This window comes from Chaetodon auriga, chromosome 10 (genome assembly GCF_051107435.1).
Source record: "Chaetodon auriga isolate fChaAug3 chromosome 10, fChaAug3.hap1, whole genome shotgun sequence".
Classification (NCBI taxonomy): domain Eukaryota; kingdom Metazoa; phylum Chordata; class Actinopteri; order Chaetodontiformes; family Chaetodontidae; genus Chaetodon; species Chaetodon auriga.
Window position 1 is genome coordinate 26,775,001 of NC_135083.1, and position 239,107 is coordinate 27,014,107.

A 239,107-nucleotide genomic window follows, 5' to 3' on the forward strand; every position below is an offset into this window, starting at 1 on the left:
GAAATTTGAAGTTCAGTTCTATTTCAGATTCAGCAGATTCTAATTCAGCATCAAATATCTGCCGATAGTTGATTGAAATAAAGATACAGTAATGTGAGTACAGTTTGCCAATGAAGGCTCTCTCTGTCTGTCTGTCTGTCTGTCTGTCTCTCTCTATCTCTCTCTCTCTCTCTCTCTCTCTCTCTCTCTCTCTCTCTCTCTGTGTATGTGTGTGTGTGATACTAACTGTGAATGTTTTCAGGGACTGTCCTGTGAAGTGGCTCAAGTCTTACTCTCATTACTGTCCAGAGGATCCCTGAACACCAGCAGCAGGCAGCAGCAGGAATCACATCCACATGTGGTGATATACAGAATTGCATGAAGAACTGAATCATTAAAAACTCTCCTTGCATTATGCATTATTTTTATATGACTTGTTAGATGTGGTTGTATCATGTATTACATAAAGATGTTCTGTACACATATCTGACATCAGATTTGTAATCATAATTTCTAATTCCAAAATAAGCGTTGCAAAATAAATGAAGCCAACATTCATGGGTGTTCTGTCTTCAACCTGATTTGACCCATTCATGAACTGATACCTCTCTTCAGTCAGTAGGTTAGACATGTCACATCATCTCTCATAATTCCTCTCTACAATGAACAGAAAACATCTTCCTACACTTTTATATCAGTGATCTTGGCTATAACAAGGGGTCAGCAACCCCCCTTTCCCACACAACAATAACTCATGTAAAGATTTCAAAGGTAACTGCATTATTACCGTGCAGTGTTATATGAGATGACACGTGATGCTGAAACACAACACTGGATGCATTATGAAAGTGGTTTATTCAGTAACAAAACAAAGCATCATACCAAAATGTCTTTAAAGTATCAGTCTGATGATATTCTATGTTTTTGTCAGCAAGTCCCACGAAAAGACCCAGGCCCTTCTGTTAGTCTGTTTCTCAATATTTCCTCACCTCTCTACCCTGGCTGTGACATTCAGTTCCTACTGAAGATGCACATTTTCTAAAAAAGGCTCAATAAATTCCAAAAAAGCTGGTCTCTGTAGTTTTTATCAAAAGAAAAAAAAAAATCATTAAACAAGAAGAATAGTCCCATTGTCGGAGATTGCTTTCAGTGGTGGATTAATTCATGTTTGGTGCTCTAGTGAAGAGAAGCAGGATGTGCATGTGGGATTGAGTTAAAAAATTGGACCCAGTATTTTGTATTTAATTTTGTTTAATTTAATGTATGTTTATTGTCATGCATATCACGGATTTGTATTTAATCTGACCTCACTCCATTTGACCTCAATATTTGTGAAGTATTAACTATGAATAGAAGGTGAGTGTTTGATTGTTTTGTTTTACTTTACGCGACAGTTGGAACTCCGGGCCACCTGGTGGCAGTAGTGTGCTCTTTGCCGCTACCCCCGCCCACCTCCTTGCTGGTGCGCAAGAACAACACGGAAGTAGCTGCAATGGTTTGCTTTGCGTTCGTATGTGTTCCTGTCATGCTTTTGTGTTTTAGTCGTCTGTGTATTTAAGTAATGATGTCCGTCACAGTGTGAATGACACGGTGAACCAACTGCTGACAGACCGTAGCTAGTTGCTGCTATTAAAGCCACAGACTTTAGAGGAAGAGGAATGGCAGACGAAACTCCTTTCCAGTTTTTACATAACGAAGTGATACAGTACATTTACAAGTCAGATGAAAACGGAGAGACGGTAAGAAAGTGATTATCACGTAATTAGTTTTCTTTTCTGCAGTTGTTCCTGAACAGTCGGTTATCGTTAACCATGTTTGCTCATTATTTCTTTGTCATAAGGAGAACGGAAGGAATATCACCAAACTGGAGAATATGGGTTTCAGAGTCGGCCAAGGGCTGATAGAGAGGTAACAAGCTAACTGCTACTATTATGTATACTGTGTAGAAGTAGAATATATATGAGATGTACTGGTCAGGGTAAATAGAAATGCTTTGGACCTTCATTGAAACCTTTTGGGGCAAAGGTGAGCAGACACAGATCTTCATCATTTAATATAATATAATTGATTTCTTTCGCGTATTTTCAGGTTTTAAAGGATTAAAAAAAAAAAAAAAAACAGTAGTAGACAGCTACAATTTCAACATATTTGTAATACATTAAGCACAATGCAACCCAAAAAATGTCAAAGTATTAATCCATTCCTTACAGAATCATTTCTATGTTGTTCTGTATTTTTCATTGTCAAGAAATCTCATGTGCAGAGCCAAAACAACACTGAATGTATCCACTAACAAGTGTTTTTTGTGTTTCAAAGCCTGATATGTGCTCTCTCTCTTTGTCATACAGCATCATTGTTGTCCAATAACTATCAAAAACTCATCCATGATTTGCATTGATGCATACGGTGACATGTTCCCTCATTACCACGAAACCACAATCACTATAGTTCATTTTGACTCAGTCCCACACACATCATCCCGCTGCCCCAACTACTCACTAGAGGACTGTTTCTTCCTGTGTGAGGAGCTTTTGTTTGAAACTGCAGTGACCAACGGGAAATGGGTCTTTTATAATATTGAACTGTATATGAAGGATTAATCTGCAAAAACAAATCTATGCTTTTTATTTATTATCCTAAATCTTTTTATGCATGTGTTTTTCCTTTGTGTACAAGGAATTTCAATGGAAAGGGTGTTGGCTTGTTTTGAGAGTATATCTCGTTGTTTTCATTCTCATAAATTATGTTTTTAGATAGATAGATAGAGTGCTTTATTGATCCTCGAAGGGAAATTGCACTGTTGCACTGCAATTCACATATCTCAAAACAAGCATAACTAACATTAAGCTGACCTGAGGTAGGTAAGAAAAATGCTATTTTAAAAATATATACAAATGTGCCTTTAAACTACTGTGCTAGATAAACAAAAAAGAATAAACATAAATAGATGGTAAGATGGCGCACTCAACTGAATGTCAACAAAACAGGTGTTGGTTTGTTGTGAGAATATATTACAAATTGTTTTAATTCTCATAAATCCTGTTTTTGTGAACTCTAAGGAAAGACGATCAAACTGCTGTTGGTTTATTCATTTTAGAATTTTTATTTATGATGTCTACCTGTTTTTGCAAATTAACTCTTCATTACAGTGTATGTAGCCACAGATCATAAAGCATTGCCAGACAAACTAATACACAGGGCTTCTTGCAAGAACCAGTTGTACAAATAATGTCAAGCTTGTGGCCTTCATGTGAACAGCATTTCCTTTTATTTAGACTGACAAAAGACACATCACGTTTCAAGGATGAGCTGGACATCATGAAGTTCATCTGTAAAGACTTTTGGACTTGTGTGTTCAAGAAGCAAATTGACAACCTTCGAACCAATCACCAGGTAACACAGAGCTCTCTGTCATTTGCTTTCATTCAACATGTCATACATAGCACATATCAAAGACAACATATCAAATGTTGAAACTGAGAAATGTATTTGTTTTTGGAAACAATATCCTCATTTAGAATTTGATGGCAGCAACATGTTTCCAAAAAGTTGGGACACTGGCAACAAAAGACTGGATAAGTTGTGAAATGCTAATCTCTGTACGCAAGGGATAAAGCCGAAAACCTACATTACATGGCTGTGATCTTCAGCTGAGCAGCTGAAATCATACATCAACAAGAATGGGAAAACTTTCCACTTTCAAAATTACAGCAATTGGTCTCCTCAGTTCCCAAACACTTACAGTGTTGTTAAAAGAAAAAGTGATGCAACAGAGTGGTAAACATGACCCTGTCCAAACATTTTTGAAACATGTTGCTGGCGTCAAACTCTAAATGAGGATAGAATTTTCAAAAACAAGGAAATTTCTGTCAGCATTTGATATTTGTCAACATTTTCTGTTTCTATTTACATTTTACACAGCATCTCAATTTGTGTTGGAAACAGGGTTGTTTCTTTATATATACACCTGTGTGTGTGTATAAAATTAGTGTTATTATATCTGTCAGTGCTGATGGTGTTGTCATGTGTTTCAGGGTATCTATGTTCTCCAGGATAACAAGTTTCGATTACTGGTTCAGCTGTCAGCTGGAAAACAGTATCTGGAGCAAGCCCCAAAGGTTCTCTGCCTTGATTTTGCTAGACTGCATGACTATGTAGTTATCTGTTCTTTAAGGTTGTCTTTCCTCTCTGACAATCTGTCTTTTTTGTGACACAGCTGATTCCAGACCAGCAGGGTTTCATATGGCTCCAGACTCAGATTCAAAGATCAGAACTTTAAAACTATCAACATTGCACGATGTAGGTTAAATGACTGGTTTTTATTAAGTTCCCTTTGTTACTTGCACTTGCAAGGATGTTGTAATCACAGTTGTGTCCCCCCAAACCAACTCTTTCACTACTGAGCATGCTGAAACATGTATCACAGTAATGATGGTATTTCAGAATCCATGTTGTGGCAGAATGTGACACCAGTGACAAAACCAAACCCACCCTTTGTGTCCTGTATTTTTTTGTGTGGTGTAGAGGATTATCAATGTGAAGAACTTGTGTCAGGAAGGTTTGGACATGCTTGTGGACAGTTTTTTCTTCTCCAGCATGAAGAAAACGAGTTCAGAGGCAGTTTAAATAACTAAGACACGCTTCATCTGATTCATTGATACCACTGGCTGTTGTATTTTGTGCTTTATAGTTCATTCAGTCGCAGTGCTGTCCAGGTATCCTTACTTATCACATGACACAGATGACTGTTTGTCTCTCTCTCTCCAGTATCTGGCTTTCACCTGTGGTCTGGTGAGAGGAGCACTGTCCAGCCTTGGAGTGAAGAGTATTGTGACTGCTGAGGTGTCCATCATGCCTGCATGTAAGACAAGAACTCACTCGGAGAATTTTTTCTTGATCCTGAAAACAGCAGTTTCACAAAAAAATGTAACTCTACAATAGCTTTCAACCACAGCTCTCTGTCATCATTGGTGAATTGAGTTTCCCGAAACAAATGACATGTTTCCAGTGCATGGTACAGCTTGATTCATCTCACTAATTTTTGGTTTTCTATTATCAAAGATTTAGTACCTGGTACCAAATATTTTTTTTTTACTATCACTCCCAAGCAAGCTGAGCCCATACTACAACAGTAGAGTGAAAACACTGATAAGTCAGAGGTAGTCTTCACTAGTATGTCACTTGTGTGATCCGGACATCCTGCATACTGACCGCAAATTGCGACAGCAATTTTTTAATCACTCAAACCAGATTTTTTTTTAAAAAAAAAAGAAGCAAAAATGGCATTGTGGTCAATTAATGAAGTGGATATAATCCTCTGGTTGGTTGCAGAATCTCAAAAGGAAAGGATATTTTCAATTGTTTCTGTGTGTTTGTGTCTTATTGAAGATGATCTCACAGCAGTTTCACCCGGCATCACTATTAGGATCAGCTAAGAATCCTGCCAATGTTGAGGCGGTATCAACTTTAGTGAAAAATGAAATCAAGAAAAGTACCGTGCAAAGTAGAGTGAAAACACAATTTAACTTCTTCCACTGATGAATGCCTTGTGATGCAGTTGAAAGCTCTATGAGAAAAGATATCAAGTGAACTTCAAGTTGAAAAATTTTTGTTAATCATTTGTCATTGTTTTGTAGAGATCCCAGAAACTAGTTGAGAGGAAAAGAAAAGGTTTTTTCCCTCTACAGCAACTGTGTAGTTTTCATAAAGGAGTTCATTCGTGCTGTGAGAGAGCAAGAGACTGAACTTGTAAGTGGGTGTCTTAGCCAAAAGCAGTAAGTAATTAAGTAATCTATGCACAGTAATCTATGGGAGTACAAATGAGTGTTTTTTTCCTCCATGACACCTCCTGGGCTTCGCAGTTTTGCTTTCACACAGTTTAACTTTTTTAAGGTTCTGTGAAATTGTGATTTTCAAATGAATTTATAAGCATACTAAAGCTACCTTTATATATCACCAAAACTCATTGTATATATCCATTAGGTCTGACAAAACCTATCGATTGCATTTCCTGCCTGATAAATCATTTGCAAAGCAATTTATTTTTACATTTGTGTTTGCTAGATTGCAGTCTTCTTCTTCCCTGACTTTTTTGGTGCCTTCCAGTTGATTGTGGCATGTTATTGCCACATGCTGATCAGTGGAAAAGTGTGGCACCAATGGCAGGAATGTGTCTTTATGCATGTGTCCTGTTGCTTTACTCTGTCATCATTTTTTAGGCTGGAGTTTGTACTGTTGTATATGACTGTGGAAGCCAGATTTTTGTTTAAAAGAAACATATTTAAGCAGAAGGAAATACGAGTTTGGTTTTATGTCTTGATTAAGAATAAAGTGTGGGCTAACACATGCTTTCTTCTCTTTCTGTCTTTTATATCTCTGCAGGTAAATTCCAAGTCATGATCCAGAAAATGTAGTCATCAGCTAGCATTCATTCTGCACTCTTTTTTGCCTTCATATATACTTGCTTTTGTCATGAAAGGGAAATGGAAGCAATCTTCATCAGTAAAATATACTTGTCTCTACACTTTGGGGATTGCAGTGATGATTGGCAAAAGTTTTATGTAGACTCATGGCTGGGGGAGTACAGAGTTTTTTGTAACCATTCTTCCTGGCCACTGGTACTCTTGGTCTGAGGCTTGATGCTGGAGTGGACAAGATAGGTGGGGGGTCACTGTAGATCTGGATTGCCTTTTTGGTTATGGATTGAGAAAATAAGTCCTGGAGTTGGAGGTGTCTATACCATAAGACAATGTTAAATGTGAGAATACTCTCAGTTAGTGATTTGAAGACCATGGACATGGTGTGCTGGCTGGTGTTAAAGCTTCTTAGTTTCCTGAGAAGATTGACGCAATTGCTTTCTTAAGATAACTTTATTAATCCCCAACTTGGGAAATTTACAGACAGCAAGCAATAGTAGCAGTCAGGGAATAAAAAATGCACTACCTCTACTACCTGCTCTCCTATTGCCTCCAAGACACAGCTCCTTGGTCTTGGTGACACTAAGATCTAAGAAGCTGTCTTCAAAACACAAGGCATGGCTGCTGATGTACTGGCAGTAGGAGATACTGTTCATTTCCTGTAGGCAGGCGACCAGGGCCCTATCATCGGCGTACTAAATTGGAGAGAGAGAAGGAATAAGGGATATTGAGGACAGCATTAAAGATAGTACACATCCCTGATTGACACCTGTGTTCAGGAACTTACAATCAGAAAAGATGCAGACATGCTGAGGTTGTGTCCAGAATGCTCTGATCCAAAGGACCAGACAGCTACTAACTTTCAGTAGGCTTGGCAGTAGGCAGGACACTGGTGCTTCAAGAGGAGGTAGGGCTGGACTATTTTAAAAGCAGATAAAAAATCCAAAAATGAGTATGGACGTGTGACTGTTTGCTTGGTCTAGGTGACAGTGAAATTTATCCAAGATAACTGCATCTTCAGCGTCACGATTAGCTCAGTAGACAAAATGCATGGGGGCCATAAACTCACATGTTTGAAATTAGAGTTCTTTACACATTAGACGCTCCATACATTTGCCAAGTAGAGGTGTAAGAGCGATGGGTCTGAAGTCATTACGAGATCTGATTTGTGGTTTTTGTTTTTTGAGCCTTGTGTGGGGGTTGTGCCTTTGAAACACAGATGACCTTGCTCTTCTGAAGGATCATAGGGCATGGGGTCATTCCACTCAAACAGCCTCACACTCATCACTGACATCTCCAGTTCAATGTGCTCTACAAAAAAAAAGAAAAAAGCCTCTTGGACCATAAAAGTTGGGACGTACCCTTTAAACCAGAACCTTTGCTTGACTAATTCTCTGATTTTTTATTTATTTATTTATTTTTTTTGGATAAATCACCTACACTGCTCTGATTAAAGATACATTGTCTGATTGTCAGTGGGCAGAGATGACCTTTTGAAGTGCTTTTACAAAATTTGACTATGTAAAAATTGGACAAAAGAATTGTCTTTACAAATACACATTTTACGCAGAGATTCTCCAGCATCTTTCCTCAGGCCCAGTGATTTGAAGTCTGCAGGCACAGTAGGGTGAGAACAAACAGCCACTGCTTCGGCGTCCACAAACTACAGCTTTGCTCAGCTGATGCATCGTCTCCAATCATCAGAGCCTCCAGTGCCTTCACTCCAGAAAGAACTGAAAGTCTTCCTCCTGTGAAGAGTGACGGCTCAGGAGCTCAAATACATCAAGGCTGGAAATATTACAGGATGTATTTTTGACTTATGACCTACATACATTGCTACATGTGTCAGTCACCCAATAAAGTCACCCAATAAAGTGTGTGTGTGTGTGTATGTATGTATGTATGTATGTATATATGTATGTGTATATATATATATATATATGAGAGCTTTGAGACAGAACCCAAACAGTAAAGTTGTGGTCCATAAACCAAAATAATGAGGTAGAAAGGGCTAACAAGCTCAGTAAAGCTGAGTTGGTGACAGTTCTCTAGTGTGTTCATCACTGCAACTAACACCTTTCACATTATCAATAATCATTTATCAATTTTCAATTTTAGACCATTTTGTCGAATACATCTTTCTCTGTTTTCATCTCCACCAACTCTTTAGATTTTTTGTTGATAATGATGTTTCATCATCTTCAAAATATGTCATAGTACCACCACTTCTGCAGAGTTCATAACATTCTGGTAAGAATGCAGTGTGTGTGACAGAACTGCAGTTCAAGCTATTAATACTGCTGTTTAAACTGATAAGCCTATTCAGCTTTCCATTATTGTTAATAATACTTAATATCCATTCTTTACATACATGTATTGAAAATTGTCAGCTGATGACTCACTCCAGGGACCATATTCATAAAACATGTAAGACCTATGGCCTAATTCCAATTCAATTTTATTTATAAAATATAAATAAAATCTATAAAATTTCCATATAGAGCTGGTACAGACCAAACAGACCCAACAGTGGACAGAAGTGCAAGGCTCGACTTGACTCACTTTTGGTACTAAGTACTTTTCTCAGTTGTGTTTCCACTGCATCCAGTGTTCGTAGATTCTTAGCTGATCGTTATACCGATAATGGGTGAAACTCCTGTGACATCATCTTCAACTGACACAAACACAGGAACAATGGAGGATATTGAGGGAATGGTGTTCTTGATTCTCAATATATGGCCGTTTGTCACACCAATGACACAAACTCGAGAATTTGGGAAATGCTACATCAGAGTGCAGATGACAACTCTGGTTGTTCCATGTTGTGCAAATGATGATTCCCTACCAATCAATGGTCTGCAGTGTTTTCTCACCTTTTAGTATGGGCTCAGCACACTTGGAGCCTCAAAGTGATACCAAAAAATGTACCAGGTTCCAGGAACTGCCCACAACTTTTCCCTATGGAAATCCCAAAGCAAGTCAAGTCAAGTTTAGGGGAACCATACTATACAGTGACAATGAGGCATAAAAGTAGTTCCTAACTGCCTGAGTTAGGAGAAACTAAAAATAAGAAATCTGACATTTCAATTATTGTTATAATGGTTGTATTGTAAGGTTGTCCAAGGGATATTTTTCTGTCTGAAGAAAATGCAATCAACACTTAGCACTTACTAAACACTTAAATAGTTGTTACATAATGTGAATTTTATTCAACATATTATCTTATAACTTTGCTCTTTATTGTGAATGGACAACATGTTTCCATAGTTCCCTGGTAGATTTGAATCTGGAAAAACTTGATCACTCAGTTGTGATTTTTCTCTTTCTAGGTCACACTGTAGGCACTTAAAGGTTTAGGAGGACACTACCACACCGTCCATTAAACAAACAAGACTTAGCAAACATTTATACAGTGAACATTTACAGTAAATCAATTTTACTTTGCTTGTACTAGTTACTTAGCAGAAGATTTCAGAGATCCCTGTATAAAGAGATTTGGACTACTGGTATATAATAAAAAGAATAAGAATACGAATAATAGCCTATACGCTAATAATAAGGTACAAGTTCAGATTAATCACATTAACCTCAGCGAGAGAGCATCCCATGACACTAATCACACATGACAACTGACCCACCAGCAAAAAAAACCTGCCATTTTCTTGTAATACTCCCCAGTTATGGTGACAAGTTGAATTCTTGTGTTCATGAGGTAAAGTATGGTTTACCAGCTATCCTCATCACCTTGTAAGTGTTGAGTGCTGGGGAATCAAACCCTGGTGACACACCTTTCTTGTTGAAGGGGTAAAAGTTGAAGAGCTGTCTGTCCTGTGCCTCCAGGGAGACTGAGGCACTGTTTACCTTCAATATGCAAGGGTATGGCCTCTCAAACATCACCCTGAACACCCTGTCCTGCAGGTAATCCAGCCTAATAGTTCGGTAGTTGGATGGAAAATTTGTGTCCATCTGTGGTCCAAACTGCTGCATGACCAACACGCTGTCTGAGTCCACCTTAATCTCATAGAAAGTCATATTTCTGTAAGTGAAAAAACCCACATACGGAGCTGGGTTGGGCGGTGGTCTGAGAGTTTGTCGAGCATCCCTAAAAGCGCTTTCCACTGCAGGGAGGAGATAACTGTAGGCCTGACTTACAAGGTCCTGGTCTGCAGGCCGAACCCCAGCCATCAGGACCACCAGTCCCAGCTTAAGCCGTGGCACTAGGGAGAGGGTGGCTGCATAACCGTCCAGGTCCCCATCCTTCCTCACCACATCATAGCCGAACTGCTCATTAATTTCCCACGGTGTGCCTGTGGAGTTGGCAAAATAGCTGCTCTGGCATCGGAAGACAGGGTTAAGCATGGTGTTTAGGGTGTCCTCACGGAGCAGAGTCCTGCTGTAACTGCCCAGAAGAGCCATCATAAGCTTGGCCATGTCAGCTGCTGTGGAATACATCTGGCCAGCAGGTCGGTACCAGCTGAGGTTGTAGAGGGGAGCCACCTGGCCATTGCTGTACACACCCACAGCCATTTGCCTCTGAATGGCTGGAGTGAAGTTAAAACCAGTGTCCTCCATGCTAAGCTGCTCCAGGACATTGTCAGACACCCAGGTCTCAAAATGTGAGCCAGCCACCTTCTTGGCCAAGATGTTGGCCAATAAGGAAAAAGCAACATTGCTGTAGTGACATCTGAATGAAAAGAGACAGTAATGCCACAGATGTTTGCAAGTCCTCTCAGGACAAAATTATCACAGGCTCTAAAAATATACAGTTCATCAGCTCCATTTTCATTTCAGACGATATAAATGCATGGATTGTTAAAAATAAAACAACACAGGAAGGAACTACAATCTTACTTGGTGCCTGGATCTGCCACAAGGACATCATCCTGTAACATATCAAGGGCTGCCTCTGTATCTCCACTCCAAAGGAGGTTAGTTGACCTTAATCTTCTGGGTAACCCTATTAAAACAGAAGAAAACCTCAATGAGTAAAACTGGATAGATCCGTGGGTTGTTCATGAATTCATAAATGCATTGGCTGCTTTAACTAAGTAACTATGCTTCGTAATTATACATAAAAACATTTAACAGATATCAGTGTAAGAACTTCTTCCACCTCTTAATTAAGGCCACGAGGTGAAGCCTCGAGCCCTATTGTTATCCTGTGTATTTTTTTCTTTTTATTCTTCCTCTTCCGTGTCAAATTTCGATTCGCTACGTGTCCTACAGCTTTGAGAGCACCCAGGCGAATCATATATCAAAATGTGTGTCTTGATCGGGATCGGCGTGCTATTACCTTTTACCTTTACTGCGAAAAATTTCCCATAAGGAATGAATGGGAGGAGGTCAAAAAACTAACAAATCATTGGACTTTTTCTACTTCCTACTGCTCCGGCATACTTTCACCTAGAGACTCCATTTAAACTTTAAACTATAGACACAAAGTATTGTGTATTGGTGTATTATTCCACATTTTGATATGTCATGTAGTTTCTGATCAATCACTGTTCAATGACCATGATTGGTTCGAGGCCGGGCCGAAACAGTGTGCCTTTGTGAATTTCCCCGTGGGGATGAATAAAGTATCTATCTATCTATCTATCTATCTATCTATCTATCTATCTATCCATCCATCCAGCGTAACATCCCCGCCCCCCTCCTCCCTGCCTCCTCTTGCCTTCTGCCTCCCTCTCCGTCTTCTGTTCCCTACTCGATGCAGTTGGCGCTTAAAAAGGTAAACTGTGTGTAGCAAAGCCCCGAGCCCTATTATTATACTGCGTGTATTTAAGGCCAGGAGGTGAAGCTTTGAGCCCTATTGTTATCCTGCGTGTTTTTTCTTTTTATTATTATTAGGCACATTACCCAGGCACATGATACACCAAAATGTGCGGCTAGATCGGACTGGGTGTGCTATTATTTATCTCCACACGAAATTTTTCCATTCAAAGTGATGGGGACGAGGCGAAAAAAGTGAAAAAATTCCACCTTTTTCAAAGGAATACTGCATACGTTCACCTAGAGACGCCATTCCAACTTTAAAAAGTAGACACAAGTCTGTGTATTGGTGTATTATTCCACGTTTTGATAGGTTGTATAGTTTTTGATCAATTGCTGTTCAATGACCATGATCAATTTTGGAGAAATTTTGAGATTATAATGGGTGTGTATTGCACGGAATGTTCCTGTTAGAGTGCGTGATGTCATTGGTCAGAGTGGCAGAGAGCCTAAAAAAACTCCAGATTTTTTGTCTTTCCACACTCCTCCCAGCCACAATTTACACTCTAGACACATGACTTTTTCAACATTTGTAGACAAATTTGTTCTGTCTCTCACAATGTGCTCAAAAAATCAGAGAGACTTACAAAATTTGAATTAGCAGCCTCTAAGAGTGCGGCCACATCTGTCTCTGCTCCTCATTGACTCCAATACAAAGATTTTTTGAGAGAAACAGAACGGACCCCTGTTTTAAACTCGCAAGTGTCTGCAAAATATTTTGTGTAGAATCACCAAAAGCACACCAAAGCTTTCAGGAAGTCCTTACAGCGATGATGGTCTGTTTTTTTCTGATAGGAACTACCGTTCTCTCAGGGTAAGCCCAAATGTGAGAGCAGTGCAGAGGCAGAAAATGGGTTCTTTTTCTCCGCTTTTCTGTCTGCCCCTGTCTGTCTGCCTGGGGGTGCCCCTTTCATCAATGGCAACCAGCTCAAGTTGCCATGACAACCTCTGAGCCTCAGTACTTCTCTGAGCACTCCTCTCCCACACACCCAAACACACATATGAAGCTTCATGTGATTACAGATACGCACACACAGAGACACACACAAACGCCAACACACATGTAACCAGGGTTAAAATCCTCAAATGTGGCCCAGTAGACCTCTATAGCATTTACAAGGATCTCATGCAGTGTTGTCTGTGGTGATTACTAACACAAACACAAACACAAACACACACAGCTGAGATGTGTGTGTTTCTGTGGGGAAATTGTTTAGTTATTATTCATCTTCCGTACAAATTTCGATTTGCTACTCGTCAAAAACGATAGCAAGCACCCAGGCACATGATACACCAAAACGTGCGGCTCGATCGGACTAGGTGTGCCATCATTTATCTCCACAGAATACGCGTTTTTTGCATCATAAGACTCATTGTAAGACTAATCTCGCAGCACCAGCCACCAGTGTCGCACCGCCACATGTGTCACATGGGGTGAAAGCTGCAGCTGTTAATAGTGTGGACTGAATGGACAGCAACAAAGCATTAAAGTAGCAATGGGGAAATGCTGTCCCCTCAATGCTATTGTAAACCATGGATAGATAATAATTCAAAATTGAATATGAAGATGAAATCTGACGCATAGTTACAATAATTGCTGTCTGTGGTTCTATATTGGCTGTGTCAATAATTCGGAAAAATAATAGCTCGCAGCAACATATGGAAAAAAAGAACTATGAACTAATTCATTTTTAGGACAGTGAACGTAGTTCACAAATTTGGAATTTTGAATTATGAACTAGTTCATTTTAAAATTTGTGAACTGAACTTTGAACTAGTTCATGTAGAAAGTGAACTTTCCCAGCACTGGCTGCTTGTATATAACATCACAATGTTACTAGTATTAACTGTTTGAAATGTCTGAAGAATCTCATCATAATGTACACACTCCGGCAGTAGCCCCCGTGGCCCTTTCAAAATTTCCCCAGGGGAAATTGTCTAGTATTACCATTAATCTATTAATGTGTATTAGAACAGTGCATGAAATCCCGACAGACTTTACAGGGTGATAAGGTGCTTGTGCTAATAGTTAACACCAGCATTCCAAAAGTGGCTGCTCTATGGATGCACCCGAAGAGCTCAGTGCATACACTATATACTGTATGAACTGTAGTAAAGTTTCTGTAAGTATTTCAATGGCATTAATGTGGCTCACCTTCTGGACAGGATCAGTCACAAAGCAGCTGTTATCAGTCAGTTATACTATATATGTGAAACACATTTTTGTTCTGTAGGTGTGAATTTAAATCTGTTCTGTCAATATTCTTTTACAAAAAATAGGTGGGTTAAATCCCCATGAAGACTTTTTAGCCATGCTAGCAGTGGCTCAAGGGATGGCAGTGTTGGTCAGTCAGTCAAACAATCAATTTGGTGTGAAACATCTCAAGTTGGATGGATAGCAATGACATTTGGTACAGACATTAAAGTGGACTTTGATTGCATTTTACCAAGCGCTAGCATTCAACCTTAATTGTGTGTTACCATTTGAATCTGTGTTCAGATAGACAATCCTCCACAGGACTTTCCACTCTCTTAATCCTTCCTTTTCATGCTTAGAGCACAGAGGTGATTAGCTCCATCTCTGGACACAGTTCCGTGTAATTATAGCTCCTCTGTTCATGTAAGGCCAAGTTAGCTAAGGTGCTGTAGTGAGTGGTAGAGATGTGTCTTTAAAAGGAATTACAAAGTGTTCAGCATGAAAGTCTAGATCTCCGTTTTGACGAATGTGATTTCCTCACAAAATGCTGCTGAGCTATTTGACTGTGATGTAATGAGATATCAAGTGAAACCACCAGTTACACAATGTAACAGCTTTGTCACTTAAACAACAACCAGTCCGAACCCTAACCCTGGGTTCTTTCTTTAATGTGTATCCATTGACAAGCTGTTGTGATGTGAGTATCACTGTTTACAGCTTCCCTGAATTTGCAGGATTAAACCTTAAGACAAAATCAAGACCTTTCCAACATCAAAAACTGACAACTGACAAATCATCACTGAATTCCTTCTTTTGCACAACATAAACAAAGATGTCCATTGTTGTTATCATTTGTTCAGAGTCTGCTGCTGACCGTATTTACTCCTGATCTACTTCCTCCACTACTGCTACCTGCATGTGCATGGTCACTTCTTGTGGATGTGCAGTGTTAATTTCTGCGGACAAGCAACACTCCACAGCTCAGAATCTAAGGTATTATTTAGGTTACGTTGGGTGTTTCTGCACCTCACATTTTATGTCCGATGCAGCATTTGGTGCAAATGCAAAAAAGTCTCCCACAAGTACAATGGACTTTCATGAGGCAAACTGGTGTCTACATCCCATCATAGACCAGCAGTAATGTTGTTGTGTTTTTAACCTTAACCGCGACCGTTCAGCGTCTGAAACCCCTTAGTGACAGAGGAATTGGGGCAGCTGCACCCGACACTTTTTGAAACAGACAATCTTACCCGTTTAACAAAGTGATTGATGTGTGGACCTATCGAAGTAGGAGGTACTCTCTCAAACTGTTTTTTCATTAGTTGATGTAGCTCTACACATCAAATCATATTTTTGATGTTTTTTCCAAAGCTTTTGGCCAAATAATCAGAATTGCTGTTTCACTTTTCATTTTGTTTTTTGGTCATGTTAGCTAATTTGTCAGCCAGTGACATTTCTGCCCTGACAATGTCATTTTGAATCGACGCAGAAATCTGCAGTTACCAGGAGCAGTGAAAAGTAAATGTAGTGTTTTCCTTGTTATTTCCTTCCATCCTCGTTGCATTTTTGTATTAATTTTTCCTGCTGCTATTTTTTCCCATGAATATAGTTGGGTAGCTGGCTAACAATGATGTAAGATGACATCCTGATTCTTATAATCCTGCCTGCCAAGCTCTGATTAGTCACCCATTTCTCTACTGGGAGAACATTGTACCTATTCTGATCACTAAAAACATCAGAGATGCTGGCGGTGATTCCGAGGTCTGGAAGCAGGTTACACAGCACTTTGATCTGGGATCTGATTTGTTTGTTCCTTTGACGTAGATTACAAATTTTTTCTCACTGGACTTTGGTCCATTTCTTGAATCATCCTTAAATTTTCCAAAATTGTAAGTCCATCTCTTGAAACAATTTGTACAAACAGCACCACACAATGGATTACCTGCAAAAGCCTGTAACTTGATCAAAATCCTTAGTTTATCCCTCAAAGGAAAAAAATTAGAAGTGTAAACATAGGAAACACAGTGCAGGAAATTATAGTGCAGTCTTTCGATAACTCCTAATGTTCCTGTGTGTTGGGCCACAGATTCTCATCCACATCACAACAGATATCTTCCCTTGCAATTCAGCACATAAAGAACCTTTTGGAACGTTTTCTTCAGCTTCTGCAGGCATATGCCATAATGACCTCCCATGCTGTATCCACTATTTTAGAGAACTGGTTGATCTAATGCTTCACAAATTCCCCTATGAATGTCAAGATTCACCTGAGAGCATTTAATCAATTTAGGACTCATTCACAAAAGAAGTCTAATACAAATGTATAGAAAACACTTGGTTCAATTATTTGCCGACTGATCAGCAGAGAACCAGTATAATACATTTTGATCATCATAAGTAATTAATAATGGTGGAAACAACAGACAATTGTATATAATCATTTGTATGAGTGTGCCAATTGCTTTTTGGATGTGTATGTGACTAGATGATGTGGAGGTTGAACAGGTAATTTTGACGATTTCAATTCTGAGCTGTGAAATTTACTACAATGACAAAGAAAAACTGTAATCAAAGATGGCCTTCATGACATTTTAACAGATTTTGGGGTTACCAGAGAGCTGGCTAGCCACCCTGCGCAGGGTGAGTGCTGGAGAGCGAATGCCAACGGTCCTCACTGGTGGGGAAGCTGGCCCATCACTTTTCCCCAGTGGGTTCTTGATGGTGAAGTTGTCAGCGTACTTCTCCAAAGGGTCGTCCAGAGAATCTATCAGACCGTCCTCCCAAAGCTTGTAAAGCATCAGTGTAGGGAAGATCTTAGAGAGGCTTGCAATTCTGTAGTCAAAGTGATTAAAATGAATACAAGACACGCTTATTGGTTAAATAAATGTCTCTTGGTTTGATAATACATAGTAGTCCCACTGCTGCTACACAGATCAGATTTAAGCACTTCATTAAGTGAGTGGCTCACTCTCATTGATAACAGGTCTTATATGTAGCTTTCTAATCATAACCCCTACAGCTAATAAAAGAAGTGTGATCCTCAAATCAAATGCAGCGACCAATAGAAGAATTTGATTGCAGGTTATCTCATGTGTGGCAATGATTATTGTTCAGGTTGCGCTACTAAGATTAAGGACTGACTGAGCAGCTTTTAGGACTGGTGATACGAATAATTAAGCCTTTGGCATCTAGAAAATCACCACTTCCCTTTCATCATATGTCATATGTCATATTTTATGTTTATCTCTTCCAAGCCAGCTCTACACACCGCATGACTGTAAATCTCACCTGTACACTGTGTACTCATTTGGTGCAGATGAGGAGGGGTCACTTATGTTCTTCTTCCCAAAGTTTCCATTCCACAGAATAGAGTCATTTAAAACCACGATGGCTGATATGGCTGGCAAGTTGGTGGTGTGAACGCTCAACCTCAGGAGTACATCAATCTGTTCAGAGAAATTGCAGTAAGACTAACAATAGCTATATCCAGAATCCACACTTCAATATGAATTTTGAAAGTTAGTTGAAGGAAATTCACTTTTTCTAAGGCTGCCCTCAACAATGCGATGGGATGATTGAGGGGCACAGGCTCAGGGAAGTGAGGGCACATCTCCTCTACTGTCACTTTTTTTACAACGATTTCTGTGGAAAAGGGGAAAAAATGCAGTCTCATTATGTATGAAACATGCAGACACAACAAACATGTTTGCAAGATTTGAGCTCTGTTATACCTAAACAAAAGCCAGGTTTCTGGATATTTAAATGCAACATACACTATAAATTAGACAGCCTTGGAGTTGTTAAAATGTGTATTTCACAACTTGCGTGGCTGATGGACTTCACTCTCAATTTTTTTTGACTCATACCCACATGGGAAGTGGAACAAAATTCCTGCCCCAATGTGTAAATAAATTTAGTTTTTTCTACTTCCAACAACATTGGAGAAAAGTTGAATTGAAAATTAATTGGAATTACATATCCACAACATGAACAAGAATTCTGTATTTGACATGTTTTTTTTTTTTTTTTTTTCTGTTGTCTTGCTACCCTGAATCTTGATCTCATCATTAATAATGGATCATTTAACTTAATGTTAATCTCATAGAAGTTAAATTTGCGGTGTAACATCAGCAAAGGGGATAATGTAATATTAAGAAGCATCAATAAAAAAGCAAGATATGACACAGAAGTTAATAATATAATGCACAAAACAATGCAGCGGTTGAGTAGACATTATTGCACATAGAGTGATAATGCACATTTTAGTATACACTGATATTGTAGTGAATTTGTCAGCTTTGGTGTGTGCTTAGCCATCACCCTCTGTCCTCCCACCACCTCCACCCAAGTGGGGAGGATGTGGTTTCTCCGCATTTGCCTGCATTTGCCCATCCTGGAAAGTCCTTCCTCCGCAGCAGACCAGGAGTGGTGAGCTGCCACCCTCTGGTGATCTTCTTGCATGTTTTTAGTGGGGGGTTTTTATGGAGAATACCCCAGGTGAACATGGGGAGGACATGCAAACCCCACACAGAAAGGCCCCTTACCTCGAGGCACTGAAGGCAAGGCGGAGGACACGCCCCCGGTGCCCACAGCGGGAATTGAACCCCGGACCTTACCACCTTATCACCGTGTCACCGTGCCACCTAAATACACCGTGCCACCTAGATACATTCTGCTCTGGCCATTTGTAGTTAGTTCAGAATGCAGCTGCCGGGAAAAGTGAACTAACTTACAAGAACTACTCCCAAATTATTTCCGTTCTTGCTTTCCTCCATTTGCCTCTTGCAAAACTTCAGAATAAACTACAAGATCCTGTTAATTACATATCAGGCTCTGCATGACCTTGCCCCCAGTTACATTTTTTATCTTCTACTTCTCATTCTGCGACTTGTGCAGCGGCATCTTTAATTGGAATACTCTTGTTTAGTTACTCTTTCTTCACAAAATCCAATTTATTAAAATGTAGATGCTCTCCACATTTGCCAATCAAGTAGGCACCCCATGCAATGAGTCCAGGTGCAACAGTTTGACTATTAGACAGTTTGGCATACTGCTCCCCATATCTAGATTACAATGTAAAAATAATTGCAAGTTTGAAATACAAACAGACACAAAACTACCAAGACTCATCTTCACATAATCCTTAAATACTGAAAAAGGACATTTTTCAATGGATTATTTATTTGATGGATAATATGGATACTGAACCTTTAATAATAAATGATCAGCATGACCCTAAAAGTGAGAAAAAATGCCTGTCCAGTTGGATGGCTTGCTAATTGTGGAGACATGCATCAAACTCTGCTAGGCCTTTTACTGGTACCCATCTGTACTAATACATTACTAATACAGCACATTATAAAACAGTCTTACATTAAGACTGAATTCTACAGTTTTGTAATATATCTGCACTGAATTAAATAGTACATAATATTAAGGTGTTCAAAACATAATCAACTAAGTAGTGGTTGTGCAGAGTAAAGAATACATTTTCTTGTTATGAAAATCCAGCTTGTAAGCATACACTAGTCATAAAACACACACACATTGTGCTGTCCACTAGTAAGTGGTGGCGATCCAACCAGATTAGATAATTACCGACCAATTTCTAAACTATCAGTGATAGCCAAAATCTTAGAATCTATTGTCAGTGAACAACTGAAGGAGTTTTTGGTTAGCCCAAATATTTTGTCTATATTTCAGTCTGGTTTTAGATAGAATCATAGTACAGTAACTGCTACTATGAAAGTTCTAAATGACATAATCTGCGCCCTAGATAGTAGAAAATCATGTGCCACAATATTTATAGATCTAACAAAAGCTTTTGATACTGTCGATCATGACATTCTTTTATCACATTTGGTTAGAATTGGTCAATCTGAAACAGCAATAGACTGGATAAGGAATTACTTAAATAACGGACACCAAAGGGTACACATTAAGGGTTACCTTTCAGATGAGCTTATCGTTGAAACTGGTGTTCTACAGGGGTCCATTTTGGGGCCCTAGTTATTCACGATATATATAAATAATCTTAGTGATAACCTGTAGATGCAAACATTCATTTATATGCAGATGACACCATAATTTATTGTTCCGCATCTGTGTATCTCAAAGCTGCAGGAAGCGTTTGAAATAGTCCAGCGTAATCTCCTTTCTCTAAAACTAGTTTTAAATGATAAGAAAACAAAGTAAATGATTTTTTCTAAGAAACGTAATCATGGATCCTCTCTACCATCCCTTTATACTCTGCAGGGGAGACAAATAGAATTGGTCTCCTCGTATAAATACTTAGGTTTCGTGTTGGAGGAGGCCACTTTTTTTTATCTGTTCTAGACTATGGAGATGTCTTTTACAGACATACCACCAAGGCTCTTTTGCAGTCCCTAGACTCTGTTTATCACTCTGCTCTAAGATTTATAACCAGGGTTCTAAATTAACACCCGCCAACCCGCCAAATGCGGGTTAAAATTCATATTGGCGGGTGTAAATAAAAACTTACTAGCCAATTTGGCCGGTAATGCATTAGGCAATCATGTCAGTCAGAGCCGTTCTACAGTTCTTGGTCATTTGTCCCCCGGACAGTCCGTCCTACATTTCCCATGAACACTGTCGTAATGCTACGTGATGACGTACAAGACGCCCATTGGCTGTGCGCAGGCACACTACAGTTTGTAGTGCAACCGGCGCGAGAAACCACGGAAACGCAAACACAAAGAAGAAGAGGAAGAATGAACGGCGGCGTATAAACTGTAAAAGAGGAGACTGAGCTAGCTAAAAGTAAAAAGTAAAGTTAAACTAAATGCTGCGGTGGTTGGGACAGACGTCTGGGGGCGAGAAGAGGAAGGAGGCAGGGGATGAGAATGTCGACAAAGCGTGCGAAACGAAGAAAAGAAAGTTTAACGCTAAATGGCTGACAGGTCGTGAATGGCTTGTGTTTGATCACGAAAATGCCGTCATGTTTTGTAAGGATTGCCGCATGTACACGAAAGAAAAAAACAAGACGAATAATTTTGTGGTGGGGACTAATAATTTAAAGTCGAGGCAGTAAAGGACCATGAGAGTGCCCGAAGTCATCAGGAGAGCCTAAGGAGTCTGCAATACTGACTGCTGCACTATTTGTGTTTTCTAGTTGTACATACATAGTTCAGTTTATTACCAATGCAATTTTTTGCAAGTGTTTAAGTCATGGCTGTTACTTATATATATTTCTTATTAAAGAAGGAAAGCAGAAACACTTTAAGTTGAAAGGAAAAATACATTTTATTAGGAATGTAATGATACTAAATACTGGAAAAATGTCTTTTAGAAAATAATAAATCTGACAGCATTTGTTGTTTGTATAAATTAAATGTTTGCACTTTCTGTGTATATTTTGTTTCATGTGTTGTACTTTCTGTGCATTTTTCATGCCAATAATGTAAATAAAATGATCAAATGCATTCAGTGGCACTCATAATCTCTCTTATTTTCACCGGGAAAAAATTTGGCTAGTGGAAATTCTGATTGGCTGGTAACTTTAGAAGGTCACCAGCCACATTGGCTGGTGATCAAAAAAGTTAATTTAGAACCCTGTTTATAACCCATGCTAATCACTCCACTCATCACTGCACACTGTATGAAATGGTTGGTTGGCTCTCACTTCATCTAAGAAGACACAAGCATTAGCTAATGCTTGTGTACAAGGCTCTAGTTGGCCAGCTTCCTTGGTATATAAATAGTCTTTTAACCTTTAATAGTCAGGAGTATAACCTGCTTTCAAGTAGGTATATTCTGGAATGATGTTCAGAAATCACTCAAACTCACAGCTTTCATATCACCTACTGATTTTAAATCGTATCTCAAAAATAGATTTCAAATTGTCTGCTCCTGTTTTTAATTCCTGATCTTATTTTTTGTTTGTATTTATTACCTTGTCTGTCCTAATTATGTTAATTGTGTGCTGCTATCTTGGCCAGGGCTCACTTGCAAAAGCTTAGCTTTTTATCCCTGGTTAAATAAAGGTGAAATAAAATTTAAAAAAGTGCTGTAATATGTAAACCTACATTAATTTTCCCAGGGGTACAAGGTTTACCATGCTTTATTAGTGACTCACTTATTGCATCAGGCACAACATATTTGACATAGTCAGACAGTACACCCTGAATGCTGACCTGTCCCTAAGACAAATTCATATTTATGTCACGTACAAAACATGGACAACTAAAGACAATGACTGTTGTCATTTTATCCAGGATCATCCATTACTGCTCAGCTACACCCTCCTCCATCCTCCTGTCTCAGCAGGATTTAAAGTCTGCTTTAACGTGGCTGGTAATCCTGCTGCTACTATTTCCATCTTTGTGTAATCCTGCTGCAGCTCCAGCAAATGAGCAATTACACCAAAGAGGCTAAGGAAAGCCTATGTCCGAAAGTAGTTCCAGGTTGGAAAGTCATACTGAATGTCTGTAAAAGCCTATTTGTTGTGGTTCTGAGGGTATACCTCTGTGTTGGCTTAATAAATTTTACCTGTCTTCAGCTTTGGCATCCTGTACTGCCATATGAAGCAGCAGGTCATGACCACGGAGAGCAGAAAGAAGACAACCATGCCCAGCATGGTCCATTTCACCTTCATCTTGCTTCTTGGATGGTATGGGTTGCAAATACAGACTATGATAAAAAACATATTAATGTTTGTGAACATATTAAAGAATGAGTGTACCTTAACATGAATCAGTAACCTCACAGACATGTTTTTCCACAACATTTGACAGACGTTTTTCTTTTTTCTGTTGACTTGCAATATGTTTGGTTCACCACAAAAGGAAACAATTTTAATGAAAATGGCTTTCACAAACAGCAACAGGACAAATAATCTAACTTACCAAAGAGAGGAAACACAAGACTTAGGTGTCACCCATTATCTTTGTGTCATTGTTCTTCAGAAAGCAAAAATCCACAATTTAATTATCTGCAAGGTCCACGGGGAGAAGCCAGCAGGACTACATGAACTCAGCTCTACTGCTCCTGAGCATTCACTGGCTACAGACCACTACCTAGATGCACTTAATCCTGACTGTGATCCCTGGCTCCAAAGGAAGGAAGGGCTGATTCTATTCCCACTCCACCGTGACATCATAATCTGCTGGGAGATTCAACTGTACAGCTAAATGTAAGGAGCACTATAGAAGGGAAACCTGCTTAGCACTCATCCTCAGCAGTCACATCATCTCACATCCTTTGGGGTTAATTCCACAAACACATCATTCATCCACGGCTGGATGCTATACAACATACTGGTTGCAATACAACCTGTACATACAGTCTGTAAATACTATTTACAATTTTATTTTTTAGGACGGCGTTTCTTTTTATCCCACTCTTTTGTATATACTTGTTATTTTAATTTTTGCACTTGTTACACTACTCTACCCAGTTTATTGATGCTGCTGTAATTTGGAATTTCCCCTTGCGGGATGAACAAAGGAATATTGAATTGGATTGAATTGAATGCTCTTCATCACCGTATCAGAGGGTAGGGTTAAGTATCTTTTGGAAATGAATGAAGATTTACCATATATGAATGAGCACATGTCTGATGGTAGTGAAACAATTTTTTGTAAAATGTTTAAGAGCATTTGAAAGGAAGGCATGATGCAGAGCTGAGATCTGCAAAGAAACCTTTTCTCAAAAGCACTCATTTTGACTGCTTAAGAATAGTTCATGTATGTAATTATGGTCAGGCACATCAGCTATTACTGTTGAAGAATTGTGCATCAGCACTGCACTGCAACAATCTCTTTTAAGCTGAAGTAATATTTTTATGGTCCAGAAATTCCACATATTAGCTTTCATAAATCTTTCATCTAGAAGCTTTCAACTTTCCATGACCTTAACTGGGGAAAAGAACTTACTCTGGTGTCATTATATGACCAAAGTACACCGCTCAAAAATTAATAACTTAATGATCACAGTATATCACCAAGTCAGTTAAACTTAGGGGATATCAATCTCATCATTAAGGAAGCACAAGTGATTGTGCCTCAATTACACCTACTTTGGTGCAAATGAAAGTGACAATAGGTGCAATGGAGAGGCAAAAGCAATACAACTTCCGAAAAAGTAATGGTTTTGCATGTGGTGGCCACAAACAATTGCTCTGTCCTTATCCTTTCTTACTTGTTCTTCTCTAGTTTTGAGTTCTGTTAGTGTCTTTGTCACTACTGGAGCCCAATCAGGTTGCACAGGTAGTCCAGCTCCTCCAGGATGGCACATCCTGATAGATTGATACCTTTTTTAACTGCATTTTAGATATCAAGTCATAGATGGCAGGGAATTTCCTACAGCTCAACCAGGACAAAACAGAGGTTTTAGCTATAGGTCCTGAAGGCCAGACTGAGAAACCTTTACCAAAACTACAAGATTTTAAACCAACACAATCTGTAAAAAACCATGGGCGTGATTTTTGACTCTGAACTGACTTTTATCCCACATATCAAAAATATAACAAAAATAGGCTTTTATCATCTTAAGAACATAGCCAGAGTCCACCCGTTTCTCTCTCAGGCCAGCACAGGGGTGCTAATACATGCTTTTATTTCCTGTCGTTTAGATTACTGTAATGCTCTGCTCTCTGGTCTTCCCAAAAAGAGTATTGCAAACCTCCAATTACTTCAAAACTCAGCTGCACACATGCTGACGAAGACCAGAGGACAGACCCACATTACACCAGTTTTACAGTCGCTGCATTGGCTCCCTGTCCGCTTCAGGGTCGATTTTAAGGTTCTTTTACTTGTTTCTAAATGTCTTAAGGGGCTTGTGCCCTTTTACTTATCTGACCTGCTTTTACTGTATCAACCCTCGTGGACCCCGAGGTTCTCCAGCACTGGCCTGTTATCCATACCAAAAGCAAGAACAAAAACCCACGGTGAGGCAACACTTAGCCACTATGCCCCACACCTGTGGAACAGCCTGCTGGAGAGCCTCAGGACTGCAGAGACTGTTGATATTTCTAAAAGAAGGTTAAAGACACACCTCTTTAATCTGGCTTTTAACTGACCTTTTAATTCTTCTTATGTTCTTATCTAGTTTTATCTTTACGTTGATACCTTTCATTTTGCTGTTTTATATTTTGTATTATTTTATCCAATTTTTTCCTATCGCTTTTTTTTTTATTTTTTTATTTTAATTCCAGTGTTTCCTCAGGGGGGTCCTCCACACTGAGAGCTGTGTCTGGTCTGCTGCTGGGGGTGCTGTCCTCGGGTCCCTTTGGCCTGGCTGGTGGGGGGGCTCCCCACCTTGGTGTGGGGGTCTGCCTGTCTGTCAGGGTCGGGTAGGCCGGGTGCCAGCCCCCCTCATAGTCTGTGACGACTCCTCTCAGTGTGGACAGCCCCCAGTGGCGTTTTCCCTAATCCTCAGTGCCTTGCCATGTCTCGGTACTCTCACAACTGTCTATGGTGAGTGTGTGTGTGTGTGTGTGTGTGTGTGTGTGTGTGTATGAATGTAGTTGAGGGTGTGTGTTATCACATACGGAGGGTGGGGGAGGGGTGGGTTTTAACTTTTCTGTTTTCATTTATATTGTTTTTAACTGTTGTAAAGCACTTTGTGTTGCATTTTAATATGCTGTATAAATGCTATATAAATCAGAGATGTTCACAAGTCTTTTTTTGCAAGTCCAAGTCAAGTCTCAAGTCTTTGGTCACGAGTCCAAGTCAAGTCTCAAGTCTTTGTGGGGTGAGACTTGGTCAAGTCTCAAGTCTTTCTGGGGTGAGACTTGGTCAAGTCTCAAGTCTTTGGTCACGAGTCCAAGTCAAGTCTCAAGTCTCTAAAAAATAAATCTCTCATGTCTCTTCTTGTTTTAATGAGCCTTCTATCATCTGCTGCTATTCGGTCTACTAAGAATACTGCACAGCTATATCTAAGAAATTCAAAGCATCTACTGTATTATTCTTCCTCCTTTATCTATTAGCGTAAAGTATCAGTACTGATTAGTTGTTTGTTATATGATCACTTTAAACAGGGTACTGCAATGCAATATGAAGAAAACACACAATGAATGCGTGAGGCCGCGAGCCGCGCACCCGATGCGTAATATGGTTACCATGGTTACCATGTCAAAAAGGAGGGAATGACATTAAGCTCGTCAGACGTTTCAGAGTTTCCCCAATGTTAATACGCCAAAAAGAAAAGAAAAAGAAAAGAAAGGAAAAAGGAAAACACAATGATTGTTCACGAGTCCAAAAACTTGAGTCCAAGGCAAGTCTGAAGTTTCTCTGTGTGCGACTTAAGTGCGACTCGGGTCCAAGTTGCAAACTCAAGTCCCCATCTCTGATATAAATAAAGTTTGATTTGATTTGATCCATACGTACAGTCGCATGAAGGTTTGCTGTGTCTCCTAGCACAGTCTCAAGAGCATGTAGGAAATACCAGGAGACCGGCCATTACACAAGGAGAGCTGGCCAGGGCTATATAAGGGGATCAGCCTAGCAGCAGGACCAGGTATCTGCTCCTTTGTGTGAGGAGGAACAGGAGCAGCACTGCCAGAGCCCTACAAAACGACCAGGCTACTGGTGTGCATGTTTCTGACCAAACTGTCAGAAACAGACTGCATGAGGGTGGCATGAGGGCCCAACATCCTCTAGTGGGACCTATGCTCTGCAGCTTGATTGACATTCGCCAGAGAACACCGGAATTTGGCAGGTCAGCCACTCGCGCCCTGTTCTCTTCACGGATGAGAGCAGGTTCACACTGAGCACATGTGACAGACGTCAAAGAGTCTGGGGACACTGTTTAATATTATGCTGCCTGTAACATCATCCAGCCTGACCGGTTTGGCCTGACTGCTGTTAGGTACCTGGATGAAATCCTCAGAGCAATTGTCAGCCCTTATGTTGATGCAGTGGGCCCTGGGTTCCTCCTTGTGCAGGAAAATGCCTGGCCTCATGTGGCCACAGTGTGTAAGCAGTTCCTGGATGACTAAGGCATTGATGCCATTGACTGACTTTCACGTTCCCCTGACCTAAATCCAAATGAGCACCTATTGGACATTATGTATCGGTGCCTCCTACGCCGCCAAGTACCGCCACAGACTGTCCAGGAGCTCATCAATGCCCTGATCCAGGTCTGGGAGGAGATCCCCCAGGGCACCATCCGTCCACTCATCAGGACCATGCTCAGACATTGTCAGGAGTGCATACAGGCATGTGAAAGCCATACACACTACTGATGATTATGAGTTGCTGTGATGAAATTCATGCAAGTTGGATCAGCCTCTGAGTTCAGTTTTTTACTTTGATTTTCTTAGCTTATGGCTCCTTGTCAATTAGCCAGTCAAATGTTGGGTAACTTTTGAAAGTTAGCAAATCAGAAGAAAGACTATAAAAAAAAACAAAAACTGACACCTCCATCAGATCTGAATGTTCTCCTTGATCTTACTTGAGTAATCCTAGAGTCTCCTGGTCAATGACTTTGAATTCTTCCCATTGGATGGTGTGAGTGGTCTTGGTCTGATATTCACAGATGGCTCACACCATTTTTCTGGTGTTCACACAGTCTCTCACACAGGCTCCTCCACTAATATTTATGCTGAAAGACATGGTTTCAGTTGAGATGTTATGTGTGAGTGGATTTTCTATACACTTTGGTCTTTATGTCCCAGTCAGCCTTTTTACATGAACACTGTTGAATAGGCAGTTGATGTTTTTGATGAGTTGGATGAAGCTGTCAATATTGGAGTTGTCGCCTCTAATCCCTCCAGACATACATCAGCGTTCCTCTCATAATAGGGCTCGTTCTGTGCATCCCTTTCCATTCACTTCATTAGCACAGGTGAAATTTCATTTACCACTTACTCCCTCTCCAACCATGCTCCTCATTGGACATTTGATCAAGAGGAATGTTGAGGATGTTGTTATGAATAACGGCTGAAATTGCATTTCAAACCAGTCCTCTGAATTACAGAAACAGTATTTTAGTAAATTCTTTGGCTCCCTCACAATCTACAGTGGCCAGTAGTTATTAGTGGACCTATCCCCCAACACAACCATGGCGTAGGTAGGTAGTCTCATGCATGCTCATTTCCACATGCAGCTCAAATTAACCCATGCAGCAGGTAACGTATCTTTTATTGACAATTTTAATCTCTTCTGTAAACATCCAGCCTTTTTCCCTCCAGATGGTATCCACCCAAATAGTTCACACACTCTAACTGACAATATATTCTACTCAATCTTGACCTCTCCCTTGCACTGACTATGCCACATTACATGTTCTCACCTGGTCACTTCCAGTGCCACTGAACAAAAACATGGCTCAACATAGGAGGGACAACTCCTCAGGTCAAGACTCAGTAGTCTACTTAGACTTGAAAGAGATACTCATATGAGGACAACAACGTACATATTTTGGACAAGGACAGATGGTGTGAAGGTGTGAAGTGAAGGAGGCTACTTACATAAAAGTAGAGGGGCCATCCCTCAACAGAGGAGGAGGTCTACAACACCACTTTCCCCCCACCTACAATGTTGTCCTTTCATCCTTTTCTATGAGAGCTGAAAAGTCTACTGTTTCTTTGTTTCCAGTGTTTTAATTGTTGTCAAGCCTCCTTTACAGTTACAGTGAGTTTTCCTGAGTTTAGACTTATCACACTTGCCATAGTTGATGATGTCATACTTCCTTAAACACGATCCATTGCCATTCCACATTTTTCCATGGGAGAGCAGTAATTGATGCCTGCTGTGTGTGTTCTGGCACAAACGTGATCAATGTCAGTCTTCTTTGAAATCTCACTACCATCCATCATGCATTCACCACTGACGAATTAGGCCTTTCAGAACACGGCTATCCAGTCAAAGCACTCATGTGGAAATACTTGATAGCCACTTGCAGGGGCTATCACTATCACCAGTAGACAGACTATAGCCCTGTTTACACAACAATGCTCGTGGATGAAAATGACAAAATATTTTATCGGATGTGCCTTTCGTTTAGACGGCGACAGCGTTTTTAGGGCTTAAAAATGCAAAAAAGTGAAACCCCTCTCCAGAGTGGGAATCTTCAAAACGCTCCACTGTCGTGTTCCCATCTGAAGGGTAAAAAGGCAAAAGTGTGCTCTGATCTGCCAGAGCCCGTCCCTTACATTCTCTGGATCTGCTCACATCGCGTACGTGTTTACGTCACAGGCTTGCGTATGCATGCAGATTTCCCCCAAAAAACGCTTGTCTAAATGCGGAATAAAAAGTGAGAACGCAACGCCACTTTTGCTTTTTCTGTTCAGATCGTTTCCGTGTAAACGTAGCCTATGTGTGTTGGTACTCTGAATCAGACTTTCCCCACCTATTCGTCCCTACACAACTAGTGAGATTTGGTCTCCCTGGAAGTCGTTTTGTAGTCTGTACTTCCCTTGGATGGGCACTGCAAGATCCAGCCACCCTCGTCCATCTTCCAGATGAGAAGCAACAGTGTCTCTTCACCATATCTCCAGCCCCTGACCTTCTCCAGTATGTGGAAAGGTTGTGAAAAATTGCTATATTGTCATATGCCAATGTGAAAACTACTACATATTCTATTCTATTCTATTCTATTCTATTCTACATATAAACTACTTCATATTCTAAGGACCAGCAGGCCCTTGAACAAGACTTTGACTTAGACCAGGGGTGGGCATCTTTTTGATTCGTGGGCCACACTGGGTTCTAACATTTGACAAAGGGGCCGGACCAGGAGCAGATGGATGGAGTGCTTTGGTAACCCCACCTCATCTGAGAAAAAATACACATCTTGGGATATGGAGAAAACGTGTGCTTTAATTTCAAATGAATATGAAGAAAAGCATTACAACAAAATATCTGACTTTGAAATGAGTCTTAAAACACTGAAAATCAAATGAATAAAATGCAACTTTTTTATTACTAACCATTTCTATTTTAAAGCACTAAAAGTTCTGTTATCCTTCAGGATATCACCATCACTCTCCTCCTGACTGTCTTTTTTTTTTCAAAAACAGTAGGAGATGCAGATGTACTTGTCCTGCTCCTTCTATTCAATTTGTTTCCCCGGTGCCAAAAGTCAACAACGACCAGTGCAAGGACGAAACAATGGCGACAAGTCAGTCTGTGGAGCGCGTTATATTTGATCTGCGCACACTGTTTATTTTGAGAACGTTCGCATCACGGAGACACACACATTTTAATGGGAACAGTGTTGTTGGTCTCCTTTTTTAGCCAGCGCATCAAAGTCTGGAGTTAGTTTTGTTGTGGCAATTCTCAGAATGGATCTGAGGTGTTTGTCTGTTAACTTGGATCTGTGGCTGGCTTTGTTGATGTTCATGATGCTGAAGGTCTGTTCACACGTAGGTCGAGCCGAACAACACCAGCATTTTCTGCGCTGTCCGCCGGAGATTTGGAAACGCGGCTTCATTGAGTGAAGTGTAGAAGTTATTTAGTTTCAGATGGTCTTCGGTCTGCTCATCTTTACAGTAGGGGTGATGGGTCAAAAGGTAAAGTGCAAAAGAGGAGTAACGCTTCACCTCAACAAAGCCAATGTATCTAGAGTGCGCCATCTAGTGAGAAAACATCAGAATTGCAGGGAAAATAAAACAATAACAAGGTTTATTCATTTAATTTTTTCAAGTTCGGCGGGCCGGATTAAACGGGCCGCATGTGGCCCCCGGGCCGTAGTTTGCCCATGCCTGACTTAGACTGCTTCTTTATTGATCCCAATTTGGGAAATTATTTTGTTGCAGTAGCAATTAAACATACAGACAGAACACAGAATGTATATATACAATGTATACAAGAATTGAAAAAATATAAACAAAAGTAATAATAAAAATATAACTAAGCGAAACTAAATATATATATATATATATATATATATATATATATATATATAGTTATATGATATGTATTATAATGTATGGTACATATAACAATAATAATAATAATAATAATAATAATAATAATAATAATAATAATATAAAATGCATTATAACTAAGTATATAAACAAGTATTTACAGCAAAATTGTGCAGTTTCAGATGATAAATAAAATGTAAACCCTAGACTGTCTGTGCAATATTGCAGTAGTGCAGATAATAAGTAAAATATTGAGGTTTGTGAGGTTGGTGTTGTTGCTGTTTAAGTTGCTCTTGTAAAGTGTGATGGCTCGTGGCAGGAATGATTTCCTGAAGCAGTCCTTGTGACAGTGGAGCTGGAGCAGTCTATTGGAGAAGGAGCTCCGCTGTCTGTCCACGAGGTGGTAAAGAGGATGTTCAGGGTTATCCATGATGAATAACAGTCTGTCAAAAGAGTCTAGTTTGCAGCCAATAATGGAGCCGGCCTTCCTGATCAGTTTGTTCAGTCTGCTGGTGTCGCTGGCTCCAATGCTGCTCCCCCAGCACACTGCAGCAAAGAAGAGTGCACTGGCAACAACTGACTGGTAGAAGATCTCCAACATCTTGCTGCACATGTTGAATGATCTAAGCCTCTTTAGGAAATAGAGTCTGCTCATCCCCTCATACACAGCATTGATGTAGTTTTCCAGTTCAGTCTGTTGTTGAGGTGCACTCCAAGGTATTTGTAATCCTCCACCACTGTGACATCCTCCCTCAGAATGCACAGTGGTTGTGTGGTCATCCTGTTTCTTCTGAAATCAATAACCACCTCCTTGGTCTTGGCCACATTAAGCAGCAGGTGATTTCTACCAGACCATTCCACAAAATCATCCACCACTGCTCTGTATTCCCCCTCTTGTCCATCCTTTATACACCCCACCACCATTGAGTTGTACCAAAACTTCTGTAGGTGGCATGATGAAGAGTTGTACTGAAAGTCTGAGGTGTACAAGGTGAAGGGAAAAGGAGACAGAACAGTCCCCTGTGGTGCTCCTGTACTACTTTCCACGGTCTCAGACAGAACGTTGCGCAGTTGGTACAAACTGCAGTCTGTCTGTCAGGTATAAGAAGAAGAAGAAGAATCGGAGGGACAATCCCCTTTATTTGTCACACAGATACATTCATGCATACACACACCATGCACTGGTGAAATTTGTCTTCCGCCTTTTATCCATACTGGTCCACACAGAAAGGCCCTTTTTCCTCGAGCAGCAGGCACCGAAGGCATGGTGGAGGACACACCCTGGCGCCCTCAGTGAGATTCGAACCCTGGACCTTCTAGCTGTGAGGTGACAGTGTTACCGCCGTACCACCGTGCCACCTGGTAGTCAGTAATCCGGGAGATTGTGGGCGCGTCAACTCCCATCACTCACCGCTTCTCACCCAGGAGCAACGGCTGAATGGTATTAAATGCACTTTAGAAATCAAAGAAAGTGATCCTCACAGTGCTGCCACTACAATCCAGGTGGGAGTGAGCACGCTGCAGCAGGTGTATAATGGTGTCGTCCGCACCCAGATGGGGTTGGTAGGCAAACTGTAGAGGGTCCAGTGATGATTTCACCTGCGGTCGGAGGTGGGCCAGGACAAGCCTCTCCAGCACCTTCATCATGAGCAATGTAAGGGCAATGGGTCAGTAGTTGTTGGTGCCAGATGGAGATTTCTTCTTTGGAACAGGAACCACGCAGGATGTTTCCATAGCACCAGGACTCTCTGCAGGCTCAGGCTCAGGTTGAAGAGGTGACCCAGAATCACAGACAGTTGGCTGGGCTGGCACAAATCCTCAGGACTCTGGAACTAATGCTGTCAGGGCCAGCAGCCTTGCCCAGGTGCAGCATCTCCAGCTATCTTCTTACTTGGCCTGCAGTCAGGCAGGGGATGGTGCTAGTGGAGGGGGTGCTGTGGGGGATGGTGGGGGATGTGGGAGCTGAGTCCAAGGGAGGGAGGGGAGGGATCATCAGGGAGGGTTGAGGGTTGGAAGTAAAAAGCTTGGGCAGAGGGGGGTTGTGGATGTTGTTGTGGATAGTGGGGAGGTTTGAAGGGGCGGGGGAATGTAGGGCCACTCCTGGCTGTGAGCTAAACCTGTTGAAAAAGTGGTTTAGCTCGTTGGCCCTCTCAAGGCTGCCGGCTGCTGGTCTGTCTTTTGCCTTGAGCCTCGTGATCCCCTTCATTCCTGTGCACATATCCTTCACGCTGTTCTGCTGCAGTTTGGCCTCCAGCTTCCTCCTGTGGTCATCTCTGCTTTGACTCAGCTTCTCCCTTAGCTCGTGTTGAACACTCTTCAGTTCTTTTTTGTCCCCTGACCTGAAATCTGAAATATTTGCCAGAAAAATTATACTACACTCCCTTCTTCTTACAGCTCTGAGCCACGTCTCTGTCCGCCCACACACAGCGGAAACCGTGTACCTCCACGTCCCGGTCCAGGATGTCTGAATGCAACCACGTCTTAGTGAAGGCCATAAGGCTGCACTGTCGGTATTCCCACTGAGTCCTGACCAGCGCAACAAGCTTGTCCATCTTATTTGCTAAGGACCTCACGTTCCCCGTAATGATCACCAGAACAGATGGTCTGTATCTCTGTGCCTTCACCCTCCTTTTGCCCCCAGCTCTGCAGCCCTGACACCGTCTCTTCAGCTCATCTCAGACTACAATCCTTCCTCCAGGCAGCAGCGTGGGTTTGCACAACACGATCAGCTGCTCACGTGTGTAGACAATGCCCCCACTCCCATCTGTATGGCCCTCCATTACAAAGAGTGTAAAAAGTAACAGAAAGGCCACCAAAAAAGTTGTAAAACTTACCAAAAACATAGTTAAGAAATAGAAATTAAAAGAGATGGAAAAAACACATTAGATAAACAAAAACGAACAACAACTATGGAGCTACTGCAACAGGCTGCCACCTAACACAGCACCATCTTGCCACAAGCAGTGCACCACTAGGATAGAGGTGGATATCTTGAAAACATATGCAACACCTCTCCTTTGTTGCAAAGATAGCCCCATCCTCCATGCACCCAAGACAGTACTGCTTCCTCAGTTACGAAGCACAGAGTGTCGGATAGCCAGAGATGTGAAGCGGGCGTAGACCCACTGTCAAGAAGTACAGAAACTGGAGCTGGCAGGCTATGTCAAACAACTTTCCTCTGAGACTGCAGATTCTCAACTCAACTCAACTCAACTTTATTTATATAGCACTTTAAAAACAGCCACAGCTGAAACAAAGTGCTGTACAACAATAAAAACAATGAAATAAGTAAAATAAAACAGAAATACACACTAAAATGAATGTTTTATTGTTTTTAAAACAATCAAAAACAATAAAAAAATAAATAAAAGCAACCCATAAAAAACTAAAACAAGGCAGAGTCTCATGTGGGGTTGAAAGCCAAGGAATAAAAGTGGGTCTTAAGACGAGTTTTAAAAGTGGACAGTGATGGGGCTTGTCTAATAAGCAACGGTAGCTCATTCCATAATTTGGGGGCCGCCACAGAGAAGGCTCTGTCCCCTCTGAGCTTTCTTTTTGATCTCGGTACCTCCAGGAGCAGTAGATCAGCTGACCTGAGGCACCGAGCAGGAGCATGGGGTGAAGGAGCTCAGAGAGGTAGGGCAGGGCGAGACCATGTAAGGATTTAAAAACAAATAAAAGAATCTTAAAATGGACCCTAAACTGCACAGGCAGCCAGTGGAGGGAGGCCAGGATGGGAGTGATGTGCTCCCTCTTACGCACCCCAGTTAAGAGGCGAGCAGCTGCGTTTTGCACCAGCTGGAGGCGCGCGAGGGAGGACTGGCTGACTCCAAAATAAAGTGCATTACAGTAATCCAGTCGAGATGTGATAAAGGCATGGATTACTGTTTCAAAGTGCTCATGTGCAAGAAAAGGCTTCACTTTTGCCAGTTGCCTAATCTGGAAAAAGCTGGACTTCACTACAGCACTAATTTGCCTGTCCAATCTAAAATCACTGTCCATCTTAAAACCAAGATTTGAAACTGTTGGCTTAACATAGCCTGCCAAAGGGCCCAAGTCAACAGGTGGGTTCACAAGGGCCACTGGGGCCAAACACCATCACTTCCGTTTTTTTCTCATTGAAATTTAAGAAGTTCAAGGCCATCCAGGATTTGATGTCTTCAAGACATGACAGAAGTGGTGTGAGGGAGAAGGCATTTTTCTTTTTCAGTGGCACATATATCTGACTGTCATCAGCATAACAATGAAACGAGATGGCATGCTTTCTGAGGATGGAGCCCAGAGGGAGTAAGTACAGAGAGAAGAGCAGGGGTCCTAAAATCGACCCCTGTGGAACCCCATACAGCAGTGGAGCAGAGCTGGACTCAGAATTTCCAAGGCTTACAGTCATACTCCTGTCAGCCAGATACGATTTAAACCACTCCAGTGCAGTACCACGGATGCCCACTAGGTGATGTGGCCGAGCCACCAGGGTGTTGTGGTCCACAGTGTCGAAAGCTGCCGTTAGGTCCAACAGAACCAGAATTACAAGGTCACCAGAGTCATTAGCCAGGAGGATATCATTAAAAACTCTTAATAAAGCTGACTCCGTACTATGCAGGGTTTTAAAACCGGACTGAAAGACCTCTAGGATACCATGCTCATCCAGGAAGGATTATAACTGAGCATGGACAACTTTCTCCAAAATTTTAGAAATAAAAGGCAACTTAGAGATGGGCCTAAAGTTGGCCAAGACACAGCGATCAAGGCCAGGTTTTTTAAGTAGGGGTTGCACCACTGCATGTTTAAAACTTAGGGGAACAACACCGGAAGACAGACTGCTGTTAATGATAGCTAACACTGCCTCCCCTATACTAGGGAAAACCTCTTTGAAAAGACGAGGAGAGACAGCATCACAGGGAGAACCTGATGGCTTAATATGGCCAACCAGTTCCTCTAAAAACGACAGAGTCACGGGCTCAAACTTATCGAGAGTTACAGAAAATGGAATGGGGTCAGAGGGATCAGATGCAGGAGCTGAAATGAGAGCCCTAGCAGTAGCAACCTTATCAATAAAAAAGTGCAGGAAGCTATTGCACATTTCAGGAGATGCCTCCAAGCTGACAGGCTGTGGGGCATTAAGAACAGTGTCAATGGTTTTAAATAACACACGTGGGTTGTGACGATTGGACTCAATAATGTTTGCCAGGTATTTTCTTTTGGTCTCTTCAACAGTGCTCTGGTAGCAGCGCCAACAGTCCTTTAGGATTTGGAAGGAAACCTGCAGCTTGTCCGTCTTCCACTTGCGCTCAGCCTTGCGGCACTCCCGTCTAGCTGCGCAAGTTCTTTCATTAAACCAGGGCTCAGATTTAGCTTTGGGCTGCACAGTTTTTAATGGAGCCACCCAGTCCAGTATGGTTCGGCAGGAGGAGTGAAACCAGGAGCTGAGCTCCTCTGTGTTAACAGAGGCAGGATGGACACAGAGCTGATCAAAAGCCACCGAGAACTGACTGGCAGTACGAGAGTTAAAAATCCGACGTCTCTGAACAGGAGCGCTAGATTTAACCTCAACACAGGAGAAAGCAACTTCAAACAAAACAGGCATATGATCAGAAATCACATCGTCACAGATCTCCAAGTTAGACACAGATAATCCATAAGAGAGGACAAGGTCTAATGTGTGTCCATGTTCATGTGTGGGACCAGACACACACTGCACCAAATTAAAAGAGTCAATAAGGCTTAAAAAGTCCTTCACCAGGGGCTTATCAGGACAACACACGTGAATATTAAAATCCCAGAGAAGGAGAACACGGTCATACTTGGGCATAATTTCGGCCAGTAGGCCAGCGAAGTCATTCACGAAATCCCTATTATATTTGGGGGGTCGGTAAATGACAGCGCACAGCACCGGGTCGGAGCGACCCACCTCAAATAGAGTCACCTCAAAGCTAGAAAAAGAGGACGAGGTGGTGCGCTGCTTACATTTAAAGTTATTTTTGTAGATCATTGCTGTTCCTCCTCCACGACCAGACGTCCGCGGGGAGTTAAAGTAGGAACAGTCGGCAGGTAGAAGTTCCACCAGAGCGTTGCACTCACCGGCACTGATCCAGGTCTCTGTCATACAGAGGAAGTCCAGGCCACGGGAGCTGAAGAATTCCTCACGATGAAGGTCTTGTTCGCGAGGGATCTAGCGTTCACCAAGCCAACCCTGGTGGTAGCCGGGGCCTGTGATCCGGTGGATCGGGGAGCCCGGGGCAGTGTCCTGAGGAGTCGGTGGTTCACCCCGCGCTCAGAGAGCCGAAGAGGGCAGAGGCGGCGGGGCCGGGGTCCCTCAGGTGAGCCGGCGATAGGTACCAGACAGGCATCGATGGGATCCAGGAAACGCCGGGGCACAGAAAAAGGAGGGAATAATCCATGTCCTGTCCGGGAAATGGATGAAGGGCATGCCAGCTGGAGTTTCAGCCTCACCAACCGACCGCCGCGTCTGCCGCGGCGCCGGGGACGCTTCTACCGGAACGTAGGGCCGAGGCCCGGTACAGGTGACGCGGAATGGCCGCCAAGAGCGGAGGCACAGTATTCTGTCCACCGTGATTAAACGCACCTACATCTCTGACATTTTGCCCGAGAAACAAAAGGGACTGGCGATCATACACCAACAGAGACTCGATCTGTTTAGTGCCGATGGATAAAAACAGTAAAAACACCAAATATGGCAGGAAGAGCAGATGGCCAGCCGTACACACAGGCGCCATCATCTCTCACTGTCATCCTGAGCTCCAACACTCCTTTCCAGTGAGTTGTGGTCTCTAACACATCATGTGGTCCATCACAATGACAAGGCTAGACTAATCTTCAACTGCTTACACCAATGCAATAGACCATCAATAGCCAACTACTGCCTGGTCCAGTCCTAGGTCCCTCAGTGCTTGTTGTCCTCCTTTGCTTCTGAGGACACACGGTGGCCATAAGTGGTGACATCAAGATGATGTTTCACCAGATTTGTCTGCTGCCAGAGGACAAACTATTCTGTCACCAGTGTGTGTGTCTTTACACAAATCAACAGATAGCCAGCAAACTTCAAGAGAAAGTCAGAGGTTGGAGAAAAGTTGAATGCTCTTTACTGTTGTCATCATTCTCATGACAGGCTTTTTAGTGGCAATTACTAGATGCTATTTTAACAAAATGTCTGCACAGGCATAACATGATGTAAATGACATTTGCACAGTTACAACATACAAATACCACATTCAAGTGATATATAAATCTGTACATAATTTGTAAATGTCTGGTAAATAACATAAATAAAAACATTAATAGAAATGGTACTGCGTACATGCAGCAGAAAAGCCATCAAATAGCTATTACAATAGTAAACACCATAGCTACTCGTAACTAGCTTAGCATTGGCAGCATTCACATGTAAGTGGAACAAGTTTTTACATGTAACACAACCAAATACATAACATAACTTATATAGTGTTATAAGTAACTGTAAAGAAGAAGAAGAAGAAGAAGAAGAAGAAGAAGAAGAAGAAGAAGAAGACATCCCTTTATTGTCACTACACAACATGCAGAGTTACAAGGGGAAACTGCACACGCCATGCTTAGTGAAATTCTTTCTCTGCATTTAACCCATCCTGACAAGTCCTTCCACCATGGTAAACTGTAAATATAACTTATAAATGGTGCTTTCCAAGACACAAACATCGGACAGAAAGGATAAGGTAGCTGGAGCTGTAAGCCTACCACACATAATGTAACAAGTAAAGGATTTACAAAATGTAATCTCTGAGCTATGACCTGCTTGTGTCATATGACTAAAACAACCAATGAAAAAATGAGCAGGAGGTAAAAAAAAGGAAAGATGAATTACTCCCAAATGATCACCAGGAGCAAGAAAATGTTGAAAAATAAATGCACATTTCATACAGAACATGACACAAACCTGTCTTTGCTTCTGTTGGACAGCCATAAAGAAGGACGAGGAGCCAAGCTTTTATGGGTGGCAAATCCTGCCGTTTGGAACAACATGCAGTCCTTGTTACGCCATATACACACTCCAGATGAAGAGGACAACAGCCAGGGCAATGAAGCCATCCTAGACCCTGTTGAGATGGCCTTCTATGTCAACAATTGTTTGCAAAGTGGATTTTCCACCTGCATGGCTTTGTCTGTACAGACTCTCATTTTGGTCTCCTGGAGTAGACTGCTTTGGCCCTTACAACATCAAAGTGTGCTGGTGTACAGAAAAGCTGTGTGGAATAATCTTTAAATGTATGACAACAAGTTGCATGCATCTCGACCTAGTGGACAGAAAAGATACCGATGCCTTTTTGTACTGCATAGTTTTATTGCATGCCATGGCAAGCCATTTGAGATCCTATCTGACTGAGAGACAAACTTTCGCAGAGGAGCAGCTGAATTCCTGGCAAGCTTTGCAGCTCTCAAAATCCCCATCAGAGAACAGCTTGCTGGACAGTAGATCAAGTTCCGATTGAACACTCCAGGTTCACCACATTTAGGGGGCACCTGGGAACGAGGTATAAAATCAGTGAAGATAGCTGTCTAGGTTGTGCTTGGATACCAAACAGTCACAGAGCCAGTTTTGCAGACAGCTGATAGAAGTTGATGGAATCCTCTACACAAAGCCCCTCGGATACACCTCTTCTGATGTCGTGGACACTGCCCTGTTCACGCCAAACCTACTGCTTATGGGACGTCGTGATGCATCACTCCCCTGAGTAATCTAGGGAGTTAAGACCCGTGAGGATCCGCTAGATCTGTCTGCTCCTAGTGTTCTCTGTTTCCCTTTTTCTCTAGTGTTGTATGTCTGTCTCTCTGTTCCCCTGTCTGTCTCAGCTGGGTGTTTTCCTGCACCCAGCTGGCTCCGCCTCTCTGGCAGCGCACCTGAAGCGCATGAGCCTGATTAGGGCTCAAGTATTTAAGGAAGATGCTGAGCTAGAGTGGTCGCCAGATTATCCTGATCTCTCCCATGAGTTATTCAGAGCTGTGCCCAGTGAGTACTTCCAGTCTTTACCTAGTTGCGATCTCAGTATTTTGTCAGTGGCCTTTTCTTTTGCCTCACCTGTGCTTTGTTTGTTCACAGTGCCTACCAGCCACACTCAGCTTTTGCCCAGCCTCAGCCTCCCACGTGGAGAATTGTTTGTCCACTCGTCGAGTGTGCCTTTTGTTTCTCTCTCCACTGAGTGTGTTGAGTGTGTTTTTGGTTTTTGTTCCCACTCCTTACAAGTGCACTTTTTGTTTGATTATCTCACTCCTTATGAGTGTGCCTTTTGTTTTGTTTTGTGAATGCAGTTGCATAGACAAGGTTCATTGCCATTCTGTGCATTTTTCCATGGGTGAGCAGTAGCAGATTCCTGTTGTGTACATTCATGCACAAACTTGAGTCAAACCCTTTCTTAGAAAACTGGTAGACCACCAAATACTGTTTGCTTAAATATCACTTGATTTATTATTAGTCCTGAAATTTACTTTATGTTTATAATGCATACTTTTCCTTGTACATGATTCAGAGCATGAGGACATGTTACACTATTTCTTGCTAAATAGCTTTCCTGTCTTACGTTTTTTTATGAGAGTTGTACCTTTGGATTATGCCCATAATACTGAGTGTTTCTGATAACTTGGCGTTTCTTTGATAATTATGTACAGAGCATGTCCTTATATTTTCGGTCTTTCACCATGTGGTCGTTTTTAGTATTGCCATTACATTATTTTGCCATCAGAGGGCTCTGTTGACCACAGAATTGTTCCTCCAGGCCAATTTAAGGACTACACACACCCTAATACACCACCATGTATACGTCCAAACATTCCACTTGTTGCCTTGTGGTCATCAATGACCTGTATTTGCCCAACAAGTACTTACTAATGCTTATTTGGTATCAAACTCTGCCCTACTCTCTGAGCAGAGTCCCTGTCCCTCAAGGTGTCTATCAAGCCATCATCCCAGAGGTATTCTCTCCATCACAAAGGGATTGAACAACTTTCCACAGTTGGCCTCATGTGACAACCTTAACAACTGTTGTTCACACAGCCATCGACGTCCAAGTGGTTTCAATGACAGTGAAAGGCCGAAGAAGACTATACAGTAGCATATGGTCACACTTCCTGTGTTCCACCTATTGTCACTTGCTGCCACAATATGATGTATCTATCTATACATCTATCTGTGCGGCTACCTCTTGAACGACATATAAACTTGAAATAAATGCTTTTTACCTCATGAAATTAGTCTCTCAGCTGCACTCCAACTGGAAGACCATTAAACAATAGTGGCTTGAATTATTGACAAAATCCCTCCTCTTCATCAACAGACTTTGTTTTTGTAGGTTTTTTGTTTCATAATTCCTCACCTCAAACACACGATAATGACATCTTGCATCAACATTGATCTTAGGTCTTGAATTTTGGGTTAAAAAATTACACTTTGGATCAGTTGATTAACAAGGGTGGCACTTTATTCACTCATAGAAGTTTGTATGTCAAAATATGTGTAATACCTATCATGGTACTCTAAACTACTCTCCTGTTGGGAATATGCCATCACATTACCACTTGTCATTTCTATTTTCCCTCCTTTCCCATTTTTTACACAACCACAGAACAGCAATCAGACATCACATTTGAACAAAATGGGAATAACATATCAGAATACATTTTATGATAAATTCACCAAAATTTCACATAAACATAAGACATACCATTTTGATGTTGGAATGGCTTTGTTATCTTTCATCGTGCTGGGGTTGAGAGAATCCTCATCATTGGAATAATTGTGTGGTATGGTGCAAACAGCAAGCAGTAAGACACTGTAAGAGGATACAATTGTATGAATCTCAGCTGGTTTGTGGTATTAAAAGTACCCCCATGTTAATGCTTGTTTTAATTATCTGTTATTATTACTTATTATTTAATACACTTTTATGTCTTATATCTTTTATATGAAGTGGGGCTCTTATTGTTTTTGTTTTGTGTAAGGTCACCAAACCAAATTCCTATTTACTATGTTGTATCGACTGTAAACTTATGTACTGGTAATATTTCTTTAAAAGAAATATTTTGTTTACAAGTTATTTTGCAGAAATCCTGGGGTAGACCAATGTCACGCCCCGGCAAGGCTCATTTTTACTATTTTGTGCAGAGGCCTAAAGGAGGATCCTGACCACTAATCATTATGAAGAAGACATTCAGCTGATGTCAGAGACCTGAGATTATTATAGAATAAATTACTGTACTGTACTGTATGTATAAATCTACTATTATGTACCCAGTCTCCTTAAGGTTACATTTATGCTTCTGCAGAATATGTTTTGAAAACAATGTGATAATGTGATTATTGTGATTGGTTGACCAATCTGTGTCAGTGAATGTGAAACAAAATATTTATAAACACATAGGAGCATGTAGAAGCATATAAAAATAAAATATTTGGATTGAAAAAAAAAAAAAGTATATACTAATGTAATTTGATAAAATTAAATTGAAATATAGCCACAAGCGGCAATCCTGGGTTCTGACCTGTGAAGAAGCTCATCAGAAGGAAGCAGCTCAATCTGCCACAAGCCACAATTAAAGCCACAAGCAGCAATGAGCATGTTTTAGAATTCACAAAGGTGAGCAAAATCACTTCAGCTATATAAACTCTGTTTTAAGAGTGAGACCAATCACACACTGGTTTCATCATCACAATATATGCAGCGGTTCAATATTTGCACACTCAAAATTTAGCAATTTGTCCCCTGTTCATCTGATGTAAACAAAACTGTGTGTATCATGAGGAGATAGAATGGGATGTCTGAAGAGAGTTTAATCAGGATTCCTCAAAGGCATCTTTAGTTTTTAGTAAGTAAAAGATCTCCTTGTTTATTCAGGTCAATGTTTACATTTACCTCAGGCCTGTGTTAATGAGGCTTTACATCACCGGAGGGCTGTTGCACAAAACCTAGATAGGGGATATAAGCCAGGATTTTTCAGTTATCCTGGTTGAATTTAGCTGTGACTCGGTTGCACGAAAGCAGAGACACATAAGTTACCATGCAGATTTATTCTGTGCAGCTAGCCTGCTCCAGACCAGGCTAACAGCCAGGCTTGATTAATCCTGGTGCTATCTGACCAGTCAGCTGTCACTCCGATTGAAAATAAATGTGTTTTACAGTTATTCAGTGTTCTTCTGTATATATAATTTGTATTAGCCTGCTTTAAAATACCACAAATACATTGCCATTCAGTTAAGTAGGTCCACTGTTATTATTTTAATTGTAACCATTATCATTTTTATAATTATTCATGTGATAGCCATTATTACTGTTAGGCCTACTGTTCATATTGCTGTCTGAGTTTGATGAATACGTATATTATTGCACACCTTGAGATGATTAGAAATGGCTGATGAAGTTGCAGAGGTGGTTTCAATTAAGTCAATGACAAGAGCAATATATGAAGTCCCATTCACATGTGTTTCTTCAATGGTGTGCCCTTTTTTGGATGATGTGTTGGATGAAGAAGCACTTATACTGAGAAGGGCTTTCCGACGTGAGAGAGTGTTTCAAGACAGGTCAGACCCATTGGCGTTTCCTGACAACTACCTGCATGAGAGGTACAGATTTTTGTTCGTGAGTGGAATGTTCTTATATTCGGTAGGAGATGCTGAAAACCTGAATAAGGGCACCATTTGCCACTACATCAGAAATGTGTATTTGCCATTGAAATCATTGGCACACATCTTCATCACCTTCCCTGGCCACAGAAGAATTTGCTACATCAAGGAGGAATTCTACAAGATTGCTGGTAACATCACTTACAGATTACAAAAAGTGTTAACATTGGAATAGTCACTGTAGGATACTCATTATTTTGTGTTACAGCTTTCACATGAAGTTGATTTTGTAAACCGAAAATCCTTCCACAGTATCAATGTTCAGGTAAGAATGATTTATGGTTACGGTCAACTACATATATTAATTCTGTGTATTAAATTACCTTAATAGACTACATCTTATTGTTTCAGATGATCTGTGATGCTGACAGCATAATCAGTAATTTAGACGCAAAGTGGCCTGGCCCAGTCCATGAGTCCCGATTCCCTTGGGTCAGTACAGCCTACCAGCAACTATCACAAGGCGAGCAACACAAATTTTATCTATAAACACCTTGAACATAATGAGTGTGTCAAAAGTTTTACTCTTATGTAGATTTAGTATTCTCAGGTGAATTCTCTGGCGTGTTGCTGGTAGATAAGGGTTATGCCCGTATGCCATTCTTGCTCACTCCCCTTGCAGACCCTCAAACAGCAGCACAGCAAGCATAGAATCTTGCCCATGCCAGAACAAGGGCCCAAATTGAGATGGCATTTGGTCTTCTAAAGTCACGTTTTCAGTGTCTTCACCACCTGAGGGTCACCCCAGACAGGGCCTGCGACGTCACTGTTGCCTGCACAATCCTACATAATATAGCCTGTCTCAGGAAGGAAGGGGCGTTGTTAATTATTTCCGTTGATTTTTCTTTTTGTTGACACCCATCCCTTACCAATAAAGGATGGTGTATGTCATTCTTCCCTGTGTACATGTATTTTATCTGGCAATAGTAGCACAGTTTCTGGTTGTTAGGTTTCATAATTGTATAAATTACAGTCTTGCTTCACTGGACCGATAACTGTAGTGTACTGGGAGGAGACCACAATGTGTTTTAACGTTTTTGTCAGAGCTAGGACAGACAAACTGGGGACCCACAGAGCAGAGCAGAGACAGGCGGGTGCTGAGAGGTGGTTTATTAACAGTCCAAGGTACATGGAAATCAGTCCGGAAAAGCAGCAGTACAAAAATCACAAGGCAGATTGGGAGTCACAAAACCAGGTGAGAGTTCAAAACCAGATGGACCGTATGAAGGGCCAAGTAGAGAGACGCTGGGCAAAAAAGGCAACAAGAGACAAAACAGATTGAAATACGAGGAAGTCATACATGAGGAAGAACGCCGGAAAGCTACTCGCAAAGGACGCAGACAATCTGACAAAGACACACTGGGAAGGGCAGGTATATATACACGCGAGGGATGGAACAATTAGACACAGGTGGAGACAATGAACAATCACACACGGGGAAGTCAAGACACCTAACAAGACCACACAAAACAGGAACTGAAAACCCTTACAAAATAAAAACAGGAAGTGATAAAGACTAGACACGGACTAGGACCTGACACTTTTTATTTTGCTGTCATCACTCGTCAGCTTGGAGCTTGAGGGAGAGAGAACAACAATGATTAATACATTGTGTTACAGTCATGCTTACGGTGTGCATTGAAATCACTTACTTCTCTTTCTAGTTTCAGGATTTCCAGGTCCAGTTTCCTCAGTGTCTTGTTTCCATGTCAAGGTCCATCTCCTGCAGTTTTGGCTATCAGGCTATATAGCATCTGGCTCCTGTTACAAATATGATATTTTTTATGAGCACCACATCACTGACTTGTTATCCATTATGGACTAAAGTACTTCCACATATTGACATGATACCTCAAGCCTTCTGGAGTCCAGTGACACAGCCTCCTCGTCATCTGCCACAGAAGTGCCTTCCCCCTGTCATAACCAATAGAACTTGTATTGACAGGATGTGCCAAGCCTACACCTTTAACAAATAATACCCACCGGATTATCGTCTGATGGCTCCAGAAGAGTGAGTGTGTTGCCAGATGCTGCAAGGCAAGCTTAAGTCAGACCGTCCACATAAACACCATATACATGGTTGAGTTCCATGTGCAGTGCTGGAATAATGTACCTTGTATGAAGAGGGCAGTTTGTGTAGGTGGGACAGAGTCAGTGGCTGTCCCCTCCTGGATCCCTTCCACCACAGGTTTCTATTGGTTCAGGTCAAGGACCAGCTCCTCTGCTGGGGTGAAGTCTGGGGTTGGTGGGTCACCCCCCGTGCCAGACACATGTGCCTTTTTCTTAACTGCTAAAATCAGTACAGACAATAAAATACGTGAGCAGGCACCTTCTAAGTAATTTATACACCTCATTTGTATATTATCATCAGCAATCAAGGCACTCACCAGCCTGCAAAATGTTCTTTTATTTGATCTTGACCTGTTGCCAAGTCCTCTTTTGTCCAGTCATGTTTGTTCTGTATGTGGGGGATGGTGGAGCCGGTGGTATTGAGTAATGCAAGGGAGGAACACCGACAACGCCACCTGAGGGATTACACCCCAGGAAATACTACCTCAACACCTGATGGTAGGGAAATTTAACTGGTAGGACACAGGTTTGTTTCTGAGACAGGACAGAGATGTTTCTGAATAAACCAAATGTTCTTAATTTATTTTTCAAAACTAAACAGGCAGGGACTGGAGCTGCAAAAGAGAATTAAGATTTAACAAATCACAACAAATCAATAAGGGGAGTTAGAATTACTTTTATTATTATATTACCTCCTAAAATGGCCTTAACAATAAAAATCAATGGGTAGATGTTAAAATGTCTAAAACCCAGTCCAACATAAACTAAGCAAACTAAGAATATGGTGGGCAGAGGCCACTAGTGGAGAGGCAGACTACACTGAGGGGTGCCTAGGGGTGCTACCACTACTCACCTCAGTGAACACAGCAACACTGCAATCCTCACGGCAAATACAGTGTAGCCAACAATTGTGCCCCAGTGCTTTCACTCACATGCATTAGGTGTAGGAACCTCACCTGGGGTGCCTAGCCTCCCCAAGAAAATGGCGCTCCACCTCACTAAAACAAAAGAACTAACAACAAAATTAACACATACAGCAACCCAGTTAATTTAATATTCAAAAGAACAGCTCAAAGGTAAATACCAAAACAAGGAGTAACCAAAACAATACACTAAGGCAAAACAGGGCAAAACAGCAGCAAATCCAAAAGGAGGCCTACAAAGTAAAGAAACTAAAGTTAATATGGCTCACACCCTGTATAATTTAGAGGCCATAACCCCACTCACCACCTTCAACAGGGGGGGTCACTATCCTGTGGGCCATCCAACTCTACAGGAAAAAAAGAGGGAAATAAATTATGTGCAAAATGGCTTCCTCACCTACCTGCCAACACACCACACAACAGGGGCCACCATGTGCACCAGGAGCAGGAGTCAAAAGGAGTGATCACCTGCTCACTGGTGCTTTATATAGCCTGACCCTGATTGGGGAGAGAGAGGTCTGGGAGGAGTGCAGCCTGGAGGTGCATTCACAAACACTTCCTAACATGTGTGCTGTGTACTCCACTACATGTATGAACATTTAGATAGAGATAGAGATAGATAGAGATAGAGAGAGAGAGAGAGATTTGCACATACGGTTGTAGTACATATTCTTGCATTGTGGTTTGGAGTTAGTCTTCATGGTAAATTACCTGAGTAACATTAACTTCCAGTGATCACTTTTAAGGCAAAGTGTCTCCAGACTGATCTCCGGTGTCCTCGCCTGTTCCTGGCTACTCCTTCCATCCTAGCCCTGTGTCTGTGGGTGTGCAGATCTTACCGCCTAGGGGGTTTCAAAGAGCATATTCCTCCTCCGAGAGTGGTTTCTACCATGCCGAAATCTGTCAGTGATTTCCGCGTTCCATCCGCTCTGTGATGGATCTTGTGGTCTGTTTAAGAAAGCCGTGAACGCACACTTAACCGAATTACTTACACCTGACTTGACATGGTCGCACCTCCTCATCCTGGCTTGGCAAATGTGCAACAGATTAAGCCTGGATGCACTGATTAGACTAGGTCAAGCCTCACTTTTTCAATTAGCCTGGATTTCTGAATTCTGCTTTTGTGCAACAGCCCACAGATCACAGCAGTATGTTGTCCCAAACAGAAATGCAATCTTCAGTGGATGTCCTTAGGACATACAGTTTATAGAACTTGAGGAGAATCAGGTGCAGCTGTCAGTTGGACTGCTGACTGGGGATCAGGACCAGACTTGGCGGTGATCAACCCAGGAACTGGAGAGGCATAAACTGGGACATTGGACAGTGGGACCTCTGGGAATGAGCGGAAAACACTGACTTAAATACACTGGGGAGGAAGAACTAATGAGAGACAGGTGAAAATAATCAGACAATCACACAGTTGGGAAAATATAGGAAGAAAACCAAATGTGACAGATAAGGTACATTTTCAACATAAAACAGGAAATAACAAAACCAAATATCCAGAGCCATGACATTGGTAGCATTGGTGGCTTGCAAAGACTACAGTTTCTAGCTTGTATCAAACTTGGCAGTAATCCCCACATAAAAATGGTTACTTGGGTGGTATTCGTTATGTATGCTGTTTCCTTGTAGACCAGGGAGAAAAACTGTAAATTTCTTCCATCAGTGTTTGTTTAATATCATGTGCCATATCAGTAATCCTCTCTGCAACGGTCCTTAAACACAAACTCAAACCAAAACTCTGCTGTGGAATGTTAACTTTATCCAAGCACTTTGTCATTGCAACGCATCCACTTGAACATGTTTTGAGCTGTAATCATGCATGAGATTAGACTTTTTGAGCCCCGCGAGCACATCCCCACACCAGGCACAGTGTCTTGCATTTTACGTCTCTCAGAAAGCGCAACATTTCAAATCTACTTTTAATGAAGCATGTCATCTGTGACACATAACTATGTGTGTGTTGCATTCACCCTGACCATCACCGAGACAGACATAACTGTCTAGCCTTTTGATGTGTTTGCTATATTCTCCTCCAGTAATGCAGGTGGCAGTATGTAGAACATTAGCTGTAACTACTATTGACAACAAGTCATTTACTCAAACAGCACTGGTAAATTTGAAGAAGAAGCAAAGAAGGTGAAATGTGAGAGGGATGGAGTACCTGACAAAAAGACCAGAAGTTTTTGCAAGTGTCTCACCAAACGAGACAAGACTTACCTGCACTTAATGAAGAGCGATGTTGGTCAAAATCATGCTTTCTGTAAAATATACTACACAGGAAAGCAACAAATCACTTCACTCAAAGTCAAATCAAATCAAATTCATTAAAATGAAGACTGCACTACCTGATTGTAGTTTCATATCTTGTCACCTTTTTCAGTTGGCTTTATTGACCGAGTATGTATGCACATACAGGGAATTTGACTCCAGTTTAAACATTGCATTCATTGTACTTGCATAGGAAAAAAGACATATTACTCAATGAGAACAAAAGTACAAGAAAAAAAGACTGAAACATTAATTAAGTGCAAAATGTAAAATAAGCAATGAATACAAAGAATGATGACATAATCAACAATAGATACAATTAAATTTGCACTGACAGTGACAGTGAGCGATGAATGTACACGTTAAAAACTGTGTATTATCGGATGATTACTTGTTTAAGATTATCACTTGCTAAAACAGGGTTGGGGAACCTTTTTCCTATCAAGGGCCATTTCAATTTTCATAATGCCCTCATACTAAACAAACCTCTTCAATGACAGGAATGGCTTCTCTGTGGTGAGACATCTGATGGCGGATGGTAGTGATGTTGGTGTGTTTTTCCAGGTTTGGGTCAGTCAGTCTTGAGTGGACCGTGGACCAAAATCAGTCAGTTTTGAAAATAACTACAGTTTGAATTGAATTTAATTGAATAGATGGAAAGGGAGAGAGGGACAGAGGAGCTTGGTGTATCTTTGGAGGTCCCCCGACAATATAATGCTATAGCAGCATAACTAAGGGCTGGTCCAGGGCAAGCCTGAGCCAGCCCTAACTATAAGGTTCATCAAAAGGAAAGTTTTAAGCCTACTCTTAAATGTAGAGACAGTGTCTGCCTCTCGACTGGAAGATGGTTCCACAGGAGAGGAGCTTGATAGCTAAATGCTCTGGCTACTGCTCTGCTTTTGGAAACTTTAAGAACTATAAGTAAGCCTGCATTCTGAGAACGCAGTGTTGGAGTGGGGTAATAAGGTACTATGAGCTCTGTAAGATAAGATGGTGCCTGACCATTTTTGGCTTTGTAAGTAAGGAGGAGGATTTTAAATTCTATTCTAAATTTTACGGGGAGCCAGTGCAGAGTGGCTAATATAGGAGAAATATGATCTCTCCTCCTCATTTTTGTCAGAACATGTGCTGCAGTATTCTGGAGCAACTGGAGGATATTTAGCAAGGAATTTGGGCAGCGTGATAGCAAGGAATTGCAATAATCCAACTGGGAAGTTATCAATGCATGGACTAGCTTTTCTGCATCTTTTTAATACAGGATATTCCTGATTTGTGTAATGTTAAGTATGTGGAAAAAAGGCAGTCCTTGAAATTTGTTTTACATTGAAGTGAAAGGACATGTCCTGATCAAAGATAACTCTCGGATTCTTTACAGTGGTACTGGAGGCCAGCGCAATGCCACCCATAACTGCTATGTCATCAGAAAGTGAGTTTCTAAGGGGTTTAGGGCCTAGTAGTATAATTTCAGTTTTGTTTGAGTTTAGCATTAGAAAATTGCAGGCCATCCAGGTATTTATGTCCTGAAGACATGCTTGTAGTCTAGTTAACTGATTAGTTTCTTCTGGCCTCATTGATAAAAATAGCTGGGTATCATCTGCATAGCAATGGAAGTTTATTGAGTGGTTCCTGATAATGTTCCCTAAAGCAAGCATATATAAGGTGAATAAAGTTGGTCCAAGAACAGAACCCTGCGGAACTCCATAGCTGACTTTAGCGAGCACAGAGGAGTCATTATTAATGTGTACAAACTGAGATCGATCTGAAAATTAGAATTGAAACCATCTTAGCGCAGTTCTTTTAATGCCAATGAAGTGTTCCAGTCTCTGCAATAGGATATCATGGTCAATGGTGTTGAATGCAGCACTAAGATCTAGTAAGACTAGTACAGAGTCGAGTCCTTTATCTGATTAAATTAGAAGGTCATTTGTAACTTTAACCAGTGCTGTCTCTGTGCTATAATGCACTCTAAATCCTGACTGGAAATCCTCAAATAAACTATTGTTGTGTAGAAAGTCGTACAGCTGATTAGAAGCTGCACGCTTTCATGTCCTACCATGGCATGTTACTAACTTAGCTTCTTCCCCGGAGTCTCTGTGCTTTGTCGTCTTGCAGGTTCCCATGGATAGTGGCTGAACTGGTGGAACTGGTGGAGGACGTGGGGGAGAGAAGGATGACAGCTTGGCTGTCATCCTTCTCTCCCCCACCACCAGCCAAGCTGTCCTCCATGACAGACAATGACTCCCACCCCCTCCAAAACACACTCACTGCACTGAGGAGCTCCATCAGTGACAGGATGCTACATCCAAAGTGTTTGAAAGAGCGGTATCGCAGGTCATTCCTCCCTGCAGCTGTCAGACTGTACAATAAAAGCTACTCCAAGTAATCAGGGCAATAGTCTGGACAATAAGCTGTGCAATAAAAACATGTACATAACAATCTGTAAATACGATCTACAATTTCTTAAAATTTTTTTTACAATTTCTTTCTTTTTATCTTTATTTAAATCCTCACTCTTTTGTATATACTGTTTTTGTTTCTAATTTGCATGCACTTCTTATATTGATCTTTACTGATGCTGCTGTATTCTGGAATTTCCCCTCGCGGGACAAATAAAGGAATATTGATCTTGAATCTGGATTGTGGATTACAACTACGTCTACTGCCATGGCCCTGCCTGACATCCACTGCAACTGCTACTACTATTTTTTACATCCCGTCACTGTTACTGTGATTACATTTCTGTCTGTCTCTCTCATACTCTCTCTCTCTCTCCCCAAATGGTGGAAAGGCAGATGGCCACCCAGAGCCCGGTTCTGCCTGAGGTTCCTGCTTGTTAAAAGGAAGTTTTTCTTCACCACTGTCGCCAAGTGCTTACTCATGAGGGAATTGTTGGGTCTCTGCTGATTAAGAGTTTGGTCTATACCAGCTCTATATGGAAAGTGTCCTGAGACAACTTCTGTTGTGATTTGGTGCTATATTGTTCTGTACAGCTGTTTCTTCTACAAAACCCAAAGAAAAAGAGGAAGAAGCTGTTTCTGCTGTTGCCGTCTTCCTGGATATTCCCATAATGGTCTTTGTCTTCATAATCTTTGTCTTTGCCAATACTAGTTGACATGAAAGAAACACTTGTGCAAATCAAACAAATTCCTGCAGAACTCTCTCCATATTGCTCTGAAGTTGCTAAAGTAACTCATGTTCTTTCCAGTTTCAACGTTCTTCTTTCTCTGCTCTGTTTATTATAGCCATGTGTAACATAGCTTTTGCTGCCAACTTCTGACAAAGCTACTGTCTACTCTAGTTATGTAGTTATAGTAGTTCTAGTAATAGCTCCAAACCAGTTTATGGAAACACACCTAATTCGTATTTTCTTTGTTTTTTAATTTTTGCAATACTTCATAACTTGCTTAAAATTCACTTGCTGATCGATAGAAACATGGTTATGTGGATTTTGCATGACAGGTTATTCCTTCATTTCTATGAACTGTTTAAGACAAAGTGGAATAATTTTACCTTGTCCACTGCTAGCAGCTCAACAGCAGCATGAAGTTTCAGCTTCTTAGCTATCAGCTTGCACATTACAACACTTGCCTGCACAACAATGATGGTCAGAATTTGGTCTTGGGAAAGCTGCTTGTTGAGCACACCATTCAATGCATTCTGTGAAAATGTTATTGTAAATCTAAATACAATACCACTTACTAAGCATGAAAAACAACTACAAGCCTCCATCTTGAAGGAAAGTTTTTAACATCAGAATGTATTGCATTGTGACAACCAAGATGGCGCATGCACAATGTGAGGCTCAGTGTCTCACTAGAATTTAACAACAGCATCCCAGACAACGTGATAGAGCTGCAGGGACGTCGCATCTTCAGAGCAGACAGAACGGCAGAGCACTCAGGTAAGACCAGGGGCGGAGGACTGTGTATTTGTGTGAACAAAACTTGGTGTATAGACTCTGCTATCACCAGGAGCCACAGTCTGCTAATCTGGAATATCTGATGATCAAGTGCAGGCCTTTTCATCTGTCCAGAGTCTTTTTTGCCATGGTTTGGCAAACTGATTGACTATCACTCCCAGGAGGGACAGGACCTCTTCCACTGGTGAGTAACAGCTGCACACATTTTCTGAATTCACTGTGAATTCATCTGTGGGCCAGAGGAGACCGTGGTGGGCTGGATGTGACCCACGGGCCACCACCTGACAATATAGGCAGTTCTGGATTGACTTGCCATTCTGTCTGGATGCAGACCAAGGTCGGGACTTTGACAAGAACTACCCTTGACTTTGATATTCTGACATGTTAAGTAATCCACAGTTACATTACCTAGCTGATGTAGGTCACTAACTTTAGAATAGCATAGTTTTCTAGCTTGTCAGCAAATTTAAAGCTGATTAAAATAACTTTAATAACTTAAACAGAAATACTTGATTTGCACATTTGCTTTAATAATGTTAGTCTGTTTAGAATTAAGGCCAAAGTTTGAAGTTTCTATTTTATTTGGTGGCAACTTTATTGATTTGGGACACATAAGAGAGACATACAGGGAGCATATGAATGGCTACTGCTGGTGAATGGTCTCTCTTTCGTGGGGCGGTGAGATTATGGACACCAACTCCTGCCCTCCATGCCACATGTAGGGGCATGCTCTACATGCAGAACAAATGGGAAGATAGTTGCTCATAGTTCAACAAGTGGGGAGCCTGACTTGAGATTCTTCAGATTTGCATTGTTCAGTCATGGTGTGTCATGGTAAGAAGGCTTTCTGGGTGGTGTAGGCACCATTGCAGAACCTTTGAGATGAGTGCATGTCCAGCTTGAGAATCTGTTTTGATTGAACTTGGTGAACTGGCTGATGACTGCCCGTTGGCAGACTATTAAGTTGGACCTATCTGAATGGTATTATTTAAGAGACAGAAATATATAAAGTGTGTTAATCTTCAGATTAAATGTTGAATGGAGGGGCAGCAGGTACCCATGATAGCATATTTCAAATGAGGTGGCTGGCAGAAGGAGTGAGATCAGTCACATACTTGTGATATTATCACAAAGTCTGAAGCAGTTCAATACTTGTGTCATCAAAGTTCCACCGTCAACGAGTTCCTGCATGGTTCTGCTAAGCCACACCCTTTGTGTAACTTTTTGGTCAATCGTGGCCATGTTTTTTGACCAATCTTGCTTTTTTATAATAGAAATGTGTATCCCAGCCCTGATGCCTACCCATTTTGGGAGGGATACACTCAAAATCCAACAACTTCTCTTCATATTACTGTTCAAAAAAAAAAAAAAAAAAAATCTAAATGGCAGAAAATCCATCATGCTGGACTTTCATGGTCCATGAAGCTTTTGTATGTAGTTTGTACACATTAATTGCACACACAGTGCTAAGGGTGTGGCCATCCCAATGGACGTTAATTACAATGCACCATCTGGCCACTTGGGCTTGTATTTCTTGGGATGGACTTGCACATCATTTCCATTTTTGGGACAATGTTTCCAGTGCATTCCAGCTCACAGTAATTTAAGCCCTCACAGCCGAAACATAATAATTATAACTGCAAGCTGTGTCTCTGTCAAGAGACGCAAAAGTCATTTCACCTAGTTTAATATATAAAAAAAAGGGGGTGTGGGGGGTGGGACCCAATCAAAAACTTGGCAGGGCACCCCCCGCCCCCCCACAGAACTTTAACTGTTTTCATTTTTACTCTTGCTTTCCTCCCATGTCATAAGTATCCAAAAATAAACTCTTAAATATTGTAAAGCAAGTTACATCAAGTATTCACATTCACCCAATGAAATGCCTTTCAGCATTTGTGGAGTGTAGAGAAACTAAGGGGGCTCTGACAAAGAGGGTTAAAGGCAAGGCACGCGCTGACGTGCCAGGAAGACACTATATTATTATTATTATTATTATTATTAGTTCATTACTTGATTTCACTTCATTCATGCCACAGCTCATATTATCGTGAGCTGGAATGAGCTAGGAACATGAAACTGAGCCAAATAACAGGAAATGATGTGCAAAAGCTTCCCAAGAAACATGAGCCCTACTGCCCAGGTGGTGGTGATCAAAAGATGCAATTTGCATAGGACAATAAGACATACGGCTCAATAAGGACAAAGACCAAAAAAAAAAAAAAAAAAAAAAAAAAGTTAAGTAGTGTAAAAATATAAAATAAACGATAACCAATTCATACAAAAAGAATGACGAGTCAATAAACAATATATACAATGAAATTTACAATGTGTGTTTATAGTCACAGTGAGTGATGAATGTACATGTTAAAAACAGTGCATTATTGGATGATAAATGGCCAGGAGATGTTTGGGGTTAGTGACACTGTATGACTACCTAACTGTTCATCAGGGTGACAGCTTGTGGGAAGAAACACTATTTGTGTCTGGTTGTTTTGATATTCAGTAATCTGTAGTGCCTACCAGAGGGGAGAAGTTGAAACAGGTTGTTTTTCTGTCGGCACATTTCCTCAGTCTGCAAATCCTGAATGGAGGGCAGATTGCCACCAATGATTGTCTCAGCAGTCCTTATAGTCTGTTGCAATCTGTTCTAGTCCTGTTTGGTGGCAGACCCAAACCAGATGATGATGGATGTGAATAGAACAAATTATTGTATGTATTTTTCCTGGATTAGCCATTGTTGAGGGAGGCTGAGCCTGAGCTGATGCAGGAAGTATGTACATCCTCTGTTGCACCTTCTTGATGACTGAGGCAATGATTGAAGTCTACCTTAGGTTCTGAGAGATAGTGAGACCTGATGGTTATATCAGAGATCAGGTTGGCAAGGAACGCTGGAGAGTCTGGCATGACGCAAAGACAATCTGGCAACTGGAAAGAATGACAGCGTAGCTTAAATACCCTCCTGATGAGCCTAATAGGCTAGGTGTGCAGATGGGCAGGTATGGGGCATGGCTGAAGAGCTGCAGCACAGGTAAGTGCTGGGCTGGACTGTGACAATTGAGCATTTGAAGAGTGAGGGAATCTCACACAGCTCCAGTGATTTGTTGAAAATAATCTGTTTGAAGATGAGTGTCAGCTGGTCAGCACAGACTTTCAGACGGGAGAAGAATATGTCATCTGGGTATGTCCCTTGAAGAAGTGACACACATACTGTTCACAGATCCTGAGTGCTGGTGGCGAGTCAGTGGGGAGAGGTGAGAGTGGTGCAGGGGATGTGAATGATTGTTGGTGCGACTATGTCAAGCCAAGTGTAAGTAATTCAGATAAGTGCGCGTTCACAGCGTTCTTAAACAGACCACAAGGTCGATCACAGATTTACTGATGCAGAAATGGAAAAGATATGTGCCGCATACTTCTCCCCAAGTGAGCAACAACTGATAATGGAAACTTATGAGGAGGTAAAACATATTATAAGTTAAAAAGGCAATACGGCCGCTGTAATTAAACAGAGTGAAAAAGCCTGCCAGACAATAGCGGACCGACTGAATGCGTAAGTAGTTCAATAATTGTCGTGGAATGTGAAGGCCGAATGTACAATCCACAACAGGCCAGAAAAAGTCAAATTCAGCTGTCCGAGAAAAGTGCTCAAAAAGGAGCTGCAGGAGTCAGGGTCCGAGAAGCAAAAATACTTTATTGCCGGCAACAAAGGGGAAAAACATCCAGAAACACACAGAGTGCAATTCTGAAGAAGTTCCAACTTACAATGGTCAGTGCTCTGTTTTTTATACAGTTCAGCTCAAGGTCACCCCCGCCTTTGGGGCATCTTCTCTCTTTCTAGGATTCTTCTATTTTTTTTTTACACCATTACGTTATCTTCTGGCTGCTGTTCAGCCTGGGCTTGCAGGTGCTCTTTTTTATTTTCTGTCTATTCTTTTGAAATTACACCATTAGCTTCTGATTGTCATGGGCTCTATTTTTAAAAACATTACCAAATCACAATTTATTGCCATAGTTGCATATAAAGTATAAAGACATGTCACACAATCACATTATCTTTAAGTGCTCTTTGAGAGTATATTAAAACATAGTAAAGTATATTGAATCATCTCAAACCAGCATTCATTAAAGCATAGTAAATCATAGTGTGATTATAAGACCATTCAATCTTTCATGATGATAACAGACACTCAAACATGGATTGAATACAGTAAGGTTATATAAGGACACACAGGGTTCTGTAAGGTCACAGACAACACCGGCTAAAACCAGCTAAGACAGCTGCAAAGACACCTGCAAGGCTATGGAAAACCTCAAAGATCCATGATACAGGCGCCCTGCCCTCGTGATCTCTACTGTTCAGTATCATCCCTGCACAGTATCACCATCTTGACCTTTTATGTGCTTCTTCTCCATTTCTATATTTCTCCTGTACTTTTAAGCAAATTAACTATTAAACTTCTACTACAATATTTGCTACTATCATCTACCATTGGTTACAGTGTTTTACTCAATTCTTCACATATCTGTTGGAAAAAATTATACTACATAATATACACTTATTAACCAATGTTCCACTGAAACCGTCATAATTACAATTCAAGGAGATTTCATTTTCACAAATTAACAGTTCTATACTTTGCCTTAAAAGTTCAGTGGAAGTTAATGTTACAATGCAAGAATATGTACTACAACCGTATGTGCAAATCTCTCTCTCTCTCTCTCTCTCTCTCATGCTGTACAGCCTGATAGCCAGCCTGGCAACATAGTGAGTATTGCCTAAAGGAAATCCACATTATGCACAATTCCTGTTGTGCTAATTGATAGGTGCTTTATGGAATTCACAAACTGTCAGACGTCTATACACGCAACACCTAGAGAGACAAATAGAGCTGGCAGATGTGAAAATAAAAGTCCACAAGAAAAAACTGTAGGAGATGGACCTTGACTTGGAAATCAAATGAAAGACACTGAGGAAACTGGACCTGAAAATCCTGAAACTAGAAAGAGAAGTGAGTGATTTCAATGCACACTGTAAGCATGACTGTAACGAAATGTATTAATCATTGTTGTTCTCTCTCCCTCAAGCTCGAAGCTGACTAGTGATGACAGCAAAATAAAAAGGTCAAAACACATTGTGGTCTCCTCCCAGTTTCACAAATGTACAGTACACTATACAGTTATCGGTCCAGTGAAGCGAGACTATAGTTTGGGAAGATTATACAATTATGAAACCTAACAACCAGAAACTGTGCTACTATTGCCAGATAAAATACATGTACACAGGGAAGAGTGACATACACTATCCTTTATTGGTGAGGGATGGGTTTCAGCAAAAAGAAAAATCAACTGAAAGAATTAACAATGTATCGGTCTCTGACCAGTCTGCCATTAACGTTGTCTGGAAATATTGCAGCATTGTCCCAGTCAATCTCTAATGCCACTCTAGGAGCCCCTTCCTTCCTGAGACAGGCAATATTATGTAGGATTGTGCAGGCAACAGTGACGTCGCAGGCCCTGTCTGGGGTGACCCTCAGGTGGTGAAGACACTGAAAACGTGACTTTAGAAGACCAAATGCCATCTCAATTTGGGCCCTTGTTCTGGCATGGGCAAGATTCTATGCTTGCTGTACTGCTGTTTGAGGGTCTGCAAGGGGAGTGAGCAAGAATGGCATACAGGCATAACCCTTATCTATCAGCAACACGCCAGAGAATTCACCTGAGAATACTAAATGTACATAAATAGAGTAAAACTTGTGACAAACTCATTATGTTCAAGATGCTTATAGATAAAATTTGTGTTGCTCACCTTGTGATAGTTGCTGGTAGACTGTACTGACCCAAGGGAATCGGGACTCATGGGCTGAGCCAGGCCACTTTGCGTCTAAATTACTGATTACGCAGTCAGCATCACAGATCATCTGAAACAATAAGATGTAGTCTATTAAGGTAATTTAATACACAGCATTAATATATGTAGTTGACCGTAACCATAAATCATTCTTACCTGAACATTGATACTGTGGAAGGATTTTCTGTTTGCAAAATCACCTTTATGTGGCCCTGACAGATGTTTAATGTGGATCTGAGTACAGTCTGGCGCACCAACGACATTAGGGAAAGCTGTGACACAAAATAATGAGTATCCTACAGTGACTATTCTAATGTTAACACTTTTTGTAATCTGTAATTGATGTTACCAGCAATCTTGTAGAATTCCTCCTTGATGTAGTTCTTCTGTGGCCAGGGAAGGTGATGAAGATGTGTGCCAATGATTTCAATGGCAAATACACATTTCTGATGTAGTGGCAAATGGTGCCCTTATTCGGGTTTTCAGCATCTCCTACCGAATATAAGAACATTCCACTCGCGAAGAAACGTAGTGCAACACAGACCATCTGTAGGATGTTGAGGGTGTGACTCCGCGCTGCGCGGTGCTGAATTTTGGGCCCCAGCAGTCTGCACAAGTATCAGATGCCATCACTGAAAAATCTGTACCTCTCATGCAGGTATTTGTCAGGAAACGCCAACGGGTCTGACCTGTCTCGAAACACTCTCTCACGTCGGAAAGCCCTTCTCAGTATAAGTGCTTCTTCATCCAACACATCATCCAAAAAAGGGCACACCATTGAAGAAACACATGTGAATGGGATTTTATATATTGCCCTTGTCATTGACTTAATTGAAACCACCTCTGCAACTTCATCAGCCATTTCTAATCATCTCAAGGTGTGCAATAATATACGTATTCATCAAACCTCGGACAGCAATATGAACAGTAGACCTAACAGTAATAATGGCTATCACATGAATAATTCTAAAAATGATAATGGTTACAATTAAGATAACAACAGTGGGCCTACTTAACTGAATGGCAATGTATCTGTGGTATTCTAAAGCAGGCTAATAAAAATTATATATTAGAGAAGAAGACTGAATAACTGTAAAACACATTTATTCAGGGGCGGCTGGCCGATAGAGGGCGCTAGGGCGCCACCCCCTCTGTCTCACATCATGTAGAATCACACAGCCCTTCCTTTAATAAAATGTTTTTTAAAATGACTTTTACAAGTATATTCTATGTTTTAAAAAGGCAAAATGAATAATATGGTCTTAAGAGAGTTACTAAAATGTAAAATCTGCACTACATAATCAGATTAGAAATGTCCTACGCTGTCAACAGTTACTAATAGCTGACATATATCCGGCCTGGGGCGCACACATCTTTCCCCATTGACTCCTGTTATAACTTTGACGTGCGCAGTTTGTTCCTCTTCAAAAGAGATACGAGATTCGCTCTGAGCGCTATACACACCACCGGCCATGAGGTGGCAGCAGAGAGCGAGCGGTTTGTTCACCCGCGAGCATGTAATAGGCTCTGTGCGCAAGCCTCGTGACGTACTTCCGATTCCGCCTGAAATCGGCAAACCAGTTTCCGGTTTACTTCCCTCTCCAGTCAAAACAGCACTAAAATAAATACAAGGAATGAAAAATGAATCAACATCCACGAAAGAAGACGAAGTATAATGTGAGAGGGACTTTTAAGTTCCAGAAGACGATGGGTGGCTCTAATGAGCACTGTTGTGTGCCACTTTGTGCCGGCTCAAGTCGCTATAACAGCGAGCTTAGCTTCCACTGCTTCCCGAAGGACACCGAACTTCGTGCACAGTGGCTGCAGAAAATATGCAGGACGGGATTTTCGGTAACTCACCTAAAACATCACCTGTTCCCTGATCTTTGTCTGACACTGAAATGGACATAAAGTCAACACAGTTAGCACAACAAGTAACAGTAAAGAACATACGAAGCAAACACAAAACTAAAAAATTAGCACGTTGCTAACGTCAGCTAGTTAGGTTTAGGGTTATTCCCTGATTGTCTACCCCAACGCGGGACTATCCCCGGTCGGCACTCTCCCGCTAGCCAGACTATCGAGCCCACCGACATATAACGGAGCTAGTTATCTTTTTTTATGTTAGTTTTTTGTTACGTACAAGTGTATTTGACATATAATTAGTGACATATTGTTTCAAATACACCTACAGTATGACCATTAGCCTATGAATTGACTTTGTCGTTACGTTTTAACAAGTGGTGGATAAATCCTCTTTCCGTTTCCGGTCAGTTAACGTCACATCACAGATACTCTTGAGTTCGCCATGCCTCTGGTTTGGTAGTACGATGTACTGTATCCTTCGTTCAGTATCTGTGGTAGTAGTTGTAGTAGTAGTAGTAGTAGTTGTTGTTGTTGTTGTTGTAGGCCTAGTAATCAGGGATGGGCAAAGATACATCTAAAAGTATTTCCAAATACAATGCTACCACTAGGCTACCCTCTTTCCGTTTCCGTTAACAACATTGCTAACTTGAACCACAGAGCTAACGAAAACTCCGGACCATTCTATAACTCCCGACCATTTATGCGTGTAGATTCTATAACTCCCGACAATTTATGCGTGTAGAAAAGAGCGAACAACAACTCCGGACTAGCAAACCAGTCCTATTACTGGCCAAGAACGTCCTGTTACTGGCATTACTGCCGCTTCGACTGGCATACTCCGCCGTCGTTTTATCCAGTAGTGTTATTCTTACTGGAGTGGTGTTAAGAAATAATACGTGTGCCAATACATAATATATGCTATAAATGACACGAATACGTGAAATATAATCAGGGGGCAGTGTATATATATGATAATACGTGAAATATAATCCGGCGGGATAGATCGTCTAAACCACCTGGGGCTACGCATCCGTGAGCGAACTCAGTTGGGAGTCTCCGTCTATCTACCAGCTAGTTAGCTAACGTCACCAATAAATCACTTACCCTCGTACTGGTGAACGTAACTAGAGATGTAGAGACGAAACCCTTTTTCCCGTTTGCTCTTCGGAGCAGGGGAGTGGGCATCCACGATACGATGAACAGAGAGAGCTATAAAAGGAGAAAATGAAGAAAGAAAATCACTGAAAACAACGCCGTTCGAGAGGAGAACACTGCATGAGAAACTGAGAGTGAAGGGGCTCGGACCTGACGGACGGACGTCTTCATTAGACGGCAGTCCGAAGACAGAGGGAGGAGATATACTTGCTCTTTTTCACGGAGCTGGTATGAGAAGACGTCTTGGCTAACTGGATGCAGTGAAGCAGGTGCTTTATTTTGCTTCCCTTGCCTGCTTTTCCAAACCAAGGGAACTGATCAAGCGTGATCAAGCACTTTTGGCTTAAAGCCTAATGGTTTCAGTTATTTTCTTTATACAAAGTGACAATTTTTTGTTGCTTTGATGGTCTTAAATATGAGGATTTGCTGTGTTTTCATTGTCATTTAAGGTTGTTAATATAAATGTTAGCTAACAGACGCACTTTGGGCTTTAAGCCTGATGGTTTGATTGTTTTTTTAAACAAAATCTCCAGTGTTTGTTGGTTTCATGTGTATGTATTTGCTGTTTTTTTTTTTCTTTTTTTTAATTTGAGTATGTAAATATAAATATGTTGTTCCAAACAATTAGCTGGACAGAAGAAGAACTTGGTACTCTTGGAAGCTGTGAAAATGAATTGTTTCTCTTTTTACTTTTGAAATAAAAAATATATTTATACATTCTTGGATTGTTTAATGATGGAAAAGGAGATTTTAAGGGTTTGTGTGTACCAATTATATCTTATCCAGAGCCAAACATATCAAACACTGGGGAGATAAATTCAAATTCACTAACTGGTAACATTCACCTGCATTTAACTGTCTGTTTGCAAACATACATTAATTCTTGTGGTCCGGCGTTGCCAACTCCACTTTTTGGTTTGGTAAATTAAGTGCGCCCCCCCCCCCCCAAGACAAAAATTCACCAGCCGCCACTGCATTTATTTTCAATCAGAGTGACAGCTGACTGGTCAGATAGCGCCAGGATTAATCAAGCCTGGCTGTTAGCCTGGTCTGGAACAGGCTAACTGTGTAGAGGCTGTTAGAAAAATTTAAATGGCCCTTGATTGGAAAAAGGTTCTCCACCCCATGCTTAGAGGGCATGGACAAAAGACGGTTTGTTAATTTGGAGGCCTTCAAAGTTTTTTGATAGCTGGTCTGATTTCCTTTGACCTTGCAATATATTTATTCAGTTTCAACACTTGGCCCACTGTGCAGCCCGGCAGTGATTACAGAGACACTGCTCTTCTCTGGTAGCTGGGACTGGAACCCCGACAGTAAGAGCAGCCACAGAAAGACACCAGCTTTACTGCTTAATCTATGACCCACAAGTCAAGACAGATTACTTCTGATTGGTTTGTTGATGGAGCGTCTGACCTACAATCTGCTGAATTCTCATCACCCTCTATCTGGGCAAAGGTTTCCATGGGAACAAGCCCTGGGCTGCTCTAATCTGTTGTTTTGCAGCCCTCAGTCATCTGGAGGCAGGCTGGATTCCTTTATGTCAGGCCCATATTCTTCTGCTCTATTTCCTCCCTGAGTTCACTCTTTCTTGCTCTGCTGCCAGCACTACCTCCTCTCTCTCACCCGCTCTCTCGCTTCCTCACTCTCTCATCCACTTCAGCCTTATGTCATGAAATTACTCATGTAAGATCTGATGTAGGATCTCTGTGAACATGACAAGAGTGCAGCTAAGGCACAAAACTATTATTAAGTTCTTAATGGCAGATCGCACAAACCCAGGACTGTTTTTAGACCACGCACACACACTATCATCACACCTATTCACTACAGTGAGCGCACGCTCAGCACAAACATTAACATGGCGGTGCTGAACGTGCATTCTCTTTTAAACAAGACTTTTCTAATGAATGATGTGATTTTAGATTATAAGTTTGTCTGTCTTCTTTTAACCGAGACATGGCTTGGCACTGATGCACCTGTTGTTCTCACTGAGGCTTCCCCACCAAATTTTAATTTTTTTATTTTCTACTAGAGGGGCTAGAAAAGGAGGCGGAACTGTGTCAATCGCAAATAACGCACTGGCCCGTAATGGAGTGTCTTTTAACAGTTTCACATCATTTGAGCATCACGCCTTTGTTTTTAGCAGCCCTCCGATTCTCTGTATTACTATATATAGACCACCCCATCACTCTAGCTCTTTTATCAGTGAATTCTCTGAACTTTTATCAATCATTCACACCTCTTATAACAGGATTTTAATAACTGGTGATTTTAATCTACATGTCGATGACACCTCGGATCCAATATCCAGAGAATTTTTAAACCTTTTACATTGTCTAGATTTTGAGCAGCACGTCACGCAGCCAACTCATAACAGAGGACACACCCTGGACCTGGTCATAACCCATGGCCTGTCCATTGATGTGTCCTCTGTTGTCGACCTGGCTGTGTCTGACCACTACTGTGTGTTTTTTAACATCACCAGTTTTAACCAGCGGGAGGTGAGAACAATAAGGAGGCGCTACCTAACTTCTGAAGGGGCTGCAAATTTTATTGAGATTTTACAGAGCACTCCTGCTGTCATTTTACCTGCACCCTGTGATTTTATCGTTGACAATTTTAACAGCAAACTGAAGTCCACTCTCGACTCAGTAGCTCCACTCAACTCAAAACCTACAATAACGCAGTTAAACAGGCAAGAATTTCTCATTTCTCACAACTCATCATCGACCACAAAAACAACCCCTGGTTCCTGTTCTCCACCTTTGATATTTTAACAAGCGCAAATTTTAATAAAGCTTTTAACATGCCATCAGACGCTCTTTGAGCGAACTTTGCAGACCACTTCAGAACCAAAATCAAGGACATCAGATCCAGCCTTTTGTTAACACTGTTAACATCTGTTAACACACCTGAATTGTTGTCCTTGCCTGAGGAAACACTGGAGAGTTTTGGCCTGGTTAATGCGAGGACACTTGGTCAAGTTTTCCCCCAAGTAAACCCAACAACCTGCCTTTTAGATCCAATTCCCACATCACTTTTAAAATCATTTTATGGATTCTTTGGGGAACAGCTTTTAAACATTATGAATTGCTCTCTTCAGACGGGTGTCTTCCCCACCGCCTTTAAAACAGCTGTGGTGAAGCCCCTTTTGAAGAAAAACACTCTAGACCCCAATGTTTTTAACAACTACCGACCTGTATCCAACTTACCCTTTTTAAGTAAAATTCTAGAAAAACTGGTTTTGAACCAAATTGCCCAATTTTTAAACAGAAACAACATTTTAGAGAGACATCAGTCTGGTTTTAGGATGAACTACAGTACCAAGACAGCACTTTTAAAGATTTTAAATGGCATCAGGTGGAACTTAGATAACAAGAAACTCGCAGTCTTGGTTCTACTGGATCTAAGTGGCGCCTTTGATAGAGTAGACCGTTACATTTTATTAAATAGACTCAGACACCTGGTTGGCCTCTCTGGTACTGTTTTTAACTGGTTCCACGCTTATCTCACAGACCAATGTTTTTTGCAAGTATGGATACTTGTTCCTCAGGAACCCATGAAGTTAGGTGTAGGGTTCCCTAAGGCTCAATCTTAGGTCCAATTCTTTTTAATCTTTACATGCTTCCGCTGGGGGACGTGATCAGGAGACATGGCATCAGTTTCCATAGCTACGCTGATGATACACAGCTGTACATTGCGGTGTCTCCTGATGACACAGGGCCAATAGATACCCTTTTTAACTGCATTTTAGATTTAAAGTCATGGATGACGGGAAATTTCCTACAGCTCAACTAGGACAAAACAGAGGTTTTAATTATAGGTCCTGAAGGCCAGACTGAGAAACTTTTACCCAAACTACAAGATTTTAAACCAACACAATCTGTAAAAAAACATGGGCGTGATTTTTGACTCTGAGCTGACTTTTATCCCACATATCAAAAATATAACAAAAATAGGCTTTTATCACCTTAAGAACATAGCCAGAGTCCACCCGTTTCTCTCTCAGGCCAGCACAGAGGTGCTAATACATGCTTTTATTTCCTGTCGTTTAGATTACTGTAATGCTCTGCTCTCTGGTCTTCCCAAAAAGAGTATTGCAAACCTCCAATTACTTCAAAATTCAGCCACTCGCATGCTGACGAAGACCAGAGGGTGAGCCCACATTACACCAGTTTTACAGTCGCTGCATTAGCTCCCTGTCCCCTTGAGGATCGATTTTAAGGTTCTTTTACTTGTTTTGAAATGTCTTAATGGCCTTGTGCCCTCCTACTTATCTGACCTGCTTTTACCGTATCAACCCTCGCGGACCCTGAGGTCCTCCGGCACTGGCCTTTTATCCATACCAAAAGCCAGAACTAAACTCATGGCGAGGCGGCATTTAGCCACTATGCTCCACACCTGTGGAACAGCCTGCTGGAGAGCCACAGGTTTTCAGAGTCTGTTGATATTTTTAAAAGAAGGTTAAAGACACACCTTTTTAATCAGGCTTTTAACTGACCTTTAAATTCTCTTATGTTCTTATCATTTATCTTATGTTGATGCCTTTTATTTTTAACTGCAGTGTTTCCTGTTTCCTCAGGGGGGGTCCTCCACACTGAGAGTTGTGTCTGGTCTGCTGCTGTGGGTGCTGGCCTTCGGCCCGGCTGGGCAGGGGGCTCCTCACTTTGGTGTGGGGGACCACCTGTCTGTTGGAGTCCTCCCCCCCCATGGTCATAGTCCTCCCACTGTGGACGGCCCCAAAGGTGGCGTTTTCCTCGATCCTCAGTGCCTTGCCATGTCTCACTACTGTGTATGTGTGTGCATGTGTGCGTGTGTGCGTGTGGGTGTGGTCGTGCGTGTGCATATGTACATATGGAGGGTGGGAGGGATGGGTTTTATCTGTTTTTATGTTTTCCTTTATAATGTTTTTAACTGTTGTACAGCTTGTGTTGCAGTTTATCATGCATGAAAAGTGCTATATAAATAAAGTTTGATTTGAATGGCAAAAGAAACAACAAAAATATGAAGGGGGACATTCATATCAGAGATCACCTTTGAACAGAGACAGAGGTTATCATCTCCACACCAAGTATGACCACCTATTACCATGACAACTGAGCAAACAGCAATCACTGATAAAAGCTGCCCAAAACAACTGAAAGCTCTGGAAACAGCTGGTGAATGCAACTTGAATCAAGAATATGTTAGCAAAATACTTCCACATTCACTTTAAGTATACTTTAAGTAGGTAATGCACAAAGTTTGAAGCTCACTTACACTGTAAGCATAAAAACCTTTTGCAACAGACATAGTTTAGTACTAATGTTTCTCTTAGTTGTACTTTTTCATTCAGGGTAACTGTGTAATATGTGTCCAGAGACCGGACATGGAGTCTAGTCTCCTGTAATTGTGCTCCAATACTGCACCTTCCAACCAATTCAGTAGCAACAGACAGGGTTGCGGGACCAGTCAGTTGGGGCTGAGATGAAATGGAGTCATCATATCATTGTCATTCAATTTTTGATTTTATTTATTTATTTATTCATTCATTTATTTACTATCCCCTTCCCTGATTTCAGCATGACCATGTATAGTTGCCTCTGTTTTGGTTCCCAGACCCTGAGGAAAGTGGTGGTCTGAAATTTAAGAATATTAACGAGTTGAAATGTTTTCAAATGTTACCTTTTCCTTGTTTCCTTGTGTTGTTCAGTACCTAATTTCATTTTAAGTGGGAGTGCAGAAAATAATCAAACTGTAAGTTAAATTGTATTAGCAGAAAGCAGTTGAACTCTGATTTAAACAATAAATATGCAATTTGAAGAGAATTAGATGAATGCAACTGAAATGTCAAGAAAATAGAGACAGATAAATGTGGTTGAAATCTCTGATGACAAGTAACCACTGAAAGCCATTGAACAGTCTATTGAAGGCAAGAGACATGAATGTAGTTGAAATGTCAGTTGATGTGCAAGTGGTAAAAGCATTTCAAACTTGAGTTGAAGTTGAACAACTGGAAACAAGTCTGTGGTAGTATTAAGTAAGCACACAAATAATGAAAATGAGAATCTGCCAATAGTCTTAACATTAATAGAAATGAAAATACAAAGAAAGTAAGAATGGTTCAAAGTGAAAACTGTTGTGAGGGTGTAAAAGTAAATTAAAGGGGGAAAAAAACAAAAGCAAAAGTGGTTATTAAAGTGAATCTCTAACAACTCTGAAATGGGCACCACTACACATGGCAACAAAAACATTGTGATTTAATCTTTAACAATGTATTGCATTTTACAGATTTATTTATGTTATTTATGTTTTAATATAATGTGAAATGTTACTATAGCTGTAAAATAAATTTAGTAGAGTAGTAAGTGGAGTAGTAATAGACAAGGGAGTACATTCACCTGAGTAAATGTACTTCGTTACTTTCCACCAATATAAAGAAACAAGTAAACGATAATAACTGCTCTGATTAGTTGATTGACCTACAACTCCTCTTAACCAACACTTCATTACTAATGGCTCTTTCATTTTGCACACCAGAACGGGTTGTAGTATCTTTCAGTAGGCGGTGCAGCGGGTACAACGGGATGCCGTTGTCCTGTGGGTTTTCCAGTGTTTTTCCGCCCCCATGCCTTTGGTTTCGCCCAAACTGCCCTGAGCAGCAGCTCCTCTGTGCTGCTGATGATGATGATGAGGATGAGGAGGGGGGATGATGCGCTGCCGCTCTGAATGAATCTACAGTCAGTGGTCTACTGCTAGAGAGCTTACAGTCAAATGCCTGGAATAACAATGATTATGGATATCTTATATTTTCTATGGACACTGCCAACAGTATGGGCTGTTGAAGGTAAGCCTTTGCTTAAGTCTTGTTTGAATGTGAATGGTTGAATGTACGGGAATGGCGCAGCGCGCAGACAGCGACAGCAACACAGAGCTCCGTCATTAATGAAAAAAAAGAAAGAAAGAAAGAAAGAAAGAAAGAAAGAAAATGTCTATACATGTTATGACCGCGTTTGAACGGTCGTTTCATTCGTTTAACAGAGGAGTCCTGTGGAAAATGTTTCGATGTCGAACTCACTGTGCAGTGAAGGACCGAGGCTGCCAACGTATTGGCAGGCTGGGCTGGATTAATCTGCTTCCCTGGCTTTTATCTTTATTTGACATCCTTAAAGGCCGCCGGGAATATGATGGGTAATCAGTGTTGTCAGTATTTCCATCTCCGCGCTGTTTCTACTCACTTTGCCCTGGTCATGATGAGTATGTACACTGTATACCTCTGCAACGTGTGCTTAGACACTGTATTGTATACTAACATTAATGCAATACATGTATGTAAATAATAGCAAATTCTAACGAACGGCACTTAAAGTCGGTATATCTATATCTGTTATTGAATTTGGTATAATTTTGGACTGGTGAACCTTCAGGATGTAAGTACAGTGAAGATACAGGCACAGAGCAAGTAGAGAATAGTAGTGAATTTATGGATTCAAATAGTACTCTACCTGTCTACCCATGTATAACCCAATTATTTTCCTTATTATTTTTGTATTCACATTATGGAAAATATATTACAAAGTTTGTTTTAACCCCTTCAACCTTACTGACCGGTTGTGGGTCAGATTTTATTCAGCCTGCCTTAATCTGGGGAAAGTCATATGATGAGATGCAATACTTTGAGTGTATTTCCATTTGATGGCATTGTGCAGCCATAAAAAATGTCTTGGGTTTGAAAATTTCACCAGTGGGAACATCATGTAACTTCAGTGAAGAGCTGGAACAAGACGATACAAACAGGCTATGTATGATACAATGATATTAATAGCCTTAAAGCTTACTAAGCAATTCTTAAAGAGAGAGAGAGAGCCAGAGCGATAAACTAGCCAGACAAAAACCATCTGCAAGTTGCAAGTGATAAATAAATGTAAACATAAACAGTAATGTGCAATATTGCAGTAGTGCAAATAATATGTAGACACTGAACTGTTGAAATTTGTGAGGTTGATAGAGATTAACTGTTTAAGTTACTATTGTGCAGTGTGATGGCTCGTGGCATTTCCTGAAGCAGTCCTTGTGACAGCAGAGCTCTATTGGAGAAAGAGCTCTGCTGTCTGTCCACAAGGTGGTGAAGAGGATGTTCAGGGTTATCCATGATGGATAACAGTCTGTCCAGTGTTCTCCTCTCCACCACCTCCTCAAAGGTGTCTAATTTGCACATGTTGAATGATCTGAGCCTCCTCAGGAAATAGAGTCTGCTCATCCCCTTCTTGTAAACAGCGTTGATGTTAGTTTTCCAGTTTGTTGTCAAGGTGCACTCCGAGGTATTTGTAATCCTCCACCACTCTGACATTCTTCCCCAGAATACACAGTGGTTGTGTGGTCGTCCTATTCTGTCTGAAATCAGTCACGATCTCCTTAGTCTTGGCCACGTTAAGCAACAGGTGATTTCTACCAGACCATTCCATAAAAATCGTCCACCACTGCTCTGTATTCCTCCTCTTGTCCATCCTTTATACACCCACCGTTGAGTCGTCTGAAAATTTCTGCAGGAGGCATAGTGAGGAGTTGTACCGGAAGTCTAAGGTGTACAAGGGGAAGAGAAAAGGAGACAAAACAGTCCCCTGTGGTGCTCCTGTACTACTTTACACGGTCTCAGACAGAACATTACCCAGTCGGACAAACTGTGGTCTGTCTGTCAGGTAGTCAGTAATCCAGGAGATTGTGGGCACGTCGACTCCCATCACACGCAGCTTCTCACCCAGGAGCAGCGGCTGAATGGTATTAAATGCACTGGAGAAATCAAAGAAAGGGATCCTCACAGTGCTGCCGCTACAATACAGGTAGGAGTAAGCACGCTGCAGCAGGTGTACAATGTTGTCGTCCACACCCAGATGAGGTTGGACCAGCCTCTTCAGCACCTTCATCATGAGTGATCTAAGGACAATGGGTCAGTAGTCGTTAAGGCCAGATGGAGACTTCCATCCAAACATGCAAAATGGATGTTTTTCTGGTGAGGATGGGCTGAATTTTGCCTTTAGTTCTAAAAGCCAACCACTTTTCCTACACTGGGATACTCTTCTGCCACTGGTTTGCTGTAAGTTAGTATGGAGTAACTGGTGAAATAAACATTTGTTTAAGGATATTCACCATGTTAGCATAATATTAAGTGGAATATTGTAAAGGAATTCAAACTTAATTTTGACACAGGGCCCCTCTGTGTCTGTAGATTGGATAAATACACACAGAAAAATAAAGATTCCAACTGGATCCGAAAATAGTTCTTCAGAGTGATTCCATAGAAGAACCATATTTGGTTCCAGAAAGAACCTTTTACACTAAGGTTCTTTGAAGAACCATTTCTTTTAATGATTCGATAAAGAACCATTAAAGGTGCCTCAAAGAACCATCACAGAATGGTTCTTTGAGGAACCGTTTCTGGTTCCTCAAAAAAACATTTTCAAAAAGGTTCTCTGAAGAACCTTTTTGAAAATGGTTCTTGGTGGATCCAGTTGGTTCAATGAAGAACCATTTTATGATGGTTCTTCAGCCAAGGGCTTCAGCCTTGGGTAATAATTGTTTCATTACACTTTTACTATTAAATAACTATTAAACTATTAAATATATCAAATTTGAGGTGTCAAATATGAACATGAGAGAACATGAATTATTACTAATTTTATTTATTTTCTTACAAACATTTTAAAACAGTTTCAAAACATAAAATATACATAAAATCAAATTTTAACCCATTAAGACGAGTGTCTGTGTCATTTTAGATTTGAGTTAAAAAGCATTATCCAGTGCATTCGCTACTCTCTGTACAGCTATTGGCACTTTGGATGTTGGAGTGTCCATCTTTAGGATAAAGGCCTCAATGAATGAAAATGTCTTCTTTACCTGGCTGGGATATGCTACATTGTAGACATGGTAAAGGGCCAATGTAACACCTAAGGCCAAAGAAAAGTCCACCTCTCCATTGTCCACAATCATGTCCTGGCCGTCCATTTTTTTTTTTTTTTTTTTTTTTTATATTTTATTTATGGATTTTCAGTGTATAAAACAGGTACACTGTGGTTCAGTTAGAAAAGCATGACACTGAACAAATGTTCATGAGCGAACTCACAATATGGATGCACAGACAGAAAAAAAAAAAGGGAAGAAAAGAGAAAGAAAAAAAAAAAAAAAAGGAACCTGCTCAAAAGTAATGCATACATTGACATAAAAATCGTACCCAGCATTATGTTAAAATCAAAAACGTTGAGTTCCGTTGACAGAGAAAGATGTGAGTGAAACATAATTATTACTGTTAGGTCTGTCTTGACAAATATAGTAAGAATGGTTGCCACATCTTATCAAAGGTTGTAGAGCTGAAAGAAACATTGTGTCGGATCCTTTCCATATGTAGCAAACTGGTGATTTCTGAAAGCCAGGATTTACAGGAAGGCGCCTCATCACTCTTCCACTGAGTTAAGATGTTCCTTTTTGCAATGACCATAGTTTTACGGTGCACATTGGTGAGCATAGAAAGGTGTCGAGAGCTACCTAAAATTGCAGTACGTGGGTCTGGAGAGATATTACACTTATATCCCTCAGAAAAACATTTGAAGATATCAGACCAGAACTGGTTTAATTTGGGACAAAACCAAAAGAGATGGCCCAGGGTTCCCTCAGCTGATTTGCATTTTGGGCAGATTGGGGATATGGAGGGGTAGAAAGAGTGAAGTTTCACACAAGAGTAATGTAGCCTGTGGATAACTTTAAATTGAATGAGTTGGTGTCTTGAGTTTATTGAGCATCTGTGAATATCACCAATATAAGTTTCCCAGTCATTATCACTTATTGACAAAGCTAAGTCTTTTTCCCAAGCCTCTTTTAAGTGTTGGGATGAAGTTGGATTAAGTGAAGTAAAGAGATCAACAAATCGTGAAATAAGTCTCTTGGAGTCAGGAGAATGATTCATAAGAGTGTACAGTTCCATAGGAGCTGGCGACGACTGAAAGTGAGGAATGTTTTTACAGGTGAAATCTCTAACCTGCAAATAACGGAAGAAGTGTGTATCTGACAGTGTATATTTCCCCTTTAGCTGAGCAAAGGTAGCAAAAGTCTTATTGAGATAAAGGTCCCCAATGGTAACGATACCCTTATTCACCCAGAGCAGAAAAGAAAATTATCAGACAGTGAGGGAGGGAAAGTGTGGTTTCGATAAAGAGGGGTATAAGTGGAGATCTCTGGCAGGTTAAACGATTTCCTTATTTGATACGAAATTTTCAAAGGACTTGTAACTATGAAGTTATTTCCAGCAATGGATTTTCGCTTCTGAGCTGAGGAGAAGAGGAGGGCCGGCATAGAGCTGACAGGAAGACTCTGTTCAATTGCAAGCCATGATGGGGTGGAGGCAGTAACATTACTCTGATGTGCATTTTGCCAGTACATTAATGCTCTGCAATTCGCAGCCCAATAGTAGTGGCAGAAATTTGGTAGACTAAGGCCACCAACTGATTTGGGTTTGGTTAAATGTTTTTTAGAAATACAATGTGTTTTAAAACCCCACACGAAAGGTAAAATGAATGAATCTAGTAGTTTAAAAAAGGATTTGGGCAAGAAAACAGGTAGATTCTGGAAGAGGTATAGGAATCTGGGAATTGTTACCATTTTGATTGCATTGATGGGACCTATAAGAGATAACGGTAATAGTCTCCAGGATTCAATATTGGATTTTAACTTATCAATCATATCCAGGAAATTCAGTTTATAAATTAACTTGGGGTCTTTAGGGATTGTAACTCCTAAGTACTTGATTTTATCGGTGACAACTTTAAATGGCAAGTTTTTAAGAAAATTTGGATCCAGACCACCTGTGAGGGGCATGAATTCACTTTTATCCCAATTTACAGCGTAGCCAGAAATTTTTACCAAATTTGTCAATAAGACCTAATAAAGGGGGAAGGGAGTCTTCTGGGCGAGACAAAAACAAAACCACATCATCCGCGTACAGCGAAATGCAGTGGTCAACTCCCCCCAAGATTAATGGGGCAATAGAAGGGTGGTTCCTGATACTGATAGCGAGGGGTTCCATTGCAAGAGCAAATAATAATGGGCTGAGGGGGCAGCCCTGTCGGCAGGATCGTTGTAATGTGAAGGCAGGAGATCTGTTGTTGTTAGTGATGACTGAGGCAGTAGGACGCGCGTAAAGCATTTTGACCCAGGATGCAAAATTCTCCCCCAAACCGAACTCCCTTATTACAGCCAAAAGCCTTTTGAGCGTCAAGGGCGAGAACAGCAGTTTAAGAATCTTTACTAAATCTAGTGTACATGATATTTAGCAGACGCCTGACATTAAAAAAGGAAAATCTTCCTGGAATAAATCCAGTTTGATCTTCATGGATTATATCTGCGATACATTTATTTAGTCTGTTTGCGAAGATTTTAGTTAATACCTTAAGATCACAGCCAAGCAAGGCAATAGGCCGGTATGAGGAGGGGTCTGCAGGGCTCGAGACTGCGACCAAAATGGTCGCATATGCGACCTTTTTTTCAGAGTTTGCGAGTAAGAATTTCATCTGGTCGCGTTCGTGCGAGCGCATCAGTTTTATTGCTCCGTGTTAGACATTGTGGTTGAAAGTCGTCCTTTTTTTTCACTGGCTTAGTCAGCCGCCTCCACCTGCACTCTCTCCTGTTGAGACAGCACCGTCGCGTGCACATAAGCCGTCGCGTACACGCGCAGCGCACAGAACTTCAAGACACCAAGACTAGCGTTTCGCTATTCTCAAAAATGAAGCGGTCTATTGCTGATTTTTTCCAAAAACTAAATAAGGAGAGAGAGGAGGAGACTGGTGGTTAGGTAGAGCCAGCAAAAGGTGCCGAATCAGACGACCTGTCGGGACTAATGCATCACCCGAAACACTGAGCCCCTCCCGACTTTTTTTCAGCGGATGGATGAGAGTAATCACTCAACAGAAGAGAACGAAATGGTCATTAAGTTTAACACTGCCTATAACATAGCGAAAGAGGAACTCCCGTTCACACAATTCAAATCCCAGATCGCACTGATGAAAAAAACGGGCTGAATGTGAACCCAACCTATGCCAATGACAAGGCATGTGCCCAGTTCATAGGAAAATCATGTGCTGGTGCGACCAACTGAGAAAGTTGGTCGCACCAGTGCTACCAGTGGAAAAGTTAGTGTAGAGCCCTGGTCTGTCTGGTCCTTACCTTTTTTCAATATGAGGGAGATGTTGGCCGAGTAAAGCGTTTCAGGGAGCAGACCAGTTGATATAGAGTGATTAAACATTCTTAGCATGAAAGGAGCTATAATGTCTAAATATGCTTTGTAGAACTCGATGCCAAATCCGTCTGGGCCGGTCGCTTTTCCATTAGGGAAAGAGCGAATTGCCTGTTTAACTTCCTCTAATGTTATGTCTGCATTTAAACCTGCTTGTGCAGAGGGACTCAGTTTAGGCAGGTGGAGAGTGCGAAGGAATTCAGAAATATGTGTTACAGCAGTAGTAGATTTTGAGGTATAAAGATCTTCATAAAATTCACGGAAGCATTCATTAATTTTCTTAGGATCTGTAATAGTGGTTCCCGTTTTGGTCTTTATTTTGTGAATCATTCTGCTAGCCTGGATGTTCTTAAGCTGGCGGGCTAGTAGTTTATCTGGCTTGTCAGCTAGTTCGAAATGCTTTTGTTTTACTTTTAGTAACATTACACTGACTCGGTCAGAAAGGACAGCATTATATTTAGACTTTAATTTGATTATTTCATTAAGCTTGGCTGGTGAGGCGGTCGCCCTATAGTCTCTTTCTAGGGATTTAAGTTGAGTTAAGATATCTGCTAGTGTTTTCTCCCTGTCTTTTTTTATTTTAGCCTCATGAGCTATAATATGTCCTCGCATAACAGCTTTAAAGGCCTCCCATAAAGTGGAGTCATTTACCTCAGAAGTATCGTTTTGATAAAAATATTCTGTTATTTTGCTGGCTGTTTGCTGGCGAAATTGTATGTTGTTAAGCAGTAAAGGATTGAACCGCCAGCTAAACGCAGCTTTAGTCTTACCAACATTTATTTTTAGTTCAACAGGGCTGTGATCAGAAATTACGATATCATGATATTTGGAGGAGATTACATCCGAGATCAAAATGGCATCAGTCAAAAAGTAGTCAATCCTTGTATATGATTTATGTACGTTTGAGAAAAAGGAAAAGTCTTTATCAGTTGGGTGTTGCAGCCTCCAAATGTCAACAAGATTCATTGACTTAATTATATTATTCAGTGCAATACTGGCATTAGAGAGACTGGAGGGCCGGGTGGAGAGTCTGTCAAGAAAACAGTCCAGTACTGTATTAAAATCTCCAGCTGCAATTAAGTGAGCGGATGATAAATCTGGAATAAGATTGAAGACTTTCCTAAAAAAAACAGGATCGTCAAAATTGGGTGCATAAATATTCAAAAAGGTTACATGCCGTGATAGAATGCGGCCTGTCACTAATAGATAGCGACCGTTAGGATCAGAGATAGTTGAAATATGTTCAAATGGGACATTCTGTCTGATTAATATAGCTACACCTCTAGCCTTAGAGGAAAAAGTTGACTGGTATATCTGAGATATCCAAGCACATTTTAATCTCCATTGCTCATTATGTTTCCTGCATAAAGATTATATCTCCTGATAGTGACTTTAAATGGGAGAAGACCTTACCTCTTTTTAAAATACTCCTTAAACCCCTGACATTCCAACTAAGTAGTGTTAAACTGTCACTGTGTGGAGGGGTAAGAGAGCTATCAGCAACCATAAAAGGATAATAAATGTATGACAACGTAACATATCAGAAGCATGTAATAACCTGATAAATATCAGTTATATTTAGATATTGTTTTCCTGTCATTTAAATGTGTGGATATTTTCAAGTATTGATGAGATGCCTGATTATTATTCAGTTGTCATGGTTACATTCAAATTCACATGATAAATAAGAGGTTAAATATATATTTAATTTACAGTTAAAATATGTGCCTTTAAAAATGTATTTCATTGCTGGTTCGATACTTTAAAAATGTTAAAAGTTGTGTTTGTAGTAATGATCTATAAAGTTTTCATTTCCGGTTCACCTGGGTGTGAGAGGAAGTAGGAGAAAAAGTGCGCAGAAAGAAAAAAGCGATGAGAAGAAGCAGGAGGACAATGGCGTAGCGCATGGAGAGAGACAAGAGAGTGAGGAGACAGACTACCCCGTGTTTATACTTTTTTTATTTTTGTTCAGTTAGACTGTTAACGGTTCGCCAGCCGACACGCTCTTAAATTACAGAGTTACGGACTGTGAATTGCCGACCGAGTGTGTCTGTTGTCTGCTGCAAATTGAGCTAGCTGAGTTAGCTTAGCCGCCGCCGCCATCATGGGAGAGACGCTGTCGCATTCCTTTCCCCGCACGGACGTCGGCTGCCTGAGCTGAGGAGCTTCAGCGGATGTCGTGGCTGTGTGTGCTGAGGGCCGAGGACCGACTTTTCCCTCTGGTTGGAGAGGTTGTGGATACTGCTGCTCATTGCTGCTGTTGCTGCTGCAGACGAGAGACCAGAGGAGGATTTCCCTGCGGTAGGAGCCGTTTCCATTTCCCCACACGGAGGTACTGTTGTCTGCTTGAGCTCCAACTTTCAATGCGCGCCAACGATCCAAGAGCAAGCTTGCTAAATCAGATTTAAACAAAGAGTGCACTCAGAAACTAAGACAAATTATTAAAGAAACCCCGGGTGTTTTATTTTATTTTTTATTTTTCATATTAAAGGGTTGGCAATTGTATTTAAATATTGTCAATACATTCTCTAAACTGAGATTCAGTGTTGTGTGTTTTTGCCTCGTGTTTATGGTGTTTTATGTATTTCTGTTTACATTACTATAAGGTTTCAAAGATAGTGAGAGTCATAATTTACCCTAGACAGTTAATTTACAATGAGATGTCTCTTTCACCATATGAGTATAAATTTGAGTTTGAGGAGCTTTAATTCTTTATTTAGTGTTAAGTGAAGGGTTTCACATTTCATGAGCCGATGGTGAAAAGGGTTACAAGCATAAGGCATGGTACATTTTAAGAAGAGCAGGTGAAAAAGAAAAGGCAAGAAAACATACAGACTAAATCCCTCCCCCTGTCCATCTCCCCAAACGAGGTGGAACGAGAAAACCATAAACACTGAGAGACAGCTAGACACTGCAAGAAACTGTCTAACTAGAATTATACTCCTGACTAAAGCAGAGAACATAACTCGCGGATCAATCGACCAGCAGCTCCATCCACACTAGTGTAAAAAAAACCAAACAAAACACTTATGTTCTTAGCGGTTAAATAACCCACAACTCTTGATGAAACTGAGAGACAAAAACGGGTACCGCTAATTTGTCTTACATAGGCATCTGAGAGCGGCAGCAGGATGATTAGAAGAAGGGACAATCCCCTTTATTCGTCACACAGATACATGCATCATGCCCACACACACGCCATGCACTGGTGAAATTTATCTTCCGCCTTTAACCCATCCTGGTCGTCCTTCCTCCGCGGCAGACCAGGAGCGGTGGGCTTCCATCCAACCGGCGCCCGGGGATCCAGTTCCTTGTGTCACCATTGGTCAGGTGGTGATCTTCTTGCATGTTTTTAGTGGGGGTATATTTTTTATGGAGGATACCCCAGGTGAACACGGGGAGAACATGCAAACTCCACACAGAAAGGCCTTTTTCCTCAAGCAGCAGGCACCGAAGGCATGGTGGAGGACACACCCCCGGTGCCCGCAGCGAGAATCGAACCCGGGACCTTCTTGCTGTGAGGCGACAGTGTTGCCACCGTGCCACATTCCCGACCGGGGGTAGGGCTCACTCCGGAGCAGCGGAGGGTGTAATGAATTTGTCTATGAAAGTTTCGGCATCCGTGGCATCCTGGAATATTTTCTGCTCCGTGCCGTAGTTGAAGATCAATCTGGCAGGGAAGAGGAGACCGTGTTTTACCCCGGCGTCCCTCCATTTCTTTTTTGCTCCATCGAAGGCGCGGCGCTGTTTGGTGACTTCAGGTGAGATGTCCGGGAATACGCTGATCCGGGAGCCATTGAAGGTTTTTTTCCTTCTCTGGAGGGTGATGAATTTTGGCGATCATGGTACGTGGGCGTCCGGTTGAAGAGGATGGACCGATACGGTGCGCCCGGTAAACTTTGAGTCCGCTCGAGAAGTTATTGGCCCCGAGGAGCTGCGGCACGAGCTCAGCAACAAATTGAGTTGGGTTGCCTTTCTCAACCTTTTCTGGTAGGCCGGTGATTTTAATATTGCAGCGTCTAGATCGGTTCTCGAGATCTATTAGCTTACGTTTAGCGGACTTAATGATTTCCATTAGCTCCGTGCACCGCTTCTCAAGGGTTGTGATGCGGGATTCGTGGTCGACCGCAAAACCCTCCAAGTCGGAGATGCGTGTTGTGTGGTCCGTCAGGGAAGTATGGACTTGGTGAAGCTTGGAGTCCAGTGTGTTAAATCTGGTATTCATGTCTTCGTCCAGTTTCCCAATGGCAGCCAAGACGCTAGCCAGCGTAGGCTGTGAAGTTGAAGTTTCATTGGTGTTAGCAGCGATGTCTGGGCTGCTAGCCAGGCTTAGCTCGGTGCTAACGGCACTGACCTCATCCATGCCAGGAACTGTTTTGCCGCTTTTCTTCGGGTTTGCGTTTGGATGCGTAGATTTCTCCTTAGCTTTGCTTCTGCTGGATCCACTCATAGTTCTGTAAGTGCTTATTTTTAGTGAATATTTAGCGGTTGTGTGGAGGAGCCACTCGAAGACACGTCTACTCCATACAGTGTACACTAGCGCCCCCTGGCCGTCCATTTTGACGTTGACTTCGGTTCTGTGATTCAGGGGTTTTTCGTCACTGCTACTGATTCTAATAGTGGGTGTTGGGTTCAGTGGCTCCTGAAAGAATACATTTCAGACTTAAAATACTGCCCTTTTCTGTTACTACCTTTATTGTTGTAAGGCACCACAATAAAGAAACAATGTCCAACGAAATTCTCTGCACATCCTATTACATGTAATTGAAACACACCACAGATTATAGAACTTATTTCATGCATACAAACATCACACATGTAAAATAATGTATAAATACTGTAGGTCAGGTCTTCAACAGGGGGTCCAGGACCCCTTGGGGGTCCTCAGAGGTACTACAGCCAGGCCATCAAATGTGTGGGAAGGAACCTTTTTTTTATTTTCCTGAAACGCTTGAATCCTAGAATCCCTACAAGCTCATGATAATGCTGTCAAACAAGTCTATGAAATCTCTGAAAAAGTTTATTCTGCAACACAATTTTATACAATATGTAGTGGGAGGTCCCTGCTTCATCTGAAAAATGTTATTCATATTATTCTTTTTTATTGCACCCCTGCACCCTGCAAATCAACTCAAAACTAACCTTATTAATCACAAACAGCTGCGATGCATTCTCCTTGAAGACTGACGGTAGGAGAAGGATGGCTGCATTCACCATCAGGCCTGCAAATGACACAAATGACAGTGAATGCTATGGTTTTACCAATTACATAAAGCTGCAATCTTTTGTTTAAAAAACACTGGGCTCTCAGTGTTTTGTGTTGTAACTAGATTCAAGAAATGTAAAATAGAATTTAGAGTTGCTTGTGGCTAGATTCTACCATTGATATGAAACCATACATAATCTAAAAACACAATACATATATGTCCATTGGATTACAATTACACGTATTAAATGAATGAATGAAAATTCAAAATAAGAAATTGAAATTAGAATTAATCGCACAAACACAACTGAAGCAGTGAGTAATGGATTTAACCTCTGCATTTAACCCGTCCTTTTTACACACAAGTGTTAGTGAACACACACCAGGCACAGGAGCAGTGGGCAGCACACATTACTGCGCCCAGGGAGCAGTGGGAGTCAGGTGCCTTCCTCCTATCGACCTATCAGTCCTGGGATTCGAACTGGTGACCCTCTGGTTACGAGCCCGCTTCTCTAACCACGGGCTGCCGTATGAATTACAATGCTATACATACTGCATTCTATGCTACTCTTTCAAAATGTTAGTCCTGCGGCAGTTACTTTAATATCTCAAATGCAATGATTTTTTTTTTCATAAATCAAAGCCAACTGTAATTCCATTGGATAAACACAATGAAATACATTGATTTTAGACAACTTCATGGCAACATTCCACATCAGACTCAAAATTAGTATTGGAGGGGTGTGTGTGTGTGTGTGTGCGCGCACGCGCAGTTGTTTCACAGGAATAAGCCCAATTACTTTGCCTTCACACTGCCTTCATGTACTGTATCAGAACATCACATGGTTCCTTTATTCTGTAAGGAAATACAGAGCTCAACTCAGTACATTTAAAATGCTGACGTGCTCACTGACTGCCTGCCATGAAAGGGTGGCCATTTTACATGGACTGACACTGTTTGGCGCCATGTTTAAATACAGTAACCTGCCATAGGCATTTACATAACACAGACCACATTTCTCATAAGGCCTTCAATAGCTTAACAGAAATTAACTTTTACACTAGTTTACATTCAAGTAATCTTCAACTATATGCCTTCTTAGCTTTTAGCTAACTGTCTTCATGTAAGGGATAATGCCCGACGAGGTGTCCATTATCAGAAATGAATGGACGATGCGGAGGCATGAACCGTTGCTTCCGCGAAGTCCATTCATTTCTGATAATGGACACCTCGAAGGGCATTATCCCGCTTATACCATGGTCACTTACGAAAGAAATAAATATTAAATCAATTATTAATACATTAATGTTGTTTTTTACCATTAAAATCGTACGTTTTTCACAAGAAGCGGCTGAGTGGACTGTTTAATATCTCTCGTTGTGACGCGTTTGCCAAGGTAACCGGCTCTGGCCACAGAACCTGCAGCTCGGTCGGCCGCAGCTGTTATATTAGGCCTAATCAGTGGAGGGAAGTGAGATGATTGCTTAACGTTATGTTACGTGATACAAAATATCATTTCAGAGGGCAAGTGCACCTCTTACCACTTGTGTGTGTCCAGAGCATGATGCGAAATTTTGTTTCAAACAATCAAAGTCCACAGATAGTTTCCTAAATCATTTTTATTGCAAGAAATATTATCCATCATTCACTCTGATCATTAAATGTGTATCAAGCAAGTAAGTCTATCCTAAATCGTTTTTAGAAATATTATCCACCATTCACTCTGTATCAAGCAAGTAATAAGTAAGGTAAGCAAGACAGAAAGACAGGCTACAAACTATTTAAAATTAAATGCAACATTGCCGTTGATTGCGAAATTTGATAGAGATACTGGCATGTACATAGTGGCATTTGAAGGACGGAGATTTAACGTGTGTGGACCCTGACCACTGCTGGTTTGGACATTGCGGGACGACAAAATGTTACTCCATTCTCGTCTCTCCTGGACTGACGGAGCCCAATAAGGCTGCACGCTGCTTTCACAGCGATGCCCCGTCACAGACATGATCTGGCGAGTCTCCAGCCCGGCGTCTGAGAGTCGACCCACAGCCGTGCTCCGGAGGCTGTGGTTCGTGTAAATCCACGACAGACCCAGCTTAAAGAAACAATAATAAACACACAGGCTATTAATGAGAAGAGGGGTTAGGGCTACATTATTATTAGAATTGTACATACCTCTTCACTGATTTTTTTTAACATGTCTCCCAGGTAGTGGACACCCATTGGCTCCCTCGAGTACCACACATCAGATGTCACGGTGATGGAGCGCTTCGGGTACAGATAAAAAGATTTTGCGTCTGGGGGACATTTAGAGATGTACTTCTTGAAACTTTTTACTAGGCACAGGGGATCCGCGGGCCTTGCGAACATAAAACCTCTTAGGTTTTGCTTGTGTGGGTCGTTTGGATATTTATGATTTTTAGTGTCAGGATTATGCGCCAGGCTGACGTATTCAACGCCATCCTCGTCTCTCTGGATGCTGAAAGATGTCATTGTAAGCTCACATTTCCCCTCCCTGCCACGCCGAGCCAAACACAGCTGGATGTCAAACCATACCTTTCTGATGAGGCCGAGGGCCGTATCGGGAGATAGCGCACATGAACGTCTGATTACCTCAAGGTCCGACTCAGGGATATGAGGATGGTGGAAGCTGGTGTCTTTCCCACTCTTTCTGTAACGCTTCAGTATCGCCTTAAAAACTGCATTACTGCTCTTCAACACACTGTTGCTGATGATGTTGACGTCTCTTAAGTGGCGATTAATGCCAGCTCTCAAACTCCTCAAACTGGCAACACTGTATTCTCCTCCTTCCTTAGTGGACTGGACAGATGCATAAAACATCTCAAAATTGAGAGTAGTGGTAGTGTAGCTCTCAAAGTTGATGTCCATGTTTTTCTGAGCCAGGAAGTCTCTTAATGTTTTAATTGCCCATTTCGTGGTTTTCTTTGTGTTTACCTCGGCCTTGTTATCCTCTAAATTGTTCAATTCCTCCGGTGTCACCTCCTTGTGTCGCATCTCCTTCTTCTTATATTCTCTTCTCTCTTTCTCTTCTGCTGCATCCCAGTCTTCAAAATGATGAAATTCACGAAATAGGTTAAAGGAAACTAGTGTTGTCACGATACCAACATTTTGGTATCGATACCGGTACCAAAATGTATTTCGATACTTTTCGATACTTTTCCGAATAAAAAGAAAACACAATAAACATCATTATTGACTTTATTTTATTGGAAAATCTAACTATGCATCAGTAAATAAAATAAAATACCACAAAGACATGCTTTTCTAATGCAATGCAATTTTTTATCCGCGTTTAGACGAGCGTTCTCAGCAGGAATTGTTTGTTTATACGAAGACGCAAAAGTGGGCGAATTCAATTGGATATGCATGCCAGGCCGCTAGGTGGTACTGTGATAGAGCGCCTACGACGTGTTGGGGCATCCAAAATTTGACACATGTAATTGTATACACGTCTCTGTTCGCCTATAGTATCCGTATACATTCTATACAATTGTTGAAATGACTCTTGTATGTTGACTACAGCTGCTAGCACAGTTTGAACATCGGTAGGATCCACGTAGTCAAACATATTGTTTGTTGTTTTACCGGCTTGGCGCGTTGAGTGTGACGTAAGGTGTAGTTGCTATGTGACGTGACGTGACGCGACGTGGTTTTGCGCTTCTTGCCGTTTAGACGGAGACGCAACCCGAGTCGTCTTCAAAACTCTGCACTCTGGAAGGCGTCTTCAGATTTTTGCGGTTTCAGACCTTGACGGCGCCGTGTAAACGAAAGGCACTTCCGATAAAATATTTTGTCGTTTTCATTCGCAATCGTCTTCGTATAAACGGGGTCTCAATCTCTCTCTGTCTTCAGACTCCTGCTCCGTTTGCAGCTTCACGCTGCTCACTCGGTCGCTCGCTCACTCGCCGGATCGCTCGCCTCGGCTCAAATTACAATGTGGTGACGTCACGCGGCGACGTAAAAAAAAAAAAAAAAAAAAAAAAAAAGGTACCGGTCCCATCCAAGCGCAGTATAGTATCGTTTTAAACTGAACAAGCCTAAAGGAAACTATAAAATCACTCATGTTGTCTACTGTTTTGCCGTTGTGATAAATAAACTGTGACATAATGTATGTTAACGTATGTTCTGAGTTTCTGTTGCCATGGTTACCAACTAGCGTTTGAGCCAGCGCAAAAATTTAGAACAATCAGGCTATTTGACCGGAACATTTTTATAGGTGTCCTACAACACTTTTCAACGGACACCCTGCAGCCAATCAGAATTGAGTATTCACCCAGACCATGGTATAAATAAATGTTAATCCAGACGACGAACAGGTGCTAATTTGCCATGTAGCTCAGAGAGGAGGAAGAAGTGGGAGGGGCTGACAGAAGGCGCAATTTTGTTTGTGTGTGTGTGTGTGTGTGTGAAAGAGAGACAGAGAGAGCGTGCGATAGAGAGAGAGAGAGTTAGTTCATAATGCATCGCATCTCGTTGTGAGCCTGTATCAGATCGTAGCTAGACATGTAATGACATGCCCAAAGTAGGATTATGTGAGGATCAACATGATGTGAGTCACACATGCGCAGTCGGTGCACAGGCAGGTCAGCCATCTTTGGAGCTATGTACGGCAACAAAACTAGGTCAAATCACATACATGCCGATCTTGAGAGAACGCGAAAAAAAATGTTTTCTGCTTTTTATTTAGGCAGAAATGGATTAGTCGCCATTACTTTAAAAAACACTGAGCTGTAAATGTTTTTCTTACCGCATTTAAAGTTTTGATGTATATTTTCCCAGATTTGAAATCATTCAATGTAATTTCGTGTTGAATTTGTTTTGACCCTATGAGTTGTGTCAAAACATTATGTGATGATCGACACGATGTCAATACATTAATACATTATGTGAGGATCCTGTTTGCCACTCTCTCTCGGTTCTCCTTTAAGCCAATTTTAATATAATTGTTTTATAAATCTTTCCACCTCCACACCACAAATATAATGAAGACAGTGCTAAATAGCCTAATATAGATTGTTAGATTGTTCCTACGGTGCTTTTATGTTGGATATAATGTACAGTTGCACAACATATACTGCCCCCCCCCCAAAAAAAACAGGGACAGTATAGAATAGTATTTCTATTAAGTCAACTCATTACCCATCATTAAATAATTCAAATAAGAATCAAGAACGTTTTAAAATTCCAAAGAACCATATGAGGAATCTGAAGAACCATTCACCAAATAAAATGGATCTTTAGTCGGTGATGGTTCTTCGAAGAACCATAGACCATTTTAAAGAACCATTTAAAAACCATGATTTTTCTGTGTGTATGCAAAAAACACAAGTCACACAGACAACCTGGGGCCTTCAGACTTGTGACAATCCATGCTCTTGTCCACTTTTCTTTTTAAACCAGACTTTTCTGACTGTGATGCTGTTACTCTAGGGAGAGAAGGCACATTGGACATGATCAGTGGCCTCTCAGTACACACTGCAGTTTTTAGATGTAACAGTAATGGTGATGGATGCTGCCTGCTCAGTGGATTGCATTCCACTGAGCAGGCACACATGACCGAACCTCTGCCGTGGGTCACACATTGGATTGAGTTTGAACAATATTAATACTATAATTAAATCTCTCGAACTGAATACAAGCACACCAAACTTAAATTCAGGAAGTCAAATTGAAAGGGGTTGTCCACCAATTTTACACACAGTCGGTTTACTCATCATGGCTGCTAAGCCTGTGAAAACTGTTGAAAATAGAGACTCTAAATTCGATGATGTGGTCTTATCATTAGATTTGAAAATTTTAATAGAAATCTTCTTTTACAAACTGCTCCAGTGGAAAAGTAAAGTTTTTACCAGGTGAGGAGATCTAAAGATAATTCTAAGTTGCATTGTGTGAAATGTAAGATGTAGTGTTTTTGGTGCTTGACCCAACACAAGGGACTAGAATTCAGGATATCTCTGTGTACGCTGCTGTTGAAATTTCTTTCTTTAATCTGTCCTAACCTTATGGAAGAGCTACTAGCTAATACTAAATTGCTGGAGTTCTCTTAAGTCTTTATGAGATATGGTCTTAAGGGCATCTTATGTGCAATAAAATGTCTATGTGCAATGTCCTGCTCATAAGACATTTTTAGATGTGCAGTATGTCTGTGATACCTAATATACATTAACCCTGATCTGCATTAGTCAACATGCATATGAGTCAAAGCTGAACAAGTACTGTAACATTATTTAAGAAATAAAACACTACCTTATTTTTAAACTTTCAATGGCACTTTGGAATTTTCCAGAAAAGAGAGCGTTATTCAAAGACAAAGCTGCATAAAAAAATACAATCCTTATATGACTGTATTCAAGAACTTTAAGGACTTTAATAGGGAGTCTCGACAGTTTTGTGATTAACGCTGTTCAAAGGTTCTCTCACAGGCTAGAAGCCAAATTGTTTAATGGCCATCATCAATGGACAACCTGTTTCACTGGTGATGAATTGCTACTTTCTCAATCTTTCACAGCCAGGGAGTGTCATTTTTTAGTGATGCTAACAGTATTGAAGAACTTAAATGTGCTCATATGCCTGAAACAGGTTCTTGTAACACCCTGTCATCCTCAAAATTGATCTCCATTCTCTGGCCTGGTCTCTGGACACACAGTCCAGGTAATTTAATCACTTCATTTGGAGGCAAAACAAAAGGATGGCGTGATGGACAAAACAAGATCCAAGTTATAATAAACAATAAAGACTGTATCCTTTGAATACATACAACCTGAAAGGTAAACAGCTGTCGTTATGTCAGTGGATTGAAGAGCATAATGAAGATAAGTCAGCAGACAGGATCCCTCCATCTACTGACGTAAACATCTAATCCATGGAAACAGTGAGACGGGTTCAACCTCCCTTGGCTCTGCTGCCATCTTCCCCTCACTGCTTTATGTAAGGGCTCATCTAACAGAGTGCCATACCTCCTTGCAGCCACTCAGCTGGAGTTGTATTGCACATAATTGCAATGTCTTGTACAAGGCTATGCTGTTGCTGTCATTCACATTCTGTCATCTTACCTCAAGACATTCACACAGAAACTGTAGTTGCATGATAATTGTTTCCGTCACAACAGGAAGACTTATGATTAGTTACAGTACATGGTGCTGAAAGGAAACAGTCATCTGCCTCCAAGAGGAATGTTAGAGGCCGAATAATTCATGCCTCTTTTCATTGAATTCCTATTGTTGGGCCTGATGTGAAGACGGTCTATTGTTTTTTGTTCAAGTTATTACTTTGGCACTGCAATAGTATATTAAATTGCTTTAATTTCAGCAACCCAACAGGCAGTCCTGAGCACTGTATACATTTTAACAAGCTATTGAACTGCAGTTGTCACTTATTGCACATGCCAGAGTTCATGTCATATCTACCATGATTGTAAGTTTCTGTTCTTGGAAATAGTGTTCACATCAACATCCCAGTGGGTCCCAAACTCCAATTTAATGGATATGCAGCAAGATTGTCAATACATGGTAACCACCTCTGCAATCATACATCCATCTTGAGTTTTCCAATAACATGAACATTCACAAGTCATAGACATAACAATTATTTGCATCTCTACAACCTATCTCACTCACCTGAACAAGGCCTCTGTGACCTCAGCACTTCATGCATTACTAATTACTCTGTACATTACTCCATGATTTGAATCCAGGAGTAACCTACAACATGCTGAGATCACAAGAATACTGTGAGTTTTAACTGTCTGGGTATTTTGCATTACCACATCTGGACCTAAGCAATACAGCTTAAGTTAGTTTGCCCTCTCTTTTCTATAATTAAGACTGCATTAGGACCTCCCAAATGTTGAATATTGTAAAGGACAGACCGATTGAGTTGCTAATGGCTGATAATCTATACAGTATGATGTTCTCCGGTCAGCAGCCTGTCCATGAGAGTTGACAGTGTATCTCCTTGAAATGTTGGCTCTCAAGGTCATACCCATGTAGAGGCTGTACTGTATGTATTTCCGATTTTTTCCGACATTTTCAGATTTTATAGACTTTTGAAAATGAGAAAATTGTGCACAGTAGCTATAATATCATTAGAATTGATATTTCCTAACATAAAAAGTGAAAAGAATTCAAATTTCAGTTAAAAATTATTCAACCTATCATTTGTTCCTCATTTGTTAGAGCAACACTTTGTGTTCATTTTTGGAAAGAAGCCAGCCTGGCCACAGTGGCCTTTACTGACATTTCTCAGTAGGAGTCAATCATGTAAACCAATCAATATTCAGTGTTGGGAGCAGCACATGCTCTTTAGCATCTGAGTGATAACAGTGATAGAAAATGGCAACTACTAAAACAAACCTAAAACTGTTAGTAGGTTTCTGTTTGAATTTTGTCTCATCTATGTCTTGCTCGTAACTTTTCGTACAGTTCCTGAGGTGATAACCACATATTGACTATTATTGTTTTTTTGAACATGGAATCAACTCAGGTAGCTGTGATGGTTAGACATCCTCTCAAATTCAAGCTGCAGTATACTCCAAAGACTTTCTCAATATTCGTTATCTCTAAGTTCCACCTTTTTACTGTTTTTCACCACCACAGTACGATGAACACATGAATTTAAATAAACAATTTGCAAACCAAGATGTGCATTAAAATGACATTTTTTTTACATGAATGCATGTAAAATCAATAATAATAATAATAATAATAATAATAATAATAATAATAATAATAATAACAGCAATTATAATAACAATGATCAATTTTCTCCCATATTTCAATAACCTTTTCATGTTTACTTTGGCATTTCAGTTACATTTTTTCCTCTACAGCAAGCTGATAGATACACAGAAATTGAATTTAGGGGAAAAGAATTATAAACCACCCATCTTTTGTTACATCACATCCTGTTTCTGGCAGGCATTAGATTAGAAGGCAAAAGACTCATGTAGTTCAGTGCATTCTCCCCAGCATGACACTGAGACTGTGAATCCACTGAAGCATAACTTCTAGTAAAGCATAAATCTAGTGAAGCATGTTCTTTTTCCCCAGGAGATCAGTAGAATTAGTCCATGTGACATCTGCTCAAGCAGTCTCTGCATTGACTCTCTTATCTAGCAGTCCAATGACATCAAGAGAAAAATGAACAAGTGATCGGCAGCTGACAGTACCAGACAGCAGACGAAACATCCTATCAGTATAGTCAATCAGTATAATCAGTATTTCATTTATTACAAGATTTTTGAATTATATTTAATTTAAGCTCACTGCATGAGTCAGAAAAATACATCTAGTCATTTTAGCACAGTGTTGTATGCACAGTCAGAGCCCTGTAGACTCTACTGCTTATAGCGACATGAAAGAAATTATTCATTTACAGAGGAAATTAAACATGCAAAAGAAACTATGACAAAAGCAGGTTTTATGTTCACACAAGAGATTCACACAGGGTTCATCTCTTTCAACTTTTACTTCCAAAGTCCTCCTATTTACAGGAATGGTGTTTATTATCAAGGAATGCTGGTGTCCTCAGGTAATATCAGAGTCAGCTGAAGTACGACTACATTTGATAAAACAATCCCAACTCGAGGTCCATTTAATAGCTTTTATCACACTGCCATCATCAGTGTATGTTTGCTCAGTTATCATGGAGATAAATCTGTTTGCATGTGAGCTCAGAAGCTGTGCTTTCCAGATGTCTTGCCCGTGTTGGCTCGGAAGTTGAACTTAAAATTTAATTTTTGGCTTTCGACAAAGTTTTTTGACAAAACAATCCCAACTCCAGGTTCATTTGCCAGCTTTGTCCAGAGCTTTCAAATGGATCAAACAGTCTTCATTAGCACATGAGTTCAGAATGAACTTTCATGCTTTAAAGTGAAGGATAACATTATAATGTAAGAGTGTCACGGTACGCTATAATCATTCCTCCTCTCTGTACTGGCCATGAAGTGATGCCATCCTAAAATGACTACAAGGTAAGTAAGGGGCTCAAAATCCACAGCCCTCATTCTGTGTGAAATATATTCTAAAACTCACCTGAAACTGCTGTGATCCTGTAACAGTCTTAGTAAAGCTTTGTTTACACCAGGGGGTGTATAAACAAAAGAATCATGAAGTCAACAAGTGTTAACCAGAAGAACACTATAGATTAGGGTAGAGCTTTTTCCTATCAAGGTCATTTCAATTTTCATAACATCCTTTGAGTGCCAAACTAATTTATTATTTATATAGTGCCAAATCACAACAGTTCCCTTTCCATATAGAGCTGGTGCAGACCATGCTCTTTATCTACTGTACAGAGACCCAACAATTCCCTCATGAGCAAGCACTTGCCGACAGTGGTGAGGAAAAACTTCCTTTTAACAGGCAGAAACCCCAGGCAGAACCAGGCTCTGGGTGGGTGGTCATCTGCCTTGCTGGTTGGGTGAGAGAGAGAGAGAGAGAGAGCGAGAGACAGAGAGAGACAGACAGAAATGCAATCACAGTAACAGTGACAGTGGATGTAATGATAGTAGTAGCAGTTGCAGTGAATGTCAGGCAGGGCCATGGCAGTAGACGTAGCTGTAATCCATAATCCAGATTCAGCCACTTTCCATGGGAACCTGTGAGACGAGAAAGCACAGAGACTCTGGGGAAGAAGCTAAATTCGTAACATGTTCATGTTAGGACATGAAAGCGTGCAGATGGAGAGGGAGAGAAGAACAGAGGGGCTCGGTGTATCTTTGGAGGTCCCCCGACAGTATAATGCTATAGCAGCATAACTAGGGGCTGGTCCGGGGCAAGTCTGAGCCAGCCCTAACTATAAGATTTATTAAAAAGGAAAGTTTTAAGCCTACTCTTAAATGCATACACAGTGTCTGCCTCCCGGACGAAGACTGCCGGTTTCGCTGCTCTGCTTTTGGAGACTTTAGGAACTATTACTAAGCCTGCATTCCGGGAACGCAGTCTTCTAGTGTGGTAATAAGGTACTATGAGCTCTTTATGATAAGATGGTGCCTGACCATTTATGGCTTTGTAAGTAAGGAGGAGGATTTTAAATTCTATTCAAATTTTTGCAGGGAGCCAGCAACGAATTTGGGCAGCCTGATAGTAAGGAATTGCAACAATCCAACCTGGAAGTTATGAATGTATGGACTAGTTTTTCTGCATTGTTTAGCACAAGCTAAAGTCCCGACCTGCCTAAAATCCCTGTCATCGTCCCTGCTCCCAAGAAATCCCCCCGACAGTCTCAATGATTACAGGCCAATTGCACTCACACCAATAATCATGAAGTTTTTTAAGAAGCTGGTACTAAAACATCTCCAATCCAGTCTCCCACCAGACTTTGATCAATATCAGTTTGCTTACAGATGAGGCAGATCTACAGATGATGCCATTGCCATAGCTCTCCACTTAGCACTGGACCAAGTGCAGAGGGAACTATGTGAGAATGCTCTTCATTGACTTTAGTTCTGCCTTTAACACAATTATTCCACACACACTGATTAGCAAACTGTCTGGCTTTGGCTTCTCCACTAACATGTGCAACTGGATACTGTTAACACTAGTGAGTCTAAATATTTTGATTTTGACCCAAAAGGCAGAAAACAGCACGAGAAACAAAGTGAGCCGTTCAAACACAAACGGTTTGTTACACTCAATCAAGATAACCACTAAATGCAACCAAAAACACAAAGTATAAGAAAACACAAATTCACCCCTAAACAAAAATATCTACTACATGGCGAGTGAGTAGGAAAACAGACAAGCTCTAAAGACAGGCTAACTAAGGTCGAACACAAACTGAGGAAGCTAGACTAAGAAAACACACACTAAGAACCCAAAACGAGATCCGCACACAGGCGACTAGGAAACAAGCTAGAATATTATAGAAGCTATGAACACAAAGGACTAAATGGCTGGAAAGTCAAGGCGAGACACTTGGACAATCTGGCAGCGAGGCGATGCCGCCACATCTGCTGTGCAGTGGAAATTAGTGGAATCAGCCTCAGGTGCACTGTCTGCCTGCAGCACCGCCAGGCCACACCTCCACTTCAGACACAGAGGGAGAAAAAGAACACCCACAGACAACTAACAGAATGACAAAACAAGATCAAAATCACAAACCATAACAGATACATAACTTTCTAACCGATCACCCACAGACTGTCAAACTTGGTTCCCATCTCTCCTCCGCCATCATACTCAGCACTGGCTCCCTACCAAGGCTGTGTGCTGAGCCCGACACTGTACTCAGTATACACTTATGACTGTACTCCTGTCTATGCAACTAATTTCATTAGATATACCAGATTTGCAGGCGACACTACAGTAGTCGGGTTGATATCAGGGGGAGATGAGTCCACATACAGGCAGGAGATAGAGGAGCTGGTGAAGTGGTGCTCAACAAACAATCTCACCCTTAACACAAAAAAACTAAGGAACTGGTCATTGACTTCAGCAAGTGCAGCTCAGACCCCCCACCTCAGGTGAATGTGAAAGAAGATTCAAAACTTGAAATTCCTTGGCACCCAGATTTCAGACACCTTCACCTGGTCTGTTAACACCTTCTTTGCTGTTAAAAAAGCCCAACAACGCCTCCACTTCATGAGACTGCTCAAATGGAATGAACTCAACAAACAGGTACTGGTAACCCTCTATCGCTCATCCATAGAAAGTGCCTTGGTATATGGCATAACTGTGTGGTACGCTGCCTGCTCTGCAGCAGACAAGATGGCTCTGCAGAGGGTAATAAACACGGCACAACGAATCATCGGCTGTTCCCTACCATGTCTTGAACAGATTGTCCCTGCACGCTATCTCAGCAGAGCCTCAGCCATTATCGCAGACTGTAACCATCCAGGCCACCATCTGTTCAACCTCTTGTCCTCTGTAAGGCGATATAGACTGCTCAAAACCCGGACAAACAGACTGAAACACAGCTTCTTCCCCCTTGCAATATGTACCCTCAACAGACTATAAAAGTCCACCATCAAGTGCAATCTCTTTTAATGTACAATCTATTTCATACTTTGAAATTTTTTTATACATACTTTATTTATTAGTGTGCGGATATGGATGTGTGCAGTTGTGTTTTGTGTATGAAGTTATGAGTGATTGTAATGTATGTGCCTGATTTTTGCAAAGTTATATAGGTGAAAAAAGGCAGTCCTTGAATTTGTTTTACATTGAAGTGAAAGGACATGTCCTGATCAGAGATAACTCCCAGATTCTTTACAGTGGTGCTGGAGACCAGCGCAATGCCATCCATAACTGCTATGTCATCAGAAAGTGAGTTTCTAAGGTGTTTAGGGCCTAGTACTATAACTTCAGTTATAGTCTGAACTTTGCATCAGAAAATTGCAGGTCATCCAGGTCTTTATGTCCTGAAGACACACTTGTAGTCTAGTTAACTGATTGGTTTCTTCCGGCTTCATTGATGAATATAGCTGGGTATAATCTGCATGGCAATGGAAGCTTATTGAGTGGTTCCAGATAATGATCCCTAAAGGAAGCATATATAAGGTGAATAGAATTGGTCCAAGCACAGAACCCTGCGGAACTCCGTAGCTGACTTTAGCGAGCACAGAGCAGTCATCATTAACTTGCACAAACTGAGATCGATCTGAAAAGTAGGATTTAACCAGCTTAGCGCAGTTCCCTTAATGCCAATGAAGTGTTCCAGTCTATGCAATAGGATATCATGGTCAATGGTGTTGAATGCAGCACTAAGATCTGGTAGGACTAGTACAGAGATGAGTCCTTTATCTGATTCAATTAAAAGGTCATTTGTAACTTTAACCAGTGTTGTCCCCAGGACTGGAGGTCATTAATTCTGTCTCTAAAAGTAAGAATTTTATCATTAAAGAAGCTCATGAAGTCATTACTGTTCAAAGCTAAAGGATTGCATGGCTCAACAAAATTATGGCTCTCTGTCAGCTTGGCTGCAGTGCTGAAGAGAAACCTGGGATTGTTCTTATTTTCCTCTGTTAATGAAGAGTAATAGGCTGCCCTAGCCTGCCCAGAGTATTTTAAGAGTGTCTTGCCAGGCGAACCAAAATTCTTCCAAATTGGTAGAACGCCATTTCCTTTCTATTTTTCTTGAAGTTTGCCTTAATTTGCAGGTTTGAGGAGTATACGATGGGGCTGACCTCCTCTGTTTTATTATCTTCTTTTTTAGGGGGGCAACAGAATCAAGTGTCATATGCAATGAACCCATATATATATCTCAATAATCTCTGTGAGGGCTGGAACTGCTTTTCTGTGGTGAGATGTCTGAAAACAGATGGTAGTGATGATGATACTTGCAGCTGGTTTTCCACCTTTGGGTCAGTCAGTCTTGAGTGGAACAAAATCTTTGCAACAGTCAGTTTTGAAAATAAGTGCTCAGACTAGTTATCCCAGTAGTTATCCCAAGAGTAAAGCTATCCCAAGAGATGCAAATTTCAGTGCATGTCTCAGCGGGAAAATCCTCTGGACATGCACCGTTTATAAACCTTGAGCACTTGCCACAGCTTTTATTTCACTTCAAATGATTTCACATTTGAAAGCAGAGAGCTGAGAAGCTGCTGTGGCTTGAAGTGCAGCTCTGAAAGGTACTTGGTAATGTCCACCATGAAGGCCAAATCACACACACATTTACTATTGCTGAGTTTCACATTAGATTTTCCTTTTGAAGGAATAGATCAAGATGGCGCCGTGGATGGCTCCCTCGGTGTGTTGGTGCGCATTGTTTTGTTTTGTGTTTTAAATCTGTTTTTGCGACCGTATCCAGAGCTCTTTCACCAGAGAAGAACTTCAAACTTCAAACTTTATTTATTTATATGGCAATTTTTGTACTTAAAAAGCAACACAAAGTGCCTCACAGAGGCTAAAAACAACAAAAAGGAAAACCCAGCCCTCCTGCCCCCATAACTACATACAGAAACACACGCACAGTCACGCACACATGCACACACACACCCGCACACACACCCATACGGAGAAGATAAGGAGTAAGCCACCTTTGGGGGCCATCCACACTGAGAGGGCCCCTGGCTCATGACCGGGGGGCGCCGCCCGAGACCACCCCAACCCAGGCAGACAGGAGGCCCCACACCAAGGTGCAGAGGCCTCCAGCCATCCAGGCCAGAGCCGTCCCCTCAGCAGCGCCCCCATCAGTAGACTAGGAGTAGTTCCCAGTGAGGGGGGCCCCCATGAGGAAACACTTGACCTAAAAACCAAGGACCCCCATGAGGAAACACTGGAGCTAAAAAACAAGGGACTAAGACAAAAACATACAATAAAATAAAATAAAATGAGTAAATGAAATAAATAGCAATTAAACATGTTGTTAAAACATGCAACTAAAATAAGATACGAACAAAGATAAATATGCTAAGAAGCATGATAAAAGGAATAAGATAAATCAAACAAGTCAATTGAAAGCCTGAACTCATGAACATTAGGGGAGCAACACCAGGGGATTTATTTCCTACTTTTCTGTTCCCAACATTGGAAATTTTGGACATCCTGATCAAAGATATGCTCACGCAGCAAAACGTCGGAGGAGAGGAAAACGGGCTGGGGCGCTTGTGTGTCTTCGCTAGCGTGGGCTACGCACAGCGTTACTGGGAATGTTTCTTTCTAACGTGCGTTCACAGCCCAACAAACTGGAGGAATTGCAACTGCTGTTGGGTAAAAACAGGGACTTTTCTTCATCTGCGGTTTTGTGCTTCATCGAGACGTGGCTCTGTGGATTAATACCGGACTCTGTGTTGCAGCTGGCTGGCTTCCAACTCCACCTCGCGGACAGGGATACGGAACTTTCCGGCAAAACTAAAGGTGGAGGAATCTGTTTCTACATCAACAATGGTTGGTGCAACGACGTGACAGTGATCCAGCAGCACTATTCTCCTGACCTGGAATCTTTCATCATTAACTATAAGCCTTTTTATTCACCCTGTGAGTTCGCTTCATTCATTCTGGTCGGCGTTTACATCCCGCCGCAGGCCAACATGCAGGACACACAGCGTATGCTCGCCGACCAGATACTGTGTGTGGAGCGGACCAACCGGGACTCTTTAGTTATTGTCCTTGGCGACTTTAACAAAGGTAACCTCACTCATGAAATCCCTAAATACAGACAGTTTATTAAATGCCCGACCAGAGAGGAGAATATTCTGGATCACTGTTACACCACAGTCAGGGATGCTTATCACGCCGTCCCCCATGCTGCACTGGGCCACTCTGCTCCACCTGATTCCAGTGTACAGGCAGAAACTAAAGCTCTGCAAACCTGTAGTGAGGACATCAAGGAAGTGGACCAGTGAGGCTGTGGAAGATCTCCAGGCGTGTTTGGACTCTACAGACTGGGATGTGTTCAGGACTGCTTTCAACAGTCTGGATGAGTACACAGAGGCTGTGACGTCCTACATCAGCTTCTGTGAGGACTGCTGTGTTCCGTTACGCACCAGGGTGAGTTACAATAATGGCAAACCGTGGTTCACAGTCAAACTCAAACAGCTAAGGTTGGCAAAGGAAGAGGCCTTCAGGAGTGGGGACAAAGACAGATTCAAAGAGGTGAAGTACAAGTTTAGCAAGGCAGTGAAAGAGGCTAAACGACTGTACTCTGAGAAGCTCCAACACCAGTTCTCAGCTAACGACTCTACGTCTGTCTGGAAAGGGCTCAGGCAGATCACCAACTGACCTCACCAACCAACCGACACCTAGCCAATGACCCGAACGAGTTCTACTGCTGCTTTGAAAGACAAAGGGACAGTCCAGCAACCATCCCCCACGACACCTCCCAACAGCTCCAGCTCCAGTCACCTCCACCAATGCCCACCTTAAAGGTCACACCTCAAGGACATCAACCTTAAAGCCTGGTTTACGCTTCTGCGTCGCGGCGACGCCGTACCTACAGCGTACACCTGACGCCGTCACTGAGCATTCATAGTTCTGCGTCGAGGGAACGCGTTGCTCCGCAATTCACCGCCAAGCTTCTAGGGGGGTGAGGCTGTGTCTTTGTATGGTTTCGGGGGGCTCTTGTCGGATCCCCGTGTTTCGCGAGAATTCCCCCCACAAATTGTTGGCCATTTGGCAGTCTTTATACTGCCGCGAAGAGGAGTTGTAGAGGTGGTCGTACTTGCGTACCTCCTCGATAATTCTTTCTTTGGCTTGGTCCATTTTTTCTTGTAGCTCTCACCACAGAAACTTTAAAAATGGCGGTGTTGTTGTGCTGCAACCATAGGGCTGCGGCTGAACCGAAAATAAGTTCTGAGCGGACCAATCACAGTCCTCGATGTTCACGTCACGACGCATCGACGCGACGCGTAGTCAGGATTTTTTGGAGGTGGGCGTCAGGCTACGGCGTAGGGTCCGCGTAGGGGTCTGCGTCGACGGCGTAGGTACGCCGTTGACGCGATGCAGAAGCGTAAACCAGGCTTAACCCTCTCCTGGACCCCCTGCAGTTTGCCTACAGAGCCAAGAGGTCTGTAAACGATGCAGTCAACTTGGCCCTCCACTTCATCCTCCAGCACCTGGACTCCGCAGGAACCTATGTTAGGATCCTGTTTGTGGATTTCATCTCTGCTTTTAACACCATCATCCCAACTCTGCTTCAGGAGAAGCTCTCCCAGCTGAGCATGCCTGACTCCACCTGCAGGTGGATTACAGACTTCCTGTCTAACAGGAAACAGTGCGTGAAGCTGGGGAAACATGTCTCTGGCGCTAAGACCATCAGCACCGGATCCCCCCCAGGGCTGTGTTCTTTCTCCTCTGCTCTTCTCCCTGTATACAAACAGCTGCACCTGCAGTCACCAGTCCGTCAAGCTCCTGAAGTTTGCGGACGACACCACCCTCATCGGACTCATCTCTGATCAGGGACAGGTGTGAGGTTGACCATCTGGTGACCTAGTGCAACCAGAACAACCTGGAGCTCAACGCTCTAAAGACAGTGGAGATGGTTGTGGACTACAGGAAGAACTCAGCCTCACCTGCCCCCATCACCCTCTGTGACTCCACTATTGACACTGTGGAGTCTTTCTGCTTCCTGGGAACTATCATCTCCCAGGACCTCAAGTGAGCCGAACATCAGCTCCCTCATCAAGAAAGAACAGCAGAGGATGTACTTCCTATGGCAGCTGAAGAAATTTAATCTGCCAAAGACAAGGATGGTGCACTTCTACACAGCCATCATTGAGTCCATCCTCACCTCCTCCATCACCGTCTGGTAGACTGCTGCCACCACCAAGGACAAGGGCAGACTGCAGGGTGTCATTAGGTCTGCAGAGAAGGTGATTGACTGCAATCTCCCGTCTGTTCAGGACCTGTGTGCTTCCAGGACCCTGAGGTGTGCAGGAAAGATTGGGGCTGATCCCTCCCACCCTGGACACAAACTCTCCCCTCTGGCAGGAGGCTGCGGCCCATCAGGACCAAAACCTCACGCCACAAGAACAGTTTTTTCCCATCTGCTGTCAGCCTTATCAACAAGGCCTGGAACCCCCCTTGACACTCTTCACACTTCACCTCTGCCTCATCTTGTCACATTGACATTGCCATAACTCTATGCATTACATTAGCTTCATCGTCAGCTTGGACTTCTTTCTGAAAAAACAGACTGTGCTTCTGGAAAAAAAAAAACAGACTTGTATATATATATTTATATTGTCATATTTTTTACATCTTTAATAGCTTATCTTTAGTAGATGTGTCATGCACCAACTCCATCAAAACAAATTCTTTGTATGTGTAAAATCGTACTTGGCAATAAAGCTTTTCTGATTCTGATTCTGATTATGATTCCTTTCATCTTCATTAATTCCTTGAGACAAACTGACATTAAGGAACAATTTTACTTTGTTTGGTGCTAGCAGCTCAGAAGTGGCAACAAGGTACGCCTTCACAAATTCTCCTTCTGAATGAAGTTTCTGCTTCTTAGCTATTAGCTCACTCACCACCAAACTTGCATGCATAACACTGACTGTCAGAAAGTAGTGTTGTGAAAGCTACTTGTTCCATCCTGCTCCTGTGCTTTACTTAATAAGGTAATTGTGGTTTTATCAAAGCCATCAATACCCTGTTATCTCATTTTGTGTTGACTTTTCATTGTATTAACTTTTTTTCTGAAATGAAATAAGACTACCAATTTGTGCTTACCAGTTTTTAATGATGCTTGCATGCATGCAGATGTTTTCAGTTAAAGCTAATGTTAGCTACCATACTCCCCTTCAGTGTTGGGAAAGTTCACTTTCTACATGAACTAAATCTAAGTTCAGTTCACAAATTTTAAAATGAACTAGTTCAGTTCATAGTTCATAATTCAAAATTCATAGTTCATAGTTCTTTTTTTCCATATGTTGCTACGAGCTGTAATTTTTCAAAATTATTGCCACAGCCCATATAGAACCACAGACAGCAATTATTTTATCAGTTTTAACACTGTAACTATGCGTAAGATTTCATCTTCATATCCAGTATTGAATCCTTACCCAACCAGGGTTACATTAGCATTGAGGGGACAGCATTTTGCCATTGTTGCTTTAATGCTTTGTTACTTTCCATTCAATCCACACTAGTAGCAGCTGCAGCTTTCACCCCTACAGTATATTCTCAAAGACATGAGGAAAAACTTGCTGCTTGAATGGTCTTTTTTAAGGAGGAATTATTAAAAGAAAAACAGGACAGTAGTCCTTAAGGTGCAAATGTTTTTCAATTTTGATAATTTTCTATTTCAAATTCCATTTCAGTACATACTAAAAAGGAATACTGGAATCCTGGAAAAATATACCAGGCAGGTTCAACAAACAAGCTACATGAATAGTAAAACCCTCAAGACCATTCTACTTGTTACGGTTTGAGCTAAGGAAGGCCAGGACCCAGTTGCGGAGACAAAGAAAATCAGGATTTATTGATTGAAAGTACAAACCAAAATCACCTGAACCAGGGAAAAATGCAAACAAGCGGGAAAAACAGAAAATCACCACAACGGGAAAAAGTATCAAAACAAAGACGATCAGAAAAAGAACTAAGAGCGATACAAAGTAGTAAAACAATGAAACTCAAAATCACCAGACAACTGGGAAAAAACTACTGTCAGAATTGGCTGAACATAAGGTGACTATGAAAAACTCACAGTGAAAATTAAAAATTCGAGAGAGCACTGGAGGCAGGAGGAGCGGGACTAGAGCCGAGAGAGTTTATGGCAGCGAGCTGCATGCGACGGAGAACAAAGGGAATAGTCCGGCACAGGAGATGAGCATGAGGTGCCTTAAGAAGCCGAGCTGATTAACTGATGAGGTGGTGTGTCTCATGAAGCTCGCTCCCAGAGTAACTCGGCCTGCCTCTCTCTCCCGCTCCAACCTGCTGAGTGAGATTGGAGGAAAAACACAGTATCAGGGAGACACAATGACCCGAGACCACAGCCATAACACTACTAACACAAACTGAGGTAGGAACCAGGCTGAGGAAGGAAATTAAGGTTGAACTTGAAAGTGCAATATTCAAAGTGCAAAACATTTAAACATTAAGTAACTTTTCAATTTTTTGGCTTGTTTGCCCAATGAATAAGTAAAAATAAAAAAACAATGACTTCAAAGACTCAGTCAGTCAGTCTACTTTCTGTCCAGTGAGAGAAAATACCTTAATTGAATGAATATCTGTCACTGGTTACAGTCCACATAACTAACTAAAATAACAATAATAATAATTAATGAAAAGTGTGCAGGGCCAAGGACAGTGTTATTTTCTGTACAGCCCGAAAATCTGAATTAAGATCTTCTGTTATTGGTCACAGTGGTCTCTCCCTGGTGGATCTGCTGTTTTTTGCTTATGCTCTGTTGCTTATGCTCTGTTATTTTTATGCAGCTCACCTCTGCACATCAATATAGTACTTCTATAGCCCAATAAGCAGATCACAACAAAATTCAAATCTTTTTGTTGGCATTCAAGATCAGCTGCTTCTCAAAGTTGGCATCTCCCAGCCGGTTTCTCCTGGGTCTGAATGAGATGACAAGAAATTTTAACATTGTGATTATTATGGCAAAAATGGTAACAGTAATCTGTATTAAAGGAATTGTGAACTGAGGCAATCACTGAAATAATTTAACCAAATTTTTATATTGAAAACCAGAACTAGAATAATATCACCAAGAACTATGATTGAGGGTGGGTATTTACTGTACTTATTACAAAAGAATAATAATTATGTAATATAATCATAGTTTATTCCTACCTGAATATTAGACCGCTGATGCTGAAGAGTCTCTCTACTGGAGCGCTTGAGGGCAGGGCAATGTTGTGTTTTATGAACAGCTTTCTGAGCTTTGAAAACTGCATGTATTCATCAAACCCATCTGTGGTTGGGGCATCCAAATAGGTGTCCACTTCAGATTTTTGAAAACCCAGAGGTTTTTTGTTAAATCTGAAGAATGACACTGCAGGATCTTTCTTGTCACTTTCACCACTAGACTGGGCTTGACCTGAGTCTCTTGCAGCTGAGTCATCAGAGTTGAGGGTTTGAAATTCTCTTTTCAGCATCAATCTGTACTGCATACGTTTCTCCTCATCTTGGACCCAGTCTAGCTTGAATCTTGGCACCAGCATAGCGGAGAGTATGTGGTCCCTCTTCTCCAGAAGACCTGCCAGCCTTGTGCTCAGGGACTCCAAGATACTCTTTATGAGGGGTCGGCATGTAATGAGACCCTCTGCTACAGTGGGCTTTCTCCTCTCATCCAGCTTTTCAATTTCATAGTATGCACAGACATCCCCCCCCCAGCACCTGAGCAGCGGCTCACGCGATTCGCAAACAAGCCACAAGAACGGAGAGGCCGCTGCTCTGCTCGGAGTAGTACTGTAACTGTCACCCGGTTCAGCACCCTGGACAGCTGCCAGAGCATGAATTGGATGTGGGAATTTGATGCATTTGAACCTGTGACATGTGGGACAGAAAATTTTGTTTTTGATTAGCCTACCTGTTAATTTAAGTTTAAAATTAAAATTAAACACATAGCGGCAGTGCGCGCTGCAGACCAGCATTTGTTTTCAACCAAACTTTGCAAATGTGGTCGGGATTTGTAGAAGACGTATGTATGCTGCTCACTATAAAATGCTGTTACTATAAATAAATAATAATAAAGTGATCCGTAAGTCTGCGCTCCCCCCTACGCTAAGCAGAGGGAGAGAGAAATTACACAGCCTACAGATGTTTGAAAGTCCAAACAAAAAAAATATCAACAAGAAACGATTCTAATCAATTCCATCCAATGCCTGGAAAAGGCTCAACTGTCTTTTCGACATTTCTATAACATTACCACAAACGGTAATCACCACATAGGCGGTAGGCTACATAGTGTAGAAGAAGAATATAGCTAGCGCCAGAATTCAAAATCACTTAGTGACAGATGACATAAATGACAATCATTGGCCTTTATGTTAGGCTTCAATTAACTGGCTTAAAAAAATAAGTGAACTCTCATGTTTAGCCTATTACAAACCAGCATCTTTATTATCCCCTCCCCAAGAACAATTAAAAAAAAAACCTTTAAAATATTTATTTTTTTCACACCTTCAAAAAAAATTGTACGCACAGTGCGTACAGGATTCCGGCTGGTGGCGCCACTGGTTGGAGCCAGGTAGCCAAGAAAGATGTTCTTCTCTGCGTGGAGGATGTTAAGTGCAAGTACTAAAGGCCTCATCACATCCACAAACTTGTGTATGAAGTTAACTTCCTGTGGAGAGAATCGGCGAAAGCCAAACTCATCTCTCACATTGGTGGTGAAAAATATTCTAGGTGGGGCTGTGCCATATCAAGTCAGTTTCAGTAACCATCCCGATACAACTGAACAGAAACGGCAGGATATCAGTACTCTGTGAAATAATAATTATTTAATGCCAATATTAATAACTTGAGGCATTTTTGCACAAAACATAAACAACATATTGCACAACCACAATTTTGGCAATAAATTACTTTACTTACTACACATCTTTACCTTTTTATATACAGCCGAGCACATGAAACAGTGCATTAGTAGTAAATCGACAACGCAAGTATTATGTTTTAAGTATATTAAAAAATTAATACTGGAATAGAAAAATACTGTACAGTAATTTATGATAAAGCTAAATGTTACTAATATGACCATAACTGCAACAATTAACTGATTTTTCAATTAGCAGATCAAGAAAAATACAATCTGCAACAATTTTGATAATTTCATCATTTGAGTGAACAATCCAGAAAATGATGAGCAGATTACACATACAATAATATAAGCAAACACACACTAGAAAAATCTGGTCAAGGGAATGAATGTGTGTGTATACAGACAGACAATACTCTTCTGTTAAAGAGTACTTTTTATGAGTATAAAATTGGCCTGGACAAAAATGATGGTACCCATAACTTAATATTTTATTGCACAACCCTTTGAGCCAATCACTGCAGTCAGGTAATTTCTGTAACTCTCAGTGAGACTTCTGCACGTGTCGACTCCTGGTGAGCAAACTGCTCCAGCTGTCTCAGGTGTGAAGGTTGTCCTTCTCCAGATTGCATATTCCAGCTCGTTCCACAGATGTTCAGTAGGATTCAGATCAGTACTCATTGGGGGGCACTTCAAAACAGTCCAGTGTGTTGTTCTTAGCCATTCTTCAGTGTGTAACTGTGTGTTTCAGGTCATTACCATATGCGACGACCCCTGACCTGTGACCTAGACCAGGCTTTCTGACACTGGGCAGCACATTTGGCTCCAGAACGCCTTGATAGTCTTGAGATTTCACTGAACCCTGCACAGATTCAAGACACACTGTGCCAGGTGCAGCAAAGCCGCCCCAGAAAAGCCTGATCCATGTTTCACAGTAGGTACAGTGTGTCTTCTCTTTGTATGCTTCACCATACACAGATGCAAAAATGAAGCATACAAAGAAAAGAACTACTGTTAAACATGGAACTGATCAATGTTTCACAGTAGTTCTTTGTTTGCTTCATTTTTCATCTGTGTACAATGAGCTGATGTGACTCCTGTAGCAGAACTGGTCTGTAGCTGACCCTCTTTTCCCCTCTTTGCATTGCTCAGGAGAAGTGTAGTGATAAAACAATCAGACTTTTAAGAGTTATTGACCATCTGGAAGGTTCACAGGAAGGTGTGAACCCAGGCAGAGACAGGATGTCTGGTTTAGAGACATCTTCTCACACCCTTTCAGGGCAACAAGAGTCACTGATAACACTTTTACCTCTAATTTACATCTGGTCAAGACGTTCTCATGGAGGTGCTAACTCTTTCTTGATAGCCCATGGGAGTTAAGGACAATAAAACTGCCTGGATGGACGAATGCCATGTCCCAAAGGAATCTTCAAACCAGATAATGCTGATGGGTTTTAAATTAGACATTCCTGAAGCAAACTGTTCTGTATGTCTGTGTGCCTTTTTGCTTAACCTACCAAATTAACCAAATCTCTATGTTTGATTTAACTGTAGATGTTATTACATTGCTAAGCTCGTGATCAGTACAATAACAACGCTTTCCTGGTGTTTCTAACTTACAGGATGACGAAACTGTGAATTTAACTACTTCAAAGGTTTTCTCTGAGTTTCTACCATGGAACCACACCCCCATCTAGAGGTTCATAGCGGTTAGGTTGAATGTGCTTAGCGGAAGACATTTATTGATAAGTAACCATAATAGCGATAATCATTTCGGCAAATATAGTCTGCCCTTCTTTATTCTTTCATCATATTAAAGTTCTTATACCCTTAGTCATCATGTTTATTAGGATTAGTATTAGAAAATGTTACCGTATTCATTGTTTAATGTTGTCGTTATTCATAAGAATTGTCTAACGCATGTAGTGAACACGCATGTTGTTGTTGTAGTGCCATTGAAAATTGATCATTTAAAATATATTCGATTGACCATAGTGAGAAGCAGATGAGCCCTCGTATGAATCATTAATTAATTCTCGCTCTGTGAAATGAAATCACGTTGCGCGTCTGCGAACCATCCCACATGTGTGACGTCCTATTGATTAGACACGCCCTGGAGCGATGATAAAGTTAGCCGCGTGCAACGGACGCCAGTCTTGTTGAGTTTAGTTTTTCTTTCGTCCCGTTTTGTCTTAGTTTGTGTTAAGTTCTGTTCTTTAGTTTTCAAGTATTTTTCCACTCTGTCGTTTTCTCAGTCTTTTTGTTGCTGCTCACAACTACACAGAGTGGCCTGATTTAATTCTGCAGGAAACGCACTTTTCTAATCTTCGTGAAACTTTCATTTTTGCTCGCCACGCCAAGCCGCATAATTCCTATTTTTGTTGTTAAAATCTAGTCACGTAATAATAATTTTGAAGACATTTTCGACCGGCCATCGAAGAGTTTCTCAATCTTATTATTAGTAATCAAAAGCCTTGCCAAATGGCCAACAACTAACTGACCGCACCGAAGACCTGTAGCCTGCTGCTGACCCGCTGGTCTGGGTTAAAGAACCATCAGAAGCCGTTCCTCGTCTGTAACCGACACCGAAGACCCTCAGCTCCCGAGACATCCCTGTCCAGCACCAGCTCTCATCAGTGGTTCGCTTGATTTGTCCGGCAGACTGCTGTGCAGACCAGAGTGACGGACTACGACGCGGAGCCTCTTCGTGTTAGTTCGGTGCAGACCTCTACAGGAACGTCGCTGACAAAGTAGGCATATTTAAGCGGTTTTGAATAAGAGTTGGTCCGTGAGGTTGAGATACTGTCAATTTGTTTAAATTCTCTAAATTGTTCATTCAACAAATTAACTTCATATTCGCGTCCCCATTTCCCTTTAAAAACCTACTTCTCACTATCGCCAAACTCATTTTACCATTCTCTTGCCATAAGTTCCTCTGTGCAGTGTTTGTGTTAATTTACCTCATCCATATAATCTTTTTGATTCATATTCATTTCATTATTGTGTTAATAAATAATCTTTTGCATACAAGTCGTTGTCAGACGGTGTCCTTTTGAGCTGGATATAAGCAATCCCTGTACTCAGAGTTTATGCCTTAGATTATCAGACTGATCTACTGTTGGTTCATTCGTTCACTACATCAGCATTACAAGATATGATATACAAAATCCTTCTTAGCTGAGGAAGGTTGGTGCCCTTAGTAATATTAACGAATGTAACATTAATTTAGAGGTAATTCCCTTACACTCCAGTGTTGTCTCTGCGTACTCTGTCCACAAAGCTTCTGGGAGAACATCCTCTGGTCCCTGCTGATCCAAAAACTGAAGCTTTTTGTCAGGTCACATCAAAAGCTTCAGTTTTGGATCAGCAGGAACCAGAGGACGTTCTCTCAGATGAAAAATGAAGCATACAAAGAGAAGACACACTGTACCTATTGTGAAAATTGGATCAGGCTTGGTACTTTTCTGGGGCTGCTTTGCTGCACCTGGCACAGTGTGTCTTGAATCTGTGCAGGGTTCAGTGATATCTCAAGACGATCAAGGCGCAAAGGGCGATATATTTATCGAGCAGATGAGCAGAAAACTATTTTCCGGAAAATTCTAATTTATATTTTGTATATGACATGTCATTGCAAATTTAAACATGCATGGTGCTCAAAATAAGTGATTATTGTTTATTTTAATGATATTTATTTTAAAAATGAAAAATTGAAAACGGGGGGGGGGGGGGGGGGGGGCGGCTGTATTGGCCAGTGGCATCATTTTCAGGGGTGACCTCAGCCACTTTCATTTCTGCCTTGGTAGTTAGTGTTGCTATGCGAGACAGTTGTTCCATGGCAAGAAATACTGAATCCCATCTTGTGTCATTTGGCACAACAAAGTCAATCCCAAGCTTTTCCTCCACAGCATCAGAAGTCTTTGTACTTCGCTTAACCAGGTTCCACAGAGCAGATGCTTTTGCAAAAACAGCCCTTTACATTGTTTTATAGCATTTTTCAGTTACCTTTTCCGTATCTTTGGCCACTAGATTCAAGGTGTGAGCCATGCACCTTTTGTGAGGGGGGAGAGAGGAATGATCCAGACCTGAGAGAGGCTCAGGCTCCATCTGGTCATCTTCATTTGAGCTCTCACTGGCGGCAGCAAAAGCTGACACTGGTTCATTGTCATCTTCACTTTCAGTTTCATCGAAGTGGACCGCTGTCTCTGGCACTTCAGTATCAATAGCAACATCCATCCCAAAACAGTTGAACGCCTTGACAACATTTGCAGCATTGTCTGTTACTGTACACACAACCTTGTTGTGGATTTTGGATTCTTTGTTTACATCTGACAATAATTTTGTCAACACATCATGTGTGTGTGCTCCTTTAATCTGCCGGCATGCCAGTACTGCAGAGTATCTCTTAGAAACATCAGATTTGTTTAGCCAGTGGATAGTGATGCCCATAAATGCCTTGTCCACAGCTGACCAGCAATCAATTTCAAAGTTCATATATGTTTTCTTTAAATTTCTTGTTTAACAGTGTCTGTACTTTTTTTCTTGATGGCACCTTTCTGGATGGCTGCAACCCCTTAATTAAATTTATGAAAGCTGGGCTTTCCACTTTACTCAAAGGCTGCAGGTCTCAGACAATATACTGCACCACCAGGTTGTCCAGCTGTGGCTGGGAGATGACAACAGAGCCGCTACAGTACGCAGTTAATGGGATTTGGGTTGAGGATCTGTCTTGACTGTCTTTTGATTTTTTATTTGCTTGCACATACCTTGAAAGACTAGCCGGGGGTTTCAGTTCAATGTGCCATTTCAGGATTGCTGTGGATGTGACTGAAGTGCAGATTTTTTTTGTGAAAGATGGCGGGCAAAGTTTGCACAGAAATGTACAATTTTTCCAATCCTCACTGACCTTGTCATAAAACTCGTTTAAAGGAGCACACAATGCGTTGCTGCTTTGTCGCCTACATGCTGCTGTTGCCTCCATGCTACTTTTTGTTTTGATGACGCATGCGGTGGTGTGACACTGATGGCTGGAGTTGCCAGATTGGGTGTTTTTTCCGCTACATATTAAGGTGCACGGTGTGTTCTAGCCGGGTTTTCGCCTGGAAGGCTCTATAGAAATCTGGCACCTTATTGAGCGAAGTTAAACTGAGAGAGCGTGCCGTTCACAGACACCAGAATGAACGAGTTCATAGTAACGTTCAGCAGGCAGTAATACAGTACGTTCAGATAATGTTCGCCCAAAATATGAACGAGTTCATGAACTATCGTTCAATTAACGCGTTCAGGCACAACACTGCTTCCCTTTAACTGCTGAGTTAACAAAATTTTATATCTTGTTATTGAACCATGTTACCAGTAACGTGTCAATTTATTTGCACAGCGACAGCATTGGATTTCTATATCTCAGTTGTATGATGTGCCATGTTGCTTTTCTATAAATCAAGGGTTTCCCATAATGGTAGAATTGTTTATAAAAATGATATCATTGTCTCATAATTATGAGACAAAGAGGCCATTATCATGAGAAAACATCCTAGAATTTTTATTTGGTAAATGCAGTCAATCTTTACTTAGCTCACCAAATATATGCATCACTCTTATTACACATTTTGGTGCTTCATTGGTATCAACCCCAGGAGAGGAACAAAGGCCAGCAAGGGAATGGTGATGTCCAAGAAGCAACTATTGTAGGACAGGCTACAGTGACTATGTTGACCCTCCTTTGTTCCCGTGCAGGATGTATTGCGTGTTGCTAGATGTAGCGTCTCTATTGGTCAGTAAGCATAGCGTGCACGCGCATGGGATGTGTGGTGAGGTCTCCCTACTGGAGTCTCCAGTTAGAAGTTGTTGTTGAATGGTGCCCGCGGCTCACTGCATGGACAGGCAGGCTCGCTGTTCTGTGCCTGAGCTAGGGACCACGACCCACCTCAGCAACACTCACCAATGCTATTGTATACAGCTGTATGTTCTGTACTTACCAAGCAACTTCAGTAGAGTTCCTGAACGGATCTTCCTTGTTGTGTGAAATATTTCCCACCCACGCACATCCAGACAAAGGAGTATCACTCCCGCAAGGGGTCCAAGCACAACACTATCAATATCCACGTGGCTACCCTTAAAAAACCTCATAGACTCTGAGTGGGGCTTTAGTCCACAAAACATCTGCACACAGGACCTGTGCAATTGTCCCTTGTCATAGATCAATACACAAAGAAATTGCATTCAGGGTACATGGACTAGGACATGCAGGGAACCTGTTCAGCATGAGGAATGGTGTTTTTATGGATCATGTTTTGTGTATTCTACAAAATGAAATTATTTTACATTTGTCAGCTACTGAATGTGGATACTACATTGATTTTAAGGGTTTTCATTCTACATTTGATAGTTCTTTAATACATTTTACAATAATAAACTGTTTGTGAAGATTACAGTAGGGACACTAAAATAACAGTATCATGGGAACCAACCGACAGTGTTATCCTGTAAAGCTAAATATTATATAGCACAGTATTGTAATGGTTTTTTTTTTTTTACAAGAGTAAACTGCGGTTACAGATTACAATAGGTTCTCTGTAGAATGAAAAATTACTTTCATATTGACAACTGTAGCCACCAGTAATTTACTGTGATTAAACAGGGAAATTTGTTGGAGTGGTTGGTCTCTCTGACACAGTTCTTAAATGATTCAGGTCTTTTCTACCTCGTAAGACAGATGATAACCAGCTAAATATGTCTGTAAGATCAAACAATTACAATTCCACTGACAACTTCATTACATGCATCTTTCACATGAGCTTGTGGATGACTCAGAACTTCTTACAGCTAAATCAAGACAAAACTGAGATGCTTGTTGACGCTTGATGCTTGAGAGAAACTGTCTGAACAACTAAATCTACACTCTTCTGTCTGGTGTGTCTAAGAAAGCTCCAATTTTAAAGTCCTTACGTTGGTTACATTAGTTAAGTGCTTGTCACAGAATTCATTTTAAAAGTTTTTAAATCACTGAATCGTTTTGCCCCATGCATCTGTCCAACATGGTTAAGATATGTGCCTGCTAGGTTGATTAGATCTTCTGATGCAAACCTTGTCATTGTTCTTGAGGCCAGAACTAAAAGGCACAGCAAGAAAGCCTTTGCTAATTATGCCCCAAATCTGCAGAACAGCTTTCCTGAAGGTCTTAGGGGTTCTAAATCTGTTGACACCTTCAAACAAAATCTAAAGACACATCATTTTGACATCGCTTTCTCTGAGTGTCGTTTCTTTTTACCTAGCAAACTGTTTTATCTTATCTTTTCCTGTCATTTTAATTCTACATTACTTTTTTTAAAATTTGCTTTATGCTAAGCACTTTGTGTTACATTTTATGCATGAATTGTGTTGTAGAAACAAAGTTAGTTATTATATTTGTATTAGTTGTAAAATTTCCGTTATTACTTAATTCTTAATTTATCTGCCTTAAATAAGTTTTGTTTCAGGACTCAAATGAGCAGACCAATACAGAGACAATGTCAAAAACAAAATTCTATTTATTTACAATAAGGGAAGGAACCAAAAGCGCACTCAAAACTGAGCGGAAATAACAAAGAACTAAGTTGGAAAAACTGAGGCTGAGAGGCACACCGAGCAGGACTGAAGACACTGAAACAAAGAGCAAACAGAAGCATTAAGTCCAAAAGTACAACAAAAATCCACTGGAAACTCCAGGACAATTCTTATATGCAGGCTTTCAAAGGGTTCTTAGTTAGTTACCAGAAGGGTAGGATGATCACACAGTAGAGATCAGGAAAAACTGGCAGCCACATGTCCAGAAAGCCTCTCCTAAGTACTGCCAGCACTCTAACACACCTCAGGTGTGCAGGTAATTAGGCAGGGCAGCAGTGCACGGGGAAGACCCGCCCAGTCTCAGGCAGACAGGGGAGACAGACAAACAGACAAATAACACTAGGGAAAAAGGGAAAGAGAAAACACTGGGAGAAGACAAAAAGAAAATCCTAACAATTATTAGTATTAATATATTATTATTTCTGGCAGTCAAGCTCTCATGTTGCATTGTAATGAAGAAATATCATGTACAGGTTGAACTTTTCTATTCAACAAAGTGAGAAAAAAAAAAATCTTTGAACTTGTCCATCTAGAAGTTAAAAGCCCCGTGCACACAGTGGATGCCTAGATTTAGACCATAGCCTTTGCACTCAATGAAGAAATGCTAACTTTAAAAACGTACATCTCATGTTGAGGACACTGCTTAAAGCATGAACAAAGGTTTAGATAAATCAAGTGGGCAAATTAGTATGAAATGAGGAATAATGAATACAGTGATTAGTAACTCTCTCAATACACATATGGCAAGTGCTCATTGTGTGAAAATAGACTTGAAAAAATCTGAACCAGTGCTTTAACTTTTTTTCAAATGGTGTGTCACTTCACTGTGGATGAATTGATTCAACTTTATTGTAATTTTGAGGATGTAGATTATACTTAGAAACTGCAAGTTGTTGTATTATTCTTGTTTTGTGTGCATTAATAATTTTTCTAGTCTCAATCCAAGACGATGGACAGGCAGAAACAGATTATAGACAGATAAAGATTGCTTACTTGTCACAGATTTCTTACTTTAGAGTGGTTGGGCAGAGCTGAGCACCCAGTGATTGCTTTGAATTTGCTCTTGCTTCCTTTCTTTTCTATTTGCTTTTTTATCATGCTGCATGGTAAACTGTACTGTATGCTGTATATTAATCTGTGGAGCAACTGACTGCATCAAGGCCAGCAAGCACCTTGAGGCACAAACACTACAGTATCTGTGTCATGAGAAAACGCAGTGGAAAAAGCGTGCTTCTTTCAATATAGTCCAGGTCTCAGTTGGTGGTAGACAGTGCTAATATCAACAGGAATTTGGTTTAAATTCGACAGTTGTGCAGTTTTATGTTACATTAACATTACAATATCCAATGCCAATGCACTAACCCTAACCTTCACCAAATATTAGTTGCCTAACCTCAACCATTCTGATTCTAATTGAACAATCTGAATGTTTCAGATGACTCAGAGCTAAGCATAAGCAGGATCTCAGTATTTTTGATGTTTATTGTGTCAAAACTGCTGACAGATGCTGTCCCCAAGTTTCCAGCATCAGCCCTAGATCTGGACTTGGCGCTTCAAGATTCTAATTCAATTAAATTAAATTCAAATTTTTTTTATATAATGCCAAATCACAACAGTTGTCTCAGGACACTTTCCATATAGAACTGGTGCAGACCATACTCTTTATCTACAGAGACCCAACAAAAGCTTCCTATTAACCGGCAGAAACCTGAAGCAGAACCAGGCTCTGGGTGGGCAGCCATCTGCCTCGACCAGTTGGGTTAGAGAGAGAGCAAGAGAAAGAGACAGACAGAGAGAGACAGACAGAAATGCAATCATAAAAACAGCGTACAGTTCTAATAATAGACTCCTAACAATATGTAGTTATAGCATAGTATATACAAATATCATATATTTATGTATGTGATACATTTACGTATTGGGAACAGATAGTATATATATGTAAGACAGCACTACGGATAATAATATGGTAATAATAATGGAAGTATGAATAACAGTAGTAGTAGTTGCAGTGGATGTTAGGCAGGGCCATGGCAGGAGACGTAGCTATAATCCACAATCCAGGTTGAGCCACTATCCATGGGAACCTGCGCGTCGACAGAGCACAAAGACTCTGAGGAAGAAGCTAAGTTAGTAACATGCCTTGGTAGGACATGAATGCGTGTAGATGGAGAGGGAGAGAAGAACAGGGGAGCTTAGTGTGTCATTGGATGTCCCCTGACAGTCTAATCTTTTAGGAGCATAATTAAGAGCTGGTCCAAGGCATGGGCTCTAGCCATGTATGACCCTGACGAGCGTTAGCGAAATGAATGATTACGTGATCAAAAGACAATAGAAGTCTGAATTTTCATTGTTAATAAGCACACAAGTGGATGAACCACTTAGCAAAAAATTTGTTGTTGAACCTCTGTTGACAAATCTCACCAACAACCTCTGTGCTTTGTCTATGGCAAAGCTGTAGTCATCAAATCTTGCCTCAGTCTCAAGTCCGATTTCTATGATTATAATCTCAGACTTGTCACTTCCATGAGTCTGCTGTTATTCTCTTCCACACAGAGACGCAAATGTATTTAATTATTTACAAGTGCAGATAATTCTTATTTTCCACAGTGTGTCACAGTGTGTTGCCATGTAACAAATTCTAATTTATCCTCAGTTTAGGTGTTTAGCTTCTAACATTGTGCAAGAATTTTTCATTTTGAGTGTATTTCTTTTATTGTAATCATATATACGCAGATCAACATTGTTTTCCACTCCTGTCACAATTCAGACTTTTCAGATCGAAAGAATGTATAGAGGAATTATATCGAACTTGTATCACAATTTATTCTCACTGAACAATCAGAGACAACAGGATGAAGAATACTGACTGGGTACTGTTTTGTTTCTCTAGCTTGACCTGTCAAAGTCAACTTTATTTTTGATTATTATTTTATATTTTTTTATTTTATTTTTTGAAAACAAGCCAACAATAAAGATAAAAAGGACAAGAAGTGCTTAAAAATAATACAGACATACAGAAATACTGAAGAGTTCTTAGACATATACAATGTACCAGGATAAATAGCCACTACATATATATACATATAAACAAAGTGAATCTCGATTTATTCCCATGGGTTTAATCCAGCATGTCGTACAGAGCGTGGCACAGCCTACAAGGATTATGTGTGTGACTTGGCCCACTCTCCTCCTCTTTGGCCTACTTTTCATGGAGAGAGAGAGAGAGGGAGAGTGAGAGAGAGGCAAGGAGAGCCATTATTGGACAGAAAAAGACACAGAGTGAGCTTTGTAGTGCATGATAAGAGCAAATGTCATATCCCACACATGTTTTACTGAAATATATATTCCAGACTGAAATGATAATAATTCAGTAATCTTATACAGCCCAATAACAATGCCCATGTTCCATCTTGAGCGGCATGCCATTCGTGTTGATATTCAATCGTTCCTTAATGCCATGTGATTTCCTGCAGCATACTGTGCATCGTCAGTTGTGCTCAACCTACAGAGACTGAGGAGCTGTCATGATGAACGTCTGGTCATGAAAGGAGGACAACATATACAGCACTAATGCACCCCCGCCCTCACCCTTCCACACTGTCCCCATTTCCCTGCTCTGCCTCCTATCAGCAGCTTCAGCCAGTGCCAACCCACATGCATTTCAGATGCACAGCTGCAGTAGTGCTCTTCATTATTGACATATATGCTGTTGCTCATAAAGTTGGGATAAAATATTTTTTACCTCTTTCCATGAAATGATTGTGACAACGTAATTTATTCTTGACAGATAAAGTGTATATCTTCATAATGTACATAATGATTACATTACATAATATAATCATTGCACCTGGTCAAATGTGATGACTGATGCATTTCAATAGCAATAAACAGGATTATTCTGAAAACAGAATTATTCTAACTTTATGGGCAACAGTGTATATTAACTTGTGTCTTCTGAGCTCCCCAATATCTGATCATTGTGATTGTGACAGATTTTGTTTGCTGCTCTGAACACCTGCTGTCTTGTTGGGGTTAGGGTTAAGGTTGTACATTCACAGGAGGTCCATTTTATTTCAAGTATGTCTCTATTGGATTGGACCGATTTGCAGCAAATACAAAAAGAGTCTGTATTTTTGTGCAAAAATCTAACTGCAGTGTCTGTGTTGTCTTTTGTCAAGATATGCAGGTATTTCAATATTAAATTTATTGTATCAATCCATCCATATAAAGCTGAAAGCAAAGATAGTCGATAGTCGGTGTCCACACTTTGGAATATTCGTACTCGTACTCGTACTCTTCGTCTTCCACTTATCCAGGTCTGAGTTGCGGAGCCAGCAACCTCAGCAAGGAAGCTCGTACAGCCCTCTCCCCAGCCACTTTCACCAGCTCCTGCTGAGGGATCCTGAGGCATTCCCAGGCCACCCGGGAGAGATAATCTGTCTAGCGTGTCCTGTGTCGGCCCCAAGGTCTCCTCCCTGCTGGACATGCCCAGAACACCTCCGTAGCCTCCTACCAGGAAAAAAAATACTGTCCAATCACAATTTTTTTATTCCCTAATCTTTGTAAGGTAATTAGAATACTGAAAACATTTTTTTTTTTTTTTTTTTGAAAAAAAAAAAAGTTTTTATTTTTAAGATATCGTGTGTCCACTACAGTGGAAATTGGAACGGCATATATGTGAAACTGAACCTTGATGGCAACCAGTTAGTCCCAAAGAAAATACCAAAAAGTCAACATAAGAATGAGTCTAATGTCCACATAACTGTCCATCATCACTTTAGTTTTGTTTTGTTTTGCTTTGTTGTGCTTATTTGGTATGATACTTCAAAAAGCAATTCCCCTTCTTGGAAACACAAAGGAATACCTTGCACTTCATGCACATCACATATGTTTTGCTCTTGCAGCCGGATCTGCGACGCCTTGATGCATGTGCTTCTTCCACCATCTCTGGAAGATGGATGTGCCATAGTGTCTCAGAGCTGCATTTGGTTGCAGTTTTCACTTTTGACGTGGGGGAGTGTAGTAATCTTCTCTGTCACTTGCGATTCCTGCTTGCGCCTGAGTAATCAACTCTTCACCAAGGAGCAGTTTGAAGTCAAGGAACTTCAGTTGTTTCTTCCCCAGAAACTGGCAGTCACTCTTATACTGAAGCCAGGAGTTGGTGATTGGCAGGTCAAAAAAGTGGAAAACTGCACGCACTGTCCATTTCCGAGTGCGAGAGGCCATCCTGTAGAAACTCAACATTCGGTCAACCAAGTCCAGGCCACCCATGTTGGTGTTGCACTCAGCAACTGCCAGTGGCCTTGACACCTGGACAAACCTGTTGTCTTTCTTGGACCATCTTCTGCGTGTGTGCTGAGGTTCAATGCCATAGGCAGAGGATGCCACTACAACTGGCTCGTTGTCCAACCACTTTATGACAGGAAGTTCAGAAGGGCTTCATCTGACTACCATCTCTGATGCCCCTCTTCCTTTGTTTTTGGAGGGCTTATCCCCTATGATCTTGGACTCCTTTGGAACCCTGTAAAATAATCCATTGGGGTCCAGTTTTGGCATGTCATGGCATCATTGCTCTGAATAATGGGAGGATCATCGAGTTGGAATTTGAATCTTAAGAAAAGCAATAATGGGAGAAAAATAAAATTAAAATGAGTCTCAATTGTTAGAGAAAATAAGTTATATTTTTTAGACTACAAACTCAAGGTGTACTTTCTATTCTTGCTCCACAGTGGACGCCGACTGGACTTAGATGTGGACTGTTCTGCTTGATCTGACTCCACTGCATCTGCTTTCCCTGCCTGAATTTCATCCTCAGAGCTCTCTGAATCATCTTCCTCTGCTTCTGCCTCACACACGGCATCTTGATCTTCATCTGACAACTCAATATCTGAGTTACCATCAACAATTCAAAGTAAAATTCTCTCTGTTTCTGAGAATGACTCCCTTTCTTGTCATTTGAAAAACAGAACAAAATGGAGGACATAACTACTAATGTCCACTACAGAGGAGAGTTTTTTTTAAACACTTAAATACTATGCTAAAATACAGTTAAAATAATTCAGACAATGTTTTAATGTGTTGTTAAGACAACATTTCAAGCCATTTGCTCAATAAAAAGTATTATGCAATTACTTTTCCTCTTCCCATCAAATGTGCTTGCACTGCTGGACGTCATTTTCCTTTATGAGAAAGAGAAAGGTACCAAAGCCCCACCCCTTCACATTTGGTATCATTGAAAAGCCTTAAATTCCCTCTGTAGATGGCAAAAGGAGTTAATTCAGTAGTATACAGTGACTGGGAGATATTCAGGTTTCCAAATGTCCTTTACAGAGGACAAATTTGAACTACTGGTAGTCAGGAGGCTAGGGAGATGTCCACAAGGCATCCTCACCAGATGCCCCAACCACCTCAACTGGCTCCTATCGACGCGGAGGAGCAGCTGCTCTAATCAGCTGAGCCCCTCCCAGATGTCCGAGCTCCTAACCCTATCTGTAAGGCTGAGCCCAGCCACCCTGCGGAGGAAACTCATTTCAGCCACCTGTATTCTTGATCTTGTGCTCTCAGTCATTACCCATAGTTCATGACCATAGGTGAGGGTTGGAACATAGATTGAATCGTAAATTAGGAGCTTCATCTTCCACCCTAGCTCCCTCTTCACCTGACTGTTTGAGCACCTGCATCACTGCAGCCACTGCCCTAATCCATCAATCGACCTCCCGCTCCTTCCTACCCTCCCTCATGACCAAGACCCCGAGATACTTAAACTCCTCCACTTGAGGGAGGACCTCCTCCCCGATCCGGAGTGGGTAATCCACCCTTTTCCGTCCGAGGACCATGGCCTCAGATTTGGAGGTGCTGATTCTCATCCCAGCTGTGAACTGCCCCAGGAAGAGGAGGAGGTCATGGTTCGATGATGCCAAGAGGACCACATCATCCACAACAAGCAGAGACAAGATCCTCAGGTCACCAAACCCGACACCTTCCACCGCTCGGCTGCGCCTAGAAATTCTGTCCATAAAGGTTATGGACAGGTGACAAAGGGCAACCTTGGCGGAGTCCAGCCCTCACCAGGACCAGGTCCAATTTACTACCAGCTATGTAGACCAGACTCACACTCCATTGGTACAGGGACTGTACCACCCCATGCTCCCGGAGCGTCCCCCACAGGATGGCCCTCTCCAGATCCACAAAACACAAGTGGACTGGTTTGGCAAGCTCCCATGCTCCCTCCAGCACCCTAGTGAGGGTATAAAGCTGGTCCATGGTTCCATGGCCAGGGCGAAAACCACATTGTTCCTCCTCAATCTGTAGTTCAACTATCGATCGGACTCTCCTTTCCAGTATCCTGGCGTTGACCTTGCTGGGGAGGCTAAGAAGTGTGATGCATCTGTAGTTGGAACACACCTTCTGGTCCCTTTCTTAAAGATGGGCACCACCACCCTGGTTTGCCACCCCAGTGGCACTGCCCCAGTGGACATGCAGTGTTGCAGAGGCATGTCAACCAAGATAGCCGTACAACATCCAAAACCTTGAGATACTCAGGGTGGATCTCATCCACCGCCCACCACCGTGGAGTTGTTTAACTACCTCAGCGACTTCAGCCCCAGAGATTGGACAACCCTTCCCCAAGCCCCCTGGCTCTGCTTCCTCAGAGGAATATGTGTTGGTAGGATTGAGGAGGTCCTTTGAGGAGTATTCCTTCCACTGCCCGTCTATATTCCCAGGTGATGTCAGCAGTTCCCCACCCCCACTGTAAACAGAGTGAGCGAGTTACAAAACACACGGCCTCAGGTCAGGCGATATGACTATAAAATTGATCATCAGTCTATGACTTACGAAGTCCTAGTGCCAAGTGCACCAATGGACATCCTTCTGTTTGAACATTGTGTTAGTTATTGACAAACTGCTACTTGCACAGAAGTCCAATAACTCAACACCGCTCAGGTTGAGATCAGACAGGCCGTTCCTCCCAATCACGGTCCTCCAGGTCACGCTGTCTTTGCCCACATGAACGTTGAAGTCCCCCAGCAGGGCAATGGAGTCCCCAGTCAGGGCATTATCCAACACCCATCCCAGGGACTCCAAAAAGGCAGGGTACTCTAAACTGCTGTTTGGCAAGTAAGCGCAAACAATAGCAAAGACTCATTCGCCGACCCGAAGGCACACGGAAGCCATCCTTTTGTATACCGGGATAAACCCCAACATACAGGAGGAGAGTCTGGGAGGTATCAGAAAGCCCCCCCCCCCCCCCCACCTCTGAGCAGCTTTATGTCCTTTAGTGTTCTCATTTATATAATGCAGGGATGTTCACAATATTTCAGTTTTAAAGAGGTATCTGATTCTGACCACTTAACTGTAGTCACTTAATTAGGAACTAGTTAACTTAATCCTTGTTGCTCTGATATTTTAAAGCAAGTGGTTGCCAAGTGGTGATTTTAGGATTCATTGTGTGTAACTTTGTGTGTAACCTTACTAAATGTAAGGGGTATGTGGACAGTGATATGGGACAGCCCAGGGTGGGGCCCAAGAAAATTTCCCTTATTTTCAAATCCCAGTGTTGACAGGTATGAAACCAATACAAGACTGTCATTAATGATATTAAGTTGTAATCTTTGTTTGGACATGAATTTATAACAAAAAATACTTTGTTTTGTATTGTATGGTATTGTGTGACAATAGTCGTTACGCTTAACTACAAAACTACAAAAAATGGTTAATTTTGCCCACTTTGTTAAAGAAAATATTTCAGAATCAGAAATCCTTTATTGATCCCGGAGGGGAAATTGTTTCTGTTGTAGGTGCTCCTTACAAGAATAGAATGATTTCCTGTGCCGTTCAGTCTTCCATTTTGGTGGGATGAGTCTCTCACTGAAAGTACTCTTTCGCCCAACCAGCACATCATGAAGTGGGTGTGAGATGTTGTCCAAGATAGTCCGTAGCTTAGTCAGCATCTTCCTCTCTGACACCACCGTCAGAGAGTCAAACTCCATTCCCGCAACATCACTGGCCTTGCGGATCAGTTTGTTGAGTCTGTTGACGTTCGCCATCCTCAGCCTGTTGTCCCAGCATGCAACAGCATAGGGAATAGCACTAGCCATCACAGACTCATAGAAAATCCTGAGCATAGTCCGGCAGATGTTGAAGGACCTCAGTCGCCTCAGAAAATAGAGACGACTCTGGCCCTTCTTGTAGAGAGCGTCAGTGTTCTTTGCCAAGTCCAGTTTATTGTCAGTATGTACCCCCAGGTACTTGTAATCCTCCACAATGTCCACACTGACCCCCTGGATGCAAACAGGGGTCACCGGTGCCTTGGTTCTTCTCAGGTCCACTACCAGTTCCTTAGTCTTTGCCACATTTAGTTGTCCACAGCAGCCCTGTACTCATACTTATCACCCTTACTGATACGTCTAACATTTGCATACATGTGCAGTTTTGATACTAATTGTAACCTGATATATTGGCAATTTATACTGCCACTGCCCCACTGTGATCACCCTTGTCAATGCAATCATCTTTAACACAGACAAAATTAGGTTTCATATAAGATATTTTAAAGGGGAACTTCATTAATTTACACATAAAGGTCACTTTACTCATCATTAGGAGTACTACTACACTATAAGTTCTTTGTTATGTCATCTCGGTTATTTATACTAACTGGGGGGTTGACTGTAAAGTTTTAAAGAGATGGACAATCAAGGGTTAAAATAAATTAGTTTGCATATTGTGTACAACCCTGTCTAAAGTCTATGGTTTTACATGTTGCGAAAGTGGAAATCCTGCTGCATCCCACTGCTTCCATAATCCCTCTCTCTTTAATGTGTCTTTGCAGTCTTGACAAAATTAGAGCATTTTCAGACAGTCTCTCCTCAAAGGCATTCATTATGTTGCACTCAATTGGTGACAGCACAAATAAAATCACAGCATGGTTGTTTTCAGAAAGTTAAAAAAACCTGTTGGCAGGGTATCACGTGATGCACATACCCGAACAGATGTGAAGTTATCGGCTCCCCGTAGGAATGCTATAAGCCTTATTTCTTAAACAATTTTGTACTAGTAGAAGGACCCCTTGGGTGCACGGTAGATTTATAATGTCACTTGATGCCTTTTTTTGCACCCTGTACTGAGCAAGAAGAAGAAACACAAATGGAAAAAGGAAGCTAAAGCTAATGCTACAAAGGCTATTGATAACCCGAATGATGAGCTGGAACTGGAGGATGATGCAGTGTCCGGGACTGACTCCGCCAACAACGAAGAGTTAAGTCAACAACAAGACAAACTTTTTGTGGATTGTGTTTCTGCAAACATAGAGAAGATGTTGGACAGGAAACTGGCTAACATAATTAAACCAGTTAGCGACATCTCGGAGAAAATCGACAGCTTAATACATAGAATGAGAATATCTGAGCAGTGCATCTGAAACCTTGAGGACAAGCACAAGCACCGGCGGCACAAGCACCCCGGTTAAAAGCTGTGGAAAGTGAACTGCAGAAGGCATTAGATCGAAAAGTCGATGTCAGAATCTGAGAATTGTTGGCCTTAATGAAGGCACAGAGGACTGCACACCGGGCGACTTTTTTGAAAAGTTGATACCAGATGTGTTGGATATGCAAATCACATTAAACTTGACAGGCCCACCGACAAGACTTTCTGGTAAAGAGGGGCTAAGAGTCGTCTTGGTGAGGCTGCATGATTATACTAACAGAAAATCCTGCAATCAGCCAGAAACAAAGGCACACTAAACATCAAGGGCAGCAACGTATCATTCTACCAGGACTTTTCCATGGAGGTTGTGAGAAGGAGGAAGGAGTCCGCCAATGCTTGTAAACAACTGAGAGAAGCTGGGATAAGATATTCATTTCTGTACCCCGCTATCATCAAAGTCTTCCATCCCGATGGTACCAGCTCCTCATTCTCCACCACAAAGGAAATTAATGATTAAATCAGCAAAATGACTGCATCCGAATAACTTCTGATTACCTGGTTAATCACATTTGGGCAGCTCCAGGTATGACCTAAATGTAGCATAATGTGAAACAATGTGCCTCATGCCTTAAGATGAGTGTTTTGTACTTTAAGGTTTCCTTTTTCTCTCTTGCAATGTGGTATGCTGGTAATTTCATATTGCAATCCAGCAGGGGGAAGCTGTTGTTTTTTTGTTGCTTCTGACCCCCATAGCTGTGCTTTTTTGTGAATTAATAGTACAACTAGGTACATTTTTATTTTACTTTTCCTCTAAGTTTCCTTTTGAGTGGGAGTGTATATTCATAATGCGCTCTCTTCATGTGTAAATGTTCGTAGTGTTTCTGGGCTTGTTTGGTTTTTGCTCAAAACACATTTCTTCCTTCTTGTCTGTTAAACTTTATTTCACATTTAAAGCTGCAAACTGGCCTCTTCCATATAAAATAGTTAAACTTGATCGTGGCATACATCTAATAACATAAATGGGTGTTAATGGCTATTAAGATAAGTACATGGAATATTCGGTGCTCTAGTAATGTAGTAAAGAGAAAGGCTGTCCTAAATTCTCTTAAGAGACAAGATCCAAATAGCCTTTCTTCATGAGACACATTTGAATGATGAAGAACACAAAAAATATTGTAGGGTTGGTCAAATTTTTTTTCTCATCACACTCAACAAATAAGAGAGGTGTGGGGATCCTATTGCACAAAAATCTCCCAGCTTCTCTTAAAGACACTGAAGGCAGGTTTGTCTTGGTTAAAGGGGTGCTACACGGTGAAACTATTGTATTAGGAAATGTTTATGCCCTCAATATCCAGGACGAGGCATTTTATGCATCACTACTTAGCCATCTAGCTGATATGGACTGCCCCAACATCATAATTGGGGGTGCGCTATGCCCAATGATGGATAGCCTTCCCCCAATCGGATGCAACTCTTATTGAATTAAAATCCACTAGGACAGCACTATATAATCTGGTAAGAAGGAAGGCAGAAAGGGATATTCTATTCACAAAACAAAAATTTTTTGAATTGGCCAACAAACCAAATTGCCTTTTAGCATGCCTAGCAAAGAAGGTCCCTGTCATATCCTATATATCAGCTATTCAGGATGAGAATCAACAAAGACAGACTAATAATCGTCAAATTAATAAGGGCTTCAAAAGATTCTTCACTAAACTGTACAGTACTGAGATTGATGAGGAGAGACTTGGGGCAGGAAACCTTTTAGATCACTTATGTTTTCCACAAATATCAGAGGATCAGTCTGACCTTTTGGAGTCCCCTATCTCCATATTAGAAATAGATAATATCCACACTTCAGTCAGAGAAATGTCCTGGAGAAGATGGCTTCCCAGTTGAGTTTTTTAAAGTGATGAAGGGAAAAATTAACAAATTTCTGTTAAGGGTTTTTAACAAATCATTTGAGGACACTACACTCCCTGAATCCATGTATAGGGCTAACATAACACTAATAGCAAAAAAGAATAAAAATCCAGAGCTATGCTCCTCCCATAGACCAATCAGCCTCCTTAATGTGGATGGATTTATCAGGGATTGAAACTCCTATCATAACACTAGACGCCTATTCCATATTATTTATCATCTTAATACTAATAAAATGCCGGGTGCTGTTGTTTCTATGGATGCCAAAAAGGCGTTTGATAGAATCAAATGGGAATACATGTTTGAAGTAATGAAGAGCTTCGGCTTGGACCTGGCTTCTTGAGCTGGATCAGACTGCTGTATAAAGCACCGACAGCTTCGGTTCTGACAAATGGTCTGTTGTCTGCTCCTTTTGAAGTTGAAAAGAGGTACAGCTCAAGGAAGCCCACTGTCCCCTACTTTGTTTGCCCTGGCTATAGAGCCATTAGCGTTAGCTTTCAGACAAAACCCTGACATCCAAGGGTTAACGATTGGTACTAAACAACATAAAATTTTACTGTACACTTTTGACATTAACAAAACCCTCTCTATCATTAATAGCCTTAACTAATTGTTTAAAAGAATTCAGCCTAATATCTGCATATAAAGTCAATTTTGACAAGTCAGAAATAATGATCCTAGATAATGACACAAAAGCAGAACCATCCTATATTCAGCCCTTTTGCTGGGCTCCATCTGGGTTTCATTATTTAGGAATTAGAATCACCCCCCAGCTCAATCAGTTATATTCAGAAAATATTAATCCTCTGGTTAAAAGTGTCCAAGAAATGTTAACAAGATGGAAGAGTCTCCCTTTAAGATTAAGAATAGGACATACTTGATATTACAAATATAAATAAAGCACTATCAGATTTTATTTGGAATGGCAGGAAACCTAAGGTTAAAGACCACAGCTAAGAATAACCCTTTGATAACTAATGTTTTGTGGGCCTGGAAGAAATGTCTGAAAATATTCAATAACACTCATCCTCTCCTCCTTTTAACAACACTGACAGATAACCAACAGCTCTCACCACAGGGAACAGGACCAAACTTTACACTTTTGCAAAGAGTGGGTATTGTTAGAATCTTTGACCTCTTTGAGAAATTTAAAATGTTTGAGTCATTGAAAGATCAGTAACACATATCAAATAAAGACTTTTACAAATATCTACAGGTCAGGCACTTTGTGTATACGAAGAACAATTCATTGGAAATCCCAAAGACTCACATTCATTAGATAGATTTTCTATCAATTGTAAGCAACAAAAACGCTTTATATCCAAATTCTATTCTGAGATATTGAGCTTGAACCTGGGTAAACTGGTATGCTTAAGAACATCCTGGTGTACTTTACTTAAATGTGTCATAGATGATGATGTATGGGATGAGATTTTACGACTGCCTTCCAGAATTTCAATTTGCAACAGATACAAAGAACTGCAGTATAATATCTGGCATCATATCTACATCTCTCCACATATCTATAGTAAGTATAAAACAGGAATCTCACCAAATTGCCCCAAATGTAAATCTTGCATAGGCACCAGGTTGCATTGTTTGTGGAAATGCAAAAAAATCCAAGCATTCTGGAAGGCAGTATGTATAAGGCAGTACTAACACTTAAGTTAGTAAAGCAACAGGTCAGCAGGTGTCAGTAAACCCACTTATGTGTCTGCTTGGGAAGGTCCCTGCCTCTCTTAAAGACAATGAAAATGTAATCCAGTTGCTTTTATGTTAGCAAGAAAAGCTATAATGGTAAAGTGGTTTGGAGAGGACCCCCTTTATTTATTCATGGGTTTGATTCATGAACTATCTGTAGTGTTAGACCTCACCATATAGTATGGACTAATGCACAAGTGTTGTGCATTATTATTTCACTGTGCTAAATGCCACATACTTCATTATATGGACCAGTTCCGCAGCACTGCTGGGACTGATAGGGTAATAGGGACTAGTAATGTCTTTTGGCCTTTGCTGCCGTTGACCATTCTTTTTTTAATCTGTCCCTTGTGAGTTTTTTTTAGCATGTTTAAATTGATATAAAAATATAGGTATATGCATGAGATGTAAGAAATTATGATTCACTATTTAAAGACTTGTTTTTATTTGTATGGGCCACTTTTGTATATCATGCTGAAGTGTGGAGATGTGCTCCGATGCATAATTATGACCACAGTCATTGTTTTTATTTTATTGTTTACTGATACTCACAGGACATGCACACAAGAACATATCATGAGTGGAAGGAGCACACACACACACACACACACACACACACACACACACACACACACACACACAATCATTAGCATGTTGGTTTAAATGTTTATTTGTACATAAGGTGTTAGTTGTCATCAGCAGTAGTTTGTTTATTTGATGTTTTGACTTTAAAGTCTGTAATTATGATAGTGGTTGAACTTTTTCTAATTCATATGTTGCTGTGCAATTTTTATATATTATCAGGGATCCCAAAGCTCTGACAAAATTATAGAGAAAAATTTTACACCCCCAAAATGAAAATTCATGATGGAGAGGGTTAAATCACCGGAAGGCAACTTTTACTAAGTTTTGTCCAGTATAAAAAATCATGACAGTTTGGAAATGTTACACTTACGTAAAAGGCTCCAACTAACCATTATTTTCATCAGTTGTTAATCCTCTAACTGAAAAAGCAGGAACCAGAGAATGTTTGGCGTTTTTGCATGTGTCTTGCGTGTGTCTTTACGCAGCATGCTGTAAAGAGGTAGGAAATTTAATACACTTAAATTTCTTAAAGCAGGGAACCTAACAGAAGCATCACCAACTGAGACTGTCCCACCGGCGATGGCACATTCATTAATTTGCCACCTGTAGCACTCACGGATCACCCTAGACCGTGCTAGCTGGCTTGTGGCCCTCAGAGAAATAATTAATTACGGCTTGTTTTTGTCCCTGCATCCAATTACTACTGTGGGCCTGTACATGGCCACCCTCGCTCACTGAGGTGTGTAAATGTGGGGAGGGAGAGGAGCGGAGGAGGGCCCTCTTACGTTATTCTATCCACTGGCTTACTGCCCTACTACCCGAGGCAAATCTTTCATGCCAATGGGGGAGCACCACCGTGAAGCCAATGACCCTATCAAGATTTACACCTCTAGCTAAAAGAGAACCTAAGAGCTAAGGCTCTTAGCTGGCAGCAAACACCTGGTCGGTACAGGGAGCGGTCCCTGCACAGGTTCTCTACCCTATATGAGGTGTGTGCAGAGTAAAATAAGTGGTGTTGCTGTGGTGTGGATGCACTGGAGCTTACTTCTTGGGGGCCTTGTGGTGTCCCTTGTAAGACGCTCTGTTCTGTAGTTGTTAAACCTTACCTTAATAAAGGATCAATCAGAACAAGGACTGTTAGAGTTTTTTATTTATCAATCACGAGAATTTATCACAAAAGAAAACTGTATGGTTTGCAATACCAAGCTGGATTACTGATTTTAAAATAAAATGGCTAGGCAAGCTGGATCAAGATTATCAAGAACAGAATGTTTCGTTGAGACAAAGACTCTGAAATCTCCTTCAGCCTATAATTCCAAGGGGGTCAAAAGGACCATAAAAAAGAATGAAAAAAAAAAAAAAAGACAAGTCAGACTAGACCGAGATTGTCCGGCATCGAGTGCCCCGGGGAGACAAAGAAGAAGAAGAAAGAAATGAAGAGAAAATACAAGGTTACCTCAGCTCGGCGGTTATCCCTGTGAAATCTGTTGCTCTGGCATCTCATCCCTAAGCCACCAACTCTCACCAGCTGGAGTTTGGCAAATGTGCAAAATTATTCTTACCAATATCAGGTCCTATGGTCTGCAGTTTCCTCTAAGAAAACAACACACTGATCTGCTGTGAAGGTGTCAAAAACTTTGTGTCAAAACATTCTGTTGAGAGATGAATGTGCCAGAGCACTCTGTTCTGATAAGAATTACATAAAAGCACTCTGTTTAGTTTCTGGCCAGTTAGGGAGTTTCCAGAGTATGCTTCTTATTGTGTTAGCATGTCAAGCAACAGACAAATTGTTATGTCTTGTATGTGAGCCAAGCCATCCATAATCACCAGAAGACACTAATGGAACATATGACGAACATTTGGGTAAATGATGAAATGAAAAAATATTATGTAATTAAATGATTAAAATTATTATGTAAATGGTAAAACAAGCATATAACAAGTAAATGATTAAATGATTACTATTACTGTGAATAATGAGAAAAATATTAGTATTTGATTAAAATGATTAAAAAATAAAAGGAATGAGTATATAAATAAATGAATAGGTGATTGAATGTGAGTATATAAGTATAGCAGAGTATTGTGATATATACAGTATGTGAAATGGAACAGGTTGAAAATAGGCGCAGGAATATGCAGTAAGTTAAAACTATAGCAGCATAAATATATACCAAGGTTAATTTAAAGTGCAGCTGTGAAGAGTGCAAAAATACTCATTTAGAGTTCAGCAGCCTGATGGCCTGGGGGAAAAAGCTGTTGCAGAACCTGGAGGTCCTGCACCGAATGCTACAGAACCTCTTTCCAGAGGCTAGCAGGGAGAACAGACCATGGTGGGTGTGTGAGGAGTCCCTGATGATGTTCCTGGCACGGGACATGCAGCGTTTGGGTGCAATGTAATGAAAATGGAGGGGAGAGTTCTGTAGCTGTTGTTCTTGTAACTGAGTCTATGCTGCCTTCTTGGCCAGGTCACTCTTGTAAAAGAGATTTTAATCTCAGTGGGGCGTTTACCTGGTTAAATAAAGGAGATGAGAGAAGTCCCAATGATTTTCTCCACTGTCCTCACCACTCTCCTCACATTCTTCCAGTCAGAAGCACTGCAGCCTCCACACCACACAGAGATGCAAATGGTCAAGATGCTCTCTGTGGTGCTTTTGTAGAATGTAGTGAGGATGGGCGGGGTCAGGTGGGCTGTCCTCATCCGCAGAAAGTGCAGGCGTTGCTGTGCCCTTTTCACCAGTGATGCGGTGTTCACAGACCAGGTGAGGTCGTCTGTGATGTGCACCCCCAGAAACTTGGTGCTGCTGACCACCTCCACAGCCGTGTTGTTGAGGAGAAGTGGAGCGTGGCTGGGCTGGTGCTTCCTGAAGTCGACAATGAGCCCTTTTGTTTTATCCACATTCAGGTTCAGGTTATTGTCTTTGCACCAGCCCACCAGCTGCTCCACCTCTTCTCTCTAGGCCAGGTTGTTGTCGTCCTTGATGAGGCCCACCTCTGTTGTGTCGTCTGCAATCTTCACAAAGTCGTTGGTGGCAGCCTTGGGGACGCAGTCATGTGTCATCAGAGTGAACAGCAGAGGGCTCAAGACACAACCCTGAGGGGAACCTGTGCTGAGGGTGATGACGCGGTAGGTGTTCTGTCCAACACGCACCGACTGAGGTCTTTCAATGAGGAAGTCAAGCAGCCATTTACACAGGGGGGTACTGAACCCCAGGGGTCCCAGTTTGTCTACCAGATGCTGTGGAATGATGGTGTTGAATGCTGAACTGAAGTCCAGAAACAGCATCTGCACATGAGTGTTTTTTGCTCCAGGTGAGCGAAGCTCAGGTGGAGAGCGGAGGAGATGGCGTCCTCGGTGGAGCGGTTAGGCCAGTAGGCAAACTGGAAGGGGTCAAATGTGGGGGCGGGTCTGGAGATGATATGCTCCTTTACCAGCCTCTTAAAGCACTTCATCATGATAGGAGTGAGTGCAACGGGCCGGAAGTTGTTAAGTGTTTGTTAGGGTCCTGCTACTCTGTCTCATCCTTGTGTTTCCTCTTTCCCTTTCCCCAGTGTAGATTGAGTCTGTTTGTTTCCCCTGTCTGTGTAGCTGGGTGTGTCTCTACACCTGGCCAGCTCTGCCTTCCCCGGAACGCACCTGATGCGCATGACGCTGATTAGGCACAGGTTAAAAGGGGAGAGCGCTCTCCTACCTGTTTCTAGACTCCTTTCTCCCGAGTCCCGACTCCTGCCGTGATCACGTGTTCAGTACTGTGAGTACTTAATCTCTTTCTCCTCTGTTCGTGAGTGTGCTAATATTCCTCTTATGTACCACCACTTAAGGTGTGTTTTCCTGTTGCAGTTGGCTGCCTGCTGCGTCCGCGTGTGCCTTGCCTCAGACCTGTCGCTATAAGGCTCCCTTAGTTTTTTCCACTCTGTTAGAGTGCGCTTTTTGTTTTCAGTTATTTATCCACTCCTTTTGAGTGTGCCTTTTGCTATCAATAAATTGTGTTCTTTTTATTACCTTCTTTATGGTCTGCATCTTTGGGTCCTATCTAAAACATTTGGTGAAAACCACAACAGTGTTGTGGTCTGAGGTTTCTTTGGTACTGGGATGATGGTGGCAGACTTTAAACATGATGAGACTTTGGCTTGATGCAATGAGGTGTTAAAAACGTCTGTTAGAACGTGAGCCAACTGATCTGCACATTCTCTGAGCACTTGACCAGGAATGTTGTCAGGGCCCAGGGCCTTCTGTGAGTTGACTCTCCTCAGAGATCTCCGCACATTAGCTGTGTCGAGACAGAGTGCAGATGATTTTTTTTTTTCCCCATTTTTCTCAGTTTTTCTTGTCAGTTCCAGCCAGTGTTTTTCAACAAAAATGCTCTAACTCAAAGAAATGTCTGAATCCAAGTCAAGACTCAAACAACAAGTAAAGAGAAAATGGATCTGTTTGGACACTACTATTTTGCCTTTGGCTTTTGATTGCTTCACCTGTTCAAGCCTTTTGTTTGGCAAGTAATCAATCATCTACTTTTGGACTTCCTATTCCTCTGGATAACACACCAAGACTGAATCATTTTGGACATGGATATTTAGTTATTTATGCCATGTTCTGGCAGAAAGAATATTATAATGGAAAAGACAGCAAACAAATCACCAAGAGAAGCAAATGGCATGCTTGCAGTACTCTATTGTTTTTGCTGCTACTAAGTGGGGATATTCAACTGAACCCTGGTCCATTTAAAAAATTCAACACCCAGTCAAGATGTGCAACTGGACACAGCAGAAAAACCATTGGTTCGGTGTGATCACACCAGAGGGGATGAACCAATGGACATGTTCCAAATGGAATCACTGTTTGCTGAGCTGCAACAACCCATCAGTGACTCCACTCTTCACCCAGATGAGTGTGGATTGCAGGATCAAACAGGTGAACTGTTAAAGGGCTGTCTCCATCAGAATGCACAACTGGATCCAGCTGAAGCAGATGAACCTGGTCTACCAATAGTCAGAACTATCTCGCTCACGTTATCACATGATAACAGGAAGAAAATGTGCAGGGAAATGGGCAACCAGCAAATCCTGCACACACAGTGACAGAAGTGCCCAGGTCATGTGGAAGGTAAACAAAGGCAATTTAGATTTTTTTTCAGACTGTAAATCATACAAAGGTTATATGGTACGACGGAGGATTAGGGCCACATTAAGGGAAAAAAAATTTAATTATTTATGAGAAAAAAGTCATTATTAACGAGATCAAACTCATTATTAACGAGAAAAAAGTCATTATTAACGAGATTAAACTCATTATTAACGAGAAAAAAGTCATTATTTACGAGATTAAACTCATTATTATCGAGAAAAAAGTCATTATTTACGAGATTAAACTCATTATTAACGAGAAAAAAGTCATTATTTACGAGATTAAACTCATTATTAACGAGATTAAACTCATTATTAACGAGAAAAAAGTCATTATTAACGAGAAAAAAAGTCATTATTAACGAGATTAAACTCATTATTAACGAGAAAAAAGTCATTATTAACTAGATTTCCATGCTCTGATCAATGGGCCAGTATTGATCAGTTTCCGCTGTAGCAGAATCACGTGATAATAATGCTCTTTTTTATTCGTTGTTGCGTTATTTTAGCCCGCCCCTTTTTGATTGACATGTAAGTGACAGGCTCGACTCCAAAGCAGACGTGCTTGATTCCCCCCGGTTCCATAGCAACGGTGCACCAGAGAAATTTACCAGTATTTTTTCTCAGCGTGAGAAATACAATGTGTGGTGGGAGTGCGTGACAAAAGACCGACTGTCACGCTCAATGCGTGAGACTTGAGAGCCCTGTGTAGTACATCAACCATCCTCACCCGTCTCTGGCGTTTTCTCCCATCGACTTCTCCCGTAAATTTATGAGTCGGAATGTAAAATATGACACCTTGTTTGTGAAACCTATCCTAAAATAGAAATCAACAAATCCTCTGTAGCCCTCATTTTGCCAAGTGTCTCCAAAAGTAGCAGGTTTGAATATTATGACTTTATTCTCATAAATAATTACTTTATTCTCGTTAATAATGACTTTTTTCTCGTTAATAATGAGTTTAATCTCGTTAATAATGACTTTTTTCTCGTTAATAATGAGTTTAATCTCGTAAATAATGACTTTTTTCTCGTTAACAATGAGTTTAATCTCGTTAATAATGACTTTTTTCTCGTTAATAATGACTTTTTTCTCGTAAATAATATTTTTTTTTTTCCCCTTAATGTGGCCCTAATCCTCCGTCGTAATATGGGACTCAAAGACCAAACCAAAGGGTATTGTGGGAGGATATTTAAATTGTTTTCATCTGATTAGACAATACATACCCATAAAGGCAGCACAACAGTTCATGCATGCCATGATATTTTCTCATTTATCATACTGTATAAGAATCAGAGGGACAATCCCCTTTATTTGTCACACAGATACATGCATCATGCCCACACACGCCATGCACTGGTGAAATTTGACTTCCGCCTTTAACCCATCCTGGTCGTCCTTCCTCCGCGGCAGACCAGGAGCGGTGGGCTGCCATCCAACCGGCGCCCGGGGACCCAGTTCCTTGTGTCACCATTGGTCAGGTGGTGATCTTCCTGCATGTTTTTAGTGGGGGTATATTTTATGGAGGATACCCCAGGTGAACACGGGGAGAACATGCAAACTCCACACAGAAAGGCCTTTTTCCTCAAGCAGCAGGCACCGAAGGCATGGTGGAGGACACACCCCCGGTGCCCGCAGCGAGAATCGAACCCGGGACCTTCTTGCTGTGAGGCGACAGCTGTTTTGGGGCTAAGCTAACCAGACAACACTTGCACCCATTAGGTCACTATATAAACAGGCACTGAAAGTAATGGATCAAAAATCTGTAAGATGGCATCACTGCCGAATTATCAAGAGTGATTCCTCTATTAAGTTTTGACAGTTTTATAGGCCTCTCATTTTAAAACTTATTTTGAAGTGTGTGAACAACCTTGCCCCACAAATACTGGTACATAAACAAAATGCTGGAATTAGAACTAGGGGTGGAACAAGCAGTAACTGTAGAACAGCAAAATGCAGAACAACATTCGGACAGTCATCCTTCTCAATAACAGGTACAAAACTCTGGAACACATTACCACCTGAAATCAAAACATTGACAGACCTTAAGGTTAACACACAAGCAAAACAATGGTTGAAACTAAAACAAGCATGTGAACATTGACTTTAACATACTGCACTTGTATGGGGTGCCGAATGTAAAAATTCAGTCACACTTTTCTAGCTGATATAATTTTAATATTTTCTCACTTTTCTCACATTTAGCTCATTTTCTTCACATTTGAGGTAGAAATTAAATGGGGAATCTAAATGGTAAATCTAAATCTTAAATCTAAATGCTAAATCTAACTCTAAATGGCAAATCTAAATCTAAATGCTAAATGCTAAATGCTAAATCTAAATGTAAATGGTAAATGTAAATGTTAAATCTAAATCCAAATCTAAATGCTAAATGTAAGTGCTAAATATAAATCTAAATGCTAAATCTAAATGTGTTGCCAAGTGTAAAGCAAAATTTTTAGAAAATATGCAAATAGCCCATGCCTCTCAACGCGCACAGACCCACCCACACCTCTGGCCACCCCTGTGGTGGATGCGGAGGTGAAGTGAGGGGAAGGACCAAAACATGGTCGGTTCTCTCCAATCAGGAGAGATTGAACGGGCGGTTGTGGCAGGTTTGCATGCTGCACTCCAAGGTGCACTTCCGCCGGTACCGTCCACACCGTTAATTATAAGTTACTTAGTTAAAACTTTAACTTTTCACTGTGTTTGTGGGGAAGCTACTGCTAGCTAACTGACCTAGCAAGCTAACGTTTACCAGTGTGACTCGGGTGCCAGCTAAGGTTTTGTGATTCGCTGAAAGGAGTTTCAGCGACTGTTATTCGGAAAGGTAATATAAGTTACCCATAACTTAGTTAGTGATTACCGGTAAAAAAGCTGACCGCGCTGCACAAAGCTTAAGCTGTGGTAGCTAAATTACGCTATGTGGCTAACTTTCCCAGATAGCTAATGTTAGCACGATCTTAACACTTAAACGTGGATTTTTAACAGGTTAAAATGTTGGCTCTTGTTTCAGGTCCCCACACCACAGGCTAACCCACAGGCACCTCCAGCTGTGTCTTGTGAGAGAAGTGAGCTAAATGTGAGAAAAGTGAGCTAAATATTCAAAATATATCAGCTAGAAAAGTGTTACTGAATTTTTACATTTGGCACCCCATAGACTTGTATTATTTTAGTTTTCTCTCCTTATCTGTTGTGTGTTTTCACTTTTTGTCTCTGTTTTGTATTTTAATGTCCGTTTTAAGGCCTAACCAGAGACAGAGGTTGCAAATTAGCTTTGGCTAGACACCTGTATGCATGACATCTGTGTTGTATTTATATGAAATAATGTTTGATGCATTTGTTCCTGCTCAGTAAATGAAAATAAAAAATAATAATGCACGTTGCATGTTGTCCCTTCAGCTTTACAGCATCAGGGTCAACATCTCTGCGGTTATTATAGGGGACTGCAGCCCACAACAAAAAGTAATCAAGAGGATCAAATTTGCGTGAATGTCTACTCTCTCAAGAATGATGAAATGAAATTATTAATTTATTATCAAAATATCTGCAGATTAGCTGCAGTGGATCATATAGGCAAACAATAAAAGCACGAGAGGGAAACAATTGTCACTTTAAATTCTTATGTATTTCAATAGGATTTTGGAACATGGAGGCAGGCAGTGAGCTCTGATTTGTAGTTACTAGCACGGTATGATTTATCTCTGACTTTGCTCAAAGGCACTGACTCAGCAGCAAACTCTCAGGATAATGTATGTAATTGAACATGAGTGGGATACACAGTCCTAGCAGCATGGTTTCACCTGACATGGTTCCTTGGCTTGGCACAGAGATTGTGGGCCTCTCTCAGAGGTTTATGGATGTAGTGTTGGAGAGAACAGATGGCGTACAGGAGTACATCCATGAGTTTGAAGGCAATTCAGTTTCAATTCAATTCAATTTTATTTGTATAGCACCAAATCACAACAGAAGTTGTCTCAGGACACTTTCCATATAGAGCTAGTACAGACCAAACTCTTTTACCTACAGAGACCCAACAGTTCCCTCATGAGCAAACACTTGCTGACAGTGGCGAGGAAAAACTTCCTTTTAACAGGCAATAACCTCAGGCAGAACCAGGCTCTGGGTGGGCGGCCATCTGTCTTGACCAGTTGGGTGAGAGAGACAGCAAGAGAGAGAGAGTGAGAGACAGAGAGAGACAGAAATACAATCACAGTATCAGTGACAGTTGATGCAGTAATAATGGAAGTATGACTAATAGTAGTAGCAGTTGTAGTGGATGTCAGGCAGGGCCATGGCGGAAGACGAAGTTAAAATCCACAGTCCAGGTTCAGCCACTATCCATGGGAACCTGCGAGACAACAAAGCACAAAGACTAAGTTAGTGACACACCTTAGTAAGACATGAAAGCATGCAGATGGAGAAGGAGAGATGAACAGAGGAGCTCGGTGTATCTTTGGAGGTCCCCAACAGTCTAATCCTATAGCAGCATAACTAGGGGCTGGTCCAAGGCAAGCCTGAGCCAGCCCTAACTATAAGATTTATCAAAAAGGAAAGTTTTAAGCCTACTCTTAAATGTATAGACAGTGTCTGTCTCCTGGATAAAGACTGGAAGATGGTTCCACAGGAGAGGAGCTTGATAGCTAAAGGCTCTGGCTCTGTTCTGCTTTTGGAGACTTTAGGAGCCATAAGTAAGCCTGCATTCTGGGAACGTAGTGCTCTAGTGAGGTAATATGGTGCTATGAGCTCTTTCAGATAACATGACCATTTATGGCTTTGTACGTAAGGAGGAGGATTTTAAATTCTATTCTAAATTTTACAGGGAGCCAGTGCAGAGTGGCTAATATCGGATAATATGATCTTTCTTCCTCGTTTTTGTCAGAACAGTGGAGCAACTGAGGAATATTCAGCAACGAATTTGGTCAGCCTGATAGTAAGGAATTGCAATAGTGCATGGACTATTTTTTCTGCAGGATGTGCCTGAGTTTTGCAATGTTAGCTAGGTCAAAAAAAAAAAAAAAAAAAAAAAAAAAAAGCCAGTCCTTGAAATTTGTTTTACAATGGAGTAAAAGGACAAATCCTAATCAAAGATGCCATCCATAACTGCTATATCATCAGAAAGTGAGTTTCTAAGGTATTTAGGACCTAGTACTATTACTTCAGACACACATATAGTCTAGTTAACTGATTGGTTTCTTCTGGCGTCATTAATAAATATAGCTGGGTATCATCTGCATAGCAGTGAAAATTTATCCAATAGCAAAATACTGTGGCTTCTGAAACTAGACAGGATTTCACAACCCAGAATATGCATTTGCAGGCATTGATTTGACCTGAATAATGACATTATTGTACACTGCTCAAAAAATAAAATAAAATAAAATAAGGGAACACTTAAATCACACACACCGGATCACATTTATCCATTTCACCTGGTGCAATTTCTAAATTTCTAAGTTGTATGTTTCTCTCAACTGCAATAACACTATTTATAATCTGTACCAATGTACATATACATAGATGTTTTTTTCTATTCTGTATCTTGTCTACTTTTATATTTTTATTTTTACCTCTTTATGCCACTGTGCTTGCTTTTTGTAACTTGCTGGCTGTAACGAGTAAATTTCCCCGGTGTGGGATCAAAGTCCTATCTTACCTTATCTTACTTATCATGATAAATGAATTGTTCAAGTTGAAAATCTTTACTGATGTCCATTGTATAATTTGTTGAGAAAAAAAATTAATTATGTATGTATGTATGTATGTATGTATGTATGTATGTATGTAGTCAATGGAAACCAAAGTCATCAACCAATTGAGGGCAGGATTCAAAATCGCACTGCAAATAAAAGTGAAAAATTGAACTCAGGCTGATCCAACTTGCACAAATTTCATCATGGCAACTCACAATGTGACTCAGTAATGTGTATGGCCTTTGCATGCCTGTATGCACTCCCAACAACATCTGGGCATGGTCCTGATGAGTTGACGGATGGTGCCCTGGGGGATCTCCTCCCAGACCTGGATCAGGGCATTGGCAAGCTCCTGGACAGTGTGTGGCAGTCTTTAAACATACATAACGTCTCATAGGTGCTCAACTGGATTTAGGTCAGGGGAATGTGAAGGCCAGTCAATGGCATCAGTGCCTTATTCATCCAGGAACTGCCTACACACTCTGGCCACATGAGGCCAGGCATTGTCCTGCACCAGGAGGAACCCAGGGCCTACAGCACCTGTGTAAGTTCTGACAATCGCTCTGACGATTTCATCAAGGTACCTAACAGCACTCAGGGTACCATTGGCATGGTACACATGGAACCCTCCTATGCCCCCTCCTATGCCTCCTCAGACCATCACTGACCTACCACCGAACTGGTCATGCTATATGATATTACAGGCAACATAACATTCACCACAGTGTCTCCAGACTCTGACACCTGTCACATGTGCTCCGCATGAAGAGAAAGAAGAGAAGAGACGAGACGTACTCGGAAGACGAAGACGGGTATTTTTTTTTTTATGGAGGATACCCCAGGTGAACATGGGAAGAACATGCAAACTCCACACAGAAAGGCCGCTTTCCTCGAGTTAACAGCAGACACCGAAGGCATGGTGGAAGACACGCCCGAACCCGGGACCTTCTAGCTGTGAGGTGACAGTGTTGCCACTGTTCCACCATGCCACCATGAACCTGCTCTCATCTGTGAAGAAAGGTGCCAGTGTCGGACCTGCCAATTCTGGTGTTCTTTGGCAAATGGCTATCGAGTTGCACAGTACTGAGCTATGAGTGCAGGTCCCAATAGAGGACGTCGGGCCCTTATGCCACCCTCATGGAGTATGTTTCTGACAGTTTGTTCAAAAACATGCACACCAGTAGCCTGCTGGAGGTTATTTTGTAGTGCTCTGGCATTGCTGCCCCTGTTCCTCCTCACACAAAGGAGCAGATATCGGCCCTACTTCTGGGTGGATGCTCTTCTATGGCCCTGGTCAGCTCTCCTTGTCTAACGGTGGTCTACTGGTATCTCCTCCATGCTCTTGAGGCTGTGCTGGGCGACAAAGTAAATGCTCTTGTGACCATACTTATGGATGTGCCATGCTGGAGGAGCTGGACTACCTGTGCAGCCTGATTGGGCTGCAGATACATTGTACGGACATGATGATGGAGGGACGAGGGGATTTAAAGGGCCGCTTCCTCAGCCTAGTACGAACCCCTTCCCGCTTCCCTCTTTTCCTCTATCAGATTTCTGGCGGCAGGTACGAGGTGGTTTAATCCCACAGGGTATGGAGGACCAGAGATTGAGTAGAGCTTCCCGGGTGTAAGTGAGTCCATTTTTGCACACATGATTCTGGAAATAGTCCCTAACTGTTTCTTGTGGTAATGCATAGTATGAATGATATCAGCCAAACTGCTTTGTGCTGGTTGATCCACATAGTGACAGCAAACAAACTAGACAATAGACGAGACTAACTTGGAGAGTTTTTCACAAAAAAAACACAGAAAAACAAACCACCAACAGTCAATATTTGGGGCAAACAAGTGTATGGGCAGCGTTGTCGCAGCAGAGCATGTGCCGTAAGATGATGATCGTCATTTGCACCAAAGCAGGTATAATTGAGTCACAATCACCTTTTCTTCCTAAATCAACAAATTGATATCCCTGAAGTTTAACTGACTTGGTGCTGTGATGATTAAATGTTCCCTTAATTTTTTTTGAGCATTGTATATGGCATAAGTTGTGAAGGTTCCACAACTCACCTTGTGTTTTCTGTTTTTCGTTTTAGCCCTCTGTATTGGCTGAATTAAAATCTTTTTTTTCACAGTTCATTTGAACACTGGCTTAGTTAAGTAGTGAAAACAAAAAACTTAATCTGACACTATGCAGCAGCAGAGGTATCAGTAAGTGTTACGATCCTACAGACCTCTTTTTGTTTTCCAGTGTTTTTCCTTTTTGTTATTGTTGCCTGTCTGTTCTCCCTCTGTTTGTCTAGCTGGGTGTTCACCCACACCCAATCAGCCCCACCTCTTCAGGTGTTCACCTGATGCACATGATCCTGGATAGGCACAGAATAAAAGGAGAGAGCGCTCTCCTACCTGTTGCCAGATTGTCCTTAATCCTTGCTAGTGTCTTTGCTCGTCTCATTGTGAGTACTACGCTTCATTACCTCCTCCTAGAGAGCTTGCTAATGTTGACTGCTTCTGCTCTGCCACTAATAGTGTGCTCCTGTGTTTCAGTGCCTACATGCCACTTCAGCGTGTGCCTTGCCTCAAACCTGCTTCGTCGGAGCTCCTTTACTTTTTTTCTCCCACTCCTTCTGACTGTGCTTTTTGTTACACCCCTTGTGCTTATAATAAATTGTATTTTTTCTTACATCTCTGTCTCTGGTCTGCATTTCTGGGTCCTAACAAATTTGCTAGGCGTAAAGTCTAATGGTAAGATGTTTTTATAAAGAAGCCTCCTATCACTACATATTTGAGACTATAATTAGCCTGCTTGTGCTCCACACTGTAATTAAAAAGGACCACATAATTTTTTTAGTTCCACCATTTACTACAAAAATTACATGGAATGTCTCTTTTAAAGGATTCTTTACTCTCACTGTCTGTCACACACATGCAGCTACACAAGGGACACCATGAGATCTTGGTGCAGGAGATGTATGGTGTGTGCAGACATGTTCATTATTATTTCCTTACACAGCCCCACCAACTTGATAACTTATTGATTGATAACTGCAAAGCTACTGTTGTCGAGAATTGTGTCACAGACAAACAGGGATAGAACCCAAATGCAGACCTGGTGCAATTCAATGGATTTATTAAAAAATAAAGATGGCAACTAACAAAGACTCACAGGCAGGAAGGCAGGCGTAGATCAAAGCTTAACAAAAAAGTACAATGTAGTAGGTCCAGTGCAAAACAAAGCAAAAGTCCAAAATCACAGGGAGCACAGGGAAACTGACAATGACAGGAAGGCTTGACACAAAATGAACAATTACGGTGCTCAGCATAAATGAGTACACTCCCTTTGAAAAGTAAAATTCTAATCAATATCTCATTGAACACAAGAAAAATTTCAAAATTTTGACAAGACTGAGTTTTATAGAACATTTGTTCAAACTCATAACATGAAAGAAGGTTAATAGTATAACTTAGATCACAAAATCTTCAGTTTTACTCAAATTAGTTGATGCAAAAATGAATACACCCCACAACAAAAACTACTACATCTAGTATTTTGTATGACCTCCATGATTTTTAAGGACAGCACCAAGTCTTCTAGGCATGGAATGAACAAGTTAGTGACATATTGCAACATCTATCTTTTTCCATTCTTCAAGAACGACCTCTTTTAGAGCCTGGATGCCAGATGGAGAGTGATGCTCAACTTATCTCTTCAGAATTCCCCATAGGTATTCAATTGGGTTCAGATCAGTAGACATACAGTGCTCAGCATAAATGAGTACACCCCAACAGATTTGTCAGAAAACCTTTAGTTTCCTTTCAGAGAAAAATGAGTACACCCCATGACACCCCATGAGTGCTGCTGGTGTCACACATCTAAGGCCACTGTTGCATTTCTGAAGAAGAACAGGGTGAAAGTGATTCCATGCCTAGAAGACTTGGTGCTGTCCTTAAAAATCACGGAGGTCATACAAAATACTAGATGTAGTAGTTTTTGTTGTGGGGTGTATTCATTTTTGCATCAACTAATTTGAGTAAACTGAAGATTTTGTGATCTAAGTTATATTATTAACCTTCTTTCATGTTATGAGTTTGAGTTTATGAGTTTTTCTTGTGTTCAATGAGATATTGATTAAAATCTTACGATTCAAAGGGAGTGTACTCATTTATGCTGAGCACTGTACAAACTAACAAAGACTGAGGGGAATACCCGGATTTAAATATACTGGGCAGGGAGAACCAATCAGACACAGGCGAAAACAATCATACAATTAAAGAGGTGGGAAAAAGCAAGAAGTAAAGCAAAATATGACACATAAGGAAACCCTTCATCGTAAAACAGGAAATTAAAAACAAAAAATAACAAACTGTATCATGACATCTGTACAAAGTGATCAATCTGCTGTTCACCTACTGTGGTAAATGTCACAGATCGTAACCTATCTTGCCTCACGATCGATTTAGCTACTTGATGACAGTAATAATAATTACTGTAGTAAATACATCCTTTCTGCTGGACAGTGCCTCTGTTTCTCAGAGGCTTAATGTTAATGTAAAAGTGGTTAAGTATCATAATACATTGAGAGAAACTCTGGCAGTACAATTGTACTTTTTTCATATATGAACTACTTAAAAGGCAATCACAATATTGAAAAAGCTTCAGTAAAGGCATACTGTCACATACTGTCATATTACTGTTAATGCCATCTGTGAGGGACACTTGTTGCTCTCCCTTTTTATGGAGAGCCTTACTGGTGTTAAAGCTTTCAATTAGACATCGATAGATCTCAGACAATAAACAGCTTGGGATCCAGTGTTCTAATACGAAGTCAGATTTGATAAGAGGCCTGCACAGATCAATACTGTTTTGTGGGGGTGAAAAAATTAAATGTTGCAAATGCAAAATCTGATTTTATTTTATCATTTGTGTCGTTTAGGTTAGGACACATATGAGCCCTTTTTTAGCTCTGTTATGGGATTATGTTGTCTTTGGAGAGTGACAGAAAGCTTTGTCAACATTGCTGACAAAGAAAGCTTTGTCAACATTGTGATTGCCTTTTAAGTAGTTCATATATGAAAAAAAATTACAATTCCTCATAAAGATTACCACAGACTAATAACTCTGACCTTCTCATTTTTGTCTTTTGCAGAAGTTCTAATGGATTCAACAACAGCAACAGCAGAACTGGGCTGGACCATCAACCCATCACAGGGGGTGAGTGGAACAAACCAAGTGTGTAAAAAATGCAGCCAATATACATGTGCAAATGTTCTGCAAAAATGTGACATCAGCCCAGGTGAAATTATGAGAAAAAATATAAACACCTTTTGAATGATAGATGGAAACCTATATACATCAATCTTTTTGGTTGAAATACCTCAAAGAAAAGGACGTTGAGCCCTTGAACAATTTGACTCGTCTCAAACTGTTGCTTTCTTGTGAAATATCTGATTATTTGACCTCTTTTTAACACAAAAATTTGACAGGGGAAATACCACTTCCATGGAACTACTTACAACTCAAATCTGAAACATGACAAGGGGCTCCAAGCAGACATATAGGTGTATGAGTGCATAATCTATATGTATTGCACATTATACAGTAGAAATTTAAATGACAGCTGTAAGGTTATGGCCTTAATCTAATATAGAAGGCAACTTATAGTAAGTTGACTCAAAGCATCCCAGACATACGCTGGCCTCCAGGGAGAATGTCCTCACGAGAAAAATGGCAGCACTGGATATTTGTTCAAATTAGGGTTGCCACCTTCAGTGTGGAAAAATAAAGGACATCTTGTCATTGGCCCCATGCCCAGGGGACACAAAGTATGCAGGGGATCTGGGGGTCCTCCCCTGTGAGATTTTGAGTGTCAGACACTTCATTACCTACATTGTGGTAAATGCCCAAAATCGTGTTTTTTATGCATCATTTTCAAAGTCCTCTGTTATTCTCAACATGAATTTCAATCACATGAAGGGTCAACTAGAAAATTTCCTCTGGGGAAGTTTTGAAAGGGCCACGGGGGCTACTGCCGTTATGATGACATTCTTCAGAGATTTCAAACAATTAATACTAGTAACATTATGATATTATACACAAGGAGCACACCTACAACAAACAACAATGTCAGTTTGTGCTGACATTGAGGGCATGTGTATGTTACCTGTGTGTGTGTGTGTGTGTGTGTGTGTGTGTGTGTGTGTGTGTGTGTGTGCGTGCGTGCGTGTATGTGTCTGTAACTGATAAAGTTACCTGTGTGTTGGTGTTTGTGTGTGTCTGTGTGTGTGTGTATCTGTAATCACATGAAGCTACACATGTGTGTTTGTGTGTGTGGGAGTGTGGGAGAGGAGTGCTCAGAGAGGCACTAAGGCTCAGAGGTCGCCACAGCAACTTGAGGTGGTTGCCACCCAGGCTGAGGCAGACAGAAACGTGGAGAAAAAAAGCGATTTTCTGCCTCTGCACTGGTCTCACAGTTGGGCTTATGTTGACAAAACGGTAGTTCCTATCAGAAAAAAACACCGACCATCATCGCCGTAAGGACTTCCTGAATGATTTGGTGTGATTTTGGTGTTTCTACAGAAAATATTTTGGAGACACTTGCAAGTTAAAAATAGGGGTCCATTCTACTTCTCTCAGAAAATCTTTGTATTGGAGTCAATGAGGAGCAGAGATAGATGTGGTCGCAGTCTGCTAATTCAAATTCTGTAAGTCTCTCTGATTTTTGGAGTACATTGTGTCTACCCTTGTCTACAAATTTGGAAAAATCATGCGTGTAGAGTGTAAATTGTGGCTGGGAGGAATGTGGAAAGAGAAAAAATATGGCATTTTTTTAGGCTCTCTGCCACTCTGACCGATGATGTCACCCACTCTGACACAAACATTCCGTGCAATACACACCCATTATAATCTCAAAACTTCTCCAAAAACGATCATGGTCATCGAACAGTGATTGATCAAAAGCTATATGACCTATCAAAACGTGGAATAATGCACCAATACACAAGACTTGTGTCTACAGTTTAAAGTTTAAATGGAGTCTCTAGGTGAAAGTATGCCGGAGCACTAGGCAGTACAAAAAGTCCAATATTTGATATATAATTTGCCTGGATCCTCTCAAAGCTGTAGGACTACTAGCGAATCGAAATTTGACATGGAAGAGGAAAAAGAAAAAACACGCAGGATAACAATAGGGCTCGGGTACGGTGGCCGGGAAGTGCAAACCAACATTACAAACTGTGAGACAAAATTACGTTTTGGAAAACATTTTTACATATCATAAAACAACATTACATTACCATAACACATTTACAATTCCCGAAACAAATTTACATTTCAGAAAACAAATTAACAAGACACGAAACACTTTTACAAGTGCCGAGACAAATTTACAAGTGACGAAACAAATTTACATTTCAGAAAACAAATTAACAACCCTTTCTGGTAGATTGTATTTGTTAATTTGTTTTCTGAAATGTAAATTTGTTTCGCCACTTGTAAATTTGTCTCGGCACTTGTAAATGTGTTTCACGTCTTGTTAATTTGTTTTCCAAAATGTTAAATTGTCTCAGATTTTGTAATGTTGGTTTGCACCTCCCGGCCACCGTACTCGGGGCTTCATCCCTAGCCCTAATAAAAACATTTGTGCTGCCCCGGTAGCTCACCTGGTAAGGTGTATACCCTGTACAAGGTACCTGAGTCTTTACAACTCAAGCCCATTCCTGCATGCCCTCCATCTCCCTTGCTTTTTCTATCTCTCTTCAGCTGTCAGTGTCATTATCAAAAGCCAGAGTATTTATTGGCATTATAAAATAAATCTCATTTTAACTTTTAGTATGTCCTGAAAATCTTTTGATTTCATTATTTCTCATGTCAGTACAAGCATTTGAAAATGTAGTCTATGCATTATAGGAGGATTTGCACTCAAAATGACCTATGTTTACATCTTCTTACAACTGGGGCCCATTTCACAAAGCAGGTTTAGTGAAAACTCCGAGTTTGTTAAGCCTGAAATGAAGGAAACTCTGAGTTTTCCGTTTCACAAAGGGAGGTAACTCAAACCAGAGAAAGAGGGGTAACTCTAGCCTGTTTCACAGAGAGAGGTAATTTAAGCTCTCGTTCAGTTACCATAGTAACAGACTCTATGAACCTAACCTGGTCGGGACCAGGTTTTTCTCAATGAACCTCGAGTTTCTCTCTGTCTCCGCCCTCTCCGCACACGGTATTTGATTTCCTCATTCATTCGTCAGCAGGCGAGTTTTGGGATAACATAGTTCTGCCGTCTGTTATTTAAAAAAATCAGTCAGTAGGCACTTTTTTTCACTAACATGGCATGTCTTTTTGACAACGATCCCGTGGATGAAGGTGCAGCATTACTGCGCAGGGAATTAAATATTCGTTGGGAGATGGTTATCAGACCGCGCATAGATGTTCTGGCATTTCCAGACAATTATGTTTTTGAACGGTACCGTTTCACGTCACAGTCCATCATCTACATACACAACCTAATCCGTCCTTACATTTGCAACATTACCAGCCGGAGTCATGCTCTCACATCCCAGCAGATATTGTGTGTTGCGCTGCGTTTCTTTGCGCAGCATTATGTTGGTGATAAAACAACTACACAGTCAAACAGCCACTTAATATTTACTTTATAATATAACACATGATCAAAATGAGGTACCCCCATTAAATTATGCCGTGTCTTACCTGTTTGAACAATGTTTTTATGTTTCATCTTGAGCTGCTGCCAAGTGCACTTCTCCCCCGCGGGATTGCACCTACATGAAATAAATTAATGAGCTACCATTCAAGCAGTTTTCCCCTGTAATATTATTGTGATTGCAAAGGACTACATTTAAACTTACGCATTGACCCGAGCAGCAATGTTCCACGCCGCCTCCCTCTCTTTTGCAGCTGCAGCGGTGTTACACTTTCTTCTACAAACATGCTCAAATTCGTCGTATGAGCGCATTAAGAGTTCGAGTTCCAGTGTGGTAAAAAAACGCAGCCCTCCTCTTCCCCGTCGCCATGGTGACTCGTCAAATCGGGGCTCCATTGATGTTGGCTTTTTATAGTCGTGGTGCACGCGCTTAACTCTGAGTTAACCTACTCTGAGTTGACTGAACTAACTCAAATCACCTGTTCTGAAACCGGAAACTCGGAGTTTCCTATCTCAGGCTAGATCAACTCAGGGTTCAGGATTAGACTCGGAGTTTGTTGAACCTCCTTTGTGAAACGGGCCCCTGACCTCTTGTGGGTCATAAAAATGATGACTCAGTGCAGTCCATGTTTATTAACTCTAAACAGCCAGTGTACCAACTGTAAAGCTAACATACAGCTGACAGCTAACATCTATACAGTTGTGTGTTTGTACACTTGTCAGCTCTCTTCAGTTGTATGTGGGGTGTGGCTGTGTGTATGTTTGTGAAACAATATTTCTTTCTTTCTCTGCTACTTTCCTCCATTTTTCCTATTTTTCCTTTCATCTCTGTATAGCTATGAAGTAGATTAATTAAGGCTGGGGCTAAGCACAAATGTGACCTTCATATTGTTCCTTAATTTTTCTTTTTACTTTATTTTATTCTCTCAACACTAACCTCTGCAATGGCTGGAACTGCTTCTCTTTGATGATGATGAGTCTTTGTAAGAGTTTTGAAACAAGCTGTTCTCAGGAACAGGTCGTTGCTTAGCATCTCAGTGATGTCATGTTGTAAATTGTCAGGAACATCAGTTGGTTCCACATTAAACAGCATAGTAAATATGTTCATTTCCTTTTGTTGACTTTTCATATCCTGAAACCTCTTGCAGGATTATGTTCTGCAGAGCAGGAAAATGCAGTGTTACTCCTTTTCAGTTGCACTTTCCACAGCTTTAATTTCCCTTCCACAGATTTCACATTTGAAAGCAGAGAGCCAAAAAGCTGGCTGGAACTAAAGTTCAAGCTCTGAGAGTTACTTGGTAATGTCCACCATGAACGTCAAATCACACAGCCATTTGCTATCACTAAGCATCAGGTTTCTTCTCATTTATGAAATATTTCAGACAAACTGACACTTTGGAAAAGTTTTACTTTGTGTTAGGGATGCGCCGCTGCCACCACTTTTTTCCAGACCAAGTACAAGTACAAGTACTAACATTTGAGTACTTGCCGATACCGAGTACCAATATGAGTACTTAATAATGCCATTACAGTTCTTGGTTACTTTTGAAAATGTGCTTTATTGTCATTTTCTGACTGTAACAAAGTGCTGCTACTGACATTTAACCATATGTTTTTGTTAAACATGGCATTGCCACACATTTCACTAAATTATTGACACACTCAAGTGTAACAAATTGTTGTTACTGACGTTTTACCATCTATCCATTTTCTATGTTGGGGGGGGGGCTATCTCAGCTGTCAACGGCGAGAGGCGGGGTACACCCTGAACCGGTTGCCAGTCGATTGCAGGGCAACATATAGAGACAGACCAACCATTCACGCTCACACTCACAGCTAAGGACAATTTTAGAGTCACCAATTAACCTAATGAGCATGTTGTTCTGTGGGAGGAAGCCGGAGTGCCCGGAGAGAACCCACACATGCACAGGAAGAACATGCAAGCCCTGCCCGACCCAGGGATCAAACCGGCGACCTTCTTGCTGTGAGGCACGCACACTACCTGCTGTGCCACCGTGCCGACAGCACATTTTACCATTCAACTACAAAAACAAACATGCCTTACCAGGCATTTTACTTAAATGTAACAAGAAGTTCAAGTGCCAACATTAAACTGTGGCAGAACAACTGAAATGATATATTATCATGTCACACGTCTGTCCGTAAGGACTAAGCCTGTTTTGAAAAAGTCAGTGGCAGGTTCTTTTGATGAAAACAAGCTTCTCTGCATTATCAGCTGTGAGTCTGTTTCTGTTTTCATCTACAATGTGTGACACTGAGCTAAACAGCCTTTTACTGTCCACACTGCTGCATGGTGCTGAGAGGTATCTCTGTGACATTTGAGCCAGAGTGGGAAACCTCACTTTGTTAACCCCCCAGTACTGCAGTGGGTTGTCTTCCCTAGCAACTGTGGTCTCTTCAAGGTATGTCTAACTGAATGGACGCACTCACTGGTGCACTGCTCAGTGATGTTGATTCTTGCTCGTCTGCTGTCTCATCAAACACACTGTCCAGACTACTGCTGGCCTGTGCCTTGCGTAGCTTTCTGGCAGGTGGCTCCCCCAGATCTTCCTGCTTGTCTGTCTCTCCTCTTGACACCTTCTGCAGCTCCAGCATCACCATCTGCTCGGCCTCTGGAGCAGTACTGACGTTTGAGAAAAAAAAAAAAAACAAAACGTTCTTTTTATCTGAAATAGTGAAAATTAAATATTAGCTGGTATTAAAGTAGTCTGGAATTGTTAGAATCAATATCAGCGTATGACTTTCCAATCACTTATAATGTTTGATCATAATCTCTCACATGCTGAACAGACACAGACTGAAACACACACACAGACTGACATATAGTTAGACAAACATACACAGACTGACATGCTCATAGACACGTCACGCTGCCGTAAAGTAGTATCGGGCATAGTTGTATCGGAGCACTTTTAAGGCACATCTGTGCAATATTCATGCTGTCTAATCAGCATCTTGATATACCACATTTGTGAGATGGGATGGATTATCTTGGCAAAGGAGAAGTGCTCTCTAACACAGATTTAGACAGATTTGTGAACAATATTTGAGAGAAATGTTTTTTTTGTGTGTGTATATAGAAAATATTTTAGATCTTTGAGTTCAGCTTGTGAAAAATGGGAGCAAAAACAAAAGTGTTGCGTTTATATTTTTGTTCAGTGTATAATATATGTGTATATACACATATATACATATATGCGTGTGTGTGTGTCTGTGTGTGTATACACACACAGTGCTCAGCAATTAATGTGACATATTGACATAAAAATAGAAAAACTATGCCTCAAAAAAGGGGGTGGTCCATAAGATCCCTGTCAGTGCTGGGTCCAAAACTGTTCATCCTTTATATAAATGACATCTGTAAAGTCTCTGAAGTATTACAATTAGTTTTGTTTGCAGATGATATGAATATTTTTTGTGCAGGGCGGGAATTTACAGGAGCGTCTGGGGATGATTACAGAAATGTGCAAATTAAAAAAGTGGTTTGATAAAAACAAATTAGCATTAAATCTAAATAAAATTGTTGAATAAAAATGTTATTTGGGAATTGTAAAAGGAATACTCAAGCATTAATACAAGTAGATGGGGTTGACATTGTGAGGGTTCATGTAAACAAATTTCTTGGTGCAATTATAAATGAAAAAAATAACATGGAAATCTCACATGAAACATGTACAAAATAAATTGTCAGGGAGCATCTCAGTACTAAGTAAGGCAAAACACTTTCTGGATCACAAATCACTCCACATTCTTTATAGTTCACAAATATTGCCATATTTGAATTACTGTGCAGAGATTTGGGGCAATACTTATAAATGTACAGTACAACCACTGTAGGGGAATTAGTTATTGAACCTCTAAATTAATGTTGCATTTGTTAATAAAATGCTGGGCAGCAGCCTTCCTCAGCTAAGCAGGATTTTATTTATCATGTCTTATAATGCTGACGTAGTGACAACGAATGAACCAACAGTAGATCAGTCTCATAATCTAAGGCATAAATTCTCAGTACAGGGATTGCTTACATCCAGCTCAAAAGGACATCGTCTGACCACGACTTGTATGAAAATTATTATTTATTGAACACATTCATGAAATGAATATGAATAATGGATAATGCCACAGATGATATGGATGACACAAAGTAATACAAACACTGCAGAGAGAAACTTATGGCAAAATAATGGCAAAATGAATTTGGCGATAGTGAGAAGTAGGTTTTAAGGGAAAAATGGGGACACAAATGTAAAGTTAATTTGTTGAATGAACGGTTGAGAGAATTTCAAACAAATTGACAGGATCTTAACCTCATGGACCAACTCTTATTCAAAACCGCTTAAGCATGCCTACTTTGTCAGCGATGATCCTGTAGATGTCTGCTCCGAACTGACATGAAGACTCCAAGCATTCGTCCGTGGCTCCGATCTGTGCTGCGGTCTGCCGGATGAATCAAGCAAACCACGGTTGAGAGCCGGTGTTGGACAGGGACAAATGGTCAGTAACTCTTAAAAGTCTGATTGTTTTATAACTCCATTTCTCCTGAGGAATGCAAAGAGGAGAAAAGAGGGTCAGTTACAGGCCAGTTCTGCTACACCACTGTCTATACTGCAAAAAAGAGCCATAAGGTTAATTCATAACACTGGTTACAGAGAACACACAAATCCATCAATCCATCCATCCATTATCTCCCGCTTATCCAGGGCCGGGTCGTGGGGGCAGCAGTCTGAGCAGGGACGCCCAAACTTCCCTCTCCCTGGACACTTCCTCCAGCTCATCCGGGGGGATCCTGAGGTGTTCCCAGGCCAGCCGAGCGACATAGTCACTCCAGCATGTCCTGGGTCTTCCTCGGGGCCTCCTCCCGGTGGGGCATGTCTGGAATACCTCCCTAGGGAGGCGTCCAGGGGGCAAGCCACCTTTTTCCCATCAAGAACCATGGCCTCAGACTTGGAGGTGCTGACTCTCATCCCAGCTGCTTCATACTCGGCTGCCAATCGCCCCAGTGCATGCTGAAGGTCCTGGTTCGAGGGAGCCAACTAGACAACATCATCTGCAAAAAGCAGAGACGAAATCTGCCGGCTCCTCAACCGAACCCCCTCCGGCCCCTGGCTGCGCCTAGAAATGCTGTCCATAAAAATAATGAACAGAACCGGTGACAAAGGACAGCCCTGGCGGAGTCCAACATGCACCGGGAACAGGTCCGACTTACTGCCGGCAATGCGGACCAAGCTCCTGCTCCGGTTGTACAGGGACTGTACAGCCCTCAGCAGAGGGCCTCCAACCCCATACTCCGGGAGCACCTCCCACAGAATGGCGTGAGCGAATGCCTTCTCCAAGTCCACAAAACACATGTGGACTGGTTGGGCAAACTCCCATGAACCCTCAAGCACCCTGTGGAGGGTATAGAGCTGGTCCAGTGTTCCACGGCCAGGGCAAAAACCACATTGTTCCTCCTGAATCCGAGGTTCGACTATGAGCCAGATTCTCCTCTCCAGTACCCTGGAATAGGCTTTCCCAGGGAGGCTGAGGAGTGTGATTCCCCAATAGTTGGAACACACCCCCCGGTCCCCCTTTTTAAACAGAGGGACCACCACCCCAGTCTGCCAGTCCAGAGGCACCGTCCCCAACTGCCACGCGATGTTGCAGAGGTGTGTCAACCAAGACAGCCCTGCAACATCCAATGACTTGAGGTACTCAGGGCAGATCTCATCCACCCCCGGTGCTTTGCCACCGAGGAGCTTGTAAACTACCTCAGTGACTTCAGCCAAGGTGATGGATGAATTGACCTCCGAGTCCCCAGTCTCTGCTTCCTCTGCAGAAGACATGACAGTGGGATTGAGGAGATCCTCGAAGTATTCCTTTCACCGCCCGACAATGTCCCCAGTCGAGGTCAACAGCTCCCCACCTCCACTGTAAACAGTGTTGACAGAGAGCTGCTTCCCCTTCCTGAGGCGCTGAACGGTTTGCCAGAATTTCTTCGAGGCCGACCGGTAGTCCTCCTCCATGGCCTCCCCGAACTCCTCCCAGACCCCAGTTTTTGCTTCTACAACCGCCCAAGCTGTCGCACGCTTGGCCTGCCGGTACCCGTCAGCTGCCTCAGGAGTCCCATGAGTCAACCAGGCCTGATAGGACTCCTTCTTCAGCTTGACGGCATCCCTTACTTCCGGTGTCCACCACCGGGTTCGGGGATTGCCGCCACGACAGGCACCGGCAACTTCACGGCTGCGTCAACTATGGAAGTGGAGGACATGGTCCATTCAGGCTCGATGTCTCCAACCTCCCTCGGAATCTGGTCGAAGCTCTCCTGGAGGTGGGAGCTGAAGACCTCCCTGACACAAATCCTCTATCCTTAAAATCAAAAACATCGAAATTCAAAAATAATTTGAGGGGAGAACTGAAATTCAAACATCTTTGTGCTCGCACAACCTTATGAACATTTTGTATTTCTATATGTGGAGTGAAACTGTGTAACAAACTGGTGGAGCTAAGGCAATGTCCAAGCATGAGCAAGTTCAAACAGCGGTACAAACATATGGTATTCACAATGTGCAGGGAGGAAGAAGGGTGTGACAAACCCTAGGGTTCGCACATATTGTTTGTTTACTTGTTTATTTGTTTTATTTGTTTATTTTTCTATTGTTGGCACAGGCAAATATGTTTATCTATTGTGTTTGTGAGTATGTGATCACAACCCCCCCCCCCCCCCCCAAGAAAAAAACAAAACAAAACAAAAAAAAACAGGATACACAGGAAGTAGACACATTAATTACTAAGTGATGAACGGGTAGGATTAAATAAGCTTTTGCTTCTTCCTTCTCCTTTTCGAACATGTTAAGTTAATATTGTTTCATGACAGGGGCTTAAATAATGAAAGAAACAGAAGGCTACTACCATATATGTATGTATGTATGTATGTATGTATGTATGTATGTATTTATTTATTTATTTGTCATTTTTATCATTTCTCAGTACTCTGCAACCTCCAAACAGCACAAGCCTTTTTGCTGTGTCTGACTGGAAACCTGGGATCGGGGCAGAGAGAATATAGCAAAATCTGTGAGCTGTACAGACTGTGAGTGACTGACAGAGAGTTGCAGTGCTTCAAATACATAAGAATGATCAATTCATTCTTTGTAGCAATCTCTGTACATGTTGTTGAAATGGACAGACTTTTATATACAGGATTACTTCACTGTGGAGCATCCACTGACACTTGGTCTGACCTTGTCCGCTGTAAAGGCAAATCTTGCAAGAAATTAAATAAGAGGTCACCAACACTCACTCCACTAATAATATTGACTATGCTGAGGCCAGCAAAATTTACTACTCCACTAGCATTAAGGCTGGTCAAAATCCAAGAACTAGCCCCAAGACCAATGCGAGACCCAAGGTCAAGAGAAATATTGTTAACTCCCCATCTGACAAGCTGTGGGCCAGAAATAACACTGTAAACCCACACCTCATAAGCCAGACACCATTTTGATTGGAGACTCCATAGCCTAGTTCGTAAGAATGGCAAAGACTGACACATCTGTCTGGGAGGAAAGAGAGCTGTTACCAGTCATCCTCTCTACACACCCACGTGTCAGGAATATTATGATTCACAATGAATATTTTGACAGTCTGCAACAAAAAACTAGGTCTGAGGTCCTGACAAAAAACTTTTGCCTGCTACTGGAGAAACTGATTGACTGTCAGCCACAACATGTACTCATATCAGGTCCTATTCCAGCCTTGGGGAAAGGCATCGAATCTTTCAACAGACTTCTTGCCCTGAATATCTGGCTGAAGAAGGCCTTAACCATGGGTTAAAGTTTATTGACCATTTCAATAGCTCCCCTGTGCAACCCCAAAACCGATGTTATGTTTCTCAGACACATAGTCTCCACAACTGACATAAAACTTTCTCCCTTTAATGTATGTTTTAAAGAAGTTTAACAAATTGTCAGAAAGACTAACCAGCTGTTCAAGACAAATGATTAAGATATCATGGTCAATCATATCAAACGCTACACTTAGGTCTAACAGGACAAGAATTCAGAACTTATTTTCATCAGGATTTAGTCTGAGGCTGCTGATTATTTTAGCAGTTTCAGTGTTGTGGTATGGTCAAAAATCTGAAATTCCTTCAGGATATTATTTTCTTTAAGAAATTACTTAATTTACACTGAAACTATATTTTCAGGTATCTTACTGATGGATGGAAGATTAAACATTATTATAATTATCATCATCATCATCACCATTATTATTACATATATTATTATCATATTATCATCTTGGCTGGGTTTCTTTCATAAGAGTTTAACAACAGCTGTTTTGATTGCAGAGATGTATTTATGATCTTCAGTACATGACGTGAAGCACAGGGTCAACACATGAGGTGGCGGAGTTAGACTCAATTACAGTCTTGCAGAGCTCAGTTAATGGACTACAGGTGAATTTTCCCATGATCAGATCTTTTTTACAGGGTCATCTGTGCTCCCACCAGCAGCAATGATGGGTCAAATTTTGGTTATTTTGTTAATGAAGAATGATGCAAGTTTTGCACAGTTTGATCCAGAAAATTGTGGACAAGTGGGGGCTTGTGTTGAGTCACTGATCAATACTGGACAATAATATTCCCAGCATTCTAGACAGTCATGGCTTCTTTGTATATATTACACTGTACTGTGAGCCTGGTTTTTCTCCACTTTCTTTCAGCTGCTCAACAGATTCTCTAATTTCATTTACACTGCTTTTGTTTAACCATGGAGATTCTCTCAGTTGACCTCTTTGTAACCTTTAGTGAAGCAACAGTATGGGGGCAGATAGTATAGGATTGTTGAAATGTTCAGCCATATCAGTGAAAGAGCAGTCATAGCTGTGTGACTCGAAGGATCTCACTATATTACAAAACTTTGCTTCAGACTTGCAATCTCCAAATCTCTTTTGAACCAAAGATTCAGTTCACTCCTCCGGATACCCCTGAATTTTGGGAGCCACTTTCCCGAGGATATTAATGATCCTGCTCCTGATATCGTGATTCTCAGCAATACCTGTTTTCAGAGTCTTCAGAGTCACTGTCATCACCATGGTAACAAAAATGGTACATACAATGAGAATACTGTGGACAATGACATCAAAAGATTCAGTAAAATCCAAGAGCACAGCCGCAACTAGTTTCCTGTCATTCATATAGTATGTGTTTATTATTGATCAGTCATATGTACTAATGCACTGGTAGTAGAGTGTCTTGGTCTAAGTACATTGCGCTTTTGTAAGTTTTTTAATTTCTGCTAAAATAATTGAACATTTGATTAAGAATGAAGTATCTCAAGTATCTTATTCAGCACAGGAGGTATACTAATAGGTCAGCAATTGGAGCCAGAGAAACCTGGCTTCATGTGAAGGTATGATTTGAGACTCTTTCTAAAGCGCTGGTCCACTGAGTATGCATCTATTAAAACAGGGGTGTCAAACTCATTTTAGCTCAGGGGCCACATTCCTAAGTGGGCCAGACCAGTAAAATCATGGCATAATAACTTCATAATAACTAACAATTTCAGATTGTTTTCTTTGTTTTAGTTTGGTCCAAAATAGTACAAGCACATTCTGAAAAAGTACACATCACAAATAATCCTCTTGACAAAACACTTCAAATTAATTGAAAATTTTGAGGACAAAATTGGTGCAATTTCAAGAACACAATGCCTCAGTGATTGGAACTTAGACTTTGTCTCAGTGTCTACAAAGGCATACGACTTTAAGTCACAGCCTATCTGGGATTGAACAAAATACAAACAACTCTTCTAGTTATCAAATACCTCACTTGTCCTTTCCACATCTTAATCCTGAGCTAACTCACCACACCGTACAAACTGAAACTATTCAAGAGGGTTGAGTTACTCCCTGCCTTGTAGGCTACACTATTTGTTGGTAGAAAAATAAAAGCTGTGCAATGCATGAACAATTTCAACAAACCAAACTTATGAACTATGAATTATTACAGTAAATCACACACTGTTCACTTTCTTTAAAACTCCACAGAACATGTTCATTTTCACAGAACTATATCAGGGTGCAGAAGCTTCTCATGTAGCATTTTAAGTGAATTCAACCCAGTGTTTATTTTACTCCTGAAACCTGGCATCTTTTAGCTTTCACAAGTGCATCAATATCAGGTGTCACATCCTGAGCGGCAGCCAATTTAAGGATGTCATTCAAGCGCTTGTGCGTGAGCCTTGAGCACAGTTTTTTTTTTTTTTTTTTTTTTTTGATGCTCACTACAGAGAAAACAAAGATATGCTCACAAAGATATGTGGTTCTGAACATGCACAACACTTTTGCAGCAAGGGCTGTCAAGTTGGGGTGACCTGGCAAGAGTCAAATTTGCCCTTCAAATCTGAGTCACACTGCAAGTCTATTATTTCAAGTTGGATGTTGATGGGCAGATCAGAGGCATTCACGGTGAAGGGGGAGCAAAAAACTTTGAAGCCTTTCTCCAGTTCACCAAAAATCTGAAAACGTTGCTTAAACTACTGCAATAGTCCCGTTATTTTATCTTTGAACCACTTCATGTCTGTAGCATGTTGGGTTTTTCAGACAAGGAAAGTGAGCTGCATCACCACCCGCAAGTTGTGTCTCCCACAATGACAGCTTCAACTTGAATGCACACATGCTATCAAAATACTGCATGACAACTTTGTTGCACCCTTGCAGCATTTTGTTCAAGTTATTCAAGTGCTCTGTAACATCCACCATAAATGCAAGGTCCCGCATCCATTCTGTAGACTGAAATTCACACTGGTGACTGTTTTTTTTTTCATGAATTGCTCAATTTCCACTGGTAAATCAAAGAAATGCCTCAGCACAGTACCTCGGCTTAACCAGCTCACCTCGGTGTGGTATGGCAGGCCATAGTTGTGGTTTTTCTCTCTGAGAAGGCTGTCAAACTGACAGTGATTCAGGCCTCTGGATCGGATGAAATTCGGACGACCACCTCCATGATGTTATCTATCTTTAATGATGTGCAACACAATGCCTCCTGATGCAAAAAGTCCAAAAATCACGTCCTCCATTTGCCATCTGCACTTTCTCTCTGAATTTTGTCACAACACCTGCTTTTCCCCCAATCATTGATGGCGCGCCATCTGTATCCAGGCTGACAGCACAGGACCAGTCCACCCTGGCCCTGTCCAGCGCTCCGACGAGGGCGGTGAAAATATCACCTGCTGTTGTGATATCTGTCATTGGCACCAACTCCACGAACTCCTTGGTGACGGTCAAAGTGTCTTAAACTCTGCAGATGAATATGGCTAGTTGTGCAACATCTGTAATGTCCATGCTTTCATCAATTGCAACTGAAAAAGCAATAAATGACTTTACTTTGCGCTTCAATTGGCCGTCCAAATTCACGGAAAGATCAGAAATCCTGTCAGAAACTGTGTTTCTTGTTAGACTGATATTTGCAAAAGCCTGATGCTTTTCAGGGCACATAATCTCTGCAGTCTTCAGCATGCATGTCTTCACAAATTCACCCTCACTAAATGGTTTTGAAGCCAGTGCAATTTCATTAGCAATAAGGTAGCTAGCCTTCACTGCAGCATCACCGGTTTCTCGGCTATGAGTAAACATAGACTGCTGTTTCTTCAGTCCCGCCAACAACTCATTCACCTTCTCTCTTCTTTGTTGTCCTTGCAAGTTGTTGTATTTTTCAACATGAAGAGTCTCATAGTGGCGCTGAAGGTTATATTCTTTCAGCACTGGTTTCCCATTCACTTCCGTGAATAAATAGGGCGATGACCATCTTTCTTGGAAAACGCTGCACTCTGTGTCCACTTTTCTCTTTTTAGACAAAGACATTTTGGGGCAATGAGGGTGGCAAAGAGCATAATGTTCAAAGTAGAAGACGTAATAGGCAGAAGGACAAGGTAGCTCTTGGCTAACTGTACTTGCTATACTTGCTCAGCCCCGATATAAACAGTTTGCTTGCTTAACAGAATTGCTATAGCGACATCCAGTGGACACATTTAACAAGTTTCTTTCATTGAAAAAATTGCAACTCATTTTCATACTTTGCAAAATCATCTTGTGGGTCGAATTAAACCCATTTGCGGGCCTGATCCGGCCCGCGGGCCATAAGTTTGACACTTCTGTATTAAAAATATAACATTTGTTTTGAAAGCAGCCTAGCTGCAAAAAAAAGGAAAAACCTCCATCTTCCATCCAGGTCCATCAAGACAGAGCAATGTTTACATAATTTTCCAGACAGATAGAAAACAATTATAAATCTTCAATATTATTCACAAATGAGTAGAGATGTAACGGTGCTGAAAACTCACAGTACGATAATACCTCAAAGGCCACAATACAATATATTAAAAATAGAAAGAAAGAAAGAAAAAGGACTTAAAAAAATCCCTTTTATTTCTAAATTAGTACAGCAAGTATGTATGTAAGTAAGTAAGTATGTACAGCATTTTTTTATTCATGTAAGCTTAATGTTTAACTTAAAGTGCTTTTGCTTTCCTTCTTTCATAGAATAAAATAAAAGGAGGCAGCCATGACCTAAGAAAGTGCAGAAATAACGGATAACCATATCCTTGATCAGTTGAGGTATTGGCAGGTTTGATAGTCTCTTTTTGGTGGTCAGCACAGCTATTGCAGTTGAACTGCAGTGAACAAACGCTGCTACACGCCTCACATGACCAAGCAGACGGCTGGCACAGCTTATGTTCAAACCCACTTGTGAAGCGAGGTTAAAAGTGTATGCAAAACACTTTATGAATGCGGAGAGTCTGGCTCTCTCACTGCTACATCCATATATTGTGCATTTACTGTAACAATACCGTGATAATTGTTGTTAATCTTCATGTTGAGCTCCTATTCCAAAACAGCAGATTTAAAAACTTAAAGCTATGTTGCATGCAGCGTGTGATTGGAGAAAATGCCACGTATGTTGGACAAAACCTTTGCTGGTCATAACATGAGCTGTGACTCTAAAATAGCTCTGAGAAGCTCGTGAAGTCCATCCATCTGTGGTTATCAAGATACACTCTGCTTCTTTGAGTCTCTGTGTCATTTCAGAATTTATCTCTTGGCACAGAGCTGCTATTACTGTTCGACTAAAGTGTGGCCTTGATGTAACTGTATGCTTGGGCTCCAGCGCGCTCACTAACCTCTGAAATCCATCATTGTCAACCACAGAAAAAGTCCTTAAGTCATTGGCTATATATTCACAGATGCATCTTGTTATTTCTTCAGCTCTCGGACTGTTATGGGGAAACAGGGCTCAAAATGCTTCTTTCAGGCTCCTTTGGCCAGGCTGAAGCTTTTTCACACAGTATTTTACTGTTGTGATTTGAGCTTTTCTGGGTGGTGATGTGCCAAATGGCTTCTCATGCTTATTATTATTATCAATAATAATAATAATAATAATAATAATAAGATGCTTTACAGGAGAAGGGTCAGATAAAAACGATAAGACCATACAGGATAATTAAAAGACAATCAATAAAAGCAAAGCAGAAGAAACAAGGCAAAAACAAAAAGAACAAACAAGCAAACAAGAAAAACCATCCAAACAATTCAAACATTAAAAGAGGTGGGTCTTGAGGAGTGATTTAAATGTGATGAGGTCAGTGCAGTCATGGAGGGATTTGGAGAGTGACTTCCAGAGTGTGGGGCCAGCAACTGAGAAGGCTCTGTCCCCCCAGCTCCAGTGCTTGGTCCTGAGACAGGTAGAAAGGAGGTTGGCATCTGCTGAGCGGAGGTTACGGGGGGCATTGTAGGTCATTGAGGTAGGAGGGGGCCAGGTTGTGAAGGGATTTGAAGGTGAGGAGGAGCAGTTTATATTGAATACGGTGAGAGATGGGGAGCCAGTGAAGGTTCTGGAGGACAGGTGTTATGTGGTTGTGAGAACGGGAGTGAGGAGTCAGGCAGCAGAATTTTGGATGTATTAGAGTTTATTGAGAGCTTTGGAGGTGGAACCGAAGAGAATGCCGGTACAGTAGTCTAGGCGGGAAGTGACAAAAGCGTGAATAAGGTTTTCGGCGGCTGAAAAAGAGAGAGATGGGCAGAAACGGGCAATGTTGCGGAGGTGGAAGAATGCAGTTTTGGTTATGTCATTGATGTGGGGTTCAAATGTGAAGTTTGTATCGAATTTCACACCGAGGTTGTGGATGTGAGGGGAGGGAGACAGGGTGTTGTTTTCGATGGTGAAGGAGAGGTGGGGGGACTTTGTAAGGAATTTGGGGCCAATTATGAGTTCAAATTTGTCACAGTTAAGTTTGAGAAAGATTTTTTGCATCCAGAGTTTAATTTCAGTCAGGCAGTTGGTGAGAGTAGTGTTGGTTAGGGTGGAGGTGGTTTTGGTGGAGAAGTTGAATGTCATCAGCGTAACTGTGGAAATGAAGGTTGTGGCGACGGATGATGTCATGGAGGGGAGGACCAAGCACTGAACCTTGAGGAATACCGTGGGACTGGGGGGGTGGTGGAGGAGGTGCAGTTATGAATGAATTATGAATTGTTATGAATTGTTGTTTGTTGGTGAGATAAAATTTAAACCAGGTGAGGGCGGTGCCAGTGATGTTGAGGGCGGATTGGAGACGGGAGAGGAGGATGAAGTGGTTGATGGTGTCAAAGGCTGCAGAGAGGTCGAGGAGGATGAGGATATTGAGGTGTCCAGAATCTGAGGAGAGGAGGAGATCATTTGTGACTTTGAGAGGAGCTGTTTCTGTGCTGTGTTTGGTGCGGAATCCAGACTGAAAAGTTTCATAGAGGTTATTGGAGGTGAGATGGGTTTCCAACTGGGCAGCAACGACATGTTCTAGAGTTTTTGATAAGAAGGGGAGGTTGGAGATAGGCTGGAAATTATTGGGGGAGTTTGGATCAAGTCCAGGGGCCTCATTTATAAAACTTGCTTACGCACAAAACGGGGCTGTACGCAACTTCCTACGCAAAGGTTGTGATTTATATAAAAAAACTTAGCGTGAGAATGTGCGCACCGGTACGCTAACTTTGATGCTTGCGTACGAACATTTTGGAGACAGGGGGAACTGGCGGTGCAGATGGTGAGGTGGTGAATTGAAGCCAGATTGATCTCATACATTTAATGTCATCACATATCAGACTTATAGACCTGTGTAATCATAAACACCCAAGTCTGCAGTGTTATAGATGTGTTCCTTTAATGAGCCGTTAGGCCTACTACTGTATGCACAATGTTCATATATCATACTTCCATCTTCAAATGATACAGAGCGGTGGATGGCACTGATGGATTAGTAGTAATTCTGACAAGGTGTGTAACAATCATTCAATTTGCTGAGTAAGCATATAAATAGTGCGGTGACACTCGTGCGTAATGCTGCACAATGGATGCGCTGGCACTGCTGGAAGATCACGCAAATGGTAGGATCAGGATGGAGAGAAGTTTTAGGGACCACGGAGATTCCCTGGCCCATGATGATGACTGGCTAATAAGCCGATTTAGATTCCCTAGAGCGGTGCTGTTGGATCTATGTGCTGAACTGGGCCCAGTGTTAGATAGACCCACCCGCCAGAACCGCGCCATCCCGGTGCATATCCAGGTGCTGACCACTCTGGGGTTTCTGGCGACTGGCTCCTTTCAGTGGGAATTAGCCGACAGGTAAGTGTTTGATATGATTAATATATAATGTTACATTGTCTGTCTAAAGCCCCTTTTGGGTATGATATAATTCAGTTAAATTGTGTCCTTAGGTCTGGGATATTTGCAGCAATGTCCGGTTTCCCAAACATAATCGACGCAATTGACTGCACTCACATTGCTATAAGGGCTCAGAGTGAAAATGAATTTGCTTATGTGAATCGAAAGAATGTGCATTCACTCAATGTACAAATTATTTGTACCTCGGACATGATCTTGATGAATGTAGTGGCACGGTGGCCTGGGTCAACACATGACTCATTCATCCTGACGCACAGTAGTGTAGGGATCTGTAATTTCTGCCACAGATCGCTCTGTGGCACTGGAACTATTCACTGCGGTGACGATGTGCCGCCACTCTTTTTTTTTCTTTTTTTTTTTTTATTGTATTCGTGATGCCACTACTGTGACCACCAAACAAAATATCCTTTCTGGCCTCCACCTCACCCACAAGCACCTCGATTTCAGTCTCCGTAAAATTTCTTTTTCTTTTCTCTGCCATGATCGAACGTAAAATGCCATTGATCAGCAGGCATATTTATATGCAAAGACATTCATGAGGTACTTTGCATTGACCATTCATGGTAAAATGTGGGTGTGTCGGAGGCGGGATGTGAGGTGAATCCACCTGCGCAATCTTCCAGGTGGAGTGTGATTTATAAAGGGAAAATTGCGTGCAGGTGTGAGTACGCACGTTTTATAAATCCGAATATTTTTTGGCGTACGCCATTTTCAGCTTTTGGGCGTACGCACACTTTTAGTATGGATTCTACGCAATGTTTTATAAATGAGGCCCCAGGTTTCTTGAGGATGGGTGTAACAGGCAAGTTTGAGAGGTTGGGGGACAGAGCCAGTACTGAGGGAGGTGTTGATGAATTTGGTGATGAGGGGGGAGATGACAGGGAGGCAGTTTTTGAGAAGGCTGAATGGGATGGGGTCCTGGTAAGATGAAGAGTAGAAGAGAGCCTTGGGGTTATTGGAGCCAGAGTTAATCAGGTGAGAGGTAAGAGGACTGGGCAGATTTCAAGGAGTCCTTGTATTCTTGGAGGAAGTTGGTGTAGGCTTGAAGGTGAACTGTGAGGTGTGTTTTCTTGTAAAGTCTTTCCAGCTGTCATTTATGGGATTTCATGTGGTGAAGTTCAGGGGTGTACAAGGGAGCAGAGTGGGTGAATGTGACTGTTTTGGATTTAAGGGGAGCTAACTGATCAAGACAGGTGGAGAGGGTGTGGTTGTAGTAATTGATGAGGTCAGTAGGGTTGTCAGATGATGGAGGGGGGGAGGCGGACATGGCAGTGGACAGTGAAGCAGAAAGTACAGAGGGGGAGATGGATTTGATGTTTCTGAAGGAGATTGTCCGTTTTTCCTTGGGGGTGGGGAGGTTTATGTCCATAATTATTGCGAGGTGATCAGAGATGTGGAGATTAAGGCTGGAGATGTGTGGGATTGAGAGACCAGAGGAGCAGACCAGATCGAGGATGTGCCCACGGTTGTGGGTGGGGAAGTTGACGTGCTGGGTGAGGTTGGGGGATTCTAGCAAGTGTCACGAACCAGGCCACACGGCCATGACAATAGAGGGAGACAAAAAGCCAATTAAACAAAGTATTTATTTAAAGAAAGATAACATAAAGAAAGACAACCTAATCTAATCATGGCATGTGTGGTCTGTAAGATCAGTGGTGTAAGTGGGTGCATGCGTGTGGGAGTATGTGTGTGTGTGTTGTGAGGTGTAATAAAGAATCAAAAAGATCAAACAAAACCTAGGAGCTGTCGCAGGCAGGGGAGAGAGAAAGCAACTGAGCTCCAGGAGAGTGTTGTAGGCCCACAGCCTCCAAGAACCCAGGTGGTGCCAATGCCACAATGCCATGATGACCCTGCTGATGTCAGAGGAGAGAGAGAGAAAGCAAGCACACAGGGAGGGTCCCCCCCCCCCCCCCCCCCCCCCCCCCCCCCCCATCTTGGGGCCTCCCTGTGTGCTTGCTTTCTCTCTCTCTCCTCTGACATCAGCAGGGTCGTCAGTGGCATTTAATGCGTCTGATGTCCAAATTGCAAGACTGCAGGAACAGCGACCACCTAATAAGCCTCTGATTGGGGCACCTCAAAGTGTGTAAAAAGGTTCGTGGATTGTGGTCTGTATAGACCACAACCGGTGCCACACCTGACTCCACATAAACTGCAAAGTACTGCAGGGCCCAGACCAAGGCAAGAGCCTCCTTCTCAACCACTGAGTAATTTACCAGGTGCCGGTTAAACTTCTTTGAGAAGAAACTAACTGGTCTGTCAACTCCCTGCTCAGCTGCCTGCATCAACACTGCCCCTGCTCCTACCTGGCTCGCATCCACCTGCAAAACAAAAGGACAGTCAAAACGGGGTGCAACCAGCACTGGAGCTGAACACAAAAGAGTCTTGATATTACCGAAAGCCTCCTGGCACTCTGCTGACCAAACTGAACCCTGGCCTTCAGCAAGTATGTAAGTGGCGCCACCACTGATGAAAAGTTTCTACAGAAGCATTGATAATCCCCCACCATCCCCAGAAATCTCATGAGCTCCTTCTTAGTAACAGGCTGTGGGAACTGCTCAACTGCCAAGACCTTGGCCCGCACAGGAGCCACCTGTCCCTGGCTGACCACCCGGCCCAGGTAAGTCACAGTACCCCGAGCCAACTCACACTTAGAAAGATTTACTGTGAGCTTTGCTTCGGCCAGCCTGTCAAAAAACGCCTTAACCCGCTGCATGTGAGAAAACCAGGAATCACTGTGGACCACTAAATCGTCCAAATAAACTGCACACCCAGCCAGCCCAGCCACCACACGGTTCATCAGATGTTGGAATGTGGCCGGTGCATTCCTCAAACCAAAAGGCATCACCTGGTAGGAATATAGCCCTGAAGGAGAGATGAAAGCTGCCACTTCCTGTGCTCACTTGGACAAGGGCACCTGCCAGTTCAGGATACACTGGGAGAGTGAGCATAATAGGGCTTAAGCAGGTTGACATGAAAAAGTTTAACTGACTTCCTCCGACCCGGAGTTGAAATCAACGTCGTTTAACCACTGTGTAAGGGCCCGTAAACCTTGCTTGGAAGGGGGAGCTCACCAATGGACACAGAGCTAAAACTTGGTCCCCCACACTAAACTCATGAAGCTCAGCTCTGCAATCATACCCCTTCTTCATTTTAGCTTGTGATGTAGTCAACCTTTGTTTTGCCAGCTCCCCAGCAGTGTATAATCTATGCCTAAACCCGCTGACATAGTCAGTCAAGTTAGTGGGTGGGTCTACCTCCTTCCAACCATCTTTAAATACAGCCAGTGGCCCTCGTACAGCATGACCAAACACCAAATCATTTGGGCTGAACCCAGTGCTTTCTTGCACTACCTCCCATGCAGCCAAAAGCAACCAGGGGAGCCCCTCCTCCCAGTCCCCATTCAGTTCAGTACAGTAAGCACGCAAAAGTGATTTAAGCGTTTGATGAAAGCGTTCCAGGGCATCTTGACTCTGAGCGTGGTAAGCTGAAGACTGGTTGTGTTTAATTCCCAGGAGTTTTAACACTTGGCCCAACAGGTGAGAGGAAAAATTTGATCCCTGGTCACTTTGGATGACTCTGGGATGCCAAAAACAGAAATGAACTGTGTGTTACAGCCACCGCCGTTCCCTCCCCATGTGTGTAATCCCTTCGCTGTGTAGTTTTCTCATGTTGATTGCAGTGTGTCGTCTCCGACTCATGGTTTTGAGTTCGCGAGGGAAAAGGGAAGTCTCTTTGATAAATAGAGCATGAGTTGCAAAGCTGATGATTTTGACTTCCTGAGGGAGCTGATTCTGTTAGAAGAGTTCAAGAAATGTTGACGGGTCACCCAGATTTATTACTGACTTCCGCAAGGTAAATCCTGCCACAGTCCCTGATTCTTACCCTCTCCCGTGAATGGAGGACTGTGTTGATAATTTGGGACCGGCCACATTTGTGAGTAAATTGGACCTGCTCAAAGTTATTGGCAGGTCCCACTAACAGACTGCGCCTCCCAAATATCTGCGTTTGTGACTCCAGACTACTTCTTACAGTACACTGTCATGGCTTTCGGCATGTGCAACTCTCCAGCCATGTTCCAGCGACTGGTGAACACCTTTTTAGCGGGCTTGTCAAACTGTAATGCATACTTGGATGATCTGATCGTGTACACCACCACATGGGAGGAACACGTTCAGATCTTAGAGCAGGTGTTCACCCGTCTCGCTGAAGCATCACTGACGTTGAACCTGGCAAAATGTGACTTCGGCAAGGCCACTGTCACCTATTTAGGGAGACAGGTGGGCCAGGGCCAAGTGCATCCAGTCAAGGCGAAGATAGCCGCAATAGTAGAATGTCCGATCCCGACTACTAGGCGAGCTCTCCGCAGGTTCCTGGGCATGGCAGGTTACTACCGGAGTTTTTGCCGAAACTTTTCCACCGTTGTCCATCCGCTGAGAAACCTGCTCAGTCCAAAGGTGGAATTCGTATGGACTGCTGAGTGCCAACATGCCCTGGAAAGTGTGAAGTCTCTCCTGAGCCACGCCCTGTACTTGCTGCTCCGGATCCCTCCAAGCCCTTCAAAATGGAGGTGGACGCCAGTGCTGTGGGTGCAGGTGCCGTGCTCTTGTAACAGACCATCTGGTTTGCTACTTCTCGCGCAAGTTTGTAATCCTGACTGATCATAACTCCCTTGTTTTTCTGTCCCGCGTGTATAACCATAACCAGAGGCTCATGCAGTGGGCATTGATCGTGCAGGATTACAACCTCGAAATCCGCCATAAAAAGGGGTCAGACAATGTGATGGCGGATGCCTTGTCCAGGTTGTGGTAAGTAATGCTGTAGTTATGTGGTGACAACACCTGTTGGTTTGTGTCTTAGGGGGAGGGGTGTTACGGCCACCACCGTTCCCTCCCCGTGTGTGTAACCCCTTTGACATGTCCCCTCCTCCTCCTCTGGTAGCTGGTTTCTGTCTGGGCTCTTGATTTCCCATCTTGTTTTTTGTATTTATTTTAATTTTCCTTCAACTTGAAAGTTTTAATTTTTGGCTGAATTGGACATCTAAAGACATATTTTATGGACAAATATTTAAAAGTTGTGGATGACCCTTGGGACCTCTGATATTTCACGGATACACTCTGCTCTGGCCTACTGACAGAAAAAGCCTGCTACGGCCTACCAACAGAAAAATCCTGCTGGCAGCTAAAGCTAACTAACTAGCACCAAGATGCCTCCTTTCTCCACAGATGACCTCTACAAACTTCTGCAGCAGGTTGCAGTGTTGGAAACTAAAGTTCAGCGTCTGGAAATAAACGCAGAAGTGAACGGACCTTGTGGAAATGACAGCACTTTGCCGCTGACTCAAAACAGCGGACTGGAGAATGCTAACATCCAGCTAATTGGCTCTGATACAGCTCCCACGAAACTAAAGGGCTGTGTACCGGGTAATAAATCTGCCAGTATCAGTCCTCCCTGGAATGCTCTCGGGGCAAAGCCCAAGAGTAAATCAGCTGATATGGGGAGACGTCCAACAGGTAGAACCCAGCGCCCAGAGATCTGTGATGCGACAGGCTGGCCTGCGTTATCATCCTCCTCAACACCTGTGCAGAGTAAGGCACAGCTGTGGATAAAAGCTAAAGGGAAGGTGAGCAACAAAGCTCCCAAACCAGCTAGTGTGCAGTTACAATCGGTTTGCTCCACTACTGCAGGACCCTGGATCTCCAACTGAAAACCTGGATAACTCCTCGGACTCACAGAGAAGGGTAAGGCCTGACAGGAAGTCAGAAGCCAGAAAGCTACACGGAAAGCTACTGACTGGTCCTGAGACTCTAGTTGTTGGTGATTCTGCTATTAAAGACGTGGGAAGCATGTACAGCAGAAACACGAAAGTATTGTGCTTTCCTGATGATACGGTCTCCAACATGACTGACAGAATCCTGAGTCTTGTTGCAGAAATTCCAACTTTGAAATACCTTGTACTGCACACAGGGGCAAATGATATTGCAAAACGACAATCTGAAGTGCTCAAACAAGATTTAGATAAACTGCTAAATGCAGTGAGCTCTCTGAATGCTGAGGTCTTCTTCAGTGGGCCTTTACCACCAGTCAGAGGAGGAGGAGAGAGATTCAGCAGATTATTGGCAGTAAACAGATGGCTTTCAACTGCATGTGATGTCCACTCAGTGCATTTTATTGACAATTTCAAGATTCAAGATTCAAGATTCAAGATTGCTTTTATTGTCATTGAGCATGGCAATGAAATTTTCGTTGCAACCCCCGTGTGAAAAAGAAAAGATAATAAAATAAGATAAAATAAAATAAGATGAAACACATCTAGATAAAATAAACTCACAGAACATAAATTCACAAATAAGACAAACTCAACGGACATAAATTCACAAATAAGACAAACTCAACGGACATAAAAAGTCAGCATTTAAAACGTATATACAATATACATACATAAATGCAATGGTAAATATACATAAAATGCAATGGTAGTGTGTATACTTAAATGTTAAGTACACAGAGGTGCGAGTGTGCAAAAGAAGTGTTCTCACAGTCTCTCCCTCCAATTGGTGGAAGTGACTGTATGTGGCTATGTGGGGGGGAATGTGTATTTGGCAGTGGGGGGGGTGAGACGGCGGGGGTAGGGGTGTGTGTGTGTGTGTGTGTGTAGATGTGTGTGTGTGACTGCGGGGGGGGGGGGGGGGGGGGGGGGGAGTGTGTGGGTGTTGCTGCGGGGTGGTGAGGTGTGTGTGAGGTGCTGCAGGGGGTGATAGCCCTGACAGCTCTGGGGAAGAAGCTGTCCCTCAGTCTGTTGGTGGTTGTTCGTATAGTCCGTAACAGTCTGTGGCCCGGGTGGCTGGGGTCCGTGGCGATGGATCTTGCCCTCTTCTTGACCCGGCCTGCATATATAGAGGCCAGGTCAGGAAGGAGGCAGCCCACGATGCCTTGTGCAGTTTTTACCACCCGTGCCAGTTGTTTCCTCTCCTGTGCCGTGCAGCTGCCATACCACACTGTCACACTGAGGCAGAGGATACTCTCGATCGTGGCCCTGTAAAAGTTCACGAGCAGCCGAGATGAAAGTCCAGCCCGTTTCAGTTTCCTGAGGAAGAAAAGCCTTTGTTGTGCCTTCTTCACCAGGCGGGAGGTGTTCATAGACCAGGAGAGGTCAGATGTGATGTGGAGGCCCAGGAACTTGATGTTGTCCACACGCTCCACCACTTCTCCGTCCATGAGGAGGGGGGCGTGATCCGTCTTCCTGGACCTCCTAAAGTCCACAGTGACCTCCTTGGTCTTCCCTGTGTTCAGAACCAGGTTGTTGGCTGAACACCACTGGGTGAGCTGGTGAATCTCCTCTCTGTAGTGGGTCTCGTTGTTGTCTGAGATGAGACCCACTACTGTAGTGTCGTCCGCGAACTTCACGACTGTGTTCATGGGGTGGATGGCAGCACAGTCATGTGTGAACAGGGTGAAGAGGGCTGGGCTGAGCACACAACCCTGTGGCGTGCCCGTGCTGAGGACCAGAGGGGATGATGTTGTGTTCCCTATTCTCACCACCTGAGGCCTGTTGGTGAGAAAGTCTCCAATCCAGTGGCACAGTGACGCAGGCAGACCCACCGCGTGTAGCTTCAGCGCCAGCTTGTCTGGGATGACGGTGTTAAAAGCTGAGCTGAAGTCAACAAATAGCATCCTGACATAGGTGTTGGGCTGCTGCAGATGGGTCAATTTCAATTTCAACTTTTTCTGGGAACGCAGACATTTTTTCAAAGGAGACGGACTTTCCCTAAACAAGTCAGGAGTAAAACTTTTTGCCTCCAACCTATCTTTCTTCCTGCGTAACACTGTTCCCACTCCCAAGGACAAGAGACAAGAGGAATCCAAACAAAAGCAGTAAACACCAAAACATGGAGAACCAACTCTCCCCCCGCCTGTATGCTCTAACCATGAAGGATGCCAGAGCAAAAGGGGAGATTCCTCATGTTCTCCACCAGGGGCCACTGCTCGTGAGGATTCACTGACTCCAACCACTAAGACTCCACCTAGGTCACCATCTCCAACTGCCCAAACTCCATCTAGCTCATCATCTTCACTGGGTATCCCATCACCATCCTCCCCCCTGCTGGAGTTTACTGACCAAATGAACAAACTTGTCACTGCGGGTATCAGACTTACCCCTCGCCCATCTGGGATCCTGTCCCCCCAAATTCCACCCCGCCCCCTACAACCACCCTGTCCCCCTCCACCACCACAGCGCCGACGGGCACCACCTCCACCCCCTCCACGGCTTGATCTGAACCTACTCCAGTCCCCTAGTAAGAGCCCAGCACAGCCACCTATTTGTGTTGGTAACTGATGTGTTCCGGGTCCAGCTTTTAAGGCAAATGTTATGCCTGACTTTTCCAAGGAAAAGCCAGGGCCCATTGTGCCGGAAGCAGTGATTCATGTCTCAATAGGTAGGAGGAGAAGATTGGCCCATCTCTCCAGAAACATCACATCATCGAATTTAACATGTATTCCACGTCAGCCACAGTATGTTCTAGAAAATGGGGATGTTGGACTTTTTAGCACATTTAATTTAGCTCTTTTAAATGTTAGGTCTTTGGCAGGCAAATCATTCTTAATCAATGACTTTATCATCAAGCACAAGCTTGATTTTATGTTTTTAACTGAAACTTGGTTAGGACAAGATAACAGCGCAGCAGTTCTCAATGAGTCAGCCCCTCCAAATTTCAGTTTCATAAGTGAAGTAAGGATGCATAAGAGAGGAGGTGGAGTCGCCATTTTGTTTAATGATAGCATTCAATTCAACAGAGTCTCTTATGGTCAGTTTGAATCTTTTGAATATGTTGCCATTCAATCTAAGTCTCCCTGTCGATCAGTCTTCGTAACCATCTACAAGCCTCCAAAATACAATGCAAAGTTTTCCGATGAGTTTGCCAATCTACTGTCTGTTGTTTGTATTGATTTTGACTGTGTTGTGTTAGTGGGTGACTTCAACATTCATGTTGATAATCTCAAAGATGGATGTGCTAAAGAACTTTTAAACATCCTGGATCATTTTGGCCTATCTCAGCACGTAACACATTCAACACATAACAAAGGGCATATATTAGATTTGGTTATTTCCAAAGGGCTCAATATCTCTGAGGTTGTGGTGATGGATGTTGCTCTTTCTGATCATTACTGTGTGTCATTTAAAATGGCCATACCTGCTACTCTTAACAAAAGTGGAACAGAGGTAATCAAAAAGCGTTATATTAATGATAACACCTGTGCAGTCTTCACTCAGTGTTTTACACCATCACCAACACTGCCCTCAGCTTCAACTGATGACCTTGTAAATAGGTTCAGTTCCAAAGTTATGGCTATTATTGACTCCATCGCCCCAGTTAAGACAAAAGTTTTATCAGGAAGGAAAAAGACACCTTGGAGAAACATCACACTGGTCAAAGTCCAGAAAAGAGTCTGCAGACAGGCAGAGCGCAGGTGGCGAAAAACTAAACTCCAGGTTCATTATGAGATTTACAAAAACAGTCTCCACACCTATAACCATGAACTAAAGAAGGCAAGGCAAGCATTCTTCTCAGAGATTATCAACAGAAACTGTAATAATGCCCGCACTTTGTTTTCTGTTGTGGATAGACTGACAAACCCCACAGCATCAGTCCCTCCTGAGCTGCTATCCAACAAGTCATGCAATGAATTTGCAGCCTTTTTTACAGATAAAATTTCAAGGATAAGACAAACAGTGTGCAGCTCCAGCTCAGGCAAAATGATAAGTCAATCTGTGCCTTCTTGTTCTCCAGTTAATCTAGCACATTTTAACCTTCTAGATCATACAAGGCTGGCAGAAACTGTATCACAGTTAAAATCCACAACATGCTGCCTTGATACTCTGCCAACAAACTTTTTTAAAAATGTCTTTAATTGCATAGCTCCAGATGTGTTGCAGATTATAAATAATTCTCTTCAGTCTGGTCACTTTCCCCAGGCCCTGAAAACTGCAGTAATAAAACCTCTCCTAAAAAAGACTAATCTGGATGCTTCAGCGATAAGTAACTACAGGCCAATATCAAATCTTCCCTTTCTAGGAAAAATTATTGAAAGGGTTGTTTTTCAACAAATGCATGCTTTCATGATGCAGAACAATCTTTTTAATGCATTTCAGTCTGGATTTCGTCCACACCACAGCACTGAGACTGTACTTATCAAAGTTTTAAATGACATACTTCTGAATAATGATGCTTCCAAAACCTCAGTCTTAGTATTATTAGATCTCAGTGCTGCCTTTGATACAGTTGATCATGACATACTTCTTGACAGACTGGAAAAGTGGGTGGGACTTACTGGCACTGTACTACATTGGTGTAATTATTGATTCTGACCTGAATTTTAACAGCCAGTTAAAGCTCATTACCAAATCAGCCTACTACCACCTGAAAAATCTAACCAGAATTAAGGGATGTCTGTCCAAAGAAGACATGGAAAAACTGGTTCATGCATTTATTTTCAGTAGGTTGGACTATTGCAATGGAGTCTTTACTGGCCTAAACAAAAAAACAATTAGGCAGCTACAGCTGATTCAAAATGCTGCAGCACGAGTCCTTACAAACACCAGAAAAATGGACCATATTACACCAGTCCTCAGATCACTACATTGGCTTCCTGTGAGTCAAAGAATAGACTTCAAAATCTTACTGTTGGTCTACAAAGCATTAAATGGTCTAGGACCGAAATATATTGTAGATTTATTAACTCCATATGAAGTATCCAGACCTCTCAGGTCATCAGGGACAGGTCTATTGTGTGTTCCCAGAATGAGAACCAAACAAAGTGAAGCAGCTTTCAGTTATTATGCTCCTCACCTGTGGAACACTCTCCCTGCACACCTGAGGTCTGCACCAACTGTCAGCTCATTTAAATCAGGGTTGAAAACATTATTATTTGCTACAGCTTTTACTTAAAGTAATCATTTTAAATGCTAAATTATTGTCTTAAATGCTAAATTATTGTCTTTTACTGGCTTCTGTTTTTAATGTTCCTTTAATTGTATTTTATTTTAATTTTTTCTTCTAATCTCTTTCTTTCTTTCTTTCTTTGAAATGTATGATTTTAATGTATTTTTATGCTCCTGTAAAGCACTTTGAATTGCCTGGTGTATGAATTGTGCTATACAAATAAATTTGCCTTGCCTTGCCTTGCCTTGCCTAGTTTCCTTATGTTGATTGCAGTGTGTCGCCTCCGACTCGTGGTTGGCTCCTGTGGAGGGGAGGGGAGGCGTGGCCTGCGTCATCACCTGCTCCTGCGCTGTCCAGCTTGGTGATTGGCGAAGCCTCCGTGCACCAATCGAGGGATGCTGTCCACACCTTAAGAGCTCGCCGAGCACACCAGTCGGGCAGCTGTCACCAAGATGCACGGCTTGCCATATGTGCCTCTAAGCCTGTATTGTTGTAGTTTGTTTAACACGAGGCACTTTAGTTGTGTTGAGAGGAGCTGGGCCAGGAGAGATTCAAATACTGATCCCGTTTTGCACGCCTGGTAGGAAAAACATGCTGTATTAGGTTACACCAGGCACAGGGGTGCTGAGTCTTTTGTATTTATGTTTTACACCCGTGAAGTATAGAGTTTGGTTTTATCTCCTCTTGTTTGTGATACACTTATAGCAGTTGACTCAATTTTAGTGAGTCCTCTTTTTGTTATATTTATTTCTTTGTGTTGAGCAGCACCCTTCGGCCCTGTCTCCTCTAATAAGTTTTGTTCTCTTTTGTATCGTTTGACAATTAATCGGCCTTTGTTTAATAAATAACTTTATTTTACCAATTACATCTGGTTTATCTTCGTTCCCTTTACCATCACGAGCTAAGGAGTTGTAACACTGTGTCAGAGCCTTCACCACTGCCCTTGCTGTAATCGTACGCAATGGATAAGCTGCTGGGTACCTGGTGCTCTGACACATTACAGACAGCAAATACTGGCAACCAGACCAGGCCTTGGGCAGCGGCCCCACACAATCAATGAGCAAATACTCAAAAGGCTGACTGATAGCTGGAATCGGCTGCAGTGGAGCTGGCTTAATGACCTGGTTCGGCTTACCAGTCAGCTGACATGTACTACAGTTTTTAATGAGCAGGGAAACATCCTTTTTAAGTCGTGGCCAAAAGAAATGATGTAAATTCCTGTCACATGTTTTACGGACACCCAAATGCCCCGACCTATCATGGACCAGCTTTAACATGGATGGAACTACAACTTGAAAGATGGGATCCCCAACAAAATCCTCCCCATGGGGCACCGACTTCCTCATCAAGATCTCATCCTGAAGACAATAACCACTGGCAACATTTTTCACCTAGCGGGGCATCAGCACAGACCCAAACAGCTCCTCCAAAGACCGGTCAGCTCTCTGCTTCTTCTGTAGCTCACTGTGAGACACAGACAAAGGAAAATCAGGCAAACATTGCAAAACAGTCTCAACTTCTCCATCTACCCCCTTGGACTCCAATGTGTCAAGACCCTTGGAGCTTGACACATGCTGGAAAAAACTCAGGGAGGAGCACTGCACTTTCATCAGGCTGTTCTGCCCCCCAGGAGAGAAAAAGACCACTGGAAGCGGTGGCCCCTTAACACAAACATGTCTGCCTGCAAGGTCGCTGCCCAAAATGATATGAACCCCCTCGACTGGTAGTGCTGGTCTAACAATAGGGACCTCACGCTGCACCAATTCACAGTCCAAATTCAACTTATGCACCGGAACAGGCACTACATCCAAACTCATCCCTCGCATAAAGATTCTGTCCCCAGTATCAGTCTTCTCTCTTTGATGGTTGATTTGTTTACCGCAGTGCAGAATTAGCAAATTATTTTGTGTTTGTCAGTTTCCTTTTCGGCGTTGTCAGTTCTTGAAAAGGGAAAACCGAAATGCTGCCACATGGCAAAGGGAGAGTAAATAACCATGTAACATCGCTATAGATAATCCCACAGTCCCACGACAACATCAAGCCATATTTCTATTAGAATCAGAATCCCTGCGAATGAGTAAGCATTAAATGTTGATCCTAATTCTAGACATGGCGATTGCAGTCTTTTTTTTGTCCCAGCAATCAAATTATGGTGACAGCATCCTAGTGCCACTGATACTGCCTGTGAATTCAATACATGTTGAATTATTTATTATTATTATTATTATTATTATTATTAGTAGTAGTAGTAGTAGTAGTAGTAAGACTGACCATCACCCATAGAAATCAGCTTATGCAATAGACAGCTTTTAGAAAACCAGTCAATCATGAGGTCACTGAGAAGGAAGATATCTTCACTTTCATCTGTCACTGTATCTAGATTTTCACATATTCTGTCCAAACACTCACAGGCTGTATATTTTTAAGTAAATGTGTGCAACTCATTACTTGGCAAACATAATTACAAAGATGTGGTTTTCTCACTTGGAAACATAGTGTCCAAATAAAAACAGCATAAAAACTGAAGAATTCTTTTAGAAAAGAAAAATGCCATCATGACCTGCTTTAAGATTAAGTTTAAGCACCTCTGATGACCAGTTTATCATACTTCAGGGTTGACTTTATTACTTCTTTCTCAGGCAGCATTCAGCTTTGGCTCTTTTTTCATCTATCAATCAATATTCTTTTATTTGTCCCGTGAGGGGAAATTCCAGAATACAGCAGCATCAGTAAAGGTTAATATAAGAAGTGCAATGCAGATTAGAAACAAAAACAGTATATACAAAAAAGAGTGAGGATTTAAATAAAAATAAAAAGAAAGAAATTGTAGAAAAAATTGTAAGAAATTGCAGATCGTATTTACAGCCTGTTATGTACATGTTTTTATTGCACAGCTTATTGTCCAGACTATTGCACTGATTACTTGGAGCAGCTATTATTGTACAGTCTGACAGCTGCAGGGAGGAATGACCTGCGATACCGCTCTTTCACACACTTTGGATGTAGCATCCTGTCACTGATGGAGCTCCTCAGTGCAGTGAGTGTGTTTTGGAGGGGGTGGGAGTCATTGTCTGCAGCTTGGCTGTCATCCTCCTCCCCCCCACCTCCTCCACCAGTTCCAGAGGGCATCCCAGGACAGAGCTGGCCTTCTTGATAAGTTTGTCCAGCCTCTTCCTGTCAGCTGTAGTGATGCTGCTCCCCCAGCAGACTACACCATAGAAAATGGCAGAGGCCACAACAGAGTCATAGAAGGTCTTTAGGAGTGCCCCACGCACCCCAAAAGACCTCAGCCTCCTGAGCAGATAGAGTCTGCTCTGTCCTTTTTTGTAAAGTGCAGTGGTGTTATGAGTCCAGTCCAATTTATTGTTCAGATGAACACCCAGGTACTTATAAGATGTCACCATCTCAATGTCTCTTCCCTGGATGTTCACTGGTGTTGGTGAAGAGTGCGGGTGCCGATGAAAGTCCACAACCAGCTCCTTGGTTTTACCCGCGTTAATCTGGAGGTGATTCTGCTGGCACCAGTCCACAAAATCCTGGATGAGTCCTCTGTATGACCTGTCGTCCCCATCTGTGATGAGGCCGACAATGGCAGAGTCATCAGATAACTTCTGCAGGTGGCAAGTGGGTAACAGGTGTGAAAAGTCAGCTGTGTAGAGGGTGAAGAGGAACGGTGCCAGCACCGTTCCCTGGGGAGCCCCCACACTGCAGAGGACAGTCCCTGACACACAGTCCCGTGTCCTCACATACTGTGGGCGGTTGGAAACGTAGTCCACTATCCAGCATGTGAGGTGTTGGTCCACCCCTGAAAGCTCCAGCTTGTGTCTCAGGATGGCTGGCCTGATGATGTTAAAAGCACTGCTAAGGTCCAGGAAAAGGACCCAAACAGAGCTCCCAGGCGATTCCAGGTGAGATAGAGCTCGATGGAGGAGGAAGATGAGGGCATCGTTCACTCCGATGCCAGGCTGATACGCGAACTGCAGCGGGTCCATGGACGAGCTCACCAGGGGGCGCAGGTGGGCAAGGACCAGCCGCTCCAGGGCCTTCATGAGGTGGGATGTTAAGGCCACCGGCCTGTAGCAGCTAGGGTCCTTGGGATGTGGGGTCTTTGGCACAGGTACCACGCAGGATGTCTTCCAGAGGCGTGGCACCCTTCCTAGTCTCAGGCTCAGGTTAAACAGATGTCCAATGATCCCGCTCAGCTGATCAGAGCAGGATCTGAGGAGCCTGGGACTGAGGCCATCCGGTCCTGCGGCCTTCCTGGTCTTTAACCTCCTGAGTTGATTGCTCACCTGGAGAGGTGTGAGGAACAAGTTGGAGCAGGGGGGCTGAGTGTCTTGTGAAGTGGATGGGGGGCTGGGAGGAGCAGTGGGGGGTGGCGTTGATTGTGGTGAGCTGAATACTGTGGGGGGGGGTCAGTGGGGTACTTGGGCAGGGTGCTGGCAGATCAAAAGAGGTCTGCTGCAGTGCTGGTGCAGCTGGGGGAGGGGCAGATGTTTCTTCAAACCTAGGTGTTCGGCTCGTCTGCCCACTTTGGATCCCCAGCCGCCTGGGAGTTTGGCTTCTGGTGACCTGAAATGGTTTTCAGGCCTCTCCAGACTCCCCTGGTGTTGTTCTCCTGCAGCTGTTCCTCCATTCTCTTTCTGTATCTGCCCTTCCCCTCCCTGATACTCCTTCTTAGCTCCCTCTGAACAGTTTTCAGCTCCTCTTTGTTTCCTGACTTGAAGGCCCTCTTCTTCTCCTTTAAGAGAGCCTTAATGTCAGGATTGATCCAGGGTTGGTGTTGGAGTGACACCGTACAGTCCTGGTGGGTACAGTGTTCTCCACACAGAAGTTTATGTAGTCCGTGATGCTGCCTGTCAGACTGTCAATGTCCTCCTCATGAGAGTCACTGAATATATCCCATACTGTTGTATCGAAGCAGTCCTTCAGAGCCTCTTCCGCCTCATCAGACCACTTCTTCACTGTGTGGGACACAGCTGGTTGCCTGTTAACAAGGGACTTGTATACAGGCAAGAGATGACCCAGGTTGTGATCAGCTCTTCCCAGAGGGGGGAGTGGTGATGATTCGTATGCCTCCTTGGTGTTGGCATAGAATAAGTCCAGTGTTTTATTGTCTCTGGTGGCACATGTGACATACTGGATGAATTTGGGCAGAGTGGAGGACAGAGAGGCATGATTAAAATCCCCGGAGATCAGTAAGAGGGCCTGTGGTTTCTGAGTCTGCAGCCTGCTGATCATGGTGTTGATGACGTCACAAGCTGCATCGGCGTTAGCAGAGGGAGGGATATACACAGCCACCACTATGACATGCGAGAACTCCCTCAGCAGATAGTATGGCCTAAAACTAACAGCCAACAGTTCAATGTCCGGGCAGCAGTGCTGCTCTTTAATAGTGATGTGCCTGGAGTTACACCATCTATCATTCACAAACACTGCCAGCCCTCCTCCTTTCCACTTACTGATCCTCACTGTCCGGTCTGCCCGTATGAGTGAGAATCCATCCAGCGCTACAGTTGCGTCTGTGTGCTGCGTTCCCAGCCAAGTCTCAGTAAATAATAGCATACTGCACCGCTGGAATTCCTGATAATGCCGGGTCAACGCCGCTAGCTCGTCCATCTTGTTGGAGAGAGATCTTACGTTCCCCATGATGACGGACGGGAGAGTCGGTCTATAAGCTCTCCTCCTGTCGCGGCGTTTGATCCCAGCGCGGCACCCCCGTATCCTCCTCCTTAACTCGCGGGGGACATCAGGTCGCTCCTCCGGCCGCACAGCTGTGTTACGCAGGGCCAGCAGTTGATCCCTACTGTAAACAATGGGGGCCATTGTCTCACGGACCCACAGACGCGAAGTTACACGAGTTGTAAAAAGTGATGAAAAAGTAGCACCAGAGTTACCGTGCTTGATGTCTCTGATGCACCAAAGATTTACAAACACGCAGAACTGAATGGAATAAAAAAGACGCACAAGAAAACAATAAAGAGAAGAAAAAACTAGAGAGCTGCTGTAACAGGCTGCCACTCGTACGGCGCCACAACCATTGGCGCCGTAACCATTTCCACCCCAGTTGCACAACCTCTGACAAGTCTTCATTTACAGTAAATGTTTGTACCCTATAATTCCTTGGCATCATGTAGTCCCAGCATTTGCCAAACCGTCTTCTCTGATTCACTCCAGTTGTCTTCTTTCTTGTCTGCAATCCAATCGACTAAATTTTATCCAGCTTGTTAAACATTGCATCTATTTTGTGCTTTTAATTCATTATGTTGTTTTTAAATGATTGTATCTTTTTTTTTTTTTTTTTTTTTTTAATCTCCTCGTATCCCTCATATAGTTATTTCTTCAAACGTCTCTTGGGTGAATTCCAAGCTGGTCTTCAGCTCCTTGTCTATGTCAGTCTTGTTCATTCCATCCATGATCCACTGAATAAAGAATTTATGTTTTTCTTCCTGCTGAGGTAACATCTCTTTGTAGGACTCTTCTGCTCTAGCAACTGGAAGAGTACACTCATTGTAACAACTAAACCAGTTTCACATGGGGATGCTTTAAAGGTCCAATGTGTACGATTTAGTGGCACATAGTGTGAGGTTGCAGATTGCAACTAACTGAAAACCCTTTTCCTCACCCTCCCTACAGTGTCTACTAAAAATGCAAAACGGCCTCTCTTGTTTGGTTTTCCTGCTCTGGGCTACTCTAGAAACATGGCGGTGCCATATGGTGGATTCTGTGGAAGAGACCCTTTGCTCTCTGTAGAAATAAAGAGTTCATTTTAAGTTGACAAAAATGCATCAGTTTTTATTTTCATGTGACTATACAATAATGAAATCAGACTCACAAATATTATATTCCATTTCTGCCATATTCTGCCCATAGATCTAGCTAAATCTTACACACTGCACCTTTAATTGAACACTTTCAACTCATGCAAATGTGTCTTTGCCTCAATTTACACTGTTTTAAGCAAACAATTAGTGTCTTTCCATTGACATGTTCTGTACAAGCAGTGTGCGAACTATACCATGGCTTTCTACCATGGCCTCAGGATGAGGACTTACTGTGCCTCAAGGAGAAGACTTACAATGATTCTGCATCTGATATATAATAATCAGTTAATAACCATAATTTACTTTAAGTTTACTCGATGGTGATTGCAAGAATAGCATGCACACCGGTATCTTTATTAGAGTGAATCAACCTCATGCATGAATTGTACATTAATAGCCTAATTAAATGCATGATGGCAAAATGGCAAAAATAGCATATTGGAAATATTTTAGAGACCCCACAAAATTTCGCAAATCATGTTTTCAGGGGAGCTCATGTCTCATTAAGGGGAGCCAAGCTCCCCCTGGCTCCCCCGTAGTTTGCTCCTCGTGTATAAGTACACTTCTCGGGAGGAGGTATTGATGGGTGTTTTGGCATGCAAACATACCTCCTGTTTCCTTGTTTAACCAATACTACAATCTTGTCATATTCATACCCAAGTACTTTACATAACATAACCAAACCTTAAAGCCTCAAAGGTCAGTTTAACAGTTCGACTGAAATGTGATGTTTCACTGCCTTCTCTGGTTGAAAGTTACAAGTTGCATGAATGGGTGTGTTCAGAGATGTTATTTGATGCACCTGCAAACACATCCAACAGTGATGTTACAGTGTACTAACACACTCAGGGTGAAGGTCAGAAGTTAAACCACTGGAGGTCAACAAAAACAAGATTTTCAGGTGCTGTTTTTTTTTTAACCACAAGTCATAATGTTTACATTGGTTGTTTATGAAGATAATGATAAAATATTTTTGGTTGGAGGACTTGTTGCCCTTAAGAATAACTTTTACTGTCAAAGTAGTTATAGTTTTTGTACATTTGTTGTATGTCACTGTATCAATAGTTTTGTTTGTTGTCTGTTTTGTAGTGGGAAGAAGTTAGTGGCTATGATGAAAACATGAACACCATCCGGACATACCAGGTGTGCAATGTCTTCGACAGCAGCCAGAACAACTGGGTACGCACCAAATACATCCGTCGCCGTGGGGCTCAGCGTATCCATGTTCAGATGAAGTTCTCAGTGCGTGACTGCAGTTCCATACCCAATGTCCCTGGCTCCTGCAAAGAAACCTTTAACCTGTACTACTATGAGTTTGACTCGGACACGGCCACTAAATCGTCACCACCCTGGATGGAGAACCCCTGGGTGAAAGTGGACACTATAGCTGCTGATGAGAGCTTCTCTCAGGTTGATCTTGGTGGCCGCATCATGAAGATCAACAGTGAAGTCCGGAGTTTTGGACCTGTTTCACGCAATGGCTTCTACCTCGCTTTCCAGGATTATGGGGCCTGTATGTCACTCATCGCTGTTCGAGTCTACTACAGGAAATGTCCCCGTGTTATCCAGAATGGCGCCATTTTTCCTGAGACTCTGTCTGGAGCAGAGAGCACCTCACTGGTGGCAGCCAGAGGGGTGTGTGTTCCGAATGGGGAGGAGGTGGATGTACCCATCAAGCTCTACTGTAACGGGGATGGGGAGTGGATGGTACCCATTGGGCGCTGCGTGTGCAAAGCTGGGTACGAGGCCTTGGAGAATGGTACAGTATGCAGAGGTAAGGAGCCTGCCAGTGCTGCTCTGTAGTTGTTGCTAGATGACACAACACATCTGTCTACTTTTCTTGATTTCTTGTCATATGAGACTTACGCCTTCTTGGGTATGCTGTTTACCTTATCATGTCAGAAACAGAATATTTCATTCAGTCAAATGGCCTTCTTGACTCCCTGACTTTTAATCTAGTTTAAAAGGTAATATCTGGAACTGTTATTTGTAAAAAGCATTTCACTCAAAACCAAGTCCACAAAACCCCATGAAAAATTTTGGAACCACCAAAGTCAGTATATATAAAAAAAAAATCTTAATTGAGAGAGAAGCTTAAAGAGTAATTAAATTAATTGATTTGACATTGTTCACAATAAGTTGAAGAAATATGAGAGTCTTTGGTGATCAGACACCATTGTGATGTCATTATTTTGTTGTTATCATATTAAGGGGTAGACAGAGTCTTGTTACTGATGGTGGTGGCAAAGCAGTGAAAAGCAATGGCAGGACCCCCAGGCACCGGATGAAAGAACTGAAGGTGAATGGAGTGGAAAAGGGTTGCATCGGTCTGACACTGAAATGCCAGATACAAAAAATGGCTAAATTAATGAGCATTCATACTAAATATGTCTAACATTGCCCCTTATGGTACTGGATTGCCTGTCTCTGGTTTAATTTCCCAATTAATCTTTAACAGCATGCTAATCAGTTAAGACAATCACTAAGCCACCAGATTTTGATGAGAGGTTTGCACAAGTTACTTCTGTTCAGAATTTAAACTCACATGGTTTATGCTGTTTAAAGCTAAATGCCAAAGGGTTATGCTGTTATTCCTAATTTTCGTGAGAAATATGTGTCTTGTATTTAATAAACATTAAGTTATAATTTGTATTGGGTATTAGACCTACTGCACAGCACTGTTTACTGTTGAGCTAAAAAGCAGACTCAGATGGTTCTGGTTGTGAGAGCCAGTTGCCCACTCTCTTAACTTAAAAGCCTTAATCACCTGCATGTGTGATATTCTCCAGCTATCTTTGAGGTGGATTATTGGAGGGGTGGGTGTGTGTTGCTGTTGTCCCGTGGCTACTGGAGAGGAGTTGACAGCTGCTGCTACGCAACCTTCTGGACCTTCCTGAGTATTGCAACCAAATACTCACATCCACATTTTTCTATGCAGAGCTCTATATATACACTTTATATACATTATATATACACTTTTTTTGTTTTATATTACTTCATTTGATTTCTAAAGTAAAGACAATTGAAGGACCCCTTTGGATTCCTATTAAAGAGATACTCATTGCCTTTGGAGTGGAGACCATTTCAGTGCCACAATTTCATGGACTGAGAAGGGACTCATTAAAGGTTTTGATAACATTTTTATGAAAAAATAATAACTCCACATAACTTTTAGAAATGTTTGTAAAAAAAAAAAAAAGTATTGCTTTTTCCTGAAAAATATATGATGATTGTGAATTCATTTCTTTTTTTATTTCTGTCTGTGTAAGATGTATGACATTTGGTTCAAAGAGGAACAGAATCTGGGCATAAAAAGTTAATACTCGCCAATTATACTCTTTTAAAATTTAGTTTGCTGATTGGTTTCATCTGGCCTCATTGATAAATATAACTAGTGTTTCCTGATTATATTGCCTAATGGGAGCATACATAGAGAGAATGGTATCAGTCCAAGCACAGAACACTGTGGAATTCTTGGATTACCTTTGGCATGCATGAAGGAATCATCATTAACATGTTCAAACTAGAATACATCTGATAAGTAGGAGTTAAACTAGCTTAGTGCAGTTCCTTCAATACTAGTAAGTGTCCCGGTCTCTGTAACAGGATGTGATGGTCAATGCTGTTGAATGCAGCAGAAGGTCATTTGTAACCATTGCTGTCTCTGTGCTATGATGTACTCTAAATCCTGACTGAAAATCCTCAAATAAGAATTATTATGTAGAAAGTCACAGAACTGATTGTGATTGCTTTCTCAACGATTTTAGAGAGGGGAGGTTAGACATAGATAGGTTTATAATTGCCTAAAACCCTTGTATCAAGAGTAGGCTTTTCAAGTAGAGGTTGAATTACAGCTGTTATAAAGGACTGTGGTATATAGCCTATTGCTAAGGACAGATTGATCATATCTAATAAAGAAGTGCTGATTAAGGGTAAAATATCTTGAAGCAGCCTAGTTGGGGTGGGACGTAAGACACAGGTTGACTGTTTGGATGAGGAAATCATTGAAGCTAGTTGGTGAAGGTTTTTGGGAGAAAAGCAGTCTAAATATATATCAGGCTTAACAGCTGTTTGTAAGGTTCTTATTTGTGAGGTTAAATCAGCACGAGTAGAGGCCAGGAGATGATGAATTTTATCTCTAATAATTTGAATTTTAAAGAAGCTCATGAAGTTGTTAGTACTGAGGGCTATAGGAATACAGGAGGTTCCCAGGTTACACCATCCCAGACTTACGGCAACTCGCCTTTATAAATGAACCTTCATCAAGTCAAATACTTTGTTGTTCCGTGATATGTACAGCAGTTCGTATTGCAGAATTGCAAAAGAAATACTTGGCGCAGTACGTGCGGAAGAATATGCACTATGTGGTCATTTGAGCAAGGAAGGCCCTCGTCCCAGTTCCTGACATCCCAAGAAGTTCGGGTGGTTGGGGCGGGTTAATATTCCTCTGACCTTTCCCCTTCATCCTCTTCAGGTGCATGTTGGAGAAGAGGAATGAGTGGAGTGGGATTCACCAGACTGGCCTCGTTGCTGTCTGATGGCTCTAAGGGGCATGGTCTCCTAACTCCTCTAGGGTTTCGGGGCTGGCGGGTTGATCCAGGTTAGACTGGTGGAAACGCTGGACTAAGTGAGGATCCGGGATGTGTCAGGCTGGGACCCAGGATCGCTCCTCTGGACCAAATCTTTCCCAATTCACCAAGTACTTAAGGCCTCAACCTCAATGGCGAGAGTACAGCAACCTCCTTACAATGTAGGCAGGACTTCCCTCAATGATGCGAGGGGGAGGAAGGGATGGGGTGGCAGGACTTAGTGGACTCTGTGTGTGGCTTGGGGCTGATGATCTGTTGGATGGTGGATGGTCCAATGAGCCAGCTTCCTGGACTCCTGCTTGGTATTCTGGAGCTGGGGAGCGGTGACTGTTAGTATGGGTGGAGTAGTGTCTGGCTGCCTGGAGTAAAGCAGACCGGGCTTGAGACCATCCATGTGTACAGCTGCGGATGTACTGTTCGGCTGCAGGGCAGTACATCTCTGTTCTCCTGGGAGGAGAACAGAGGAGGTTGGTAGCCATACACACACTTGAATGGGGAAACCTTGGTAGTGGAGCTAGTTAGGGAGTTGTGTGCATACTCCACCGACAACAGTTGGTGAGACCAAGACATGGGAGCGGAGAGCCACCTGATTGATTGATCCTCTCCATCTGCCCATTGGTCTGGGGATGAAACCCAGAAGAGAGGCTGACCATAGCTCCCAGGAGGCTGCAGAACTCACACGAGAAGGTCAAAGTAAAGTGAGGCCCTCGATCAGAGACTACAAGTCGGGGGAGGCCATGAAGAAGGAAGACGTGCTGGAGGACCAATTTTGCCATCTCCTTGGCCAATGGAAGTTTGGTGAGAGGTATGAAGTTCACCATTTTACTGAAGTGGTCGACCACCATCAGGACCACCGTGTTACCATCGGAGGGGGGCAGACCTATCACGAAGTCCAAGGAGATGTGGGACCCAGGACAGTGTGGAACTGGAAGAGGCTGGAGGTAAGCTGAAGGAGCATGATGAGACACCTTCTGCTGGTTCCAAATGGTGCAGGTCCGGTGTACTGTCTTAAGCAGAAAGCAGGCTCAGACAGATTTGATATAATGAGATTACTCAGGTGTACAAATTCACGGACAGACTTTGAACAGTGGAAAGTGAATCTTGGTTCAGGAATTTGCTCTTGCACTTCCATGAAGGAAGGAGATCTGGATTGCCTCAGACTGTGGTGGAGCTCAACAGGCGAGGACTGAGGACGCCGACAGGAGAGTCTGTGGGATCAGGACAGGAATATGCTGAGATGACCACATGAAGATTTGTTGATAATGCTGGAGAGTCTGGCGTGGAGCACTAACAATCTGGGACTGAGCTGAGGGAAGGCTGCTCCTTAAGTACCCCGGCTGATGATAACCAGGTGTACAGGTGAACAGGTGAGCAGGGTGTGGCTATGGAGACTCCAGTGGCAGGTAAGAGCAGAGATGGATTGTGATAGGCCTCCACAGATGATGAGCAAGTACACATAGAGGTGCTTATCTGTTGCGTTACCTTCCTTAACACCAAGGGTCATACAAATGTTTACAAAGATTTGCAGTCATCATTTTTTAGCTCCACAATCTGAACAACCTCCAACAATGAAGTTTTAAGCTGATTTAAAATATTTTATATTTTGACTTTTCAAGCAGGATTTAGCTGCTTTCCATTCAAAATACTTGACAACACTAGATATTTTCTAGGTCATGCAATGATTCTGTTTCAGACCTTCTAGAACTTATGCTTTGGCCGCCAGCTGTGGACATTTTCCCTGGTATTGAAGTCTTCTATCGCAGCCATATCATTAACCTTGATCAGGTACTTCAGTGAATCTTGGCTGACTAAGTAAGGCAAGGCAAGGCAAGGCAAATTTATTTGTATAGCACAATTCATACACCAGGCAATTCAAAGTGCTTTACAGAAGCATAAAAGTACATTAAAATCATACATTTCAAAGAAAGAAAGAAAGAGATTAGAAGAGAATAAAAAATAAAAATAAAATACAGTTAAAAGAAGATTAAAAACAGAAGCCAGTAAAAGACAATAATTTAGCATTAAGAATGATTAAAGTCATTGAGCAAATATATTTACTTTAAGTAAAGCTGTAGCAAATAATAATGTTTTCAACCCTGATTTAAATGAGCTGACAGTTGGTGCAGACCTCAGGTGTGCTAGGAGAGTGTTCCACAGGTGAGGAGCATAATAACTGAGAGCTGCTTTACTTAGACCTGTCCCTGATGACCTGAGAGGTCTGGATACTTCATATGGAGTTAATAAATCTAAAATATATTTTGGTCCTAGACCATTTAATGCTTTGTAGACCAACAGTAAGATTTTGAAGTCTATTCTTTGACTCACAGGAAACCAATGTAGTGATCTGAGGACTGGTGTGATATGGTCCATTTTTCTGGTGTTTGTAAGGACTCGTGCAGCAGCATTCTGAATCAGCTGTAGTTGCCTAATTGATTTTTTGTTTAGGCCAGTAAAGACTCCATTGCAATAGTCCAACCTACTGACAATAAATGCGTGAACCAGTTTGTCTTCTTTGGACAGACATTGGTTATATTTTTCAGGTGGTATTAGGCTGATTTGGTAATGAGCTTTAATGGTTGTTAAAATTCAGGTCAGAATCAATAATTACACCAAGATTTCTGGCTTTATCTGTTGTTGTCAGTGACATGGAATTAAGGTGAGCACTGATCTTTGACCTTTCATTTTTGGGGCCAAATACAATCACTTCTGTCTTATCTGCGTTAAGCTGAAGAAAATTCTGGCACATCCACTCATTGATTTGATGAATACACTCACTCAGTGAAAGTAAGGGACTGTAGTCATGTGATGACACAGAAATATAAAGTTGTGTATCATCTGCGTAAGTATGATAAGAAATATTATGATGCTCCATAATCTGAGCTAGGGGCAACATGTAGATATTGAAAAGAAGTGGTCCGAGAATGGACCCTTGTGGCACCCCACACATCATCTTTTTTCGTTCAGACACATGCTCACCAATTGACACAAAGTAGTCTCTATCTTGTAAATAAGATTTGAACCAGTGTAGTACAGTGCCAGTAAGTCCCACCCACTTTTCCAGTCTGGCAAGAAATATGTCATGATCAACTGTATCAAAGGCAGCACTGAGATCTAATAATACTAAGACTGAGGTTTTGGAAGCATCATTATTCAGGTGTATGTCATTTAAAACTTTACAGTACAGTACAGTCTCAGTGCTGTGGTGTGGATGAAATCCAGACTGAAATGCATTAAAAAGATTGTTCTACATCATGAAAGCATGCATTTGTTGAAAAACAACCCTTTCAATAATTTTTCCTATCCAGATTAGTCTTTTTTAGGAGAGGTTTTATTACTGCAGTTTTCAAGGCCTGGGGAAAGTGACCAGACTGAAGAGAATTATTTATTATCTGCAACACATCTGGAGCTATGCAATTAAAGACATTTTTAAAAAAAGTTTGTTGGCAGAGTATCAAGGCAGCATGTTGTGGATTTTAACTGTGATACTGTTTCTGTCAGCCTTGTATGATCTAGAAGGTTAAAATGTGCAAGATTAACTGGAGAACAAGAAGGCCCAGATGGACTTATCATGTTGCCTGAGCTGGAGCTGCACACTGTTTGTCTTATCCTTGAAATTTTATCCGTAAAAAAGGCTGCAAATTCATTGTATGACTGTGCGGGCATTATTACAGTTTCTGTTGATAATCTCTGAGAAGAATGCTTGTGTTGCCCTCTTTAGTTCATGATTATAGGTGTGGAGACTGTTTTTGTAAATCTCATAATGAACCTGGAGTTTGGTTTTTTGCCACCTGCACTCTGCCTGTCTGCAGACTCTTTTCTCTTTTCAAGGTGTCTTTTTCCTTCCTGATAAAACTTTTGTCTTAACTGGGGCGATGGAGTCAATAATAGTCATAACTTTGGAACTGAAACTATTTACAAGGTCATCAGTTGAAGCTGAGGGCAGTGTTGGTGATGGTGTAAAAGACTGAGTGAAGACTGCACAGGTGTTATCATTAATATAATGCTTTTTGATTACCTCTGTTCCACTTTTGTTAAGAATAGCAGGTGTGGCCATTTTAAATGACACAGAGTAATGATCAGAAAGAGAAACATCCGTCACCACAACGTCAGAGATATTAAGCCCTTTGGAAATAACCAAATCTAATATATGCCCTTTGTTATGTGTTGAATGTGTTACGTGCTGAGATAGGCCAAAATGATCCAGGATGTTTAAAAGTTCTTTAGCACATCCATCTTTGAGATTATCAACATGAATGTTGAAGTCACCCACTAACACAACACAGTCAAAATCAATACAAACAACAGACAGTAGATTGGCAAACTCATCGGAAAACTTTGCATTGTATTTTGGAGGCTTGTAGATGGTTATGAAGACTGATCGACAGGGAGACTTACATTGAATGGCAACATATTCAAAAGATTCAAAGTGACCATAAGAGATTCTACTGAATTGAATGCTATCATTAAACAAAATGTGCTTGATGATAAAGTCATTGATTAAGAATGATTTGCCTGCCAAAGACCTAACATTTAAAAGAGCTAACTTAAATGTGCTAAAAAGTCCAACATCCCCATGTTTTCGAACATACTGTGGCTGACGTGGAATACATGTTAAATTCGATGATGTGATGTTTCCGGAGAGATGGGCCGATCTTCTCCTCCTACCTATTGAGACATGAATCAATGAAGCTTCCGGCACAATGGGCCCTGGCTTTTCCTTGGAAAAGTCAGGCATAACATTTGCCTTAAAAGCTGGACCCGGAACACATCAGTTACCAACACAAATAGGTGGCTGTGCTGGGCTCTTACTAGGGGATTGGAGTAGGTTCAGATCAAGCCGTGGAGGGGGTGGAGGTGGTGCCCGTCGGCGCTGTGGTGGTGGAGGGGGACAGGGTGGTTATAGGGGGCGGGGTGGAATTTGGGGGGACAGGATCCCAGATGGGCGAGGAGTAAGTCTGATACCAGCGCTGACAAGTTTGGTCAGTAAACTCCAGCAGGGGGGAGGAGGGTGATGGGATACCCAGTGAAGATGATGAGCTAGATGGAGTTTGGGCAGTTGGAGATGGTGACCTAGGTGGAGTCTTAGTGGTTGGAGTCAGTGAATCCTCACGAGCAGTGGCCCCTGGTGTAGGACATGAGGCATCCCCTTTTTTGCTCTGGCATCCTTCATGGTTAGAGCACACAGGCGGCGGGAGAGTTGGTTCTCCTTCATGTTTTGGTTTTCGCTGCTTTTGTTTGGATTCCTCTTGTCTCTTGTCCTTGGGAGTGGGAACAGTGTTACGCAGGAAGAAAGATCGGTTGGAGGCAAAAAGTTTTACTCCTGACTTGTTTAGGGAAAGTCTGTCTCCTTTGAAAAAATGTCTGCGTTCCCAGAAAAAGTTGAAATTGTCAATAAAATGCACTGAGTGGACATCACATGCAGTTGAAAGCCATCTGTTTACTGCCAATAATCTACTGAATCTCTCTCCTCCTCCTCTGACTGGTGGTAAAGGTCCACTGAAGAAGACCTCAGCATTCAGAGAGCTCACTGCATTTAGCAGTTTATCTAAATCTCGTTTGAGTACTTCAGATTGTCGTTTTGCAATATCATTTGCCCCTGTGTGCAGTACAAGGTATTTCAAGGTTGGAATTTCTGCAACAATACTGAGGATTCTGTCGGTCATGTTGGAGACCGTATCATCAGGAAAGCACAATACTTTCGTGTTTCTGCTGTACATGCTTCCCACATCTTTATTAGCAGAATCACCAACAACCAGAGTCTCAGGACCAGTCAGTAGCTTTCCTTGTAGCTTTCTAGCTTCTGACTTCCTGTCAGGCCTTACCCTTCTCTGTGAGTCCGAGGAGTTATCCAGGTTTTCAGTTGGAGATCCAGGGTCCTGCAGTAGTGGAGCAAACCGATTTTGTAACGGCACACTTGCTGGTTTGGGAGCTACGTTGCTCATCTTCCCTTTAGCTTTTATCCACAGCTGTGTCTGCACAGGTGTTGAGGAGGATGATAACGCAGGCCAGCCTGTCGCATCACAGATCTCTGGGCGCTGGGTTCTACCTGTTGGACGTCTCCCCATATCAGCTGATTTACTCTTGGGCTTTGCCCCGAGAGCATTCCAGGGAGGACTGATACTGGCAGATTTATTATCCGGTACACAGCCCTTCAGTTTCGTGGGAGCTGTATCAGAGCTAATTAGCTGGATGTTAGCATTCTCCAGTCCGCTGTTTTGAGTCAGTGGCAAAGTGCTGTCATTTCCACAAGGTCTGTTCAGTTCTGCGTTTATTTCCAGACGCTGAACTTTAGTTTCCAACACTGCAACCTGCTGCAGAAGTTTGTAGAGGTCATCTGTGGAGAAAGGAGGCATCTTGGTGCTAGTTAGTTAGCTTTAGCTGCCAGCAGGCTTTTTCTGTTGGTAAGCCGTAGCAAGCTTTTTCTGTCAGTAGGCCAGAGCAGAGTGTATCCGTGAAATATCAGAGGTCGCAAGGGTCATCCACAACTTTTAAAAATTTGTCCATAAAATATGTCTTTAGATGTCCAATTCAGCCAAAAATTAAAACTTTCATTTTTAAGGAAAATTAAAATAAATACAGAAAACAAGATGGGAAATCACGAGCCCAGACAGAAACCAGCTACCAGAGGAGGAGGAGGAGGAGTTTTTTCACACTATACACACACTATAGAGGATAGTAGACTAGATAGTCTTCAGATGATGGTCAAAGAATTTTCTAAATAAACACCCTCAAACCTCAAGGGCTAGATTATTCCTGCATTGCTTTGTGGGATTTAGGCTTGCAGCTGGGTCAGATGTGTCCAATGACACCTGGTACAGGATGTGATCCTCAGTATTAGAGCCATCTTTTTCAGAAGTGTGTTTGTAGACTTGGTGTGACACTGAATATGACAATGTTTGCCTGGTCACTTTTTCAACTGCACCCTCTACTATTGTGTTAGCATCATGTCAAATGTAGACTTCATCTGTGAAATTTTAGTTGAATTGAATTCTTAGTTTTAGTTGTAGTTTAGTCATTGACGTATACAATGTATACAGCTACCATGGTTGCAGGTGTTGTTCTTATCAATCACAAAGGTAGTGGAAAAGTTACTGTATCCACTTTTTACTAGACTAGGTGTTCAAGGGCTGTAGACTGAATCCTGATCAGATCAGATAATGTAGCCTTGTGTTTAGCCTGGGTATTAATAAATACTCCAAATGATATTTCTTTTCTTTAGTTCTGAAGCATAAAAATAAGAAAGGGATAGTGAAAACTGGTAAATTCTCCATCCTTTTCTCATTTTTGTCTACTACTTGGGTTTAGACTACAGACAGGAAGTTTGGAAAATGAAGCAGTATATGTGTCAACCTGTAATTAGTGCGTATTGATGTCAAGCCCAAATAATAAAATTGTAATGTAGCTATACTGAAGTCTTTTCAGCAGATACTCATCTGAACACCCCCTGCACTGTCACAGCACAGAAAGTGTTTCATTCTGTCAGCGCCTTATTGTTTTAGAGGTATGCTCGATGGTGACAGTCGTCAAAGGATCCCCCAATTACATCAGTAACTTCATGACCAACAGGTGTCTTCCTGTTTGTTTTGCATGCGTTACAAATAGTTTCACTGGTGGCTGTTGCAGAAGGGCAAAAAGATTAAAGGAATAATTCAACATTTTGGAAAGTAAATCTCTGATTAACTGCACACAAAGAGAAATGTAAACAACAGCTAGCTGCAGTGAATGTGTGCATCTTCCAGAAGTTTTGTAATCACAGTGAGGTTGTCAGGTTTTGTAACTGGCTGAGGGTTGGGTGAGGGTTAGTTAGTTGTAGTTAGTTAGTTGGGTGCACACAGGTGTACACAGGCCGGTGTTATATGTGTTATGGACCATCCAGGAGAAATCAACAGTATTGTAGCTATTATCGTGTGTGTGTGTGTGTGTGTGTCCATGTATTACTCAGGTTGTGGGGACATAAATTGTCAGCTAACATCAGCTTTGTAGATTTCAGTACTGAAATAAGAACTAGTCCTGATGCTACCACCAAGCTAGCAACCACAGTGGGGACAAGTATAGCCACTACCGTGCCATCTCTCCCCACATCTCCTCTTCGCTCTCCTCCACCACTACCTGGGTCGCTATTTTCACCACTGTCACTGACCTCAGAACTGGATGGCAGTTGTGCAGGGTAAATTCAAATGATCATGAGGTGGATAAATGCAAACACGTACTCTTGGATATTTTTCCAGTTCACCTCTTCTCAGGGAAGAAATGCATAATTGCCAGTCCATGGTACCAAAACAGACCCTGGCTTGAGTACTCTGAAATACTATATATGATTTCCCTTGTAGCCAGTTTAGAGCTTATGCATCACGGGCTTTTAACATATACAGTAAAACGGTGTGAAAACTGTTTTTCCACTTTGAATCATTTTCCAACGTCATTTTATGAGGCCCAGTCTGGGTCACCCAAGTGTAGGCAACAGCCATATCTATCATTTTTGCATAAGTTGTTTTCCTGAATTGTCTTCCAGTTTTTAGGTGATTCAAAATATTGGGTCTTTTTCATTGTATGTTTGCCAATATCAAGTAACAGATATTTAAGCGAGTAGACTGAAATGTCCCCTGAACTGCACGCTATTGTAGTCTTGCTTATTTGATCCATCTATGGTGCTGATGCAACTGTTACGACGTTGCTGTTTTTTGTGACTTTGCACTCATAACTGATTTAGGACTGGGACTGTTTCTTTATGAATTGTAAGGTTTAACAGTGAGCTTAGATGGTAAGGTAAATGGCGTACACGACTTAAGCATACTTTGCCATTCTTATACATAATCAACTGCAACACGTCAGAATTAATTCCTACTGACTGAACCAAATTTTAAGTGTCATTATTAAAAAATACAGTAAATAAGCATATAATTTTATTGGTAGTCTTTAGTATATAAATCTGCTTAATATTGACCTATTCAACATAAATCCATTGACTATGACTGTCAGAGCCTGCCCATAAAGAACAAATGCCTGGTCAGTTACTGTCTTCCAGCGCTGGGAACAGAGACCACCATGTCTGGGACCAAAACCAAAAAACTTGGATACACTGTTATTCTCTAAAGAAACAGTTTGCGGTTAGCGGTTTCTTTTGTTTACCATCTTTATACTAAATTAAGATAAGCTTACCACATCCTAACTCCAACTGACATCAGATTGGTATCCATCATTTCCTCTCATTTTTAGAAAATAGTGAGAATGCATATTTCCCAAAATTTTTAACTATTCCCTAAAACTTGTGCAGTTTTATTCAATGATGATGAGTGACTTAACCCCTGACTTACTGTCCCACCTCACTGATACTTTTATATCAGTATACACACAGTTTTTCCTTTCTTGTCTCCTGAACAGTCTCCTCTGCTCCACACATACCCTGTGGACAGCAGAACTGACAGCCTCTGAAGGAATTCCCAGTACATGTCACTTCCATGACATGCAGACATCTGTTCTATCATGACTAAACATATGCTTGGTGGGGAAAATATGAGATGAAGAAGCTCTGCCATAGAATTATGACTAGTGCTAATATTGATGGGTCCGATATTGATACAATCAATAGCCAATGACAAAAAGTTGGCACTGTGAATTGATTTCTCTTGTACGGTGTAGCATGTATTTTGCTCTTACATTTACTGTTCTCATTTCTTCTTTTACTTTTAACTCTTTGCGTACCCTGTACCTCCTTGACTGTTGTACAGCTTGTGTATCAGGATTCTTCAAGGATGCACAGGGAGACAACAAATGTCTGCAGTGTCCCATGAACAGCAGAACCACCAGCGAGGGAGCAACCAACTGTGTTTGTCGCAATGGTTACTACCGCACTGACTCCGACCCTCCACAGATGCCCTGTACAAGTATGTGTGCATGAACAGTCATGAAAGCACATTTGTGAATATCAGTGTACCTACTGCAAACAGTGGTTCAAATAATTCGCCTATCCATCTCTGAAATGCACAAACATTACATAAACATAAGGCAGTTTAAAGGGGCACAGAAATTAAACTGTATGCTGAAGTTCTACACATGATATCATGTAGACTAATAATACATTTATTTACCTGTCTAGACTATCTGTAAGACATGCAATAAGCAACAGGGCCTAGTTGTCAAATGAGTTATTTGTTATTTATATTGTAGTAAAAAATTAGGTTGCAGTTGAGGCAGTTAAGGTGAGAAAACAATTCTGAATTCTGTAATGTAGTCCAGCATGCGGATGTGAGGGGAAGGGCATTCCAAAGTTTGGGTGCAGCAGAAGAGAAGGCCTTAATGCCCATTGCGTTGAGGCTGGTGTGCGCACAGAACTGCAGATGCAGACCACAGGGGGCTAGATGGAGTGTAAGTCTGAAGGAGGTCTGTGAGATGAACAGGGGGTGGATTATGAGAGCTTTAAGTGTTAATAACAAGATTTTAAAGTTAATCTGCTTTGATACATGCAGCCAGTGTAGTTGAATCAGGAGGGTGTCATGGTCTTGGGTATTAGTTTTGTTAATTCTTTTTTATGTTGTGTTGTAAAGAGTTTTCCTGTGTGTGTGTGTATGTGTCATTTTTTACTTACTGTGCTTTCCTTTTTCCCTTGTTGATTTGTTTCACCTGTCCCTCATTAATCTTCTCTCCATAGTCTATGTAACTCTGTGTGTACCGGGGAGGAGATTGGTGGCACAATCATACAGGCAGTGGGGAAGTAGAGAGACAGCTAATTGTTTACTGAAGACCTTGCCCGGGTCATGGTATTCAGGGGATACAGTGGAAAGATCTGGCACAGCCTGCCTCTGCCCAATCTAAAACTGCCCCCCATGATAGTCCAAAGATAGAGTGAATCTTAGATATCTCAGAGGGAAACGTTACTGTTTTCTGACTGAAAATCGTTTTACACTGGAGGAGAAAAACGAAAAAAGAAACATTTACCAAACTCCCCTGAGATTGGCTCCTGGTCCTTAAGAGTGGGAATCCCTGACTGCAAGAGGAGTAGGAGCAGTAGCCGAGGGAGTGGAGGGTGGCATGGGTGGCTGTGGTGAGGCTGGAGCTGAGGAGAACAGATTGAAAATAAAGTCAATTGGAAAAAGGGCCTAAGCTGGCTAGGTCCATAACCGTCAAATCGTGCGGTTAAGTTTACCTGAATACAGAATCCAAATGCCACATTTAAAGCAGAGAGGGCAGAGACCGGGAAAGGTTCAATGTCTTTTAATCTTCCTTACTGTCAAAAACAGACTAAGGCAGTCAAGAGATTTCAAGCAAGGTAGGAGGCAAACCACTGCCACACAGTGACCCCAACAGTGAGATAATTTATGTTATCCTCTCTGGTCTGCTGTACTGAACAGACAAATATTGTACGAGCACCAGCTGCAGAAATTTCATCAGAAGAAAGGAAACAGAAAGGAAACTGAGGGAATGCAGTATTGGTTTCACTGTTTCCTTGACATGGGAGCTCTGGTCTAAAACATCACAGCAATAAGATGCTGGAGTGCCTTCTATTGTCTTTTATTTGTGCATGTATTGTTCCATATTTGGGAGATTAGTTAAAAGACACAGGTTGAAAATAAACCCAGAGGGAACAGGTAGCTGTAGTAACAGAAAGTAGAGGCAAATGAAGAATAATGAATAATTGCTGCAAGCCTATCCTACAATTACAAAAGTAGTTTTTGAAGTATAGTACTGGTGTAATTGTCTTCTCTCCAGCTGTTCCATCTGCTCCACAAAACGTCATCTCCATTGTGAATGAGACCTCTCTGAGGTTGGAGTGGAGCCCACCACAGGAGGGCGGTGGCCGAGAAGATGTTGTCTATAACATCATATGTAAGAGCTGTGGCAGTGGGCGGGGTGGATGCACGCGCTGTGGAGACAACGTGCAGTTTGTCCCACGTCAGCTGGGACTGACTGACAACCACGTCCACATCAGTGACCTCCTGGCTCACACCCAGTACACCTTTGAAATACAAGCTGTCAACGGAGTGTCTGACCAGAATCCTTATTCGCCACAATATGCATCTGTCAACATCACCACCAACCAGGCTGGTGAGGCTAATTATACATCACATAAGTTTACTTTAATGACTGCTCAATGATTTAATAAGGGATCATTGGTAGGTCTAATAGTTTCAGTTATAATTTCAGTCAGAGTGGCCTGTCTGTCAGTATTTTCTACAGCCTACAACCTTGCTTCCTCTTGTTTTGTTCTCAGCACCATCAGCAGTGTCCATCATCCACCAGGTCAGCAGAACCCCTGACAGCATCACTCTGTCTTGGTCCCAGCCTGATCAACCCAATGGAGTTATCCTTGACTATGAACTGCAGTTCTATGAGAAGGTACATCAGTGCTGTTGGTGAAGTCAGTCACTAATTACTGAACAAGTCTTTCCCACATTGGCTAATGCCTTGATTAGACTACGCATATCTGACCCAATTTTGAGACGGCATGGCCAATCATGAACGGGCATCTATATCCATGTAGTGTGACATGCTAAACAACCTTTTTTGTCTTGACACACCTAGTATGGCATTTCCCACAACATCTTCCTGAGCTTTAACCTATCAGGTGCTCTTCCAGATAGCAGTCAGGTAACCATGGCGAGGAGGAGGAAGAGGGATGCTGAGGTTGCTGCTGTCAGACATAGCAGAAGCATTTCATCAGCCAGCGAGTAACTAGCTATGCTGTCATAATATTATTCCCTGGCCTAAGAGTGGGAATACGCTTATCATTACTCATTTCAGATCTAACGTTAAAGTATCCTGTTTGATTTGACCAACACAGCCAAGTCTGCTCCCTAGGTATTGTATGTGAAACTCATTGTACCTGTCCTAATTGTTATCCAGATGCTACCCAGTAGATATATACATAATGTCTGAATGGGCCAAAGTTTACAATGCCCTTGCATTTGCTTTTAATGTTAGAGCGCATCCACAGCAGTTTTTTCCTTTCTTTTCTTTCTTTTTGGTACACAAGCCCGCCAGCATCACACACACAATACTTCTGTCCATTTGATTGACAGTTGCTTCACTCACCTCCACGATGACATCTGACCTCATGCATGATCGTGAAATAAGACGTGCTGTGATTAGTCGGGGTCATACGTGTAGTCTTGCCAGTCACCTGACCAAGACACGGCAAGAGTTTATGGCACTGTGATAGTTAGATCTGCGCAGTGACCATCACCAAAGACAAAGAAATTGTGTGGCCTGATCCCAGCATAATATAGACATCATGATTCCTGATTGGACAATGACAATATTACTGTTCTTGTGACTTATTTACACTTATATTTCTAAATGCTCTCAGGAGTCACCAGAAATCACCCCAGACGACATTGGTCTGATTAGTTTTGTGATTATTATTTATGATTTCTGATGCACGTGTTTCAGAACCAGGCAGAATGGAACTGCTCTCTAACAAGGAGTCAGACCAACACTGCAGTCATACGAGGCTTGAGACCTGGAACTATCTACGTCTTTCAAGTTCGGGCTCGGACTGTCGCTGGATTTGGACGCTTTAGTGGCAAAATGTACTTCCAAACCATGACTGACGGTAGGAATGACAATCAGATTTACTGAGTGACAAAATGTGTGCACGTGTTCTCCTCAGGGGCTTCCTAAAAGTCAATCGGGCCATGGATCAAGTCCTTCTTTGAAAATTAATCATATTTTTTGGTTTTCTGTCTTTTGACCTGTAGAGGAATATAACACCAGTATCCAGGAGAAGCTTCCTCTCATCATTGGTTCAGCTGCTGCAGGGGTAGTCTCCATCATTGCCATCACTGTCTTCATAATTGTCTGCCGCAGGTGAGCCAGTAATGTCACGGGCCAAGAAATTATTTAATAATGTGTGTTAGGGGAATACCGCTTGATGATATCTTATTTTCATTACTAGCTGCTATATCAAAAAACTAAACCACACACTAATTTTGCCATGAAAACCAAAACAGTGAGCTGAAAGAAAGCTAAAAGAACAAGCATTTAAGAGCTGTGGAAACACTTACAGATCTATTGGTTCATCATTGTAAGCAACCACTTTTGCATATATTCAGTAAGTCACTGATGATTTAGAATTACTGATGTATAGAGGGCTGAATGAGTCACCGGGGGCAGATAATGTTGAAGTACTCTATCTTCGAACATGAAAAAACAGCTGGCAATACATTTAACATGTGTTGTTTTGGTCTTAAGAAAATCCATTACTGAACATTGTAGGTTTTCGGAACTTATTACTTTCACTGATGTTTCTTGTGGGTCATCATCCAGGCCAAATAAGACACATAGAGCATGCACTGTAGCCACACCTTGAAAAGGAGCTGGGAATGATCCAGATCCTCGCCACATTAGGATCTGTTCTTGTGCACATCTCTTACATAACAATGGAAATAGCATGGGATACTCTGTAGCACAAATCACATGATGAATTGGATTATAACTGTGCTGTTTTGGTAACCAATACTACTAACCCACTTACTAACACACTCCTACTGCATATGTCCTTTCATTTATTAAGTCAAAATCACATAAGTGTTCAACCACAACACCAAACATGGCAAGGACAAAAAACTGCATCAGACACAAATTCTGTACCTCACTGTACACTGTCATAAAAAATTAGTCCCAAAACAGCCTCAACCCAAGGTCTGCTTTCTAGCTCTTTCCAAAGCTTCATCAGTGGATGGAGATTAACATGTTGACATGCAAGCCTCTCTGTGTTTGTCCCAAGCAGGAGCAGTTCAGACAGACCAGAATCAGAGTATACAGACAAACTCCACCATTACACCAGTGGTCACAGTAAGTAACACTTTTCTGCACTCAGCTATTAACAGTGATGTTTCATTTAGCTTAATTTGGTTTGATTGAGTATGTGAACAATGTGGGATCTATTTGCTCTGTTTTTTATGTTGTTGCTTTTTTAATTGTGTGTGTATAGCTGTTGCTGTTTCTGTTATCTCTTTGTTGAAGTGTCACCAGGAATGAAGATCTACATTGACCCCTTCACATATGAAGACCCTAATGAAGCAGTCAGAGAGTTTGCCAAGGAGATTGACATTTCTTGTGTCAAGATTGAACAAGTTATTGGTGCAGGTAAAGGACAACATTGCATGAAAAAGGAAATTATGTCAGGTATCAGAGAAAGACAGTGACAATTTCACAAATGGGCCCATGACTAGAAATATTGGATCATTTCATAAGAGCTCTGAGAACATTCAATGCTTAGTATAACCCCTTTTCCAAAAAAGTTGTGACATGGTGTAAAATAGAAATAGACACAGAATGTGGTGATTGATGATGTGATGAAAATACCACAAAGACAACATATCAAATGTTGAACCTGAGAAGTTTCATTGTTTTTGAAAATTGTATCATTTACAATTTGATGCCAGCAATACATTTCAAAGAAGATGGGACAGGGAGCAGAGTGGTAAATAGGACCCTATCCCAATTTTTTTTAAACATGTTGCTTGCATCAAATTCTAAATGAGGATATAATTTTCAGAGTCAGTGAAATTTCTGTTTCAACATTTGACATTTTGTCATGTTGCTATTTTCAATCAAACATGGGTTTTCAGTGTTTTGCAAACCATTACATTCTGTTCCTATTTACAATTTACACAGTGTCACAACTTTTTCGCAACAGGGTTATACATTAGGCCATGCCATGTCTAAAGCCCAGTTTATGTATAAATCCTGTCAAGATAATGTCATTGAAATGGTGGTAGTACAGTCACTTTGAATTTCCTTTTTAGCTTTTAAAGAGCAAAGCATTGACTAGGGGGAAGTGCAATAGTAAGAAACAGAAGTAAACAATATTGTTAGGCAGAACACCTGAATGATTATTTAGGACCCAAACATGTAGACCAGAGAGGGAATTAGTAAAACAAAACTACTTTATTATCAACAAGAAATGTGCAACAGAAAACACACTTGTAAGGAGTGAACAAGACTCAAAAGGAGTTGAAAAGAAAAGGGAGCGGAAAAAAAAGGGAGCAAAGGGAGCTCTGTCGAATCGGGTTTCTGAGGCAAGGCACACACTGACGAGGCAGGCAAACTAACTGAAACACAAAGCACACTATGAGTGGCAGTCCAACAAAGCTAAACATTAGCACAACTCACAAAGAGAGAAGATAGCAAAGGCAGTACTCACACTGAAATGAACAAAGACAACGCCAGGGATTCAGAACAATCCAGCAACAGGTAGGAGAGCTCTCTCCCCTTTCATCCTGCGCCTAATCATGGTCATGCACACCAGATCTGAGGAGGCGGAGTTGGCCAGGTGTAGAGACACATCCAGGTAGACAGACAGGGGAAAACAGACAGACAACACATAACACTGGGAAAAAGGAAAAAGGAAACACTAGGGACAGACAGCTCTGCAGGATCGTAACAAATATAGGTTTAAAAAAAGAACAATGGTTGAGCTAGGTTAGGTTAAGACATTTTTTTTATTTACCTTCCACTGACCTGTCTTGTCTCTCTACCAGGAGAGTTTGGAGAGGTGTGTAGTGGAAACCTTCGGCAGCCCGGGAAGAGAGAGACCCTGGTGGCTATTAAGACGCTGAAGGTAGGCTACACTGAACGCCAGAGACGAGACTTCTTGAGCGAAGCATCCATCATGGGCCAGTTTGACCACCCCAACATCATCCATCTGGAGGGGGTGGTGACCAAAAGCAGCCCTGTGATGATCATCACAGAGTTCATGGAGAACGGATCCCTCGACTCTTTCCTCAGGGTAAAGGACACACAGTGATTAATGACATAGTTGCCTCCCAGCCACTGATCATGATCTACTCATGCACTGCACTGCACCTTTTGTAAAGAACAGACTAGAAAGTGAGTTTTGAATATCAGCGTAGCCCTGCTAATGGGCCTTTTGGCCTATATTACACCAGGGGCAGTTCAACTTGCCTCCTTTTGCAGACAATCCCTTGGTGTATCTGTTATCCCCCAGCCCATCTCTCCAGTAGATTCTCACTTCACCAGTACAACTTCAGTAATCAATGGCAAAAACTTCCAGGCCACTCAACATCTGCGAACCACCTCTGTGAGCCATGGGTAACCATCAGGGAGGGATCTGCTACCATTCAGTTCCAATCTCATCCACTCAAAGAGCTCCCACATTAACAGGGAATCAAATACACATACTTCCTCCTGAATTTTCATTTGCTCATTGACATTATATGCCGCATTCAGCACAATTGTCCCTGCACTGGTTAGGTATCAAATTCATCATGCAGTCTGCAATACTTTCTTCCAAGAGAACTTCACCATAAATTCTCTTGTAAGCCTTGAGATTCTCCCTCTACACAACAGACTCTTGTAAATACTACCAACAGCAGGTTTGCACGTTTGCACCATCCCTCATTCATCCCAACAATCCTATCTCTAGTAAGCATAGCATAGCATCCATCTATCAATTTCATTGAAGATATTTTCACCTCACTGCAGTGACTTCCACCCATTACTGGCACTGTTTGCATCAGAGACACCGGGTTTCCAGTTGCACTTCTCATTCCAGCAACCTCGACCTGTTTTCATCATTGGCACCGGATTGCCCGTCACTCATTCAAATATTCTGGCTTGTCTTCAGTAATTTTTGCCATCTTCATTCAGTTGGCAGTTACTCATTTTATTATTCTAGCCTCTCTTCAGTAACTTCATGCTGTTGCCGTCAAGCATCACCACAATGCCAGTTACTACTTACCAATCTTAACATTATTACATACAATCTCACCTCACTTCAGTTGCTTCCTTATGTTTTCATTAGTGACACTAACTTACTCATTCAGTTATTATACCCTGATTCAGTAACCGCAGTCAGTTTCTGTTACTGGCATTGGTGTCATCTTTTCACGCAATGTCTGCGCAATCACTGCCTGTACAGTCTTGCATGACACCATGCCAATTATTACATATATTCCTGGTCATCATAACATAATTAACAAAATACTCACTCCCTTTTTTGTTTCACTAACTAGCTCCTTTTCTGCTGCATTAACAGACAAAATTCAGCACAACTTTATCTTGCTTTTTTTTTTTTTTTTTTTTTTTTTTTTTTGCTAAAATAAGCAAGTCAACCAGTTTGGAAATGTCAGCGTTCAGTTTTTGGTTCTAATTGAATTTGTGCCTTCAGCATGTCACTTACACATTGCCAAATAGCCTCTCCTCACCCTGGTTTCAGAGGAATTATCCATTACAGACTGTCAAATCCTGAAATCCTGTCAAATGAATTGCAGTAATGAGCAATGATGCAGACCACAGTTTAGACAGGAGAATAACCTTTGAGGAGATCTGTGGATCATTTGTAGTGGATTTGTAGCATTTTTTTTATCAATAATTTTTATAATTTTTATCATTATCAATCATTTATCATTCATCATTCATATCATAAAAAGCAAACACTAATTTCCTGGGGGGGGGGGGGGGGGGGGGTGTCTTAAAGCAAAATGATGGGCAGTTCACAGTGATCCAGCTGGTGGGAATGCTGCGTGGCATAGCAGCAGGAATGAAGTACCTGTGTGACATGAGCTACGTCCATCGAGACTTGGCAGCTAGGAACATCCTGGTCAATAGCAACCTGGTGTGCAAAGTGTCTGACTTCGGCCTGTCACGCTTCCTCGAGGACGACACTTCAGACCCCACCTATACCAGCACTCTGGTGAGTCTTCATCATAGACTACAGGGGCCGTATTCACAAAGTCTCTTATTTTAGCATGAAAGGTTCTTCTGAAAGGCACCAAAATTTTCTGATGTAGAATTTCCTCTTAAGGTTTTCATAAAGCTGCTGAGGGCAGAGGCAGATCTAGAGAAATATATAGGGTGGCAAGAGGGTGGCATGGAAACTTTAAGGGGTGGCATATATGGTCGTGTGTGTGTGTGTGTGTGTGTGTGTGTGTGTGTGTGTGTATATATATATATATATATACAATCTCACCTACTAAACCCAACACAATTTCAAAACTTACGTAATGTGATAAAGGAATTGGTTAGAGAAAGGAATTGGTAGCAATACCAGGGGAGCCAAGCACCAGCTACAGATCAATAGAACAGTCACCCAAGCCTGGGTCACCCAAAATTGCAAGACCAGACAAACCAGACTACCAAACGTAGTTTAATTACTAGATTCAGGAACAAGACCACACCTCAAACACACCCTAATCACGCACCAGGTTATTTAAGTGCTCCCAACGCATCCATCGCCCCTTTGACTCGTTCTGCATGTCTCATATGACACGCACGAAAAAAAAAATGGAACCAAAAACAAATTCTTACCTCAACCCATGAACCAGGAACTCTTCCATAACCCCTCAGACAGCGACCTGTTCAACGAGGAATCAACTCCCGAAGTCCCCAAATCACCTCCATCTCCGCAAATCCAACACCGCCAGCAAACCAGGATGCGCTCAGAAGTCCACTTCCCCCGACGATCGTAGCCCTCAACATCCAACAATTCCCATGTAGTCAGCCCGTCGCCCGCCACCATTTCCAGGGGAAGATATCATCTCCGCCATCCAAAAAACACCGTCCCCGACAGACGCCTCTCTCCTACCCGCCAGAGGTCCAGGCACTCGAGTGACAGACAAAGTCTCCGCCATACACACGCACCACAGCATCCAATTGCTTCTCAGTGTTTAAGAATGGACAGTAGCCCGCATGAAACACCCTCTTAAGCAGCGAAACATCTGCTTCAACACCTCTGACAGGAAAAGAAATCTTCTCAAATTGCTCAATGATTATTTGGAAACAACATCTCCTACTTCCCAAGCGTCCCAAGCACTTCCGGGTTCTCAGCGCTTATGATGTCACGACACATCACCCGCACGACGAAGCAACTCACCAGTCTTCATCAGCCCTGATTCAGGGTCAGGTCTTACCAAACAACACTAATGCTCACCTCGCTTCTGAGCCCTCTGATTCTCTCCTTCTTCCCCCCCAAACTTCACAATCAACCCGAACACATGCATCCCTCCATCCCTGCATCCTTTTTTCTTCCCTCGCTTCAATCTTCCTACTTCACCCGCATCAGCCATAACCGCTGCTCACACAGCATTACCCGCCAGCTCTGTCGCTCCATCCACCCTCACAGCAGCGACTAACAATGCAGTTGACCAAAACCTCTCATTTCCTCCTGTCTCTCCTCTTCCCCCTCCCTTGCTCCACACCTACTCCTTCTGCGGCAGAGCCCATTCCAGACCCACCTGTCCACACAACCCAACCACGCTTACCCTGTGTAAGCACCTCAAAACTCCCATTAACATTCCCACTTTAGCCGCCGCCCTAAAGAACCACCCTGACCGCCAGTTCGTCAACTATCTAATGCAAGGATTGACCTACAGGTTCCACCTGGGTTTGCAGGCCATCCCAGATTCTTCATACATATGCAACAACTTGCAGTCAGCCAGATCAGAGCCAGACATAGTAGACAAACTCCTCGCCTCAGAAGTGAAAGAAGCCTTCATGATAGGCCTTTTTTCTAGTCCACCCTTCCCCACATTCACAATCAGTCCGATCGGCATAGCCACCAGGAAGTATTCAGGAAAAAAGAGACTCATTATTGACCTATCATCCCCCCACGGCTCATCCGTCCGAAGTATCAACAGCCTAATCCCTAGTCCAGACATCTCCATGCAATATTCCACAATCGACCATGCCATCTCCCTCATCTGTCTGGCAGGCCAAGGAGCCTGGTTGTCCAAAGCAGACATCACCAGTGCCTTCAAAGTCCTCCCTATCCACCCCAACTTCTGGTACCTTTTCGGTTTTCACTGGAAGGGCACATACTATTTCGAAGTGAGCCTCACCTTCGGATGCAAAAGCAGCCCAAAAATATTTGATTCCCTTGCAGAATCACTCTGCTGGATCCTTACAAACAACCCTAAAGTCCCGTAGATCATCCACCTCTTAGATGACTCACCACCATCTTCGCCCCCAGCTAAGGCTCTCGCCGCCACAACCGCTTCCCGGCAGGGCATTCCCAATCACATCATTAAAATTCTCGGCCACTGGTCTTCACCTATATACCTCACTTATATCCACAACAACCTGAGACACATCAGAAATGCCCAAGCGCAGCTGTCTTCTGGAAGTTCTTTTGGAGCTCAGTCGGCGTAACCCGAGAATATCCGAAGAGACAGCTGCCCCACCCTGAGTCTCTTTATTCACTAGTCTCCTCTCGTTGCAGAACCTCCAGCCATGCCGATCAGCCATTCCAATCTACCCACCGAAGAATCTACTATCTGTTCTTCCGCTCTTCCCCTTTAACCTCACCCCTCCTCTCCCTATCCCTCGACCCTCATCCCTCACCCCCAATCCTCACCCCTTCATCCCTCGACCTCATCCCTTCATCCCTCAACCCTCATCCCCCCTTTTCATCATCCCTGCTCTCCTCCATCCCAAGACTGATTGATTGTGAACTTGCATCTCTGCAGCGTGGTCTTTGTTAGTGAACCTGTGCACTGCCTGGATTGACTACGAGAAAGCCTATGACTCAATGCCACACATATGGATCCTGGAATGCTTGGAATTGTACAGCATAAACAGGACAATAAGAGCCTTCATAAAGACCTCAGTGGGGCTGCGAATAACGACTCTGGAAGCCAACTTAAAACCAATTGCACAACTCGCCATCAGAGGGACAGAGACAGAAACGCAATCACAGTAACACTGACAGTTCTAATAATAGACTCTTAACTATATGCAGTATATATAGCATAGTATATATGTATATGATATATTTATGTGTGTGATATACACTGAACAAAAATATAAATGCAACACTTTTGTTTTTGCTCCCATTTTTCATGAGCTGAACTCAAAGATCTAAAACATTTTCTATATACACAAAAAAAAACATTTCTCTCAAATATTGTTCACAAATCTGTCTAAATCTGTGTTAGTGAGCACTTCTCCTTTGCCGAGATAATCCATCCCACCTCATAGGTGTGGCATATCAAGATGCTGATTAGACAGCATGAATATTGCACAGGTGTGCATTAGGCTGGCCGCAATAAAAGGCCACTCTGAAATGTGCAGTTTTGCTTTATTGGGGGGGTCTGGGGGGCTCAGAAAACCAGTCAGTATCTGGTTTGACCACCATTTGCCTCACGCAGTGCAACACATGTCCTTCACATAGAGTAAATCAGGTTGTTGATTGTGGCCTGTGGAATGTTGGTCCCCTCCTCTTCACTGGCTGTACAAAGTTGCTGGATATTGGCAGGAACTGGAACACGCTGTGGTATACACCGATCCAGAGCATCCCAGACATACTGAATGAGTGACATGTCCGGTGAATATGCTGCCATGCAAGAACTGGGATGTTTTCAGCTCCCAGGAATTGTGTACAGATCCTTGCAATATTGGGCCGTGCATTATCATGTTGAAACATGATGATGGTCGTGGATGGATGGCACAATGGGCCTCAGGATCTTGTCACGGTATCTCTGTGCATTCAAAATGCCATCAATAAAATGAACCTGTGTTCGTTGTCCATAACATACGCCTGCCCATACCATAACCCCACAGCCACCATGGGCCACTTTATCCACAACGTTAACATCAGCAAACCACTCACCCACACAACCCCACACGTGCTGTCTGCCATCTGCCCTGAACAGTGAAAACCGGGATTCATCCATGAAGAGAGCACCTCTCCAACGTGCCAGACACCATCAAATGTGAGCATTTGCCCTCTCAAGTTGGTTACGACAACGAACTGCAGTCAGGTCTAGACCCTGATGAGGACAACGAGCATGCAGATTAGTTTCCCTGAGATGGTTTCTGACAGTTTGTGCAGAAATTCTTTGGTTATGCAAACCAATTGTTGCAGCAGCTGTCCGGGTGGCTGGTCTCAGACGATGGATGTGGAGGTCCTGGGCTGGTGTTGGCGGTTGTGAGGCCAGTTGAATGTACTGCCAAATTGTCTGAAATGCCTTTGGAGACGGCTTATGGTAGAGAAATGAACATTTAATTCACGGGCAACAGCTCTGGTGGGCATTCCTGCAGTCAGCATGCCAATTGCATGCTGCCTCAAAACTTGCGACATCTGTGGCATTGCGCTGTGTGATAAAACTGAACTTTTTAGAGTGGCCTTTTATTGTGGCCAGCCTAAGGCACACCTGTGTAATAATCACGCTGTCTAATCAGCATCTTGATATGTGACACCTGTGAGGTGGGATGGATTATCTCGGCAAAGGAGAAGTGCTAATTAACACAGATTCAGACAGATTTGTGAACAATATTTGAGAGAAATGTTTTTTTTTTGTATATATAGAAAATGTTTTAGATCTTTGAGTTCAGCTCATGAAAAATGGGAGCAAAAACAAAAGTGTTGCGTTTATATTTTTGTTCAGTGTATGTACGTGTTCGTAACAAATACTATATGTACGTAATACAGCACTATGGATGGAATAATAATGGAAGTATGACTAATAGTAGTAGCAGTTGCAGGGGATGTCATGCAGGGCCATGGCAGGAGAAATAGCTATAATTCTCAATCCAGGTTCAACAACTGTTGACAGGAACCTGCGAAACAGCAAATCAAGAAAGACTATGGGGAAGAAGCTAAGTTAGTAGCATGCCTTGGTCAGACATGAACGTGTGCAGGTGGAAAGGGAGAGAAGAACAGAGGAGCTCTGTGTCATCATTGGCAGTCCCCTGACAGACTAATCCTATAGCAGCCTAACTAAAGGCTGGTCCAAGGCAAGCCTGAGCCAGCCCTAACTATAAGCTTTAGACTTAGACTGAACTTTATTGATCCCAATTTGGGGAATTCTTTTGTTGCAACAGCAGGTTAATCTGCATAGCAATGAAAAATGTGAGTGTCTCTTGGCAATGCTCCCTAAAGGATGCATGTATTGGGTGAATAGAAATGATTTAAGCACATGACCCTGCAGAACTCCGTAGCTGGCTTTAGTGTGCACAAAGGAGTCATCATTAACATGTACAAACTGAGATTGATCTGAAAAGAAGGAGTTCTCTTAATGCCAATGAAGTGTTTCAGTCTCTGCAATATGGTCAATGGTGTGGAATGCAGCACTAAGATCTAATAAAACTAGTACAGAGACAAGTCCTTTGTCTGATGCAATTAGAAGGTCATTTGTAACTTGAACCAGTGATGTCTCTGTGCTATGATGCACTCTAAATTCTGACTAGAAATCTGCAAATAATTTTTGTGTAGAAAGCCACACAGCTTATTAGCAACTGCTTTCTCAAGAATATTTGAGAGAAAGGTCTATAGTTGGCTAAAACCCCTTGATCAAGAGTTGGCTTTTTGAGAAGATGTTTTATTATAGCTGTGGTACGTAGCCTGTTGATAAAGACAGATTGGTCATATCAAATAAAGAAAAGCCAATGAAGGGTAAAACATCTTTAAGCAGCTTAGTTGGGATGGGGTCTGAAATGGAGGTCGACAATTTTGATGATGAAATTATTGAAATTAATTAGTGAAGGTCAACAGGAGGAAAACAGTCTAAAAGTACGGCATGTTTAATAACTATTTCTATGGTTTTCTGTGTTTGAAAACAAATCAGTACCTATTTAGGGCAGAAGGTGATGAATTCTGTCTCTAATAGCTCATGAAGTCATTACTACTGAGGGCTAAAGTAATGCATAGTTCAGTAGAATGGTTCTCTGTCAGCCTGGCTACAGTGCTTCAGGGAAACCTGGGATTGTTCTTCCTAGTACAGTAAAAGGCTGCTCTGGCACTACGGAGGGTTTTGCTGTATGTTTTAAGACTGGCCAGGCGAAATTCTTCCAAATTGGTAGAATGCCATTTCTTTTCTACTTAAGTGATGTTTGCTTTAATTTGCAGGTTTGGCGGGTATACCATGGAGCTAACCTCCTCTGTGTTTTAAGTTTTCTTTTTTAGAGGGGCAACAGAGTCAAGTGTCATATGCAATGAACCTGTAGAACTATCAACCAGGTAGTCAGTTTGGGAGGGACTAAAGTTAGCATAGGTGTCTTCTGTTGTAATGAGACATGCCATTGAATGAAATGTTGACAGGATGAAATATATATAATAAATCTAATATGGTGTAGGAATTTCTGCCTAATGGCGGGTAGTCTGGTAATAGGAATTCAAAATTATTAAATGGCAGTCTAATAAAAGAGGATTCTGTAAGGAGACCATTTAGAGTTCAATTTCAATGGCATATGTCAGAATGAGGTCAAGAGTGTGGTTAAAACAGTGAGTAGGTCTATGTATAGTACCAGTCAAAAGTTTTGACACACCTTCTTATTCAATGTTTTTTCTTTATTTTTTATTTTCTAAATTGTAGGTTAATACTAAAGACATCCAAACTATGAACGAACAAATATGGAATTATGTAGTAAACAAAGATGTGTTAAACAAACCAGAATATGTTTTATATTTTTGATCTTTCAAAGTAGCCACCATTTGCTATGATGAGAGCTTTGCACACACTTGGCATTCTCTCAATCAGCTTCATGAGAAGAATAGAATGGTTTTCCAACAGTCTTGAAGGAGTTCCCAGAGGTGCTAAGCATTTGTTGGCTGCTATGCCTTCATTCTGCAGTCCAAGTCATCCCAAACCATCTCATTTGGGTTTAAGCCATGTGATTTTGGAGGCCAGGTCATCTGACGCAGCACTCCATCGCTCTCTTTCTTGGTCAAATATCCCTTGCATAGCCTGGAGGTGTGTTAGGGATCATTGTCCTGTTGAAAAACAAATGATGGTCAAACGAAGCACAAACCAGATGGGATGGCATATCGCTGCAGAATGTTGTCCCACAACATTCTGACGGAAGCCAACACAGTGTAATAATGAGACGTCAAGCTACACTATATTGCCAAAAGTATCAGCTCACCTGCTTTGACTCGCATATGAACTTAAGTGACATCCCATTCTTAATCCATAGGGTTTAAAATGATGTCGGTCCACAGTTTGCAACTATAACAGCTTCAACTCTTCTGGGAAGGCTTTACAGAAGGTTAAGGAGTGTGTTTATGGGAATTTTTGACCATTCTTCCAGATGCGCATTTGTGAAGTCACACAATGATGTTGGACGAGAAGGCCTGGCTCTCAGTCTCTGCTCAAATTCATCCCAAAGATGTTCAGGTTCAGGTCAGGACTCTGTGCAGGCCAATCAAGTTCATTCACACCAAGCTCTCTCATCCATGTCTTTTTGGACCTTGCTTTGTGCACTGGTGAACAGTCATGGGAAGGAGCCATCCTCAAACTGTTCCCACAAAGTTGGGAGCGAGGAATTGTCCAAAATCTCTTGGTATCCTGAAGCATTCAGAGTTCCTTTCACTGGAACTAAGGGGCCAAACCCAGCTTCTGAAAAACCACCCCACGCCATTATCCCCCCTCCACCAAACTTTACACTTGGCAGGGTAGTCAAACAAGTACCGTAAGTACTATTGGCAACAGCCAAACCCAGACTCATTCATTAGATATCCAGATGGTGAAGCATGATTTGTCACTCAAGAGAACGCGTCTCCACTGCTCTAGAGTCCAGTGGTGCCGTGCTTTACACCACTGTATCCAAGGCTTTGCATTGCACTTGGTGATGTACGGCTTGGATGCAGCTGCTCGGCCATGGAAACCCATTCCATGAAGCTCTCCATGCACTGTTCTTGAGCTAATCTGAAGGCCACATGAAGTTTGGAGGTCTGTAGAGATTGACTCTGCAGAAAGTTGGCGACCTCTGCGCACTATGCGCCTCAGCATCTGCTGACCCCACTCTGTCATTTTACATGGCCTACCACTCCCTGGCTGAGTTGCTGATGCTCCCAATGGCTTCCACTTTGTTATGATGCCACTGACAGTTGACTGTGGAATATTTAAAAGTGAGGAAATTTCATGACTGGACTTGTTGCACAGGTGGCATCCTATCACAGTACCACGCTGGAATTCACTGAGCTCCTGAAAGCGACCCATTCTTTCACAAATATTTGTAGAAACAGTCTGCATGTGTTGGTGCTTGATTTTATACACCTGTGGCCACAGAAGTGATTGGAACACCTGATTTCAATTATTTGGATGGGTGAGTGAATGCTTTTGGCAATATAGTGTATATGCCAGGAATGAGCGAGACTGTAGCTGTGTCCCAATTCAGGGGCTGCATCCTTCGGAGGATGGATTTGAAGGCCGCTTACGTCATAACGTTGCGCGAAGGCTGTCCCAATTCGTCCAAATTCGAAGGATCCTCCAAATGCAGCCGACAAATGCGTCCTCCTTTTCCCTGTATTTGGAGGATGCGTCGCTACTATCCTTCACGGCCTCCCATATCCCAAGAGGCTTTGCGCACCGATTGTTTTTTTTTTTAATAATGGCGACCTGTTGATATGAGGAGCTCAGTTAACAGTTAGCCTTATTAAAACTCTTCACTTACAAATGTTACAAGCTCGCATGTCAACTAATATCTTATTTTGGGTGAATACTCGATTGTGATTGGCTGCAGGGTCTCCGTTAAAAAGAGTTGTAGGACAACTATAAAAACGTTCCGGTCAAATAGCCTGATTGTTCTAAATTATTGCGCTGGCTCAAACGCTGGTTGGTAACCGTGGCAACAGAAACTCAGAACATACGTTATTTCACAGTTTATTTATCACAACGGCAAGACAGTAGACAACATGAGTGATTTTATAGTTTCCTTTAACCACATTTAATGATCAGAGTGAATGGTGGATAATATTTCTTGCAATAAAAATGATTTAGGAAACTATCTGTGGACTTTGAGTCTTTGAAACAAAATTTGGCATCATCCTCTGGACACACACAAGCGGTAAGAGGTGCACTTGCCCTCTGAAACGATACTTTGTATCACGTAACATAACGTTAAGCAATCATGTCACTTCCCTCCACTGATTAGGTCTAATATAACAGTTGCGCCGTCCGACGCGAAGCTGTGAAGATATTCACATCAGGTGAATTTGTAAGTTGTATAATAGGCTACATTTCGCGCCTCTTACAAGCGATAGGAGCTGTACGGGCGCATCTCTGCACCCCATACGTGTGTTTTTCCCGGGTTAGGAGGGAAGAAGTTATGACGTCGTGACGCAATCAGGACACGCTCCGAAGGCTAGACCGTCCCATTTACTGATAGTTGATGCGGCCGACGGAGGATCCTCCGCAGGACCCAGCCTCCAGAGACCGCGTAGGCTGGGTCCTCCGAAGGATGCAGCCCCTGAATTGGGACACACCTATTGACTCCCTGATCCACATCTCCAGCAACGACATCAGTATGTCAATGTAGATAAATGTGGGCAAAACATTTCCTTTGGGAAAAAATTTACTGCAGCTTCAGAAACAATGTCAATTCCAAAACCCATATGAAAATTCAAAACAAACGTAATAATGGACACATGAAAAATGTGCTGCAGAAAGCAAAAACAAATACATTAAATACATTAACACACAAACTCCGACAAACACTGTATTTTTAAACAACACAACAGAAGTGCTCCAGGCCTGCAGAGGGCTTGATTTTTGACCCAACTGGATGATTTTGTATGTAGTACTTCCATGACTGATCTGAAATTAGATGTTTGTCTGCAGAATGAGCAGTTTCAGAGATGTTGGTACCTGCAATCTGTAGACATTTGTATGGGTAACTGTTACCAACCCTGCATTCTGTCATGAATGCTGGCACCATGCTGTGCCAAGACTATTTGTGTCAAGATGATCAAGATGGCGCAGCGGACGGCTGCCTCGGTGTGTTGGTGCGCGCTGTTTTGTTTTGTTTTGTTTTTTAAACCTGTTTTTTGTGACCGTACCCGGAGCTCTTTCACCAGAGAAGAGCTCATGAACATCAGGGGAGCAACACCAGAGGATTTGTTTCCTAAATTTCTGCTCCCAACAGTGGAAATTTTGGACATACTGGTCAAAGGTGCACTCACCCTTGCTCATGCAGTGAAATGCTGGAGGACAGGAAAACGGGCCGGCGCGCTCGTGCGCCTTCGCCAGCGCCGACTACGCACAGCGTTACCAGGAATATTTCTCTCTAACGTGCGTTCACTGCCCTACAAACTGGAGGAATTGCAGTTGCTGTTGGGTAAAAACAGGGACTTTTCTTCATCTGCGGTTTTGTGCTTCATCGAGACGTGGCTCTGTGGATTAATACCAGACTCTGCGCTGCAGCTGGCTGGCTTCCAACTCCACAGCGTGGACAGAGACACGGAACTTTCCGGCAAAACTAAAGGTGGAGGAATCTGTTTCTACATCAACAGTGGTTGGTGCAACGACGTGACAGTGATCCAGCAGCACTGTTCTCCTGACCTGGAATCTTTCACCATTAACTGTAAGCCTTTTTATTCACCCCATGAGTTCGCTTCATTCATTCTGGTTGGCGTTTACATCCCGCCACAGGCCATCGTGCAGGACGTGCAGGGTATGCTCGCTGATACTGCGTGTGGAGCGGACCAACCGGGACTCTTTAGTTATTGTCCTTGGCGACTTTATCAAAGGTAACCTCACGCACGAACTCCCTAAATACAGACAGTTTATCAAATGCCCGACCAAAGAGGAGAATATTCTGGATCACTGTTACACCACAGTCAGGGATGCTTATCACGCCATCCCCGTGCTGCACTGGGCCACTCTGACCACGTCATGGTACAGGCAGAAACTAAAGCTCTGCAAACCTGTAGTGAGGACATCAAGGAAGTGGACCAGCGAGGCTGTGGAGGATCTCCAGGTGTGTTTGGACTCTACTGACTGGGATGTGTTCAGGACTGCTACCAACAGTCTGGATGAGTACACGGAGGCTGTGACGTCCTACATCAGCTTCTGTGAGGACTGTTGTGTTCCATCATGCACCAGGGTGAGTTACAACAACGACAAACCCTGCTCTCACACCTCAAAGACATCACTGACCCTCTCCTGGACCCCCTGCAGTTTGCCTACAGAGCCAACAGGTCTGTAGACGATGCAGTCAACTTGGCCCTCTACTTCATCCTCCAGCACCTGGACTCCGCAGGAACGTACGCTAGGATCCTGTTTGTGGATTTCATCTCTGCCTTCAACACCATTATCCCAACTCTGCTTCAGGAGAAGCTCTCCCAGCTGAGCATGCCTGACTCCACTTGCAGGTGGATTACAGACTTCCCGTCTGACAGGAAACAGTGCGTGAAACTCAGGAAACACGTCTCCGACGCTAAGACCATCAGCATCAGATCCCCCCCGGGCTGTGTTCTTTCTCCTCTGCTCTTCTCCCTGTACACAAACAGCTGCACCTCCAGTCACCAGTCTGTCAAGCTCCTGAAGTTTGCGGACGACACCACCCTCATCGGACTCATCTCTGGCGACGAATCTGCCTACAGGTGGGAGGTTGACCATCTGGTGACCTGGTGCAACCAGAACAACTTGGAGCTCAACGCTCTAAAGACAGTGGAGATGGTTGTGGACAACAGGAAGAACTCAGCCTCACCTGCCCCCATCACCCTCTGTGACTCCACTATTGACACTGTGGAATCTTTCCGCTTCCTGGGAACTATCATCTCCCAGAACCTCAAGTGGGAGTGGGTGTGTGTGTGTGTGTGTGTGTGTGTGTGTGTGTGTGTGTGTGTGTATATATACACACATAATTAGACTGACATTAAATTACATTCTGAATTAAATTACTAGAAGAGGCAAAACAAGAAATATAACAAAAGAAAAAAATGTGGGGGCAAAAGGTCAACAGGTTTCCAAAAAAAGGATCAGCAACTGAATGATACCTGTCTTTGTTTTTCTGTCCATGGTGACACTGTTGACCTCCAAACTTGTTTTTTCCAGGGAGGAAAGATTCCTATACGATGGACTGCTCCCGAGGCCATTCAGTACAGGAAGTTCACTTCCTCTAGTGATTGTTGGAGCTACGGCATAGTAATGTGGGAGGTGATGTCATATGGAGAAAGGCCCTACTGGGACATGAGCAATCAAGATGTGAGTAAAGCCCTGTGAAAAGTGCTGGAATATATATTTTAGTATATATCAGAGCTGTCATAGAGAGATGATAACCCTATTTTTTAATGATTTGCTCTTGGAGCCCAACTCAAAATGTAAAAATGATTACATCTTTTAGCCTTTGTGTATAGAATTGTGATTATATTTAGATTTATTTATAGAATTTTTCATGTCATCTTATCAACTGATTTTCATCTGTAAAATACACTGAACAAAAATATGAACGCAGCGCTTTTGTTTTTGCTCCCATTTCTCATGAGCTGAACTCAAAGATCTAAAACATTTTCTATACACACAAAAGACCATTCTCCCTCAAATACTGTTCACAATTCTGCCTACATCTGTGTTAGTGAGCACTTCTCCTTTGCCGAGATAATCCATCCCACCTCACAGGTGTGGCATATCAAGATGCTGGTTAGACAGCATGAATAACATTCTATTGGATTTTTTTCAGATTTCTTTTCATTTTCTCAAGCGATTTTTCCCAGTAACACTTTTATTTCATGCCACATTTTATGAAATACATAAATAAAAAATTCAAATGATCTCAAATAAAAACGCATTAAGAAATTAAAGATTACATCACATTATTAATGTTATTTAATCTAAAATTCGATTCAGTTTAAAAAATTAAATTAATTATTCAGTTAAAGTATCTACAAGACACTTTCATAATGTATTGATTGGACGAAAGCAGTGGTGCTTTCACCTTGTGTCATAAGGATCTTGATCTTTCTTGCATGTGCATTTGCTTTGGAAACAAGTGAAAGAAACACACAACTTATTTTTAATGGTCTTGTTAGCTGTTTGCAGGATGCATAGTGAAGTAATGTATCTATTTGTGGCTATGGGGAAAATCAACTTTTTGTTAGGCCTTTCGACCACCAATAAATTTGACTCAAAAATGGCAAGGCAAAGAGGACAAAATTCAGGAAGGCCGTTTAACAGTTTAATACCAGCAACACTCCCACAGGCGGTGATAACGCCTTATTGACAAAGAGACCAGAGAGTTAAGGGCTGAAGGATCCTCTCTGGAGACCAACTCATCCTTCACGGCCTCATTAAACCCTTAATAATGACCCCACTTAGTGCCTCCTCTTTCCATTAAGAGTCAGCGGCTAGCGTCTAGAACTCAATGGAGTATTCTGTGACTGATATAGATCCCCTAAATATCTAGTTATGTAATATGTATTATAATGTGTAATACATATAATAATATGATAAAAATACAATGTAACTAAGTATATAAACAAGTATTTACAGCAGAGAGAGAGTGACCCAGAGCTATAAACTATATAACAGACAAAACTTTGTGCAAGTTGCAAATGATAAATAAATGTAAACAATGAAAAGTATGTGCAATAGTACTGTGTGATGGCTCGTGGCAGGAATGATTTCCTGAAGCTGTCCTTGTGATAGCATAGCTGGAGCAGTCTATTGGAGAAGGAGCTCCGCTGTCTGTCCATGAGGTGGTGAAGAGGATGTTCAGGATTATCCATGATGGATAACAGTCTGTCCAGTGTCCTCCTCTCCACCACCTCCTCAAAAGTGTCTAGTTTGCAGCCAACAATGGAGCCAGCCGTCCTGATCAGTTTGTTCAGTCTGTTGGTGTCGCCAGCTCTGATGCTGCTCACCCAGCACACTGCAGCAAAGAAGAGTGCACTGGCAACAACAGACTGGTAGAAGATCTCCAACATCTTGCTCCATACATTGAATGAGCCTCATCAGGAAATAGTCTGCTCATCCTGCAGACAGTGTTGATGTTAGGGAGGGGCTGAAGTGGGTAAGCTAGAAACAAGGAATGATAATTGCAAAACCTGCTGGAGAATCTGTTGATTGTCGGTAAGCAAAGATTTTAATAACTGATTATGCTGGCCTAACAGGATGCCCTGTCTTTGCAAATGAAATGAATGGCAGGTTCCAGACTTTCCTGCTGAGCCTCGGCTGAGTCCATGGCCAGATCGTTCTGTTAGGTCTTTAGACCACCAAGAAATTTGACCCATAATATGCCAAGGCAAAGAGGACAAAACTCAGGAAGGCCATTTAACGGTTTAATACAAAAATCAGACGCCAAGAACAGAAACCCCCTCCCGCAGGAGAAAATAAAGGCTAGTTAAACACAAGACCACAATAAACATTGAGTATCCCGCAAACAAACAGTACAAAACTAAGGAGGCAGGCAGGAATCAAACTTCATAAATAACAGTCATGTTCAAACAGCAGCTGCAACATGGCAGCATCACCTCACCAGATCCCAGAGTCCCAAGTCTATGTTAGGGTGATAAAAATGATCTGGCAACAAGGAAGAAGAAATACTGAGCTATGTATGGTGAGGATGATTGCTGCATACAGATCAGCTGTGCTGCCTGCTGCTCAACACACCAGCCATACCTCCAACCTGCACAGTAGAGAGGGAGAGAGAGTAAGACACCAGAGGCCAGATTCTCCACAAACAACACCAACCACCACACTTTTTAGATTTTACGAATACAGCATTCGTAGTTGTTACATTTAATCCTCCTACTCAGATTTGGTTGCTTGGTCCTAGTAATTTTTTTTACCTGTCTAGGAGGACGAGGGCTAATTCAGGATTCTAGCAATTCTTGAATGCCCAAACAAGACTGACTCGTGTTTTTGCTCTTGGTCACTCATCACTGTCTGTTTTACCTTCCTCTTCTTCTTTTTTTTTTTTTTTTTTGTGCTCTAAATTATTTTTATTCAAATCCAACCAGGTGACAATCATCAAGAATACCTTTGTAGAAACAGTCATTCCTTTTCCTAATGGTGTTATTTGCTTATTTAGGTCATATAGAGGCATCAGTATTAAATGGAGACTGTTCTCATAACCAGTTAGAAACTCCTTGTAGTACCTTATGGTTGTTACAGTTTGTGGCCGAGCAAAAAACAAGGAATGAACCCAAAGATGCAGACTTAACAAAAAAGGCTGAGTGGAAACGGTCCAAGTTATTTATTTAACAAAATAAGGGCAAACAAAACCCGGTAACACTTTATTTTAAGGGGTCACTGTTCCTGTGTATCTACCTAATTAATTACAGTGTAATTACCTATGTAACTATATGTAATAACATGTACTTACATTGTAAATACATAGTGTATTTTGGTGTACTTACAGGTCCTTGTTACACTTGTAATAAGAAATGCTTGTTACAATACCTTGTCAAAGTGGCCTCTCTCTTTGGGGAAGGGGTACACCTGCAAGAAAAACGGGTGAAACCACAACCCATGTTGCCTGGGCAAACTTTTCCATCAATCTTCCTCCTGCTTCTTGAGTCTTGGAACATGTATGCTGTTACACAACTTAGTATATGTAACAGTTGTGTTAATACACCTTTGTTACTCTTTGATACAGTGGAATGAGCACATTAAAATAAAGTGTACCTGCTGGGATACCACAGCTCTTACACATTAACTGCAATAATCAGTGTCTTCAATAGTGTACCACGTGTGCTGTTACACAACATAGTCTATGTAACAGTGGTGTTAGTACACACTTGTTACTCCTTGATACAGTGGAATAAGCACATTGAAATAAAGGTTACCTGGGATACCTCAACTCTTATAAATTAACTGCGATAACCAGTGTCTTCGGTCTTGTATCACTTGTGCAGTTTCACAACTTTATGTGTAACAGTTGTATTAATACCTTTGTTACTCTTTGACAGAGTGGAGTGAGCACATTAAAGTGTAGCCTACCTGCTGGGATACCACAGTTCTTACACATTAACTGCAATAATCAGTGTCTTCGATAGTGTACCACGTGTGCTGTTACACAACATAGTCTATGTAACAGTCGTGTTAGTACACACTTGTTACTCTTTGATACAGTGGAATAAGCACATTAAAATAAAGTGTACCTGCGATACCTCAACTCTTATAAATTAACTGTGATAACCAGTGTCTTCGGTCTTGTACCACTTATGCTGTTAAACAACTTAGTATATGTAACAGTTGTATAAATACACATTTGTTACTCCTTGATACAGTGGAATGAGCACATTAAAATAAAGTGTACCTGCTGGGATACCACAGCTCTTACACATTAACTGCAATATTCAGTGTCTTCGACAGTGTACCACGTGTGCTGTTACACAACATAGTCTATGTAACAGTAGTGTTAGTACACACTTGTTACTCTTTGATACAGTGGAATATGCACATTAAAATAAAGTGTACCTGCTACATACTTACTTACATGTTACCTGTAAAAACTCTAAACTGGTGTTGACCTTGGTACTCAAGTATTTTTGCATCAAAAAGTAATTTCATTGTGTTAATCTTATTTGATTCCAACCTTTTGAATTTGATAAACCTAAACAGTGTTACAATCACAACAAGTTGACAACATAATGATTTACATCTTTAATACAAATAGTGTATTTCATTACAAATAGTGAAATCCTAACTCCAGTGTTATGTGTAACCTATTTGATGTCACACAACCTAGGTTACAGTATGAACAAAAAAAATACCCGCACTTGACATGCTTTTCATAATTCCCCTCAGAAAATCTCTTTCCTCTTCTAACGAGGCAACTTTCTCTTCCAGAGCTTTGATATCCATTAAGAGCTTCTGATTTTGATGATTCTCTTTTGTGGTCGGAGGCTGTACGTCTGAAACACACACAAGCACAAATGCATGTGAAAAAAGGGCATATTACTATTAAATTTACTATTACACATGTGTAACATTGATTTAACTTTTGAATTGAAACAATGTAAAATGTTACATGACACTGTGCATGGCAGTACACCACTAAATGTAATTGTAGAGAGAAAAGTATAAGAAAACACCTCACCATCTGATGAATCACTAAGAGACAAAGTCACTTGTTCTTCCTCTTCTTCATTTATTTGCAAAAGCGCAGCATCAACCACCTCCATCATGTCAGTGTCATTTTCTGGCTCTGGGACGGAGTCCGGTATGACTTTGTTTTCCTGTGGTCTTTTACCTTTTTTCTTCCGTGGTGCCATCCTAAGAAAATGTGGAAATGTAGATTATAGAATACCCAATATCACCACGGCTACTTTCTAGCTGCTTTCCTACCAAATCATTGAGAATTTACCCTGTCCAGTGAAGGCAAACACACTAACTGGTGCTAGCTTGAACATCATAGCATATTTGGGTTGGTTGGTCAAGAATGCCAATTTGCTACAAATTATGCAAAATGTACAGTTAAATAAAGCAGAAATGTAGCACTTAATGTGACTTTATCGACCTATAGGTTAATGTTTTCCCCCCTATGCATCACTGCATGCATTTGCATCAGTGTTGTGCTAGTTACTGAAAAATAGTAAGTAGTTACAGTTAAAGTAATGCATTACTGAGAAAGCAACTTTTTTTTCACCAAATGCTCCCATTAAATAAAGGTTGGTTGAATTCCCTAACTCTCATTTCACTTCTGTACTGATGATGATGATGATGAAAAACACGTGTTTTTATTTGCACAATTTTACCATCATCATCATCATCATGCTGCATGATGTCAGCATGTACAGCAGCTTGACCTGCAAACAGAACTGCATAAAAACTCTCGAGTTACGTTCAAGAACCTGTTTTCAGTGAGAAGTAAATTCACTCCAGCGGTATTTTTTGTTTAGCTGTGTTTACCCTGAGCGGTCGCTCTGTGTTTACCGTTTCAGGTGTCATGTCGCACTATCCGCTGCTGCTCGGGTGGAGTGGGTGCTTGTGTGTGCTCGCTGTGACTCTGGAGCTGTGTCCCAGTTCAGGGGCTGCAGCCTGAACTGACGCACAGCTTCGGTCTCGGATGCTGCGTTAAGCTAACGTTACCTTAACTCGCCGTCATGCCGTGCCCAGAGAATCGCTCTGGCCCTGCTCTGCCCTGTCCAGTCCTATTCATGTAGCGTGTTTGATTATGTGTGGGACGCTAGAGGGCGGCCAACAAGTGCGTAGTCGTGTCTGTGGCTGTGCTCTGTCTTTCTTTCAATTCAATGAAACTTTATTGATCGTGTGTGCCGCTGTAAAACCTCACCAAAATGAACGGAGTAACGTAACTCAGCGTTTTGTAACGGAGTTACTGATTAAAAAACAAACAAAGCGTTACTACCCGATAACGGTGTTATTAACTTATTATTTATTTATTTTTAGCAATAGTGCTAATGTTAACGGTTGGCTGGCCGACTAGCTTTAGCTATCAAATAGTTGTTTGCAAAGCCAAGTCCGGCTAAATATCAGATGACATGAAAATGTTTATCACAACCCTTACAAAATGCGTTCAACGTTGTATTTTTCAGGCCAACTTAACAAACTCATACCTTTTGAAATCCAGCAGTCTCGATTTGAACACGTTGTCTCCTCTTTGACAGATTCAACCGATTTCAACCCGACTGCGGCTGCGCACACGGTGCTTCTTGGTTTGGCGTTGTTTGAAAAGTGGAGGGTGGCCAGATCCTACTTTTTTAAGCAATATCTATCGAAGGCTTATTTTTCTCTAAAGTCACTTGTCGAAATTGGGAGTGATTTCCTAGTGTTTAGTTTAGCTTTACTGTGTTTCTTCTGTGTCTCCAAAATTGTCCAGTGTGTGAGTGAGGCCCTTTAGCGAGGCAAAATTAATCAGAAAATCCCTCACACAGAGAAAACATCTGGCAACAACAGTCGAAACTAAATTGCGCACAGAGCGGGATGGAGGAGATTTTGGAGGGACTGAAGAGGTGACTCAAAAGGTGAAAGATGCAACATCAACATGACATTATCTTTTAATAATTTGACGGGGAAGAAGAACCTCGGATCCAGAAAGAAGCTTCAATTGATCAAATGGATGCAACGTCATAAATTACTTGCAAGCACTAAGAAGTAACACCAGTAACAGTAACACCACTGTTACATAGACTATGTTGTGTAACAGCACACGTGGTACACTATCGAAGACACTGATTATTGCAGTTAATGTGTAAGAGCTGTGGTATCCCAGCAGGTACACTTTATTTTAATGTGCTCATTCCACTGTATCAAAGAGTAACAAAGGTGTATTAACACAACTGTTACATATACTAAGTTGTGTAACAGCATACATGTTCCAAGACTCAAGAAGCAGGAGGAAGATTGATGGAAAAGTTTGCCCAGGCAACATGGGTTGTGGTTTCACCCGTTTTTCTTGCAGGTGTACCCCTTCCCCAAAGAGAGAGGCCACTTTGACAAGGTATTGTAACAAGCATTTCTTATTACAAGTGTAACAAGGACCTGTAAGTACACCAAAATACACTATGTATTTACAATGTAAGTACATGTTATTACATATAGTTACATAGGTAATTACACTGTAATTAATTAGGTAGATACACAGGAACAGTGACCCCTTAAAATAAAGTGTTACCCAAAACCCACTAAGTCCAGAATCCAAAAACAAAAAGCAATACCGGGAAAACAACAAAGAGCAAAACCAAGGACTAGACCAGAATTACTCACTAGAATCACAAGGAACAAGGGAAGCCACACATAAGGGATGATGCCACAAAGACAAAAGAAACACACTGACTTAAAATAGACAGGGAACTAATCAGACTCAACACAATCACACAAACACAAGGGTGGTAAATAATCCAGATCCTTACAATAAAGGAAATCAAATGTAATAATAATAATAATAATAATAATAAGAAGAAGAAGAAGAAGAAGAAGAAGAATGATGATGATGATGACTTGGCTGATGCCATTTTTGCATTACAGCACTCACCACATCATGTAAAAAAATAAAAAAAATAGGACCTTCCAACAAGTCTAGTTACCCCTGTCCTATATCTGCATTACAGAGTAGAAATCAATCTCGCTGAAGATAACCCAAACAAGCACATTTTCCAAAATATCAGTTTTGTCTGATATTAAAGTCCGCAAATGACACACGCTATAATGTCATTTATCTCAAATGCCAACTATCAATCGTTGGTTTTATTTCATTGTTGTTTTTTATCTGTTGGGTGCAGTACTGAATTAGGTTCTATTCGTGTTCTGAGACTCAAAATCAAATTCTTGTAGGTAATCAATGCCATTGAGCAGGACTACAGGTTGCCACCCCCTATGGATTGTCCTAGTGCATTGCATCAGCTGATGCTGGATTGCTGGCAGAAAGACCGCAACAACCGGCCCAAATTCTGCCAGATTGTAAACACCCTGGACAAGATGATCCGCAACCCCAACAGCCTTAAGGCCATGACACCACTGTCATCAAGGTATGACAGAAATCCCATCACACTGTGAATGACCACCCCTCACAACTTAATTTTCTCACAGGCTGTTTTGTTCTTCTTGTGTCTTCTTTCTGTCCACCAGTGTTCACTTACCTCTGCTTGATCGCAGCACTCCAGACTTCTCCTCTTTCAGCACAGTGGATGAGTGGTTGGATGCCATTAAGATGGGCCAGTACAAGGAGAACTTTGCCAACGAAGGCTTCACTAGCTTTGATGTGGTGTCTCAAATGACCATGGAGTATGTTAACTACTTTTGCCTTACCCACACTGTTATGAAGACCAAAACCACAAAGAAAGATGTGATGATACTGATCATCATGGTCATTGTTAGTTAGTTAGTTAGTTGAATAGTTTAAAACCTAAAGGCAGATGCCAGGACTCCTAGTTTATAATATAAAACAAAGCAGTAAAGCAGTAAAGGCATCTTTATCTTCAGTAATGTGATGTGTTTCCAAATTTAATGGCATATGTCAGCGATGTATAATTATGAGACAAATCCAGATCAAATCCTTTAGATTTGATTGGATTGCTCAAAGCATGGTCCTGGCATAGTGGATTGTCATGACCAGCTCCAAGCCACGGCAAGTAAAACAGAGGGTGACAAACATTAAAGCAACATGATCCACTGTTTATTTAACTCAACATAACCAACTAAGGCAACAAACTAAAGTCGACAGGGCAAAACATGGGGAGCACTGGGGAGTGGAGCCTCCTTCTCCTTCTCCTTCTCCTTCTCCTTCTCCTCTCTCCTCTCTCCTCTCTCCCTTCTCCCTTTCTCCCACCGGAGTCAGTCAGACGTGGGCTTAAGTAGTGGGAACACTGGGTTCCCATTAACATTCAGGATGACCCCGCCTACTGGGCATCTGCAGCAGGAAAGGAAAAAGGCAGGCAGCCTAGCAACCTAAAGGGGCGGGGTCGTGATTGAGTGATATGGACCCATTGAGGACCGCTGACCTCCACCCACACCTTTCTCACCCTCATTGTTAAATCATTGGGGCAATTTTATTTGATAGATGGGAAGCGAACAGAAATGGATGTTAATGTGAAAATATCCACAAATCTTCTTTTTTGACAGGTATTTGTCATATACCACCATAAAGTAATAAGTAATATAGTATCAGAAGTTGGAAAATAGATTTTTTCTTTCACCTTCTATAACAAAAATGTGAGCAGACAACTACACTAAACTATAAATCATGTTTAGATGAATTGATGGAGATAGATAATTACGAAGAGATTGTTTTTACATCTTTGCAAAGAAGAGTACTGTTCTTTTTCTGTCTTACCTTTGATTGAGGTTCGATACTGATGTCTTTACTGCTACGTCAAAACATACAGCGGATCAAATATTTTTTCCTAAAAACATGCAGATGAGTTTTGACAGTTTTGTTAATCCTGAGTAGAGTCTGAATGTTTTCCTTTTAGACAGCAATGACCTCCATTAATCACAGGGTTAGGGCAGCCTGTTAGTGGCCTCAGAAGTAAAACAAAGGGCGAAAAAGCTCCATGTCCATTCACAGTTTTTTTAACTAACAACATGTAAAACACACAGATTGTCATTTAGATTTGGATTTCTGCTTCCAGAAAACAAGAGGTCTAAAAGAATTGTCTTGCGGAAGTATACTGAGATAGAACTGACAAATGGTTTCTCTTTAGGGACATCCTAAGAGTGGGAGTGACATTGGCCGGGCACCAGAAAAAGATCCTCAACAGCATCCAGTCCATGAGGGCCCAGATGAACCAGATCACTTCAGTGGAAGTGTGATAGTAGGAGCACACAGGCTCCATTTACTGTACAATACAGAGCCTGTGTGCCAAGTAACCAAGTAGCCCCCAACCCTGCATTCTCCTTGAACATCTGAGGAAGAGTGATGACTTACACAGAGACTGTGACTGCAATCAAACCTCAGCCTCACCCTGCCTCCTTTTGAGAAGGTTCCATCAGTCTGCAGCACAGCACAGATGTTGGGTAGCTTCTTATAGCTGCTCTATGTCCACATATTTAGCAGGACACCTTGTTTTTTTTATTCTATTTTTTTTATTGTTCTATTAAATAACACACCATACTTGGATCCTCCCCTATTAACAAGTTCAAACATTCAGTAAGAAATCTTTTTACAAAATTGACCTTACACTTACATTTTTTTGTATAAGGCACATTGTTGAAAATGAATGGAAAGGAAAAAGAGCAAAGTAGAATTGAACTAAATGGCTACTGCAAAATGCAAGTTACTTTATTAGCTTAAATTGGTAGTACCTGCTAACTGCTAGCTCTGGCACACAGTAATGATGGTCCTCTATTTTGAGTAAGAGGGAGGCAACAGGGCACAATGCTGGTACCACAATTGTTTCAGTTAACCATTTAAAATTTTTCAGCAACACTTTCATCGTCACAAACCCTAGCTTTACTACTATTAATAGCAGGCAGGTTTTACAGCAATAGACATTAAATGTATATGCATTTTGTAGCTGCCTCTCTATATATTAGTTTTCAGTGTTATTGGTCTTCTTTAGTCGAATTTGTTTGACTGCACTGTAAACAGATCCACCAGTTGCTCTTCTATTGCATTTCTCTGTCGCACTGCTGAAGGTGTACTGATCAATCTCAGTATCAATGAATGCACACAGGATTCACAAATGTTATTTCAGGATTTATATATAAATGACTCTTTACACATAAATATTTTTCAGTGCACAAAAAATATTTATTATTATATATAAATGTAAAACAAATCCTCACATAAAAATAAGGTTCACAAATGTATTTCTGATGCACACATATTTCATGTCATAAATAAATGTAGAAATACAAAAATATCTGCAATCGGCTGGCGACCGCTTCAGGGTGTACCCCGCCTCTCGCCCATTGACAGCTGGGATAGGCTCCAGCCCCCCGCAACCCCGAAAGGGATAGGCGGGTATAGAGGATGAATGAATGAATGAGTACAAAAATATGTGTATTTAAAAGTATTTGCAATTTCTACCAGAAACATTTGAATTTTGTTACATTCATATACAACCCGCTAAACCTGCATTTACAAACTGATTGACATGCTTCACTGCATTTGTATGTGGTTTTTTGTAGGGCTGTTCCAAATAGTAAAGCTTCAAAGCTTCATTCATAACGCTGACATTCAAAATTTAAATCAGCATTTGGTTGTATGTATATCACATGGCTTTGCAGAGTGTTGTGTATCAAGGACTGGGTTGAGTGGTTGGACAAACGTCAACAGACAGTTGCACAGAACTCTGGAGTAGAGAACCAAGGGCAGACTCGAGCCTCTGCAGGGATAAATACACATGGTTGCACCAGATTCTGCTCTGATCTGGAGCTATTTGCCAGTGGGAGGAAGCTCAGATATTATTTTTTAAACTTCCAGGATTCAAAAGAAGTTATCTTTGCTTCAACCTGTCTGCAGCAGTGAGCCACAGAGGTGCTGACCTGCATTGTAATTAGTTGCTCTTAATTGACAGCTTACCTGAGGGGAAATGTACTTCATGAAAGTACAGAGAGGAGATGGGAAAAGGAAGGGCATTAACTGAAAGATCTGGAGTCTGGTACATCCGAGTTCAATCATAGGTTGATCTGCCTATCAGTGTTCACAAGCTTACGACATATGTACAGTATTCTGTCAGTTTGGGGTAAATAGGGATGGAGTGGGAGGTGGGCGATAAATGGCATAAAATCAAGTGGCAGCCTCTGGTACTGAAAAATTAAGCGTGCAAGTGCCAAAAACTGCAGTTCCTCAATTGTCCACTTGAGGCTGGCTCGAGTCAGTCAGCGAGTCAGTTTCCATAGACAACTGCATTAAAATGCCCAACTTCACAGCAGAAATAAATATGTTTATAGCCTGGTACAAAAAAGCAGATTTGGTCTCTACAGCTAATATCCCCATTCATGTCAACTGGAAAGGGATTTAAAATTTTATACATACCTCTTGTTTAAATAATATTCAGACTTAAAGTTATGCAGAATTGTGTACAAAGCCATTTTGAGTGACAGCTAGAGGATAGGTTAAAGGCTTCATTCACACTGCCGCAACACCACCAACAACACCCATACTCCACCTCTTCGCCCATTTTTGGATTAACGGAGTTTAGAGCCACTGTCACTGAGCTTCACAAAGACTCCTCAGAAACTTATAGTTGCTGGAGACTACATCCATAGCTTTATACATTCTATCCACAATAGATGTTGACAGACATATGAAGCTTCATTCAGAAGTTTTTTGAGACTCCCCAGATGTGGCTTGATTCACAAATGCATTTTTTCATCAGGCAATTATCTATAGCAAATCAGATGATTCCCTTTGTTTCAGCCAATCACATAGGCACTGATTTGAAATGTTCTCAGTTGTATAATACTGTTGCTTAGTTTTGGCATTCCCTTTGGTAGAATAGACATTGGTCAGCCTCAACGCGGAGTCTGGTTGCTGCAAAGTGATACCTTGCATACATTTACGTTTAGAGTTATGAATGCTTGCTAAATTGATTAGCTAATGGATGATCCTAGGTTGTCTACCAGCACTACTTGCAAGCCAACTTGTTTCTACTTCATTTATGTAAGACAAGAAGCATTTGTGTGTCCTTAAGAAACACATTTGTGAATCATGTTTTTTTTATATGTAGATTTGTTTTACATTTATGCACAGTGAAAAATATTTTTGTGGAAAGACTCATTCATATAGGAATCCAACATGCATTTGTGAATCCTTCTGTGTGCATTCATTAATATTGAGACTGATCTGACTCTGAGTTTGCTGCCTCCAGTAGCTGATGAACATGTAATTTGTAATAGAACTCTGCAATCTGTATTCTAAAAACATATTTGCCCTTACCAGTGGTAAACACATGTGCCACCAAATCAACAAGAACTAAAATCTTAATGATTATAGCTTCTTCTAAACAAATTCACTAACATCATACGCACAGTTTATTGGATTACTTTCACATCTGCACATACCTGGCCAATGAGTGAGTGTGCTTGTCAGACTGTCTGTCAAGTTGTGATTCTGCCCTTGAGGAGTCTGAGACATACGAAAAACAACCTTTTTTTTTTTTTTTTTTTTTTTTTTTTTTTAAAAAGGTGTACACAAGTGGCAACAGCAAATATTCATGTGACTTTAACTCAAAAAATGTCCTCAATGAATCCTGTGTGGGCTGTTCATCCAAATATGTCACAAAATTACATGACACTGATATTTTTAAAAGCCAATTAGTTGATATTCTCATTCCTAACATTCTTCTTACCAAGAAAATAACATTTTTAACCTTGAAATACTCATTCACTATGATTTCACTGTCCTATTAACTACAAAGCTGTCTAGTTACTGCAAAGTCTTGGTCAGGGTTTGGATGATGCAATCAAAGCCTTCTTAGTGCTGCATGTGTTTTGTAGATAAAAACACTGCTTCATTCTTTACAGGTTGGGTGGTATCAGTTGTTCAAGAGAGATCAGTGTTACAGTCATCATCTTGTAGATATCAACATACTTTGCCTTATTTTGACATACACACCAACAGAAAGTTGGATGGTGATTAATACAGTCTAGTCACCTTGATGTGCAATCTTTGTTTCAGTGATTCAAAATCTTAATTAGTTTATACGCTACCTGATTTTAAGAAATAAGCTATAGTACACCAAATTCCAAATTTCGCTCCCCGCTCAATTGTACCTGTGTTATTTAACTTAACACAGGTTGTAAAGAGGCGTGTCCCATTTACCTCAGATAAAATATCTCATAATTACAAGATCTGCATGCTGCCCTTCTGTCTGATGTGTTTGTTGTTAGCTAATGCTGATAAAACAACAACAGGGGGACAGATATTTCTCTGTTGAATCACTTACTGCAAATTTATGATACTCAGCAACACCAAACGTGTGGGTGTGTGTATACTGTATATATTTTTAGCTTCACACTTTTTTTTCCACTGACAGAAATTTACTGTCTGTGATAACTTCCGCTATATGCATATTAATGGTTGGAGTCTGGACCCAGTCCCAGTTGTTTTGGGGGCTAAGCTACAGTTTATATGTAAAAAAATTTACAAAATTGACTTTGCAGAATGAAAAGTCAAAAATTCTTCTCTAGAACCTAAGGGAAGAGCGTCAATATTCACTTTGCAGTTGTCACAAGAACAATAACAACTCCAAATGTAAACTGAATGACAAAAAATGTCATTTGTAATTGCCCTCTAAAACAACTGAAATTAGTGTTTTATGATCTGATACCATGATTGGCAGGACAACTTTGTTTGTCAGTAGCTTGTAAAAGCATTACAAATTTCTGTATCAAAATTCATATGACTAAGGGAGAGATTGTGTTGGTTTGGGTTAAGGTTTTTGGCACCATAAAAGTGTTAAGCTACTTCTGTCTTTGCTTCTGCCAGACAAGAGCCATAATGAACACGGCCATTGGAACTTTACAACAGGCTGTATTATTATGCATTTGAATGGACAGGTAATGCTGTCATTGTTCTTGTGAGTCTTTGCAATAAAGAAGGCATTACCACCTTCAAAATGAGTGTTAATCCTCTCAGGTTTTCTGTAGAGGATACGGGTCCTGTCCTCTACATTGACAACATGAAATATGGGCCCTTTGAGTCTGTCCTGATTGTCTCTCCATGTGCATAATCCCTTTATGGTTTAAAATGATCTAGCTGGAGTGAGATGCTGAGTTGTACCAACGGGCGGTTTCAGAAACCACTCAGGGTGGAGATTCAAAAGGGAACATGAGTTTTAGTGATTACTGAAACTGTACATTCTCAGAACTTTTTTTTTTTTTTTTTTTTCTTTAAATAGGATAAAAGTGATTTTGATTTTTTTTAAAAGTGTGCTTTTATAAATGTTATGCGGTTATGACAATAATTTATACTTCAAAGTACAGAAAAGTGAATTCTCACCTTGGTTCATGTAATGTCTGACTGATTCTTTTTGGTATCAGGACATTTAGCATGCTAAACCTTTTTCTTCTACTGTACTAGCACAAAGCACAGGTTTACCCACTCGTTGTTCATGTATTATATGTGAGTCCTTACCTCAAAACCCATTGACCTTAGTCTTGTTTGTAAATGGTCAGAATATCCTTGATTCCTATGAAGGACAGCTTATTTTGTGAAAGCACCCAGTAGCACCTCCAAATCCACCAAATTTCCTCTCAGCTGACAGTTGATGTTTTGAAATCACAATGCTATTTTAAAATCTAGAGATGGTACATCTCTTTATTCCATTTTTGGGGGTGAACTCCTCCTTTTGATCTGCTTGCTAAATCACAGTTTTTGAGGTAGCACAGCAAAAAACAAACTCTCATTGGTGTGAACTTCGCACTTTCACAAGGCTGGATTACCAACTGGGCAAAATGGGAAACTATGGGCAAAATGGCCATAGTTAATCCAGCCCTGCACTTTTACCTCCCACTTTTGATTGTTACATACAGGTACACAGTGAGATCACAAGATGGAATTGGAAGAAATGCACTGAACTGCTTTTCTTGTACAATAATTACTGGTGCATATTTGTTCTTGAACATATTATCTATCTTAAATGGACAGTAGTCACACAACTTGTTAAGCAATTTTTAATGACTACAGTCTAAAAAAGGTGCTTTCACATCTCTCATTTTTGATCTCATCCAACAATTTTATTTTTTCACATCCTCCTTTTACCTTTGATATTTGATTAATGTTATTCAGTTAGATTTTTTGATACCAGTCTGCACTACTTTGTCATACATACAGTATGTGTAGCATTATTTTAACAATGGTAAAGATGCACAAATACACTGTACTGTATTATATATATATGCACAGTATGCACATTTAAGTTTTTTGACACCCTTGGTCTAGGCAGCACATTCACTGTGTAGTGGCTGCTACTGTTCAAAGTTACATTATTTGATGTGTTTTTGTTGGGAAAAGACATTCTTTAAATTGCTCCCTCTCAGAGAAAAACACAGTGTGGTTCCAATTCTTGTGCTTTTTAATTATTCAAAGCCTGTCTTACAAATATGTGTAATAAGAGAGAAAAAAAAAAGTCAATTACTGTCTGAATGGGGGCCTTCCCTCCCCATGTGTGATCCTTATTTCAGCCTGGATGATAGTCTACCTTCAACATGGGCTACAGTGGGTTGCACTAACATCACACACATTGAAGATTTAATTCCAAAATGACATATTTATTTTGTCAATCAAGAAAGTAATGTGAATATCTTTAAAGTTTTGTTTTGTTTTGTTTTTTTATCTCAAGTGTCAAATTTCCACACTAAACGACTGCATTGCCCTGCAAAGTGCAACTCTGGCAACTGAAAATACCTATGAAATCTGACATTGCAAGAAACATTCACCCATACCAGTGTTACATTCCTTATACCTGCTGTAATTTGTATTTCATTTTATTTTATCTTTTTATAAATTAAAGGATTTTGTGATCTTAGAGCCAAACTACAAATTTACTGTTGTAAGCCCTGGATGTCATCTCTGTATGTGGGGTCATTCACAAACACAGTGAATAGAAATGACCCCATTTGAATATGATCTATGTACAATTTAACGAGAATTTTCGGGGGGGGGGGGTTGTTTGTTTGTTTTGTTTGTATTTTTTTTTTCTTTCAATTTCAGCTTCAGTGTGGGTTAGGGTTAGGGTCGCCATGGTGACTCGTGGAATCGGGGCTCCATTGATGTTGGCTTTTTATAGTCGTGGTGCACGCGCTTAACTCTGAGTTAACCTACTCTGAGTTGATTGAACTAACTCAAATCACCTGGGGCCCGTTTCACAAAGCAGGTTTAGTGAAAACTCCGAGTTTGTTAAGCCTGAAATGAAGGAAACTCTGAGTTTTCCGTTTCACAAAGGGAGGTAACTCAAACCAGAGAAAGAGGGGTAACTCTATCCTGTTTCACAGAGAGAGGTACCTTAAGCTCTCGGTCAGTTACCATAGTAACAGACTCTATGAACCTAACCTGGTCGGGACCAGGTTTTTCTCAATGAACCTCGAGTTTCTCTCTGTCTCCGCCCTCTGTCAGCCACACACGGTATTTGATTTCCTCATTTATTCATCAGCAGGCGAGTTTTGGGATAACATAGTTCTGCCGTCTGTTATTTAAAAAAAAATCAGTCAGTAGGCACTTTTTTCACTAACATGGCATGTCCTTTTGACAACGATCCCGTGGATGAAGGCGCAGCATTACTGCGCAGGGAATTAAATATTCGTTGGGAGATGGTTATCAGACCGCGCATAGATGTTCTGGCATTTCCAGACAATTATCTTTTTGAACGGTACCGTTTCACGTCACAGTCCATCATCTACATACACAACCTAATCCGTCCTTACATTTGCAATACCAGCCGGAGTCATGCTCTCACATCCCAGCAGATATTGTGTGTTGCGCTGCGTTTCTTTGCGCAGCATTATGTTGGTGATAAAACAACTGCACAGTCAAACAGCCACTTAATATTTACTTTACAATGTAACACATGATCAAAATGAGGTACCCCCAGTAGATTGACTGGGACTACATTTAAACTTACGCATTGACCCGAGCAGCAATGTTCTCCCACGCTGCCTCCCTCTCTTTTGCAGCTGCAGCGGTGTTACACTTTTTTCTAAAAACATGCTCAAATTCGCCGTATGAGCGCATTAAGATTTCAAGTTCCAGTGGGGTAAAAAACGCAGCCCTCCTCTTCCTCGTCGCCACGGTGACTCGTCGCTCCATTGATGTTGGCTTTTTATAGTCGTGGTGCACGCGCTTAACTCTGAGTTAACCTGCTCTGAGTTGATTGAACTAACTCAAATCACCTGTTCTGAAACCGAAAACTCAGAGTTTCCTATCTCAGGCTAGATCAACTCAGGGTTCAGGATTAGACTCGGAGTTTGTTGAACCTCCTTTGTGAAACGGGCCCCAGGATGCAATACTGGGTGTCTGGCTGTTAAATCTGAAGCAGCTGTGGTGAACAGAAATACAGAAATCCATGTGTTTTGTGTGTGCATGCATCTACATTAACATTAGGCAACCACAACAGCTAAACTCAACCTACTATACACAATGAATAGGCTCAGAAGTTAACACATCAATTAACATCTCCACACCTATGGTGGTGGAGATATGATGTTGTGGTGATGGTGATAGCAGGAATACAGAAAACAGTGAGCTGTGTGTGCATCTGTCAGGCTTGGATCTCCTGATAAAAGGGAGCAGAATGAATGCCATTAACATGGGACAACACAGTTTTGTTTTTTTTGTTTTTTTTTTTGGCATGCTAGCCAGGAGCCTAACTTACTTTGCCAGCATTGGCCTTTTATCTTCAAGACAAAACTCATTAGAAACTTAAATTAGCAAACTCAAATCTTTGCAGGGCTCACACAGGACAACTCATATATTACACAGAACAAGATACAGCAGATTGGTCACATTCAAATCACAAATAACAACAACATTTATAAACATAACAATAACTTACCTCTTGCTATATTGGAAAAGGCTTTGACTGGGGCACACACAAGAACAATTAAAACACATAATGGAAGATGTAATTAATGGGAATGTTTTAATTCAATTGATTGTTCTGAATTCATAAACTGTGACATCAAACTGCTTCAATCACAAAAAGACCAGAAGGGGAAACATCTAGTTTGGCTCTGTTTTTGTCAAAATGTTCAAAAACACACCAATACCTCTAATGTTCATTCATTAACACACTGTATCTTATTTGTTTACACAAACAGAAAACTAAGGGGTGTAACATGCTGAAACAATTTCTTGATGTATAGTTAACCAATAGTCCAGGGGCCCGTTTCACAAAGGAGGTTCAACAAACTCCGAGTCTAATCCTGAACCCTGAGTTGATCTAGCCTGAGATAGGAAACTCAGAGTTTCCGGTTTCAGAACAGGTGATTTGAGTTAGTTCAGTCAACTCAGAGTAGGTTAACTCAGAGTTAAGCGCGTGCACCACGACTATAAAAAGCCAACATCAATGGAGCCCCGATTCGACGAGTCACCATGGCGACGGGGAAGAGGAGGGCTGCGGTTTTTACCCCACTGGAACTCGAACTCTTAATACGCTCATACGGCGAATTTGAGCATGTTTTTAGAAAAAAGTGTAACACCGCTGCAGCTGCAAAAGAGAGGGAGGCGGCGTGGGGGAACATTGCTGCTCGGGTCAATGCGTTAGTTTAAATGTAGTCCTTTGCAATCACAATAATATTACAGGGGAGAACTGCTTGAATGGTAGCTCATTAATTTATTTCATGTAGGTGCAATCCCGCGGGGGAGAAGTGCACTTGGTAGCAGCTCAAGATGAAACATAAAAACATTGTTCAAACAGGTAAGACACGGCATAATTTAATGGGGGTATCTCATTTTGATCATGTGTTATATTGTAAAGTAAATATTAAGTGGCTGTTTGACTGTGCAGTTGTTTTATCACCAACATAATGCTGCGCAAAGAAACGCACCGCAACACACAATATCTGCTGGGATGTGAGCGCATGACTCCGGCTGGTAATGTTGCAAATGTAAGGACGGATTAGGTTGTGTATGTAGATGATGGACTGTGACGTGAAACGGTACCGTTCAAAAAGATAATTGTCTGGAAATGCCAGAACATCTATGCGCGGTCTGATAACCATCTCCCGACGAATATTTAATTTCCTGCGCAGTAATGCTGCACCTTCATCCACGGGATCGTTGTCAAAAAGACATGTTAGAGAAAAAAGTGCCTACTGACTGATTTTTTTAAATAACAGACGGCAGAACTATGTTATCCCAAAACTCGCCTGCTGATGAATGAATGAGGAAATCAAATACCATGTGTGGCTGACAGAGGGCGGAGACAGAGAGAAACTCGAGGTTCATTGAGAAAAACCTGGTCCCGACCAGGTTAGGTTCATAGAGTCTGTTACTATGGTAACTGACCGAGAGCTTAAGTTACCTCTCTCTGTGAAACAGGCTAGAGTGACCCCTCTTTCTCTGGTTTGAGTTACCTCCCTTTGTGAAACGGAAAACTCCGAGTTTCCTTCATTTCAGGCTTAACAAACTCGGAGTTTTCACTAAACCTGCTTTGTGAAACGGGCCCCAGTTCATCTGCAGGTTTCCTGTCACAGTCAGTTAGCCCGTGGTTGTGATCTCTGTACAGGCAGAATGGTATAACATAAAGCCCAGTCAATAAGTTAGCTTGTGACAGATATCTCAGTGGTGGCACATATGTTGGCCAATAAGTAACAAGACATTGCAATACAGACATGCCAAAGATATGTTTAAGGTCACTCAGAAACAGTGTCTATGCTACATAGTTTGTCGATCAGGGAGTGTGTGTGTGTGTGTGTGTGTGTGTGTGTGTGTGTGCGTGTGTGTGTGTGTGTGTGTGTGTTTATTTATTTCTACAAACATATACACATCCATTATTTTTATTATTATTTTATGATATATCTTAAGGTATCAGATTTTTTAACTTCAAACTGGTGTTGGCCCCATAACTCAACAACAACAACTTACTGAACCTGGCAATTCCAATGTGAAAATGTGACTGCTGTAAGCTGTTACTGCATCTGGCTGTTGTTCACCAAGAAATGGTTCCGGCAATTATCCCCGAAATGTTTCTATTTTGGTCTGCATCCAGATTCGACAAAGGGGATACACCAAGTTATTTAATGATGCTTAGAGGTAGTAGGTGTGTATTTTTATTTATTTATTTTGATTGACTGAGATCCTTCTTCTCATCTCACTTTCTGAAGGAAGGAAAATAAGCATTGTTCTCAAAATTGAACTATTCTTTCATTTGAAAGTATGAAAAATTTACGATTATGGAACCCCCAGTGGTAGAATTAAAAAGACACACTTAATTTGGAGGGTAGTGTCATATGTTACCAACAACTGAACTGAAATCAAATTGACTGCTTTGATAACTCCATGTATAGTATAGAGCAGTTTTACAGTCTGAAGGCTATTGTTAATGCTACATTAACCCATTGCCAATAATAAAATTCCCTGAAAAATGTAAGCGAAAATTAACTCTTAGAATTCAATATTTTATCTTTGTGTAGGACCTGTTCCCTCTACCACACAATCCTCTGTTTTACCTGACCAGGGCCTGACCCTGAAAGCAGTTCTACTTTGTGAAGAGAGGACGTTTAAAGATATTTCTTGGAACATTTTTGGTCCAAAGCACATGGGACACAGGGGTTAATGCCAGAACCTAGGTGGTTAACCCACAGCCAAACATGTCTCTTTTCTCAGTCCTTACCACTGTGATCTCACTTGGACTTTTGTTTTTCTATTTTATGTTTTTCTGTATAAATGTAGATTTGATGTATACCTGTGAATGATGTGTCAATTTAAATTATTTGTAATACTGTTACTGGTTTATTTTGTAAAAAAAAAAAAAAAAACAAGAAAATGAAAAGTAAAGAAAGAAAACATAACAAATTCAGTTTTGTAAGAACTGTCTTCAATTAAAAAAAAAAATAATTCTTTGACATGAAATGGCTTCAATGACTTCTCTAAAGACCATCAGTGATCAGTGATGCCCTGCCCATTTTCCTAAATTACTCTTAATCTAGGACTCCTCGGTACAATTCACTCATAAGAGTGTTACATTCCTTATACCTGCTGCAATTTGTATTTTTTAGCACTTAGTTTATATGTGTATTACTAGAAGGATATGTACACATCATAGGAGTTTTTTTTAATCTGTTAACCTGAGACCTGTATCTGGAACCTGTTTCCACCAGCCTGACCTGGGTGGTTGACTTGTTGCCTGTTTGTTGAATGTTAAAGTCCTGCCAGCTTCTTATTGCATTTGTTTGCTGGTGTTTGACTCATTTCTGGTTTTGGCCCTTGCCTGCCTCACTTAGTCCTGAATCACATTTCATTCATTCATTTTTAAATCAATGTATTGTGACAAAGTATTGTTGTCACTGGCTGCTGGCAGCTCACACGCATATGCCCCATCACTGTTCCCACTGTTTTGCGTGTTTTGGGGCAACTGTTCTCCAGAGTGGGAGTACCAGATGATCTAACAGACCAGGGGTCCAGCTTCACCTACAGGTTGATGCTGCTCTTACATGAACAACTAGGCATCTCAGCAGGTGACACCATACCACCTACAGACTGATAGTCTTGTTGAAGATTGAACTAGAAACTGAAGAAAATGCTGCAGAAGTTTGTGGATTATGACTTAGACTTAGACTTTTACTTTATTGATCCCAATTTGGGAAATTATTTTGTTGCCACTGCAGTTTAAACATACACATAAACATAAAATATATACAATTAAGAAGAGCAGGGATGACAATAAAACTAAGAGGAAACAGAATGTTCTTAAAAAATATAACTAAGCGTATAAACGAGGAATAACAGCAATTCTTGAATTATAACTAAGTATAGCTAAATATATAGCTATACGATATGTATTATCATATATATTACATATTATATAATATTATAATAATCTTAAAAATTACAATATAACTAAGTATATAAACAAGTGTTAACAGCAGTTCTACAATAAACAATAAAAAGTACATGCAATATTGCAGTAGTGCAAATAATATGTCACACTGATATATTGGGGTTTGTGAGGTGCTAATAGATTAACTATTTAAATTACTGTTGTACAGTGTGGTGGCTCATGGCAGGAATGATTTCCTGAATCAGTCCTTGTGACAGCAGAGCTGGATCAGTCTATTTGAGAATGAGCTCCACTGTCTGTCCACAAGATGGTGAAGAGGTTCAGGGTTACCCATGATGGATAACAGAATTGGCTCGTCAAGTCTCTGTCTTCGCAGCCACCGTGAAGAGCTGGTTTGCATCAGAGCCCAGGACAACCACAACTCCTAGAGATTGTGAGTAACCCTGAACCTTTTTCTGGAGATTTGGATTTGTGTTGTGGATTCTTGCTGCAGTGTCAGTTAATTTTTGTTCAGTGGTCAAATTAATTTTCGTCTGAATTATCCAAGATCCACTATGTTTTGGGGCTTTTAAGAGGCAAAGCGTTGGCATGGGCGGAGGCTATTAGCTCAGTGACTAAGTTTGAGTCCATGTCATTTAAGTATTTTGAGTTCAGATCTCGGGAGGTTTTTGATCATCCTAGCCGTGAAGGTAATGCGTCGAGTTGGCTAATTAAATTAAAACAAGGCAATCACACTGTGTCGGATTGTGCAGTGGATGCTGCCTCCCATTGGAATGACCCTGCTTTACAGGCTGTTTTTTCTAAAGGGCTAAATGAACAAATTAAAGATGAGCTAGCTGCCAGAGATGAGCCTGATGACCTGCACTCGTTGGTTTCCCTTGCCATTAAATTGAATAATCATTTCAGGGAGCGACAACGAGAGAAGTCCTCCCGTTTTTCTGTCTCTGCTGCAAACTCTGTCTCTAGACCCTCAATGCTACCGGCCCGCCCGACACAGTTTAGGGTACAGGTGTTCAGCCACCAGCCCAGGCTTCGGAGGAAGAACCAATGCAGCTGGGGAGGACAAGGTTAATGGAGCAGGAGCGCCTCCGTTGGTTCCAGGCTGGTGAGTGTATGTACTGCTCTCAGAAGGGCTATTTTCGTTCTGCCTGTCCTGTTCAGCCAAAAGATCCCGCTCGCCAGTGAAAGTGGGGGTCCTGGCGAGCCCTGCCACTCCCCTTTTCAAATCCCCCCAGGCTCCTCACTTTCAGCTGCGGAGCATCCTGTCTGTTGGAAGCCAGAGTTGTTCAGCACCGGCTCTCATCGACTCCAGGGCTGAGGATAATCTGATTGACTGTGATTTAGCCCTTCAGCTTGGCTGTGAGTGGCAACCTCTGGAGAAGGCTATCCCTGCCATCACTCTGAATGGCAAGCGTTTTGCTCAGGTAACTCACCAATCATCCCCAGTACACCTTCTCATTTCCAAGAATCACCATGAGTACATACAATTCAAAATCATTGCAGATTTACACTCACCAGTAGTTCTTGGCTTCCCCTGGTTACTCCAACACAATCCACTAATTGACTGGAAGGGTGGCAGAATCGAGTCCTGGAGTGCCTACTGTCATTCTTCATGTCTGCAATCTGCTTTACCTCCCACAGGTGGCGCCAATAGAACACCGAAGCCTGAATCCCCTAGTGTCGACCTGAGTGCTGTTCCCACAGTTTATCATGACTTAATAGGTGTTTTCAAAATAGAAATGGCTCTGACACTACCTCCACATCGTCCTTATGATTGCTCCATAGATTTATTACCCGGTGCTCCTTTGCCCACCAGTCAACTATATAATCTGTCTAGACCTGAAAGAGAAGCCATGCAGTCATACATCTCTGACTCACTAGCTGCACGGATTATTCGGCCCAGTTCCTAACCACTAGGGGCAGGGTTTTTCTTTGTTGAAAAGAAGGACAAGACACTTAGACCCTGCATTGACTTCAGAGGACTTAACAGCATCACGGTTAAGAACAAGTATTCACTTCCTCTCATTGACTCTGCATTTGAACCCCTGGTTGAGGCTAAGATATTCTCTAAATTGGATCTCAGAAACGCCTACCATCTGGTTCGCATTCGGGAAGGAGATGAATGGAAGACGGCATTCAACACTCCTCTAGGGCACTTTGAGTATCTAGTTATGCCTTTTGGACTCTCCAATGCCCCAGCTGTATTCCAAGCGCTCATTAACGATGTGTTGAGGGACTATTTGAACCTTTTTGTATTTTTGTATTTGGATGATATACTCATCTTTTCCCAGTCAGAGCAGGAACATGTGACTCGTGAGGAAGGTCTTGTCATGCCTGTTGGAAAACAAACTCTATGTCAAAGCAGAGAAGTGTGAATTTCATGTCAAGAAAGTGTCTTTTCTCAGTTATGTCATTCAGAGTGGACAGTTGCAAGCAGACCCAGCCAAGATCAGCGCGGTGGTGGAGTGGCCCGTCCCGCAGTCCCGGAAGGAGCTTCAGCGTTTCCTGTGGTTTGCAAACTTTTACCGACGTTTCATTA

The 239,107-nt window shown here is 41.7% G+C and overlaps 4 protein-coding genes and 1 long non-coding RNA gene across 12 annotated transcripts in view; 3 read left to right on the plus strand and 2 right to left on the minus strand.

The window, feature by feature from the left end:
- Positions 1 to 567, plus strand: part of foxp3b (forkhead box P3b) — a 35,090-nt gene extending 34,523 nt beyond the window's left edge. For all 5 annotated transcript variants that reach the window (XM_076740425.1, XM_076740424.1, XM_076740423.1 and 2 more), the window contains one exon: positions 242 to 567. In XM_076740425.1, coding sequence (XP_076596540.1) covers positions 242 to 299 — 58 coding nt within the window. In that variant the 3' untranslated portion in view covers positions 300 to 567. The remainder of the gene's footprint in view (positions 1 to 241) is intronic.
- An 852-nt stretch (positions 568 to 1,419) lies between these two features.
- Positions 1,420 to 8,270, plus strand: trappc6b (trafficking protein particle complex subunit 6B). Of its 2 annotated transcripts, XM_076741031.1 has the most exons (6): positions 1,420 to 1,718; positions 1,820 to 1,887; positions 3,255 to 3,372; positions 4,014 to 4,097; positions 4,747 to 4,840; positions 6,361 to 8,270. In XM_076741031.1, exons 1-6 carry the CDS (start codon positions 1,638 to 1,640, stop codon positions 6,390 to 6,392), a joined length of 477 nt encoding a protein of 158 aa, XP_076597146.1. In that variant the 5' UTR covers positions 1,420 to 1,637; the 3' UTR covers positions 6,393 to 8,270. The 2 variants fall into 2 exon arrangements, with proteins under 2 accessions (XP_076597146.1, XP_076597147.1); XM_076741032.1 differs by lacking the exon at positions 4,014 to 4,097 and having other exon boundaries at positions 1,441 to 1,718.
- Positions 8,271 to 9,490: 1,220 nt separating this feature from the next.
- Positions 9,491 to 23,369, minus strand: LOC143326954 (putative beta-lactamase-like 1). Its single transcript, XM_076741030.1, has 7 exons — positions 23,229 to 23,369; positions 22,873 to 23,013; positions 17,903 to 18,006; positions 17,653 to 17,810; positions 16,976 to 17,196; positions 11,247 to 11,352; positions 9,491 to 11,079 (listed from the first exon to the last, which is right to left on the minus strand). The coding sequence occupies exons 2-7, from the start codon at positions 22,976 to 22,978 to the stop codon at positions 10,101 to 10,103; spliced, it is 1,674 nt and encodes a 557-aa protein (XP_076597145.1). The 5' UTR covers positions 22,979 to 23,013; positions 23,229 to 23,369; the 3' UTR covers positions 9,491 to 10,100.
- Positions 23,370 to 68,440: 45,071 nt separating this feature from the next.
- LOC143326744 (ephrin type-B receptor 2-like) lies at positions 68,441 to 230,598 on the plus strand. 3 transcript variants are annotated; one of them, XM_076740590.1, is made up of 16 exons: positions 68,441 to 68,734; positions 141,470 to 141,534; positions 179,542 to 180,226; positions 192,770 to 192,925; positions 194,748 to 195,083; positions 195,250 to 195,374; positions 196,428 to 196,590; positions 196,736 to 196,844; positions 197,767 to 197,831; positions 198,003 to 198,125; positions 199,523 to 199,770; positions 201,481 to 201,696; positions 213,776 to 213,925; positions 221,957 to 222,150; positions 222,251 to 222,406; positions 223,825 to 230,598. In XM_076740590.1, the coding sequence occupies exons 1-16, from the start codon at positions 68,662 to 68,664 to the stop codon at positions 223,931 to 223,933; spliced, it is 2,973 nt and encodes a 990-aa protein (XP_076596705.1). In that variant the 5' UTR covers positions 68,441 to 68,661; the 3' UTR covers positions 223,934 to 230,598. The 3 variants fall into 3 exon arrangements, with proteins under 3 accessions (XP_076596705.1, XP_076596704.1, XP_076596706.1); XM_076740589.1 differs by having other exon boundaries at positions 68,549 to 68,734; positions 197,764 to 197,831; XM_076740591.1 differs by lacking the exons at positions 201,481 to 201,696; positions 213,776 to 213,925; positions 221,957 to 222,150; positions 222,251 to 222,406; positions 223,825 to 230,598 and having other exon boundaries at positions 68,549 to 68,734; positions 197,764 to 197,831; positions 199,523 to 201,465.
- A 4,238-nt stretch (positions 230,599 to 234,836) lies between these two features.
- LOC143326750 (uncharacterized) lies at positions 234,837 to 235,271 on the minus strand. The gene is made up of 2 exons (XR_013077702.1): positions 234,958 to 235,271; positions 234,837 to 234,924 (listed from the first exon to the last, which is right to left on the minus strand). It is a non-coding gene; the product is annotated as an uncharacterized LOC143326750 (long non-coding RNA).
- Positions 235,272 to 239,107: the final 3,836 nt, after the last annotated feature.

Excerpts from the sequence above, each read along its gene's own strand:
- LOC143326744 (XM_076740589.1), top strand. The coding sequence starts at position 68,662 with ATGCCTGGAATAACAATGATTATGGATATCTTATATTTTCTATGGACA. Across the intron at positions 196,845-197,763 it reads TTCATAATTGTCTGCCGCAG|CAGGAGCAGTTCAGACAGAC; the intron begins GTGAGCCAGTAA and ends GTTTGTCCCAAG. Across the intron at positions 197,832-198,002 it reads CCATTACACCAGTGGTCACA|TGTCACCAGGAATGAAGATC; the intron begins GTAAGTAACACT and ends TCTTTGTTGAAG.
- trappc6b (XM_076741031.1), top strand. The coding sequence starts at position 1,638 with ATGGCAGACGAAACTCCTTTCCAGTTTTTACATAACGAAGTGATACAG. Across the intron at positions 1,888-3,254 it reads GGCCAAGGGCTGATAGAGAG|ACTGACAAAAGACACATCAC; the intron begins GTAACAAGCTAA and ends CCTTTTATTTAG. Across the intron at positions 4,841-6,360 it reads GGTGTCCATCATGCCTGCAT|GTAAATTCCAAGTCATGATC; the intron begins GTAAGACAAGAA and ends ATATCTCTGCAG.
- LOC143326954 (XM_076741030.1), bottom strand. The coding sequence starts at position 22,978 with ATGAAGGTGAAATGGACCATGCTGGGCATGGTTGTCTTCTTTCTGCTC. Across the intron at positions 18,007-22,872 it reads GATGCCAAAGCTGAAGACAG|AAATCGTTGTAAAAAAAGTG; the intron begins GTAAAATTTATT and ends CCTTTTCCACAG. Across the intron at positions 11,080-11,246 it reads GTGGCAGATCCAGGCACCAA|ATGTCACTACAGCAATGTTG; the intron begins GTAAGATTGTAG and ends CTTTTCATTCAG.